General features: G+C 51.0%; 1 protein-coding gene and 3 long non-coding RNA genes across 9 annotated transcripts; 3 read left to right on the top strand and 1 right to left on the bottom strand.

Annotated features, from left to right (window-relative positions):
- Nucleotides 1-23,443: 23,443 nt before the first annotated feature.
- On the top strand, nt 23,444-29,113 carry LOC113906608. 2 transcript variants are annotated; one of them, XR_003514937.1, is made up of 5 exons: nt 23,444-23,652; nt 24,495-24,553; nt 26,427-26,495; nt 27,790-27,905; nt 28,030-29,113. It is a non-coding gene; the product is annotated as an uncharacterized LOC113906608 (long non-coding RNA). The 2 variants fall into 2 exon arrangements; XR_003514938.1 differs by lacking the exon at nt 27,790-27,905.
- A 38,887-nt stretch (nt 29,114-68,000) lies between these two features.
- Nucleotides 68,001-202,861, top strand: LOC113906606 (SPRY domain-containing SOCS box protein 1). 5 transcript variants are annotated; one of them, XM_027564985.1, is made up of 5 exons: nt 68,001-68,349; nt 82,500-83,136; nt 84,572-84,689; nt 98,182-98,451; nt 99,696-103,398. In XM_027564985.1, the coding sequence occupies exons 1-5, from the start codon at nt 68,345-68,347 to the stop codon at nt 101,057-101,059; spliced, it is 2,394 nt and encodes a 797-aa protein (XP_027420786.1). In that variant the 5' UTR covers nt 68,001-68,344; the 3' UTR covers nt 101,060-103,398. The 5 variants fall into 5 exon arrangements, with proteins under 5 accessions (XP_027420786.1, XP_027420785.1, XP_027420787.1 ...); XM_027564984.1 differs by lacking the exon at nt 68,001-68,349 and adding an exon at nt 76,537-76,934; XM_027564986.1 differs by lacking the exons at nt 68,001-68,349; nt 98,182-98,451; nt 99,696-103,398 and adding exons at nt 76,777-76,934; nt 191,117-191,947; nt 200,826-202,861.
- A 4,974-nt stretch (nt 202,862-207,835) lies between these two features.
- Nucleotides 207,836-260,089, bottom strand: LOC113906604. Its single transcript, XR_003514935.1, has 3 exons — nt 260,003-260,089; nt 249,725-249,795; nt 207,836-208,236 (listed from the first exon to the last, which is right to left on the bottom strand). It is a non-coding gene; the product is annotated as an uncharacterized LOC113906604 (long non-coding RNA).
- A 63-nt stretch (nt 260,090-260,152) lies between these two features.
- Nucleotides 260,153-261,466, top strand: LOC113906605. Its single transcript, XR_003514936.1, has 2 exons — nt 260,153-260,239; nt 261,137-261,466. It is a non-coding gene; the product is annotated as an uncharacterized LOC113906605 (long non-coding RNA).
- Nucleotides 261,467-284,753: the final 23,287 nt, after the last annotated feature.

Here is a 284,753-nt window from a genome sequence, read left to right as displayed (position 1 = left end):
ACTCGTGCCTGGAGAATTCCATGGACAGAGGAGTCTGGTCCCTTTATTTGAGAAGTTCAAGCCCCCAAATCAGTTGGTGGTTGGAGAAGGCAGAGGCATTCTTTACTTCAGCCTAAAACTGGGGGAAAAAATGTAAAGACTTCGGCTTATAATCGATCCCAAATGCTGTCTTGGTCAGAACTCCCGTGAGGGCTCTGGGCTGGCTCTGTCACTGCAGCCGGCATCCCAGGCACGCAGTGACCCTGCTGCAGCCCACACAGGCTCTGGGGAGCAGAGAGGAACTGCGGCCAGGCGGCCACAGGCATGGCCAGTGCAGTGTGCATGACAAAGGGATCCTCTCTGAAGCCAGCCCGCTGAGCAGAGGAGGACCGGACCATTCCCACGGGAACAGATCTGGCTGCCTGCTTTGCTTTCCAGCAATCAGAAAAAGGGGACTGGCTTAGCCTGGAGGAGGGGCTATCAGGCAGAGTGAGTCAAGGCCAAGGTTCAATTTCAAATCCCAGAAAACCCTAAGGCTCTTCTGACTCTTACAAAGTGGTCAGAATGGAAATAGTCTCCTCTCCCTTCCAGAGTTTAGAAGCACAAAGACAAGACGGAGCTAAGAGATGGGATCCAGTTGGGTGGGCATGAGCAGGGGAGGGGCCCTGGGCAGTGGCTGGAAGGGGAGCAGCAGATGACACGCAGAGGTTGCAGGAGGGCCGGTCACAGTAGGTGCTGTCCTCAGACTGCATCAACAGTACCCATCGCTTCATAGACCCTGGAAGCTTGTCTTACTTTAGTCACTGGGGTCAGAGGAGTCAGCCACTGGCACATGGCTTTGCCTCTGGGATTCGGGTGAATACCTATAAGCACTATATTGGAGAACAATGGGGAAAATCAGCGGGACAGTGAACTGGGGAACTCACCACTCAGTGTCAGCAAGTAGATACCAACGGCAGGAAGGCAAGGACCCCAAGCTGGTTTGGCAGGCTCTGGGGACACACAGGGCCTGTATTGCTGTTGGGTTATCCCAGGCTTGCTGGAGGCCATGGGGTGTGCCTGGTGATCCAAGACTTGGAAAAGCCACTGCTGTCTTGGCTCTCCATCCTTTGGTGGCTTGGATCCAGTTCCTGTTGCCATGGTAATCTGGCAGGCCTCACAGCTCGCTGGACCCAAAGCTGGCATCGGTAGGTGGAACTGGTGGGACCCAGAGAACCACACTCTCATCTCAGCTGAGCTCCCTTGGAGCAACCCTTCTTATCAGCCACTAGCGCAGAAAACACCACCAGCTTCTCCTCCCCATCAACTTCCTGGGCCTGGCTTCAGATGAAAAGAAAAACTCTCCCCAAGGCAGACACATCTCCTAATGCCCACACAGGTACCTTCTCCAAAGCATATGATTGCATTTGAAATTTGCTTCATGCAGGGAGAGAGAGAGAGTAGAGGGTGTTCACATTCAAATCACTCGGCAAAGGGGGTCCCCACAGGTCAGTGACACCATCCCAGGCTCATCTCTAAGGACACGAGCCTGCAGTTAGGAGTACAGAATTCAGAGCCAGATTGCTTGGCTCCCATTTCTATCAACTGCATCCTTTGTTACTTTTAAAATTTATTATTATTGTTGCTTTCAGCTACACTATGTGGCTTGTGGGATCTTAATTGCCCAGCCAGGGATTAAACCTGTGCCCCCTGCAGTGGAATCACAGAGCCCTAACCACTGTACCACCAGGGAAGTCCCATCCTGTGTTACTTTTGCTCTTGGTACTTCTGTTTCTTCTCTGAAAGGCAGGGTAACAACAGATTCTTGCTCCTGAGATAATACCTAAGCCCTAGGATGCAGGGCTTCATACATAGTAAGTGCTCCATAAACATTGGCAATTATCATTCCTATGTGCAAATTCCTCCCAGCCAGGAACCATCCATGGCCCAGCCTGTGCACCTTTTCCCCGCAACAGTTATAAGCAGGCAGCTCCAGGGGCCCAAGAGCTTGCTTCCCCAGCAGCCCTTACCAGCTGCCACGGCAGGGCAAAGCCTCCAACATCCTGTCCCAGCATCCCATGATGGTTCGAGTGTCTTGCCCCTTTCTTCCCTCCTGGGCCCACAACGTGCAGCACTTCTAGGGCAGTATACTTGCTGATTGCTTCCTGCATTATTACTCACAACAACCAGCTAAGACACTGCCAAAGAAACACTCACAGCTGGCCCCGCCGATGACAGAGGGCAGGCCTGTCCTGCTTCTGCTTGAAACCTGCGGAGAAAGAAATGGGGAGGGGAGGAAAGAGGATGGAGGAGAAAGCTGAGATCGCAAAGATCCCAGCAGGGCTGGCCCACGACCCACACTGATCAGAAGGAAAAACAAGCCAGCGCTTCCCTGGATGAGAAGTTAGAAAATGACAGTAGTTTAAAATTCATGGGGACTTTCCTGGTGGCCCAGTGGTTGAGACTCCACCTTGCATCCCAGGGGATGTGGGTTTGATTCGCGGGGGCAGGGAACTAAGATCCCACATGACTTGGGGGGCAGCTAAGCCCAAACGCTCCAATAAGAGAAGTCCTTGTCCTGCAACAAAGACCCAGGGCAGCCAAAAAAAAAAAAAAAGCAAGCAACAAAATAAAGCAGCAGTGACTGCTCCCAGATCCCAGGCACAGTCTAGAGTGGATCCATCAGAGTTCTGACAAAGGAGATACAGATGAAGATTTATGTCAAGGAGTGGGCTCATGTGCTCACAGGGGCTGTTAGGCCAGGCTGAAGTCTGCAGGGCAGCCTAGCAAGCTGGAGACTCCTGGGCCAGAGCAGACACTGCCATCCAACCACAGAATTTCTTCCTCTTGGGTCCCAGCTGGACTCTTAAGGCCTTCAACTGACTAGATGAGGCCCACCAACTCTCCTGGATGATCTTCACTCAGAGTCAACTGATGGTGGATGACGACCCACCTGCAAAACGTCACAGCAGCACCTAGGGTCTGGCTGGGTTCCTGGGTCCCACAGCCTGCTCACGCAGACGCCTCAAACTGACCATCACAGAGAGGCAGCCTGAAGATCGCGTGACTCACGGCTTTGGATGCAGACCACCCAAGGTGCGTGTGGGGGGACAAGCAGCGGGTGTTCTCTACCCCAGCAAGGGAAGTCCCAGAAACCTGTGTTCCAGGCAAGGGGGTACAGAGGAAGGCAGCTCCCCAGCCAGAGGAATCTCTCTGCCCGAGAGGAGAAAGCCCCTGGGAGGGTGTCCTACACACACGCTGCAGGAGGAGGGCACACAGGCTTATCCTTTCTTGGCTACAAAATGTCCAGTGGGGCTGAGGGAATGACTGCTTACCTCAGTCTTCTGCCCCCAAACAGGTGAACACGTCTGTATTCTAACAAAGCAAGGCAGGGGACTTCTGGTGGTCCACTGGCTAAGACTCTTTGCTCCCGATGCAGGGGGCCCAGGTTTGATCCCTGGTCAGGGAATTAGACCCCACATGCCACAACCAAAGATGCCACGTGCTACAGTGAAGATCAAAGACCCCGCGTGCCACAACTAAGACCCAGTGCAGCCAAAGAAATGAAGATTTAAAAACAGTAAAATAAAAGCAAGCCAGGCGTTATCTTTTAGTGTGGGAAAATGCCCCAAATGTGTCCAGTTTTACCCCAAAAGTAAGTCCTGGCAGAACACATTCATCAGGTTAGAGCACCAGTTTTCCTGTGTTTAAGCATCGGTTTTCCTGAGTTGCCTGGGAGCTTGGAAAGGGGCAGATTCCCAGCCCCACAGTGGAGCTTCTGATCCAGCAGGTCTGGGAAGGGGCCAAAAGCACTTCCTGCAGCGACCATACCCTCCCGTGAGCACAGGGACAAGAGGGGTCTGAGTCTCCCACTCCCTTGACCCCCAGCCTAGGCCGGCCCAGGCAGAGGACCCTGGAAACTGGAAGCAGAGGCAGGCTTCCCACTGTGAAGATGACTACGTGCAGACCAAGGGGCAGTGGCACGCCTGGCCAGTGTGGGCACTCTCTGGCTGCAGTCCCGAGTGTGGCTCTGCCATTACCGAGGGTGGGAGGGCTGTGCATTTCACGGGGACAGGGCATGTCTTCATCTCTGGCACAGGTCTAGAGCAGGTGTCACAGGGTGTGGGAAGGATGGAGACGAGGGGCCTGTCAGATCCGGGTCCAGCCCACTCTCAGGCTCAGAAACAGTCTGGAAGAAAAGATGCCTCAATGACTTCCGTGGTGGTCCTGTAGTTGGGACTTAGAGATTTCAGGTCTGGGTTAGATTCCTCATTGGAGGGGCACTAAGACCCTACAAGCAGCTCAGGGCAGCAACCCTCCAAAAGAAAGATGGCTCCAAAAAGCAAGATGGGGGGCTGGGGGTATCCAAGCCAGCCCCGCCCCCTAATTTCCATGCGGAACCCCATTTTCTGAATCTAGGCAGCAACTTTGATGAAGAGGTCTACCTAGGGAGGCTGCCTCATTCCCCTCCTTCCGTCCCCACCCCAGGCACCACAGCTGATCAGTCAGGGCTTTCAGATGGAGAGGACAATCTTCCAGACAGAGGAGGCCAGGACCTGAGGAACAATCTTTCCCATCAGAGACAGGAGGCTAGCGTGAATAATCAGTCAGTGCCTCAAATCTGACTGCATTCCATGATATTTACAAAACACACCAAGTTAGCAGTCTTTCATGGAATCAGACTTTACTGGAAAGTCACGACCCATGTGAACATACTTTTTCAATGTACTTTCCTTTCTACTGAAACGCTTTGGTCCACTTGCCAGGCAAGCTTCTGCTGCATTAACACAAGATGTTCAAAAGGCCCGGAGTTCCGCTCAGAGCTGTGATGATGCTACTCTTTTCCTTGCGTGTGTGCTAAGTCGCTTCAGTCGTATCCTGCTCTTTGTGACCCCTATGGACTGTAGCCCACCAGGCTCCTCTCCTCTGTCCATGGGATTCTCCAGGCAAGAATACTGGAGTGGGTTGCCATCCCCTCCTCCAGGGGGTCTTCCCAACCCCAGGATCAAATCCACATCTCCTGCCTTGGCAGGCGGGTTCTTCGCCACTAGTGCCACCTGGGAAGCCCTGCTTTTCTTACAGGGGCCCTTTTGAGCCCCAAGCCCGATACATCTTGCTATAGAGCTAGAGCTGCCGGCCCAGGGAACCAGGAATACAAGAAAATACAGGGAACCAGAATACAAGAAAACCAGAAGTCATCTTCACCAGGGGCGTTTTAAGTTCCTGGCACTTAAATTTTAAGCATTAAAGAAAAAGTGGATTCTGAGAACAAGGCTCTTGAATGTCACCATTCCTGGGAAAGCAAGACCTGTTCTCCATCCACGGAGATGTGGAAATTCACTCAGGAAACCTTCCTAATTCCACAGTGCATCTTTCAGAAAGCATGAATGTCCCCTTCATGAACCCATAACATATTAACTTTCACTGGGTGCTGAAGACTCAATGGGGAGGATGTCCTAGGTCTTGGGAGACTCCTGGTAAGAGAGAGAGATATGGGGAGGAAATCACAGATGTGCAAAATCATAACTGTGAGCAGTGCTGAACCACAGGAACAAGTGCTTTGTAAGAGCCCGGCCTGGTGGCACAAGCAAAGTACTCAAAGAGTCACGGCTTTGCATCATGCGCGCCTCTGCAAAGCTTTGCAAGGAATCCAAGACATTTCATACCAACCATAAGTGTCCTCTTGCATTTCAAAGTGATGTCAAAAGTGGGAGGAAGGATTTCCCTAGTGGTCCAGTGGTTAAGAATCGCCCTGCCAATGCAGGAGACAGATTTGATCCCTGGTCAGGGAAGATTCCACATGCCTTGGAGCAACTAGGCCTGCACACCACGACTACTGAGCCTGTGCCCCAGAGCCTGTGCCCCACAACGAGAGAAGCTACCACAGTGAGAAGTCCACATACCGCAGCTAGAGAATAGCCCCTGCTCACAGCTATAGAAGAGCCCAAGCAGCCACGGAGACCTAGCACAGTCAAAAATAAATAAATAAATAAATATATATATATATATTTTAAAAGGAGAAAAGCTCGAACTCTTAAAAACCACTGGCCCAGATGTTTAAGGAAGAGGGCCTCCTAGGAAGTGAAAGGCTAAGCGTGGATACCATGATTACCTAAATTGCTCTTGCATTAAGAACTGCGTATTGAAAAAAATACATGTGTTTTAGGAGCAAGAGTTACTGCCCCCAAATCAGTCACAGATCTGAATAAACATAAATTTTTGATGTGGCAATACGGCCCCAAATTCACACCCTCTCTCCACCTACTCATAGACTGGTTTGATGCAGTTTATCTACCCTCCTCTCCTGGTCACATGGGCCTCAAGAACTCCATCACAGTAACCCCCTCCTCCTTGCCACTGATTGGCTGGGGCTGGACGGGGCATTGGGAAAAGTTTCCTCACTTACAATAAGAGACCCCAGGAAGAGTTAGGCAGGAGGTGAGCTGGTGGGAGACAAGTCAGTATGTGGAGGATGGCAGAGCAGAAATAGGGACAAAGTCTTAACTCCTTGACCTTGTTGAGTCCTGGATATATAACCCATCACAAAACTCCTCTATCTCTGCACTTATGTTTTATAAAAATTTTAATGTTCTGATCATTTGTTATTTTGAGTAGTGTTTTCTCCTACTTACAGAAGAAGGAATCCTAACTGATATATCCCATAATCCAAGCAATTTGAACACCACAAATTACCTTGGAATTAAAAATGAAAAAAAAAAAGGGCAAACCACTTCACAAAAAATGTGTATGTTACAAAAGGTTCAACAGCAGAAGCAGCTTCTGTGTCCTCTCCCTGCAAAGTGCAAGGGCAATTTGAGACAAACGTGGCATCTGCTCTGAGCACCTGGGTGATGTTCCCGGATGTTGGCAGATAGAGGAGGGCATGGACCGCAGAGAGGAAGCAATGTGTAAGTTTAATGATGCCAGACAGGACAAAATCAGTCCCCATTTCCGGCTGAGAGTCCTGGCTTTGTTCTTCAGATCTGTGCTTTTCCCTGCCTGCCCTCAAGCCAGAACCACTCCCCCCTCCCACCCCAAAGACTAAGGGGACAACTTCCGGGCTAAATAAAATGTGGGTGAAAACCTGGACACTGGCTCTCACAAGTCTACTCCACCTTAGCAGGAGAGGGTGACGTGAAACTTCAAACAATTTCAAAATAAAACTCTGCCCAAGGGCTGTAATGTAAGTTTGAGTTTTGGAAGGAGCCCAGCACCCTTCATGCTTCTGAGCTGAGACTCGGCGTGAGGCAGCTCAGCCCAAATCCACTTGTTGTTGTTTAGTCAGTAACTGTGTCCAACTCTTTGTGACCCCATGAACTATAGCCCGCCAGGCTCCTCTGTCCACGAGATTTCCCAAGCAAGAATACTGGAGTGGGTTGCCATTTCCTTCTCTAGGGGATCTTCCCAATCCAAGGACTGAACCCACATATCCTGCCTTGGCAGGCGGATTCTTTACTGTGAGCCACCTGGGACGCCCAAGGAGCCTGGATGCGGAATGGCAAATCAGGAGGGCAAGGTCCACAAACGAGAGATTGTGTTTGTAACTGTGAATGAGGAGCCTGTGGAAGGAAGGCTTTGTTGTGGTTGGTGGGCTGTTTTCCTTTTCCATAAGGAGGATTTAAGGGCTCCTGTGGTGGCTCAGAGGTAAATAATCCACCACGGATTCTATCCCTGGGTTGGGAAATCTCATGGACAGAATAGTCCATGGGGTTGCAGAGTCAGACATGACTGAGCGACTGAACAACAGCAACAACAACAAATCTAGGCTCCATAAGAAACCTGCTTTTCAGAACCAAGGACCAGACAATCAGATGTGCTTTTCTGAGGCCAAGGCCAAGTTTCCTACATATGAACACGGCAAGTACTCTCCAAAGAAACTTATGATTTCCCTTGAAAATCTCAAAGGCTTTCTTTTCCCCCAAGGCATAAGTGTTGCCTGAAGTTGACAGTGAACTAAACCAGCAGAAAAGATAAAAAGATGGATTACCTGGTTTGTGGGCTGAGGGAGGACCAGGGATGGGACCCTCAGCTGTGGCCCCGAAGCCACTGGACTTGCTCCACCTGTCCGACCTGCCGGGCTCGCCTCCACCTCTGGGCCTGGGCTCACTGCCAGTGCCCAGGCCCTGCCTTAGGTGTGCATTCACCTGCGGAGAGGTGCTGGCACCCGGGGTCCCCTCCCCTCTCTGCCCCCACCGTGTGACCTACCCCCTCCACCTGCCCAGCCTCTCAAGCACTGGAACATCCCTCCTGAGTCACCTGGATCCTAAATCTACAGCTGGTGGAGAAAAAGACAAAAGGGGAGAGGAAGAAGGGAGGAGGAGAGAGGAAAAACCCAGCCCCCACACCCGCCAACAGTGCCCCGGTGATGGGTAGAGGTGGAGCCAGGTGGGACCAGGAGCCTGGGCAAGACCTTCGCAGGGATCGTCAGGGTCAAATTCCAGGGCTGCTCTCTTCCACTGGGTGGCTATTCTGGGAAAGTAGCTTTCAGGCAGCCGCTGACAGATTGGCTACCACGGAGGCTGGAATCCGGAAAACTCAGAGCTGGCACAGGTAAGGGCAGGGAGAACAGCCCCAGGTAATAAAGGGTGCCCCTGAAACTCCGCTCTGACTGCACACAAACCCACTCACCTGTCTTGGTCCCAGCCCTTCAGGAAGCATCTCTGGGCACCTGGAGTACTGACTGTCTGGTTTGAGAGAGGAGGTCCTGGCTTCATGTGCTAACCGGGGGTGGATGGGCACAAGTTGGCGGGGCTGGTGGCATCTGGTGCAGCTGGCTAGCGTCCTGCCATCCAGAATGAAGAGCTCTTGGCAGCCAGATCTAGTTTCTGGTCCCCTCTGTTCTCTGGCCAGTCCAGCCCAAATCAATAGCAAGCATGGAGCTCTCCGCACAGGCTGAATGTGAGGTCACAGGTGGCGCCAGAGGGGTGGGCCTGGGCATCCCAACTGCTGTTCAAGTTCAGTTGTGTGCTTCGGAGGTAGCCAATCGAGCCAAGCCTCGGGGAGCCACAGCAGAACAGAAGCACCAATGCCCGAGAGGAGAGCTGTGGGCACACGAGATCTTCCGATAACTAGAGTTTTCAAGTGCAAGACAGGTGTTAAGATCTAAAGCCCCCACTTGGAAACCAGAACCCATTTCCCTAAGGAGTCAGTGAGGCAGGAAAAGGAGCCCAAAGAGAGGACCAGTCAGAACCCAGCCTTTTTCCTCGGGGTTACAGCCTTGCTCACCAAGTGGGTAGAAGGCGTGGTTTCTGACCTCAGGATTGCATCAGTCCTCAGGGCTACATTGAGCTTTGTGCAGCCCCACCTCAAAGGCAGTAGCTTTCTCAGGGCCTCAAGAGGAGCCCCCAACAGGCCAGGCCTTGCCCAAGGGTCCTGATGCACAGCAGTGGGGTGTGACTCTGGGTGGGTGGGTCCACCTGGAACCTGTCTCTCCTTCCTCCTTCTTCCTCCTCGTCCTCCCTCTCCCCCTCCTGACTCCTCCTCTGCCTTCCTCCCCAGCCAGTCCTAGGTCAGAAGCCTTAAGAAAATCCCCCAAGCACTGGCCAACTCCAGACCGCTCTGGCCCTTAGATCATCTGCTAGTCACTGGGCTAAGGCCCAAATGAATGGGAGAAAAATGCTTGGTGATTTCAGAAAACTGAACTGCAAGGGTACTCACAGTAAAATCTTCAGCAGGAGCCCCGCATGTCCTTGAATGCTGAAGGCAAGGACTTCAGAAGCAGAGCTAAAAGAGAAGTGTCTGCCTCCAATTTAGCAGACGAGAATCTTTTAGATTTACGTACAGAGTCCCATGATAAGTCATTTGGGATCCCCCAACATAGGAAGGCTCTTGTGGTTAGAGCTGGGTGAGTCAACGAAACAAACAAATGAGCTCGATGAGGTCAGCCTTTTGGAAAAGGAACAAAGAAAACTGCACCCGAGTGAGAAGCCGCTCATGATGCCAAGGCAGTGATCGCTGGAAGCCCAATCTGAGTTCTCGAGTCCAGGGGCTCTCAGTAGGGGTGAATCTGTCCCCCGGGGGACATCTGGCAACGTCTGGAGACCTTTTTGGTGGTCACAAGCAGAGGTGGAGATGCTACTGGTAACGAGTGGGTACAGGCCAGGCAAACTGATGCCATCTCACTGCACAGGACAGACCCACAGCAGAGAATGAACCGCCCCAAATATCAACAATGCTGGGACTGGGAAACAGTTCTAATACCACAAAAAAGACTTTCCTCTCTTCTTTAAAAGTCCTGGACAAACGGTCACCTTTAATCACTGGACATGTCCCCAGCCCAGAGGGCCACCTGCTACCTGCTAGGCTAGGTGATCACGGATCAGTATCTTTGCAGGCAGCTCTACGTACAGACCCCAGCTTGGGCGAGCTGCCTGGCTGCCCCAGCCCAAGGGTCCCCATCCTCAGAACTGACTCCTACTGTGCAGCTGCAGAGACCTCCCAGTGAAGCCATGGAGAGGGAGTGGTGGCAGTCCTCCTGGTCACAGCACACAACCTCACCGGTGACAGGTGCTTCTCGGGCATCAACGACCTTTCACATACTTTGTCACGCCCAAATAAATAAGAGCCCTGCCCATTAAAGCAGTCTTTCTGCGTTCCTGACCTGCCTGGCCAGTGGGATACCCAGGAGCCACATGTCCAAGGGTGCAGAGGGATGGGGACCTCACAGGAAGGCAGGGGACCGAGGGAAGCTGGGAGCTGAGAAGCTCGAGCCCCTCACCCTGAGCTGAGTCCAGCCAGACTCAATCCTCTGCCTCTGCAGATAGGCTGAGGGTTGGGAGTACCTGAGTAGTAGTTACCAGTCACATGGTGAGCCCCCAGAGACTGGAGCTGGGCTGATCACCCGGCATCTGGGGGTGACCCTGGCTCTGAGCTGCAGACCCCGCAATCGAGGGTCTGGATATGAGTCCAGCAGAGACAGAGGCTCATCACACTCCTGGAGGTTTTTCTACCGCGATGCTCAGCCAACAGTCAATGGAAATCACCCTGAGGGCTGGGTGGGCGTGAAGGACCAAGCCCAGGCTGACAGTGGCCGCCTTCAGGGAGTAGGGGGCCCAACCCACTAACTTCATCTACCTCAGAACAGCTTGACTGTTTTTTTTAAAACGGTTTTTTAAAAAATTATTTTGAGGTGGACCATTTTTAAACTCTTTATTGAATCTGTTACAATTATCGCTTCTCTGTTTCAGTTTTTTGGGTAGGAGGCACGTGGGATCTTAGCTCCCAGACCAGGGATCAAACCTGTGCCCCCTGCATTGGCAGGCGAAGTCTTAACCACTGGACCCCGTCAGGGAAGTTCCTGAACTGTTTGACATTTTATGATCATTACTATTAATTTTATAATTTTAAAAGAACATGAAAAAAGATGATTGAGAGCTGAATATCTGGCGTCCAGGCCCTCTTTTGTGGGAACACACTTTGCCTGCTCAGGGCTCTCTGCATGGCCGTCTTGCAGGGACTCTGGACCCCGGGCGCCAGATTCCAGAGAGCTGCCCTGGCGAGACTCTGTGAAGACCACAGAGAAAGGGCAGAGGCAGTGAGCGAGGGCAGCTCTCTTCTGACAACTGCAGGGAAAAAAGACGGCCCAGCCAGGTCAGCAGCCTGGGTGGGAAGGAGGCTGAGGACACGACACCCCACGTCTCCTGCGACACTCCCTGAGCAGTTGACTGTCACCATGATGGTCTTTCAGACCAAGACGAGGCTCTGGATCCATTGCTCACCCCGAGGTCCACAATGTGGAGGAAAGCTGTGCTCGGTTAAAATGTGTCTCCCACACCCCATTCCACCCCTGCCCCCCTCACACCTCTAAGCTCAGTGTCTCTCCCCACCCAGTCTGCTCGCAACTGGAACAAGGCCCAGACTCCCTGAAATGCCATTTTGACCTTCATGCACCCCACTTCATACCCACGGAACCCGAGATCTGGTTTTTCCAGGTCCAATCAGTTTCTGGTCTGGAGCCAGCACTGTCACCACCGTTCAGCCCCTCACTACTCTCCAACCCCCAGTTCTGGAGGTGAAAGCGCCTGCACAGCAAACCGCCGACAAAATGAAGACAGCCTACTGAATGGGAGAAAATGTTTGCAACTGATGTAACCAATAAGGAGTTAATGGCCAAACTATATAAATAGCTCATTTAGCTAAAAAAAAAAACACATACAATTAAAAATGGGCAGAAGACATGAATAGATAACTTTTCTGAAGACACACAGATGGTCAACAGGCACATGAAAAGATGCCCCACATCTCTATCATCAGAGAAATACAAATCAAAACCACAGGCGAGAGATACCACCTCATACCTGTCAGAATGGCTATCAAAAAGATCACAGATAACAAATATTGATGAGGATGTGGAGAAAAAGGAACTCTTGCACACTGTTGGTGAGAATGCAAACTGGTGCAGCTATTATGGAAAACAGTATGAAGCTTCCTCAAAAGAGATAAAAATAAAACTATCATAAGATCAAGCAAGTCCACTCCTGGGTATATATACCCCCAAACCGAAAAACACTAATTCAAAAAAATACATGCGCCCCAATGTTCCTAGCAGCATCATTTGCAATAGCCAGGATACGGAAGCAACCCAAAAGTCCATCAACAGATGAACAGATAAAGAAGATGTGGTATATAAACATATAACGGAATACTACTCAGCCATAAGAAAGAATGCAATTTTTCCCATTTTGCAACAACACAAATGGACCTAGGGGGAATTATGCTTGGTGAAGGAAGTCAGACTGAGAAAGACAAATATTGTATGTCATCATTTACATGTGGAATCTAAAAAATAAGCAAATGAATATAACAAAAAAGAAGCAGACTCACAGATATAAATTAGTGGTTAACATTGGGGAGAAAGAAGGGGGAGGGGGCAAGACGGGGGAGGGGACTAAGAGTTACAAATTACTATGTAAAAAAGTTACAGAGATATATTGTACAGCACAGGGAATATAATCAGTATTTTACAATAACTTTAAATGGAGTATAATATATAAGAATTCTGAATCACTATATTGTATATCAGAAACTAACATAATATTGTACACCAACTGTACCTCAATAATAAAATTATTTAAAAACTAAAAAAAAAGAATATACAGGTGAGAAGGTAAACAGCACCAGTATTCCCAGTGAGTTAAAAGGAAAAGTCACTCGGATGCTATAGCAATGCTGCCCTATTGGTTTCCATAAGGAGGGAGCAGCTCCCTGAAGAACCAGTCTGGGATCTGGACTCTGGAAGTTAACTGGGGGTCTGGGTTTCAGTGGGGAGAGTGGAAGAGATACAGAAGCCAAGCAGACATTAATTCACTGCTCTGGGCAGTAAATTAATGGAGGAACCTACTCCTTGCCCCCCACCCCCGCGCCCAAAGAGAAGGCTCAGGATCGAGGTTGTTTATGAGGCCGGGCAGGAGAACTCAGTGAACCAACATGGTCAGACAGCTCACCCACCACACCACCTGTGTTTGCTCAGTGTGTCTGACTCTTTGCAACCCCATGGACAGGCTCCTCTGTCCACAGGATGTCCCAGACAGGAATACTGGAGTGGGATCTTCCCAACCCAGGGTTAGCTCTGTGCTGTGCTGTACTTAGCCACTCAGTTGTGTCTGACTCTTTGTGACCCAATGGACTGTAGCCTGCCAGGCTCCTCTGTCCATGGGGATTCTCCAGGCAAGAATACTGGAGTGGGTTGCCATGTCCTCCTCCCAACCCAGGATCAAATCCAGGTCTCCCACATTACAGGCAGATTCTTTACTCTTTGAGCCACTAGGGAAGCCAAGGATTAGCTCAAGGCTGGCCAAATAGGAATTATAAAGGAGGGATGTTTGTGGACCCCAGTCCATCCACTTTGCTCTTGTCCCCACATATTAATGGCTCACTTTTCACCTATGCCTCCAAACCATGCCTGATCCCTGATCCCTGAGTTAATAACCCTGTCGTTAGAAGAATCAGACATGCTGACAGGCAAACTGGCTGGCTGGGCAGGAAACTCAGCCCATTCAGGGGATTTCGCATCTGAATATAGAATAAATTTGCTGTTTGGCTTAAGCCAAAAGAATGAAGCTCTAATTTGTAAATTTCAGCCACAAACCAGCTCTCTCAAGGAGACTGGGTCTTGGTGGCAGGCAGGGGGGAGAGTTCCCTGAGATTACACACCAGAACCTTCTGCTCACCCTTCTGCAGGCTCTCCTGCCTCTGTGCCTTACTGGCCAGCCTCTCTGTCTTGGGCACCCTCTTTCCAGCTTCAGCAAACGACTTTACATGTCCTTCAAGTCTCAGTCAGCCCTCCTCTCCTGGGGGAGGCATGGTACCTGCCCTGGCTGTAGGCTCCCGCACCCACCCCAAGCATCGTCCATCAGCACCCTCAGCCTGCTCTCAGAGTCAGAGTTTGCATGCTCCACTTGTTAACGACCAGGCTGGGCTGCAGGTGCATTGGCTGTACATGAGGAGGCACGACACAGGTGACGCAGGAGATGGGAAAGTGGTTCAAGAACTTTAAGTGTAAGGAATTGTTTACACGTTAGATCCTCTGAGCGCACCTAATCAGCAAGTTAACGGTGATTTGGGCTCTTCACAAGTTTGTTAGTTTGGTGCCTGAAACCAGGAATGCTGCAGCCCAAAGGAACCACTCAGTCAGCCCAGGCAGGTGCACTGACCCAGACGGGTCAGAGGTAGCGGGTGGGAGGCTGGGGTGGTCCACTTAGCTGAGTGCTCAGACCAGACCTCAGGCATCCAGAAACGCCCCCGGGACTGTGAGAGAATATATTGCTGTTGTTTTAAGCCATCCAGTTTGTGGTCATTCGTTACAGCAGCCACAGGACACTCATATGTCCCTGGGGTCATCAGTGAACTCACTGCAACAGGAAGAGGGAGGGGGCCAGGGCTTGTGGTCGAGAAGAGGCCCCCGAGCAGCCTGAACTCCTGCCCTTCCTCAGGATGTACTGTCACCCCCAATACTGTGCACTTTCTGTTAATCAATACTTTCTTTGGATAAACCTAGTTACCCCAACTTTACAGCTAGCTGAAATTCAAAATCAAGTAAGTGATATGACTAATATTAAATGAAAGCAGTGAATCAAAGTTTTGTTTTCAAATGACACCCACGCCCTTATTCTGATTTTGGGGTGGGGGCAGGATTGTCCTTGAGATCCACTTATTAGCTCATTCTTTAATCTGCCTACAATGCGGGAGACTCGGGTTTGATCCCTGGGTTGGGAAGATCCCCTGGAGAAGGGAATGGCAACCCACTCCAGTATTCTTGCCTGGGGAATTCCATGGACAGAGGGGCCTGGCAGGCTACAGTCCATGGGGTCACAAAGAGTCGGATACCTGAGTGACTAACACTTTACACACAATGTAATCAGATATAGGGGGGTTTCGTGCCCCACAGTAATTTAGAAGCAGCCACTCAGACGGCAGGAAAAGGTTTGCTGAAATTGGATTCACTGGTGACACCAAGCAGAGACAAATGAGGGGTGCAGAGCAGAAGAAGTGGAGATGCTCCAAGACACACTCACCAACACTTAAAAAGAGCAAAGGGAGCACGGCTCCGGGCTCGGTGAAGACCTAGAGGGGTGGGAAGGGGTGGGGGTGAAAGAGAGGTTCAAGAGGGAGGGGATATGAGTACACATATAGCTGATTCACTTTGCTCTACAGCAGAAACTAATGCAACTTTGTAAAACAATTATACTCCAATTTAAAAAATGAATAAAAAATAAAAGAGCCAGGAGCCCTGAGGCTGGGGCCTTCAGGCCATGATTCCATACTACACAGCACAGCCTTGCATCTTCAGAGTGATGATCTGGCTAACAGAAGGTAAAATGGTATTTATTCTGCTTTAAGAAACATACTGTTCCCTTTGTCCGCCTGTCCCCACAGTGAACTCCAGGCTGGTCCCCCCGCCCACGTTCCCAGGCAGAGGGCATCCCACCCTCTCCTCTTGTTAACTCTGCCCTGGATTCAGCGAGGGGACTGGTGAAGAGCTGAGCACATGACCCAGAAGGGGCTCACCAAGCGAGCCAGGATCAGGGACACATAAATGGATGGATAAAGGAACAAGAAGAGATGGGTGAACTTCAGATTATCATTAAATGTCTGAATTCCTCCCTGGGCTTGGCCCTTCTCTCTGCTGACTCTGCCTCAAACTCCCGCGGCTCCATTTCTCTTTTAGAAAATTCCTGGGACCATTTAACCATGGAAACAGCCATGACGATATGAATGGCCCAGAGGGCAGGTCCTCAAAATCCAGGGGGATCAGGAAAAAATGTCAGAAATGCTGCTAGTGTCCTAACTTAAAAAAAATTGTAAATAGCTGGCATGACAAGAAACTATGAGGACAAAAGGCCCACAAATAGAATTAGAAATGGTTGGGGGGACTTCCCTGGTGGTCCAGTGGCTAAGACTCCAAGTTCCCAATGCAGGGGGCTTCAGTTCAGTCCCTGGTTGGGAAACTAGTTTCCACATCCTGCAGCTAAAGATCCCACATGCCCCAACAAAGACCTGGGGCAGCCAAATAAATAAAATATGTACTTTTTAAAAAAGAAAGAAATGGTGGTGGACAGATCCCTCAGGGCCCATGAGGGTGGCTTCCTGGTGCTCAGGCCCTAATGCCATCTTCTCCCCTTGGGTGTGGATGGGACCTGGGACTTCTGATTGCGAGAAGAGGACTAAGGTGGTGGATCATGGATCTTAAAAGTGCCTTCACACCATCTGGGTTCTGGGATGCCCTGCAGTCTTTCCCACATTGTGGGGGTGGGGGAAGCAGCAGAGTGATCACAGCTGCAGACTGAGTCATGCTACCTGCACTCAAGCCATAACCACACTTGTGCCAGGGAGGTAAACCCTGCTAAGCCTCAGTTTCCCCATATGTAAAATGGGTACAACAGTAGCTTCCTCACAGCCTTGCTGTAAGGATTAAATAAGGTAATCTTTGAAAAGTGCTTCGCACAGCATCTGGCATGCAGTAAGCACTCAACAAATGTTTGCTATTGGTGCATTACTTATTCACCTCTGTTGTCCTGGCTGGACCGTAAAGTCCACGTGGGCAGCAATGGTCTGTCTTGCCCGCTGTGGCACATAGCCTTGAACATGGGGTGGATCACAGAGTACGTGTGAACCATGCCATCCTCTGTGAGGCAGGCAGGACGGGAATGTTTTTATTCCAAGAAAGTGAGTTGAGAGATGTTAAATTCTTGCCCCAAAGCACCGAGGAAATGGAGGGTAAAACAAGGACCGTCTGGATCCCAAACAATGTTCTTTCTATTTCTCCACCGCCTTCAGCACGCCTTCTAACAAAGTTAATTTGACACATATTTAAGGATAAGTGCTAGCCTCTAGTACAGTAATTAGGCTTAAATGGAAACAATTCACATAAATGAACATAATTAGCACTGTGTGTACACACTCGAGTTTGCATTTCTGGAAGTGTTTGGGAGAAGGTGTGATTCTCTAGTAAAGAGGAGAGACTGAGAGGCTAGGAAGGGTTTGCTGTCCTTTTTTTTTTTAAATTTGGTGTAGGAGGATGTGGCTGAGGAGTGGCATGAAGGGAAGTTTCTGAAGTATTCTGGGGTTAAATGGCTTTTGAGGGGATGGGACAGTCCTCAGTGTGGGGGCCAAGGTGGTGGTGGGGTTTCTGGAGACATATCAGGCCCCAAGGTGCAGGCTCGATCTGAAATATTACTCTGGGTCCGTCCTCCCTTCTCCCCTGCTAAAAATCTACCACAGCTGCCCGCTTACCCTAGCAGGGTCTCTCTACATCCCAGCCCACATTCCTCCACTGGCTCGGCCCCTGATCAGGGAGGTGGGCGTTAGTGGCAAGAAGACAGCCAGGTGGTCCCTAGGGGAAGGAAATTCAACACAGACCCCCAACCAGCTGTTTCTCTGCACATTATGAAAAAGTGTTTCTCTGCATCTCCAGGTTGGAGGCAAGGGCTTTGAATTTGCTTGGGGTTTGGGCAGGTAATTCTGGGAACCACCACTCGCCTTGCGGTGATCCCGGGGGAGGAACTGCTCTGTGGCTGATGTCATGGGCCAGGTTTAAACCTGCTTCACCCCATCACGGGTGGTGGGTTTCCTAATCAAAGGGGGTTACAACGGCAGTAGTCACCCACTTTCAAGTCTAGTTTAAATAATTTTGTTGTGAGATGATGTGACAACCTCAGAAAATGTTTTAACGTCAGGTTTAGGAATCAATTCGGCTCAAGTCAACTAACACCCCTCCTCCAGTGTGGACGTCCCTCCCCCACTACAGTCAGGCCAGCTCTTTCGCCTCTGGATGGAACCTCCCTTTCCTCCGCCCACTTTCCCATCTACTGAGTGTCGAAACTCCACTTTCCTCATAGGAAGCTGCGATCAGCCTGGGGCTGATCTGCCAAGTGGAGGATGGGCCAGTCCAGAGGAGGTGATGGCAATTGGGCAGGAGCTGCCCAGACTGGTGCTAAGCTGAGGCAGGGAGGCCGGTAGCAGTGACTCAGCATCACTGGCAGGAAGGGACAAGACGAGCATCAAATGACGGGGCAGTAGAGGTCAGGACTAGACTGGTTGACCATAGACGCCATTTATGGGAGCTGCTGGAGCTCGGTTACCGCTCCAGTGCGTGTGTGCTAAGTCGCTTCAGTCATGTCCAACTCTTTATGACTACGGACTGTAGCCCCCGGGGCTCCTCTGTCCATGGGATTTCCCAGGCAAGAATACTGGAGTGGGTTGCCACGCCCTTCTCCAGGGGATCTTCCCCACTCAGGGATCGAACCCTCATCTCTTACGTCTCCTGCACTGGCAGGCGGGTGCTTTACCACTAGCGCCACCTGGGAAGCCCATTACCACCTGCCCACAGCCAAGGATATAAAGGATATGGGAGCAGAGAGTATTCTTTCTGCATCCACCCAAGGCATTCTGCTCCACTTAAATCTCTGCAACACTAGTTAACAACAACAAAAAGGAAAGCAGCGATTTTGGGGAAGGGGAAGAAAGGGATATCTGCAATGCAAAAATCTAACAAACAAAAAACTTCAAAAACCTCACTACATTCTATCAGTGTAGAGGAAGTTTCTTCTGATTTAGTCAAAGATTAAACATGCTTGATACCTAACAGCCCCCACAGTGCCCTGCTGCATGGCTGATGTACATTATCTAATTGATTTTACACTGTGAAGTAGGTCCTAACACAAGCTCAGCTTTACAGATGAGGAACCAAAACCCAGGCAGGTTAAGCTGTATTTGCAGATTCACGCAGCCAATGACAGAGATGGGCCTGGCAGGCAAGTCCTTGACTAAAATGCCATGAGCTTCATGGACTTTGGGGTCCCAGGGGGAACTGAGGTGCCTTTGAAAGGAGAGAAAAGATCCATACTTGCTAATGGACTGCAGCATCTGGCAGCGTTTGCATGGCATCTACAGCCAGACCCTGAATGGGAGCGGACACCCAAGGTCAGCCATCCAAAGCTTTCACTCCTAAGGACTCTTTTGTCATTGAAACTGGGATTTAAAGTAGTTCTTACCAGTCCTCCTGACTAACACACACATCAGCCCTGGTGGTCGGACAGCCTAAAACAAAATGATGCCGATTCTGTGGGTGCTAGAGCCAGGACTCTCTTCCTCAGGGTGTCTCTGTATTCTTCCTGTGAGACACAGGCAACCCCGACAGCAAAGGCCACCACTGCAGACTCGGCAGGAACTGCTAGAGAGCTCTGGGGGAGCCTACACCCACACCACTCCCTAGGGACCTAAATTCCGAGGTCCTTGTCGCTTTTCAGCAATTAAAAAGGATGATCAGTGATTCCCTGGTGGCTCAGTGGTACAGAATCCCCGTGCCAGTGCAGGGGACACAGGTTCGATTCCTGGTCCAGGACGGTTCCACATGCTCCGGAGCAACTAAGCCTGTGCACCACCACTACTGAGCCCACACCCTAGAGCCCGGGAGCTCCAAGTACTGAAGCCCAAGCATCCTAAAGCCTGTGTTTCACCACTGCAATGAGAAGCCAGAGCACAGCAACCAGAGAGTAGTCCCCACTCTGCGACCAGAGAAAGCACTCACGTAACAGCAAAGACCCAGGACAGCCAAAAAAAAAAACCAGGATCATAACAGATAACCAACAAGGACCTACCGCATAGCACAGGGAACTGTACTTAATGTTTTGTAATAACCTATAAGGGAAAAGAATCTGAAAATACATATATATATGTACAAATGAATCACTTTGCTGTACACTTGAAACTACCACAACACTGTAAATCAACTATACTTCAATCAAAATGAAACCAAAAAAAATATTGCCAAGATTGATATCAAAACAACAAAAATGAAGATCCTGATCTCCTCGACCTATCTACCCCACAGAGACCAGAGGATGTACTGTCAGGCACTGTACTGTGGCTGGGTGGCGGGAGGGGGCCTGGTTACCCAAGATCTGGCCAGGTGGAGGCCTGGGGACAGAGACAGGGCATGGGGACAGGCTCTCTGTCCTCCAGCCACCCTTGGGGGGCAAAGAGCTTCAGCCAATTCCACCCCACCCACCCCTTTCATAAGAACTCTCCACCCAGTCTAACTATGCCATAACTGCATCAGACTCCTAAATATGTCTCATGGATTCCTAATTTTGCTAATGCCATTCCCTTCAATTTACTTTTCCCTCTCCGCAGAATCCTGGCTGCTCTCCCAGGCTCAGATCATATCCCTTCCACTTCCACAGACTGCCTTGGTGTCTCCCCAGCCCTGTGAGTCCCATTTAAAATCCTGTTACATCCCCCGCTGGGCCTTTAGGTACTCAGCACTGCACAGCAGTCCTACGACATTTCATGTGTCTATCCACCCAACAAACATTTATCAAGCATGTGCCATATTGTTCTGTCACTTCCCTTGTCCATTCTCTCTCCATCTCCCAAGGTGACTCCTTTACCTCTTCTCAAGCTCTCCCCCAAGCCTCCCCAAACCCCCCTCAGCAACCTCACCCAGTCTCAAGGTATTAGGTAGTCACTAAGATTCCCCTGCCCTAAACTCTCTCCTATGCTCCAGCTGCCAGCATCAATACCATCTCCACTCGGGTGTCTAACAGATGACCTACTGTAGCCAGATCAGAAGCTTGTAGCCTGTGCCTCCCAGTTCTCCCCGCCTCCATAAATGATTCACCCATCTGTGCAAGCCACAAACTTCAGTCATTTTCGTCTCTTTTTTCCCTGCCCATCCTCCCTTGTCCATCCAGCTACAGACTCAGTTGACTCTACCTTCAACAGCTATGGCCTCTATCCCCTCTGGGCTACAGGCCTCCTGCAGCCACTGTGGTCTCTAGCAGGACCAAGGAATCGCCTCTAGTAGGTACTCCCTAGCTGCCACTCCTGTGTATGTTCTCTACACAGCAGCCTGAGCCATTGTTTCAAAACATAAGATCATGATATTTGTAGCTCAAAACCCTCCAAAGGCTGGGGAACATCACCCTTTGGATTTCATTCTAAATTCTCAGCCCTGCCCAACTTAAACAGTTACCACTCACCTCCAGCCTCTCTGGCTTCCTTGTAAATTTCTCAAACGCACCTTTGCACTTGCTGACCCTCCCACCTAAAAAACGCTCCCCTCACTTCACTGACTTAACCTCACCCTCCCAGGGAAACAACACCCCTCCCAGCACTTCACCCTCCAACTCCTTCACAGCATTTATCATGACCTAACATTATTTGAAATATTTATTTTGTTCATTTATTGCCTCTTTCTTCCATCAGATCAGCTGCGCCACCAAAGCAAGGGTCTGCCTGTCTGGCTCATGGGGGTATTCTCAGTGTTAGATGATGCAGGCACACAGCAAGGATTCAATAATATTTGCTGAATGAGTGAATGAATGGGTGCTGACAAGTCATTTTCTTGTTGCCTACTTTTGACCTCCTCTAACCCGAGGCTTGAGCAGCCTCTAACCAGGGGCAGCATTTTGCACATGCTTTCATTTTCCTGTACCTGCTAGCCCAGGGCCCAGTTACAAGGGCAGGTTCAGGGCTGGGGAAGACCTGCTTGTACCATCAACGGTAAGTGCTGCCTGGCTTGCGGTGGAGAGAAGGACCCGAAGCCAGTCTAGGTTTAGCATCATTGATTTGTGATGGGTGCCAAGGGGTGGGGCGTAAAAGTGCAGTTCTTGGGGACACCCAGCCTGGTAACCAAGGGGTTCTTGGGGCCAGAGAAAGATGGATTGGCAGGTGGAGCAGGACTGCCCTGGCCAGTCCTCAAGGTTGGGAAGCTCAGGAAACAAGCCACTAACCCACAGGGCAGCTGATGCCAGTGGCCTCAGGGCACCAGCCAATGTCCCCATCAGCTCTCTGCTCTTGGATAGATCTTCAAGGGGAATAACAGGGAGTACAGGAGAACCCCCTCCTCCCTAGGCCTCCCATTTCAGCCACTGCCATACAGAGGCTCAGGGGAGCGGCCATTGTCGTGGAGGTCTCTCAGATCTGGGGGCAGAGGCAGAACTGGCCCCACATACCTCACAGGGAGCCATTTTGCCTTCCTGACACGATTTCTGGCCACAAGAGCTCCACAGGCACTTATCCAGGACGCCCAGCCACTTCCTGCTGCAGGAGACCAGCGAGGGTGTATGGGGGCCTGGGGGCGCTAACGCCCTGGGCCTGTCTGCCCAGCACGCGGTCCCTTTGCTCCCTGTGCCCCAGCAGCACAGAAACCGTGAAGCACTGGCAGGTCCCCTATGAGGTGCCAGCCTCATCCACCTAAACTAAGGGTGGGCGTCCAAGCATGGCTCCTGTGCCTACCAGGAAGGTGAACTAACTACCGGAAGTGCCATCCTGACCCGGAAGTGCCATCCTGACCTGCGGCCCCAAGCCTGGACAGCGTTTCCACCAGCTGGGGGTGGGGTGGGGGTGGGGTGGGGGTGGGGGTGGGGGTGGGGAGTAAGGAGAGACTGGGATGGGGAGGAGAAGGAAGACAACCCTCCGGACTGGAAGTTTGAAATCCTCTCTTTAAAACACGAACTGGCGGGCTGGACTTCTTATATAACACTCCTTTAGTGACTGAAGCACTTGTCACAACCACCTTGGGGACCTAGCTTCAATGTCCCCACTTTCAGGAAGTCAAGGTATTTGCTCAGATAGCACGTGGCTGAGCAGCGGCAGTAAAATCAGAATCCCCATTTCCACTCTTAGACCAGTGAGCCCTCCTGCACCCACGACGGAGACTGAGGAGGAGAAAAATAACCAGCCATGCAAAACCCCAAAAAAAAAAAAAAAAATCCTTTCAAGATTATGAAATCAAAGAGCATTTTGTTGTTTCTTGGACGTTCTTCTTACTACTCTGAGGCCGCACAATTCAACAGACATCTCTTTATTGTTGTTAAAGTACTTGCTCTATCTCCTGCCTCTGTTACTAACTTTCACACCAACCGAGAACGCAAGCGTTTACCTGGGCTCCATCCTTGGACGGCGAACGGGTCGCGCAGGCTTCCGGCCTCCTCCTCCCTGGGGTTTGGTTCCAAGGCTCCCGCAAAATCTCGAAATCACCCCGGATCGGCGCGGCCACCGAGGGAAGCAGCCCGGCTCTGAACAAGCCCAGGCAAGCCCAGGCAGAGCCCGCTTCGCGGTCCTTCCTCCTGCGCGAACCACCCGGCCCCGGGGCGAGAGACGCGTCTCTCTGGCCCCAGATCCGTGGAGTCGTCTCTCTCCAGAGGACCGGGCGCTGGCCCTCTCCTCCACCTGAGAAGGAAAAGGGAGCAGGTAAGGGCGCGGAGGGGCGGGTGGGGGCGGCGCCAGCCCTCAGGGAACGGGGCGGGAGCGCGGCAACCACCCGAGTCACGTCGGGGTGGGGTGTGCTCTAGGACAGAAGACCGGGGTGCCGCGGCGGGGCGCGCTGCCGGGGCACCGAGCGCGCTCCGCCGTGGAGCCGGTCCCCCACAGGCATCGGGTCCCGGCCCCTCCACCGCTGCCGCCTGCGGGGACTGGTGCGTCCTCTGCGACAGCGCGGACAGCGCGGCGCCCCTCGTCTCCTCCCGGGGCGCGCTCCCGGAGCCGACGACCGGACTCCACGGCCATCGCGACTCTTCCGGGAGCTTCTCGCCGCTCCGCGGCGGGACCGAAGCCCAGGCGGGCCGAGGGTGGCCTGTAAGAAAGCAAACGAAACCATGGGGCCCGCTCGCCGCAATGCCCAACCCGCGGGCCTCAACCCCAGGAAGAGGGAAGGAGAAACCGCGTCCCGAGCGCGGATGAGGGAGGTGTCCCAGGTCTGGACCTGTCGTGTCCGGGACATAGCCAGCCTAGAAAGCAGGGAAGGACCTAACAGCCCCGATTCGAGGAGCCGGGGAAGGACTTCTAGCGCCAGAATCAGACACCCGGCAGGGGCCACCGCCCGCCGGCGCCCCGCCCCCACTCACCGCGCCCCCAAGTTCCGGCGCTGCTTGCCGCCGAGGTGGCTCGGCTCGCGCGTTCAGGGACGCAGAGGCGGGTGGTGGTCATCGCCGAGATGCGGCGCTGGAGCGTTGGGCGCGCCGGGCGGGACCGTGCGGGGGCAGGGTTCGGCTGAGCCGAGGGGCCGGGTGCAGCCCCCAGCATCTGCCTTACAGGTACCCGGAGGCACAGATGCGGACGCGGCGAGGCGCCGGGCAGCCCGTGAGGTGGTGAGGTACGCGCCTCCCTTTCCTCGCGGTTTCTACACTGCCCTGCGCATGTCGCGGGACGCCCCTGGGGTTGATGGGGACACATGTGCAGCGGTGGCCCCGAAGACGCCCTTCTCAGTTGTGGGGAGGGGACTCCCCAGCCACCACCCTGCCTCCAGCCACCATAGATCCTACCCAATCCGACCAGGGACCCTTGGGAGACAAACTGCCCTGCGGCCCTCACGGCCTGGTATGAAGGGAAGAGGAGTTACCCAGGCCTCCCCCTGCAAGAGTTCTGCGCTCAGGGCTGTTGCTTCCTCCGAGGCAAACCCTCTTAGCAAACTCACACTTGGCGGTACTCTGCACGTGATGCACCGAGACCCTGCAGGAACTTGTTTCCTCCACAGGGACACAACTGAAGGACTAGGGTCTTCTTGGCCCCATGAGACACCTGCATCTTGCACTGGGAGAAGTTGGTCCTTGGCGGGAAGTGGCTGCTGCCCCAAGCATGTCATCACATGCACACTGCGGGGAGCAAGTGAGGCCAGCTGTGAGCTGACCCCATTTGACAGATGACAGTCCCTAGCTCACAGGGATGAGTCTGCATGGAGCCCACGTTCCCAGCCTTTTCCAAGGATTCTAGAAAAGTCCCAGAGAAGGAAAGAGCCGGTCAGAATGCCCAGATGCACTGGATAGCTACCTTTCCCCACATGGGCAGTGGGGCAGAGGACCATTTCCCACCCACCCTCCCCCCAGGGTGGCCATCACTGTACGGTAGCTTGAGTGGGGAAGGTCTTTGCAGATCCTCAAAGATTCAGGAGGATTTAATGAGGCCAAGGCTTCCCTTGTGGCTCAAACAGTAAAGAGTCTGTCTCCCATGCAGCAGACCCGTGTTTGATCCCTGGGTCGGAAAGATCCCCTGGAGAAGGGAATGGCAACCCACTCCAGTATCCTTGCCTGGAGAATCCCATGGACAGAGGAGCATGGTGGGCTATACGATCCATGGGGTCACAAAGACTGAGCAAGTAACACTTTCTTTTCAATGAGGTCAGTGGCTCTGGAGGTGGCACAGGCGACAGAAGGGAAAAGCTGGTTCTAATTCTGATTCTGTGTGTGACCTCGGGGAATAATAATAATAAAGCTAACTCACACTGAGTGCTCAGTGTGCCAGAAAGAAAGTAAGTGAAGTCGCTTAGTCTTGTCTGACTCTTTGTGACCCCATGGACTGTAGCCTTCCAGGCTCCTCCGTCTATGGGATTTTCCAGACAAGAAAATCCCATAGATGGATTGTCATTTCCTTCTCCAGGGGATGGCTTCCCTGGTGGCTCTGTCTGCCTGCAGTGCGGGAGACACTGTGTGCCAGGCATCAACCTAAATCCACCCTAGATAATAATCTCTTTAAATTCTCTACACAGTCCTGTGAGATACATACCAGTACTACCCCATTTCCAGGTGAGAAAGCTGAGGACCAGAAAGGTAAAACTTGGCCACCATCACGAGGGGGAGAATGAAGTGGAACCAGGACCCATATTCATTCCTTTCTGACTCCCAAGCCTCACTCCTTAAGCAGCTGCATCTGGCCTCAATTTGGCAAATTGCTTAGCCTCTCCACACCTTGGTGTTCTTGTGTGTACAAGAACAGCATCAGGCTCACGGTATGGACTCAATATATGTTGGTGGAATGAATGAACGACCCCCACACCCCTCAAGGTGGTTGTAAAGACTGTAGTAAATGGAGTTGCTGCACACAGCAGGCACTTCATCAGCTTACCTAAGGAACCTCTGGAGCCCTGGGCCCAAGGAAGCTATAGTTCCCTGCTCCACACTTATGGACGTTTGGGAGCATTTCCAGCTGAGACCTCCACCCTCACTGGTCCTTTCTTCTCCCTTTCCTTTCAGAGCCACCGAAACGCCTTGACCTGGGCGGCTGACAGATGAAGGAGTACATTTGGGAGACTCCAGACTCCGGTAACTAGAGGACTTGAAATAAGATTTATATCCACTTTTCCATTCAGAGGCCAAACCACATTCAGGCCTCTTTTTTTCCCCCCTTAATCATGTTTGTGTAAGTGAGGACTGGTTTATAAAGGCATCTCCATATGTCAGTCTGTCTCACCAAGGGTGTTCAGCCCATCTGTATTTCCCCTAGAATTCATCCCATACCCAGATGCAGATGTACACACACCCCTGACTAGCAAGCAAGGGCACTATAGAGAAAGGGGGCTACAGAGGTAGCATGCACAAGCTTCAGTTCATGGCCCCCACCCAGACACAGCTTCAAAACAGTGCACTCGGGAGGCATTCATGTCTTGAATTTAACCACAGAAGCCCAAGAAGTCCTACTTCCGAATCAGCCTATGAGGTTGATCTTGTCCAAAAATGTGAATTTAAAAAAAAAAAAAAAGGCTAGGGACTTCCCTGGTGGTCCAGTGGCTAAGACTCCATGCTGCCAGTGCTTAGGACCCGAGTTTAATCGCTGGTCAGGGAACTAGATCCCACATGCTGAAACCAAAGATCCTGCATGCCGCAACTAAGAACCGACAAAGCCAAATAAATAAATATTTTAAAAAATTAAATGTAAAAAAGGATAGTGATATCCTAGGATTACATCACACTGATGGTTGCACAATTTTGTGAATCTAGTCTCCCTCCATATCTAAGTGGGGGTCAGTTCCAGGGCCCTCTTAAGATCCTCAAATTTGAAGATGCTCATGGTAAAGAACCCGCCTACCAATGCAGGAGACCTAAGAGACTCAGGTTCGATCCCTGGGTTGGGAAGATTTCCTGGAGAAGGAAATGGCAACCCACTCCAATATTCTTGCTTAGACAATCCCATGAACAGAGGAGCCTGGCAGGCTACAGTCCATAGGGCCACAAATAGTCAGACATGACTGAAGTGACTCAGCACACACGCAAGTTCCTTACATAAAATAAGGTAATATTATATTTAAATATAACCTATGCACAGTCTACTGTATCCTTTAAATCATCTCTAGATCACTCATAACACCTGATGCAATATAAATACAATGTAAATAAGTATAGCATTGTGTCAGTCACTCAGTTGTTTCTGACTCTGGGTGATCCCACGGACTGTAGCCTGCTAGGCTCCTCTGTTCATGGAATTCTCCAGGCAAGAATACTGGATTGGGTAGCCATTTAAGTTTAACGTAAATGATAGGTAAATAGTTGCTGGCCATTGGCAAATTCAAGTTTTGCGTTTTGGAACTTTCTGGAAATAGTTTCTTTTAATTTTTTTCAGTCAACTGTCAGTGAAATTCATGCAACTGATATGGATACAGAACCCATGGATACAGAGGGGTGACTGTATACTGGAACCCACCAAACTGTACTTTTAAGTGGTGAAATTTACGGCGTGTAAGTTATATCTCAGTAGAGGGAAAAAAGGGGGGCACCATTCTTCCTAGTGGCCCAAAATAAATGGCATGAACCCAGCAGGTTTCTGAAAGCCCCATAACTCTTTTTTCTTTTTTTACTCCAGCACGCTTGATAAATGCTAACTCCCCTGACTCAGAAGATTCCTTGGTGGTCCAGTGGTTAAGACTTTGTGTTCCACTGCAGGGGTTGTGGGTTTGATACCTGGTTGGGGAACTGTGATCCCGTATGCCACAGGAAACCATAAAAAGAAATAAATAAATTGGGCCAAGATACAAAAGAAAATCTAATCCTGGTGTAGGTAACACAAGAGAATCGGGCATCCTGTGGCTGTTCTGCCTGGACACTGGCAGGTACTGACAAGTCCAAAGCAGCCTGTCTTTTATGCCCTCGAAGACAGGACTGTGGTGACACGGGGTCTGAGACTGGACCCTGCAGAAGAAAGGGGGCTTGGTGGTGGGGAGGACTTGCCTATTGCAACCCTGCATCTGTGAATGACAGATGTTGCTGCCATATTGGTAAACAAGGATGCTGCAACCTTCAAGCCACCACATTACCAGCCACACAGACCATAAGCCCTGAGGGAACTCAGGATGGAGGCAGGAAGCACCCACTCCCCAGCTAGAAGTCAGCCGCTGCAGCCACCGCCAGGGGGTACCCTGAGGAGACTCAGGATGAGAAAACACGGTATTCTGGCCCAGAGAGCAGAGGGTATACCAAGGAATGACGTCAGCAAGCCCAGACTTTTGCAACTTTCCCATGCATAGACAAGCGCTAAATTCCTTAACTTGAAATGTCTGGTGTTCTTTAACAGTAAGGTAGCTCAGTGGTAAAGAATCCGACTGCCAGTGCATGAGACAAGGATTCGATCCTTGGGTTGGGAAGATCCCTGGAGGAAGGCATGGCAACCCACTCCAGTATTGCCTGGGGAATTCCATGGACAGAGGAGCCTGGAAGGCTACAGTCCATTGGGTCGCAAAAGAGTCGGACATGACTGAACAACTCAACAACAACAATAGCAGCAATATTTTGATGTTCTGACTACTTGGTCTTTGTTGCAGAAACTCCTAGGTATCCTGGCTCCTGGCTTGCCTCTTTGGAGCAGTCCCACAGGGCTATCTGAGAGGTTATGTCCTGGGCTTAAGTTCTTTAAAGATGTCCGCCAAATAAAACAAAACTCTCAGCTCTGAGGTCGTGCTTTTTTTTTTTCAGTTGATATATCGGAAAGTCATTTGGTGGGCCCATGGTGGATGGGCCAGTGTGGGGACCTATGTGTAACCTGTGGGGGTGCTCCAGGGAGCCTGCCTAGCCCTTGCAAAGCCCTTGTGTCAGCAAGCACACTCTTCAAAACCCCACTTCTGAATAAGGAAGCGCAACTTGACTTGTTGGGTTGGTGAAGAAATCTCCACTGAATTAAAAATAGCAAATAAATGTAAGAAGTCAAAATGCTGTACAAAGGGGAGAATTACTTTAAGTGTTTACTCATGGCTATGCTGACTGGGCATTTTAACTAAATACAGCTTTACATTTCTCCAGCTCCTAAAGTTGCCCCGTGGCTTGTGCATCAAATTCACCTTTTTTTCTAATTGAGGACAGAGAGAGGTCTAATTATTCTTAGGAGATAGCCCTATGGAGCAGTTGATTGATTGATAGATCAAGCACTTTATTTCTTTTTTAGTTTTTTTTTTGGGCTGTGCTGCATGGCTTGCAGGATCTTAGTTTCCCCAACCAGGGATCGAACCTGGGCCTCCTGCAGTGGAAGCACAGAGTTCTACCCACTGGAAAGTGAAAGTGAAAGTCACTCAGTTGTGTCCGACTCTTTTGCAATCCCATGGACTTCATGGAATTCTCCAGGCCAGAATACTGGAGTGGGTAGCCTTTCCCTTCTCCAGAGGATCTTCCCAACCCAGGGATCGAACCCAGGTCTCCTGCATTGAGGGCGGATTCTTTACCAGCTGAGCCACAAGGGAATCCCAGAATACTGGCATGGGTAGCCTATCCCTTCTCCAGAGAATCTTCCCAACCCAGGAATCAAACCAGGGTCTCCTGCATTGCAGGTGGATTCTTTACCAACTAAGCTATCAGGGAAGCCCCAACCTAACCACTGAACCGCCATGGAATTCCCAGAAGCATTTTATTTCTGATGTAGATAACTGCCTTATTCTATTGATTAGAAAGGAAAACAAAAAAAAAAAGAAGAAGAAGAAGAAAAAGAAAAGTCAACCCATGCCAGAAGGAAAAGTGGCTTGTCCTATAGAAGAGAGGGTCATCCTTGGAGGGTTGGTTGAACACAGTTCCATGCCTGGGCTTTGAGGTTGTTGAGTGGGGAATGTTACAGAAATGCCAAGGACATGGGGCTTCCCTGGAGGTCCAGGGGTTAAGATTCTGTGCTTCCAATTTAAAGGGCATGGATTTGTTCCCTGATTGGGGAACTAAGATCCCACATGCTGCGAAGCATGGCCAGAAAAAAGAAAAAAATGCCAAGACAGGTTAGGACCCCCACGAAATGGGACAGATGTTAAAGAGATACAGTAATTGGTGGAATGAGCCACCCACCTAAAGTAAGTCTACCCCCAAAGGAATGCTGAGGTCAACGAGAGAGCTGGAAAGCCTCCCAGATCCTAGAATATATAGACATTCCAACATAGGACCATGGGGATGACGCTTATGAATGATGCCTCAGGCCCCTGTACTTACTGGAACCCCTTCTCTGGCCGGCCACACCAACACCCGTCCTCAACCCTTTGGGCGGATGCTACCAACTTCTGTATTTGCAGCCATCACCCCTTTCCCCTTAGTTTGTCAGGTTAGCATCACCTCTATCTTTCTATAAATAGAAAGAATGCTTAGCACAGCCTTCAGAAAATCATGTGTAGCAAGCATCTGGAAGAGATAAAGGGCACTCACAGGACATCTTTGCTGGAGCTGGGTCTCCTTCCCTGGTAGGAACGCCTTGGGAGAGCAGCTGCTTTGGGCCTCCAGGGAGCTGGGGAAGCCAAGAAGCAAAGCAGTTGTGAAAACCAATGCAATTCCAGCACCAGGTGTGCAGGGAGGTGGCCTGCAGGTGCCTGGCAGGCTGTTCCAGTCTCCTTCACCAGCCTTCTCTCCAAAAAGGGACTTTGCTGGGAGGGACTTCTCCTTCGAGTTAAGGCATTGCAGTCCCCAGGAGATGCCTGAGAGTGCGTGTACCTTCCAGAGACCCGTGGGCACTGGTGTCCCCAACAGAATCTATTAGTACAGACATCCAGAGGGGAAGATAGAGATGGGCAGATGCAACCGAATGTGGTGCTCAGGCCACTAGGCTGAGCACAAGTGCTAAGCGGAGGCTTCTTAGTGACCTGGAGTCCCTCGGAGCTTCCAAGGTTGCCTGGGAGACCTGTGGGGTGAAGGCCAGAGGGGAGGGAGCATCAGAGACAATCTGGACCCATTTTCAGATTTTTATCCGCCCTATCTTACTCCTCCTGTTTTGAAGAAAAACCTAATTTGTACTTTTCTTTAAAAACCACTTATGTCTGGTCCACTCCCTGTTATCAAATAAGCACATTTATCACACAGACGGAAGCCTGGTGTCTCTGAGAACTTGAACGGACTGTTTACAACACTGGGGCTGCAGGACAAGGTGACCTTCAGATCACAAAAGGGCAGTGCTTTGCGTGCGGCGGGGCCAGTCAGAGGACATGAGGCATCCAGGCCAATGCCGCGTCTAAGGCAACCTGGGAGTTTACAGGATGGAGAGATGTCAAGACAGGATTAGAAAAATGCATTTTAAACATTTAAAATTTAATGCTCTTAGATGTAAGTCATACAGAAAAAGACAAATGTCCTATGATATCACTCATATGAAGAATCTGATAAAAAATGATATGAATGAACTTATAAAACAATCTTGTCACCAAAGGGGAAAGGTAGGGGGGAATAAATTGGGAGCTTGGGATTGACACACACACACTGCTATATATAAAATAGATAATGATATTCTGTGATAACGTATATGTGAAAAGAATGAAAATATGTATGTGTGTGCATGTGTGCTAAGTCGCTTCAGTCACGTCTGACTCTTTATGACCCTGTGGACTGTAGCCCACCAGACTCCTCTGTCCATGGAATTTTCCAGGCAAGAGTACTGGAGTGGGTTGCCATGCCTTTCCATCCCCTTTCCTCCAGGGCATCTTCCACACCCAGGGATCAAACACACGTCTCTACATCTCCTGCATTGGCAGGTGTGTTTTTACCACTAGTGTCACAAGAGAAGCCCTGAATATATGACAGTGAAAGAGAAAGTGTTAGTCTCTCAGTCATGTCCGACTCTTTGCAACCCCATGGATTATAGCCCATCAGGCTCCTCTGTCCGTGGGATTCTCCAGGCAAGAATACTGGAGTGGTAGTCACTCCCTTCTCCAGGGGATCTTTCCAACTCAGGGATCGAACCTGGGTCTCCGTCATTGTAGGTGGACTCTTCACCGTCTAAGCCATCAGGGAAGCCTGAATGTGTATAACCAAATCATTATGCTGTACACCTAAAACTAATACAACACTGCAAATGATTATGTGAAAGTGCAAGTCGCTCAGTCATGTCCGACTCATTGCGACCTCATGGAATATACAGTCCATGGAATTGTCCAGGCCAGAATACTGGAGCGGGTAGCCTTTCCCTTCTCCAAGGGATCTTCCCGACCCAGGTATCGAACCCAGGCCTCCCACATTGCCAGTGAATTCTTTACCAGCTGAGCCACAAGGCAAGCCCAAGAAAACTGGAGTGGGTAGCCTATCCCTTCTCCAGTGGATCTTCCCAACCCAGGAATTGAACCAGGGTCTCCTGCATTGCAGGTGGATTCTTTACCAACTGAGCTATGAGGGAAACCCTGTAAATGAATTATACTCCAATAAAATTAAAAAAATAATACAGTAAAGTCAAATGCTTTCAACACACACACAACTCAAATATAAGAGAATTGCACTGTATGCTAGAAATTATTTTTAAAAATCTAAGCATCTTTTTTGAACATGGAGCCGAGGCCAGATGTCTCAGCCCCAGCAGACAGACCCTGGAGCAAGTTGCCCCAAGAAAATAAGTGACAGGTATTGACGAGGCACTGCAGCAGGCATCTGAGCCCCAGGACAGGACAGGTCAACTTCTAGGCACACTTATAAACTCAAGTGACCTGGCACATTGGCAAGATGTCTGAGTGCCCACTCTTGACCAGGCTTGACTCAAGGAAGAAGGAGCAAAGGGTAGACCTGGAACCATTAGGTGTCACTGAGAAGTGACCCTGTCCCTCAGTGCCCTGCCACCCTATTGTCATACACTGAAATGCTCTTGATTTTTTTAACTGAAGTATACTTGATTTCCAATGTTTCAGCATTGGATTTACAAATTTCAGCCAAGTGATTCGGTTATACACATATATATTCTTTTTCAGATTCTTTTCCATTATAGGGCTTTCCTGATGGCTCAGCTGGTAAAGAATCCACCTGCAATGTGGGAGACCTGGGTTCTATCCCTGGGTTGGGAAGATCCCCTGGAGAAGGGAAAGGCTACCCACTCCAGTATTCTGGCCTGGAGAATTCCATGGACTGTGCAGTCCATGGGATCACAAAGAGTCGGACATGACTTTCACTTTCACTTTTCATTATAGGTTATTACAAGATATTGAATATTGTTCCCTGTGCTATACAGTAGGTCCTTATGGTTTATCTGTTTTTTATATAGGAGTGTGTATCTGTTAATCCCAAATTCCTAATTTATCCCTCCCCCCTAAATTCTATTGACTTTTTAAAAAATATTTCCCAAAGAGCCTCAGAACCAGCATTTCACTTATTTACTTATCTATTTATTGGCTGAGCGGCACGTGGATCTTAGTTCCCCAACCAGGGATTGATCTTTCTCCCTGCATTGGAAGTGTAGAGTCTTAACCACTGGACCACCAGGAAAGTCCCTCTATTGATTTTTTTTAATGGCAAGTATCAGGGGACTTCCTTGGTGATCCAGGGGTTAAGAATTAGCCTTGCAATTCAAGGGGTGCAGGTTTGATCCCTGGTCGAGGAACTAAGATCCCACAAGCCTCGGAGCAACTAAGCCCTCTTATGTTAACCACTGAAGGCCTCGTGCCCTGGATCCCGCACAACACAACTAGTCTAAGCGCTCCAGCGAAGGATCCTGCACGAGGCCAACAGAGATCCTGTGTGCCGCAACTAAGACTCCATGCTGCCAAATAAGTAAATATTTAAAAATAAGTAAGCAAAGGCAAGGATCATACCCTCTGTTGTGTGTACCTACTCACAGCTCAGATTTTCATGTCAGTGGATGCTTGTTGGGTTGAACCAAATTATCAAAGAATTCTTTGGGAGAAATAATTTATACCACTAGAGTAAAAAAGTTATGTGTTGTCTACTGGTCCTATTTGAGATGCCCCCAGTCACATTTCTTGGTTAAATTTCTCCACTTCTGTCAAGTTTACCTGCACCTAACCAGGGGTCTGGCAGCTCCCTTGCTCTGCAGCAGTTACATTGACAGGCCCCTGCAGTGAGCTAATGACACAGTCTTACACCCACCCCAAACTGGAGAACCAAGAACTCCAGAACCCCTGGGCAGGATAGCATGCCATCTAAAAGCATATTTTACCACAGAGAGCAAAGGTCATCTCATGACACAAGAAAATGAGCTGTCTTTTAGATAATTGCAGTAATTCACCTCTGAGTAGCTGAAGGTTATTAGCAAGAAAAATTTTAGTCTCAAGGGTGTTCAGGTTGGTCTTCCTCACAACTGCAAATCAGCATTAAACAAGTGGGACCACTGGGGGAAACAGGGAACTCACTGGGCGTGAGATGATGAGCTGAGATGCCAAATAGAAATCCCCAAACAAGGACAGAAAGACAGACCATCGGGGGGAGATCAGTGGGGAAAAAATGAGGCCAAACCCAGTGGTTGATTCACGTGGACTCCGGTCTGGGTTTGCTACTGTCCTTCTGTAACATTCCTCAAACAAGAGGTGGGCATAAGGACCCACCTGAAATCCCAGGGTGGGCTGAACCTCCTGCACATGGACCAGCATGCCCAGTGCAGAGTTGCTGGTGGTCCAGCCATCTGTCCTTTGCCACCCTGTTCAAGGATGGCCAGGTCTCCCTGCGAATTTTGTGAGATTTCCTCAGATAACAGAGGCACAAATGACTCATTAAGCCTAGTCTAAGAACTGTGAACAAAGAAAACCACAGCATACCCCTCTGTATTGAATTCCCCAAGACCTTTCTAAGAAGCCAAATGAAATGTGGGAGGACCCAGGAGATGACACACATCCTGAATGGCAGGGAAATTTCTAGGTAAACTTTCTGTTTTATTGGTCAAAACATAATCCTGAAAAACTTCTGCCTGAATGCATGCTGCTGCTAAGTTGCTTCAGTCGTGTCTGACTCTGTGCGACCCCATAGATGGCAGCCCACCAGGCTCCTCTGTCCCTGGGATTCTCCAGGCAGGAATACTGGAGTGGGTTGCCATTTCCTTCTCTGGCCTGAATGCATGGGACCAAATAAAAACTCATATCCCCATTTCCCCAAACCGCCAGGACCGCAGTGAGAGGCTGGGTTTTCTTCCTGAGTCCTGGGCTGCCCTCTGCTGGAGGAAGTCTGAGCTACAGAATTAATAACTGAACTGGTAGCCACCAGGCTTCAGTGGCCCCAAATTCCCAGAACTCCAAAGAGAAACAACTAGAAAAGAAGTCCTACATTTTCTCCCCTGGACACTTTGCCCAGTGAGAGCTGTAAACCAGAGGTGCTGCAAACCTGCTCAAAAGCAACATTCAGTTCCCAGAACAACACTGCCTGATGTCCAGTAAGTTTTGCTCATGGTCTTTAGAACCTGAGATCAGTGTCACCTCCAGGTCCCCAATTTACTTACCTTGTCCTGTTTCACTGGAGTCAGGGTACTCGATGGGTCCAGCGCTGATGACTTTGTCCTTGTTTGACGTGCTGGTTGAAACACATCCCAGGGACTCACAGACGTGCCCTTGTGCTTCCTGTCTCCTTTGGGCAAGTCAGTTAACCTCTCGGCTTCACGATCCTTGTCTCTGAGCTTGGGCTGCCATCAGATGACTTCAAAGTATCTTTCATGTGTGGGGCTAAAGTTCGTATGCATAAGAGGACAGGTAGCTTCTGATCCTTAACCAGATCTGCTGAGAATGGGCACAGCAGAGAAACCGCTGACTCTGCATTGGGGGAAAAGCAAAAGTGGTCAGTGGAGAAAGCACCTTGAGCCAAGATCTGGCCCTGGGACCCCATGATCCCAGCAACACCTTGGAGCCTCTTCCTGTCCTCTCCACCTGCCCCCCCAACCCCCCCCCACCCCCGTCTTCGGAACCAGTTGGGCACCACCAGTGTCCCATTTCCAGCTGAAATCCAAGCCCACCACTGGCTCTCATGGCCCTCACCTTTGCCTTACACCTCAGTTCCTGGAGGAGGCCCGGGGACTCGGCTGGCCAGTTGGCTCTGCCTGGAGGGTACAGGCAATCCCTCGGAGAGCTACCTGCCCCTGCGTCCTTGGCAGGAATACTGGCAGCCGCAGCACTGCGCCTGTCCCAGACTGAGCAGGAAGGCTTCTGGTGTCAGTTCTGGGGCAGCCTCCAGCTGGTGCAGGCCCTCAGACTGATGACATCAGCAGGGAGCAGGGTCTGCAGGCCCCTCGACCCTGGCCATCTCCCCCTCGACCCCTGACATCTCCCCCTCCTCTTCCTCTTCTGCCATCTCCTCCTCCTCCCAGCGCAATGCAGGCTTCAAGGGCAGTCTCCAAGGTGGAGACGCTCAAGTGAGCCATGGGAGGGAGCGGCCCCCAGCACCCAGGCTCTCCCTGCAGAAGTCCAGGGCCCAGGACAGTCAGAGGCATCAGTCTCCGAACTGTCTCAGCCCCAGAAGAGCAGGCAGCGTGACATCACTTCCCATCTTGCCAGGAGACAGGTCCCAGGGGACGAGTTGGGCAGCATTTTCATGCCCCTGGTATAAACGAAGACCTGCACGGGAGGCTTCTATTCTGAGCAGAAAGTGCTGCCCAGACCCCCTGGGGAACTTCTCTGTCCCCGGGTCCCTGACTCCTGCCCCCTCAACCCTCACTTCATCCAGGAGGGTCCACAGCGGTCAGACACCACCCATACCTGCTGGTTCAGCTTCCCTCTGCAGGGGAGCTGGACTCCCTCCTCATCCAACTTTAACCTTCTTCAACTAACTCCATGACACTGGGAATAAAAACCTTTCTCCCATCACCTTTGTGCCTCAGTCCGTCTCCATGGGCTTTCCCAGACATCCTGAGTGGAGCATTCAAGGATATGGTCCGAGAAGGTTCCTCTGCCATCACCCAAGAGGATGCCGGAGTTGAGAATCCCTTCTTACCCCCCAGCTGGAAAGGCAGCCTCACTTTCCAGACCGGTGTCCACGATTCAGAGCAGGAGGTCCAAAGCCAGGGCCCAAACACAGCATCCCTGGGCTCGTCTGAAAGCCTTCACCCTCCCAGCCCTACCGAGGTGCCACACAGTCTTGTTCTTCTATGGAGGTTTCCGCAAATCGCGCCCCACACTTGGTGGCTGCTCCGTACAGAAGCAGGTGAAAATGATCCATCCAAGGATTCACGAAGACAGTCGCTGGTACCAGACCCCGGCTTGTCATCCTTCCCAGCCGGGGAGGAAGGCTGCCTCCGGCTCCAGCCCTCAACTCCGAGGAAGTCGAGTCGTGCAGAAAAGGTTGTATAAATAAAGCCCGAGACTCACTCACTGCACCAATCAGAGGCCGGGTGCTGTCTCGGCGCTGGCTGCGCGCAGCCGCCGGGAGGTGGCCGTCGGGACGAGAGCGCGGCAGAGGCGCGCCGCCCGCCAGCCCGGAGCAGTGGTGCAGGGCCTCTGCGCCGCCCGCTGCTGCAGCCCCGGCGGCGGCCAGCACTGCTGACTTGGCCCCGGGCGGCGGGGAGGGCGGGGGAGGGCCTGCAGCGGCTTGGGTCCCCACCGCCCCTGCGCAAGGAGACCCGGAGAACCAGCAACGCGGGCTCCGCGGGCCAAGGCCGGGGCAGGTGATGGCGGGGGGAGAGAAGAGGGCGAGGGAAGCCCTGAGTCAGCACTGGTGCATCGCGAGCCGCCGGGGAGCCTGGGACCGAGACGCACACCACCCTCCCGGCCCCTCCAGGCACCCTTCCCCCCATACCCCCGCCTCCACCACCTAACTTAGGGACCAGCTCTGGCTTTACTGTTGCCCCGCAACAATTACAGGGCCGGGATGCGCCTGTTGTAAGTGGTCTGGGAGGTGGAAAGAGAATTCTTTTTAAAGATCAGCCCAGTCCCATGGCACATCCTGGAAGTTGTCCACCGGCAGGGAGGGGGAGAGTTGCTTCCTGTTCCCACCCTCCTGCAGCCCCTGGGCTAGTGGGTTTGACAGTAGGGGAGATGGAGGCAGGGTGGTGGTCCTCACCAACGGCACTGATTTTCTTCCTGCAGAAACTGGTCCCTGGCTGTCCAGCGAGTGAGGCCAGCTTTCTCCATACCAGCTCCTCAGCAGCTGGCTTCCCCATCCTACTTCCTGAGAGATGAGGGCCTCCGGGGGCCTGCCAGGGCTAAGACCCTGCACACCTGTCCATCCCAGAGGCTCTCAGTGTCACTTTGCTTACTTCTTCCCCAACTGCCTCGGTTCAGTCGTTTCGGCCCTGACTGCACCCACGTGAGGGAAGAAGAGCTCTCACCATGAGAAGCTTGTAGAAACCCCTCATTTCATCTTGTATTGGCAGCACATGTCATTTGTTTTCCAAGCCCCAGTTATGTGCGTGGCTCTTGGGTCATCTGCTCCCCTCAGGGCACATTTGTGAAGTTCCTGCCTCACCTGACCTCCCCTTTGGGAACCAAAGACCAGTGGACATGGGTGGGATGCTGAGATCAACAGTGGCATTTTCTCTGTAGCTATGGAGGGGTGGCCTTCTTCTTGGCTAATTCCAGATACAAAGGAATTAATTCCAGATGTAAAGGATGCTTGTTTTTTAATCCAGGCAGGGGAGGGAGGCACTGAGTTGAAGAGGAGTTTGCCTGGGGCATGCCAACTCTAGTCTCTTGCTTCGCAGGGTGGGAAGGCCACTGACACCTCTATGACACTGATGAGGGAAAAATTCATCAAGGTTTGTTCAAACAGCACATCCTAGCAGCTTTCTGGGCTGTGGGAGGGGTGGGGGGGTGGGGACGCAAGTTCTGCCTGATGCACCAGTGAGGCTCCAGGGTCAGCCCCACATGATGCTGATCATCAAAGACCCTAGTGTGTGGGACCCCTGTGGCTCATCTGGGTGCCCCTAGGCTCGAAGTCTTTCACATCCAAGGATGTTAGTCTGGAAAAATTAAGTAGCTGTATATCTCAGAGGGTTCTGCAAGCCCACACTACAGATTTATGAGCCGAGGTCAAAGATGGTGTTAAATATACAGGAAATGTATAAAAATGGTTGGAGCAAGACAGAGGGACGGGGGTATTGAAAGTGAAGAAGTATCAAGATGCCCCTAATTTGGGAGGGGGAGCTGTTTTCACCTACAGAAGGCTTTTCCAGTCTAGGCAATTATATAGTCTAAGACCCTACAAAATGTTTGTCTATGAGCCCAAATTTCCCCAAAGGCTTATGGAGGGTTTGATGGGACCACCTCTCACATCCTGAAGAGCTATGGCTGGTACAGCCGCTGCCACAGTACAGGCAGGATTTTCTAAAGATGAGCCCCCAACTCTGACACCCAGCAACCCAAGGAGGTCATGGCACATGGCCAGCCTTAGCCTATTGCTGCTTCAGGGACTTGCCTGGATACTTTATATTTGAGAGGTTTCCTGCACCTTGTTAGAGCAGATTTATTGCCAGACCTAAAGTTATTTTTGTTTGTTTGTAAAAAGATACCTTTTTGCTTTGGGAAGAACCACATAGGAGCTCAGCCTGTCTAGTACCCAGGACCACCTAGGCACATTGGCCCTGCGTGACATCACCCCCAGTGCAGACCTGGATCCAGGCACTCCATGTCCCAGAATGCCATGCCAGCAGTGCCAGCCTTGGCACTCCTCCAACCGGCACCTACTGAGGCAGCAACTGCCTTTGGGGTGGCCTTTCAGCCAGACAGGGAGGAGTCTGGTCCTGGAGACAGAGCTCAGACACCTTGGGCTCCTTGTGTATCTCCCCAGAAAGAGCTGCTGCCCCAAGAGTGCTTTAAGCTGCTCTTGTGCAGTCCCCCTCCTCATTTAAATGAGGTTTCTAGGACCCCCACAACTGCCTGGCACCCTGTGCATCAATCACCATTCAACACTACTACCAGTAACACATCCTTTCTTAAATGCTGCAACCTTGGCCCTGCGGTCGCAAATCATCGTTTGAGTTTCCCACCAAAGCTCATCTCAACAAACCCACAAGAAGAAAACCTCCATCCCCAATGAACAAGGCAGCGAAAGCTGCTTCTGTGTTCCCAGGGTTCAAGCCAGGCTGCAAAGATCACAATAGAGATCAGACCAGAATTCTCCACACAGTTTAAAGAGCCAGTTAACCCGACACAAACGCACACACGCACGCAGGCACGCACGGAGGCAAGGACTAAGCTGAAACTCATCAGTGAGTCTGTGGGGTCTCCCCATGTGCCCAAGCGTGTGGACCAACCCAGAGTCAGATCCTGAACGCACTTTGGATTTTGCCCAGGGCTGAGCGCTCCCCAGGCTGAGTTACCCAACGGGCTGACCCGAGAGTGGGAGTCCCTCTCTTTCCTCTTCCTTCTGCTGCCTCCTCCTGCCGCTGAGGTTCTGCAGTCACTTGAAGGAGAAAGATTTCGCAGTACGGCATTCTTAAAGCTGCAGTGTCCAAATTTTCCTTCAAACCCCAAGTGTCACAGACATCCACTCACTTACCGGGGTCCTTTGCAGAGGGTGGGTGGGCCAGGAGACATGGGATAGGAGGCTTGGAGAAGCCAGGCAGGTGGGAATCAGAGACTCAGACTCTAGCAAGGGTAAAGAGGAGAGGCAGACTGCACTGTGAGAGCCTCTGCAGTTAAACCAGGTTGCTGGGACTGCAGCAGACTGCAATGGAGTAATTTTTTTTTTTTTAAATCACCAAACCCCCACCAAAAATTTCCCCACAAACTTATATTTATTGTAGCTGAATTAAAACGCAAGGTGCAAACATGAAACCAAATTAAGAAAGAAATCCGATTTTTTTTTAAAACAAGAATTCGCACCTCATTTAACAATTGTTTTGGAAAAATCTACTCTTGTGAGCAACTGACTCAGCTTTCCTTACACAGAAAGCCATGCGGCGAAAGACCTGGATGAACTTCATGGAGCCAGAGTTTCCTCAAAGTGCAGGGAGAGGGTTTCAGCTTTTTAGAAAAGAAAGTTTTTTTAAACCCCCAAGGAAAGGGGATTGTTCTGCCTGGCCATCTAGGGAGTGGGGTGAAATGAACTGATCTAGCATCCAGAAACCCACACACCCCTCCCAGAAAGTTACCTCTCTCTCCTCTGCTCAGCGGCTGCCGGCTGCTGTCCTGCCAGGATGCCGGCAAGTTGCAGACTGCTGCTGGGGAGGCAGGACCCAAAATAAGAAGTGTCAGCTGGGTCCCTGCACCGAAATGATGCCAGGAGTCAACGCTGCAGGCGCGGGGATGGTCTCTCCCCTTTTCCCTCCCCGACCCGGCTTTAATTTAAACCCCTGACACTGCAAGATGCCTGCTTCTACAGAGTCACATCTCCAAAAAGCCTCCTCATCACAAGGTCCAAGGCTTTTGCTCCACCTTCTGCGTTTGTTCACCTGAAGATGATTTTCTGGCAAAAAAAAAGAAGAAGAAGACAGGGACTGCAGAATCCTTAATTCTTTCCTTCTTGGGACTACATTTTGGAGGAGGTGTGACTTGTTTAGAAGTTTGAGAATTGCAGCCTGATGCCCAGGAAGAAGCAGAAGCAGTGAGTGACAAGCCCGCTTTGCTTCACGCGAAAGTCTACACCGTCACTTTACCCAAAAAAGGGACAGAGGTAGACCTAGGGTGAAAAATATAGGAAACTTCCTCTCTGTCTGCTGGCAAATTTTCAACAGTTTGGGAAATCTCTATTTTTGCTTTCCTTCAAGAAAATCCCATTTTATAAATTAGCAGGCACCTAAAATGTAAAAGATACAAAAGTGTAAATTTTGTCCTGCCACGTCTGGGATTCTTGAAGTTTTTGCTCCTACCTCCGTGCAAGTTAATATTTAAAATGGAGATGGAGATTTAATTGGGAAAATTCCAGGAGCAAGAAGCCCTTTAAATGCAGATATGTTTAAAACAGCACATCCTAACATAATCCACAAGAGATAAAGCAGAAGAGTAAACTGAGAAGGAGAGCAGGGTGGGGGGTGAAAAAGGAATTCCCAGATTTTGCATTTAACGCAAACTCAGAGTCTGAGAAAGGTCAATTAAGGAGAAAGGCTGGGGGACGGGAGGGGAACAGAGATTCTAAATAAATTGGTCAGAAGGACCGACTGCATCAATTTCACATACACTTCATTACCAAAGTAAAGCCTGGTGTGTAACTGGTTTCTAAAGAGACCCCGAGGGAAGGCTCTGCAGCCGGCATTCTGCCCAGGGACACACAGGGCCACACTGCTGCAGTGCACCAGCCACGCAGTGTGCACCACATCCGCGGCTGCCCTCACCCACCTTCCTGGCTCTCGGGTTTTGGCAGAGACGCGTAGGGCTGTGCACCATGGGCTATGCTGGCAGACAGAGCCAAGGACCTGCCACCGTCAGGCTAGGGGCCCCCTCCACGGTGCAGCCCTGGTTGTGGCAGGGGGTGGCCACAGACTCATGGAGGGTCCCAGTGGAAGGGACCCCAGAGAGCAGGCAGCCCCACGCCCCCATTTCACAGACGGGTAATCCTGAGACCCAGGAAATGGTAGGACCTCTCCCAAGGTCACCTGGCCAATGAGAGGTAGAGCCAGGGTTAGAATTGGGGTCCTCCCATCCTTTGTCCTGTGAGTTTCTCACCCTATTTGCCATTTCCCCTGCCCTGTAGAGGAGCCCTGTTCCTCTGCCCCTTCCTCACGTGACCTTGAGGATCACCTCTCTGTTCTGTGGTCAGTCTCCCCTCCCTAGATGGTATGCAGACTTAGGCCAAGGAGTTTCAACTCTCTGGAAGCAGGAAAATTCCCAAGTCATTTTCTCACTTTCAGAGGCAAGACCATACTTAAGGCCTAGGAACCAAAGCGAGGGTTTTTTCAGTCTTCTCCAATTTTGAGACCTACAGGGCCATCTGTGTCGTTCTAGGGCTACTGAAACAAAGTGCCACACATTCGGTGGCTTCAAACAACAGACACTGATCGTGTTGTAGTTCTGGAGGCCAGAAGTCTAAAATCAAGATGTCAGCAGGGCAGTTCCCTCTGGAGAATTCATTCCATGCATCTCTCCTGGCTTCTGCTGGTTACTGGTGATGCTGGCCCTTCCTTGCTCAGTTCAGTTCAATTCAGTCACTCAGTTGTGTCCAGCTCTTTGCAGCCCCATGTACTGCAGCACGCCGGGCTTCCCTGTCCATCACCAACTCCAAGAGCTTCCTCAAACTAACGTCCATCCAGTTGGTGATGCCATCCAACCATCTCATCCTCTGTCATCCCCTTCTCCTGCCTTCAATCTTTCCCAGCATCAGGGTCTTTTCCTTGTAGATTCATCACTCCAACCCCTGCCTCTGTCTTTGAGTGGCATCTCCTCCATGTAACTTCTTCCCTTCTTGTTTGTCTCTTCTCTTATAGGGACACATGTTATTGGAATTAGGCCTCATTCTAATCCAACATCATCTTGTCTTGAGATCCTTAATTACATCTTCAAAGACACTTTGCTCCTGTAAGGTCAACTGCAGAGGTTCTACATCTTTCAGGGGGGAAGGGCCATGCTCCACCGCTCTGCACTGTCCGCTGAAAATTTTCATATGAGACCCAACAGCAATGGAATATCACAGCGCTGATCCCACCCCAATCGCTTGAGGAGCCATAACACAGAGCCTTTTGGTTATAAGGCATCAATAAGAAGTTATGAGAAGTTAATCATGCCATTTGCAGCAACGTGGGTGGACCTAGAGATTATCCTACTAAGTCAATAAGAGGAAGACAAATATCATGTCCTATCTCTTGTGTGTGAAATCTGAAAAACAGGATACAAATGAACTTATTTACAAAATAGACTTTGAAAACAAACTTATGGTTACCAAAGAGGAAGGGAGGGATGGATAAATTAGGAATCTGAGGTTAACATATGCACACTATTATTTATAAAATAGATAACCAACCAAGGAGCTATTGTATGGCACAGGGAACTATATTTAGTATGCTGTTATAACCTATATGGGAAAAGAATATGAAAAAGATTGGATAGGTGTATATGTATAACTGAATCACTGCACTATACACCTGAAACTGACCACAATATTTTAAATCAAGTATGCTGCAATATATATAAAAATTAAATTAAGGGACTTCCCTGACAGTCAAGTGGTTAACAATCCGCCTTCGGATGCAAGAGGTGCGGGTTCAACCCCTGGTGAGGGAGCTAAGATCCCACATGACTTACCAAAAAACCAAAACATAAAACAGAAACAATATTGTAACAAGTTCAATAAAGACTTTAAAAATGGCCCGCATCAAAACATTTTTTAATTAAATTCTTGAAAAAAGAAGCTAAAAACTATGTGTACAGAATGTTTGGCCTCTAAGTGTCAATTTGGTTAATTTTTTCAACAACCCTCTGCAGCAGGTACTGTCATTATCACCCCATTTTGTGTGCTGTGCTAAGTCGCTTAGTTGTGTCTGAGTCTTTGTGACCCTATGGACCATAGTCCACCAGGCTCCTCTGTGCATGGGATTCTCCAGGCAAGAATACTGGAGTGGGTTGCCATTCCCTTCTCCAGGGCATCTTCCCAACCCCGGGATTGATCACCCTATTTCACTATGAGGCAAACTAAGGCACAAAGAGGTTCAGGTCACACAAGCTACTGAGCAGCAGGATGGAGACCATCTGGCTCAGAACTCTTACTCTTGATCACACTTCTGCTCCCTTGTGCTGGGGTTACAGATACTCTTCTCTCTCTCGGCTCGACATCAATGATTTTCTGTCTAGTCTGCATCTCCAGTTGGTTTCTTTTACAGATATTTTCTGGGCATGTTTGGATGTGTGCTCTGTGCTGGTCCATCTTCCGGTCAATGTCTTTTGTCATCCCTACACCCCTATAGTCAAAGCTGTGTTTTTTCCAAAAGTCATGTATGGATGTGAGAGTTGGACTGTGAAGAAGGCTGAGCAGCACCAAAGAAATAACGCTTTCAAACTGTGGTGCTGGAGAAGACTCTTGAGGATCCCTTGGACAACAAGGAGACCAAACCAGTCAATCTTAAAGGAAATCAACTCTGAATATTCATTGGAAGGACTGATGCTGAAGCTGAAGCTCTAATACTTTGGCCACCTGATGTGGAGAGCTGACTCATTGGAAAAGACCTTAGTACTGGGAAAGATTGAGGGCAGGAGAAGGGGGTGACAGAGGATGAGACCGGTTGGATGGCATCACCAGTTGGATGGCTCAATGAACATGCGTTTGAGCAAACTCCAGGAGATGGTGAAGGACAGGGAAACCTGGCGTGCTGCAGTCCGTGAGGTGGCAAAGAGGCAGACACGACTGAGCCATAACAACAACCAGGAACACCTCTGCAGCCTTTAGACACACTGGAGGGACTCAGGAACATTAACTATGTGGATAAGCCCAAGGGGTCATCCTAAGAATGGAATGCACATCTAAAATTGTCACTCCTGATTAACAAAACATCTGTCAGGTCAGTAATTAACACGAAACAAGCATCCACTTTCAAATCAACAAGAAAGAAGAAACTTGGTAAGAACAGTGGTCTTTGGGAGCTGCCAACACTGTGGGTCCTCGCGTTGGGTCTTCTTTCTCAGGCTGTTTTAGTTAATTTGGTGAGCCTTTCCCTTTCTTCTAGAGTTCTAACCCCCGTTAGATTTCTTCTCAGCCCTTAAGTCCTCATAGCTTTGGCTATGACTTATACCTTGAGAAATAACTGGGGCTGTCTAGTTCCTCTTTGGGCTTCCTACACTGGCATGGAGCGGTTTGCATGCACAGGGGTAAAAGCAAATACAGTTCCAGTTTTTTTCACTGGCTGCCTTACGTGGGGTTAATATGCAACAGTCCCACTGTCTCTTACGTGTTCAGTAGCAGTAATAGAAGTCTAGGTTCCAAATACTGCTAAATACATTAGGTTCTAAAATATTACTCTAGATCATATCTTCCCCTTCTTTTTTTTATAAATACAATTTTATTTGTATTTAATTTATTTATTTTGTCTGCACTAAGACAGTTCCCCAACTAGGGATCAAACCCATGCCCGCTGCACAGAGTCTTAACCACTGGACCGCCAGGGAGGTCCCCAATCTTTCCCTTTTAAGGAGAAGGCAGAACCCTTGAAGGCCCAGAGCTGCCTGGAGATAAACTCTAGATGGCCATCTGACTCAGGAGATTCTCTGCCTCTTACATCATAAAAAGTCCCTTGACCTTTACATAGCAGAGCATCTGGGTTGGAACTAGAGAACATTGTAGAGTGCATCACAGTGGCTTTTCTTTCCGGATGAGTAAAGCTTTCTGTGATGACTTCCATGTGCTTGGCCTTTTATCTATCAACACAAAACCACCATCACCAGGGAGGGGTCCAAGAGGGTGGCTTTCGTGTTCAGCGGAAGACGAAGTCTTTGCCTGCCTTGAATTTCCTACAGCTTTGATAGCTGCACTGAGCGCAGCTTGTTCTGCTCTGAGCAATGCCACGTGAGGGCACAGGGAGGGCAGAGTCAAGTGCGTTTTACGATTAGGAAGAACACTTCCACCCTACACGGTCACACTGTTCCCTCCTCCTGCTTCTTCACGGTCAGCTGGGGAACAGTAGTCTCCTACCCTCTTGATCTGCCTCTGAGTCTATTTAAACAAAACCATAAATGCTCAAATATCAGATCTGCCAGCTTACATACGCATTTTGTAGGTTTTCTCAGTTGTTTCTTTAAAAACTCTTGGTTGAGGGACTTCCTTGGTGGTCCAGTGGTTAAAACTCCGTGCTCCTGCTGCAGGGAGTGAGAGTTCCATTCCTGGTTGGGGAACTAAGATCCCACATGGCCAAAAAAAAAAAAAAAAAAGTGTTGATTGAGCACCTACTATGTGCAGGGTGGTGGAGAGAAACACATTTTGTCAACACTGGGCTGAAGGCGAGCTTGCGCTCCATAGGTCATTAATGTATCTTTGCTGAGGCATCAGAGGTTCACAGCTTGAGCTGAGATTCTTCCCCAAGATGTCTGTGTTAACTGCCAAGTGATGATGGGGGCATCTTCAGGCCCTGGCTGCCTGATGACACATAGTTCCAGTGTAAGGAAGCCTACCTGGGATCTTTGAAATGGTCACTTCAGCCATGAACATCTTTCACTGTGTCCATGGGATCTGCCTCTTTTGGCCTGTGCCCGAATGTCTCCTTTTCGGAGTCACTCTCTTCTTCAAAACAGCACACCAGCACCACCTCCTCACTCTATTCCCTGCCTTGTGAGCAGGTATATCAGCACTTGACATTGTCCACTTGTTTGTTAGTATCTGTCTCCCCGTGCTGGGAGGCCACCTCCCCCAAAGCAGAGAGGTTGGCTCTTTGGCTCACGGCTGTGTCCCCAGCACGAAGGACAGAGCCTGGCAGGCAGGAGAGACTCCCTGTATTTTTGTAAATGAATGAATAGACGAGCAAACACACCCCCTTTCTTTTCTATTTGCACCCAGTGGATTCTTCAATTTCGGGCAAACCTATAATCACCACCACATTGTGTTGTTCAGTCGCTAAGTTGACTCTTTGCAACCCAATCAACTGCAGCACGCCAGGCTTCCCTGTCCTTCAATATCTCCTGGTGCTTGCTCAAACTCATGTTCATTGAGTTGGTGATACCATTCAGCCATCTCATCCTCTGCTTCCCCCTTCTCCTCCTTTTCTTAGTTTTTCCCTGCATCAGGGTCTTTTCCAATGAGTCGGCTCTTTGCATCAAGTGGCCAAAGTATTGGAGCTTCAGCTTCAGCATCAGTCCTTCCGATGAATATTCAGGACTGATTTCCTTTAGGATGGACTGGTTTGATCTCCTTGCAGTCCAAGGACTCTCAAGAGTCTTCTCCAGCATCACAGTTTGAAAGCATCAATTCTTTGGCACTCAGCCTTCTTTATGGTCCAACATTCACCATCTGTACATGACCACTGGAAAAACTATAACTTTGACTCTATGGACCTTTGTCGGCACCTGGGGACTTCTAATTTTCCCTCATCAGTGAAACCTGGTTTTCCCCAAGCCCATAGGATGGCTCTGCACATCATGGCTCATGGAAGTTACGGCTGTCCTTCCTGGAGACACAGGCCAGGAGGAAGGGCTAGCAGAGCTGGCCATCTCTCTATGATCGTACACCTCCTTGGATCTGCCTTCTCATCCTAAAATGAATTGCAAACACCGTAGCAAGGCCCAGGAGGTTGTGAAGTCCAGCCTGGACCCTTGCCTCCAGCCTCCTTTCTCCTCTTGGCTTACCTCTCTCTCCTGCTCAACCCAGCAGCCCCCAGCCTCCTTGTGGTCTTTCTGGAAATCCCCCTGATGGCTCTTCTTCAAGTGTCAGCCCAGCTCCCCTCTTTGAACAGCCTCTTCTGATGGGCTCCCTGGAGCAGCTCTCAGCTCCATGATTCCTCCCAGTCAGTCGCCTCAGCCTGGTGTCTGTCACCATCTGTGATTCTCCGGTACATTTGTTCTCTCGGGAGAATGACAGCGTTCATCCCTGATTCTCTGTGCAGGAAAAATTCCTGGGTCAATACCACCACCGATGTCGACATCAAGAACATCCATTGAATCAAGGGCTGCATGACTGCTCCAGGCGCTTGGTGCCGTGTTCCTACAGACTTCTGTTTCCACACCTGTCTGAATCTGCCAAGGCCACCTTAACAGAAGACCACAGACTGAGTGGCTTGTACAACAGCAATGTGTTCCCTCAGTTCTGGAGGCTGGAAGTCCAAGATCCAGGTGTAGGCAGGGTTGATTTCTCCCGAGGTCTTTCTCCTTGGTGCTGGGTCCTCACTTGGTCTTCCCTCTGTGTCTGTGCTTTTGTTTTTTTTTGATTCTGACAACTTTTAAAGATTTTATTGCTGCTGCTGCTGCTGCTAAGTCGCTTCAGTCATGTCCGACTCTGTGCAACCCCATAGACAGCAGCCCATCAGGCTGCCCCCTCCCTGGGATTCTCTAGGCAAGAACACTGGAGTGGGTTGCCATTTCCTTCTCCAATGCATGAAAGTGAAAAGTGAAAGTGAAGTCGCTCAGTCGTATCTGACTCCCAGCGACCCCATGGACTGCAGCCCACCAGGCTCCTCCGTCCATGGGATTTTCCAGGCAAGAGTACTGGAGTGGGGTGCCATTGCTTGTCACAATACTGCTTCTGCTGCTTATTTCTGGTTTTTTGGCTGAGAGGTACGTGGGATGTTAGCTCCGCATCCGGGGATCAAACCCATTCCCCCTGCACTGCAAGGTGAAGTTTTAACCACTGGACCACCAGGGAAGTCCCCTGTGCCTGTGTTCTAATCTGTTAAGGACACCAGTCAGATCGGGTCAGGGACCCCTAAAGACTTCACGTTAATGTAGTTGCCTCTTTAGAGACCCCGTCTCTAAGTACAGTCACACTCTGAGGTTCTGTGGGTTGGGATATCAGCATACAAATCTGGTGGGGGACACCTAGCAGCACATAGGCTATGCACTCGAACCACCCCCTGCCCCGGCCCTTGTCATCAGGTGCCCTCTGCGAGCTCTCCCACTCTCCTCTGACTTTGACCTTTGGCCCTAGTCTCGCTCCCACCCCTCCTCTCGGTGACCTTAGCATCCCTGTTGCTCATGTTTTACTCATAGAAGGTTTCTCCTCAGATCCTGTTTCTCAGGCTTGGTTATCCGGTTGCTCAGCCCACCACACAGCAATTACTCCATTTGCTGAGTGCTTACTCAGGGCTGGGTGCTGCCCCAGCACTGCCCACGTTTAAGCCTCACAGGAGGCGGCTCTGGCTACCCCCAGTATTACAGGCAGGAACCAAGCTCACACAGGTCAAATGAGCTGCCCCAGGTCATGGAATTGAAAGTGAGGGGACCTGGAGTGGGACCCAGACTTCCAGCTCCGTGTTCCAAATGCCGTGTTTGCCCACAGATTTCCAGAGCACATCATCCACGGGGAGAGGGGCTGAGACAGGCAGACTCACTTAGAGAGCAAAAGACAGGGTGATTGATAAGAAATGGGAACATTAGAAAGAGCAGAATGAGAATAAAAAGCATGGGACTTCCATGGTGGTTCAGTGGTTAAGACTCTGCTCCCAAAGCAGGGGACCTGGGGTTCAATCCCTGGTCAGGGAACTAGATGTCACACGCCTCAACTAAGAGTTCAAATGCCACAGCGAAAAAAAAAATAATAAATAACAGAACGAAAACAAAAAAAGATTCTTCATGCCACAATGAAGACCTGGTGCAGCCGAATAACTAACTAAATAAAAATATTTTAAAAAGGAATAAAAAGTGTGGCAATCTGGGTCTATTTCCACAATGCCTAAGAGCCTTCCACACCTCAGTAGGTCCCAGTGCATCACCATATACCTCATCATAGGTTAGGTAACAGCATGAAAAGAGCCTGTTCAGTTAGGACTGGCAGAGTCAGCAAATAAAAATACAGAACTCTCAATTAAATTTGAACTTCAGATGAACAGCTAACTATTTTTTGGTATAAGTATGTCCCATGTAATATTTGGGGCATGCTTTTACTCAAAATCTATTTCTTGCTTATCTGAAATTCAAGTTGATTTGGTGTTCTGTATTTTATCTCCCAACTTTGTTTACTACATACACTACATGCTTGATTTTAAAAAGGAAGAGGGTACACAATGTATCCTAGAGGGATTTCCTTCCAAAATGGATAAAATAAAATGATGGGTACTTAAGTGATTCTTCTTTATAACAGATGTCACAGATAAGACTTGTGTAAATGATGGAAGCCATAAATAAAGACTTAAAATAGAGTTTTATTTCTCTTTCATATAAGAAATTCCAGGTGTCAAAGGTCTACAGTGTCAGCTAGAGTCTGGATTTTTCCCACCTTTCTCTTCTGCCATTCTTGGCACCTGAATTTCAGTCTTACTGTCACCTCATGAGCCAAGAGAGTTGCTGGAGCCCTAGCCATTACATCAGCATTCCAGGAAAGAAGCAAGGAGCAGGCGGAGGAAGAATATGAAAAAAGCGTATGCCAACTGTCTATCCCCCTTTTCATAAATTCTACTTGGCAACTTCTACTTGTATCTCATTGGCTAGAACATAATCACATGGCCATATTTAGCAGCAAGAGAAGCTTGTAAATGTGTTAATAATTACATACATTGCCACATGGTAAAAAATTAAGGATTTGTTAGTAGAAGAAGGGGAGAATGGATATTAGGTAGGCAGGTAGACCATAAAACACTATATCCTCTTTCCTTACATATTAGGGCACCTGGCCTTTCTGTAGGAGGACTTTAAGGGCCTACTTTTGAAAAATATAGGCAATTTTAACATGACTGATATCTTGCTTTATAGACTTTACTCATTATAATTCTAAGCCACCAAGGTTTACAATTTAATATAATAGAAGAGTAATAAAATAAAGCAGCAGATTGATCTTTTTATATCTCAAATCTAATTAAAAAGAATTTTTAAAGTAGAAGAGCAAATTCCTTGAAGAATAAATTCCAGGTCTCTCTGGATCTCCCCACTTTATCCTTAGATTATGATTCAGTTCAGGCTTTGCCCAGATAGATCCTACTATGCCCGGCATAGTGCAGGCCCAAGGGATAAAAGGAGGGGGGAATGTTGCCCATCAATGGGTTACTTGCTCATGGAGGTTACATATGTGAATGAAATGGTCTGAGATGGTGCCTGGGTTCCTTCCTGGTTGGATTATATGGGGAAATCACTCACATTCCTGACAAAACTCATACAGTGGGGCAGAATTCTGGTCTACTGATACTCCAGGTAGGCTGTAAAGATCTTCATTATCTACTGGAGTTCTTCCTAGTGACTCACGTTTGGGAGCAATTTTCTTTTCCTCTTTTTAAATAATAATTTTATTTATTATTTTTTGGCTGTGTTGGGTCTTTGTGGCTGCTGAAGCTTTTCCCTAGTTGCGGCGAGTGGGGGCTACTCCTCATCACTGTGCTGTCTTCTCATTGCAGTAGCTCTCTTGTTGCAGAGCACAGGCTCTAGCTAGAGCATTTGGGCTTCAGTAGTTGTGGCTCCCGGGCTCTAGAGCACAGGTTCAGTGGTTGTGGTACACGGGCTTAGTTGCTCTTCAGCTCGAATCCTCCCGAATCAGGGGTCAAATCTGCATGGATTGGCACGTGGATTCTTCACCAGTGAGCCACCTGGGAAGCCCCTGGGGCAATTTTCTGTCTCCTGAAATCACTCTGATTTGCATGAGTCTCTTGAATTCTGCTGAGAATATTTCCCCTTTTAGATTTAGTAGGAAGCAAAGCTCTTAAAAGATGGGTGAGGGGTAGGGGAAGAAATCTCTGCTTTGCCCTCAATCATTAAAAAAGTGTGTATTGAGATGTTCAAAAGGGACTCACGGGCTTGATTTCAGCCACGGGTCCGCCCTGAGAGGCCAGAATTCCCAACTCCAGGGGGTGCAAATATGCAAAGGAGAGGTCAAGCGACTGCTTTGCATCCATCAGCTCAACAACTACTTGGAGGAGACAAAAGATTGCAGCACTTTTGAGATCAGAGAAGAAGGCTTGTCAGTGGTCGGTGTCCTGCGAGTATCGCCCCCACGTGGAGGATCGGGGAATTGCTTCCTCTTATCTCCAGCTGGCTGAAGGAATCTTTATGGAGACAACTCAGGGGACAACACAAGTACCCTAGTTGTTGTTTTTTTTTCAGTTGCTCAGTCGTGTCCGACTCTTTGCAACCCCATGGACTGCAGCACTGCAGGCTTCCCTTCACTATATCCAGGTGCTTGCTCAAACTCATGTCTATCAAGTCGGTGATGCCATCCAATCATCTCTTCCTCTGTCGTCCGCTTCTCCTCCTGCCTTCAATCTTTCCCAGAATCAGAGTCTTTTCCAATGAGTCAGCTCTTCAAATCAGGTAGCCAAAGTACTGGAGCTTCAGCTTCAGCATCAGTCCTTCCAATGAATATTCAGGGCTGATTTCCTTTAGGATTGATTGGTTTGATCTCCTAGATGTCCCAGGGACTCTCAAGAATCTTCTCCAGCACCATAGTTCAAAAGCATCAATTCTTCAGTGTTCAGTCTTCTTTATGGTCCAACTCTCACATCCGTACATGACTACTGGAAAAACCATAGCTTTGACTAGACACACCTTTGTTGGCAAAGGTCCCCCACCTGACTCCCAAGTCCAGGTGCAACTCCCATCTGAGAAATCTAAAGGTGGGGAGGAGGCACCTGACTAAAGCACCCCCTGGTGGTGACATTCTTTCCTTGAGAGCCAGTGCAAGGTGGGAGCTTCTGGGGACCACTGTGCATCTGGGAGAGTCTTAGATCCTCCCAAGGGATCACCTGGGGGGAAAAGAGACCTCAGAGGGACAGGTCTGATCTCCGGGGACTGAGGATGGAATTACAAATAACAAAACACCAGCCAGAGAAGGTGTTTTCACAGTAGTCAAAAAGAACAGCAGGTGTCACCTCTTCCCTGTTGAAATCTCCAAAGACTCTCCAAAGTGCCTGGTCGGAGAAGCTTTGATTATTCGCTGAGCCCAGCAAGCAGCTATGCCAGCGCCCAGACCTCCCAGTCCAGGTAAACCTTGTCTGTCACCTTCTCATGTCTTCTTCCTGCAGTTTTGGAGCAGGCAGAGATCCCAGCTAGCAATTGCAGGGCTGCCCAAGTGGGAAAACAGGAACTGGGCATGGGAAGATGCTGTACCTTGGAAGGACTGATGCTGAACCTGAGCTCCGATACCTTGGACACCTGGTATGAAGAGCTGACTCATTGGAGAAGACCCTGATGCTGGGAAAGAGTGAAGGCAGGAGGAGAAGGGGATGACAGAGGATGAGATGGTTGGATGGTATCACCAAATTGATGGACATAAGTTTGAGCAAGCTCCAGGAGATAGTGAAGGACAGGGAAGCCTGGCATGCTGCAGTCCATGGGGTCGAAAAGAGTCAGACACGATTTAGCAACTGAACAACAGGACGTTTAAAATCCTGGCTGGAGAGAAAGGCTGGGCAAGTCAGATTTCTATTTCAGATTTCATCCAAAGGTGGAGGAAACATTCCAGCAGATTTGAATCGACAGAAAGGCGAGATGAAGTTTTGTCTTTTGCATCCAATGAGCCCTACTTGTTCAATGCAACTTTTGCTACACGCAAAAGCTTTAAAAATATCCCAGGGTTAATCTCCTAGTTGCCAGAAAGCACAATAAGCAGTGCATTAATTAGGGCTCCATTTAACACTTCCTGTCTCACCTCTAAATACTTGTTTATGTGGCACTGGTTCTTCTAACAGCTGCCTCATTCGTGCTGTATTTGTAATTCGGATTTTCTTTAAGTACCTGGGAGCCATGCTCTAACATTACCCAACTTTCTGGAACTTTATACAGATAAACTCATTTGGGGTCTCATCCATCTGGCACTTAATTCTAGAGGAATTAGGTGGATGTTATTAGTGTGTTACCCAATTGTATGGGGGCTTCCCACATGGCTCAGTGGTAAAGAATTCTCCTGTCAACGCAGGAGAGGCAGGTTCAACGGCTCTCTGGGTCAGGACAATCCCCTGGAGGAGGAAAGGGCAACCTATTCCACTACTCTTGCCTGAAAAATTCCAAGGACAGAGGAACCTGACTGGCTACAGTCCATGGGGTTGCAAAGAGTCGGACTGGACTGAGGGACTGGGCACACACACACCCCATTGCATGGGCTCTGAGAACAAAGTATTTCAGATACCTTGGCATATGTTTGAGTTTCATTTGCCTTCTATTTGGTAACAAGGACTCACATACTCAACATTCTCCCAAATTGGACTAATGATCAAAATGAAGTGTCTGATTTTAGCTAACACATAATGGACCTTTACAATAAGATTGCAATCGGACAGTTGAGGAGGTGTTGAAAGGGATACAGAAGTAAGAGAGAAGATCTGGGCCCTTGGAGAGGCTTTTGCTGTGTGAACATCGGCTACGATCCCAGCTCCGACAAGTGTCAGCCTTGGGGATAAACTTCTGTGTGTCTAGCACTCCCCGTACAAAGATCAAAAAGGATGACCGGGACTTCTCTGGTACAGTGAAGAATCCACCTGCCAATGCTGGGGACACAGGTTCCATCCTTGGTCCAGAAGGATTCGATGTGCCTCAGAGTAGCTGAACCTGAGTGCCCAAACCACTGAAGCTTGCAAAAAGAGAGGCCACCGCAATGAGAAGCCCAGGCACTGCAGCAAAGAGTAGCCCCCACTTGTAACTAGAAAAATCCCGTGCACAGCAACAAAGACCCAATGCCACCAAAAATACATTTTAAAAAGGATGACCAGCTTGTCCTAATCCTAGGACACAGGGGAGCCAGGTAGGCAGGGTATCACAGCCTAACCAACACCACGCAAGTTAGACACTTCTTGGATCTTCATCCACAGGAGGCCGCCCCAATGTGATCTTTTTTTTTTTTTTCTTTTTGTGATTTTTAAAGTTGTGAAAAGTATACACAACATAGGATTTCCCAGGTGGCACTAGTGGTAAAGAACCAGCCTGCCAATGCAGGGGACATAAGAGATGCAGGTTCGGTCCTTGGGTGGAGAAGATCCCCTGGAGGAGGGCATGGCAACCCACTCCAGTATACTGGCTTGGAGAATCCCATGGACAGAGGAGCCTGCCGGGTCCCTAGGGTCCCACAAGAGTTAGACAGGACTGAGCGACTTTCACTTTCACTTAGTGGGTGTGAAGTGGTGTCTCATTGTGGTTTGACTTGACTTTCTCTAGTGACTAATGATGTTGAGCATCTTTTTATGTGCTTTTTGGTCATTTGTAGATCTCCTTTAGAAAAATGTCTATTTAAATCCTTTGCCCATTTTTCAACTGGGTTGCTTGGTTTCCTTGTTGTTGAGTTGAGAGAGTTCTTTATATATTCTAAATATTATAAATATTTTCTCCTATTGTGTGGATTGTCTTTTCACTCACTAGTGTCCTCTGATGCACAATCAGGTAGGATTTTTTACATATATTAAAAAAAAAAGTTTGATCAGACAAAGATCTGCCAGCTGGCAGCTATGTTGCTGTGGGTTTAGTCACTAAGTCATGTCTGACTCTTTGTGACCCCATGGACTGTAGCCCACCAGGCATCTATATAATATTAATTAATTCACTTATTTAACTAACAAGTATGTATTAAGGAGGACTTCCCCAGTGGCTCAGCAGTAATGAATCTGCCTGCAGTGCAGGAGCCAAAGGAGATTCGAGTTCAATCCCTGGGTCCAGAAGATTCCCTGGAGGAGGGGATAGCAATCCATGCCAGTATTCTTGCCTGGAGAAACCCATGGACAGAACTGCCTGGCGGGCTACCGTCCATAAGGTTGCAAAGAGTCAGACATGACTGAAGTGACTTCACACGTATGCATGTAATAAAGAGAGCCTTGTTCTGGGGTTTATATTTACAAGATATAGTAGCCACTGGGCAGCTCCTCATTAAAGTATTTATAGCCTAGTTGACAAGACACTTCCCAGAGGCTGGAAAACAACAATGAATGTTTGCAGGTGACATATGATCATTTCAAACGTGTAAATTCCACTCGGATGTGATGGGAGTGCTCCTGCAGCAAGGGAGGGTGGTCAGGGAAAGCCACACAACTTCACATCACTTGCTTGGAGGCACACAATCACATTTCTCAACAGCAGTCAATATTTCCATGCTCACAGTGGGTGATGGGTGACATGTAAACTAGCAAGAACTTGGGAACATTAACCTTAGGTGTTACAACATCCCCAGCTTAGTCCCTAGCCAGGTCAAGATGATTATATTCTGGGGCTAGAGCTTCTTTGTAGCTTTGCAATAGATATAAATACACCACCAGTCCCTCCTTTCATGGAGGCTACACCATCAAAATTGCAGAAACATTTTTTATTGCGTGCCTATTTTATGTAATTTTATTGTTGTTTAGTCGCTAAGTTGTGTCCAATTCTTGGCCACCCCATGGACGTAGCCCTCCAGGCTCCTCTGACCATGGGATTTCCTAGGCAAGAATACTGGAATGGGTTGCCATTTCCTTCTCTAGGGGATCTTCCCAACCCAGGGACTGAACCCGAGTCTCCTGCATTGGCAGGCGGATTCTTCACCACTGAGTCATCAAGGAAGCCTGTTTTTATGTCAAGAGTGCTCTCTTTTCTTATTTGGTTAGATCATTTTAAAAAAAATTTATTTTTAGTTGAAGAATGATTACAATATTGTGTTGATTTCTGCCACAGAGCAGCATGAATCAGCCATAGGTATACATACGTCCCCTCCATCTTGAACCTCCTTCCCACCTCCCACCCCATCCTACCCCTCTAGGTTGTCACAGAGCCCCGGTTCAGTTCCCTGAGTCACACAGTAAATTCCCATGGTTATCTATTTCACATTTGTTAGTGTATATGCTTCCATGCATGCGCTCTTTTCTTAGCCTTAATTTTAAAATAATAATAAAAGTTATTTACGGTTATATACCACTGAATTTAACAGAAGTAGATCTTACAAAACAAAAAAGTTAAAAGGCCATTATTTATACAATCAAAAGAGCATATATTTTTAAAAGCCTTCATCTTAAATTTTTATGAAGAGATTTTCTAAGGCAGATAAGTATACTTTGCCTTAAAACGCAGATTAGTATACCTTGCCTTAAGTGACAAAAATGTTGCTGAAAAACAACATATAATTGAGATACAGTATTCCCCTCATGCGCAATATCTGAGTCATATGTTGTTTTTCAGTAACATTTGTTACTTAAGGCAAGGCATATTCTTATTTCAGGGAGCCTAATGCCACTGATTTGAAACTGTCCCTACTTGTAGCCTGGCTCCCCTATGAGAGTTTAAGCTCCTTGAAGGTAGCCGTGTCTCCTGAGCCTTCAGAGACTTGCTTGAGAATGAGGGGACCCAATTGCCAAAGCCAAGGGGTCCCCAATTCCCAGGCCATGAACTGGTACCAGTTCATGAGCTGTTAGGACCTGGGCCGCACAGCAGGAGGAGGTGAGCTGGCCAAGCTTCATCTGTCTTTACAGCCACTCCCCACTGCTTACTTGCCGCCTGAGCTCCGCCTCCTGTCAGATCAGTGGCAGCATTAGAGTCTCAAGGGAGCTTGAACCCTACTGCACGTGAATCATCCTGAAACCATCCCCTCTCCCAGCTCCCAGTCCGTGGGAAAATTGTCTTCCACGAGACCAGTCCTTGGTTCTAAAAACGTTGGGGACCAGTGGCTTTAATCCAAACAGCCAGACAACATCCTTGATTCTTCCTCCTTCATCACCTACATCTAAAAACATCAGCTAATCCCATCAATTTCCTCTCCTCTCCAGAGCCTCTCCCCACAGAATACAGGTGTCCCTTGGGTGTCAACCATGTGTTTCTGATCCCTTGATGTCTGGGGCCTTGCTGACTGTGGAGGGACTGCCCCTCCCAAGGCTGGCCAGTTCCTAGATATAGTGATTCACTCTGGAGTGTGCCTTTCATATGCGAACAAATTGATCTAATCCCTAAGCCCCAACCTCCTTCTCCATCAGGCTCTCACACCCTGGGCCACTATCGACCTGCCCCCATTACCCTGGACCAACGACAGACAAGTAGGGGGCAGCCTCTACGCCCCAGAGCCTGCTGATACTCTTCAAACTGGCCAGTCCTAAGCCTACTGACCCTGTCTCACCCACGCCTTCCCATGGAAACCACTATTGAGGCTCTTGTACACATTTTCCCTCACTCCCTCTGTCCCCTGGCTGACCCTGGTGCATCCTCATGACCCTGCATGGGTGGCAGGGCATGCCCACTCTTCTTGGGTACTGCAACTGACTACCTTCTCAGCAGCAGTTCTCTTTTGATTTGTTTGCCTTGCTGTATCTGAACAGTAATTGCATCTACATTTTAATCCATCCTGGAGTTGTGGCCCTAGGCTGTCTGGACTCTATAGTAACCCCCACCTACTCAATATGCTTCTCCTCCAGGCCTGCAGCCGTGAACCCGGCGACTTTCCGAAATGAAAACTGATTTTGTCAGTTCTCTTATTTAAAATTCCCCAGGGGCCTCCACTGCAAATTAGAATAAAACCCACGTTCCTTCCCATGGCCTAGAAGGCCTCTCGTGTCCCAGCTTCTACAACCTGTTCTCAGGCCTCCCCCTGCTTCGTGCTCTAGCCACACTGGCCTCCTTTCAGAGACGCCAAGCTATTTCCTGCCCCGGGGCCTTTGTACGTGCTGTTCTCTCTGCCTGGAACACTCTTCTCGGTTTTGTGCAACTGGCCTTTTTCCCTCTAGTCTCAGTCCAATGTCACCCCTGGAGAGGCCTTCCTTAACCATACAGTCAGACATCCTATTCCATTATTCTGTTTTATTTTCTTCATCACAATTGTGATTCTGTAATTATTCTTTTGGGCTTCCCAGGTGGAGCTAGTGGTGAAGAGCCTGCCTGCTGATGCAGGAGATGTAAGAGATGCAGGTTCAATCCCTGGGTTGGGAAGATCCCCTGGAGAAGGGTATGGTAATTCACTCCAGTATTCTTGCTTGGAGAATCCCATGGACGGAGAAGCCTGGCGGGCTACAGTCCATGGAGTCGCACAGAGTCCGACACAACTGAGAGACTAAGCTCAACATAGCACAATTATTCTTTTGGGATTCCTAGGCAGCGCTAGTGGTAGAGAGCCTGCCTGCCAATGCAGGGGACACAAGAGACACAGGTTCTATCCCAGGGTTGGGAAGATCCTTTGGAGAAGCATATGGCAACCCACCCCAGTATTCTTGCCTAGAGAATCCCATGGACAGAGGAGCTTGGCAGGCTACAGTCCCAGGGGTCACACAGAGTCAGACATGACTGAAGTGACTGAGAATGCACACAATTATTCTTTCACTGGTTAATCTTCTGTCTCCCCACCACACACCCCGACTTGGAGTAGAATACAAGCTCCTTGAGAACAGGAGCCTTGTTCATGGCTAGGTTCCCCGAGCCTAGACAGCCTGGCATGTTGTATTGGATGCATGAATGAATAAGGGGTACCTTACCTGTGTGTCCAGGACTGGAGAGGGGAGTGGAAGGGGCTGAGGGGTGAGCGATTGTCCCCTGATATGACCCTGCAGCCACTTGGGAGCTGCTGGTTCATCAGAGGCTCCCAGCTCCTGGCTCCAGACCAGGCCACTGCAGAGTCAGGGCTGGGAAAGGCAGACAGCATCTGCTTCCTGGAGAAGCCAACCGGAAGCTGGCCTCTGTCTCGTGAGGTTCTGCTGACCATCACATTTCCCCAGCAAGGGTGCCTTGTCCTTCCGCAGACCCCAGGTTCATCTGTCGCCCGCTCCAGAGGCTTGGCTGTCCCCAGGCTGCAGCTCCACTTGGCTCGAAGGATCTCATGCGGCTTTTGCTGCTGCAGAGATGTCTGGGGTGGCTGCCAACACTTTTATCTTTTCATTTCATCTGCCAGCCAAGAGCTTTTTCCTGCTCTTGCCTCTTGAAGCTTAAGGCAAGGAATGCTGACCTTGAGTACAGGTGCTTCTCGATTCGTCACTCAAGGTTCCCTGCCCTGGTTCACATTCAAGCCAGCTGCTTCCCAATCTTCTCTCTTCCTTTCCCTTGGCCTCCCTGTTCCCTGGCAGCCCTGAAACAAACTTTGGGAATTTTTTTTCTCCCTGAGATCTGGGTTTAGGCAGTAGGAGCCCTGCTAGTATGCCCCCTTGAGTTCCCTCGTGTCCTAATGGTTAGGATTTGGTGCTGTTATTGCCTGGCCTGGTTGCGTGGCTGGGATCCTGCCAGCTGTGCCACATGGCATGACTAAAGTTAACAAAACAAAAAGACTCAGCTTAGTTTGCCCTCTTCACTCAAGGGTACCAAGGCACCTCTTTAGACTCTGGCCACGTGGCCGCTGGGAGAAAATATTGCCAGAGTCACAGCCAAGTGCAGAGTGAAGGGGACTCCAACCCCTAAACATGGGGCTCTGATTCCCCACCTTCACCACATTCATCTGACGAACATGTTTTAAGGATCTGCTGCTTGCCAGGCATTGGTCCGCTGGAGTCTCGCTTACTGGACTGGGGAGGGACTTGGATCATGTCCATATTGTAGAGCAATCCAAGAAGATGTGTTTGGAACCCATCATATGACAGTTCAGCAAAGCATTCTGGGACAGCTGGATAGCCACATGCCAAGGGATAAAGTTGGACCTCCTTCCTCTCACATCATCTACAAAAATTGACCAAAAATGAATCAAAAGCCTAAATGTACAAGCTAAAACAAACTTTAGAAGAACATGCAAGCATACATTTTCATGGTATTGGACTAGGCAAAGCCTTCTTAGATATGATTCCAGAAGCACAAGCAACAAACCAAAAAAAAAAAAAAAATAGATAAGCTGGACATCAGAATAAAAAAAATTCTCATGCTACAAAAGACATCATCAGGAAAGTGAAAATATAACCCACAGAATTGGAGAAAATTTTTGCAAATCTGGTAAGGGGCTTGTGTTGAGCATATATAAAGAATTCTAACAACTCAATGGTAAAAGAACCCACTTGAAAATGGGTGAAGAATATGACTAGATAGTTCTCTAATAAGATATGGCCAATAAGCATACGAAAAGATGCTCAATGTCATGTGAAAGTGAAAGTCGCTCAGTTGTGTCCGACTCTTTGTGGACCCCCATGGACTGTAGAGTCCATGGAATTCTCCAGGCCAGAATACTAGAGTCTGTTCCCTTCTCAAGGGGATCTTCCCAACCCTGGGATCAAACCCAGGTTTCCCACATTGCAGGCAGATTCTTTACCAGCTGAGCCACCAGGGAAGCCCAAAAGGCCACATATTATATGATTCCATTTATATGAAATATATAGTGTAGGAGAATCCACAGGTACAGAAAGTAGATTTGTGGTTCCCTAGGGTTGAGAGAATTGAGGGGAAGTAAAGACATTACTTTGCCAACAAAGGTTCATCTAGTCAAGGCTATGGTTTTTCCTGTGGTCATGTATGGATGTGAGAGTTGGACTGTGAAGAAGGCTGAGCGCCGAAGAATTGATGCTTTTGAACTGTGGTGTTGGAGAAGACTCTTGAGAGTTCCTTGGACTGCAAGGAGATCCAACCAGTCCATTCTGAAGGAGATCAGCCCTGGGATTTCTTTGGAAGGAATGATGCTAAAACTGAAACTCCAGTACTTTGGCCACCTCATACGAAGAGTTGACTCATTGGAAAAGACTCTGATGCTGGGAGGGATTGGGGGCAGGAGGAGAAGGAGACGACAGAGGATGAGATGGCTGGATGGCATCACTGACTCGATGGACATGAGTCTGAGTGAACTCCGGGAGTTGGTGATGGACAGGGAGGCCTGGTGTGCTTCGATTCATGGGGTCGCAAAGAGTCGGACACGACTGAGCGACTGATCTGATCTGATCTGAGGGAGTCAGTGCCAACAGGTACATCATTTCTTGTTGGGGTGATTAAAATGTTCTTAATTGATGTGGTGATGGGTGCACAACTCTGTGGCTATATTAAAAAACAATGAATTGTACACTTTAAATGGATGAATTGTGTAGCATGCGAATTATATAACACTAAAACTGTTACCAAAAAAATCATGTGATGAAAACCCTGGAAAATCAAGAGGGTTTGAGAATCTGTGAATTCATAATTTGTGGTAGGCAGAATTGTGACTCTCTAAAGCTGTCCAGGCCCCAGTGTGTGGAGTCTGTGGGTATGTCACCTTATATGGTGAAAAAGACTTTGCAGGTATGATTAAAGGTATGGACTCTGAGTTGAGGGAGATCATCCTGGTTTACACAAATGGGCCATCTAATCATATGAATCCTTAAAAGCAGAAGTCCAATCCCAGATCCATCAGAGAAATGAGCCTCACAGTAAGGATGAGAGATGCTAAGCACTTGACCTGCCATTGCTGGTTTTGAAGACTAAGGAAAGGGGTCATAAGCTAGGGAATGTGCTAGTCTTTAGAAGCTAGGAATGGTCCTCAGCTAACAGTCACCAAGGCAACAGGAATCTCAGTCCTAAAACCACAAGGATCTGATTTCTGCACCCAAATGAACAAGGAAAGGGCTCCTCATAAAAGGAATACAGCACTACAACTCTGGTTTTATCCCAGTGAGATCCACATCAGACTTCTGGCCTACAGGACTGTAAGATAATATATTTGGTTTAAGCCACTAAATGGTAGTCAATTGTTATGGCTGCAATAGAAAACCAACATGTAGCTGTTACTTCATGTAGACTTTAATAAGCCAATATTTAAAACAAGAAAAGAGTGCTAGTCATTCTCATGGCTGGGGAGGAAAAGGTATACTCGTGGCTGAAAATCCACAACACCTGTTCTTTCCTCCCTACCCCATGCAAAGACTGAAGGAATAGAGCTCACTTAGTGACTGCTGCCCCAAAATAGCTTGCCTGGAAAATCCCATGGATGGAGGAGCCTGGTGGGCTGCAGTCCGTGGGGTCTTGAAGAGTCAGACACGACTGACTGACTTCACTTTCACTTTTCACTTTCATTCACTGGAGAAGGAAATGGCAACCCATTCGAGTGTTCTTGCCTGGAGAATCCCAGGGACAGCGGAGCCTGGTAGATTGCCATCTATGGGGTCGCACAGAGTTGGACATGATTGAAGCAACTTAGCAGCAGCAGCAGCCCCAATATAGAAACTGTAACATGATTTTATTTCTAACTCCTCTGCCCTATCTGGTGAGTCATTCATCTCTCCAGGTCTCACTTTCCACATCTGGGAAGCAGGGCGAATTAACCCTGACTTCTGCCTACCCAACAGTTTAGAAAGAAAAAACAAAACAAAACAAAACTCAGCTTCAGAGCTCCAGGGCGCTCGTTGGCAGACACAGTTTGGGTACAGGACACCCTCCCCTCCATGGGGCATCATTCCTTTATTCTGGCTTCCTTCAGAGCATTTTGGGCACACCTGGTCCCTCAGGATGTGGAGTACCTTGTCATGTGGCTTTGCAGCTGCTGTCAGCACAGAAGTGAGAGAAGCTTCAGGTATCCAAAGGTGCTGAAGCTCATCACAAAGTCCTATGGACAAAGTTTGAGATTTTTGGTTTGGGGGTAGCAATACTCTCACACCTTGTTGTTGTTCAGTCGCTAAGTCATGTCTGATTCTTTGTGACCCCATGGACTGCAGCATGCCAGGCTTCCCTGTCCTTCACTACCTCCTGGTGGTTGCTCAAACTCATGTCCATTGAGTTGGTGATCCCATCCAAACAAATCAGCCTCTGTCACCCCCTTCTCCTCCTGCCCTCAATCTTTCTCAGCACCAGGGTCTTTTCCAGTGAGTTGGCTTTTTACATTAGGTGGCCAAAGTATTTAACATCAGATTCAGAATCAGTCCTTCCAATGAATATGTAGGGTTGATTTCCTTTAGGATTGCCTGGTTTGATCTCCTTGCTGTCCAAGGGATTCTCAAGTCTTCTCCAGCACTACAGTTCGAAAGCATCATGGGACCAAATTGTTTTCATGATGGAAATAAAGCAAAGTAATGGTTCAGATCAGACTAGGAGGAACAGAGTCAGGAGGAGACTGAGATAGGACTCCAAGACAGGGAGGAGGGCAGAGAAATGAAAACATCTCAACTATGTGTGGGTGTGGAAGTACTTCTCTCATTAGGGAGAAGTGCTGTGATGCTCTAGACTCACTTCATGTTACTCCCCTGATCCACGCCACTGACACCTATGTGGACACAAGCATTTTCTTAATAAGCTGCTTTTGGTGACTTGGCTTTGGGATGTTTTCATTTATTTAAAATTTTTAAATTTTATTTAATGAATGTATTTACTATTGGCTGTTGTGGGTCTTCACTGCTGCATGCAGGCTTTCTCTAGTTGCAGTGAGCAGGGTCTACTCCCTAGTTGCAGTGCTCAGGCTTTCCATTGCGGTGCCTTCTCTTGTTGCAGAGCTCAGGTTCTAGGTCACGTGGGCTCAGTTGCCCTGTTGCATGTGGGATCTTAGTTTCCCGATCAGGGATCAAACCCATGTCCCTTGCCTTGACAGCTGGATTCTCAACCACTGGACCACCAGGGAAGCCCATGGAGTGTTTTTAAAGATGTTCTGGAGGTAACTGAAGATCATTCTCATGATGTCTGTACAGGGATCTGGGAAACATCCCCTCCGTTCATCTTGTCTCTGGGCACCTGCCTTCTTCCATCTGTACCTCCTTTGGCTTGGGTTTATGTGGTATGTGAGTGCACAGTGCACCCAGGGCCATGAACATGGGAAGAGCTCTTGACTGAGTCCTGGCATTGTCCAATATAGTTTGGCTGGCCCCTGCCCCTAGACCCTACTAACCACTTCCAGCTGTGGAGGCAGTCTGGCGGGGACCTGGCTCCTTAACTCTCCCTGCAGTCCCCACCCAGCATGGCCAAGTCTTTGCTGACATCCAGCAGCTCCCTGCAGGCCCCCACATGGCCCCTGGCCCTGGTGACAGTGGAGCCCAGCCCCTCTTGGCTCCCCAGCCTTCCTGGAACCCTCTTGCCTAATATCCTGTGTGGTAATCGTGCCTGTTGGCCCTCCTTAGTCCTGCTGGCCACTGCCAAGTTCCTTCTGCTAGTTCCTGACATTCCTACCTCTAGTGGAACCCTCATGAAATAAAAAGCTACTAAAAGTTTTTTCTTTCTGGTCAGAATGCCCCCTCTTGGGTGGTCCCACACTCCTCAGCATAGGTGATCAAGTAATCTCCTGTGTCTGGGATGGAAGAAAGGTGGGTCTGAAGAAGGGAAAGAGCTAAGATGCTCAGGAATGGGCATGGGATGGGGGAGCTATGTCTGGGAGGTGGTCCTGGGTGGTCGTGCATTAACTCAAGGTCACCCAGGGTCAGCTGAGAAGTAGGAAGAAGCAGCTGCTTTTTTGATGGCCATGGCCCCACTGGGGGCACCAGCAGCAGTGTAGAGCTGGGAGAAAAGTGATCACCAAGGTGAGGATGAGGGTAGGCACCATGCGATCATGGCGAAGAATGGGGCAAAGGACTGGCATACCATCCACTGAGTGCTGAGAGGCAGCTCACAGGTCATCTCCTTTATCATCACCCCATCATCCTTCAGATAAGGCCTTCTTCCCATCCACTGTCTTGCTAATAAAGCCCCAGAGGTGAAGCTACCACTTGCTGAGCACTTATCACAGGTGGATGGCTTAGCGGTAAAGAATCCGCCTGAAATGCAGAAGCCGCAAAAGACACGGGTTCGACTCCTGGGTCAAGAAGATCCCCTGGAGGCAGGCATGGCAACCCAGTCCAGGGCTGCCAGTCCATTCTTGCCTGGAGAATCCCATGGACAGAGGAGCCTAGTGGGCTACAGTCTATAGGTTCCCAAAGAGTTGGACACGACTGAAGTGACTTCAAGGCTGTATATTGTCACCCAGCTTATTTAACTTATATGCAGAGTACATCATGAGAAACGCTGGGCTGGAAGAAGCACAAGCTGGAATCAAGATTGCTGAGAGAAATATCAATAACCTCAGATATGCAGATGACACCACCCTTATGGCAGAAAGTGAAGAGGAACTAAAAAGCCTCTTGAAGAAAGTTAAAGAGGAGAGTGAAAAAGTTGGCTTAAAGCTCAACATTCAGAAAACTAAGATCATGGCATCTGATCCCATCACTTCATGGGAAATAGATGGGGAAACAGTGGAAACAGTGTCAGACTTTATTTTGGGGGGCTCCAAAATCCCTGCAGATGGTGACTGCAGCCATGAAATTAAAAGATGCTTACTCCTTGGAAGGAAAGTTATGACTAACCTAGATGGCATATTAAAAAACAGAGACATTACTTTGCCAACAAAGGTCCGTCTAGTCAAGGCTATGGTTTTTCCAGTGGTCATGTATGGATGTGAGAGTTGGACTGTGAAGAAACCTGAGCGCCGAAGAATTGATGCTTTTGAACTATGGTGTTGGAGAAGAATCTTGAGAGTCCCTTGGACTGCAAGGAGATCCAACCAGAACATCCTAAAGGAGATCAGCCCTGGGTGTTCTTCGGAAGGACTGATGCTAAAGCTGACACTCCAGTACTTTGGCCACCTCATGCGAAAAGTTGACTCCTTGGAAAAGACTTTGATGCTGGGAGGGATTGGGGGCAGGAGGAGAAGGGGATGACAGAGGATGAGATGGCTGGATGGCATCACCGACTCGATGCACATGAGTTTGAGTGAACTCCGGGAGTTGGTGATGCACAGGGAGGCCTGGCATGCTGCGGTTCACTGGGTCGCAGAGTCGGACATGACTGAGCGACTGAACTGCACTGAACTGAAGTGACTTAGCACGCAGCACGCAGTGTCTTCAAGGTCACACGAGCATAGACAGAGATTTGAAGCTGTCTGGTGGAGACACGGCCATAGCCTGTTCTCCCACCCCTAAATCACTTCTTCTGGAGATTAAAAATTGGGGCCACCACGCCGCTCCTTCTACAGATGGAGAAATGCGAGGCCTAGGGAAGTCAAGTGATCAGTTCCAGGTCCCACGGCTTGTGCCAGAACCTGACGAGGAGCCAGCAACTCGGCTCCACAACACAACGACTTTCCTCGGCCCTCCCGTGTCCAGGAAGGCGGCCCGGCCCCTACGACGCACAAGAGATTGCAGAGACGCAGAAAAAGGCCCGCTCACTTTGCTCTTAAGACCAGCCCATCCACGCGAACCAGGGAAACATTTGAGATGGGCCCGCCCGCTAACCCCTAACGACCCGAGCTAGGGGGCGTGGTCTCGCCTGCGCCTCCGCCTCCGCCGCCAGCTCCTGCTCAGCCCCACCGTGCGCGCCCCTCGCCCGGTCCTGCTGCGCGCGGGCGCGCGCGTCCTAGGCCCGGGGGGCGCCCCACTGCGCGCGCCCCTGGCCCGGCCCTACTGCGCGCGCGCGACCCACTGCGCGCGCGCCGAGGCCGCGGGGGTTTGACGCCCAGGCCCAGAGGGTCAGCCGCGCCTCCGGACACTGACGCGTCTCGGGTTGGGCCGGGACCGGGCGGTCGGGCTGGACTCGACCTCGCTCCCCCTCCCCCGCTCGCCGCCCCCGGCGTCGCTGGCGAAACCCGAGCGCGCGTTAGGCGCGGGGCCGCGTGACGCGCACCTGTCGGGGCTGGCCGCGCTGACGGAAGAGAATGCGCCGGGCCCCGACCTGGCCTGAGCCCGGCCAGCAGCACCGCACGGCACGCGCCGCCCCCGACGTTTCCCGGAGAAGCGGCCGGCTCTGACGGGCGTGATGAAGTAAGCTGCCTCCCCCGCTTTCTCTCCGGCTTCTTGGGCCGCAGGAGGAGTCTTTTACAGCCGGATGGCGGCTGCGCGCTCGCGCCCCTGCGAACCCGCAGGCCCCGGAGGCCAGCCCCGCGTCGCTGTAAAATCCTCGGGCGTTTGATTGGGAAGAGTCACCCCAGCCACCACCCACCCGCCCCAATTTCCTTCCCCGCGTTCCTTCCGCAAAATAAATTATTCACTTCCTGCTCCGCAGATGCCTTGGCGCGGCAGTGCTGCGTGGTGGCGGGTTGGCTGGAGGCAGCCAGGCCCCGTCGAGGCTGGTCCGGAGGGGCCAGCGGCGTCTCCTTTTCCTGGACTTTCTGGAATTCAGTTCAGTGAGAGGAGGAATTGGAGGCTCCCCCCCCGCCCCACTTCCCTTGGGGATCTGCTTAATCTTTGGCACTAGAGCCTAGGTTTCCATCAGCGTTTCAAATGCATCCATCCAATGAATGGTTTTCCAGAAGCAGACCTGTCTGGGTCTTTGAAAATCAGCTCACTCAAATTTGAGTGTTTAAACGGAAGTGAGAACTTCTGGAGAAGTCATAACCTGAAATTCCTTGCCCACCCACCCCACTGTCCCCAGGCATGCCTGTGGCTCCTGAAGGGTAGTCAAAACAGGAAACCTTCAAAGACTGGTTGTATTTTAAACTATGTTGTACACTAATTGGGGCTTCCCAGGTGGCTCAGTGGTGATGAATCCGCCTGCCAGTGCGGGAGACACAGGGTTTGATCCCTGGGTGGGGAAGATCCCCTGAAGGTGGAAATGGCAACCCACTCCAGTATTCTTGCCTAGGAAGTCCCATGGACAGAGGAACTTGGTGGGCTACTGTCCATGGGGTCACAAAAGAGTCAAGACACATTAGTTAGTACATACTCTATAATGATGGATAGAGTGTTTGAGTTTAGGAGGCTAATCTTCTGGCAAGTTTTAGGAGCACCTCAGAGGAAAATGCTCAGTGTTTGGCATGAACAGAGCTCACTTTTAGGCAATGTTTTTTAATGTAACCCTTTCTTTGAAGTACATACCTGCTCAGCAGATAAACACTCCAGGCAGGCATTCAAGTTATTTTATTCGAAGACTAATAAAATTTACTATTGTGGGATGGTTTTAGGCTTGTGGGATGGTTTTAGGCTCTTTAAAGGGGAAACCGTCAAATCTGGGCAAAGGGAAACCAAGAGGCACCTTTGGTCATCTGTGGCCAATCCACTTCTCATTTTCTTAAAAAAATATTTATTTGACTGCATCAGGTCTTAGTTGAAGCATGCTGGATCTTTAGTCATGGCATGTGGGATCTAGTTCCCTGACCAGAGATGGAACTGTGGCCTTCTGCATTGGGAGTGTGGAGTCTTAGCCACTGGGCCACCAGGAAAGTCCCTACCCACTTCTCATTTTATTGATGGAATTTGAACAAGGCAAAATGTCATTGCTTGTTGCCAGATTTCACCATGGATTCTGCCAGTCCCTAACCCACAGGCAGAGCAGGAAGTCTGGTTTTGCTTTCTGTTGCCCTGAAATGGGAGCTGGGTGGCTCTTTGTCTAGGAGACCTTACCACCTTTACCTCCCAAAGTATTTTCACAGCCACCATCTGGGTTTTTTTTCTTTTGGCCAGACATTAAAACGAGGTGAATGCTCCCCATCTTGCAGCTGGAGAAAAGGCCCTGAATAGTTAGTGAAAGTCCCAGGGCTGAAGAGTTAGAGGATTACTCTATTGCTGTATTCTTTGGCCTGGATTATAAACCCCTTATGGGCTGGGGTGGAGACTTTTTTAACCATCTTAGGTTTATGCTGCTGTTGCTGCTTAGTTGCTAAGTCATGTCCAACTTATTGTGACCCCGTGGACTGTAGTTCACCAGGTTCCTCTGTCCATGGGATTTCCTAGGCAAGAATACTGGAGTGGGTTGCCATTTCCTTCTCCCGGGGATCTTCCTGACCCAGGGATTGAACCCACGTCTCCTGCACTGGCAGGCAGATTCTCTACTGCTGAGCCACCTGGGAAGCCCTCTCAGCTCGATAGCCCTTTGATTTTTCATCAGTATGACTGGAAGGTCATGAAGTTGTCAGTGAGCTGTTCCTTGGCATTTTTTCCTGCTGTGCGAAGTCATTTGGTTTCCCAGCAGTTCCAAGAGACAAGCAAGAAACGCCACTTTATTCATGATGCTCTTGGTTTAATAATGATAGTGGCTAACAGTTTTTGGACACTTACTATATGCCAAGCATTGTGCCAGGTGCTTTGTATGGATTGTCTACTTTTGTGCTTCTTATTGACTTGTTTTCCCACTCTGTGGTTGAGGTTGGTTAATTAGTTGTGTCCAACTCTGCAGTCCCATGGGCTACAGCATGCCAGGCTTCCCTGTCCTTTACCAACTACCAGAGCTTGATCAAACTCATGTCTGTCGAGTCAGTGATGCCATCCAACCATCTCATCCTCTGTCGTCCCCTTCTCCTCCTGCCTTCAGTCTTTCCCAGCATCAGGGCCTTTTCCAGTGAGTCAGTTCTTCACATCAGGTGGCCAGAGTATTGGAGCTTCAGCTTCAGCATCAGTCCTTCCAATTAATATTCAGGACTGATTTCCTTTAGGATTGACTGGGTTGATCTCCTTGCATTCCAAGGAACTCTCAAGAGTCTTCTGCAACACCACAGTTCAAAAGCATCAATTCTTTGGCGCTCAGCTTTCTTTATGGTCCAACTCACATCCATACATGACTACGGGAAAAACCATAGCTTTGACTAGCGGACCTTTGTTGGCAGAGTAATGTCTCTGCTTTTTAATATGATGTCTAGGTTGGTCATAGCTTTTCTTCCAAGGAACGAGCATCTTTTAATTTCATGGCTAAAGTGATTTTGGAGCCCAAGGAAATAGAGTCTGTCACTGTTTTCCATGGTTTCCCCATCTATTTGCAATGAAATGATGGGACCGGATGCCATGATCTTAGTTTTTTGAATGTTGAGTTTTAAGCCAGCTTCTTCACTCTCCTCTTTCACTTTCATCAAGAGGCTTTTCAATTCCTCTTTGCTTCTTGCCATAAGTGTGGTGTCATCTGCATATCTGAGGTTACTGATACTTCTCCCGGAAATCTTGATTCCAGCTTGTGCTTCATCCAGCCTGGCATTTCACGTGATGTCCTCTGCATATAAGTTAAATAAGCAGGGTGACCATATACAGCCTTGATGTACCCCTTTCCCAATTTGGAACCAGTCCATTGTTCCATGTCCATTTCTAACTGTCACTTCTTGACCTGCACACAGATTTCTCAGGAGGTAGGTAAGGTGGTCTGGTATTCCCATCTCTTGAAGAATTTTCCACTGTTGTGTTCCACATAGTTAATGGCTTTGGTGTAGTCATTAAAGCAGAAGTAGATGTTTTTCTGGAACTCTCTTTCTTTTTTGATGAACCAGCAGATGTTGGCAATTTGATCTCTGGTTCCTCTGCCTTTTCTAAATCCAGCTTGAACATCTGGAAGTTCTAGTTTCACGTACTGTTGAAGCCTGGCTTGGAGAATTTTGAGCATTACTTTACTAGCGTGTGAGATGAGTGCAGTTGTGCGGTAGCTTGAACATTCTTTGACATTGCCTTTCTTTGGGATTGGAATGAAAACTGACCTTTTCCAGTCCTGTGGCCAGTGCTGAGTTTCCCAAATTTGCAAGGATATTGAGTGCAGCACTTTCACAGCATCATCTTTTAGGATTTGAAATAGCTCAGCTGGAATTCCATCACCTCCACTAGCTTTGTTCATAGTGATGCTTTCTAAGGCCCACTTGACTGTGCATTCCAGGATGTCTGGCTCTGGATGGTGAGTGATCACACCATCATGGTTATCTGGGTCATAAAGATCTTTTTGTACAGTTCTTCTGTGTATTCTTGACATCTCTTCTTAATATCTAATGCTTCTGTTAGGTCCATACTGTTTCTGTCCTTTATCGTACCCATCTTTGCATGAAATGTTTCCTTGGTGTCTCTAATTTTCTTGAAGAGATCTCTAGTCTTTCCCATTCTGTTGTTTTCCTCTATTTTTTTGCATTGATCACTGAGGACGGCTTTCTTATTTCTCCTTGCTATTCTTTGGAACTCTGCATTCAGATAGGTATATCTTTCCTTTTCTACTTTGCCTTTAGTTTCTCTTCTCCCATGCCTCTCATGTGACTTGGGGAAGGGGGCCATGGCGCCAGGACACCTCTGCAGAAGTCTCCCATGACACAGACACGGCCACAATCTGAAACGAGACAGATATCTAGCAGCATAAGTGTTCCCCCTGTGGATGGCATCAGGCTTTGCCATGCATTAGTTCCTTTGGCCTAAGTATAACCTGTAGTTGAGGTTGGAAGAAGTTAAATAACTTATATAAGGTTACACAGCTACTAAATAGCTAAGATCTCAGAAACTAGCGTCTCCCCCCTCCCCCAGTAAGGGCCTTTCAGGTTTTAACAAAGCAACTCAGCCTTAAATACAGTGCGTCTGCCTGGAATGCGGGAGGCCCGGGTTTAATCCCTGGGTCCGGAAGATCCCCTGGAGAAGGAAATGGCAACCCACTCCAGTATTCTTGCCTGGAGAATCCCATGGAGGGAGGAGCCTGGTAGGCTACAGTCCATGGGGTCGCAAAGAGTCGGACACGACTGAGCGACTTCACTCACTCACATGTTGTCAGAAGTAAGGTGAGTGAATCACTGTTACAGTGGACATCAGGGCCAAGGGCATTTACAGCAGTTCATTGTCAGGGCAACCTGACCTCAGGAAGCAGAGCTGCTGACCAGCTTGGGTCACTTATGGGAGCATTTAGACCACTGTAATTCTAATCTTGGAAGGGAGCAGAATCTGTGTCCACTAAAACAGTGTTGTTATTGTTTTGTTTTTTTTAGTCTTTTTGGAAAATGTGTATTTATGTATTTATTTGACTACACTGGGCCTTAGCTGTGGCTCGCAGGATCTTCAGTCTTCATCTCAGCCTCCGAACTCTTGGTTGCAGCATGTGGGATCTAGTTTTCCTTCCAGGGGTGGAACCTGGGCCCCCTGCATTGGTACTGTGGAGTCTTAGCCACTCCACCATGGAAGTTCCTCTAAAACAGTGTTTTAAATTTGTCATTTGGGGTTGTAGTCACACATTTTTTTTTCTTACCACATTGCAGCAGGTTTAATAGTGGCCCCCAAAGGTGTGCCCGGTTTATAACCCCAGAACCTGCAAAGGTGACTTGATTGGAAAAATGGTCTTTGCACACATAATTGTGGATGTTTAGATGAGATCACCCTGGGTGTAGGGTGGGCCCTTGTTCGTTTGTGTTCAGTCGTGTCTGACTCTTTTTGACTCCATGGACTGTAGCTTGCCAGGCTCCTCTGTCCGTAGAATTTTCCAGGCAAGACAGCTGGAGTGGGTTGGTTTCCTACTGCATGTCACACGTTTTAGAGGTAGGTGGGAAGGTGCCGGAAGCACACTGCCTGTATTCAAGTGCTGTCGCCTGTAAGCGCCTGACCCTCTGAGCTATTTATCTCTGTGCCCCTTAGTTTCCTGCTTCTCACTCTAGAAACTGGTATAGTGACAGTGCCCACCACGTGCTGCGCTGCGCTCAGTCACGTCCCACTCTTGGCGACCTTGTTCATGGACTGTAGTCCATCAGGCTCCTCTGTCTGTGGAATTTTCCAGGCAAGAATACTGGAGTGGGTTGCTGTTTCCTTCTCCAGGGAATCTTCCCAACCCAGGAATCGAACCCGCATCTCCTGTGTCTCCTGCCTTGGGAGGTGGATTCTTTACCACTGCACCGCCTGGGAAGCCACCTACCTCGTAAACTGTGGCAAGAATTAAATGATGTGACACGTGTGAAGCTCTTAGCCCAGGATTTTGCATTTAGTTAAGTGCTCTATAAATATCTCTTTTATTATTCATAGTATCATTTCAGATAGTGAGCTGCTGCTAATGTGTGCTGTGTCACAGTGCTTGAAGTCGCCATTAGAGATTCATCATCCACACAGGCCGCCCATACAGAGTCAACAGTGGTCTTGGGCAAATGGGGTTTATTTGTTCATTTAGCAAATGTTTATTGCGTACCTTCTGTGGGCCAGGCCCCGCTTTTTTAAAAAATTAATTAACTGATTGATTTTGGCTGTGCTGTGTCTTCAGTGCTGGGCGAGGGCCTTCTGTTGTTGCCGAGCACGAGCTCTAGAGAGAGAGGGCCCAGGAGTTGTGGAGCACAGGCTTAGTTGCCCTGCAGGCGTGTGGAATCTTCCCAGATCAGAGATGGAATCCTGTGTCACCTGCTTTGGCAGGCAGATTCCTATCCACTGTCCCACTAGGGAAGCCCCAGGCCTTGTTTTGGATACTGGAGATAGGCAGTGAACAAAACAGAAAAACCCATGTCCTCATAGGGACTTACTTACAGGATCTTGAGGGGAGGGGTGATAGATGATAAAATAAATCTGCTTATCATATGTAGGTATGTACTATGGGGAGACATAAAGCAGGGGATGAGATGAGGGTTGGAGGTTTACAGTTTTACACAGAGTCAGCTGAGAAAGCCTCACTGAGGTGACATTTCAGTAAAGAATTGAAATTAGTGAGGGAGTGAGCCACGTGGACATCTGCAGGGAAAAGTAGGTCAGGCAGCGAGAACAGCAAGTACAAGGGCCCTGGGGCAGGAGGATGGATGGCTGGAGCCCAGAGAGGGACAGAGTGTAGGAGAAAAGATCAAAGAGGTAAGAGATGGAAGGCCAGAGTGTGTAGACCCTGCCGGCCACTGAACAGAAGGACGGGATCTGACCGATGCTGTAAACAGAGCACTCCGACTCCTGGGTTCAGGCAAAGATAGAAATGAGAGGCCAGGGAGGTGGCTTCACACAAAGGTGATGGTGGCTAGGACCAGAGTGGAGAGATGGAAGGCGGTGAGAATGGTGAGTAGCTGTATTCTAGGTAAATGTTGGTGATAGAAACCATAGGATTTGCTGTCAGATCGAATGCCCCAAGATCTCTGGCCTGAGCCCCTGGAAGAGGGGAGTTGCCATTTACTGAGGATGGGCGACCTGCGTTTGGAGCATTTGGGAGATAAGTCAATTTGTTTTGAACGTGGTACATCTTGTAGACATCCAGCTGTTGGTGTCACAGTCACAGTTGACTGTGTGAGACGGGAGTTTAGGGGGAGAAAGTCCAGACTAGAAATAGCAGCTTGGTGTACAGGCAGTTGTGTGTTGGTAGATGTTTAACAACCTCTGGAAGGGATGGCGGTTGGTGGCCAGGAGCCAGCTTGATAGCATTTGCCAACACCTGCCGCATAAATAAATGTTCCCACGCCAGCCAGTTTCAAGCACACCATTACAGAATATCTTCACCTTATAGATACCAGTCAATCCTAAAGGAAACCAACCCTGAATATTCATTGGAAGGACTGATGCTTAAGCTCCAATACTTTGGCTACCTGATGTGAAGAGCTGACTCTTTGGAAAAGACCCTGATGCTGGGAAAGATTGAAGGCAAAGGAAGAAGGGGGCAGCAGAGGATGAGATGGTTAGAGAGCGTCACTGACTCAATGGACATGAATTTGAGCAAACTACGAGAGAGAGTGGAGGACGGAACAGCCTAGTGTGCTGTAGTCCATAGGGTCGCAAAGAGCTGGGCACGACTTTGTGACTGAACAATGACAGATGCAATAGATTAAATAATGTCAAGAGCAGAGATAATAGTAATATGAAGTAAATCAATTAGGGAGTATTGAGTGTTTAATATCTTTGTTTTTTAATATAGCTTATTTGATTCTAAATTCGTGTAATTCGGTTTTAATAGGGGCCGTGTTTAACAACTGACTTGACAAATTCCTGAAAATCTAGGAATTGAATCTCTCATGCAGATATGTGATGGCTCTCACATACCATTTGAATTGTTGGGACCAAATATTGACCCCCTAGGTGATGGTAATAAGGATTCTATGTGTTCAGTGGGGGAAATGGTCTCAGAGCTGATCTTGGGGTTCTGTCCCCTGTCTAGCCCCAGGTCACAGTTGACGATGACGGGTTTGACTCGCCTCCACATGGGGGTGTCTGTGCAGAAGGCCCAGAGCACAGAGGGGAGTTGGGAAGCACACTGGAGCTGGTGAGTGGAGGGGGGACCAGCACATCCCTTTGTGCTTCAGCAAAAACTCCTCTTCACTTTGAACCTTTATTTCACTCCCACATGCTCTTGTAAAAAATACCAAGCTCATGAGCTGTGATTTGAAGAAAATTCCTCTTCCCCCTGCCTGGAAACAGAAGGCAGAAGAGGTCAAAAGTGTGGATGTGGCACCAGGGAAGGGCACCAGGGAAGGGACAGAGTGCCAACAGTTGCTGGCGTCCACCTCCCGGCTCCTTTCTCCCGCCCCTTGCCTGCTGGGGCCAGAGGGTCAGAGCTGCTTCCTCCTGTGGTTTCCCAGAACCGGCTTTGCCATCCGAGTGCCCGCCCAGGCCAGGGCTGTGCTGAGACTGGTCCTGGGTGTGCCCCACGTCTGCCTCTCTTGCTTGGGAACCCCACTTCTGGCCCATACCCTGTGGCTGGCCACGTCCGTGCTCGCAGCTTTGGGGATGTTAGCAGAGCCGCACTTTAAAAGGTGAGTCTCCCAGGAGGCCCAGTAGGAACCCCTCACCCTGGAGCTGGGGGCAGCGAGAGGTGCCCTTGACTTTGGACGTGGGCCGGCCAGTCCCGACTCTTGGATGAACCTGTCACACCCTGGAAGAAGCCTCTGCCACACCTCACTTTGTAGCAAGGTGGGAGCTAGTGGTAAAGAACTCGCCTGCTTAAAGCAGGAGACGTAAGAGACGTGGGTTCGATCCCTGGGTTGGGAAGATCCCCTGGAGGAGGGCATGACAACCCACTCCAGTATTCTTGCCTGGAGAGTTCCATGGGCAGAGGAGCCTGGCAGGGTCTGGTCCATAGGGTCAAAAAGAGGTGGACACAACTGAAGTGACTTAGCACGCACGAACGTGCATGCTGCTGGCAAGTATTTGGAATAATAATTGTAAATGAGATCACATCCTCTACACACTGAAATTAGAGCTTCAGGGAGCTTGGTCTTTTAACTTCTGAGTGACTCTCAGTTATCAGTTCCATGCTTCCTACTTCAGTCCTGTATTTCCTGGCCTAAACTGCCTTCAGAAAGGTGATGGCCATCTCCTGTGTAATAGAGAGGTTATCTCCTTTCCTTGGAAAACAGTTTACTGGGAGGAAAGTGCTGTCAAGCTCCTCTAGCTGCCTCTCTTCACAGGTGGGGAAACTGCAGTTCCCAGCAAGGAACATGCAAGTTCAAGGTTACAAGGTGTTTAGATTCTTCTGTGTACTAATCACCACGTGTTCCAGTCCACAGTTGAATACACTGTCCTCCTGTCCTGGAGTGGCTCATACATCGCACTCATGGTTTTCTTATTTATTAATTAAACATAGATGCAGTTGATAGTAGGATTGGGCGTTGGAATGCCACTTCCGTGTTTTTTGGCCAAGTTCAAGTATATAATCTTAGGAGAGTATTTCTCAGCCCATTGCTCTCAGAGGAGGCAAGGAAGCAGGAGAAAGGTTTTCAGAAAATCCTTCAGAAGGAGAGGCTTACAGCCTGAGAGCGGTTTAGGCCACAGGTGGCCGTGGAGTCTCGATCCCTGTTACCTCTTCTCCAGGGGCTGGGAGCCTGGTCTTGACTTTGATGTAATTGGACTTCTGGGAGCCTGTTTATTCCTCTGTCGGGGCAACAGAGAGAACATCTGTATACCCGTATACCCTCCTTCTCAGGGGGTAAGGGCAAGCAGGGGGGTGTTACATAGACGTCTGGGCGTGTCCTGTACTGTCTGCAGGGCTGGGCTCTGGAGCTCCGGAGAGGAGGGGGCAGCACAGGTTTTCCTGCAGCTGCAGCAACCTGATGCCATGCTGGGCAGGGGCAGGGGGCACTGTACATAATTAACTTAGCATTTGCCTTTTGTTTTGTTGGGTTTGTGTGTGTGTATGTGTATGCATGCAGTGTGTATGTGCTCAGTCATGTCTGACTCTTTGCAACCCCATGGACTGTAGCCCACCAGGTTCCTCTGTCCATGAGATTTCCTAGGCAAGAATACTGGAGTCGGTTGCCATTTCCTCCTCCAGAAGATGTTCCCTACCCAGGGATCAAACTTGGGTCTCTTTCATTGGCAGTTGGATTCTTTACCACTGCGCCACCTGGGAAACCAATATATATATATACATTGGGCTTACTGGGTCTTCTGGAGAAGGGTATGGCAGCCTACTCCAGTATTCTTGCCTAGAGAATTCCGTGGACAGAGGAGCTGGCGAGCTACAGTCCATGGGGTCACACAGAGCCGGACAAGACTGAAGCGACTGAGCACGCACACAGGCACTGGGTCTTAGTTGTGACATGTGGGATCTAGTTCCCTGATCAGGGATCTAACCCAGGCCCCCTGCTTTGAGAGTGAGGAGTCTTAGCCACTGAATCACCAGGGAAGTCCCTAATTGCGCATTTGTATAGGGTTTTTGTCACTGGTATCATCTCAGCTAGTCTTCGCAAACCTCCATTTAGTTTGGGGGATGTTAGCCCGTTTGATAGGTGAGGACTGACGAGGTGACTTGATTGGACCACACAAAGCTCAGACATGGCCTTAAGCCCAGGTCCTCTGACTCAAAGGCCACCTTCCTCCATTCAACTTGGGGAGCCATTTCACACAGCACCTGGGGCCTCGGGCTCTGGAACTGGACAGTGGACTTGGCCTGCTGTCTGCTCATCTGTGAAATGGGATCCTTGCAGGACTCCTTCCCAGCGCTGTGTGGAGGGAAGGTTGAGAATGTGCATTTACATCGTCTGGCACACACTGACTGCTAGGTAGATGTCAGGCATTATTAGTCTCGAGGTCATTAGTAACCAGGTTTTGCAGGGGGATGGGTCTATCGCCAGCATTCAAGGTGGCTTTGAAATGCCCATGTGTGCGCCTGCCCTGGGCCCACTGGGGTCAGAAGTTCACTGCCCTGGTGAAGGCAGTAGGAGGCAGAAATGTGCGTTTTGAGGGGACTTCCCTGTAGAATCTGCCTATGGTGCCAGAGACCCGGGTTTGATTCCTGGGTCAGGGAAGATCCCCTGGAGGAGGGCATGGCAGCCCACTCCAGTATTCTTGCCTGGAGAATTCCACGGACAGAGGAGCGGCAGGCTACAGTCCATGGGGTTGCAAAGAGTCAGACATGATGGAAGCAACTTAACACACATAACACACGTGCATTTTGAACAGCTCTGCAGCCGAATCATCCTGATGCTCCCACCTGACACTGGCCCTGACTTGGCTTCACCACTCAGCATTCCAGACCCTGCTTCTCACAGTGGGCTCTTGGCACCTTAGGCCCCATCTCCAGACCCTCTGCCCCAGAGTCTGCATTTTTGATAGAGTTCTCCAAGAGATTCATAAGCACACGTATAAGCACACTGAAGTTTGAGAAACACTGTTAAGGTTAAAAGACATGGTAATAAGAAAACCAAACATTCAGGACTGCTCCCCTCCTGACTCATTTAGGAAAGAGTTGTTCCCTGGTTGTTTAGCAACCACAGAGTAAGCAGCCGTGTTGCAATAACTGATATTTCTGATGTGTATTTGTTTAAAGGAGGCTGGGGACGTAAGCAAGAGATAAGGCATCTAACCTGAGCTCTGGGAGCCCAGAGAGGGCTGATCAGAGAGGACTGCAGCAGACTTCAGAGTCAGAACAGGGTTAAATGGAGGCCCGGGGGTCGGCTCAGGTTTTCTGCTGTCTCCTGGGGTGGGCGTAGCAGTGCTGGCCCTCAGAGCTCCCTCACCTGCCACAACAGGCCCGTCCAGACCTCTGGCTGCCCGTGTACGATCAGGAGCTCCGAGATGCAGCTGCCAGCTGGCTGCTTCTCCTTTTCCAGGCTGTTACGTGGGCTTCAGATTTCTCTCTGCCTCTCTCCCGCACTGACCTTGCAGCTTTTCCTTCTCTCCAGACAGGGGTGGTTTGCCAGTTAAGAAGGAAGTGCTTGACAAGCGAGGATCGGGATCGGAAAGCAGGCAAAGAAAGCTGAATGGCCCCTTGGTCCAAATTTGGGCACAAGTGCCTATAATGGACAGTGAAGAGGAGGCTGGGGGTGCCGCACGTGTGGCCCCGTGGTCCTTCAGTTAGACCTCCCATGACAGGAAGCTCTGGTGCCTGTAGATTCTGGTGCAGATGCTGTTGCTGGGTCCTCATCTTGGTTTGGCCACTAACCGAGGCCATGTTGGAGATGAATCTCAAGAGAGGTGGGGAAAGAAGGAAAGGGCAGATTGAGGGGAGAGGTCTGATGTCAGAGTGGGGGCAGATCTGGTCCTTCAATATAGCAGATAGTGTTGGGGTGAGGGGATTTTCAGAATTCCTTCTGTCTCTTTAAAACTCAATTTCCCCATCTGTATAACTAGACCAGTGCCTCATTGTTGAAGACTCTGTTAACCCTTTATTGGGAGAACACCTGCCATATAATTGTGCCAAGCCAGTTATCCTCGTTTCTTCTTCAGTCCTCCCACACCCCAGGCTGGGCCCCAGGCCCCTGGCCTAGGTCTGAGAGCCGTGTCACATTCCTCCCAATTCCTTCTGTCTTTCCTTCAAAGCACTGGCCTTGGCAGGGATTTGGAGAATGGGAGAGCCAGGGAGTAAGAATTGAACCTATCCAGCTCTACAGCCTCAGTCTGAGCAGAAGGCCAGAGAAAGCAAATCCTCTGGTGCATCAGTGACCGGTCTGGGGCCTCGCCTTTCCTGCATCTCAGCTGCTTCAGATGAGACTGAAAACTAGCCAATAAGTTAGACTAACCTCAGGGAGACCGTAGTGTGTAATTCCTGCCCATTAGCCCTGGAGCCAAGGAGCCAGATGCCTGCCCAGCTTCCCCCCCTTTCTCACCACAGGACTTTCACCTGCCTGAGCCTCAGCTTGTCTGTCTCTAGAAGTGGGGGACCATGATAGTACTCCTTCACTGGTTCTTTTTTTCTGTAATATTTCTTTATTTGGCTGCGCTGGGTCCTAGTTGTGGCACATGCGATCTGCGATCTGCGTTACAGCGTGCAGGAGTTTTAGTTGCAGCATGTGACCTCTTAGTTGCAATGTGTGGGATCTGGTGCACTGATTAGTAATCGAACCTGGGCCTCCTGCAGTGGTAGCTCAGAGTCTTAGCCACTGGACCACCAGGGAAGTCCCCCCTCTACTGGTTCTTTGCAAGACTCTTGTCTGGATTCAGGGAAATCTGATGCACAGAAGTATTTAGCTCAGTGTTTGGCACATGCCAGCATTCAGTGTTTGCTGCTATTAACATACACTATAATGTATGCTAACCCATTCTAGTCCCATAATGATCGTTACCACTTATTTAGTGCTTAATAGGTGGTAGGCATTGTCCAAGACCTTCTCAGCAGTCAGTCATTTTCTCCTTTTAACAGCCCTCTGATGTAGGTACCATGAATACCCTCATTTCTGATGAGGAAACTGAGGTACAGAGAAGTTAAATAATTGTTCAAGGTCTCAGTTGGTTCCAGAATCCGAGTTTTTGATCACAGTGCTGCAGCAATGATTAGTGGTCATTTTGTGGACTTCCCTGGCAGTCTGTGGCTAAGACTCTGTGCTCCCAGTGCAAGGGGGATGAGTTCTGTCCCTGGTCAGGGAAGATCCTGCACGCCGAGTGGCGAAAAAAAAGAAATGTTAGTGGTCATTTTGTGCTTGGAGCCCAATAGATATGGGAAGAGCCGACAGAGAAGTGACGGGGCAACGATGTCCCCCCATCTCCAGGTCGTCATCTAAGACCATGGCCTGCTGCTCTGACGACCCCGGCCACCTGTGTTAGTGGACGAGACTGGTGTTGGTCGTAGAGTGGACGGCTCAAGCACATGACCACGCTGGGGCCTCCCTGGGGGCTGCCGCTCCTGCACAGAACGGCCCCCCTCCAGCGAGTGGCGTTATCTCTGCTTACAGGGTAGGCTCCCGGCCCACTGGCTGCCTGGCACAGAAGCCAGGCTGTGAGGAGGGAGAGGGAAGCTGTGCAACTGAAACATTTTCTTGCGAAACAGGTGGCTGTTCTTGCCAGGCAGGAAATGTTTGATAACCTAGGAATGTGTTCCCCCGCAACATCGCAGCCACCAAGCCATGTCTGATCCTTCCTCGTTGCTTCTCTGTCTTTCCTAGGCGCCCAGGCGTCTGGAAGATGCTCATGGCGGCTATGTGCGTGGCCCTGCTCAGCGGCTTGCAAGCCCAGGATCTCCCCAGACAGGTCTCCATCATCCTGCTGGGAGCCACCGGGGACCTGGCCAGAAAGTACCTGTGGCAGGGCCTGTTCCATCTGTACTTGGAGGAGGTGGGGAAGGGCCACCATTTTCGCTTCCACGGGACTGCCCTGACGAGCACCGAGCAGGGCCAGGAGGTCATCGCCAAGGTCCTGGAGTCCCTGTCCTGCCCTGGGGATATGGCCTTGGGTCACTGTGCTGAACTAAAGGCTCAGTTCCAGCAGCTGAGTGAGTACCGCCAGCTGAAGACGCCCGAGGACTACCTGGCCCTGAGCAAGGACATTGAGGCCCAGGTTGAGCACGAAGGCCTCCGGGAGACCGGCCGAATTTTCTACCTCTCGGTGCCGCCCTTTGCCTACGTGGACATCGCCCGCAATATCAACAGCAGCTGCCGGCCAGGCCCCGGTGCCTGGCTGCGCGTTGTGCTCGAGAAACCCTTTGGCCATGACCTCCACTCCGCCCAACAGCTGGCCACAGAACTGGGGAGCTTTTTCCAGGAAGAGGAGATGTACCGGGTGGACCATTACCTGGGCAAGCAGGTGAGCCGCAGCCTGGAGCCTACAGGGTGAAGGGAGCTGGGGTAGGTAAGACGCCGTCCTCAGGGCAGCACCACTGACTGTGGAATTGGCCCCAAAGGCATTGTGAGATCTGGGCTCCCATGGTCATCTTGACTCTGGGCAGGAGGCGAGTGGCAATGGCAGGACTGCTTGGCCCTTGTCCATGCATCCTGTTCTTTTGTGTGTCATGGCTTCTGTTTCCCAGCCTGGCCCCGTGTTCTGTACTGAGGGGGCCCTGAGAGGGCCCGGCTTTTGGGTGGGCATGCTGTGAGAATTAGAATTAACCATGTTACTCCGCACCCATCTGCCTTTTCTCAATACCTTTTCCTTTCCGGGTTCTGTTTTGAGCCAGAAGCCTGGTAATGAGATCTTAAAACAGGATAGGGACTCTTTGAGTCCTTGCTTCTCATCCAGGCCCTGTGGTGAAGCAAGGGGCTGGCCCCCTGGGTGAGGCTGGTCAGCTGGCCAGTTCAATCTGAACAGACCCTCAGGGCCCCTCAGGACACTTCTTCCTGGAAACCAGAGCAGAAAACACACAAGCACGTGTGTTCTCTGGCCCTGACCAGGCCATGGGCCCAGGGCCACACGGGGGTCATCATGTTCCATGGGGGTTGGAGCTGCAGTGTTCCAAAGATAAGCCCTTAGACCAGTGCCTGTCCTGCTAGGTTTTCACTTGTTTAGGGGAAAATTAGGAAAAAAAAAATACTGGATGGTATTCAATTTGAAACTTTTCTTGCTCCATTTTTAGTGTTAAAATAACTTTCTTTATTAAAAATGGATGGTAACAGAAGATCAGTTCAGTTCAGTCTCTCAAGTCGTGTCTGACTCTTTGTGACCCCATGGACTGCAGCATGCCAGGCTTCCCTGTCCATCACCAACTCCCGGAGCTTGCTCAAACTCATGTCCATCAAGTTGGTGATGCCATCCAACCATCTCATCCTCTGTTGTCCCCTTCTCCTCCTGCCTTCAATCTTTGCCAGCATCAGGGTCTTTTCCAGTGAGTCAGTTCTTCCCATCAGGTGGCCAAAGTATTGGAGTTTCAGCTTCAGCATCAATCCTTCCAATGAATATTCAGGACTGATCTCCTTTAAGGTTGACTAATTGGATCTCCTTACAGTCCCAGGGACTCTCAAGAGTCTTCTCCAACACCACGGTTCAGAAGCATCAATAGAAGGTAGAGAATCTTAAATGTTTTCTTTCTTGGCAAAGAAAAAAAAAAAAGGCTGCTAACCCTGTGGAGGTCACTGAGAGGTTCTCGAGTCCTTACTGGGCTGTGAAGGCCTGGCATCTGGGGACTGTTGCTCTTGAGAGTGTCTCCTCTGAGCGGGATAGAGAGGTTGCGGGCCCTTCTGTGGGGTCGGGATTCCCTCTTGGTTCCAGGAGAAGCCCACAGCTCTGCAGTCTTCCTCCCTGGCAGGTAGTGGCCCAGATCCTGCCTTTCCGAGACCAGAACCGTGCAGCCCTGGATGGCCTCTGGAACCGGCACCACGTGGAGCGGGTGGAGATCGTCATGAAGGAGACACTGGACGCGGAAGGTGCGTGAGCGTCCCTGCCCTGCATCAGTGGTTTGGCATCGGCCCACAGGGCTGGAGGGCCTACCTGGCCCCTGCGTCGGGGCCAGTGCTGCGTGCGTGCACGCTCAGTCACTAAGTCGTGTCCAACTCTTTTGAGACCCCATGGACTGTAGCCCGCCAGGCTCCTCTGTCCATTAGATTTTCCAGGCAAGAATATTGGAGTGGGTTGCCATTTTCTCCTCCAGTGCTTGCTTAGAAGATTTTGCTGGTGTGCAGTCTCCTTTCAGAGCCTGTGTGTGCCCAGTTCTGTACCATGCTATACCCCAGGGTGCCCACAGGCAAGCCCCGGATGGTGACAGCTGCCCTAAGGGAGCATGTAGTTGGATTATGTAGACTTGGCCCAGGCACTGAAAACGCTGGCTGGCAGTAAACCCTGGGAGGTAAGCTGGCTTCCTTGCTGAGTGTGGTGGAGACCATCAGCGTGCAGGGCTCCCAGGCTTCTGCTTACAGCAGTGGCCCCCTCTGCTTTCATCTTGAGTGTCAACCACAGCAGCTGTGGCCCCTTGAGCCCTGGCTTTCTGTGACTCCCATCACATCTCATGAGCATTGGCTGTATGTGTTCAGAGCTTTGACGACTCTTTTACCCCAATGATAAAAGCTAATTCTTACCGTGTCCTGAGGCCCTAGTAGCCAAATGGGAAGGGCGCTATTATTAGCCTCCACCTACGGATGAGGTTTGGTGATGAGCCCAAGGTCATGGCCGGATATGGTGTAGCCAGGTCCCGGTCCAGGCAGTCTGGCTCCGGCCCCGGGCTCTGCACCATTGCAGCCAGCTCATCCCCTAACTGCATGCTGCAGCCCTAGGCCACTGGCCCACCCATTGGTGTGGGCCTGGGCAGAAAGGTGGGCCCCAGATCCCTTGGTCCTGGATGGGGCCCAGGAGGTCTGTGTCTCTTTTCCACTCTGTTCCTCCCCTCAGCATTCTCCCCTTTCCCCTTTGAAGTGTGTTTAGTGCTAGAAGCTCTCGGTGGGTGTGGGGGGGGTTTCAGGGATGGGGACCCAGCTGCCTGCTGTCCCCTGATGCCTCATGGGTTCACCTGGGGATATATATCAGGACAGACTCCAGAATGAATATTGCAGGTGGTGCTCTCAGGGCCAGGTGGGAGGAACAGTGGGCTAGGGTACCAGACAGGAGCCAGCCTCCAGGGTCCCTGCCGTCCTGAAGAGGAGCTGGGCTTCTCTGTCTGGAACCTGTGTGAGAAAAAGTTGCCCTCCTCACTGCAGTGGGCCTTCATGGCTCTCCTCAAGCCTTCTGGATTTCCTCTCCTGTCCTCAGCAGGGACTCAGGCTGTGGGTTTCCTCCTGAGACCTGTGTGTGCCTCCTGTCCTGGTAGGAGTGAGGGCTGGGCCGTGCCCTGGCTTCATCCGCAGAGAGATGACCTACAGATCTGGTGCCAAGCACCTGGCTGGGGGCGGGTGGGAGCCAGTCCCTCTCTGCCTGGATGTGACACTGGGTCTCCTCTCCTCCCCCATTTCTGGCAGCCCCTTCCCCAGTCCTACCCCGTGATGTCTGGAGTCACCAATTGGTGTTGTTGCTTCTTATTTTTTCCACCCTGCCACATCATTCTTCTCGGGGTTGTTCAATCACTAAGTCCTGTCTGACTCTTTTTGACCCCGTGGACTGCAGCACACGAGGCTTCCCTGTCCTTCACTATCTGCCAGAGTTAGTTCAAACTCATGTGCATTGAGTTGGTGATGCTATCCAACCATCTCATCCTCTGTTATCCCCTTCTGCTCCTGCCTTCAATCTTTCCCAGCATCAGGGTCTTTTCCTATGAGTCATCTCTTCGCATCAGGTGGCCAAAGTGTTGGAACCATCCTTCTTGATATTTGATGTCATTTGTAGAATCTATATGAAGCCAGGAGCTGGGCAAAGGCCCTTCCTTGCAAAGGTACCTTTGAATGTCAGAGAAAGGAAAGCAGAAAGGAAGACAGAAAGGTAGGCCGAGGCCTGAGCAGATCTGTTAGCCGTGGCAAGCCCATGGCAGGGAGAATCTTGGGTTTGGCTGCTAGTATGACGGCTGAGGTTTAGAGCGGAGGGCGGCCCATGGCTCTGCCTTCAGGGCTGCTGTGTGGGACCAAAGCACTGTCCCGGTTGCCTTCAGGGTGTGGGTTCCAAGCAGTGGGTCTTATTTTTGCCAGCTCGAGTACATGCTGCTTCACTGGGCCCAGAGCAGGGCAGGCCTCGGGGACCCACCCATTGTGCAGGGCTCACAGCCAGGGCGGGGCTGGTTCAGACCGCTCTCCTTGTCAGAGGTGGCCAGTGGCACAGCAGCTGTCCAGGGTGCTGCATCTCCCTGGCCAGGTGCGCACACAGGCCTGACGGTGTAGGGTGGGGTGACTCCCTGCCTCTGTGCTCACCCCTTCAGCTGTGGACCTGGATCCTCGGGAACAGCCAGAACTGGGGGTTCTCTTCCCTTTGCCTCTGTTTCTGCCTCGCCCTCCCTCTCCTTCAGTCTTGTCTCTCTCCCTGGGCCTAGGGGACCCAGAAGGACACGCGCTCTCTGCATCCCAAGGGAGGGGCCTCGTGCGGCACTGGTCCTGTCTCTCCCCTCCTGATCTGCTTCAGGGCCCTGCCGGACTCAAGCTCAGGCTGGAGAGAGAGGACAGGAGCTGGGGACCCTGTAGTCACCCACCATGGCCAGTAACCCTGTGCCCAGCAGACCAGGGCCGTGCCTGTGCCTCCCCCTGGGGTTGGGGGTGGGAAGCCGCAGGAGGAAAGGCTGCCCGTCCTGCAGGAGGTCACAGCATCTTGCTGTCCCGTGAGCTCAGCCGGCGAGGTGCTGCAGTGAGGCCGAGTGCGGCCAGCAAGCATCCAGGCAGGAGTCCCAGCCCCGGGGTCTGGCCGTTAAGCAGAAGGGCAGAGTGTGGGGGCCTTTCTCCCCTCCCCCGCCCCCCTCACTCACTCCTGTGCCAGGAGGCCCTGGAGGGACCCTACTCCTAGACTGTGGCCTAAGTGCTGGAAGGGAGGGGGCTACGGGCCAGGCCTGGTCCCAGACAGACCCTGAGTGGGGGCTTCTGAGCAGCACGGGGGTTTGGATGTCTCCTCTACCCCCCCGCCCCACTCCAACCCATCCCCTGGCTCCCTCGCTCCATGCCTCCCTCCCTGCTGTGAGAGCTTTTTTCTCCTCTCCTGCCGCAGCCTCTGGCCCAGAGGAGTTCGCTGCAGTCGAGGCTGCTGCAGAGACAGGAGAGGGGAATAAAGGAGGTGGGGGAGGGGAGCAGGAGGACCGCCCCAGCTCCCTCTCACCCTGTCTGGGCCACCCCTCTTGGAAGTCCTGTCCTGAGAGTCACAGAAGCCCTGGCCAACCACTCCCTTGCGGGGGTCTCCCAAGGCAGCCCTCTGGGCCATCCAGGGAGTGACCATGTCTGGGCTACTAGCCCCTGTGTGGAAGTGACCCCTGCCCGCCCTCATCACAGCCATGGGGATGGGCTCTTCTGGAAGGGGGGCTGTCCTCATGGACTGAGGTGCAGCTGTCAGGCCTGGCTGCCGTCCCCCCACCTAGAAGTGCAGGGAGGGGGTCCCAGGTCTGTGGCACCCCAGAACCCAGGCTCTTAACCACTACGCCCTCAGCTTCAGTCTGTCCAAGCCCTCAGCAGTTGGCCTTCCTGTCGGGAGGTGCCCCAGGCATCTCTCTGCCACCCCTGTTCCCCTCTGGCTGGAAGGCTCTCCTTTTTTTTGGCAAGAGGAAGGAGGGAGCTTTCCTATGGACCGTGTGGCTGTCCCTGCTTCGGGGGGCTCCCTGTTCTGACATTGATCACCCTGAGGGTTGGAGTGACCATTCCATACCCCTCGCTGAGGCAGCCAGCATCTCCAGGTACACGACAGCTGCCTTGTCTCCTGGCCTGGTGTTTGGGGGGGCGGTGGAGGGGGTTGCTGGCAGCTTGCTCAGCAGGGCCAGTGCCCCTCCCGGCGTCCGCAAGGTGAGCCCAGAGCCGCTGCTGGGCCTCCAGCCTGTGGGCCTGCTCTGTCCTCGGCCCTCTCCCTGTTTTTATTCTTAGCGGTCCCAGAGCCTATTGGTAGAGATTGCAGCCAGCTTTTGTTTTTGTTTTTGCTTTGCTGGGAAAGCCCAAATCTCCCGCTGAAGGGAGACAACCGGGAGGGGGTTCTGGTCTAAGATCTGAAGACTGCATGTTCAGCAGCATCTGCAGTGATGGCCACCCCTGTTGCCTCTCCCTTGGGATTGTTTTAAGGATTAAGTAAGATAATGTGCATGGAAATGCTCTACAAATGGAGACTGCTGTTCTCCTTCCAAGTGGGCTGGGAGGGGAAGCAGCAGCGTCTCTCCATCTCTCTGGGCACCAGGTGACTTGTAGGTGACTTGTGTTGGGTTATATAAAGATGGTAATTGATCTCCAATTCTCTCATGTCCATTCTTCACCTAATATTTTCTCTCTCTCACACTTATATATGTACTTAAATTTCCGTGTATTGACAGCCTGCATAATGTATCCCTTTCAGTCTCTCTGTGTTTCTGTTCAGTCCTGTTTATATTACAGAATATGAGTCATTCTATTATTAGGCATGTTGTTTCCACTCTTTGCTGTTTTAAATAGTACTTTGTGAGCTTTAAAAAAAATTAAGGTATTCACACACCGTAAAATTTACCCTTTTTTAAAGTGTACTATTCAGCAGTTTTTAATATATTCACACAGTCATGCAACCATTATCTAATTATAGAACACTTATGAGCGTTCTAAGAAGTATTTTATCTTTAAGTGTACTTCTGAAGTGGAATGACTAGCCCAGATGGGTCAACACGACCTTATGGCTGTTTTTACATCTTATTGGACTGTTTATCAGAAAATTCGCAACAGCTGCATTCGTCACTGGTGACATTCCTACACTCTGTCCACATCGGGCCCCCGTCTTCCCTGTTCCTGCTGTTCTGGTGGGTTTGCAGCTACTCTTCTGAGGGTACCTTGCATGGGGTGCTGCCTGGGAGGTTGTGAAGGGGAACATGACCCAGGAGTAGAGTGATGAGTCTCCCATACCTGCAGTCTTGTAACTCGGATGAGTTCAGTGTTTGAACAGTTTAGGAGCCAAGTTGGTCTTTTCTCCCAGTTGTCCAGTCTGGTTGTGCTTTGTTCCAGAGGTCCCCAACCTCTGGGATCTAATGCCTGATGATCTGAGGTGGAGCTAATGTAATAATAATAGAAATAAAACACACAATAAATGTAATGTACTTTTAATCATTCTGAAACCATCTTCCCCCACCCCAGGTCCATGGAAAAATTGTCTTCCATGAAGCTGGTTGGTGGCCCTACTGGTAAAGGACCCACCTGCCAATGCAGGAGATTTAAGGGATGGGGGTTTGATCCCTGGGTTGGGGAGATCCCTTGGAGTGGGGCACGGCAACCCATTCCAGGATTCTTGCCTGGCAAGTCCCAAGGACAGAGGAGCCTGGTGGGCTATAGTCCATAGGGTCACAAAGAGTCAGACACAACTGAAGCGACTTGGCATGCACATGCATGCTTTATTCTATCCTTGTTCACGTATTTTTAAAAATCAGTTTTTTTTTTGGTGTCGGTGGGTCTTCATTGCCGCGCTCCAGCTTTCTCTAGTGGTGAGCAGGGGCTGCTCTTGGTGGTGGTGCGTGGACTTCTTGTTGCAGTGGCTTCTCTTGTTGCGGAGCACAGGCTCTAGGACACGGAAGCTTAGCAGTGTGGCTCTTGGGCTTAGTTGTTCTTCGGCATGTGGGATCTTAGTTTCCCGACCAGGGATTGAACCCATGCCCCTGCATTGGCAGGTGGATTCTTATCCACTGTTCTTATCCACTGTCCCACCAGGGAAGTCCCCCTTGTTCACATACCGGTGGGATTTTACCCCTCAATTTTCAACCTAGGAAAGATACTAGGAGTCATATGTGTCACTTTCAGGAAAAGTCAGTCCACAATAACTGGTGGTAACCAGAAAAAAATCACCTTGTTGGGTGCTGTCAGGAGGACCAGCCCCCACCTGGGCTTTACTGCCCTGCCTTTCCCCCATGAGGTGCCAGCCTTGGGCCTGATCACTCCACTTTAACTGGAAAGACAGCTCAGCAGGAAAGGATCCAAGTCCACAAATATATGGGCTGTGCTGAACACATGCTCACTCCCCCTCCCACCCCCAAGCTGGAAATTAAGGAATGAAGGAAGCTCTCTTTTACACAGCGGGTAGTAAACCTAAGAATGCCTCCTCTCCAGGAGTGAGAGCTGATAAAAATAGGAAAAGGGCCACTTAGGGATTTGCTGAGCTAATGACTAGTAAGCAGATAACAGGACTCTTTAAGACTCTGCTGTGTTCTCTCCATCAAAAATTCATCTGCTCTCAAAGCTTTAACTGTCCTCTTTACGCTCCTAAATCTCCTCCAATTCATTGATTCCAAGATACACGTTTTTACATATTCGAGCCTCTCTGAAGTTGGGTCTACCATGGATGGGGTGATAGAATTGAATTGGCAGCCTGTTTCCATCTTGTTGTTTCAGTCGCTTAGTTGTGTCCAACTCTTTGTGACCCCATGGATTGTAACTTGCCGGGTTCCTCTCTGTCCATGGGATTTCCCAGGCAAGAATACTGGAGTGGGTTGCCATTTCCTTCTCCAGGGGATCACTTGACTCAGGGATAGAACTCTTGTCTCTTGCATTGGCAGGCGGATTCTTTACCACTGAGCCACCTGGGAAGCTAAAACGTGAACTCCTTCAAGCCAGATCTTAGTTTCTGTCTCATTTTTGATTTGATGGAATTTAGTCTGTCTCCAGCATTCATTGCCTTTCCAAGCCCTGGTCTTACATATATAATCTCCAGTTACCTCTGAGAGACTGATATTTTCACTGGATGTATATCACCATGTCAGACCCAGCAGATGTAGAACTTAAACCACCACTGCATTGTTCTCATGAAATACTGCCTGCCTTTTCTAATTTTTTTTTGGCCGTGGTGGGTCTTGGTTGCTGTGTGAGGCTTTCACTAGTTGCAGTGAGCAGGGGCTTTTCTTCATTGCGTGTGTAGGCTTCTCACCGTAGCGGCTTCTCTTTTTGCAGAGCGTGGGCTCTAAGAGCGAGCAGGCTTCGGTAGTTTCAGGGTGTGGGCTCTGTAGTTGAGACTCGTGGGCTACAGAGAGTAGGCTCAGGAGTTGTGGCACACGGACTTAGTTGCTCCACGGCATGTGGGATCTTCCTGGACCAGGGATCAAACCTGTGTCCCCTGGTGAATTCCTAACCACTGGGCCACCAGGAGAGCCCTCTATCTTCTTCATTTTCAAATAGTGGCTGTTCTCTGAGTTGTCAGTTGTCTCTGACAGACCTTCTCTTGCAGCCCCTGTGATAATAAAAATGCTAGCCAGTGTGTATCAGTGCCTTCTGCATGCCAGGTATTGCTCCACGCCCCATGCTTGTTGGTGTTCACAGCAGCCCCACAGAGCAGGCACTGCGGCCAGTCCTCTTTTATATGTGACGTAGAATCACTTGCCCGAGGTCACAGGGCTGAAAGAAGGCACAGCAGGTCCTTGAACCCACGCAGCCTGGTTGCAGAGACTGCAGACCATAACCCTGCACGGCCTTTCGTGGATCCAGCCAGTTGTCATGCAGTTCTCCCTCATCCTCTCAGTGTCTTTATGCTTCACTGTTTGCTGTAGCCCTCGTTACTTCCTTCAGTTGCAGCCAAAGCTGTTCATTGACTTCATTCCCACTGGTCCCCTCTCTGTTCATTTTGCAAATCGTAGATGGCTTAATCTTCTCACAGCACCTCTCTCAGGGTTCCACCTCTAATAAAAAAAGAGTTTTATTGAGAGATAATTCACATATCATTTGTTGTTGTCTAGCCTCTGAGTTGTGTCTGACTCCTTGCAACTCCATGGACGGTAGTCTACCAGGCTCCTCTGTCCATGGGATTCTCCAGGCAAGAATCCTGGAGCGGGTAGCTGTTTCCATCTCAGGGGATCTTCCCAACTCAGGGATCAAACCCAAGTCTTTTGCACTGGCAGGTGGATTCTCTACTGCTGAGCCCCCATCATATAATTCACTTACTTAAGGATAGAGTTCAGTGGGCTTTGGTATAGTCACAGAGCTGTGCATCCATCACTACAATCAGTTGTAGAACATTTTCATCAAAAGAAGCTCTGTATTCCCCCCCATCCCTGATTAGCTGCCACCCTCTGATTGCGCCCCTCGTCCTTCCAGCCCTGGAAACCATAAACTTACTCCCCATCTCTGTGGATTTGCCTATTCCAGACATTTCGTGTAAATAGGATGTACAGTATGTGAGTTTCTGGGTCTGGCTTCTCTCACTGAGCGTAATGTTCTCAAGGTTCATCCACACCTGTGTCAGTGCTTCATTTCTTTTTTTTTAATTAATTATTTTTAATGGGAGGATAATTGCTTTACAATATTGTGTTCATTTCTGCCATAGATCAACATGAATCAGTCACAAGTATACATATGTCCCCTCCCACTGCCACCCCATGCCAGCCCTCTAGGTCATCACAGAGCACCAGGTTGAACTCCCTCTGTTATACAGCAGATTCCCACTGGCTGTCTTTTTCACATAGGGTGATGTATATGTTTCAGTGCCACCCGCTTCATTTCTTTTTATTGCCAGATAACATTCTGCTGTGTGGATGGATTCACCACATTTTATTTATCCACTTATCAGTTGGTGGACATTTGAGTTCTTCTTTTTGGCTGTCATGAATAAGGCCGCTGTGAACATTTGTGTACAAGTTTTTTGAGAACATATGTTTTCTTTTCTCTCTTGTGTCCACCTGGGATTGGAGCTGCTGGATTGTGCAGTAACTCTGCTTAACTGGTGAGGACGAGGACTTTTAATAGCTCCTCAAGCCCCTCACCCTCCTTTCCAAAGCCCTTTCCATCTGTTCTCGATCTCTGCTCTTGCGAATCACAGACTGGCCGCTTCTGCCGGACTAGCCAGGCTCACCCCCATCCATCATCTGACCTGTGTGTCGGGACGTCCGCCCTCTTGCTTACGCTTCTCACCCCAACCAGGATGTGGCTCAGTGGCAGAGTCGGCCCCCCACAGTTCTTTGAGACGCACAGCAATTTAAAAAATCTGAATTATTTGTACACGTAAGATTGTACTTAATGATCCGGTTTTTCATGTCCTCTGTATAAATGACAAGGTTTGGTCACTGTGGGCCCACATACCTGTGAGGCACTCCCCGCCTGACTGCAGCCGAGGGACACGGCCCTGCCTTCTCCTCCTCACACCTTTCCTGGCCTGTGAGGTGCTGAGCCCCTGGCCCCTTGCGTCGACCCCCAACCCAACCAAAAAGCCCAGCTTCGTTTCCTGCTTCAGCCACCAGCCTCCACTTCTGAAAGCCACCAGAGCCCTGCTGCTCAGCCCATGCCAGGCACCCTGTTCTGCCGTGTGGCTGTTTGGGTGGGAAGTTACAGGGAGCCCGGAAGGTGGTGAGAGTGGCAGGCTCTGGGACCCGCTTTGTTGTGGTTTAGTCGCTAAGTTGTTTGTGACTCTTTGCGACCCCAGGGACATAGCCCACCAGGCTCCTCTGTCCATGGGATTTCCCAGGCAAGAATATTGGAGTGGCTTGCCATTTCCTGCTCCGGGGGAATCTTCCAGATCCAGGGATCGAACCTGTGTCTCCTCTATCTCCTGCATTGCAGGTGGATTCTTTATCGCTGAGCCACCAGGGAAGCCCCTGGGGCCAGCTGCCTAGGTTCCAATTTAATTTTTACCCCTTTCCCAGCTGTGCGACCTTGGGCAAGTCGCTTGACTTCTCTGAACCTCAATTTCCTTTCATTGTATTTATTTTTTACATATTGAAATATGTATTTGTTTGGTTGGCTGTGCCAGGTCTTCATTGTGGCAGGATCTTTAGTGCAGCATGTGAACTCTTAGTTGTGGCATTCGGGATCTAGTTCTCCAACCAGGGATCAAACCCGGGCCCCGTGCATTGGAGTGTAGAGTCTTAGCCACTGGACCACCAGGGAAGTTCCTCTTTACATTTTAAAATGAGGGTAATAGCAGGACCTCTGTACATGTTGTTACTGTGAGGGGTAAATGGACTGATATACATCCGCCGTTATTGCTATTATCTGTTATCTTTTTCTTGATGTCTTCTCAGTGATATTGTGAGGACTTTGGAGACCAGACCCCCGTGGCGCCAGGAGCTGAGCCTCGGTTTCCCAGCTGGGGGCATTTAGGGTAGTTCAGCGGCAACGGCCCGGCTGGTTGTCCTGTGTGTCCCAGGTTCTGCCTCCTTGACCAGAGCTGCGAACTCACGCTCCACTCCCGAGGACCAGACACCTTCCCAGGAGCCGACTGTGGGTCTCACTTCCTGCCCCATGACTCTGGCGCCACTGCCACGCCTGGCCTGTAGGGCTGAACTCAGGCCAGGTGGTCCCTGCTCACCGTCCAGCTGGCCCGAGGGCAGGTGGGCCAGGCAGGTCTGAACCAGGGGCCTTTTCTTTGTGTTGGTTTGAATTAAGTATTGATCAGATAAAAAAAGAATGATTACACAATGCCAGGTGGCACTAGTGGTGAAGAATCCACCTGCCAACACAGGAGATGCAAGAGACCCGGGTTCAAGCTCTGGGTCAGGAAGATCCCCTGGTGGAGGGCATGGCAACCCACTCCAGGATTCTTGCCTGGAGAATCCCATGGACAGAGGAGCCTGGTGGGCTACAGTCCATGGAATCACAAAGAGTCAGACATGACTGGGCAGGCACGTGCACACACACACACAATCTAGGTAACATATGCAGAACTATCACACACACACAATCTAGGTAACATATGCAGAACTATCATATAACAGATGCCAGTGAACTTGCCAACCTTGGGTCCCTCCCCTAGTCCCATCCCAGTTCCTCTTCTCCACATTCCAGGTTTTAGGTGGACTTGCCCTATGCTTCTTTATCATTTCTGTGTGGATCCAGTTGCCTGAAAACGTGCTGTTTAATTTTGAAGAGTCATCATGCTGTGTGTGTGTGTGTGTGTGTGTGTTGAGTCTTTCTGTCTCTTTAACCTGCATTCAGGATAATCTGCATGGATCTGTCTTCTAATAACTGACTTTTTTTCCCCCGACCTTTCGTAATCCGTATAACCTGTCTATGGAATTTCTTATTTCCCCTTGTATTTTTCACTGATTTTAAATTCTGTTTGTCCTGGTCGTATTATATTTTCAAAGCAGTTTATGTATTTATATTACATCATCAGCTTTATTTTTCTGAACATGGAACCTCCGAGGTGGATCCCTGGTGGTGTGTGTGTTCAGCTTCCCAACCGCACAGTGTTCTGCGGAGTGACTGCAGCACTGTATCTGATGCTTGAGATGCTGCAGGGAGCAGGCAGATGCAGTCCTAACCTGATGGAGCATCAGGGTGGCAGGAAGAGTGAATAACAGGCAGCACCAAGTTAGTCAGGGGAGGCAGCCAAAGACAGGGCCCTCCAGGAGGGTAGGCCGAGAGTTTGGTAGAATCTTCTAGAAGCCAAGACCTGAAAGACGAGCAGAAGCTGCTGGGTGACAGAGCTGATCCCATGTTACAGGTGACGCGCTCAAACCTTCGATAAACAGCTGCTCTTCCGGTGGTGATGTCACCTTTTTCTGTACATAAGGCTGTGAATTGGCCCGAGTCTCGGCAAGTCAGCGGAATGTGAGCCGTGCCTTGTGAGGGGTTGTGGCGTTTGACCACTGGCTTGTATGTATTTGAGTCACTGGTAGTCAGAGGTGGTCCTGAGCCCTGGAGGAGGAAGTGTGACGTGTGTGGTTAACCAGCTCCTGACTGCTCACCCCAGCCCTGGGCCTCTGACTTCTTCCTCTCATGTAGACAGGGATGGTCATGGACCCGCCGTGCCAGACCCTGTGGGTGTAACAGGAGGGGTGCCTGGCGTCTCCACGCTGTGCCAGGCGCAGTGAGCACTGTTGTCACTGCCAAGCTCTGTGGTCGGTGTTCTTTCTATGGGTCACCTTCTTTTACCTTCTCGGTAACCCCATCCACTGGCCACCTGCCATTTCCACCTGTGTGTTTTAAGCTTAAATATACCTGGTTTCCCCTCCATCAACCCCTTCCTCTACCCAGTCCCCTCATCTCAGATAATGTCACCATGCCCGTCTTCTGCTCAGGCCTGAGCAGACACCTTCCCAGGAGCCAACTCCCCCCGCCACCGCCCCGAGTCCTTGAAGCTGGCTTTGGCTTCACCTTTTCACTGGTGCTCGCCCGCATGGGTCAGCTTGCATGCTAAGTTGCTTCAGTCATGTCCAACTCTTTGTGACCCCATGGGTCATAGCCCACCAGGCTCCTCTGTCCATGGGATTCTCCAGGCAAGAATACCGGAGTGCATAGCCATTTCCTTCTCCAGGGGATCTTCCCAACCCAGGGATGGAACCCGCATCTCTACATCTCCTGCATTGGCAGTCAGGTTCTTTACCTCTAGTGCCACATGGGTCAGCGGTTCCAGTCAGTTCTGACTCCAGAAGTGCCATCCGCCCTCTCCAGCTACTGCATCCCATCACTTTCGTCCAGGTCCCAGCATCAGCCCCCTCCAGGTCCCAGTATCACCTCCCCCCAGGTCCCAGCATCACCCCCCAGGTCCCAGCTTCACCTCCCCCAGGTCCCAGCATCACCCCCCACCTAGGTCCCAGCATCACCCCCCCAGGTCCCAGCATCACCACCCCCAGGTCCCAGCATCACCTCCCTCCGCCCCCGCCGCCTCCACCCCACCCCCGGCCTCTGGGCCGCCACGTGGTCTCCTGCGGTCGCCCCCACCACAGCAGGCCGGGGGGTGTGACTGTGCGGAGGTCTTGACATCTCCTGCTTCAGCCCCTGCACTGTTTCCCCTGAGCCTGGAGACAAAGCAGCCTTGGCCCCTCATCCTGCAAGCCCCGCCCTCCCAGCCTCGCCCTCCTGCTCCCCTTCTTCTGGCGCCTCGCAGCCAAGCTCAACCAGCCTCAGGCTTTTCCTCTCTTAGCTCCCTTCGTCTTTGCCTGGCTTCTTGCAGGACTGCCCTTGCATGTCTCAGAGCGGACTCCTTATTACCCTCTGTCATGAACTCTGTCTATAATGTCTTTATTGGCTTTTCCTCCCTCCCATCTTCCCCCCCTCCCCCTGACTATAAGCCGAGGGCAAGGACCTGGCACCTTTGTGGGCTTGGTAGGGGGTGACAGTGAGCCCCCTTTGATGGCAGGATGAGGAGCAGAGACTTGAAAGTCAGGTGACTCACCCAGGGTCACGCACCAGCAGGCTGCCCAGGCCCTCACGGCGATGCCTGGCTTCCCGGGATCAGAGCCTTCCCCAGGCAGAGGCCTGGAGAGGCCCACGGGGTCTGACACCTCCTGGTGGGGTAGGTCTCATTGGCTCAGGGCCACCCGCCCCCTTCCTGCCCTGTTCTGCTCTGGCACTTCAGACTAGGGAGTGTGGCTGTGGGCACAGGAAGCACAGGCAGAGGTCAGCCACGTGCCTGGTCCTTATGACTCCTCCCGCACCCCGCCCCCGCCAGGCCGCACCAGCTTCTACGAGGAGTACGGCGTCATCCGAGACGTCCTGCAGAACCACCTGACGGAGGTCCTCACACTGGTGGCCATGGAGCTGCCCGTCAATGTCAGCAGCCCAGAGTCCGTGCTGCAGCACAAGCTCCAGGCCTTCCAGGCGCTGCGGAGCCTGCAGAGGCACAGTGCTGTGCTGGGCCAGTATCAGGCCTACAGCGGGCAGGTGCGCAGGGAGCTGCAGAAGCCAGACAGCTTCCACAGCCTGACGCCAACCTTCGCAGGTGGGCCCCCAGGACTGGGCACGGGCTGCTGGGCCGCCCCCCCATCCCCAGGTGGAAGCAGTCCTCCCAACACAGACCCCTTCAGGGTGGGTCGGGAGGGGCTGGAAGTGGGATTTTACCAAAGTGCTTGGAGGCGAGTGAGAGATGCCCCTGCCTCCCTGGCCTTCTGCCAGCCTAAAGCAGCAGGTCACCTGCTGGCTCCCTCTGGACAGAGGGACAGACACCTCAGTGGTGATCTCTGTTCAGTCCATGGATGTTTCCAGGGCTCGCCCAGCTGGGCTCAGACCTGGCTCTGCCCTGGAGGAGCTTATCCAGCCCCCAGAGAGGCTGCAGGCCGGGGACACACCTGGCTGGCACGCAGCACGCCAAGCAGGCAGGTGCCCACTGGGGCACTTGCACAGGCTCAGAGCTTTCTGGGGATGGCCGGCTCCCTAACACTGACATCACAACCCCCAGCACCAGAGCAGCAGCTGCTGGTCGGGCGCTGATCACGTGCCAGCACTGTATGCACGTCATCTCATTTAATCCTCCCGTGCAAACACATCAGGGAGGTGTCGGTGTCATCCTCACTTAAAGGTGAACAGCTGTGAGGCTCCGCGAGGTTGCTAGAAACTTGCCCAAGGTCACGCAGAGATAGGCCGTGGGAAAACCAGGTTTGCAGCTCAGTCTGGAGGGCGCTCTGCGTCTGACTCTCACCGCCACGGCCCCCTGCAGGCCTCCTCAGCTGCACAGCGGTTCCCTGCAAGCCTGTAGCTGAGATGCCTGGCTCCCCCTCTCCTTCCCCTGCACCCCCCATATCTGACAGCCTCAGCACATCCTCAGTGCTCTACAGACAGGAAGGAAGCACCTTTCCCTAGGAATACCTCCCCCCACCCCCATTTAGCATCAGTGCCACCTTGCAACCCCACCCCTGCTCCATGAGACTTCTCGCAGAATCTCCCAATTGGAGCCCCTCAGCCTAGCTCCCCTTAGGGGACAATGGCGCTGAGAGGCCCCTCAAGGGCGATGGGTGTCTGAGGTGGCCCATGAGGCTGCTTTTTGAGCATCGACTGGGAAGAGAAGATAATAGAAGAGGTGAGAGGTGTGGGTGAGGCTAGCATAGCAAGGCCAGAGGTTCCCAGAGGAGAAATCAGAGAAAAGGAGGGTGGCCAGCAGGAACGAAAGAGGGGAAGGTGAGCCAGCCGGGAGGTCCCGGGTCCTGTGCTGGAGCGTCACCCCTGCGGTCCCCCTGTCACCCACCCCAGGCATCCTCGTTCACATAGACAACCTCCGCTGGGAGGGTGTCCCGTTCATCCTGATGTCGGGCAAAGCCTTGGACGAGAGAGTGAGCTACATGCGGATCTTGTTCAAGAACCAGGCGTTCTGCGTCCAGAGCGAGAAGCATTGGGTCGCTGCCCAGAGCCGCTGCCTGCCCCGGCAGATCATCTTCTACATCGGCCATGGCGAGCTGGGCAGCCCTGCCGTGCTGGTCAGCAGGAACCTCTTCCAGCCGGCCCTGCCCTCCGCCAGCTGGAAGGAAGTGGAGGGCCGGCCCGGGCTGCACCTCTTCGGTCTCCCACTCTCTGATTACTATGCCTACAGCCCTGTGCGGGAGCAGGACGCCTACTCCTTGCTCATCTCTCACATCTTCCACTGCCGGAAGGACTCCTTTGTCACCACGGAGAACCTGCTGGCCTCCTGGGTCTTCTGGACGCCCTTGCTGGACAGCCTGGCCCACGAGGTCCCACGCTTCTACCCAGGAGGAGCAGAGAACGGACAGCTGTTGGACTTTGAGTTCAGCGGCGGCCACCTGTCCTTCTCCCAGCCACTGCCGGAGCAGCTGGTGCCGGGGCCGGACTCTGCTCCGCTGCCCAGTGACTTCCAGGTCCTCAGGGCCAAGTACCGAGAGAGCCCGCTGATCTCGGCCTGGCCCGAGGAGCTGATCGCCAGGCTGGCGGGTGACATCGAGGCCGCTGCTGTGCGGGCTGTGCGGCGCTTTGGCAAGTTCCACCTGGCTCTCTCGGGTGGCTCGAGCCCGGTGGCCCTGTTCCAGCAGCTGGCCACAGGGCACTACAGCTTCCCCTGGGCCCACACGCACCTGTGGCTGGTGGACGAGCGCTGCGTGCCTCTCTGGGACCCCGAGTCCAACTTCCAGGGCCTGCAGACGCACCTGCTGCAGCACGTGCGGGTCCCCCACTACAACGTCCACCCCATGCCCGTGCACCGGCGCCAGCGGCTCTGTGCCGAGGAGGACCAGGGCGCCCAGGCCTATGCCGAGGAGATCTCCGCCCTTGTGACCAACGGCAGCTTCGACCTGGTGCTGCTGGGCATGGGAACTGACGGGCACACGGCCTCCCTCTTCCCGCAGTCGCCCGCCGGCCTGGACGGCGAGCAGCTGGTAGTGCTGACCACGAGCCCCTCCAGCCCGCACCGGCGCATGAGCCTCAGCCTGCCCCTCATCAACCGTGCCCGGAAGGTGGCCGTGCTGGTCATGGGCAGGATGAAGCGTGAAATTGCCATGCTGGTCAGCCGCGTGGGCCGTGACCCCAAGAAGTGGCCCATCTCGGGTGTCCTGCCGGACTCTGGCCAGCTCGTGTGGTACATGGATTATGATGCGTTTCTGGGGTGATGGAACCTTGGCCCTTTGCTCACCCCCGTGCTTCCCTTCATTCGCCCTCTCTCTACCCTCTCAGTCCTGCCCCCTGCCCATGCGTGCCTTCCTCTCTGGAATCTGACACCTCAGGGTCAGGCCCTCAGCAGGGAAGGACAAGACCCCGTCCCAATCCTGTGACAGTCCCCGTCTAGTGGTGGCGGGTCCCCATGGAACAAGGAAGAGATGGCAGCTCTGCTCTCGAAGATCCAAGTCGGGAGAAATGTCCACTTTAAGAAAAAACCTGCAGCAGTTACATGTGGGCATCCACCAGCGCAAACAGGACCGTCTGAAAGCTCCCCGCCAGAGCAGGAGTGCAGTCGGGGGGTGGTTAACCAGGAGGTACCTGTGGGCCAGGAGCCTTGGACTGCCTCCAGCAGAAAAGCAGTGTGTGGATGCTGGAGCCTAGGTGCCCACCTGGAGCCACGAGTGCCTGCTAGGACCTGCCGCTTCCTCCTCCGTCCTTTTTTTCTCCAGCCTCCAGCTCAGCCTGCTGTCCTGTCCCCTCCAGGGCCACCTCCACCTGCTCTGCATCTCAGGTCCCGTCTTCCTAGACCTCCACCAGGGAGGTCTTCCCACCCACTCTGCTTCTTTGCTGTCCCTCAGACACCCTAGCAACAAACTCTAGGATGTGGAACGGATCCAGGAATCTTGCGACTGTGCTGTGGGGCTCCTTTTCTCAGTAGGTGGACTTTACCAATGACAGGAGGCACAGGTTCCCCGGCTCCATCAGGGAGGAGCCCTGCTCCAGGCATGTGCCGCTGTCTCCAGCCTCGGCCCCGCTGGAGCCTGTCTTGTGGGGGGCGGGCGCCGATAGCGTGGACCTGCCACCACAGCCAGACAGCTGTGCGTGAAACACTGAAACACACTGGACAGAGTTGGTCAGACCATTCCTGGGATCCACACTGAAGAAGATTGTTTTGTCTCAGGGGACTTCCCCAGTGAGTGTTTCTGCTCTCAGCGTCCCCTCTTGTTTTACCTGAAAAGATCCAGTTAAATCTTTCTCTTTTGGTAACATCTGGGGGGAGTGAGATGTGATATCAGGGCACCCAGACCATCCAGGGGCTCTGACCCTCACCCAGCTGGAGCCAGGCCTCCCTGGCAGGGCGGCTGCAGCCCACGTCAGCAGTGGCAGTCCACCGCCGTCCCAGGGCCTTCGCTGGTTGTCAGTGCCGAGAAAGGGCAACTGCTGCCCACCCTCTCACACTACCTCGTGGAGGCAATGGCCTCTTGTGTGCCAGCCCCTCCTGCCACCGCTCACCTCACCACTAACACAACACTGAGGACTTGGGGGAGGCGGTCCCGGTCAAGCTTCTCATTTAGAGTAAACGGGTGCTCCTGAGAAGCCCTGGGCCAATAACAGCTGTTTCTCTGAAACCCCCAAGTGGTGGGAGGAATCTACAAAATTCTTTTATAAAAAAGTGAAAATTCTCAAAACGCTTAATTTCAGCTTTCTGCAGAGCCCAAGTTACATCAGTGAAGGATAAAGCAGGGTTTTGTGTGGAACAGCTTCCCCATCTTATAGGCACAGTTTGTATCAGATCAGGCAGATACAAAGTGTCAAGGTCACACCAAGGGCTTTCCTGGACAAGAAGGAGCATCATGAAATGTGTCTTTCAACTTTTGATTGTTTGCACTTTCTTCAAGGCCGTTTACACTTCTTCAAGAATTTACAAGAATTCTTGCTTTGGAGATGTTTGCCCGTGAGGTGGGCGCTGGCCGGGGGCTCTGCACATAAAGGTACCCATTAACATTTGGCTTCCCCCAGCCTCCAAAGACCCCATCCAGACAGGACATCAGTATTAATGCCCAGAAGACTCACCTTGGCCGATCAGAGCACATTTCCCAGGTGGGAAAGTTTCCTCCCTTTCTGAAAATCAGCGTTTTTAGCTTTGAGGCTTCTGATGGGAGTGGACTTTGGGAGTGGACACGTTGCTGCAGGTGTCACATCTGGCCACATGGGGGCGCCCTCAGACCACCCCTACAAAGATGCTCATCTCTCCCCGCCCCAGGCTCCTGAGCCTCCCTGGATCTGTAGCACTGAGGACCCCCCTTTCCCTCCCCCTCCCCGATCTGTTCCTTAGGAACTTCTTCTGTGAGAAAGAAAGGGACCTGCTCGTGCCCAAGTGTCACTGCAGGATAAGGGGCCAGCAAACTTCTGATGTCACCATTTCTGAGTAACAGCGAGTTACCACGGGCCTGAGCCAGGCATGTCCTGTTCTGAGAGGAGCACCTTGCCTCAAAATGCACCTTCATCTTTGGAGAACATGTGTAGGGGCCAGGCGGGGGCAGGAAGTGCAAGGGTTTCCTTCCCAGAATCAAGTGCTCTGGGTTTTTTTTGTTGTTGTTGTTGTTTTTTAATTGGGGTACAGTTGCTTTATAATGTTAGTTTCTGCTGTATGACAAAATGAATCAGCTCTTTGTACACACATATCCCCTCCCTCTTGTGCTGCTTCCCTGGTGGCTCGGTGGTAAAGAATCCACCAGTCAATATGGGAGATGTGGGTTCGATACCTGGGTCAGGAAGATCTTCTGGAGAAGGAAATGGCAACCCACTCCAGTATTCTTGCCTGGAGAATTCCATGGACAGGGAGCCTGGCAGGCTACGGTCCATGGGGTTGCAGAGAGCATGCACGCATGCGCCTCCCTCTTGAACCTCCCTCGCAGCTCCCCGCCCCCCCACCCCCACCCCACCATCCCACCATCTAGGAAGCGCTGTCATAAAGTTACACCAGCGTAGTCCACTGGGAGCCCTTTGTCATATTCCTGCTTCCTCCAGCTCCCCTTCCCCTTTTCTCTCTCCTATCCTGTGCTGGTGGTTTTCAGACTTTCTGGGTCATGATCCACAGCAAGAAACACACTTTACATCATGAGTCAGCGCTCAGACTCATGCATGAATCTGCATCTCAAGCAAAAGTTCCATAAATGAATTCTCATCCTGAGAATTCTGGATACCTTCTTTAAAAAAAAAAATTTTTTTTTTAATACTGCTTATAATTCACTAAATCAAGCTGATCCATAGTTTGAAACACGCTGCTCTAATCTGACTTTACCCTGTTGTATAAACCGAGGTCCCAAGGGTTGGAAGGGAGCACGGACACCCAGCTCACACACGGGTGCTCATGAGCACTCTGGAACTGGTACCCAGGCTTCCTGTTCCTGCAGCTTCATGCATCAGGCTGGTCTCAGCTGATGCTGCTACAGCCTCTGTGGTGGGATGCTCACTGCTCCCATCACGAGGGAGGGGAGGAGTGGGTGATGGAAGACACATCAATCAGAGCCCCAGGGCTTCTGGAAGCGGCGATGATGTGTCCTATACAGAGGGGTGATGGGTTCTATACAGAGGGTGGCAGGCTCAGTACTAAACATTTTCTGCTGTATGGTCTTGTTTAATCTTTACAATAACCCCGTGAGGAGGTGGAGGGATCCTGATTGACCGATGATTTTGAAGTTGAAACTGGAGTTGTCTAATGACAACAGGCCAGTTCTAAATTGGATGTGGGCCGCAGAGTTGTAGACATGTGCTCCCAGCCATCCTGCGGTACCACCTCCTTCCCAGGGAGCCCAGCGCGGCTCCCAGAGTTTCCCAGACGGAGCCCAGGCAGCTGGAGTGGCCCTGCAGGCCTGTGAAAGGAGGCCAGCCCCTCCTCTTGGAGGCCGGCTCACATCCTCCTCTCCAAAGCAGGTTTATCACCAATTGCTGCAGGGAGAGATTTAGGGACTTTCCCAGCTGCTATAAGCTAGATTCTGATGTTGCTCCTGGAGCAAAGTTTCCTGCCAACCGCAAGTTAGGACAGTCCTGTCCTCCTGCCCCACTTCTCGTTCCTCTGCCGACAGTGCTTTCTTCCCAGTCCCGGGCCTCCTGGGGACCAGCACACCCCGGGCTCTGCCAGCGGGCGGGATTTCAGAACACTCCCGTGGGGGCTCTTGTTCCAGAGCTTGCAGGCCCAGTCTCCCCGGTCTGGGACCTTCCTCCTCCCCATTTGTGTAGAGAACCAGACAGTGTGGCTGAGAAGGGAGGGAGACGCTTCCGCAGAAACTTAAGGGGCGGTTTCCTACAAGTCAGTTTTCAGAAACAGATTTTTTTTTTCTTGACAAAAATACACACAGTCGTACAGAAGCAGCCTCTGCATCAGCTTTACCAGCTCTATTTTTATCTTAAGCAGACGGGGACCCACGGACCTCAGTCCACGCCGGGCAGTGTGTCTGTGTCTGAGAATGAACAAGCCACAGGAAAGGCCAGTGGTGACAGAAGAGTGAGGGGGCCGTGGTGGCAGGTCCCCGAGCTTGGTGCCTGCCCGCCCCACAAAAGATAAACTCAGCGGGGCCGAGGCTTGAGAGGCGGCTGTGTCTCGCGGTGGCCGCCTGTGTGGCCCAGTAGGGGCCATCCGCGCCCCCTCTTATCGATTCGCTGAACTGAAGAGCATCCCTCTCCCAGCCCTCCCACCTCCCCTCTGGGAACCTCCCACTTCCCCTCAAGGCTGCAGCTGTGCCGTGGCAGTCGAGATTCCCATGAGGAAGAGGGTGGGTCCTCCAGCCTCATCCCTGTTTGGCAGCTAGTCTGTGCCCAGGGAGAGCATCAGGAGGGATCTGCAGTGAGGTCAGCTCTCAAGGAGGCCCCGAGTGTTTTGACTGAGGTCATGGATTCATTCCTCCAAGAACCTCACCTGTCTCCCCACTGTGCCCCACTGATGGGCCTGCATTGACCTATAGGCGTCAGCCTGCCAGTCCAGAGTCCATCTTCCCTTGCTCACTGGAGATTGGAGCTGGGCACCAGCGTGTCCTCTGTGGTCCTTTGCTGCACACTGTGTTTCCTCCACGTGAGATGAAAATCCCGCTTCCTGCTCTTCCTGCTCTAGAGGCCTTACCAGTGCCAGGCATCTTCACCAGAGGAAGCCCATGGGGACCCACACCAGCCTGTGTTCTTGGAAGATGTGCATCTTCCAGGGCATCCCAGGACCCCTGTCCAGAGGTTCAGGCTTCTGGCCTCTGGCTGTCAGCACTCCAGGTGGGGCCAGAGTAAGGAACTCTTAAGGATTCCTCAGCTCATTGCAAAGCAAGGTGCACACTCACGAACACTGTCAGCACAAGAGAAAAGTAGCCTGAGACTAGAGGAAGCACTTCTGACCTTACAGCGAGCTGGAGGAGTTGGGGGGAATGATCCCTTTGATGAACTGTCCTCTCCAGCCAACTTTCAGGAGCCCATCTCTTTTGTAAAGCAGACGCCAGTGCTGTAACTGCATGGGACCCATAGATGGGGAGGGGCGGAGATCTCAATTAAGTATGCTGCTTTTATTCTTGGTGGTTCTTTATTCGTGATAGTCTTTCCCTTGCTCTCAGGTGTTCTAAAGGAAATCTCTGCATCTTTTCTGTCCCTCTGGCATGGGAAGGGATAAATACATTTCCATTCACTGAAAGTCACATGGAATATGGTTGAGCAACTGGTAGCTTTAGAAACAGAAGTGTAAACAGAACTACGTATGTTCATCAGTTTGGGTCCTTAGCTGTACCCCACGGACGTCTAGAAAGGTCGTTATAAGTGGTGTGAGGTACTTGCGTATAAGAGGAAGGACCCTGGAGAAGCTGGTAGTCAAGGCTGAAGGTGCATCTCTGAGACACGACCTGCACAGTCTGCCCCACCCCTCCTTGGTTTGGAAGGACGGGGTGAGAGCAGGCATCACGGGGCCTCCGCCGGCTCCAACAGCCACCGCTTCCCGAGCCCGAGTGAAGGTTTCCAGACTTCTTGGTGCTGTGTTTAGCAGCTGTTGCCAGGAAGAGCCCTGGATGGGGCTCCCCCTGGATGGGGGGTGTGGGCTCTGAAATCATGGTGTGTTGCAATCTGGGTTATGTCCATGCATTCTGTCCCGTGCAGAGAAACAGAAATCCAAACAGGATTTCTGTTGGGAGGGAAGAGAGACAAGCAAGCTGTTAGGTTGGAGGGACTGTCTGTTCCCCCAGGTGGTGGAAGACCATGACCATGACCCCCCCTCTGCCCCCCCACCCCCTACCCCGGCCAATGGCGTGAACATGCCACACCTTTCTGCAGAAAGAGCAACTGCTCCTGGCTTTTATGGAAACACTGGACACTTAACGATGCCTCTGACAATGAGACATATTCAGATCAGAGTTTTTAAAATGCCTTTTTTGTATGTCAAATGTACCATCTATTTTTTAAACAATAAAATTGTTTCCCCCAAATCCCTGCCCTTTATTTTTTCTGGGAGACGGAGTGTGATGGGCCGTGTGTGTGCTCAGAGGGGGTATGGCGAGGCAGACCCAGTTACCCCGCACCTATCACAGGTGGATCTGAGCAGCCAGCCAGTCCCCACTTGCCTGAGGGTCCCTTGGGCTCCTGGGAGAGACAGTGAGGGGCAAGACAACTGGGTTTCCTAAGTTCATAAGCAGCCTGAGGGACGTCATCTTCCCATCAGCCTACCTGGCGGATCACTCTTGGAGCAGGCCTCTCCTGGAGGGCATTCACTGTGATGTCTGAGGTGGGTGTCGGTCGGGGCACCTTTGGAAGCATCAGTATTTTGGTAAAATAATGCATACTCATTATAAGTGAATTCATACATTGCCAAAAAGTACACAAATGAATGTTAAATCACTGCAGTCCAGTCCCCTCCACTGCAGAAGTGTTAGCAGAGCAATATTAGCAGAGGTGACCCGAAGCTCACGTCCTCACTGAGCCTCTGCTCCTCGTGTTCTTGACCCTTCCATCTGCCCTTTATTTGGGAGGTCCACTGTCCACCCCTCTTCAAGTTCCTCTTTCTCGTCCGCGTCCTCTTCACTAGCAAACTTCTCAGTAGCCTTCCAGTCACTTCTAGCCCCACATTCTGTTAGAAGTGGTCTCCAAGGTCACCTCTGATCCACTGGACACAGCCACACCTCAAGGTGGCTGCCACACACTGCTAAGAGTCCACTTCCACAGCATTGGCCACCACAGCCCGGGCAGGAGACCTCATTTCACTGACGGTCAAGAGGTAACTGTCGTCAAGACCTGTCGGCTACCACCAAATCGGGGGGCCAGGACAGAGTCTGGGGTCGGGGGACCTGGCTGGGGTTGGGGGACCTGGCTTTCACTGCTGTCTCCTCATCTTCCTTGATTCTCTTTGTGATTGTCATTACTGCTGCTGCTGCTAAGTCGCTGCAGTCGTGTCTGACTCTGTGCAACCCCACAGATGGCAGCCCACCAGGATCCCCCGTCCCTCATTACTGGGGGGACCCCAAAGCTGAGGTCTGTCCCCATTCTCACTTCCAATCGAGAGGGGAGGCACATTGGAAAAACTGAATTTTCTCATTTGGATTTTCATTTATGTATAAAAAAGACACCATTAAGGGACTTCCCTGTGGGTCCAGGGGTTACGACTCCTTGCTTCCCACTGCAAGGGGCACAAATTCCATCCCTGGTCAGAGAACTAAGATCCTGCATGTTGCACAGCATGGCCAAAAAAGTGAAAAACAGGAAGTTGTCTGCAGTGCCTGCCACCCCACCTAGTAGTTTTCATGTTCAGCAACCTCCCTCTCTCAGGTAGATGCTCTCTCTCTGTGTCACACGGTTTTGTAGCCTTTATTTTTTAGTTTACTTCATTGTGAGCCTTCTCCACGCATCCCCGTGGTCTTCAATCTTGGTTTCCACACAAGTGTGAGATCCACTGACGGGAAGCCTCCTGGAAGCATGTCCCCTCCTCTGCTGTTGAACATTTAAGTTATCTCTATTTTAACCCAGACTCCTTCGGTTGCAAGTGACAGAAACCCAACTCAAACTAGATCTGAAAGAAGGACATCCTGGCTCCACTCTTCGGAAGGGCCAGGGTGGGGCACATTCAGTGGGACCAAAGTCAGGGAAGTCAGCCAATGTCACCAGTAAGCCGTTAGGCTGCTCTTTCATTGGGGCTGCCAGATTTAGCAAATAGATCCACAGGACACCCAGGGAAGTTTGTGTTTCAGGTAAAGAACAAATAACCATTTTATTTTTAAAAATGTTTTTAATTGCTAGTTGACTGTTAAAGATTTTTTTTTTTAATATTTATTTGGCTGCATTGAGTCTTAGTTGTGACATGCAGAATCTAGTTCCTTGACCAGGAATCAAACCCAGGCTTCTTGCATTGGAGTGCAGAGTTGGGCCCCTGGACCACCAGGGAGGTCCCCGAGTGTCATTTTAGTAGCAGTATGTCCCAGGGAACATTTGGGATGGACTTAGACATTATTCTTGTTCACTTGAAATGCAGGTGGCTCAGTAGTAAAGAATCCACCTGCCGATGCAGGAGATGTGGGTGTGATCCTTGGGTCAGGAAGATCCCCTGGAGAAGGAAATGGGAATCCATTCCTCTATTCTTGTGGGAAATCCCATGGACAGAGGAGCCTGGCAGGCCACAGTCCATGTGGGTCGCAAAGAGTCAGACATGACTTAGCAACTAAACGCACATGCACACAGGAAATGCAGATTTCCCAGGGTGTCCTGTGTTTCATCTGGCGACTCTACTGTGCATGGTGGCCTCGTTCCTGCCTTGATACATGACCTTTCCTGTGAGGGATCGTGGCTGCCAACAGCTCACAGCATCTCAGTGACCTGGGATGCCCAGGGGAGAGAGAACCTAGGGCTCATGGCTCTGCCTGGGACACCCTAGGGAGGACTTTATTGGGTCCAGCAAGGGTCACTGTGGTGTCAGCACCAGGAGGTGCCTGGAGGGCCCACTCACGTCCCTCCGCCTCATCGGAGCACCCCGTAGATTCTTGGATATGAACAGTTGGGGTTTTCTCAATGTTTGTCAAGTGCTGTGCAATCGATGTAGCCTCTAGGCAAGGACTACATGCCCCTTTTTGGTAATTTCTGTGTGTGTGTGTGTGTGTGTGTGTGTGTGTGTATGTGGCTGCACTGGTCTTTGTGGCAACGCGAGGGCTGTTCTTTAGTTGCAGCAAGCGAGGACTACTCTCTAGCGGTGCTCGGGCTTCTCATTCCAGTGGCTTCTTTTGTTGCAGAGCACAGGCTGTAGAGCATGTGGGGTCAGTAGTTATGTCTCACAGACTTAGTTGCTTGGCAGCACGTGGGGTATTCCTGGATCAGGGATCGAACCTGTGTCCCCTGCTTGGGCAGGCAGATTCTTACCCCTGGTTGTGGTGGTGGTTGTTGTTTAGTTGCTAAGTCATGTTCAACTCTTTCGCAACCCCGTGAACTTTAGCCTGTGGGATTTCCCAAGCCAGAGTACTGGAGTGGGCTGCCATTTCCTTCTCCAGGGTATCTTCCTGACCCCGGGATCAAACCTGTGTCTCTTGCATTCGTAGGCAGATTCTTGACTGCTGAGCCACTGAGGAAGCCCCCTTAACCACTGACCATCAAATCCTGTGCTCCCCTGTCTAATCAGACCCGTGCCCCAAAGCCCCTGCTCATGGGAATTCAGGTAGCACCCAGCTCTGGACTGATCCCTGGATGAGGTTGGGTGGTGGGGGGTGGGGGTGGGGGGGCAGATGTCCATCCCTGGGGTGTTGTGGTCAGCACGAGGATCTTTCCCAAAAGGAGAAACAGCTGCACCCAGACCCACGTGGCCCTCCACTCGAGCTGAAAGCACGTTGGAGAGCTTCAGACTTTTCACCTGGTGCTCCCCAGGCCTTAGAAATCAGGGCCGCCTAGTGAACAGAAATAACCACTTTAGCAGTTGTTATTCTGTGTTCTGGAGAGGGAACATCCACCCAAAAGTTTTTCTAATCATCAAGCTATTTCAGAAGCAAGTCATCCCCCAAGAAACCCAAGCCGAGGGTTGTGTTTACAACCAGTTTTGCAGGCCATCCGCTCCGCCGCCCACCTGTGTTCGGGAGCAAAGTTAGAAGGTGAGGTGAGAGGGCGTGTCCACGGGTGTCCCCTCACTCCTGAAAATAAACCTGACCAGAGTGCTCTACTTGCCCCCCCACCCCCACAGCAAATGCTAAAATTACTCCTAGTGCCTCAAAAATTCCAGGGCCACCACAGCCTCCCCAGTCTTAGCCGTGGTTTGATTCCTTGCAAATATTATGACTTCATGGGCTGCCATGGAAGGTTTTCACAAAATCCTAAAAGGTGGAGTAGACACCAGAGACAGCAGAGGTGCAGTTGCCCAGCTCTTGAATTTTGTTTTATATTATTAAAAGACAATTTTATTATTTTAAATTGAAGACAATCTCTGATATGTATGAGTTGTAACCACTCTTAGATAAGTGCTACAGAAAATATCCTGCATTAGAGCAGAGCTTATCAGTTCAGTTCAGTTCAGTCGCTCAGTCGTGTCCGACTCTTTGCAACTCCATGAATCGAAGCACGCCAGGCCTCCCTGTCCATCACCAAATCCCGGAGTTTACCCAAACTCATGTCCATCGAGTCGGTGATGCCATCCAGCCATCTCATCCTCTGTCGTCCCCTTTTCCTCATGCCCCCAATCCCTCCCAGCATCAGAGTCTTTTCCAATGAGTCAACTCTTCACATGAGGTGGCCAAAGTACTGGAGTTTCAGTTTTAGCATCATTCCTTCCAAAGAAATCCCAGGGCTGATCTCCTTTAGGATGGACTGGTTGGATCTCCTTGCAGTCCAAGGGACTCTCAAGAGTCTTCTCCAACACCACAGTTCAAAAGCATCAATTTTTCCGCACTCAGCCTTCTTCACAGTCCAACTCTCACATCCGTACATGACCACAGGAAAAACCATAGCCTTGACTAGACGGACCTTTGTTGGCAAAGTAATGTCTCTGCTTTTGAATATGCTATCTAGGTTGGTCATAACTTTTCTTCCAAGGAGGAAGCGTCTTTTAATTTCATGGCTGCAGTCACCATCTGCGGTGATTTTGGAGCCCCAAAAAATAAAGTCTGACACTGTTTCCAGTGTTTCCACTGTTTCCCCCTCTATTTCCCATGAAGTGATGGGACCAGATGCCATGATCTTCGTTTTCTGAATGTTGAGCTTTAAGCCAACTTTTTCACTCTCCTCTTTCACTTTCATCAAGAGGCTTTTTAGTTCCTCTTCACTTTCTGCCATAAGGGTGGTGTCATCTGCATATCTGAGGTTATTGCTATTTCTCCCGGCAATCTTGATTCCAGCTTGTGAGCTTATGGTCTCTCTTTAACTTTCTTTACTATTTCTAAGCAGTTTTCGTTGTCCAAAGAGAACATTCATGAGTTCTTAATCAGTCATTTGCTGAGCACCTACTATGTGCAGCATTGTGCTACGTGAAGTGGACAAAAGTCAAGGAAGACCTGATCCTGGTTCCTATATGTGACAGTCAGGTTAGAGAGAGGAGACACATGCAATCGGCTTATAGATTCAGGCCAGCTCTTGAATCTGAGCTGCTGTCCAAGCTGGTTGAACTGAACAGATGAGCTATGAGTGGCTGCAGGTGCCATACGCTAGTCACCCTCGGTGGGACGGTCCCTGGGCTGGACCTCAGGCAACCCCGGAGGCAGTTTGGGGCCCAGGGCCCACTGCAGCCTCCCCTCTGAGGGTCGTGTCTGCATGGTCTGCCCGTGTCACAGCCTCTGCCCTGGGATGGCCTGGTGACTCATAAATAGGCTCCATTTTTCCTAAAAAGGGAGTCTTGTAGCCTGTCTCTTCTCTCCTCCACAGTGTCTAGTCCTCCTTGCCCCCTCCCTCTCCAGACCCCCAGAATCTACCCAGCAGCTCCCTGCAGGGATGCCCTCTGCCTGCTTCACCTGCACTCCAGGCTGGGACCTGGGGCCTCGTTCACTGCCTGGGAGGCAGCTGAACACAGCCTAGCAGGTGTGGGCACCAGGCTTTGCAACATCCTCTTTCATCTGTTTCAACATTTAGTTTTCAGTGTTGAGCCCTGGAGAGAGGAGGCCCGTGGCAGGCCCTGGCCTGAGGCCTGGGGTGCTGAGTGGGCTTAACACTATGGGGTTCACCTCCCTCTCCCTTTCTTCCCTCCCCCACCCCCCACCATGAGGAGGCCAGGCCCCCTCCCCCACCCCGGAGAGGTCCAGGGAGAGGAGGTGATACACGAAGGGTCTTCTGTTTGCCCACCTCTGCATCCTGCTCCACCCCCACCCTGGTCTGGGCCCCAGGAGGTTGCATGGACTGCATCTTATGCTCCCTAGGCCCCCCGGCTCCAGCTGGATCCATCAGTGGAACAGGAGCGACAGAGAAATTTATTACCCCAGCTGTGAAGGGTCCCCTGGGCTGGCCGTGTCCTTAAAGGAAGGTCACAGTGCTTGTGCAGCCAGACTCCCCACGTGTCTCTCCCCCTTGAGGTTCTAGCGCTTGTTCCCTGGCACCAGCTCTTCAGGTCTAGGGGTGGAGTCAGCCCTCCACCCGGTCCGAAAGCAGTACTGCCCCCTCGTAGACCCAGGTGTCTGTAAAGAGCCCCCTCTGCAGCTCTCCTCAAATTAGTCTTAGTTTGTGTGAGCTTGGACTGGGCTGGTGCCTGGACTGATACACTTTCCCTGGAATTTTCTACCTGGAGCTGGTGGAAAAGAGTGTTTTTCTGTGACTCAGAGCTGTTGGTGTGTTTGCCTGGGGAGCAGGCAGCCAGGCCTCCTGTCTCAGAGAAAGAAGCCACTTAAACAAGAGGCACGGAGTTCCAAGCATCCCCGTCACCCCCAGGCTTGCTCCACCCGTGTCTTCCCAGTGTTGTGAACCAATCCATCCCACCTCTTTTTCCAACTTAAGATAATATGGATTGGATTTTTGTCAGCCGCTGCATTGTATAGTGGACAGATTATTCTAACACTACACTGGAAGTCTGATGAGAGACATGATGGAGACCATGGCAGAGCCAGGAGGGCTTCTTGGAGGAGGAGGTGCCGAGTTGAATCCTGAGGGTTAGTACAAGTTCAGATGAAGCAACCTGAATTGGGTTCGGGGGGGCCACACAGAGTCCTGTGCTGTCGAGGGTGACAGTCCAAGTGACCACTGTGGGCAGCAGAGGCAACAGAGGCCAGACCTTTGGGCCTTGAAGGCCAGCCAAGAAATGTGGACATTACCCCAGGTCGATCTCAGCTTTTCAGATTTCTCGAAAACGTCACTACACAGAGTTGGGAGAACTTGAACCACAGGACAAACAGCACCACCTCCTAGGACAAAATCTGCACTCCAGGAGTTGAAGGAAAATATTTTTATGCTAAAACAAATCTAGAGCAGAAAGTAAAATTCCATCCCTTCCCAATATAAAGCACGAGACTCCAAAGATATCTCATGGTGGTCAGGCTGATTTGGGGAGGAAATCTGGAGCATTATTTCCTGGAATAGTGGGGTCATCAAGGCAGCTTCTAACTGGAGAGGGGTCCAGCCGGGTCTGGCTGTGGTGTGAAGGCTCAGCGAGACCGGTATCACCCAGACCACCCGGCCCTGCAGTCATCCATCCATCATCCGTCATCCATCCATTTATCCCACACACAACTCATCACTGTGGTGAATGCTGGGGACCCAGATGTGAACAAGGCAGGCAGGGTCCCCTCTTCCACACCAGCATGTGATCTGTCCTGTGATGGGCCCTCCCCAGTGGGCTTCCCTGGTGGCTCAGTGGTAAAGAATCTACCTGCCAATGCAGGAGACATGGGTTCGATCCCTGGATTGGGAAGATCCCCTGGAGGAAGAAATTGCAACCCACTTCAGTATTCTTGCTTGGAGAATCCCACGGACAGAGGAGTCTAGCAGGATACAGCCTATGGGGTCACAGAGTCAAACATGACTGAGCGCGCACACACATAACCTCCTCACTAGCCCAGCAAGGGTCAACTACTCATCTCCATGGCCTTGTAAACAGTTGGCGCCCTTTAAGTGCTTGTTGACTGAGTCAGTACTGCCTCAGGACGTTGCGTGAGGTTGTGTGGACCTGTGTTTTGGATCATCAGAGAGGACTGGCTCCAAGAGGTCCCGGCTCCGACTCTGCCCACACAGCAGCTCCCCTCGGGAGGTGCTCCTGCCAAGAGTGATTTTCCTTCAGGGCCCGAGGCCTGTCCAAACAGCAAGGGTGTGCAACGTAGCCTGTGGTATGGTTTCCGCCCCTCGGTAGTATGCTGGGAGCAAGTAGGCAGATCCTACCGTCCTGGGCCTCTCCAGGGTCCCCTGGGAAGAGACAGCACGCTATGGGCTTAAGGGTTGGGTTCTGGAGTCAGAAACATCTGGGTTCAGATCCCAGCCCTGATGCTCAGGGGCAGAGTGACAGCCCAGTTTTACCACTGTGAACTTCCGTCTCTTCTGCTGACTGGGAGACTCAACCCAGCTTTCAGGTGAGGAGGCCCTGAACCTGGGTTTCATGTGGTTTCCTGGGCCCTTCGGGAGAGACCCATGGCCAGAGGCACGGGCTCCAGCGAGAGCAGGCAGTGTGTCCCCCATCACACCCATTCATCACACAGTAGGGGTCACTCGGGTGCTGGGGCCTTCGTCTTACACAAAGCGGGCTCTCAAGTGCTGACCTGGGGCGGGACCAGCAGGAGTTCACAAGAGGCGGCAGTTCTGGGGCTTTGGGGAACAGGCCAGGGGGCCAGGAAACACTCCACAAGTGGGGAGCCTCAAATTAGGTGTTGAGGAAACACTGCTGATGTCACACCCACCCACCATGTTTGCTGAGCACCTACTGTGTGCCAGGCACTGTGCGACGGGCTTCGGATGGGACGGAACCTTCCTCAGGGCTTCCCATCTGGTGGTGGAAGAGACGAGGCTCAGGCGATGGGAGAGCCTGGCCGGGTGCGGAGGTCAGGAAAGGCTGCTGTGGGTCTCGGCTCAGGCCCTCCCGTGTGCTGGCCTTGGTTTCATGGTCCACAAGCAGAGGGCACTGGAGCTGCCAGAACCCCAGAGGATGGTTCCTGTCGTGGTCCGTGCGCAGGCTAGAAAAGAATTTCCAGACATGAGGCAGAATGAGAGGCGAACAGAGTTTATTAGAGTGGGAGACGCTGTTAGAACAGCAGGCCCGCTCAAGGGAGAGTCGAATCTTTTCACAGGCTAGTAGCCAAATTTTCAGAGCTTCAAGATAGAGAAATTCCTACTGGAATGGTGGCATTAAGTAATTGGTTAGGATGCTACAGGGTGGATATTTTACCTAATGTGGGATCAGGGAACTGGCTGGTTTAGATCTAGAGGCTCATGACAAGAGTTGCTATGGAGCTTGGTCAGTCCCAGAGATTTTTATCCTGTGACCTTGGTACAGGGCTTCACACCTGTGACCTTGGTATAGGGCACCACAGTTCTCTCTCGGGTCCTGGCAGCCCTGATGGGATGTGACTCCCAGGTCTCCCTCCCCAGGGGCCTACTGATGACCTGGAAGCCCCTTGGAAGTGCAGAATCTTCGAGAGTGTGGCTGGGGAGGCCGATTTACCAGCAAAGCTGTCCGTCCAGCAGTTAGTCCTTCCTCCTGCACTTGCCAACGTGCCCAGGCTTCAGCTCCACCTCCCGGGGATCACCCAGAACCTAGAAGCCCCTAAGGGGAGACGGATCTTCTCTCTTGGGTCTTAGCTGCCCAGCTGCTCTGGGGGACAGAGGGGACCTCCACACATGCACAGGGCTTCCCAGATGGTTCAGCGGTAAAGAATCCACCTGCCAATGCAGGAAACACCAGTTCAATCCCTGGGTCGGAAAGATCCCCTGGAGAGAAAGTGAAAGTACCATAGCCTGCCAGGCTCCTCTGTGCGTGGAATTCTCCAGGCAAGAATATTGGAGTGGGTAACCATTCCCTTCTCCCCTGGAGTAGCAAATGCCAACCCACTCCAGTATTCTTGCCTGGAACATTCCACGGACAGAGGAGCCTGGCAAGTTACAGTCCATGGGGCTGAAAAGAGTCGGACATGATGGAGCACGCGCTCACTCCACACAGGCACAAGTTACAGAGTCATTGGGGAACATTCTTGCAACTGTCCCTGTCGGGCAGAGAGAAACCACCACAGGTTGACAATCCCACATGTGGCTTCAGGCATCCGCAGCAGAGTCTCTCAGATACGGCTTCCAGACAGAGCTCAGCCCGCTCTTGGTACACGCCAGCTGCCTGGGTGGTCTGGTATCAGAATGAAATCCAGAGGCCAGAAGGAGCCTGGGTTCAAGTTGCCACCAATTTCCGGCAAGTTCCTTGTGGAGCTTCAGGCAAACCTACTGGCTGAGTAGGAAAAAAACAGACCCTTCACTTGAAACCAGATGTTAGCATCTGTCCAGGAAGCCTGGAGTGCTGCAGTCCATGGGGTCGGACACGACTGAGCGACTGAACTGAACTGAACTGCACCAGCCCAGGAAGCAGGCTCCCCCCACTTTCCCCCCTTCCTCCCCCCTCCAATCCTAACTTGCAGGCTGGGTCAGTCACCTCCCCGCCACATGGCAGACGAAGACCCTGTTCAGAGGAAGCAGCTTCTTAGCAGGCACCTAAAAATATTGACTTGGGTTTTTTTCTTTAAATAGAAAGGAAATTCAGCTCACTCCACCCCAGTCCTCCTCCTCCTGGGTAGTGAGTGGGCACCCTGGAGACCTCACCCAGACTCAGCTTCCCCGACACTGAGCAGCTATGGCGGTCTGGGAGATGGAGCGAGGCCAGGGTGGAGGACAGGGAGGGACTCGCCCACTCCTGAGGGCAGATTCCTGGGGCAGGGTGGGAGGGCCTGACATTTTAAAAAAACATTTATTTGCCTGCACCAAGTCTTAGTTTCTTTCGGCATGCAGTGTTTTTCGTTGCAGCATTCGAACCCTCAGTTGCGTCATGTGGGATCTAGTTTCCTGACCAAGGATGGAACCCACACCGCCTGAAATGGGAGCGTGGGGTCTTAGCCACTGGACCATCAGGAAAGTCACAGATCCAATGTCCAAAGCACCATAAGTCCAGAGGCTCTGGGCATCTCTGTGACCTAGAAATCACAGGATGAAGTCATAAACGACCCCTGATGCCCCGGGACACCTGGCTTACTGACCTGGTCTCCTTTAGATCCTCCAGGCACCTGGCGGCCGGGCAGGAGCTCTCCCTCTGGCTCAGACCCCGGGGCTCTATGCTCTGCCTGGGCCTGACAGCCCCGCTCCCATGTCTCGGTGGCTGGCTCAGGTGGGTCCTCAGCACATGGGGAAGAGCTGTCCCAGGGCCCCCTCCAGACAGGATACCTGTCTGGATTCTGAGCCACCATGGAACACTCGAGAGAGATGCTTGTGCTCAGACTGGACCGTCTCCAAGAGAGGAGTGAAGGGAGAACCATGTGTGGAGGAGTATGGCCCCCAGGTCAGAGCAGATAGGTCTGGGTGAACACAGGAAGCTGGCCAGCGGGATGCCTTGGGGAGAGGGGACGGGGGATCCCTTCGTACCATTTGAAGCTCCTTTTTTGGACTCGATTTGTGTTTTAATCAAAATAGCGCACGCAAGTAGTTTTTAACATTTCAGAGTAAAGTAAAACAAGTAAAGCAAAATTCCCCAGCAATTTCCTGTCCCACCCCTCCCTACGCCCAGTTGCTATACCCAAGAGGTGGCTACTTACAATTCTTTTTTAGCTATTTCTTCTGATATTCATAGCTGTATTTCTCAACAGCTTGTTTATTTTTTCACTATGACATCATCCAAATGTAAGAAACCATATCGAATAATGGCTAAGATGCTGACTTTTGAGCCAGATTACTTGGGTTCAAATCTAGACTCTGCCACTTACTAGTAGCACAAGAATGAATAAGTTATTTATCTCATCAAGATTTCTTATTATAATGTGGGATAGTAATACCTGTCCCATGGGGCTCATGTAAGGAGTAGATAATTTACACATGTACTTTGGGCCTGGCATGAAATAATCTCTCAATAAGTGTTGGCCGTCAACATCATTTATTATTAACATCCTTTCATGAGAGATAAAAATCCACACTCCTTCCAACTTCATAAGATAGTTACATCACTATGTTTTTATTTTTTTTAATTTTTGGCTGTGCTGGGTCTTCACGGCAGCACTCAGGCTTTATTTGCAGCACTTGGGAGCTTCTCTCTAGTTGTGGCATTTGGGCTTCTCTACTTGCAGCACGAGCACACAGGCTTGGGAGTTGTGGTGCACAGGCTTTGTTGTCCTGCGTCATGTGGGATTTTAGTTCCCTGATCAGAGATTCAAGCCAAGTCCTCTGCATTGCTAGTAGATTCTTAACCACTGGATCACCAGGGGAGTCCCCACCATTTTGATTAAATAAACATTTATTGTGTTTATTGTAAGGACCTATCTGGTGGCTCCAATGGTAAAGAATCTGCCTGCAATGCAGGAGACCAGAGTTCGACCCCTGGATTGGGAAGATCCCCTGGAGAAGGAAATGGCAACCCACTGCAGTGTTCTTGCCTGGAGAATTCCATGAACAGCCTGGTGGGCTACAGTCTGTGGAGTCACAAAGAATCTGACATGACTGAGTGACTAAACACACATACATACACATACATCTAAATATCATTTATAGCCGAGCCACATAGTATACTATGATTAAATTTCTTTTCTGGTGTGTGTTTTGCTCTGTTTTTCCTGTGGTTAATTATTGCCTTGTCTTTTAATTTTCTATCACTAATTCTTCCCTCAAATCCCCGAGAAAACTGTGACTCCCCTCAACACAGGCATCCACCAGTCCCGCTTCTGGAGCCTTGTGGCCTCAGCTCCAACCCTGCCTGGTTACTCCCCGAACAAGAGTCCACCACGGGCAAGGGCCGTGAGAAGGAACACCCAGGTCCTGACTTCTAAATCTTCCTCTCCAGCAAGAGGAATCAGGGCTCCTTGGGAACATGGCTGTAGCAGGGCAAGTATAAAATGAGCCCGGAACAGCTCGCCGTGTAGGAAAGGACAGGCACCAACGGTGGCACGCAATTGTGGAATGGGTCTTTCTGCTCTGAAGGCCTTTATTGGGACGACTGGCAGAACTCGTAGGGTCTGAGGATTAGATATGTTCACATCCCAAAGTGAGGCTCCTGATTTGAAGGGATGTATTGTGCTTAGGTACGGGAGTAGCCTTGTTTTGGGGGATGTTGAGGGATCATGTCAGAACTCTCAAGTCATTCAAGAATTTTAAATTATTATTTATTTTATTATTTTTGTTTGGCTGGGTCTTCATTGCTGCTTTCTCTTTGAGGGCTTTCTCTAGTTGGAGCAAGTGGAGGCTACTCTCCAGTTGAGGTGCATGGGCTTCTCACTGCAGTGGCTTCTCTTGCTGGGGCACAGGCTTCAGCGGTCGCAGCACATGGGCTCAATTGTGGTGCATGGGATTACAGCGCATGCTGCTGTTGCCCTGAAACATGTGGAATCTTCCTGGACCAGGGATTAAACCCGTGTCCCCTTCCTTGGCAGGCAGATTCTTATCCACTGTACCACCAGGGAAGCCCAAGGAAAAAAATTCTTTACATTGTTCTTGCAACTTTCCTGTGAGTTTCAGGTCACTGAAAAACAACAGCAAAATTATTAGTAAAAGTAGAGAGTTGTTAGGGAAGGTCGTACCTTCTCTTTGCTATAGCAGCTCACAGATGATGCAGATGCTGCTAGTCTGGGTCCCTGAGTGAAGAGGAGGCAGGGCTTCCCTATATGTGAGATGAATTTGGAGTGTGGATGATAAGTCAAAACTCTGAGCTCTGGGGAACTGGTACCATCATAATCTCACCTATCTTGACCAGCTTGGAGGCTCTGCTCAAATATCTGCCATCCTTGGCTCCCCTTCACCTTTGAAAGAGAGGCTTAGAAAGTGGATGGAGAGACTTAACCTGACAGTCCAGAGGTTGGGAATCTGCCTCCCCATACAGGGGGCATGGGTTCGACCCCAGTCCAGGGAGACTCCACATGCCTTGGGCAACTAAGCCCTTTCTCCACAACTACTGGGCCCGTGCTCTAGAGCCCAAATGCCACAACGCAGCAAGAGAAGCCACCACTGCGATGAGAAGCCTGAGTAGGGGCATGGGAGGGTAGGAGTGGTGCTTATCCACGGGTGGAGTGCACTTGTTTGTTGAGGGCCCTCAACTGTGAGAATCTATAGGTCTTTGCTCTTGGACGGTTTAGTTTTTCCCAGAAAGATCCCTCTAGTTTCTCGTCTTTGGAGGAAAAGCTTGGTCGCCAGTGCCCTGGGAGCTGGTGAAAGAAGCAGTGTTTCCACTGTTACCAAACCAAGCTTGAGTTCACGCACCCACTCACAGTAAAGCCAGTCTACTGCTTCTGGGTTGTGGTGAAGGACAGTTCAGTGTTTATTGCAGGCACCAAGCAAGGAGTCTAGGCAGCTGGTGCATAAAAGGCCTGAATTCCCCAAAAGCTTTCAGGGAAAGGTTTTTTTAAGAAGACAGGACAGAGGAGCCTGGTGGGCTATAGTCCATGGGGTCACAAAGAGTTGGAGTGAGACTTCCTTGGTGGCACAGTGGATGAGAATCTGCCTGCCAATGAAGGGGTCACGAGTTTGGTCCCTGGTCCGGAAAGATTACACATGCCTCGGAGCAACTAAGCTGCCCACCCTAGAGCCTGTGCTCCACCACGAGAGAAGCCATGGCAATGAGAAGCCCATGCACTGTGGTGGAGAGTAGCTCCCACTTGCCACAACTAGAGAAAGCTAGGGCAAAGCAATGAAGACCCAGAAAAAGATAGGGGAGGGGAGAGGGGTTGTGATCAGTTTGTGGACATTCTTCTGATTGGTTGTGATTGGTGAGTGGTGAGGTAAGTGGGAGTCAGCATCATTAACCTTCTGGTTCCAACCAGCCTGGGGTCTGCATGCTTATGGGCAGTATATAGTTATCTTCCACGTGCTGTGGGTTTTGCGTGTGCTTAGTTACTCAGTCCTGTTCAACTCTTTGCCACCCTTAGGACTGTAGCCCGCCAAGCTCCTCTGTCCATGGGATTTTTCAGGCAAGAATACAGGAATGGGTTGCCATTTTCTCCACCAGGAGATCTTCCTAGCCCAGGGACTGAAGCCGAGTCTTCTGGGTCTCCTGCATTGCAGGTGGATTCTTAACCTGCTGAGCCGTCGAGGAGGGCTTCCCTGGTGTCTCAGATGGTAAAGAATTTGCCTGCAGTGCAGGAGCCTGGGTTTGATCCCTGTGTTAGGAAGATCCCCTGGAGAAGGGAATGGCTTCCCACTCCAGTATTCTTGCCTGGAGAATTCCATGGACAGAGGAGCCTGGTGGGCTATAGTCCATGGGGGTCACAAAGAGTTGGACATGACTGAGTGACTTTTACTTTCACTTTCCATCAGGGAAGGTCATGGTGGGGATTTTAGTATCTGCAAAATAGCTCAAAGGTTCAGCTCAGTTCAGTTTAGCCGCTCAGTCACGTCTGACTTTTTGCGACCTCATGGACTGCAGCACACCAGGCCTCCCTGTCCATCACCAACTCCTGGAGTTTACCCAAACTCATGTCCATTGAGTTGGTGATGCCATCCAACTATCTCATCCTCTGTCGTCCCCTTCTCTTCCTGCCTTCAATCTTTCCCAACATCAGGGTCTTTTCAAATGAGTCAGTTCTTTGCATCAGGTGGCCAAAGTATTGGAGTTTCAGTTTTAGCATCAGTCCTTCCAATGAATATCCAGGACTGATTTCCTTTAAGTTGGACTGGTTGGATCTCCTTGCTGTCCAAGGGACTCTCAAGAGTCTTCTCCAACACCACAGTTCAAAAGCATCAATTCTTCTGTGCTCAGCTTTCTTTATAGTCCAACTCTCACATCCATACATGACTACTGGAAAAACCATAGCTTCAACTAGATGGACCTTTGTTGGCAAAGTAATGTCTCTGCTTTTTTAATATGCTGTCTAGGTTGGTCATAACTTTTCTTCCAAGGAGCAAGCGTCTTTTAATTTCATGGCTGCAGTCACCATCTGCGGTGATTTTGGAGCCCCCCAAAATAAAGTCTGTCACTGTTTCCACTGTTTCCCCATCTATTTGCCATGAAGTGATGGGACCAGATGCCATGATCTTAGTTTTCTCAATGTTGAGTTTTAAGCCAACTTTTTCACTCCTATTTCACTTTCATCAAGAGGCTCTTCAGTTCTTTTTCCGCTTTCTGCCTTAAGGGTGGTGTCATCTGCGGTTACTGATATTTCTCTCGGCAGTCTTGATTCCAGCTTGTGCTTCGTCTAGCCCAGCGTTTCTCATGATGTACTGTGCATATGTTAAGTAAGCAGGGTGACAGTATACAGCCTTGACGTGCTCCTTTCCCGATTTAGAACCGGTCTGTTGTTTTACGTCCACTTCTAAGGGTTGCTTCTTGGCCTCCATACAGTTTCTCAGGAGGCAGGTCAGGGGGTCTGGTATTCCCATCTCCTTAAGAATTTGCCACAGTTTGTTGTGATCCACACAGTCAAAGGCTTTGGCACAGTCAATAAAGCAGATTTTTTTGGAACTCTTTTGCTTTTTCGATGTCAAAGGACATGGCTAAGCATATTATCTGTAGTCCTTGAGGAGCAACTAAAGGTCCCTGGCTTTGTTTAATGGCTCAACTATGATTATTTTACCTTGCTTGATTGTTTTCCTCCAATCTGATTCCCACTCAGCAGTGGAAGTGATATATGCAAAATGTGTATCGGAATAATTATCGTGCTCACAAGGCTCTAGGCAGTATGCCTTCTGCCTGTCCCTTCAGCCCACATGAATGCCCCCTCCCCCATCTCTCCTGGCTCCTCCAACTCCCTGCTGCAGCTCCTCCAAGTGTCAAGCTCCCACCTGCGTGAAGCATCGTCCCAGGGCCTCTCTGCCTGGATTTTCCTTCCTTGCCTGCTAGTCATCCTCTGCCTCTTCTCCAGCTCCCAGCTCTCATCCTATCCGACCCGATTCTGTCTTCCCGTTGCACGCTCTCCTATGTACCCCTTCCTCTGTAGACCTGTCACAGGAGTTATTTTCACTCTAACTTTACTTTGAGCTCCGCGCACTGTAGGCTCTTGCATCAGTCGGCTGTTGCTGCATAACAAACCACCCTAAAACACACTAGCTTCCAGCCACAAATCATTTGTTCTCACTCACATTTCTGCAGGATGGCTGGGGGCCAGTTGCTCCCACCAGGCTTGACTGGGTGACTTTGCTTTGGAATCTAAGGCTCCCTGATGTGGCTCAGAGCTCTGTTCTATACGTTCATCCCAAGGAAGAAGGGGTAGTAGAGACTCTTGAGAAGCTTTTCTGATGATCACAGAGGTGCCAAGAAGTAGAGCCCAGCGGTGCAGGCTCATTTCAGTCTGGTTGCACCACACACTGCTTACATCCCATTGGCCTAAACAAGTCTGAGTTCCAGGTCACGGGGTGGGGAAGGACCATCTCCAGTGGCTGGGGTAGAGGACAATAAATATTTCTCTCCAGCAGTTTTCAGTCAGCATTTGCTTGAGCAAGATCAAGCATATGGGCATAAACAGATGCAGAATTCCAGGAGGGTCCTGCATGCTTTGCAAGTTTGACAGGCCCAGTGCTGGCCTTCAGGAAAGTGTCTGGGAGATTTAATGCAAAGGTCAACATTAAGATCCCATGGAAGAGCATAGAGATGCCCATCCAATTTCATCATGGCCGCAGAGGGAAATCCTGGGGTGGACTCTCTCCTCACTTCCCTAACCGCTCTAGTGATTTCTCCTTTCATTACACCGACCCTGTAGATGCCCCACAGCCCACAGCCAGCCATCGGTCAGCCCTGGGTGCCCTGCCCGAGAGAGCGTGCTGCCCTGCTGGCCACACCCAGCAGTGCCCTGCTTTCCCCCTTCTGCTCTCAATGACAGACGGCGTGTTCCCATGTCTGGAAGTTACCTCTCAGAACCTGTTCCCAGGGTCAGGCAGGAGGCTGACCGAAGCTTCCCTGCTCAGCCTGGAACTTCAGCTGGGCAGCCTTCTCTACTCACAGAATCCTCCTCCACGATCATACAATAGGTTTGGATACCTTAATTCTTTCTCTCTTTTAAAGTTTATTTGTTTACTTTTGGTTGTGCTGGGTCTCGGTTGCTGTCCAGGCTTTTTCTCCAGTTGAGGCGATTGGGGTCTACTCTCTCGTGAAGCACAGGCTCTTGGGCATGCAGGCTTCAGTAGTTTCGGTTCGTGGGCTCTGGAGCACAGGTTCAATGGTCGTGGTGCATGTGGTGCCTAGTTTCAGGCGCTCCATGGCACATGGGCATCCTCCCAGACCAGGGATTGAACCTGTGCCTCCTGCACTGTGAGAGAGATTCTTCACCACTGAGCCACCAAGGAAGCCCCTGGATACCTTAATTCTTTCTTCTTCCAACCTGCTCTCTCCTGGAGAGACATATTCAGGACATTGCCAATGAGCATACAGAACCAGCATCACCAATTCCCAGCCAGAAAGTGCCAGGCTTTGTGCAGAAAAGTGAAAGGACTGATGCTGTAAGGTCTTGGAGGCATTTTGCCAGCAGTGAGGCAGAATGGGAGCTGATTCATCTCTTTCTCCAAACTGGTCTCTTGTGGAATCAATGCTAAACCTTAAAAGCTCACAGCACAGAATGGGAGCTCACTCCCACTAAAATGCTTGCTTAATGAGTGTGGTAGTAGAGCCTCTAGCTGGAAGAATGGGTATCCAGAGATGAGCATGGAATACAGAGGTCAAAGCTGAGTCTGGACTCATTTTCAAGGGGTCGACCAAACATGGCAAACTGCTGTGGGGGAACGGGAAGGAAATATGAGTCCCTGACTATCAGGGGTTTCTGCTCTGCCATTTGGGACGACGGGTGACCTTTCTAGAACCTTTTCATAGAGATTTAAAAATGTATATATTTGTTTGGTTGGTTGTACCAAATCTTAATCGGAGCACGTGAGCTCTTAACTGCGGCATGCGAACTCTTAGTTGCATCATCTGGGATCTAGCTCCCTGACCAGGGATCAAACCTGGGCCCCCTGAACTGCGAGCACGGAGTCTTCGCCACAGGACCACCAGGGAAGTCCCCTATGTAGAGTCTTAACAGTCGAACTGAGTCCACTTGAATACACGTTTGTTCCTAAAGAAAAATAGTCCACAGAGCAAATTTATATAAAACGACTCTTTCTTATCAGTTAGTCTCTGAAATGATCTCATTTACTGTTTATTTCCTGTCTCTCCCCCTCCCATGGAAATTCTCTGAGGTAAGGAGCCTGGTCCATTTTGTTCACTGCTCTCTCTCCAGCCTGCAGAATAGTGCTGTTCAATACTTATTCATTTGGTTCTTCAATATTTAGTAAAAGAATAAATACTTGGAGAGGTGCTTCACTTGTACTGGCATTTGACTATAATAGTGAAGATGTTCCCATGGGGGAAAAATACACTGAAAGACTATTGAAAATGTCCACGGGAGAGTCAAGATAGGCATCAAGGTCTCAGCCAGCTCACTTCCTGGCACTAAAAGTGTTTTTGAAGAACTTTTCAATAATTATTGTGACAAATCCAAGGTCATCTATTCATTTCTTCTCAAGGTCATAGGAACTCTCCTCAAGCCTGGTTGCTACCCAATATCTCATTTAAAGTAGCTGAGGACTTCCCTGGTGGTCCAGTGGTTAAGACTCCATGCTTCCAATGCAGAGGTCACAGGTTCGATTTCTGGTCAGAGAACTAATATCCCACATGCCACATGATGCAGCTAAAAAAATTAAAAAAAAAAAATTAACCTGCGGAAACTTTGCTCAACATCACCCCTTTGTTCTGATGACCAGCAGTGTCTGATAGAGCTACACTGCAATATCACACTCTGACAGCAGGTGTCACTGTCTGCTAATTATGTGATCCGGAGTGAACCCCAGAAGAGTTAAAGAAGAGAATGTCTACCAAGTCCCAGGTGGCACAGTGGTAAAGAATCCACTTGCCAGTGCAGGAGACATGGGAGACTTGGGTTCGATTTCTGATCAGGAAGATCCCCTAGAGTAGGAAATGGCAACCCACTCCTGTATTCTTACCCAGGAAATCCTATGAGCAGAGCAGGGCAGGCTACATTTCACGGGGTCACAGAGAGCTGGACACGACTGACTGAGCAGGCCCGCACTAACTCATGAATGCTCTAAGATCAAAGTTCTGAAAGGTAAGGTCTACTCTACTTCAGTTTTACTTCATGACATCTCGTATTAAGGATGCAGAATGGGTCTAAATTCGAAAAATATGTTTCAGTTCTTTTTGTTCTGGTGGATCTTGTCACACTTTTGTGTTATGGATCCCATGATTTTCTAGAAAACTTATTTTTTTTTTATTGTCAATAATAGTATCTCTGACTCACTTTGTTGTACAGCATCAAGTAACACAACACTGAAAAACAATCATACTCCAATAATAAAGTAATAGTATCTAAAATGTGTCTGTTATCTTGACACTCCTCAAAACTTTCTGCATTTCATTTTAACACAATACCTTGCACATGTTGTGCTCAATTAATATTTGTGGCATGACTGCTACCCTTCCCCCACCACCAAATTCTGGGAAACATGTAGAACGATTCAACAGAGGAGGAAACTGGGTCCTAGAAAGATTAGGTAACTCGCCCAAGGTTACACAGCTGGTGAATGACAGTGCCTGCTGGAAGATTCTTGAGACTACAAGGAGATCAAACCAGTCAATCCTAAAGGAAATCCACCCTGAATATTCATTGGAAGGACTGATGCTGAAGTTGAAGCTCAATACTTTGGTCACCTGATGGGAAGAGTCGACTCACTGGAAAAGACCCTGATGCTGGGAAAGATTGCGAGCAGGAGGAGAGGGTATCAGAGGATGAGATGGTAGATAGCATCACCAACTCAATGGACATGAGTTTGAGCAAGTTCTGGGAGATAGTGAAGGACAGAGAAGCCTGGTGAGTTGCAGTCCATGGGATTGCAAAGAGTCGGATGTGACTTAGCTACTGAACAACAACAATCAAGACTACACAGTTGGTGAATGGCAGCTGGGGTCTGCATTACTTGTCTAATACCAACTCTCTCATCCATTCCCTTCAAACACCAAAAGGGACTCAGAGACAATGGGAGCCCCAAGGAGGCGGGAGCTTGTGAAGGCAGCAGAAGTCTGCTCTAAAGGCTTGCAGTGTGTCTGAGATAGCTCTGGACAGACCTTTTATCATCACAGACAGCAGCTGAGAGACTTCTTTGGTAGTCCAGTGGTTAAGACTCCAAGCTTCCACTGCAAGGGGCATGGGTTCAATCCCTGGTCAGGGAACTAAGATCTGGCATGCTGTGTGGTGTGGCCACAAGAGAAAAAAAAAAAAGAAAAAGCAGCCGACAGCTAATTTGTTATCTAACAATTTCTCCCCATAATTTTCCCAAAACAGAGAAGGGAACAAACTGTGTTTATGCAAGTGATGAAATGTAAGTGGAGGTGGAGGTGCAGTTGAGGGGGGAGATGACACCACCAGAAGCCCATCATGCCCCCTCCCTACTCACCCCCATGGAATGACAGATAAGTGGTTTAAGACTTGAGTCAGTCTTCTAATTCCTGGATGGTTATCTGCTGATGTCACAATATGTAACAACCCTGATACTGGGAAAGACTGAAGGCCAAGACAGACGGGGGCGGGAGAAGATGAGATGGTTAGATGGCATCACCGACTCAATGGACATGAATTTGAGCAGGTTCTGGGAGATAGTGGAGGACAGGGAAGCCTGGCGTGGTGCAGTCCAGGGGGCTCACAAAGAGTTGGACACGACTTAGGGACTGAACAATAACATGTATCTTTTTAACAAAACAATACTGTTCGTGCTGATAGGACGAGTATACACCCCTTTCCTACAATCTGGACTCCACTATTGCTCAACACTGTTCCCAGTCACTGCGGGATGACCAGCTTCCCAGCATCGGTCGGCCTACCTGCCCACGTCGTGGAGGAGAGGAAGGCTCACTCCCCAGGGATTCCTCTGGGAAATTTAGGTCAGTGCGATCTCATTACCCACTGGATCAGAGCTGATATGTGGGAGTGCTGAGGCTGTCTTACCTGGAACAGTGTGTTTCAGGGTCCTCGTATCAAAGGTGGGGTCTCAGGTCCCAGATGGATGGACTGCCACTTGAATTATACCTTGGTCTGCCTCAGTCTAAATTTCCTAAAGGAAATCAACCCTGGATATTCACTGGAAGGGCTGATGCTGAAGCTGAAGCTCTAATACTTTGCCCACCTGATGCGAAGAACCCGCTTATTGGAAAAGACTCTGATGCTGGGAAAGATTGAAGGCAGAAGGAGAGGGGGGGCAACAGAGGATGAGATGGTTGGATGGCACTGACTCAATGGACATGAGTTTGAGCAAACTCCGGGAGATGGTGAAGGACAGGGAAGCCTGGTGTGCTGCAGTCCATGGGGTCGCAGAGATTGAAGAACAATGATTAAAGAACAACAACAAAGTTGAACTCCAAGCTCTGCTACCACGAGGCCTTTCACCAGTTACTCCTGCTGATGCCGGAATCTTGGCCTCTGGGCAGTGGTGCCGAACTGAACCTCTGAAACAGGGTTTTGGATGACATAGAAAAGAATACTTTTATTGCTTTGCCAGGCAAAGGAGGCCTCTGTGGGCTCCTGTCTTTGAAAACTGTGTGTCTCAACACTGGAGGATTTGATGAGGAGCTTTATAACAATAGTACAAGGGTGGGGTTGCTGGTAAGACTAGGCTGTGTGCAGGGCCTGCAGTCCTTTGATCTGCTCTCAGGTGATCTTTATTTTTAAAATTTTGGCCACACAGTCAGGCACGTGGGATCTTAGTTTCCCGACCAAGGATTGAACCCAAGTCCCCTACAGTGAAACAGAGGAGTCTTAACCACTGGACTGCCAGGGAAGTCCACCAGGTAATCTTTTTGATGAACTTTGGTTTCTTCAGTCTGGCCTCAGGTGGTCCTCCCAAGGCATGGAGAATGCTGACATCTTCCATTTGTTGGGTTTCAATTCTATGTACTCAGTGTACTCGGTCGTGTCCGCCTGTGTGCAACCCCATGGACTGCAGTCCACCAGGCTCCTCTGTCCATGGAAGTTTCAAGGCAAAATACTGGAGTGAGTTGCCAGTTCCTACTCCAGAGGATCTTCCCCAGCCAGGGATGCAACCTGAGTCTGTTGTGTCTCCTGCGTTGGCAGGCAGATTCTTTACCACTCGTGCCCCATCAAGGGTTTAAGACACTGTTAAGTGTGTCCCTTGAGGCAGAATGAGGACCCTACCCCAAGGCTGTTTCTTGGTTGTTCCTCCCTTGACTCTGCATCACCCCTCTTCCTGGATATGCAACTGCTTGAAACAGCCCTTTAGAACTCCCAGGAGGTGCTGGAGGCTGAACGGAAAGGCTCCCTGTGCCCAGGAACCCCTACAGGGTTCACTGCCTGATCTCTACAAGTCAGTAACAGTTCTGCCCTTATAGTTATGGTAAAGATGAAATTACTATGGAACCACATTTTTCTTAACAGCTTCTCCAATGTGAATCTTCCATGCCCTTCAGTGAACACTACACACTACTGGGGGTGGAGGAATGTAAAGAGATTTGATCTTTCAAAAGTTCTTTCTTTAAAATCTTCCCAGTTCTAGAGGGCAAGTGACTGCTCTGTTGGGAGTGGAGGAAAACTCCTTTGGTGGCTTGGAGCCAGCTGACACTTTTATACGGACAAGTCTTGGTGGGGTGGGGGTGGTGGGTACCCGCCTGGCACTCTTTCATTCATTCAACAAACATTCATGGGGAACCACCAGCTGTATGCTCAACGCCATCAAGAAGCTGGTGATGCCCTGGTACTGGCCCCTCAGGGTCTAGGAATCCCAAGACACCCTCCCTGGGTCCACCTAGATGGAAGTGCCTCAGTCGGGGAGGGGGGGGGCGGGGCTCCAGCAGGACTGGCAGTCCTTGGATTATCTGCTGGCCAATGAACTGCTCTCCTGTGCCCTAGACGTACAGAACTTTTAGTTTCTGATAATTTGAGATGAGGGTTTCCTAGGTGGCTCAGCAGAAAAGAATCCACATGCAATGCAACAGAAGTGGGTTCGATCCCTGGGTGGGAAGATCTCCAGGAGAAGGAAATGACGACCCATTCCAGTATTCTTGCCTGGAAAATCCCATGGACACAGGAGCCTGGTGGGCTATAGCCCAGGGGGTTACAAAGAGCCGGACAGGACTGAGCGACTAAACAAGCAAAGCCTTGCTGCCAGGGTTATTGAAATAACCCTGACCCTCCCAAGAGACCAAAAAAATTATTATTAGTAAGCCCCCCCCCCCCCACCCCGCCCCTACGCTGACCCAGCACCGCTGCAGCCCTCCGGGTGTTGCAACCAAGGCCTCTTACCCAGCGGAGGCTGCCCAGCGTTTCCCAAAGACGCCTCCGGAGGGACCACAGCCTCGGCGCCGCCCGGAGCGCCCCGATGGCCTCCGGGTGGGGCGATGGCGCAGGCAGAGGAGGGGGGCGGCGGCAGAGGCGGTGGAATGACCGCCGGGCACGTGACATACCACCCGCCCCCCGCCCCAGCCGTGCACGCCGCCCCCCGCGCGGCCGCCTGAGCCCCAGCCGGGGGAGGGGCGAGGCAACAAGAAGAGGGGCGGGGCGGGGCGGGGGCGGGCTGGTCCCGCCCCTAGCGCGTTCCTTTTTCACTTTAAAGCCTTTGGTTGCATTTTCTTCTGTGCACAGAAGTAGCGCGCTCGCGGCAGGCACCAGGCTCCAGCGCTGGCGCCGGGGCCGCGGGGAGGAGGCGACTTCGCTCCCTGCGGCGAGAAGCCTCCTCGGCCCCGGAGAGCGGGCGGCGGCGGCAGCCTCCCCGGAGCGGTAGGCAGGGCCGGGCGCGGGGACTGGGTGGGTGGGGGTCCCGGCCAGGCGCGTGCTGGAATCGCAGCACCTGGGGATCGAGTGGGCACCCGGGCGCGGGGCTGGGGTGGCGTCCCGCCTGGAGACCCGGTACGGGTGCGTGGGGAACCCTTCTCTCGGCACGGGTCCCAGGAGAGGGGCCCGGGGCGCCGCCCAGCGCTGCTGCGGCTGCTGCCCGTGCAGGCGCGGGCAGGTCGCACGGCCCCGGGCCCCACCTGCGGGGACGAGACGGGGTGGGAGTCCAGGCGGCCCCGGAGACCGTCGGACCCGGGATTGAGCCTTGGCGGCTGCAGACCTAGGAAGAAGCCCGGGACGCACGGCGGCCCCCGGCGACTTCTAGTTGCCCAGACGCCGGGCGGGGGGGGCTCGGGACCGTCCCTACGGCGGAGGCGGGGGCGCCGACCTGCCCCTTCCGCTCAGGGGCAGCGCCACCCCACTCCACGGAGTTACTGTCGCTCTTCCCGCCGGTGGGGGCCGGGATCCGCATCACGGCCCAACTAAGCACCATCGGGGGTCCCCAGCTCCGCCGGCGGCGCCTCCCCCGGGGAGCCCGCCGGGCGACACCCCGGGCGGCGCCGCCCTCCCCGCCGCCCCGGAGCCGCCGCGGCTGCTCGGGCAACCAGGGGAGAGCCGAGAGTTCTGTCGGGAAATCGATTAAAACAGAAAATCCAGAGCAGCCCGGGTCAGTCGGTGGTAGCTGTCCTGTTCAAGTTCAAGGCAGAGGCTCCCGGCAATGCTAACGGCCCCGCGGGGCGATGGCTTGGTATGCCGGGGAGGGACGGCGAATTGTGTGTGTGAGTATGGTGTGTGCTGAGTATGTGTCTTTGTGAGCCCGTCTGCGTGTGTGCGTGAATAAGTGTATGAATGTGTATGTGTGATGTGTTTGTGTGTGTGTGCCTGTGTGTCTCTGAGTGTGTGTTTGTGCGAGTTAGTGTGCCCCTCTGAGTGTGTGTGTGTGGTGAGTGTGTCTCTGTGAATGTGTGTGCATCTCTGAGTGCGTGTGTGTCTGTGTGGCTTGAGTGTGTGTGTGTGTGTGTGTGTGTGTGTGTGTGTGTGTGTGTGCCATCCATGGTAACCTGGCAGTGAGGATCGCTGGCTCCTGGATCCGCTTAACTCGCCTTTCCCTGCTTGGTTCTCAAAACAGGGCTGCCCTGAACCAGGGTACAGGGCAGGAGGGCAGGGCGCCTGGTACCAGCTGAGGAGGGTGCAGGCTCCTCCCTCCCTCTCTCTTTTTCTCTGAAAATGAACTGAACAGTTCGGGGGTGAGTTGGCAGGGGCCGCTTCCTGAGTGAGTAATATTTAATTAAATGCTCCAGCCAGTAGCATCAGAAACTGGTCATGAGTTGAGTTTTAACAGGTGTTGATGGTAAAAAAGCATCTCTGGTGACTAAAGCCTGGTGTCCTTGAAAGAATTCTCTCCTGGGTAGAACATTTAGGGGGGGCAAACCTGGAATCCTGGTTTGGGTGTGAGGACAGGAAGCAAGCTAGGGGGCGGGGCTGTCCCTCCCTTTTCTGATGAACCCATTCCTGACACCACCCCCTTCCCAGTGGCTCCCCCACTGGGAATCACAGAGCTGGGGAAGCCGTGTCTTATTAATACTTATGGGGCATTCATCTGGGCCGACCCTTCCTTTCCTGCAGAAGCCCAGAGAGGGTGGCTGGCTTACCCAGACTGCACAGCCAGAGCTTGTGGACCAAATCTCGGGAGCCCTAACTGTTACTGGTTGGTTACTGTCATTGGTTACTGTCGCTAGTGCTGAGATCATGGGCCAGGCACTTCGTGTCTCCCCAGATGTCAAGTGATGGGCTGGATCAGATCATTTCAGTTTTCTTGTTCTTTTACTGCTTTGTCTTCTGCAGAGCGAGCTTTACCCAGTAGATGGAGAGAGAGAGAGAGAGATGGGGTGGCATGGCCTAATGCAATAATAACTCTACAAACTTCCTTTCCTTTCCCAGTCTGGCTCCCACTAGGGAAGCAGAGAGAATAAAAACAGAGGCACATTGACCGCAGTGGCTCTGACAGTCACGAGCAGGGCAGGCCTGGCGTCAGAGAGGTTGGAGCTTTAGGGAGAATCAGTGGGTTCTGGGGCTTATTAGGGAGGAGTGGTTCTGCCCGGGGTCCCCGATGATGTCACTTTGGAGCTGGGAGAGGCTACTTTCATTGGGCTGCTCCAGCAAGTCTGAAACCACCCTTCAGTGGGCTCCCTTGGGTTGCCTGGTAAAACTCTGACATGGCCTGGGCAGTCATCTTCCTTTGAAGCAGGGGAGGAGGGTAGGTGTCCAGCTGGTGGAGGCCCACACTGCCTGCTGCTGAGCTGAGAATGATGGCTGCATGTTCCCTCAGGGCCGTACCTTCTCCCACCTTCCCTCTCCTCCTGGGTGAGCAGAGACTTGCCTGCCTTGTATTTTCACATTTAGTAAAACCTCTGATTCATACAGTTTGTGAGCTGTGTTCACGAGCTTCGTCTGGGAATTTTGCAACAATTCCTCCCAAGAGCTAGGTTCTGGCTGTTGTTCATGATCGATTTATCTTTGTTCCTGAAAAGTTTGAGAATGAGCTTCTTAATCAGGACAGAAGCACAGGGTATGCCTCGATCCACCTAGGGATGCATAATCTCATCCTTCCTCCACAGGCCTGACTAATGAAATTCAGGCTTAAAAGGACCTTTATTTTGGACTTTCAGCTGAGTGCTCTCCTATATCTCGGTTATCTGATAGCCTCCCTCCCACCTCCCCAATCTAAGAGTAAAAATTCTGCTCCAGTAGGTGCCAGACACTGTGCTGCTAAGTGCTTTATGGGTGAGATCTTGTCTGACACTGATGATGGTAAGAATAAGAATATTAAAGAGAAATAATGTTATCTGCTACTAGGCTCTGATCTGAGTCCTTGACACATTAACCCTTGTCTTTTTCCTAAGAACCCAGGGCAGCAAGTGGGTTCTTCCGCTGTCCACATGGCTTGGCCAAGGTTAGGATTTTGGCACCTAAGCCCTTAATCAGTACAGCCTCCCACCTCCATCACCGTAGCCTTTCCTTAAGGAAGCATGTGTTAATTTTTAAGTAAAAAATTGTTATGATTATGGAAAATTTCAAACATATACCCAAATTGAGAGAAATATAAGGTTCCCTCACCAGCTTCAAGTGTCAGCATGCACACACATGAATGTATATGCACATATGCACGCCCGCCCCCACCCACACATAAACACACATCACACACACGTACTGTTCCTGGCTTGTGTATGGCTCGGATGCTTAGTCGTGTCTGACTCTTTGGGACCCCATGGACTGTAACCCACCAGGCTCCTCTGTCCATGGGATTCTTCAGGCAAGAATACTGGAGTGGGTTGCCATTTCCTCCTTCAGGGGATCTTCCTGACCAAGGGTTTGAACCGGTATCTCTTGCATCTTCTGCATTGGCAGCAAATTCTTTACCACTGTGCTACCTGGGAAGCCCTTTCCTGGCTTGTTGGGAAACAAATCTTAGACGTAATGTCAGGTTACCTGTGAGTTCTTCCTAAGAAGCTGTTAGAGGAAGCATTAAGTGTCCAAGGGGCTTCCCAGGTGGCACTAGTGGTAAAGAATCCACCTGCCAATGCAGAAGACAGAAGAGACATGAGTTCAGTCTCTGGGTCGGGAAGATCCCCTGGAGGAGGGCATGGCAATCCACTCCAGTATTCTTGCCTGGACAATCCCACGGACAGAGGAGCATGGCAGGCAACGGTCCACAGAGTCACAGAGTCAGACACGACTGAAGTGACTTCATGCACGTAAATATCCAAGATGTGGACTTTGGAGGGCGAGCTGGGGTAAAGGTACTTTTCCAGACTTGGAGCTGAGGGTCCTTCCTGGCTGGGCCAAGGGGAGGGTGGCTCTAGAGAGGGATCTGTCCTGTTGCCACGCACCACCCGCTGCAACCCAAAAAACGTTTGGGAAACTTCCTGCTGTTTTGTGTTTTAAAAGTTCTATTCCTTGCCCAACATAATGAAGAAGTGCGTCTGCTGGTTGGGAGACATAGCACACAGGCTCCCTGGGCCTCCGTTGGAGGAGCTGCCAAGGCACAACCCTAGCTGCGCCCCCCAACCAAGGCTGGGCCTGGGCAAGGCAGGCCTGGGCTTTCAGGCAGGGCTGGACAGCAGGAATGTGGAAGTGGTTGATCCACAAGTGCTGTGCCAGACCTAAGCCTGAGCTTAACCGTCTTGAATTCCCCTGTGGATGATGGTGGGCGTGAGAGCCTCGGCCGCCCTCGGGGTACCTCTGGAGGAGGAAGGAGGTGGTGGGTCATGCGGTCCCAAGGCTGTGGACGTGTGGGATGTCAATGCCACACTGAGTAGAAATCTAGGATCAACCTGGTGACACGGTCTTGACAGGTGCCCCAGCTGTGAACAGCCCTCGCTGGACAAGCTGCTTGTGGTCACACACAGCTGCCGGCTCTGCCCTCGGGGCCTCTGGTTGTTCAAAATGTTGCCTTGGGTTCCGTCACATCTGTTTCCTGCCGGGCGGATGGCAGTGACCACATTTTCAGGGTGAAATTGGCAGGTTTGGTGACTTGTTGGGCGTAGGGCATGAAGAAGTGGGAAGAGTTGCAGGTGTCTGTTGAGAGGTCAGAGTGGCTGGTGACCCTTTAGGGAGGGCTGGGGGCTAAGGAGACATGGGTGTGCCTTGAACCTGTCCCAGGTGGAGATGGTCTCTGCAGATATGTCCAGATGGCAGGTGGGCCTAGGGCCCAAGAGAGAGGTCTGGGCTGGAGACAGAAACTTTGGAACCTTCTTTTAAAGCGGGTTAGTGCCATCCCACAAGAGAGTGTTTGGCATGAGGTGAGGCATGCCTGGGGCATGGAACCCTCATTCCCAGCATTTCAGCTAGAACTGGGGAAGAGACCCTGGCACTAGCACCCTCAGCCTAGTGTTCCCACCTGGCTTGTGTGTCCTGGGAGAGTCCACCCCGACAAAGAGGGTGTGTGCTGGGGTCTCCACAGTTGGCACCTGGATGCCCAAAGGCCATCTGGAAAGACTTCTCTTGGCTTAAGGGTTTGATTTTTCTCTCTCTTACCTTAATCACGGTAAAATGTACATAACATCAAAATTATGTCTTAACCACCTTTAAAAGTTCTTTATTTGATTTTTGGCTGCACGGGGTCTTTGTTGCTGCCCGAGGGCCTTCTCTTGTTGTGGCGAGCGGGGCTGCTTGTGGTGCACAGGGCATCTCATTGCCCTGGCTTCTCTGGCAGAGCACAGGCTCCAGGTGCACAGGCTTCAATAGTTGTAGCACCTGGGCCCAGTAGTTGTGGCACACGGGCATAGCTGCTCTGTGGCATGTGGAATCCTCCCGGACCAGGGATCCAACTCGTATCCCCTTCCTTGGCAGGTGAACTCCCATCCACTGTATCACCAGGAGTCCACATCTTAACCATTTATAAGCGTACAGCTCGGTGGTATTAAGTACTTCACTTTGTTCTACCACCATCACCCCCTCCATCTCCAGAACTCTTTTCATCTTGTGAAACTGAAGCTCTATCCCCATTAAGCACTAGCTCCCCACCTCCCCTCTCCAGCCCCTGGCAACCACCATTCTACCTTCTGTCTCTGTGAATTAGACCACTCCAGGCCCATCAGATAACTGGAATTACATGTGCTTGTCCTGCTGTGACTGGCTTACTTTTCCTAGCATGATGTCTTCAGGGGTCATCTGTGCTGTAGCACGCGTCAGAATCTCCTTCCTTTTAGGGCTGAATAACATTCCATTGTATGCATGGACCATATCTTGCTTATCCATTCATGCGAGGCTGGACGCTCGGTCTCTGCTTTTTCATTGCTCTCCCTGAGAGTTATAGGCTCCCGGGAAGGAGCCCTCATCGTGGGCCTTAGGGGTCCCTGTGGGAATGCAGAGTAAGGGGGCTCTGATGGTGGGCTCTGGGGCTCCTGCCCCTCCCCAATGTGACTGGCCCAGCTTCACAGCTTGCTGTGCCCTCCAGCTGGTCAGAGGTAGATGAGGCTGCTCATGGGGTCATGCATGGACCTGGGAGCCAGGGTCACAGCCGGGGGGAGGGGCCCCAGGACTCAGGCTTCACTTGGCCGAGAGCTCCCAGACCTGCTGTTCGGGTGGGAGAAGTGGCCCCTCCAGCCCCATCCAGCCTCTCGTTCCCAGGGCAACATACACCTGGTTTCCCCTCCCTCACTCCCCTGGCACTGGAAGGTCTTTCCAGGAGCTCCTGGAGGTCCCCGTGCTAACTGCCCAGGCTCTCCAGGACCTTCTAGCTCATGTCCACTCACCATCCTGCTGCTTTGGCGCCGTGGCCCCCTCTCCGCCTACAGAGCACTCTCCCCCGCCCCCTTCCACCTGGACCACTGCTGCTGCCTCTTGGCCCTTTCTACCTTGTCTCCCCCACAGACCCCTCCCACCCCCACCCACAACCCCTCCTCACATCTCTCTTGGGCCACCCACCTCCTCATGCCGGCCCCCCTCGCCCCCTCCTAGCTTCAGTCACCAGCATCTGAATCCTGCTGACTACCCCCACCCCTTGGACTCTCGTCATAGGACCTGACTGCCAAGTTTTCAATTCCCAGATCGGCATCTTCCCCACGGCTCCGTGGACCATCAGGAACTCCAAAACAAGCCTCTTCTCGTGTGCTGTTATTGACCCACTTGTGTTCATTCTTTCATTCAAACTTTTGTTGAGCCCCTGTCGTGTGTGGCCAGTCTGCTGGGGCTGAGAATACAATGATGGAGTTGAGGGGGGTTCCTAGCTCTCCGGGTCCTATCTGTCGAGTGGGAGATGCAGGCTTGTCTCCCTGATGACCTACCCTGGGGCGTAGAGGGATACTGACAGAGAGAAGGTCGTCAGGAGGCAAGTGGGCCTTTCAGGTGGAAGGATGGCAGGTGTGGAAGGTGAGTGTGGGCCAGTGTGTGGCTGGAGTGGGGCTGAACGAGGGCAGAGAGGATGGAAAACACCAGGAGGTGAGTTTGTGGGGGAGAGGGGCCAGGATATTAGGAAACACTCCCACAGGGAGGGGGAGGACACCGGGGGATACTCCAATGGGGAGGGGAGGACACTGGAGGGTGTTCCCATGGGGAGGGGGGACTTTGGGGGCTGCTCACACCGGGAGGGGCAGAACCCAGTGGATGCACCTGGAGGATGGGCTCTCGTGTGGACTCTTCAAGGCAGTGACTGAGTGTTTCAGGGCAATGACTGGTTCTGTTGGCTGTCTCCACCTTCTTGGCCATGAGTCCCCACAGCAGGGTGGCTGAGTCCTGGGCCTCCATCGTGGTGGGGTACATGTTGCTTCCTGCTCCAGCTCATTACATTTTCACTAGGTAGCTTTGACTGTGGAGAGCCCTCTGGGCACCACAGAACTGGTGTGTGAGGCAGGGGAGAACCCATTCTCCTGGGGTATGCTTCTTACCCTCCAGCCCAGATGCAGAAGGGAGTGTGGGGGATGTGGGCGTAGGTGGGCAGGCAAGTTGGGCTTGGGGATGCTTGAACGCCAAGCTGGACAGTTTGGATGTGATGGAGTCACCATTGTAGGAAGAAGAACCACACACAGGAGATCAGGAGGAGAGCGGGCAGCATGAATGCACGCACAGTGCTGGGCTCAGAGCACTGCCACCCACAGCCACCTAATGGAGGTTGGCTTCTCTGGATGCTCTCCCAGGGGCTGTGTGTGGCCAAGTGGCTCAGCCTTCATAATGTCAGTGAGGCCTGTAGAATAGGTACGTGTTACCCCATTTTACAGATGAGGAAACTGAGACCAGTTCAGGGCTGCTGGGAGCTAGGAGCTGAACTGTGCAGCCTTGGCTCCCGGGTCTACACACTTAAATACCACGCTCTGCCACAGAGAAGGGGAGCAGTAGAAACAAGTGAGCTGTGAGACAGGCTAGAGGGTTACATGTCACCTGTGGCCTGGTGCATTGACTGATGGGGGCTGACAAGAATCAGAAGTGGCCCTAGGTTTGAGGGGAAATGATGCCCACCACACACACACACATGTAAATGGGGTTGGTAGTTCTAACTCCAGGATGTGTCCATATGCTCTGTGATACTAGCTGATTATAGTTTTCTTTTTTTAATTGAGGTGAGGTCCACAAAACATAAAACTAACCATTTAAATTTCTTTTCTTTTGGCCGTACCATATGGCATGTGGAATCTTAATTCCTCGACCAGGGATCAAAACCGCACCCCCTGCAATGGAAATGTGGATGGAGTCCTAACCATTGGACCACCAGGGAAGTCCTCCAGATTACCCATTTTTAAAGTGAGCAACTCAGTAGCAATTAGTACACTCACAGTATTGTGCAACCAGCTTCATCTAGTTCCAGAACTTTTTCCCTCCAAAGAGAAAGCTTGTGCCCATTAAGCAGTCCCTTCCCGTGTCCCTCCCCCAGCCCCTGGCAAGCACAGTCTGCGTCCTGTCTCTGTGGATTTGCCCATTCCGGATATTTCCTATACATGGAACCATCCACTCTGGGGCCTTTTGTGTCCGGCTTCTGGCTAATTACGTGGGGCACAGCAGATTGAAGTGTTTCCTAGAAGGAAGTTGGATTTCCCCTCCTGACTCGCTTGGGGGTCACTCGAAGGTAGAAACAAGAGCTTGTCTAAAACATCCACCTGGAAAATGCAGGAAACAGCAGACACCTGCCTTTGGCTCCTTTTCCATTGCCACCAAAGACCCAGACACTGTCCTCTTGCAGTCCGCGGACTTCTTCATTATTCTGAATTTTTTTCCAGTCATCTTTTAAAAGTGAGCACCTGCAGTCTCAGCTCCCTTCTTAAAGCCCTTCAACAGCTACTGTCACCGGTAGGGTGGGTCTCCAGAGCCCGACACAGCCCTCAGGGCACGGCCTGGTCTGACCTCACTTTGCGGCCCTCCTGCCCCGCTCCTTCCCTCTCAAGCAGCAGAGTCGCCTGTATCTTTTGTGGACCAGCTCCAAGGCTGGGGGTGGTGGTCTCCCGGGGTGGGAACTTTTTCCAGGATTGGTCTCTGATAGTGTTGCAGTTTGGTGCCACTTTCGAATCCTGTTGACCCGTCTGGAAGCAGAGCTTTAGCTTCAGCCAGGTATTTTCTCTTCCCCTTTCCTCCCAGTTTTCTGAGACCTGACTGTCTTTGTCTCATCTGCGGTGTGACCGAGAGCTTCTGCCCTGCTCTGGGTCGGTGATGTCCTGACCAGTGTCCACGGGCAGTGGGGTCATCTGCTCTGTGTCCACCCTTGACTCAGTCAGCAGCCATGGTGCCATGACTGTGGGTAGGGAGACGATGTGTTGACAGGCCCAGAAGTGGGGACGGTGGCCTGGGGGGGACCTTGAGATGTCACCTGAGGGCACACTGGCCTGGTAGTCATAGGAGCCCTCTGACAACATTTCCCTGCCTTTTCCTCCCATTCTTGGACCAACACCTCCTTGAGGGTGTCTCGTTGCCCCTCTGCTCTGTGTACGACTCTGCCGGAAATGGTCTTAGCTTGCATCAAACACCCCCGTGTGCCAGGCACCGTGCCTGCCGCCATAGATGGATTTCACAGCCTGTGAGTCAGGCATGACCTCCCTGTTCACAGAGGAGAAAAGTGAGCATCAGAGATGTCTTCTGAACCACAGAGGTGACATGGCTCTGTGGGTGATAGAGGGTTGGCCTGATCAACAGCTGTGTTCTTTCTGCTGTGCCTGCTGAGCACACTGCATCGTTTACTGGGCACTGTTTCCCAGACACCACGCTAGAGGGGTGGGAAGCAGCTCTGGGCCCTCTGGGATCTGGGATCGAGCAGGTGGAGACGAGAGACGTGTGCTGGAGACACTAGTTAGCTGCCAGGTATGCTAGTGGGCCTGGTGGGGGGCTTCTGTGACTGTCTAGGGGGCCTTGCTCTAGACTGGGGGGTTTTCATGGTGGGCTGCAGTAGAGTGACCCTGAGGAGGGACAGGTTTCACAAGGAGGATCACGCCCACGGGCCAGCTGCCCTGTGGCAGGGAGCCCTGAACACCGGACTCAGGAGTTGTCAGCTCCCCCCATTGACCCCAAACATTGCTCCTGTGATGCCCGCACAAACTAGACATCTTGTCCCCGTTTGCTTTGTGGTCAGCACTCTGACCAGTACCTCTTGGAAGCATCACTTCAGCGCCCCAGTCCTTTTGCCTGGATGTGCTAGACACTCGGTGAGCAGATCATTTACTGTCTGCTTGGCGATCTGGCTGCAGGGCTGACGGACACTGGGGTTTCTGGCTGGGGTTGTGCCACTGCTGTGTGGCCCTGCACCTTCCCTCGGGTGTAGGGGCTCCTGGGGAGACCCCTGGAGCTCCTGCACCTGCCATGGGAGGGCCACACAGGCAATGGGTCATGTTGTTGGACCTGCCTGTTGGGTTGATCCCAGGAAACCTCACACAACCCTGAGATTAAGTGCAGGACTCAGAGGGAGGCAATTTTTGTGGAGGGTGAGGGACCCTGCCAAGTGCAGGGTTGGGGGCACTTCAGTGGGTTTCTGGGGGAGGGAGGGTTCTTGCTTGTCTGAGGGTCTCTCAATTTGGAGCTTTTAAGAAGCTCTAATGAGACCGTTGCCCTGCCTTTGTGAAGCTGGGCAGGATCATCTTAAGGGCAACACCAATGTGAACTGTTCTCATTACGTATAAATTATATATAAATGTCAGGGTCCCTTTAAAAAATCGTCCTCATCTTTGGAGAACTTTGATGTTCAAAAGATAGGGCTTTTCCCCACTTCCTTCCAGTTCCAGCCTGTGGGGCCAATATGAGCTGTTTTGTATGTTTTGTCCCTTTGCCCCCCACCTCCTGCCTCAGGCCCTCCAGGTTCCCAGAGAGCGTGTCTTCCACACCATTGTGTCACTCTCAGGGGTGTCTAGACAGCTCGGGATAAAGGGTTTTTTTGTTTAATCCTTCATCATCCAGCCAGTGTTCCCTGAATGCCCGCTCTGTCTCAGCTGCCATGGCCTGCACTGAGAGCTGCCTACACAGCTCCAACCCAAGAGGCGCATCCGAGCCGAGTCCTGAGCCATGACTGGGGTTTCTCTCTGCTCCCCTCCGCCCCCAGGGTGTCTCACCCCACTGAGGTTTTGGTTTGTAGTCAGTGTTTACATGTATTTTTTAAATGGAAAAATGTGAACACAAGCCAGAGCAGAGGCTGGTGTGGGGGAGCAGTCGCCAGCCAATCACTGGGCTCAACCGCACGCAGTGGACAGCTTCCTTTCTAGGCAGATTGGACTAAGGGATGCCCGTGAAGTTCCAGGAGGGTCAGGTGGGGCTCTTGTGCTTTGGAGGGTTGAAACTGTGTTATTGTTTCCTAGGCAGCTCTGAGAAGGGGACGCTGGGCATCTCATGGGCGTCCCATGACCACCTGCTAAGGAAGGCTGGGCGGGGCTGTGTGGACCCCATCATCTCAGCCCCTGATTTCCTGCTGAGCCTCAGGGATGCCGCAGAGAGCAGCGGGAAGACAGGCCATTTGAATAGAGCACTTCAACATTTTTCTTGAGCAGGGTGGGGTTTTATACGAGGCTCAATTTAGGGGGAAAATTATTTTAGCTGCTGGAAATAATTTGGGGGTCTCCTCTCTTAGAGGCAGATTAGGGGTGGTCTTCTCCACCCTCTCCTGCCCCTGCCATCCCCCACAACATACTTCAGTAAACTCTTAGGAATAGATAAAGGTGAGGACCAGGATGAATTGCAGCACCCAAGATGGTTCTGCCTGAGATACTGAGTTCTCTGGTGTTTGGTGCAAGGTGTGATTTTAGCCACAGGAAGAGGGATTAAAAAAACAGAAGGTACAATCTGTTTGTAGGACATATATTAAGTTCACCTTAAAAATGCATTTCAGATACAGTAGATGCAGACAAATACAGTTTTATTCCACTTACACAAGGTACCTAGAGTAGTCAAATTCATAGTGAGAAAGTAGGATGGTTGATGCCAGAGGCAAGGCGAAAGGGGTTGGGGAGTTAGTGTTTGATGGGGACAGAGTTTTAGTTTAGGAAGGTGAAAAATTCGGGAGATGATGATGGTGAGAATTGCATAACAATGTGAGTATACTTAGTGCCACTGAACTGTACAGTTAACAATGGTTAAAATAGTATTTTTATATCATGTGACTTTTGGTTGGTTGGTTGTTTAGTCCGACTCTTTGCAACTCCATGGACTATAGCCTGCCAGCCTCCTCTGTCCATGGGATTTCCCAGGCAAGAATACTGGAGTGGGTTGCCGTTTCCTTCTCAAGGGGATCTTCCCGACCCAGAGATTGAACCCGCATCTCCTGTATTACAGGCGGATTCTCTACCACTGAGCCACCAGGGAAACTTTTACCACAATAAAAAAATGTTTTTGTTTTTGTTTTTGTTTTCAAAATGCACCAGGAAGGTACATTTGGAACATCCACGGGGACTTTTCTCCTTGGGTTGAACCACACATAAGTCCTAGTCAGATGAAGTCACTGTGTTTAGACACAGCAGAAAAGTGGAGCTGGCTTCCCCTCCTTCCATCATGGGCACCCCTTGAGGACCAAGTTTTGCCTTGGGTTACCTGTTTTCCCTGAATTTTTGTAAGACAGAGCAGGTAGTACCCACCTTTCTGGATACTGTAGCAGTGGGAGGCTCAGAGTGTCAACGGTCGGGGCTAGTGGATTCGCTTCTCTGAGGGTGGAAACTGGGGCAGGGGAACTGCAGTTTTGCCAAGTTCCATAAGTTTGCCAAGTCTCCTGGGTGCTGGTAGAGATGCAGGTGGATACAGTCATAGAGGTTTCTTAGGTGAGCCGCTCATGGGCTGAATTTTGAGGACTGGGTGATCTCAGCCCTTGCCCTCTCATAGAAGCAGGACGGTTTGGGGGAAGCACCTACTGACAGCTGCCCAGGTGGAGTCTGGGGCTATGGAGGATGCAAACGTGAGGGGATCAGCAACAGCCAGTGCCAGTTGTATAAATGGGACTGGAGGCTGTGTGTGTTCCTGGCGGACCTGCATACGAGGATCACCTTTTCCTTTTGGGTTTAGACCACTTTGCTTAATGTTTATTGAGCACCTGCTATATGCCGGGCACCATGCTTAGCCCTTTCCTGTGCATTAACTTATCCTGCTCCCAGGAGTCTTGTTGAGTGTTGAGTGTGTGTGTATGTGTGTCGGCGGGGCGGAGGTGGGGGGCGGTAATTGTGCCCATTTCACAGATGGGAAAACTGAAGCACAGAAAAATGAAGTCATTTGCCTGGGACCACACACAGCCATGTTAGATACAGACCCAGCCTGTGGTCTGAATCACTGTTGCACACAGTGTCTGAGCCTGAGGAGGCACGTGATCTGGAGGAGGTGGGGAGTGGGTCTGGAAGCAACAGTCACTGGAGGAGACCATAGCCAGGCAAAGGAGGGAGCCAAGCTGGGGAGGGGAGAAGGGGTTCATGTGATGCTGCAGTGTGGGATCGAGGTGGGTCCAACCTGGCCTTGCTGTGTCACCATGTTCAGCCCTTAGCAGTGGAGGCTGAATGTGCCAAGAGTCATTGGTGAGGCCGGGAAACGAGAGATCCTGAGTCTTGATTTTTTCCCTTCAGGAGGGACCCAGACAACTTGAAAATGTCCTCAGACTCCACTGGACAGTTTCAGCATCTCTGCTGAGCTGTTAGTAGGTCCAGCTGTGTCTGCTGACTCCTACCTCCCCTGTCCCTTAAATAAAATAGCCAGTCAGCTTGGATAGCTGGGGCTCCCCATCCTGTGAGCAGCCATCCTGGCACCGCCCCCCCAAAGGACCCTGCCTGGGTTTCCCTCGACAAGACTTGCACAAATGTCTTCTTACATTGTTGTGTTTTCCTCTGAGAAAAATCAGCCTTAAGCCTCAGATTTTAATCACCTTCTCGAAGGACACTTCCTGTGGATATTTTGAGTGACAAGTGGCTAAGGTCATGCTTCTAAGTAAAATTAGACTTTTAAACTAGGTCACCAACTCAGATGCCCCCAGGGGCCAGGAAGGAGGCACAAATGAAGCAGCCTGTGGAAGGCTATAGGGCAGGGTGAGGACTGTGGCAAAGCGGCATGCGGGTGTCCCATACGAGGGGGTGGCTGTCTTACCTGGAGATGTGGAGTCCAGGGAACTACAGCGTCTGCTTTTTTCTCTCCTAAGGGAGGCCAGGAATCTGGATTTTTTTTTAAGTAGACAAATAACTAAAAAAGCTTACAGGGTTTTTTGTTTGTTCTTAAAGAAACAACACAGAATAGAACGTCTGTGCCCTTTCTGTACAGATGAGAAGGGCAGGGCCAGGGAGCCTGGTGGAGTCACACAACTTGGGGCTTAAGGCGCTGGGACAAGACCTGTACCTGCTGGTACCTGGCCTGGCCCCATTTCCCCCTGGCGTGCCACATCCTGGATAAAGCAGCAGGGCTGGGAACCAGCTCAGTAAATTCCCCTGCACCAAGAGGTACACAGCCTTAAGACAATTGCATCCCTGCTCTCTTTTGCTCCCCTACAAAAGGTGTGTTTATGGCTGCCTCTCTGGCACCAGGCACAGAGAACTTCCTTTAGATTGACCCTGGGGATCTCTGGCACTGGCGGAGATCTGTTGTCCTCATTTTACAGATGAGGAAACTGAGACCTGCAAGTCCAGCTGACTTCACGGAGTGGGGATTTGAGCGTGAGCCTGACCCTGAGCCTCGGCTTGTAACCATCCCCCGTGTATAGCAGTGAGAAGGACATTTCACCCTTCACCTGGAGCCGGGGGACTCTCCCACAGATGGCAATGTGTTCTCAAGCTGACCCACCTCCCAGGGCATCCCCTGGACTTTGGGGAACCTGGTGTGGAGGTCGGTGCCACCCTGCTGCCCTCCTGGTTGGGAACCTCGAGAGCACAGTTGGCTCCACCCACGGAGGGACCACTCCTCGGCTCACAAGGTTGCTGACTAATTCTCTTTGCAAACGGTTCGGTTTCACATGCTTGAGTTTCCAGTAACTACGTGGGTGGATTTGTTTCATTTAAGGGCAAAACAAAACAAAACACGGAGGGGGTTTTCTTTCCCAAGAAGAGGACTCGCCAATTATGGGTTTACTGCGTGCGGCTCCGGGCATCATGGTGCCGGTCGGCAGCCAGCGGGGCCCCTTGCCAGGCGAGCTCCGAGGTGGGAATCGCTTAGTCATTACCCGCGGGGGCCAGGTGCGGGAGGTTGGGGAGGTGCAGCGGCCACTGGGTCCTACAGAAGGAACAGGGGCCCTGTGCTCCTCCCCAGTCAGCCCTGTCCCCCAGGGCGGGGGCAGGGGACCCAGGGAAGGTGCCAGGTAAGTGAGATAGCCGGTTTTGCTTGCCATGGGGCTGGCTGCACCTCCCAAGGGACTGGGCCTGGGAAAGAAACACTGCCCAGCTGGCCAGGCCACCTGCTTCAGGTGAGTTGGAGATGGTGGTGTGCCTGGGGAACAGTAGATTTTGTTGGGGAAGGAGTGAGAGACAGCTCCCATGGGCAAGGGAGTATGTGTATGTGTCTGTCTGCCCCCACAGGCTTCACCAGGTGATGTCTGCATGCTGGTTTGGTGGGGGCACTGGCCAAGCCGAGCAGACTTAACCTTGATGTTGGGCCCTGAGGGTCCTGCCATGCTGGGCATGACCACTTTAGTTGCTGGATGATAAGGGGCCGTGGCTTGGGGCCAAGGGGCTGATTGATGGAGAGGGCCTCCAGGGGCTCAGGGAAGTTGCTATTTATCAACAGGTCTGGGGTTGTGTGATCTCAGAGGCCATGTGTTGCCTTGGCGCAAGTGCAGGCGCTTTGCTGGGTGGCATCTCTGGCCCAGGGTTTCATCCCTGGAGGATGGTGTGCATCTAGCCTGGCTTTTCTGGAGGATGGTGTGCATCTAGCCTGGGTTTGGGGGCTGGAGCAGTTATGAACCTGGCCTCGGAGTCAGATGGAGGTGGCCAGAGTCTTGCTGTAGTACTTCTTGCCTCTGTGACGTGGGCCTCAGTTTCCATCCATCAAATGGGGATGTCAGAGGACCCTGTGGATGGAATAAGTTGACATGGATGAGCTGCCAGTACTGTCCTTGTTGTAACTGAACTCTAAGGCCTGGGGTGGGGCGGGGCCTTACTGTTCATGCACCTTCCTTCTCTGAGGAGGGAACATGCCTTGGAATTTAGAATCCTTAGTCCTGGCCTTTGAGAGCTTGCTTGGAAGGGAAGAAGGGCAAATATACTGATAACTCTGAAATAATATCATGTTAGACAGAGGGTAATAAAGGCAGTGAGAGGCAAGTAGAGTTCTGGAGGATTTTGATGAGGTTTAGCAAGTAAATCCAGGAAGGCTTCCTGGAGGAGGTGACACTGAAGCTAGACCTTAGAATATGTAGAAACTGGAGAGGGAGGAGGAAGAGAAGAAGGAAAGCGATCTTTCACTGGGCAGAGGGAATGTGCATATGCTTAAGCGCTCAGATGGTCCCCAGTGTTAATAAATACCATCATCAAAATCGGCAGGACTCCAGGGTTTTCAAAGATGTTTTTATAGATGTGGGAATTGACGCTCAAAGAAGCCAAGTCATTTGTCTGGGATCCAGGTTGGAAGGCAGAATTTAAACTCATTGCCTTGGCTTCCTGGGCCAAGAGGTGAAGTGTGTGTGTGTGTGTGTGTGTGCGCGCGTGCACATGTACGCCTGCATGGGCTGGAGAGTGTCAGGCCACCAGGTGGGAGAAAACAGTTTTGAAGCTGTGTGCAGCTGATTTCCTGTGGCAAGGGGGCCGATCTTTTTGAGCCCCCGCAGTTCTGTGGGCTTCTTGGGTGGATGCTTTTTATTCTCTGTTGACCTTCTGGCCTTGATCCGTGTGCTGGCTCTGGCCTGCCCTGGCCGCATAGACAGGAAATGAGGACCCAGGTGAAGACCTGAGGGGAGTCCCAACCTTGGTTTGGTTTTTGTGCCTGGGTTCTTCTGGAACTTCCCTGAGCCATGGGCCTTCCCTGGAGCTCCCGGACAGGCGTGAGGGTCTGACCAAGCTTCCCCTGGGAGCCAGGGGATGCTGTGGGCCACCGTGCCTCTGACAGCCAGGTGGGGACCAGAGGAAGCCGCCACCTTCCTCTCCCTTTCCGGGCAGATTGTTCTGGGCTGATGCTGCATGGGGAGGGCTTGTGCTTCCTGTGGCCTTCTGGGGGTGCAGGGTGAGGGGTGAAGATAGGTGTAAGCACCAAGAGTCCCATGATGCCCCTGGGTCCTTGGCCTGGGAGATGGCCACTCATGCCTCCCCTGTCTGGTCCCTCCAGGTCTGTGCCACCTAGACTGTCCATCCTCCCTGGCCCCTGCCTCCTTTTTACACTTCCTCCCCTGCAGTGTGGGCCCTGCCTGATGCGCAGCATCTCCAGGCATCGGTGGTACAGGAGGCAGAACATGATGTCCCTCTTTGTCCCTGAGGCCACCCCCGCCTCTAGTCTCAGGCTTTCAGCAGGCTGGGAAGACTGGGAGGTTTTGTTTTTAATATTTATTTATTGATTATTTATTTATCTAGTTGCACTGGGTCTTAGTCGCAGCACACGGGATCTTTATTTGTGGCATGTGGGATCTTCGGTTCCCTGACCAGGGATCGAACCCTGGACCCCTTGTACTGGGGGTGTGGAGTCTTAGGCACTGGACCAACAGGGAAATCTCAGGACTGTGAGTTTTGATTCTGACTTTCGAACTGGATCCTGGGTAGATGACTTAGCCTCTTTGAGTCTCAGTTTCCATGTCTATAAAGTGGGTGTGAGGATCACCGCAAGGACTGAACTACGTGGTGCCTCGGAGAACTGCTCTTCTGTCATCTAGCAGTTCAGGCGGCTCGTCCAGGTCAGTGCCTCGGCGGGGCTCTGGACACAGTGGGGACCCTCGAGGATTCTCTGTCCGTGGTGGGGACAGTCATGTGAGCTGTAGACAGAACAGTGTGACTGGTGTGGTGCACAGCTCCGAGGAGGGCCCCCTAGCCCAGGAAGCCCACCTTGCTGGGTGCTGCGGTAGTGAGTCCTAGAGAGCAGGTGGGGCTGGGAGGTGGGAGCCGAGGGACTGCTGCGGAGAGGGCAACAAGCAGAAGCACCTTGTGGGCTACAGGCTGAGTGTGGACACGGCAGGCTGGCGACAGAGGCAGACGGGGCCACCCCAGCCACATGCTGTTGACCTTGACTGTGGGACAAGCCCCACCTACCCTCAGGGCACCCCACAGTGGCTGTCCCTCTTCTGGGGCCTTGAAATGCAGGAGCAGGAGGGGAGGCTATCTGCAGGGATGGAGACAGTGCTGGGGCCCTGTTGCTCCACTCCCTGCTTGGGTGGAGGCTGGTCCCCTCTGGAGTTTAGGAAGAGATGGGGGATGCCTGAGGTTAGGCACTTGGGGAAATCCTGGCCTGTGCGGCTGATGGTGACTGGGGAGAAGACCTAACCATGGAGCAGTCCCAGGTGTTTTCTTGGATCAGAGGCAGGGGTCACAGGCTGGGAACGGACAGAGTGAAACTGAATTGCAATGGAAACAGGTGATGGATTTCTGTAGCTTTGATGTTCAGGCTCCTCCCACACAGGCGTGTCCGGTGTGGTTTTGGGTGGGCAGTGATGTTGGTAGGGTGGGGTTTCAAAGCACCATCCAGCCTGGTGTCTTGTCCTGGAGACAGGATAGCCCGCTTGACATGAGGTCCTGAGTCCACACCCACTGGTCCTGTGGCTGCCCCAGCTTCTGACTCCCCACTTCTCCCGTCTCCTGGATCTCGTGGGAGGACGCTGGCTGGACCTGGCCTTGAGTTGGCCACCTGTCTGCCCAGTCCTGGAGTCAGAGGTAGGACTCTCCTTCTCAGAAGGGCAGAGGGGGATTCACGCTCCAAACCCATTGGGTCAAGTGACTTCTATTGTGGCAGTGGGGCCACCTGCGTGGACAGGGTCAGAGTTCTCTGCCAAGCCCTCCAGATATCCAGGTTGGTGTCCGCGTCTCACTGTTTCTGGGTACCCTTCTCCCTCCTTTGGTTTGTCTTTGCCTCCCTCTTAAATTTACATAGCAGTTACCTCCTTCTATAAATATTTACTGAGCACCCACTATGTCATGGCCATTGTTCTAGGCAGGGAGGTTATAGCAGGAACAGGATAGATTGGAGGGTGATAATTAACCATTACCGTCTGTCAGGCCAGGACCACCCTCTGTGATTTGGGTGCATTTCTATCTTCAGGGTCCACTGGCAACGGCTCCTCCTCCTCCCCCACCCCCAGCTAGGTGGGTTCATTTCATGTCACGCTGGGAACTGGTGATATAGAACTGGGGCTGGCCCCTGTGCTCAGTACCTGGCTTGAGGGCTTGTAAGGAATCCAGGAGGTGCTGTGGAAGTCCTGGGGATGTGGTGTTAGTCACTGAAACCTCCTCCAGGGCGAGATCTTGGTTCTCTCTGGTCAGGTCCTGGTGTCTGCCTAGCACACCAGCTAGGACCAGGTCCGGGGTAGTGGGAAGAACTTGGAGGAATGAGTGAATGAATGAGCTAGCCAACCTCTTCACTGACTGTAGGAAAGTTAGCATCTTTGATCCAGTCCGCTCATATTCCATGGTTGGTTGTGGACTCTTGTCTCCATGAAGGTGGGGGCTCCATCTAACTAGTTCAGCAGCCAAGGTACTTAAGACCATACCTGGAACACGGTGGGGCTTGTTCAGCCAATTCTTTTTTAGCCATCACTTTATCTGGGCTGTAGAGGGTGCTGTAGGCACCCCCGAGTGGCTGCCCCCCAACTCCCGCTGATCATGTCCTTCCTTTCAATGTACCCTGGAGGGTGGGCTCCGTGTCTCTTGTTCTCTTGTGAGGACTTTTCATTACATCACTGGTGTTTTTGAAGCCCCATCTCCCATCATGGCTGGTTTTCAGGGAATGGAATTATGGGAAGCTATGGTGGTGAAAGACTGGTGTGACCTGGAGGAGTCACCCCTCAGGCTTTGGTGGAAAACCCTCCCCTCCTTTAAAAATAGGCCTCTTGCTTCTCCTCTGCTCCATCGCGTCTCAGTTCCTGAGTTTCTGCCCCCTCCCCAGGCCAAGGCAGTGGAACTGGCTGCAGTGTGGTTACAGGTACTGGATATGGTCCTATTTCCCTTTGAACCTGCTCCTTCTACACACACACACACACACACACACACACACACACACACACACACAGCTGACAGGTACTGGCTATGGTCCTATTTCCCTTTGAACCTTCTCCTTCTACACACACACACACACACACACACACACACACACACACACACTCACACAGCTGATAAAAAGCTCTTAAACCTCCTCAGTTTAGTCTGCTGAGGCCTTGCAGACGGTAGGCCTTAAACATTTGCATTCCTTGGGCTTAGCCTATTCTCTGGAGTGTCGAGTTTCTGGGTTAGTGGTACGTGGAGGGTAAAGCCAGAAGTCTTGACAAAGAAAGTGTGTGTGTGTGTGTGTGTGTGTGTGTGTGTGTGTGTGTGTAGTGGAATTCCAAATATTCTGGATGGCGCAGAGTGGCCTTCAAGTGCCAGGGCCCTTTCTCAGGGGAGAGCAGGCCTGACCTGTCAGCCATCCCCTTGGTACCCTCAAGAGACGTGTTTCAGCAGTTTGCTTCTCAGACTTTTAGTGAACACTTAATGTTTAGCCAAAAATGGATAAGAGGGCTGTCACAGAAGCTCATGAACCGGGGCAGGAGACAGACACGGGCAGCTAGCTGATGCTGTGTTTCATCACACGTATGGCGCATGCAGAGGAAAGTCCACCATTCTGTCATGAGCTGCCCATTGGCACTGTAACGAACTGTCACCTCCAGAACCAGCCCGATTTCAGTGATGTTAAGATGTGAATCACACTGAATCGTGATGGAGAAACCGTGACAGGATGGCCTAGCCAAGGGCATCACTGAGTTCATGGGGAGGTTCATTCAGCTTCAGCAGGTACCTCGGGGTGGGGGCAGTTTCTGGGCAGAGTAGGGCTAGGAATACAGCAGCAGCAGTGAGATCAATGCCAGTGGGCACCGCTGACCAACGTGTGGCCCTGTTCTGGGCCCTCACTGTTCATTTGTTCACCGCAGCCTCTTACCTTCGGGGGAGCAGCCGCAATAAGTCTGCTGTACAAGTGGCAAAGGTGGGCCCAGGTAACTCACAGCTGGGAATAGCATCAGGCAGGGGATTCCAGTGCCACTCTCCCTGAGCTCCCATCCCAGGAGGGTCTTTTTTATTCTTAAAAAATACTTATTTATTTATCTGGCTGTGCTGGGTCTTAGTTGCAGCCTACTAACTTTGAGTTGTGGCATGTGAGGTCTAGTTCCCTGACCAAGGGTTGAACTCAGGCTCCCCTGGACCAGGGAAGTCCCTCCCTCTCTCTTTTTTTTTAAATAGTCTTTGGACTTTTTCCAGATTAAATATCACTGATCATTTTAAAAATTCTATTCGAGTATAGTTGATTTACAATGTTGTGTTAGTTTCTGCTGTAGAGAAAAGTGAATCAGTTGTACATATACATGTATCCACTCTTTTTTAGATTTCTTTTCATACAGATCATTACAGAGTGTTGAGTAGAGCTCCCTGTGCTATACAGTAGGTTCTCGTTAGTTATCTATTTTATATATAGTAGTGTGTATATGTCAATCTCAGTCTCCCTATTTATTCCTCTCCACCCGTTGAGGACAGCACACAGGACAGCACACAGGCCCCCGTCCTTCACTATCTCCCCAAGTCTGCTCAGATTTATGTACATTGAGTCAGTAATACCATCTAACCATCTCATCTTCTGCCACCCACTTCTTTTGCCTTCAGTCTTTCCTAGCATCAGGGTCTTTTCCAATGAGTCAGCTCTTCACATCAGGTAGCCAAAGTATTGGAGCTTCAGCATCATTCCTTCCAGTGAATATTCAGGGTTGGTTTCCTTCAGGATTGACTGGTTTGGTCTCCTTGCTGTCCAAAGGACTCTCGAGAGTCTTTTCCAGCATCACAGTTCGAAAGCATCAATTCTCTGGCGCTCAGCCTTCCTTATGGTCTCCAGGAGGTAGTTAAGGACAGAAGCCTGGTGTGCTGCAGTCCTTGGGGTTACCAAGTCAGACACAACTGAGCGACTGAACAGCAACAAACAACCCCCTGAGTGGTTCTTTATTAAAGACCCAAACCTCTGGGGCTTAGAGCCTGGTGCCTAGGCTCCTGCTTCTTTGTCTTGGACCCATCCCTGTAGCTTGTCTTGAGTGAGCGCTCCATATGTCCCAGGCCCTGGGGTGCATGTGCATCATCTACCCCTCAAGCCATCCTGGTGAGACAGAGGGTTATCGTCCTCGTTTCACAGCTGGAGAAACTGAGGTCCAGAAGGTCTCAGGTCAGAGATGGGATTTGAAATCTGGGTTGGCAACTCCCAAGTCCTTGCCTGTCCCTCACTTTCACAAATTGTCAACCTATGCTCATTTGTTATTTTTTCCCAGTTTGTATCATGCCTTGACCTTTTGGCAAGTGGGATGTCAAAGCCCTGACTTGATGACTGAGTGAGAAGGGGCATCTGTGAGTAAGACCCAGGGTGACAAGTGTTTCTCAGAACTTCGTGAGAAGTGGTATAATTCCTGGTGAGAGAGGTACTTATGGGCTCCTGGGCCGAATTCTAGAGAGGCCAGGACCGCCTCTGGTTCCCCTGAGGGTGAACATGGGCAGAGTCATTCAGAGGGTCAAGAGAGCCAGTGTGGCCAGGGTCCAGCCATCTGGTCCAGCCATGCCAGTGGTCAGCGGGAGGCCCCCGTGTGGAGGGGAGGGGAGCGCCGCGTTGGACGTTCAGACACCTCCAGCCCTCCCCCAGCCCCCTGTCCTTTGTTGTCTGGCTGCGTCAGACGTCTGGGTTTGCTGGGAGGTTCCTGAATGGGCCTTGGAAATAGGTCACTCCCTTCCCGTGCCGCCGGCGCTGACCCACATGTGACCTTCCCCGTGGTGACAGTGTCTGGCCGTCACTCTTTGATGCTGTCTGTGGAGGAGCAGTGAATGAGTGGGGGCAGGGAGGCCGCCCCTCCCCTCGCCGGCGGTCGAGGACTTTGCCGCCCAGCACCAGCGCCAGCGCCCGCCGGATGCGCCTGCCGGATGCGCCGGGCAGCGGCCCTCTTTCCCTTGGTCATATCGGACAGGGGAAATCCAACACTCCCGACCCTCTGTCTGAGCATCCGACCTTTTCCGCTCCATGAAGAGCCCTGGCTGGACCGGCAGCTTTGACTGGATGCCTGCTGAACCGGAGCCGAGGGGGCTGGCGGCTCCACTGGGCCCCTCCTCGGCCCCCAGCCCCTCTGCCTGGCTCGCGCACGCATGTGCGTTCTGCAGAGTTGCTGGGGTTTTTCTGTCTCTCCCCGTGGCTGGCCTGGGGAACCGTCCCTCAGAGATCGTGGTGGGTCTCAGATGAGCTTGCTGTGTGGCCCTGGGCACAAAGTTGACCCCGAAGATCTGCACTTCGGCATTGACCAATGTCTGGAGTCAGTACTGGACAGCACTTCCCCTCACCTGGGCCTGGAACCCTGTCTGCCACAGAGGGCTTAATTTGGGCTTAATTATTCGGCTTCATGGAACCCAGACATGCCCATTGCAGATACAGAACACCAGGTTCATCACCCTCCAAGGAGGCGGTGTCCTTCTCACACCTGGCTGCCCTGGATCGCTGGCACCAGATTCCTGGAAAGTGGCCTCTGCCAATCCTTAAGGCCTCCTGGGCCTCAGCGAAGACAGTGGACGCTGTCCACACCATTGACATCCCAATGCTGGGGCCCCCTGGTGACAAGCAGTACCTGTCTGCTGCGATGCTCGCACACCTCAGGGGTTGACTGTCGGGTCTCGGAATCACAGGATTTCAAAACCAGGGGGCTGGTTTGGGGCCTCTTCCCTCCCACCTCTCGGATCCTTCCTCCTCATGGATCCTTTCTCCCTGAGGCCAGTGGGAAATTCAGGAAATTCTTTCCTTCAGGAAGGAAGAATCAGGATACAGACCCAAAGAGTGGGTGACGTGCAGGCTTGATGTACCATCTCCCCTTGGCTGCCTGAATCCCTCCTCGGGGTAGCCTGGTTGCTCCGTTCTATCAGTCCCTAGTTTTTTTTCCTAGGTTTTTTAGGCCATGTGATTTTTGTGTGCCAAAGCAGGGGACTGGATCCCTGCTGGGTAATCACATGTTCATGCTTTTCCGAGCTGGTTGGCGCATCTGATGCAGCTGGAACGGGCTCCAGATGGACCGTGCTGTGCCATGGACCCACTGCACGCTCAGCACCAGCACATTGTGGGGCTCTTTCCAGTTCCTGGCATTGGTGAATTGTGGCCTGATTAGCTTCATCACATTTGCCAGCCTCCTTTGTGGCAGGTTCCACTGCGATTCTGTGGCTCAGATGGTCCTCTGGGAGGTTTCAGTGGGGAATGGCCCTTGCTGTCTTCTGTGGTGTGTCTAGGTGCCTGATCTTGGAAGGGTCAGCTTGGAAGGGCTTGGATCCTGGACACTGTGTACCCAGCAAGGAGGCCAGCTCGGCTGGGGATGGGCAAAGTCAAGACAAAGGCCCAGTTGTGCCCTCGGAGAAAACCCAAACCTGGGTTTCCCTGCAGCCGAAACTGCCAGTGCCCGGCCCACCTCATTCCCATAAAGGGAACTTTGTGTGTGGCTCCTGGCGGCGGAGGCAGCCAGCATCGCCCGGCGCCCAGACGCTCCCTGGGAATGGGCGTGACCGCCTCGGAGCCACAAGTCGCTGCAATGATAACTCCTGTGACCCTTGACCTCTTAGAGCCGACATTGGGCCAGATGATGTCCAGACAGTCCCTGTGTTGGGGACAACGAGTCTGTTCTCCGTGTCTGTAGGCCAGCCTTGTTGGGACCAGACCAGACACATTCTTCCTTGGAAAACCTAGTGGGTGGGGGGCTGCCAGGACAGGACTATGATAGGAGGCACCTCGTGAGCCAGTCTGTGCCAGTGGGCGGCAGGGGGCCGTGGGATCCCTGTCTGGAAGCCAGCTCCTCCCTTGCCCCCCACCGGCTGCTGCCCCCTGAATAGAGGGCTTGTGTAGACACTTGACGCTGGGGCCCCAGGGCTCAGGGTGCAGTATGTGGCCGAACTGCTGCTGCTGCTCCTGGGATTTCCAGGAAAGAACAGCCAGTGCAGGAGAGAAGTGGTCCAGGCTGCCATGTCTCTGGGTACCAGTCAGCCGGGCACACTGAGGATGGTTTGGGCTGTGTAGGAGTGGGCTATTGGGGTATTTGGGAACTGAGTTTTCAAGAAATGAGGGGTCTGCACATTAGTTGTGGGGAGATTCCAGAGCAGGTCGAGGGCAGACATACGGATGCCTGACCCTCTTTAAGAAAGTGGTGAAAGACAGGGAAGCCTGGTGTGCTGCAGTCCATAGGGTCACGGAGTCAGACATGACTGGATGACTGAACAACAATGCACGCGAGGGTTTGAGCCTTTCCTTGAGGGACCTCTGTGCCTGGTACATAGTGGCACTTGGTAACCTTGCCAAGGTGACCTGTGTGTCTAATGGATGCCCCCCAGGTGGTTTCAATCTGGGAAGCCGCACAATCAAATGAGCGTTTGAGAAGGCAGAGCCTGGGCCGGGCTGGGGGCTGGTTGGGAGGGGGCGTGAGGCCAGGACCTTGGGCAGACTCAGGACAGAGCCTGGGCCCCCACCCCCCCGCCCCCAGGGCTGGGGTGGGGAGCCCCCTCCCACTCCCACTTCCTCCTGGGGCAGCCTGTCATGCTGGCCCCCACGCCCCTCTCCATACGAGGCCGTCTGGACAAGTTTGGGTGGTGGAGCTGGATCCTATCATTAGCTTTGCCCCCAGCATCCTCTCAGCCCTCTTCTTATCCGGAGAGCTGTTTTGTTCACTTCCCTCTTTTAGCTGCCGGCTAATGTTTGTGGCGGATGAGCAGGGTGTGTTTCTAAAAGCAGCCGGCTGCCCGGTGAGGCCGCCTTTTCACTTGGGTGGCCCGGCTTCCTGGGCTGGCATAAAACTCCCTGCGGTTGAATTTTTTTTGCTCCTTAAAAATTCAAGGGAAGATACATTCAGGTCCCCTCATCCGCCCTGACTCATCCCGGGAGCAGAAATGATGCTTCAGGGGGCCTGGGGTCTGTGAGGTCAGAGTAACCCACCCACTCCACCCTGCACCTTGCCTGCTCCCACGAGTGTGGCTGGGTCAGCAGCAGCTTTGGAGCCATCTGGTGGAATGCTCTCCATGGGGCTGAACTTGCTCTGCCCTGACTTTGGTTGGTTGGGTCTTTGGTGCTCATGAGATTTCTTGGCTAACGAAGCATCACCGCTCAGTCACCCAAAGTGCCTGTAAGAAAGTCAGTGGGTGGGGTCCAAATGGCCCCTGAGCAGTGGCTAAGAAGGTGAGATGCCACGTTGCTCCTCTGCGGTGGCTGCCTGCCTCCGGCCCAGTGTTTCCTGCTGGGCGGGCTGGCCTGGGAGGATGGGAATGAGGGTTGGGAGGCCCAGCCCTGGAACTGGGGGTTGAGTCTGAGGACCCCAAAGCTGCCGTGCCCACAGGCTCTCCTGCAACTGCGGTGCCCACCTTCCAGAAAGGGGCCACAGGGCAAGGTCACCCTTTGCTCCACCCGCCCCCACCTCCCCAGCCCCGCAGCCAGCCGTCTTCCCTCCCACTCGCCTGGCGGTGGTAACCCCCGGCCGGCTGTTCGGAAGGGGCTTTCCTCTTTACTGCAGTTTAGTCTGCGTTGGTTTAATTTGAAAGACTTGTTGCCTCTGAGTCAAAACATAAAAATCCCCTTGGATGTGCTGTGGTGTTCATTGCCTTGGGAGCCGCTGGCGCCATCTCTGGGGGGGTCCCTAATCCTTCCCTTCCTGCCGCAGCCAGGTGGGCGAGGCTCCTGGGTCTTTAGATCCCAGGCCTCCACCTCCCTTCCTCCCACCTCCATGCATCTTCTGGGGCAGAAGCTCAGGGCTAGGTGTCAGGATGACTCCCCATCCTTATCGGATGTCGCTGGCTGTGGACCAGCCCAGCCCCCTTTGTTGGGAATTCCCTGGCAGACCAGTGGTTTGGACTCTGCACTCTCACTGCCGAGGGCCTGAGTTCAAGCCCCGGTCGGGGAACTAAGATCCCTGCATGGCCAAAAATAAAAAAGGGAAACAACAAATACAGAGAAAGCAGCGCCCCTGTGTCCACATGCTGAACATGTAGAGGGTACCAGGGAGCTCCATGAGCTAGCTGCCTCCAGAGTGGCTGTTTCTAAGATGGTCTGCAGGGTTATGGGTAGAAATTAGTAGCTTTGTTTTTACTTTTATCATCTCTTGTTGAATATCTGGGGGTTTTTGGTGTGTGTTTCGTAATGTATGTCATCTATTGATACAGAAGTATGTGAGTATAATATGTGCCCAATATATGTCTTCGGGGAGATACCTGCTTTAAAGCTAGCAAACGGGGTGCATAACCAAAAGAAGGCTGATTCATTCTGCTGTAAATGAGCTCTGGTTTGTGAAGGGAGGGGGCATCACTGGGGTCCAGGGAGGGCTGTGCTGGGGCATTTGCGGGTGCGGGGCACAGAGGGTGTGGCTGTGGGGTGGGCAGACTGTAGGCTCTTGGGTCCTTCCTGGTTTTTGGTCACTGTGTGTTATTCAGGTACACACGGAGGCCTGGGCCTGCTACAACAGGCTCTTGGAGGAGTTTGTGGGAGAAGTTTGGCTCCTGTAGACACTATGATAGACACCATTTCTTTTATTTTTTAATTATTTGTTCAAGTTACTAGTTAACTTGGCTGTACCAGATATTATTTGCAGCATGCGGGGTCGTCAGTTTTCATTGCGGTAAATGGGGTCTTAAGTTGTGGTGTGCAGGATCTAGTTCTCGACCAGGGATTGCGGCCAGACCCCTTGCACTGGGGGAGCAGCGTCTTAGCCACTGGACCACCAGGAAAGTCCTGGTGGATACCACTTCTTAAGTTCTAGATAAAGGGTTCCTAAACTCTTAAGGGCCAGAGTGTAAAATTTAGGCCTGTTGGAACTACTTGACTCTGCTGTTACAGCAGGTGAGTGGGAATGCCAGAGGCAATGTGTAAACCAAAAGGAGTGGCTGCGTGCCAATAAAACTTTATTTACAAAACCAGGCAGTGGGCCAGATTGGCCCATGGAGTCATTGTTTGTCAAACTCTCGTCTAGATTAAGAGGAGAGACCCAATGGAGGCTCAGAACCAGCCAAGATTACCCACCAAAAAGCACGCACGCCTCTGACCTTGCTCCACTGGACCCACCCTCAGGAGACTTGGGGGCAGGGTGTGGCCCAGCAGAGAGTCAGTGGAGCAGTAAGCAGCCCCTAACATCCCACTGGAGAGCACTCAGCTGGCAGCACGCTTTCACACCTTCTTTAGAGCCAGAGAAGTGTGGCCTTGGGAGGAGGCAGAGCCCTGCCCATCCTAGAATCGAGATGCAGCAGAGCCAAGAGAGATTTGGAGGCCCTCCAAGCTGGAGTCCCTAGGGATGTGGAGGGGAAAAGTGTGGAAAGAACATCCCCTTCTCTTCCAGGGTGGGAACCACTAGAGTTGAAACCTGCCAAGCTGGACTTTACCTGCAGGACTTCTCAGAGCCTTGAAGATGCTGATGGGTTTTCTGATTCTCTTGGAGGGAATATAATATTTCCCCAGACTTAGAAACAGTTTTTCAGGATCTGTCCAGATCACTTTAGAGAAGAGCTGCTTTCCTTCAACCCTCCGTTTTATAGACCTAACGGAAACCTAATGTCCAGAGAGGCTGAATGTCTTGCTCCAGGTGACACAGGAGGCTGGTGACAGTGTTGGAACGGGTGCTGACTTCCTACTCAGCCACCTTCTTCCTGGCGTGGCCTTACCCTGACCTGAAGTCACAGGTATGGGTGTCCCAGGTTGCGCTTCTGGCCACAAGAAGATGATGTTGTCCCAAGGATGCACTATATTCTTCCATCCGAAGCCCGCTCTGTCTCTGGGTTTCTTAATCTTGCACTGTTGACTTTATGGGCAGATTCATTTTGTAGCAGGCCTCCACCCATGACATGTCACCCCAGCTGTGACCACGAAAAATGTCCCCAGACCTGGCCAAATGTCCCCTGGGGGTAAAACCACTCTGGTTAAGATGCACTGAGCCAACATGTGTGGAGCCTACATTTGCTGGAGTTGTTATAAATGTTAGAAAGATTTGTGGGAGTGCAGGAGAGTTCTCAGGGCTGGGGTGGGGGTGGGGGGTGGATGGGGCAGTGGGGGAAGTGTCCCAGGCAAGTTGCTGGAAGAGTCCTGAGTGTGTAAAGCAAGATGAGGGAACAAGAGGTGGTTCAGTTCTGCATTAGGGTCAGGTGAAGACAAAAGTGAGATCCCAAATGGATGGAGGGTGCGTGCCCTATGGTCAGTGGACTTCATTGCAGCACTGGAGGGGAATGACCCTGCACGCAGCGAGTATTCTGGAAAGGTGATGAGGCTGGTGGAGGGGACAGATGAGGGGGTGCAAAAGACAGTGGGCTGGAGATTGTTTCAGGAGGTGAGCCTGACAGCCAATCGGAAGTCAGCTGGAGTCCAGGCGACCTCTTGGACCTCGGCCTTGGAGGACAATGGGCTTGGGTGCAAATGTGTGCGATGGGAGGTGTGTGGAGAACATTCTGTGGGTAGTATCACCTACAGACTTTATTCTCGAAACTTTGATGTTCTGAAGCTTTTAGAGTTTTTTTGGGGGGGGCCTGATGCCTTAGAGTCCAGGGAGGAAAATTGATCCAGATGACGGACAGCTGGTTCAGAATAGTCTGGGAACAGGTGTGCAGAGAGAAGGAGAAACCTGACAGGCTGAGTGGGCCTTGAACCACCGTTTGGGGTACACAAGGTATCCTATCTCACTAAAGGTTTTAATCAGCTCCTGGGTATCTGCATTAGGGCACCAGTCACACAGGGAGGGCTTGTTTCAAAGCCTGACAGGACGGACTTCCCTGGTGGTCCAGTAGCTAAGACTCTGCCCTCCCAATGCAGGGGGGCCTGCGTTTGATCCCTGGTCACAGAGCTGGAGCCCACATGCCACAACTAAGACCTGGTGCAGCCAGACTGAAAAAGAAAAAAGGTCTAATGATTATGGAAAGGAAAGGGACTGTGTCCATGGGCGCAGGTGTTTAAGGTGATGGAGAATGTGCAGAGGGCTCTGGAGGGTCTGCCTGGTTCTGTAGTGACAGCCTTCCAGGTGAGTGGACCGTGTGGAGTAGCATGGACACGTGTGTGAGCCAGACTGGGGGAAGGGAGCAGCTGGAGGAAGGAGGGAATGTTCCTAGAGAAAGCAGTTCTGTGGCAAAGTGGGCTGAGGTCAGTGTGGGAGCAGCCTTTGGTGCCCGTCTCAGATGTTTGTCCTTGTGATCGTGGGTGGTCTAAGCAGAACGCTAGAGACAAGGTGACTCAAACAGCAGACAGTTCTGGAGGCTGAGAAGTCCCAGGTCAGGGAGCTGGTAGCGCTGGTGTCTGGCGAGAGCCGTCTTCCTGGTTTGCAGACAGCTCTCTTGTTGTGTGCTCATGTGGCAGAGAAGAAGATCATCCCTCTCCTGTGTCTTTCATAAAGGCACTAATTATATTCACAAGGGCTCCACCCTCATGATCTAATCACCTCTCAGAGAACCAACTCCTAAAACCATCACTTTAGGGGTTAGGGTTTCTACATATGAGTTTTGGGGGGACACATTCAGTCCATAACATCTTTTTTTATTCTTTATTCCTTTTTCATTTAAATTGAAGTATAGCTGGTTTACAATGTTGTGTTAGTTTTGAGGTGTAGAACAAAGTGACTCAGATGTAGCCATATATCTGAAAGAACACACTATTCTTTCTTAGGGCTTCCTAGGTGTTGCTAGTGGTAAAGAATCTGCCTGCCAATACAGGAAATGCAGGTTTGATCCCTGGGTGGGGAAGATCCCCTGGAGTAGAAAATGGCAACCCACTACAGTATTCTTACCTGGAAAATTCCGTGGACAGAGGAGCCTGGCAGGCCACAGTCCATGGGATCCCAAAGAGTTGGACACGACTGAGCACACACGCACACACACACAATTCTTTCTTGAATTCTTTTCCACTATAAGTCACTACAAGGTGTTGAGTATAATTCCCTGTGCTATAAATAGGTCTTTGTTTACATATTTTGTATAGTAGTGTGTATCTGTTGATCCAAACTCCTAATTTTCCCCCAACTCTTGATAACCATAAATTTGTTTTCCATGTCTGTGAATCTGTTTCTGTTTTATAAATAAGGTCACTTGTATCATTTTTTAAGATCCCACATATAAGTGATATCATATGGTATTTGTCTTTGTCTGACTCGCTTCACTTAGTATAATCTCTGGGTTCATCCATGTTGCTACAAATGGCATTGTTTCATTCTTTTTATGGCTGAGTAATGTTCCACTGTATTTATGTACCACATTTTCTTCGTCCATTCCTCTGTCAATGGGCCTCAGTTTCCTTGTCATAGCTATTGTGAATAATACTGCTGTGAACGTTGGGTTGCATGTGTCTTTTCAAGTCATGCTCTAGCATGACAACATCTGAACCATTTTTATGTGTATAGGTCAGTAGTGTTAAGTACTTTCACAGTGTTGGGCAATTATCACCAGCATCTAGCTCCCTAACTCTTTTCATCTTGCAAAATTGAAACTGTCTCCATTAAAGAAACAAACAACTCCCTATGTCCCGCTTCCTCAGCCTTGGTCATCTGCCATCCTACTTCTTGTCTTTATGAATTTGAGGTATTCTTGTTACCTCATGCAAGTGGAATCACACAGTATATGCCTTTTCGTGACTGGCTTATTTCACTTATCATAATGTTCTCAAGGTTCATCCATGTTGTAGCCCGTGATAGGAATTCCTCCTTTTTTAAGGTCAAATGGATCTCCACGTTTCGTTCATCCAGTCATTGGTGATGGACACTTGTGTTGCTTCCACCTTTTGCCTATTGTGAATAATGCTGCTGTGAATATCTAGGTGTACGATATCTGTTTGAGACCTTGCTTTCAATTCTTTTGGGTCTATACCCAGAAATGAAATGTTTTAGGAACCTCCATACTGTTTTCCATAGTGGCCGCACTGCTTTACGTCTCCACCAATAGTACACAAGGGTTCCAATTTCTCCACATCCTTGCCAACATCCCTTCTTTTCTAATTCTTTTAACCTAAACCTTTTATGGAAGGATAAGACACCCTGAGTAACTCATACCTTCCTTCCTGCCCAGGCATATATGTATGTTTCTTTGGGGACACCATTCTTTGTGTTTTTAAAAAATATTTGGCTACACCAGGTCTTAGGGCGAGCGGGATCTTTAGTTGTAGCATGCGAACTCTTAGTTGCAGCATGTAGGACCTAGTTCCCTGACCCGGGATCGAACCCAGGCCCCCTGCATTCGGAGCATGGAGTCTTAGCCACTGGACCATCAGAAAATCAGGGGACACCACTGATTAAAATGGGCTTTCCTTTCATAGTCTACCCTGTTGTCCTCACTGAACGCATGTGGAGATGCCCCCAGGCTTCAGTGTGGTTCTACCTTGTTCTTTTAATTGCTGTGTGATGAATGGTTCATGGTATAGATGTGACAGAGTTGTCCACCTGCCACCTGATCAGTTGAACATGATGGCAACACTCAATTTAGACTGGCAGAAAATGGCAGAGCCTCTGTAATAAGCACCTGTGTAGATGTCCTCTGTCCAGGTGCTTTTATTCTTGTGGCCCACGCTCCAGGAGCAGCATGGCTGGCTAAGCCCTCAGCTCATCTCCCCAAAGCTGCGAGGTTCAGAGTCGACGAGCCACACTGGTGCACAACTTCCTCCCCTGCCCATCGGTAGGAGGTGCCATCTCTCTACTGACTGTGTAGAAATCTGGGGCAGGGGGTGCAAGGTGATGGATCACTTCTTAGTACTTAATTTTTTGTTTCCCTGTTTACCAAACAGGTCAGGTTTTTTGTTTTTGTTTTTTGCTTATCACTTGCATTTAGCTTTTGTTCCTGAGTTGCTTCATCAGGTCCTCTGGCCATTTGACCATTATGCAGTAAAAGGACCAGAAGCAAATGTGACAGGCTGTTGACAGTGGTTCATTTTAGGTGCTGAAAATATGTGTCTCTTTTGTACACGTTTGAGTTACATATTTTCAAAATGAAAAAAAAAAAAAAAAGACTAATATCTAAATGAGAGTGTTTTAGGAAGATCCGACGGGGTCAGAGAGGTGTTGTGGGCAGGGAGACCAATTTTGGAGACTCCTACACTAACTTTGCAGGTGATGATGACTTGAACCATGAGAGTGGGCGACAGATTTGGGCAACTCTGGGGGGTGGGATTTCTACCATTTGATGATAATGTGGAAAGCCAAGAAGAGGAGGAATCCAGGAAGATGAGGGGTTTGAATCTGGGTGACTGACCAGGAGAAGGACAGAACTTGGCAGAGATGTAGAGGGTGGGAGGGGGCCATGTTTGAGTCTGGCAGGGAGCTGTGTGGGATGCAGGGCAGGGTTGCTGTAAGAGTCATGCTGTTCAATGATGCCGTCGCCATAAGGGTGATGTGTCAATTTCAAGGGGAGATGCTCCCTGGAGCCGTGAGAGCAGAGAAGCCCACAGAGAGAGGAACATCTGTGATTAAGGAGAGGAGGAAAAACTGGCGAAGGAGCTGGGTGGGAGCCTTGCAGAACAGGGAGCACACTGTCACAGAAATCAGTATTTCAAGGTCAAGGTCACAGTCAGGGTTTTCAAATGCAGTTGCAAGGTAGATGCTTTTTCAGGCCATTCAATGTATTAATCAGGAGGTCCTAATGTGGAAGAGCACGTTCCCTGAAGTGTCTGGGGCCTGAAGTCAGCTTGCTGGTTTCTGCAGCCTGAGTGCACAGAGGGTGACCGAGGTCACAGGAAGTGTGGGTGGCTGCAGGAGAAGAGCCCTGGCACCCAGCTCTGTGCCATTCTGGTTTGGTTTCAATGGTGCTTCACCCATGAGTGTGGACTGAGCCGCCCTTGGGGGCTGTGCTGGGCACCTGCCACCCCAGGTGTCCCAGGGTCCTCGGGGGAGTCCGCCAGAAGCTGCCTTCCTCTTGAGAATCTCAAGTATCTCCGTGTGTGCTATTCAGCGTCTGTTCCCGAGCAGCCTCAAGGGACCAAGGGAGACATGAGTCATTTCCTGGATAGCAACCTGTCCCAGCTTCTTAGCCGTTTGAGGCCTGGCCTTTCCTTTTTAAGTCCACCTCTGTTTCCCGCCAGTGCTGCCTCCTCATGAGGTTTGTGAGGCACCTGCAGTGAGAAACAGCATATGAACACCCCCACGGGTATTCAAGTCCTCCTTATTCCAAATGAAAAATAAGAGAGATTGGCCAGGGGGTTCTAAGGAACCCAGTAGCCAAGTAAATGGTGGCATTCTGTCTCTGCCGACTTTCCAGCATGACTTCTGGGACAACAGCTCTGTGTGTGGACAGCCTTGGCCATCGGTTGGCTTAGAGATGCAGATGAGGCGGGTCCAGGGGTGGTGGTCAAACACCTTAGCTTTGTCCAGCACATGTTCCCGTAGCGTCAGAATAAAGGGACCCACTCCCCTTTTCATCACTTTTTGTGTCTCACATTTTTTTCCTTCCTTATTTTCATATAAAATGAAGCACTTTTTAAATTGTGGTAGAGTGTACATAAAATTTACCATTTTAACCATTTTTAGATTTTGTTTGTTTGTTTGTAGATTTTTTAAAATTGAAGGATGATTGCTTTACAATTTTGGTTTGATTTCTGCCATACATCAACATGAATCAGTCATAAGTGTATATATGTCCCCTTCCTCTCGAACCTCCTTCTCACCTCTCACCCTTTCCCACCCCTCTAGATTGTTAGAGAGCCCCCGTTTGAGTTCCCTGAGTCATACAGCAAGTTTCCATTGGCTATCTATTTTATATATGGTAGTGTATATGCTTCTATGCTTCCCTCGTAGCTCACTGGGTAAAGAATCTGCCTGCAGTGCAGGACACCCGGCTTCAGTCCCTGGGTTGGCAAGATCCCCTGGAGAAGGAAATGGCAACCCACTCCAGTATTCTTCCTAGAGAATCCCACAGACAGAGGAGCCTGGCCTCTCCTGGGGTTGCAAGAGTCAGACACAACTTAGCGACTAAACCATCACCATGCTTCCACACTACTCCATTTTAACCATTTTTAAATGGTGGTGGCATTCAGTGCACTGTTGTACAACCATCACCATCATCCACCTTTGTAACTGGCTTTCTTCTCTTCGCATCATGTCCTCAAGGTGTGTCCACTTTGCAGTGTGTATCAAAATTTCCTTCCTTCCTTTTCTTGGCCACCCCTTGAGGTTTGTGGGATCTTAGTTCCCTGTCCAGGGATCAAACTTGCATCCCCTGCATTGCAAAGTGGGATTCTTAACCACTGGACTACCAGGGAAGTCCCCCTTTTGCACTTTAAAAGAAGGTTATGGTTCTCTGGTTCTGTGGTCAGTGGCTGGAAGATGATCTTCAGAGTTAAGATCTGCTTACCCAAATGTCATGTAGCAATAAGACCCCGATGCTGGGAAAGATAGAAGGCAGGAGAAGGGGATGACAGAGGATGAGATGGTTGGATGGCATCACCGACTCAATGGACATGAGTTTGAGCAAACTCCGGGAGATGGTGAAGGACAGGGAGGCCTGGTGTGCTGCAGTCCATGGGGTCGCAAAGAGTCAGACACGACTGAGTGACTGAACAACAACAGTAGTAATTATAGCCACCACCGAAACCCTGAATACACGTGTAAACGTCAGGTATTGTCTGAGCACCTACTACGTTCTGGGAACTTTTTGGCCTCTTCAGGTATACTTATTATCCTCTTTGCAGATTAGGTATTTATCATCTCATTTTTTCAGGTGAAAAATTATGGTTGCTTTCTCATGGTGTTGATTTAAAGCGATATTTCTCAGAATGTAAACACACCCAAGCTTTCTGTTTATGTAAAAGAAATGTTCTAATTCTTTCTTCCTGGTTCTTCACCTGCCTCCCCCGAAGTACTTATGGAACGTCTGCACCCACAGCTCTTTTCGTTAAGCTATGCAAGGGCAGCTGCTCTGTGGAAAGAGGGGATGTCACTTCTCTGTTCCCAGTATTTTCTGGTTCTATCCGGAAATCCAGTGGGGTGCTGGCTGAACTTAGGAGCAGGCTTTCTTTTTAAAAATTAATTATATTTATGTATTTTTGGCTGTGCTGGGTCTTTGTGCTTTGTGGGCTTTTCTCTAGTTGCGGCGAGCTGGGGCTGCTCTCTAGTGGCAGTGCTCAGTCTTATTGCAGTGACTTCTTTTGTTGCAAAGCATGGACTCTTCTGGTGCAAGGACTTCAGTAGTTGTGGCACATGAGCTCCCGGGCTCTAAAGCACAGGCTCAGTAGTTGTGCCACACGGACTTAGTTGCTCCAAGGCAGGTGGGATCTTCCTGGACCAGGGATCAAACCCATGCCCCCTGCATTGGCAGGCAGATTCTTAACCACTGGTGTGTGCTTAGTTGCTCAGTCATGTCCGACTCGTTGCAACCCCATGGACTATAGCCCGCCAGGCTCCTCTGTCCATGGGATTCTCCAGGCAAGAATACTGGAGTGGGTTGCCATGCCCTCCTCAAGGGGATCTTCCCAACCCACGGATGGAACCCAGGTCTCCCACATTGCAGGCAGATTCTTTACTGTCTGAGCCACGGGGGAAGCCCAAGCATACTGGAATGGGTAGCCTATCCCTTCTCCAGGGGATCTTCCCAACTACTGAACCACCAGGGAGGTCCCGGGCTTTCTGATCTGTCGCCTTCCATCTGGCGCCTGTGCCTGAGTCCAGACTCCTCGTCATGACATTCAAGGTCTTTGTCATCCGGACTATGTTCCCCGCCCCTCTCTCTCCCTCTCTCCAGTTACTGCTCAAAATTCCCAAATGCCATTCTAATCTCCTGACCACCCTTTGGGTCCCAAATACACCTCCTCACTTCTGTTTGTGACGGGGGAAGGGTTCTCTCACAGCAAGGGTGGTGTCTGTCTGCTTCTTCCCTCAGCTCACCCTTGCTACTAAAATCCCAGCCTTGGTCAGAACCCCTCAAAGGGGATGTCCCCGAGAGTCCCACCCCACCTCCACCCCCACCTATCTCAGCAACCCCCGAGGTTGAGCATCCTGCTTCTACTGAAGCTCTTTGAAGACATCATCTCTGCTGGGAAGCAGTGGGTACCAGGCAGTTTGCTGGCCTGTCTCCTCCCCACCACTCCCACCAGGCTCTGCCTTGTGGGACAGACCATCAAATTTACCAAATGGATCGTTAGTGGTAAGAGAAGAGCAGGGCTGTGTTAAGAAGCTCTTTACTTTTTCCTGATGGCTTAAATTTTCCTTCACCATGTGAGGAGAAAGACTACAGGAGAATGCCAGTTTGTGGATATTTAAACAGAAAGCGGCACTGAGTGACCTCTTCCCTAGCCAACCAGGCTCCTGGTGGGTACAGCAGCCATGTGTGCCATGCCCAGGTCCTCAAAGGGAGGCAGGAATGTGTTGAGGTGGGGATGCCAAGTGGGGGTCTGGTATCTTAGCCCAGGGATGCTTGGCCCCTTCTCTTCCCTGTCTGGGATCAAAGTCAAACCTGGATGTCTGGAAGAAACTTCATCAACTCAAGTGAGAGGTGGAGGGGTCTTTCTGAGAGTTTCTATCCAGTTGTCCCAGAAATGCTCCATTTCAGTTCTCAGCATCTCAGAGCCACGTCTGAGACTCTAACCCCAGTGTTAACTCCCACCACTCAGCAGTCCCTGAATAACAGCTCTATGCCTCTGGGGCTGGTGAGGGTGGGTACTGGCCCCTGGGTCCCTCTGAGAGACTAGGCCGGGCAGCAGGGTGACCAGGTACTCCGGTGAGCCAGGTCTTTACCTCCAAATGTGCTGATTTGATTTTTTAGGAAGCAGGGCCTCCTCATGGTGCTCAGCCTGTCCGGTGAAGCTGCCACTGCTGCTGCTGTCACCACTGTCGGTCCCCCTTCCGCTTCCAAAGCACAGCCCAGGCTGGTCCTTGGACCTGCAGGAGCCCAGGCTCCCTCCCTGGGGCCACTGGCTGAGCTGGTCAGTGAGGTTGCTGACTTGCTTTAGCTTCAAGACCTCCCTGGTTTGGAGACAGGACACTCTCTTTGGGAGGGGCCAGGGTGAGGCTGGAGGTGGGCAGAGGTGCACCCCAACCTCCCACCCTGCCCCGCTCCTCTGGGTGCCTTACCGGAGAAGTGTCCCCCACTGAGTACCATGGGGGAGCGGGGTGCAGCTCCCACTCAGAGCCTGAGCCCGCCCTCCTGATGGGGACCCTGGGCCAACACGAGTCTGCTGAGGCTGTGGGGCCTCCACCCTCCTGCTTCCCATTCCTATGCTTCCTTTCCAGCTTCTTTCTCTGTTTGTCTCTCTGTCTCTTTCTCTGCTTTCTCTCTGAGTCTCTATGTCTCCGTCTGTCTCTGTCTCTATGTCTCTCTCTTTCTCTGCTCTCTCTCTGCGTCTCTCTGTCTCTGTCTGTCTCTGTCTCTATGTCTCTCTCTTTCTCTGCTCTCTCTCTGCGTCTCTCTGTCTCTGTCTGTCTCTGTCTCTATGTCTCTCTCTGCTCTCTGTCTGAGTCTCTACCCCTCATTTTCTCTCTGTGTCTTTGTCTCTCTGAGTCTCTCTGTCTCCGTCTGTCTCTGTCTCTATGTCTCTCTCTTTCTCTGCTCTCTCTCTGCGTCTCTCTGTCTCCGTCTGTCTCTGTCTCTATGTCTCTCTCTTTCTCTGCTCTCTCTCTGAGTCTCTGTCTGAGTCTCTACCTCTCGTTTTCTCCCTGTGTCTTTGTCTCTCTGAGTCTCTGTGTCTCTGTCTGTCTCTGTCTCTATGTCTCTCTCTTTCTCTGCTCTCTGTCTGTCTCTGTGTCTCTACCCCTCATTTTCTCTTTGTGTCTTTGTCTCTCTGAGTCTCTCTGTCTCTGTCTGTCTCTGTCTCTATGTCTCTCTTTCTCTGCTCTCTGTCTGAGTCTCTGTCTGTGTCTCTGCCTCTCATTTTCTCTCTGTGTCTTTGTCTCTCACTCTCTGTCTCTTTGTGTCTCTGTCTCTGTCCTTGTTTCTCCATTTCTCTCTCTCTGTGTCTCTGTCTCTCTTTTTGCTTCTCTGTTTCTCTCTGTCTCTCCAAATCTCTGTCCCCTAGGAGGTCTGTAAAGCCAAAGCAGGCTCTTCTCTCTTGAGACCATTGTGGCTTCTACAGGATGGGAGAACTGACCAGTGTCCTCTGCAGGGTGGGGTAGGGGAATTCAAGAGGGTGAGACAGGCCCTGTTTGTCTGGGGTTTGGACCTACGGCTACGTTCCCCATCTGAGGTCAGCCATCTGGCCCCAGAAAGGTGCCACACATTCACTGTGAGGGAGCAGGGGGAGAGGGAGGCTTGAAACCAGTGCTTGGAGGACGTGGAGGATCCGCGGTGGGGGCGGAGGAAACCTTCCTGCACGTGCCCCCACCTTGGGGGACCTGGAGATGGGGCTGGGTGTCACTCAGCCCTCCCCCTCTCCACTGGGGGCTCCCCACGGTTTCTGCTTATGGGTCTGGGGTCACAACCAAAACCCCGGGCTCCAGGATGTCTTCTAAGAGGAGGTATGTGACTGGCTGAAGGTCCCAGATCTGCTGACAGGCAACAGTTGGGGATCAGTGCCTGGGCTGTACCTGAAGCACCCCCCTGCCTCGCTGGGTACAGTCCTTGGGGGGTGGCCATGGCCCAGGCACTATCCTGGCAGATGGTCCACCAGCCCCGGCTGGAACCTGGCAAACGAGCTCTTAACTCTTCGCTGGTAAGTTTCTGTTAGTTTCATGACAAGTTGCTTGGGGACAAGAGAGCTGGTTGTTGCTAGAAGGGGATCTAGGAAGGGGGATGAGGTGAGTCTGCCCCTGCAGGCTGGCCAGGATTCTGGAATGTGCTTTGGGCACTGAAGTGGCACACTGCCCACCTGGGACTGTGTGCCCCGCTTCCTCTGAGGCTCCAGCCTTGCTCTGCCGGGGGTCCCTGCGCCAGGTGGAGAGAGGGTCCCTGGGTCTTGAGGAGGATGCAGCAGCAGCAGGAGGGAGGGAATGGGTTACAAACCAGCCTTCCCTTGGGCCAGCAGCCTCCCTTCTGGAGGGCTTTTAAAAACTGGCCGATTACCTTGTAATTGTTCCCAGCAGTGAGGAGCCAGTCCAGTGTTTGTTTTGCCTTCTGTGTTCTCCCAGCCAGCGGTAACCAAGGGCCGCTTCCCCTTGGTGACGGTGGAGCTCACTCTGGCCAGGGCTGATCCAGCCGGGCGAGGGAGGCCTGGGGACCCGCAGGGCCCGGCCACTGGCAGGGAGGCTCCCTGCTCCTGGGGCACCAGCGAGCTGCCTGCACTCTGCTTCCGTCTCCCCCGGCCCGGGGATCGAGGGCTTCCCTCCTGGAGCTCCCCCATCTCTGGGCACTGGCCCGAAACATTCCAGAACTCCGCCAATCCTCCGGTAGGTGTCCGGGAGACCGTGAGGCCAATACTTGCAGGCAGGCCGTGTGGGAGTGGGTCCTGGCCAGGGTTGTGGACCTGGGCCAGGGTGCTGCTAGGGGCCAGGGATGACCTTCATTCTAGATTCCGGCAGGATCCAGGGTCCTGAGCTAGTTCTGGGGGAGGTTTTTGCAGGGAGATGGAGACCTGCTGTGAAACAGCCCAGGTCGTGGAGGCCAGCCAGGGACAGCTCCGTGGCCGAGAGGACCAGGATTGATCTCGGATGGCCCGGATTCTGGTCGGGTGGGGTTGTTTGAAGTGAAAGCAAGGGCTGCAGGTGTGGCTGCAAGAAAGCATGAGGCTCCTGGAGGCTGCGGGCTGGCTTGGCTAGTCGGGGAATCGGGGCTATCTGGAGGAGCAGAGAGAGCTGGGGCACAGAGGAGGGCCTGGAAGAGGTGTTGCCACCGCCTTGGGCTTCCCAAGACCCCAGTTGACCAAGGGCTTCTAGAACGTCTGGGGCTAAGGAATCCATAGCCTGTTCTGTGTGCCCTTCGCCCTTGTGGGTCTGGCGAGGACGGGGCCCTGCCAGGCTCTGCCTGTGACTTCTGTTAAACTTGTCGGCTTCTAGATTTGTTTTCTTGGGAGTCCGTTATGTTTCAGGACTGGCTTCCTGGAACGGGCTGGACGAGCCTCTGTTTTCTTTATTTCTGATGTGTTTCCTGCCAGCCTCTGCCTTGAGGACCCAGGCCCAGCCCCCACCCACCTGGGCACACGGATCACCTGTGATACGGCTGCTCAGAGGCAGGGGCCAGGCCCAAGACTCTGCATTTCCAACCAGCTCCCATGCGATGCCTCAGCGGCAGACCCATGGGCTCCCCGGGAGGGGTCGGGGGGTGGGGGGCGTGACCAGATGCAGGGCACTTGGGGTGACTGGCTCCCTCACTGCTAAAAGGATCACTTCCCAAGGAAGGAATCATCCGGCTCCATGTGCAGGATCTTAGGTAGGTCTGGTTTTCCATTTGGGGGCCTGGAGAAGAAGTGCTGTCAGTCAAGATCGGGGTACCTGGGGGGTGGGCAGGGCACAGCACCTCTGCCCTGGTGCTCTGCCCAAGCACCTCTGTCTGACTTTCACAAGGATTTCTTCTACCAACCCAGCTGCCGATACTATTTAACCTCAGTGATTCACTGAAGTGCTTTTCAAGGGAAGGCGTGCTACAGAAACGTGGGTCCCAGAGGCTTGTTTTGTTGGCAGGTCTTGCTGCCTCAGCAGAAAAGAGGTGCTTTTGATATGGGAACGGAAACTTGGGACAGCCTTAGAAACACGCAGTGTGTTGGGTGGGAGGGGACCATGGTCCTCCTCTGTTACAGGATGGCGCTGCCCCGGGGCTGGCTGCCCCAGCTGGGCGCCAGGGAGGGGTCCCCACACCTGGGTCTGTGGTCTTGTGCCCCCATAGTTGTGACGAGGCTGCCTTCCTTGACACTGAGGTGTGGGGGACACGTCCCCCGCTCCCCGTGTTGCCTGTGAAGGTGACATGCTGCTGCTATGATTTTATGGAAGGTCCAGCTTGCAGGGGAAATAGCTTTCTGAGCGTGTTCTGTCTGGAGTCGCAGTGCAGCCCTGCAGAGGCGAGCGCATGAAACGGGCGTGTGCAGCCCTCACTTCTGCTAGGTACCGAGGCCCTGGTCCAGCTCCATTGGCCCTTCCTGGGCTCGCTTAATTCTGAAGTATGGCTGACAAGCTTGCTGGGCAAAACCAGTGCCTCCATCTGGCTTCTTCCTCCCTCTGCCCCGATTGCCATCCTGGATCAGCCCATTAAATGGTTATTGGACCAATTTCCCTTTTTTCCATTTCCTCTTTCCTCCTTTTGTATCTTCAAATGTGATAAGCGGACCAGATTCACCCCAGTTCCAAGTTGCTTTCCCAAGAAACTTCTCCAGACGTGTCTGTCCTGGCCCTCTGGCCCCAGAGAGCACAGAGGCATGGCAGACCCACCACCACTGCCGGAACCGGCACATTGTCGGGGGAGCGGCACGGGGATGAGATGGGGGCAGACAAAACCATGGCTGACTTTGAGCGGCCTCAGCTTCAGCATCACCTGGGAGCTTCCAGTGGAGACCTCTCTGTCACCATTAGTGAGCTTGACATGGTGAGAGGCGGCCACAGAGCTGGGTCGTGGACACCCCAAGGCAGCTGTTCTCTGGGAGAGTACTGATTTTGCAGTGGAGGATGGGTGTCAGGATTCGCATGGCTGCATTCCACCCCTGGGGAGGAGATGCCTCCTCAAGAAGCCCTCCCTGCCTCCCTCCCTCTCTCCCTCCCTCCCTCCTTCTCCTCAGACCATTAAACTACACATACATGGCCACTGTGGCTCTTTATTAAGTGCTGAGCTTTTTTAAGTGTTGGCATTCCCATTTAATCCCTAAAGCAAATCAGTAGGGTTGAACAGTCATCATCCCCATGTCAACAGATGAGGAACTTGAGGCTCAGAGAGGTTGGAGCACTTGTCCAAGGTTGCCCAGCTTGTGGAGCTGAAATTTAAACCCAGGCAGCCCGACTTCAGATTGCAGCCTTCTCCATCTTTGTCTGTTGTAGTCTTCTCCCTTTTTCCTTGATCCACCCTGTTTTAGTTCCAAGAAGTCTTCAGTAGAAGCCTCAGAGCTACCCAGATGAGGATGCCAAGGGGCTGTGCTGGGCCCGGCCTTTGGGGTCATTACGGCCCGCCTTCATTGGGGTCATTACGGCCCGCCTTCATTGGGGTCCTCACAGCCCACCTACACTGGGGTCGTCACGGCCCACCTTCATTGGGGTCATTATGGCTAACCTACCTTTTGCATGTTCAAGAATGGGATTTTCCCCCCAATATATCCAGTATCACCAACTCAGTGGACCTGAATTTGGACAAGCTCCAGGAGATAGTGGAGGACAGGGAGCCTGGCATACTGCAGTCCATGCTACAAAGAGTCAGACACAACTTAGTGACTGAATTTCAACAATGTATCTAATATTGATAGCGTTTTTTAATTTATTTTAAAATATCTTTATTTATTTGGCTGCACTAGGTCTTAGTTGTGGCATGCAGGATCTTTAGATGAGGTTGCAAACTCTCAGTTGCAGCGTGTGGGATCTAGTTCCCTGACCAGGGATCAAACCCTGACCCCCTGCATTGGAAGCATGGAGTCAGCCACCGGATCACTGGGAAATCCCTGATACAGTTTAGACATACCTACCAAACTCACAAGAGACTGATGTATAAACCTGAGGCAGGCCACTCAGGTCGCATTAGTGTTTGCCTCCGAGAGGAGCAAATGGGAGACACCGAACCAGAGCTCAGGGAAACTGACAAGTGGCCCTCATGATTCGTGCCTCAAGTTTTGTAGCCTGATATCCCTGTTAGGCCAGGAGTAGACTGAACAAGAGCTGGAGTCATGGGCCTTGGATTAGACCACTGGGTCACTGGGCTCTGCATCTGTGTCTTCACTCACCACCACCTTTAAAGCTTAAGCAGCCTTTTGCTTAGACAAGGTATGATATGATGTCTCCTAGGGGGTTATGGGCTTCCCAGGTGGCGCTAGTGATAAAAAGTGAAGTGAAAGTCGCTCAGTTGTGTCCAACTCTTTGCGACCCCATGGACTATTCAGTCCATGGAATTCTCCAGGCCAGAATACTGAAGTAGGTAGCCATTCTCTTCTCCAGGGGATCTTCCCAACCCAGAGATTGAACCCAGGTCTCCCGCATTGCAGGCAGATTCTTCACCAGCTGGGCCACCAGGGGAACTCTAGTGGTAAAGAATCCGCCTGCTAACATAGGAGACATAAGAGATGCAGTTTCAGTCCCTGAGTCAGGCAGATCCCCTGGAGGAGGGCATGACAACCCACTCCAGTGTTCTTTTTTTTTAATTTATTAATTTATTTTAATTGGAGACTAATTACTTTACAATATAGTGGTGGTTTTTGCCATACATTGACATGAATCAGCCATGGGTGTACATGTGTCCCCCATCCCGAACCCCCCCTCTCACCTACCTCCCCATCCCATCCCTCAGGGTTGTCCCAGTGTACCGGCTTTGAGTGCCCTGTTTCATGCATTGAACTTGGATTGGTGATCATTTCACATATGGTAATATACATGTTTCAGTGCTATTCTCTCAAATCATCCCACCCTTGCCTTCTTCCACAGAGTCCAAAAGTTTGTTCTTTATAGCTGTGTCTCTTTTGCTGTCTCGCATATAGGGTCATCATTACTATCTTTCTAAATTCCATATATATGTGTTAATATACCATATTCGTGTTTTTCTTTCTGACTTACTTCACTCTGTATAATAGGCTCCAGTTTCATCCACCTCATTAGAACTGATTCAAATGTATTCTTTTTAATGGCTGAGTAATACTCCATTGTGTATAGGTACCACAGCTTTCTTATCCATTCATCTGCTGATGGACATCTAGGTTGCTTCCATGTCCTGGCTATTATAAACAGTGCTGCGATGAACATTGGGGTACATGTGTCTCTTTCAATTCTGGTTTCTTCGATGTGTACTCCCAGCAATGGGATTGCTGGGTCGTATGGCAGTTCTAGTACCAGTATTTTAAGGAATCTCCACACTGTTCTCCATAGTGGCTGTACTAGTTTGCATTCCCACCAACATTGTAAGAGGGTTCTCTTTTCTCCACACCCTCTCCAGCATTTATTGCTTGTAGACTTTTGGATAGCAGCAATTCTGACTGGTGTGAAATGGTACCTCATTGTGGTTTTGATTTACTTTTCTCTGATAATGAGTGATGTTGAGCATCTTTTCATGTGTTTGTTACCCATCTATGTCTTCTCTGGAGAAATGTCTGTTTAGTTCTTTGGCCCATTTTTTGATTGGATCATTTATTTTTCTGGTATTAAGCTACACGAGCTGCTTGTATATTTTTGAGATTAATTCTTTGTCAGTTGCTTGATTCACTATTATTTTCTCCCATTCTGAAGGCTGTCTTTTCACCTTGCTCATAGTTTCCTTCATTGTGCAAAAGCTTTTAAGTTTAATTAGGTCCCATTTGTTTATTTTTGCTTTTATTTCCATTACTCTGGGAGTTGGGTCATAGAGGATCTTGCTGTGATTTATGTCAGAGCCACTCCAGTATTCTTGCCTGGAGAATCCCATGGACAGAGGAGCCTGGTGGGCTACGGTTCATAGGGTCACAAAGAGTCGGACACAACTGAAGTGACTTAGTGTGCATGCACTCACGTGGGGTTATATCTAGTTCAGGTTACACTCTGGATCCTACCACTTCCACCACTCCCCCATCCAAGCTGCGTCCTTGCATTGAGTTCCTAGCTGGTCTCTGGCTACCAACAGCCTCTTCTCAAAACAGCAGCCAAGAGAGACTTGGTTAGAAGGGAAGTCAGATTGTGTTCTCTGCATGCACAAAGCCCTCTGCTTGTTTCTCATGACACTGAAGACAAAATCTGAAGTTCTTCTTTGTGACCCTCAAGACCTGGTGTGCCTGCCCTCTGCACACCTTGCACCACCTCCCTCCACAGCCTCTTCCTCCTCCTGTTCTGGCCACACCACATCTCTGTTGTTCCCCTGACCTGCCACACATGCTCAGACCTCAGGGCCTGTGCACATCCTGTTCCTTCTGCCCAGGACACCCTTCCCTTTGAATACTCACATGCTTTTCTCCTTTGCTTCCTCCAGGTCTCTGTCCATGTATCACTGTGTCAGAGAAGTCTTTCCTCACCACCTTCCCCCATCCCTTTCTCTGTCCTTGCTACTCTGCTTCATTTTTCTTTGATACTTATTACCTGGCCCCATGCTAGATATGAATTGGGGCAAACTCCAGGAGATGGTGAGGGACAGGGAGGCATGGTGAGCTGCTGTCCATGGGGTTACAGAGAGTTGGACACGACTTGGTGACTGAACAACTACAACAGTGTTCATTCATTCAGTCAAGGCTTGTTTGTTTAGCACCTGCTTTGTTTCAGACAATGTTCTAGGCATGGGGCCTCCCATCTTGAACACAATAGATAAAAACCTGTGTCCCGAAGCTCACATTGACTGTTCAGAAGATTGTTACAATGGCTATGTCTCCCTCATCAGACTGTAAGCTCCTTGAGGGCAATGATTTCTACTTCTATAGTATGTATGTTGTTCAGTTGCTGAGTCATGTCTAACTCTTTTGCAACCCCCTAGACTATAGCCCACCAGGCTCCTCTGTCCATGGGATTTCTAGGCAAGAATATTGGAGTGGGTTGCCATTTCCTTCTCCAGGGGCTCTTTCCAATCCAGGGATTGAACCTGTGTATCCTGCATTGGCAGGGGGATTCTTTACCACTGAGCCATCAGGGAAGCCCTATAGTATGTATATGTATAATGTATATAGTAGGTGTCTAACAAATATTTTGGTAATGAATTCCAGCCCTAAAGCACCTAATTTGGACTTGGCTTTCCCAAATGCTCATTAGCTGAACATTTGCAGGCCACCCCTCAGTTTGGATCACTTCTGCAGTTGTCTGTCTTATAGGTTTCGTCAAGTTTTTCCAGCTTCCACCTGGGGAAGATGCTTTCTGGCAGAGTAGGTGGAACATTCTCTAGCTTTCCCAGGCGCCAGTTCCCAGTTTTGAATCATCCACTTTATTGAATTCCTTGGACTAAGGAACAAAGAAAGGGTCTCAGGAAGCTCACGCTTCCCTATGGGGGATTAGCAGGTGCTTGTGGGATGGGTGAGAAAGCAACTCAGGTATTTATGAGCACCTACTATACTTTGGCCACCTCATGCGAAGGGTTGACTCATTGGAAAAGACTCTGATGCTGGGAGGGATTGAGGGCAAGAGGAGAAGGGGACGACAGAGGATGAGATGGCTGGATGGCATCACTGACTCGATGGACGTGAGTCTGGGTGAACTCCGGGAGTTGGTGATGGACAGGGAGGCCTGGCATGCTGCGATTCATGGGGTTGCAAAGAGTCAGACATGACTGAGTGACTGATCTGATGTGATCTGATCTGACTGTATACATATATGGCTTCTCTGGTGGCTCAGTGATAAAGAATCTGCCTGCCAATGCCAGAGACATGGGTTCGATCCCTGGTCTGGGAAGATGCTCTGGAGAAGAAAATGGGAACCCACTCTAGTATTCTTGCCTGGAGAACCCCATGGACAGAGGAGCATGGCTGGCTATAGTCCATGCGGTCGCAAAGCGTCAGACAGGACTTAGTGACTGAATCAATCAAGTATATACGTATATAGGCCTAGAGCATGGCCCTTTGGGGCCCATTTTTCCGTGTTTACCAGGAGTGAATCTGGCCAAAAGGGGTTTTTGGGAGAAGGTAGCACCTGGCATGAGAAACTGAGGTCTCTCCAAGTCTGTGAGCTATGATCGGGAACACAGACACACGGGAACACAGAAACTCCACCCATGAGAGCAGGTTTGCATGTGGCAGCAGGTCCAGTCACACTGTGCATTAGCCTGGGGCCTGTCTGGCCTGGACCAGCGCCCTGCGCTGTGGCATCATCATGGCTGGCAGGTGGGCACCAATGTCATCGATGGGGAGTGAGCAGGCGCTGAGTGGCCTTGTAACACAGTAGCCTTTGCCAGTTTGTAGTGGCCTCGGGGCGTTGAGCTGCTCCGGAAACAAGCCAGAACCTGGAACTCCGGGTGTTGTCTCTCCTCAACCTGCCTCCTTCCCAGAGTGGAGGATGTATGGATGCAGGGTCCACGTGACCTCGGTTCTCGTACATCCTCCTCCTCCAGCCAGGGGCACATGTGTGTGTGTGTCGATTTGTCTCCTTCCCGCACCACATCACAGATGCAGGCACCAGAATGCAGGCACGCATTCTGGATTCCCCCAGAAAAACTCTGTCCACAGGTGCCGTCTCAAAGCAGTGGGGCTGCCAAACCACAGCTCTGAGCTCTTTCTTTCCTAGGAAAGGAAGGGGGTAGGGTGGGAAGTGGAGAACTCAGCTCTAGAAGGCTCTTTGCTGCTCACTATGAGGCTCTTTAGCCCTGTCTCCCTGTGTAACCCTGGCTGAGGGGCCTGGTTCTGCCCACCGGGTCTCCACAAGCTCTGGGTTCATCTCTGCTCTGCGGCCCTTCCCACACCTACCTCCTGCCATGAGGATTTTGGAGAAGTGCACAGTTTTCATACATTTGTGTTTTTTCCTTTGTTGTGACATTCACATAACAGTAACCGTTTTCAAGAGGACAGTTCCACGGCATCCAGTACCTTCACGATGCTGTGCAGCCACCACCTCTGTCCAGTTGTAAAATGTTTCACCCACCCCCCACCCCCCATAAAAGAGACCCTGACCCCTTAGCCTTCACTCCCCATTCCCCACCCCCGGCCCCTGGCAACCACCAGGCTGCTTTCTGTCTCTATGGGTTTGCTGATTCCGGCTATCCCATAGACGTGGGAGCACCGCTGTGTGACCTTTTCGATCTGCCTTCTTTCCCAGCATGAAGGATTTGAGGTCCACCCACGCTATGGCAGGTGTCATATGGCAGTCCGTTTTTCCTGTGTATGGCTGAGTGATAGTCCATTATATATGTTTTCCGTTTGTTTGTGCCATCATGCACTGATGGACATTAGGATTCATCCATTTACGGTTTTGCAACAACCATAGGACAACAGTAAGGAACTCTGAAAGAAAGGGAAGCTCATAAACTCATCACTCTAAACATAGAAACAATTTTTGCTGCTTATTTTCATCTCTTTTCACACGTGTGCCTGTATACTTCTTTCTAGACTTTACTAGTAGGGCAGATACAGTTGTGTCCTTCCTTCCACTTTAGATTGTTGTTCATTCACTAAGTCATGTCCAACTCTCTGTGACCTCATGGACTGCAGCACGCCAGGCTTCCCTGTCCTTCTCTCTGAGTTTGCTCAAACTCTTGTCCATTGAGTCAGTGGGTGATACCATCCAACCATCTCATCCTCTGTCACCTCCTTCTTCTCTTGCCCTCAATCTTCCCAGCATCAGGGTCTTTTCCAATGAGTCGGGTCTTTGCATCAGGTGGCCAAATTATTGGAGCTTCAACTTCAGCATCAGTCCTTCCAATGAATACTCAGGGTTGATTTCCTTTAAGATTGACTGGCTTGATCTCCTTGCTGTCCAAGGGACTCTCAAGAGCCTTCTCCAACACCACAGTTCAAAAGCATCAATTCTTGGACGCTCAGCCTTCTTTATGGTCCCACTCTCGCATCCGTACATGACTACTGGAAAACCCACAGCTTTGACTACATGGACCTTTGCTGGCAAAGTGATGCCTCTGCTTTTTAATACACTGTCTAGGTTGGTCACGGCTTTTGTCCCAGGGAGCAAGTATCATTTAGTTTCGTGGCTGCAGTCACTTAAGATAGCAGACCTTTTCCCTTGCCCCTCGTACAGTGATCCTTTCAGCTAGCATCTTGGACAGCTGTGTCCATCTCCATAGATTTGCCAGCTGGGGAGACCCCTTCCTGCCTCCTCGCCTCATCCCTCATGTGACCAGCTGGCACCATGGGAATCTGGTGCCCGGACCCTCGTGCTTGCCTGGAAGTTCAGGATGAATGCATTTGCCACCTGTGAGCCTGCTGTGGTCTCCCTTGTGGAGTTATCAGTGCAGGTGTTCAGGTCTTTCCAGGCTGACAAGATTGGAGGAGGAAGGCCAATAGCCTACAAGAGGAAGTTTCTGCAGGCCATTGTATCTTTAAAGGATATTTAAGTCCCTTTTTTTCACCAACTGGCCTGTGAGGCCCAGGGATTTGCCTCTTCCTTGGCATCCTGTTGTGAAATCCTCTGTGAAATCTCATCCAGGGAACCATGATTAGGTTGCAGTAGGAGACGCACTGCCCCATTCCTTTTAGAATCTTGCCCAAGTTCATTGGCTGTGGTCCATTCAAGGTCCAGTGGACAAACCTTCAGCCCAGTGAGTGCAGAAACTTGTGAGTGCCTTCAGACCCCACAGTTCCAACAGCAGGAAGCCTGATGGTAGGTTACTTTCACATTGGATTTTCTTCTTCTAAAAATAGACAGTGGGGTGGGAGGTTCTGAGGTCCAAGATTTTGAGGGGAATGAGAGGAAAGGTGGCCGTGAACTAAATGGGAAGGCACACAAGAATTCCCTGGCAGTCCAGTAAGTAGGACTCCTTCCAATGCTTCCTTTGCAGGGGGCATGAGTTTGATCCTTGGTTAGGGAACTAAGATCCCACAGTCATGTGACACAGCTAAAAAAAGAAAAGTTACCAAAATTGTGATAATGGAATATTACATAGCTACTAAAGCATAAAGTTGATGTAGGCTGGAGCTAATATATTATGACTTAGAAAAAGCAACTTGGGTGTAGTGTGTGTGGTGTGATCCTTTGCTGTGAGTGGACAGTCCCTGCATCTGTGCTAGAGTAGGAGGGTGATATTTTATTTCTCTGTGAGCATGGATTTCTTATGAGAATGGACCTGCCTGGTAGCTCAACTAGTAAAGAATCTGCCTGAGATGCAGGACACCCTGGTTCAGTTCCTGGGACAGGAAGATGCCCTGGAAAAGGGATAGGCTACCCACTCCAGAATTCTTGGGCTTCCCTGGTGGCTCAGATGGTAAAGAATCTGCCTCCAGTGTGGGAGACCTGGTTTCGATCCTTGGGTTGGGAAGACCTCCTGGAGAAGGAACGACTACCCACTCCAGTATTCTGGCCTGGAGAATTCCATGGACAGAGGAGCCTGGCAGGCTACAGTCCATGGGATTACAAAGAGTCCAACATGACTGAGCGACTTTCAAAAAAAAAGAGCATATATAACATTTGAAATATTTCAAATCAGGACAGAACAAGAAATTTTAAAAAATCGTAGTCATCAGTCCAAGCTTGTCAGTTCTCAATGTGGATTTGAGAGTCCAAAATCTTGAGCTGTAATTCCTTTAAACTAGCAGTGTCCTAATCCCTGGAGGGCTCATTAGAATGCCGACCCCACCCCCAGCATGCCTGATTCAGATTAGGGTGGGGCCCAAGCTTTTGCTGTCTCTAAGGATGACACCGATCTATTGATTCAGGGACCCTGCTTTGAGAACCACTCCTTCGAACCTCTGACTTCCCTGGTGGCTCAGAGTCTGCCTGCAATGAAGGAAATGTGAGTTCATTCCCTGGGTCAGGAAGATCCCCAGAGAAGGGAATGGCAACACAATCCAGTATTCTTGCCAGGAGAACTCCATGGACAGAAGAGCCTGGTGGGGTACAGTCCATGGGCTCACAAAAGAGTCGGACACAACTTAGCAACTAAAGAACAGCCTTGTTAAAGGGAGGTGGGAGAAGGCAGGGAGTGGCAGGTATTAAACACCTACCGTGTACCCCCAGTGCTATGTGAAGTGCTTCAGCTATGCCGAATGCCACTCTCCCCCTCCTTTTACACCCTAGGTGGTTTGAGAGCATCACCTGAGCCTACAGGTGGGATAAGCAAACACAGGCCCCTCTAGCTCTCTCAGCAGCCAACCCCTCGAATCTCTGGGAACTGATTCCTCTCGCAGCCTCACATCTCTCCTTGGCCTCCCTCCTGCTTATTCCTCCTGGAGGGACATGGGGTGACCTATGAGGCCACTCTCAGAGGTTACCTTTCCCAGTTGGCACGTCCCATTGGAAGAGGCCAGAGTGTCACCTGCTCGCACTCAGGTCTCTAGGCCCTAAAGCCTGGACGTGGTCAGGCTTCGCTCTGGGGGTCCCCATGCAGGCGAGTGGAGTTGTCCCAGGCCTCCTCACAGGCCACACGGAGCTGGAGTGAACAGGTGAGCGTGTGTGCTGCAGGCGGCCAGTGCAGAGAGGACCCTTGTTTCCCTGGGGAGCCTTGTCCCAGCACTCACCCAGGGAAAGGTGAACCCCACTTCTCTTGAGGCTGGAGTGCACTCCCTGGGACCAACAGTCCACCGAGGTTTCTGGGCTTCTGCCACCATCCAGGGTGGGGCGAGGAGGGACCTGCATCCCTGAGCCTTCCCCCTTGGGCACCCATGGGCTCTCCCCTGGGAAGTGGCTGTGACACTGTCCTCCATGCTCCCTTCCTGCCCTCTTCCCACAGACACCCCTCCCCCGTCCAGTTCCTGCATGGCCCGGGCAGACCCAGTGTGACGGACCTCCCAGCCTGAGTGACGTGGGGAGTCCACTAGCCTTCCTCCTCACTGGGCATCTGCTGCTGTCTCAGAAAGCTTTCTGGAAGGTCACCGTGTGTCATTGTCACTCAGCTCCCTCCCAGGAGCAGAGCTGCTCATGTGAACGGAGCCGTTGTCATCATAACCTCAACTCGGCTGCAGCCGTGACTTTTTTTTTTTCATGATTTTTAGTCTCTGAATGAATGTGAATGCTGTTTCCCAGAGGCCAGGCTCAACTGATTCGAGCCCTTTCTGAAAGTGCCATGAGTAATCTGGGTCCTTCCGTAGGTGTTTACGGCAGGTGCATCTTTTGGTCTTTTGAGGTCAGAGGCTAGAGCTCCAGCCCGTGTGGGATTTTTCTCTCCAGAACCACTCATCAGAACTTTCCAGAAAGGTCCAATCCTTTTTGTTGATTCTGGGGGCAGATGCTGACTTTTCTAGCCCTGCTTGAGCAAGAAGACAGCTTTCATGTATCTTCCTGGGTGTCTCTCCTCAAGGCTATAGGTGCACAGAGTAGAGGTGGTAATGGCCACATAACATGGCTTTTGTCCTGTGGTTGGTGGCATGTTGGCCCAGGCTGTGTGGTCAGGCTTGCACGGAGCACACCCTCCCTGGGTGCTCCCACCACCAAAGCGTGAGCCCCTACTCACGAAGCACAAATCCCCAGTTTTGTGCTCTCTGCCACGCAGCCCAGCTGCAGAAGCTGTGTCCTGATCTAATAGCCCATTGCTCAGGCCTGCTTCTCTTGCAAAATCCTCGGCTGCAACCAGCGCTGTGTGAGGCGGGGAGGCGGAGGGAGGGAGCTTATTTGATCTGCAGGTGAAAGGAGGCTTTATAAATAGGTCACCTTGTTCCACATCCTGAATTTTATTCTTTCCCCATCACGTGTTGAAACAATGGTTTTACTGTTCTGGGGGCAGTCGGACGCACTGAGGGGGAACTGAGCTGAAAGCTGGGTTGGGTGTTCGCTTGCCAGGCCACAGCGACCGCCTCTGTGTATCCCCTGCCTCCCCACGCCGTCCCATCCATTTGTCACCTATCACCTTGGACGTGTCTCCAACAGAGGGTATTGCTCGCTCAACAAACATTTTTTGTCTTTAACAACAAAACAAAAGGGTAATTTTTAGCATTTCCAATTGATCCGAAAGTGCTGTTTTGGAAGGTGGAACTGCGGAGCTGCTGATTTAATTGAAGGGACAGTGTTGCATTCCCAGCAGGTGCTGAGGGCGCTGTCCCAGCTGAGTCAAGGTTGGTGGTCTTGCCCCTCTCCAGCCTCTGCCCCCTAGAGGTCCTCCTTCCTCATCCTGGCCTTGGCAGAACACAGAGCCCCGTATAGCCACCATGGCTGGGTTTCCCATCTGAGGATGGCGCAGGTCTTTTCTTGTTTGGAGCCCACGGAAACAGATTATTGTTTTTCAGTCCCTCAGTCGTGTCTGACTCTTTGCAACCCCATGGACTGCAGCATGCCAGGCTTCCCTGTCCTTCAGTATCTCCCGGAGTTTGTTCAAACTCATGTCTGTTGAGTCAGTGATGCCTTCCGACTGTCTCATTCTCTGTTGCCCCTTCTCCTCCCGCCTTCAATCTTTCCCAGCTTCAAGGTCTTTTCCAGTGAGTCAGCTCTTCACACCAGGTGGTCAAAGTATTGAAGCTTCAGCTTCAGCATCAGTCCTTCCAATGAATATTCAGAGTTGATTTCCTTTAGGATTAACAAATAGCTACCCCATTTTTGCTGGGAAAAAATAAAATTCGAGATGTAAAAGCAGTGCAATTAGAAGTCTTGGGAAAACTTATTGTAGAAATACTGTCCTCTTTTGGGGGGATGGCTCCAGAGCTGTAACTGGGAATTCTTGTCCTGTATTTTAAATGCCCTGCTGTCTCCTTCATGTATATCTTCCTGTGTAAATTAAGTATTTATCCTCTGTTTGCTTTATAAGAAGTGACACATGTGGAAAGACTTTAGGAGTTGCTTTGAGAACAATTTGCTCTTGTGAATGTAGTGTGTTAAATCAGTGTATGTCCACCTTTTTATTCTTTTTTGTGTGCTTAAACATCCTTTTCATTGCAAAACAGAATACATGCATTAAATTTTTTTTCAATTCAAAGAGTCCTTAAAGTTAATGCATCCCACCCCCCACTCTCCAGTATTAACTGTTGTGACAGTTTTGGTGTTTATTCTTCTAGACCTTTCTCTATGCCTATTAAAAATTCTCTTCTTACAAACGCCAGTTCGTGCTCTGCATGTTGTTCTCCAATTTGTTTTTTAAAATATAACAGTGTCATGTTACATGTCACGTTAAGTCAGCACAGCTGAGGGGCCACCTCCTTCTCTCCACAGCTGCTGGAGTTCATGGTGCAGTGGGCATCTTTGCCCACATGTCCGTGTGCAGGGCTGTAGGGTTTTACAGACAAGACCCCTGGAAGCGTGGTCAGTGGGTGATTGCAGCATGTTTTACACCTTACTGGAGACTGTCACGTGGCACCTATATGCCGAGAAGCATGTCCCAGTGGAGTCTGTCTGTCTGGGATACATGCCCACACCTGTACACAAACAGCCTTTCCCCTACATCTTCCCCTGTTCCTTGTGCATCCCACAAGGCTCGCTGGTCCCTCCATCAGCGATAGAAGCTTGTCGGCATTACTTTCCTCTTGCATAGTGAAAACTGTGGGTGTATGTGTTCTCAACCATGTGTGCCCAGGAGACAGATATCAGTGTGCCCTTCCCTCCCGCTTCAGAGAGGATTGCTGCCTTAGATCAGCAAAGGCTGAGTACCCTTCCTCCGGCCCAGGTCTTGGACTCCCAGACAGTGGGCTTCAGAGGTGCTTCTGACTCCTCCCCACTCACTGGGGGGTCACTGTCCAGCTCTGGGCTTCCTTCCCGGCACGTCCTCCAATTCTAGATCTGGTTCCCCTGCCCTCTGAGAGCAGAGAGCCCACTGGAGGAGCCCAAGAAGCTGGAGGGAAGGTGCTGTGTGAGGCTTTGGTCTTCCTCTCGGTGGAGAGCTGTGGCCCCCAGCAAATCCTCTCTGAAGCCAGGCTTTGGGATAGGAGTGCTGTTCCCCAGACCCTAAGCCAAGAGCACGTAATTGGCTGCTGGTGGTGACAGTGGGAGGGGTTCATCCACTTAGCGCTGGGGGTCCACCTGGAATTCCATTGTGAATGGGCAGCTCTGGTGGGTTCTTAGAGTCCCGGGCCACCCCATCCCAGGAAAGACACTATGTGGAAGGCTCTTGCCCATTAGAGGGTCCAAGACACATCCCTTTTCACGGTGAACCATGAGCTGACTTTTGTCCCAGCATGATGGGTGTGGCATCCGGTGGGAGGAGCGTGTTCATGGTAGGTGGAAAACGTCCAAGCCAGTCAACCACAGGGCTTTGAAGACGTCCCTCCCCTCTGTTCCAGAGCTGCTTTTTTAATGTTTATTTTTAATTTTTTAAAGATTTATTTACTTGGCTGTGTCAGGTCTTTGTTGCAGCACTTGGGATCTTTAGTTGTGGCATGTGGGATCTTAGTTCCCGGACCAGGGATCGAACCCCAGCTCCCTGCATAGGGAGTGTGGGGTCCTAGTCACTGGACCACCAGGGAAGTCCCTATCTCAGAAGTTTTTATCTCATTCCCTCTCCTGAAAGTAAATGCAGACTCCATGAGGCCTTGCCAGGCTTCTAGTGTGACGTGTGTGTGTGTGTGTGTGTGTGTGTGTGTATGCACCCATGTTTGTGAGAGCTGTATCCCTCTGTGTCCCTCCTCGGGGGAAAGCGAGTCCATCTGCAGTACCAGTGTGAATCACAGTGTCCCTGTCCTGTGACTGTGACTGCCCACTACTCCTGCTTCCCTTCTCCTCCCACCCCCCCACTCCCACCCCCATACCCCCCAGGGTATGAGAGGAGATGGAACCCTCACAACCACGTGCTCTGCTCTGATCCTGGGGACGGGCTTTCCTCTTTGACACCCATCTTACAGAAGAGCAAACTGAGGCTCAGAAAAGCGTCGGATGAGTCTCAGGCAGAGGGCTGAAGATGAGAAGCCACAGGAGCAGGGCTGGCAGAGGAATGATGCAGAGTCTGGAGGCTAGGATGGGAAGGAGCCTGGGGGGAGCACCCTGGCAGGCCATAGTCCCAAAAAAGAGGGCTAATGGGTCCCTGCGGCCCCCAAAAAAGAGGGCTAGTGGGTCCCTGCGGCCACATTTGAAAGTAGACAGGAGATGGAGAGCAGGCAGTTGGCTGATTCGGACAGACAGCTGACCAGCTGCTGAGAGGTTACACTGTCTTTTCTGACCCCTCATTCTGGGGCTGGACTGACCTTGCTGCCACACGATTCCTCCCAGCAAACATCTCGTGCTTTCCTGCTGCCCTGATCCGTGTGTGGGGTTGGCCGACTACCTCCTGGTCTGCTCTTGTAAATAAAGTTTTATTGGAACTCAGCCAGGCTTCTTTATTTATGTGATGTCTGTGGCTGCTCTCAGGCGACAAGGCAGAGCTGAGGAGTTGCACAGAGACTCTTGGGCCCACAAAACCTAAAGCATTTACCAGCTCCCCCTTGACAGAGAGTTTGCTGATCCTGGTCCAGCTGTGTTGTGGTTCAATCACTTAGTCATGTCCGACTCTTTGCGGCCCCATTGACTGCAGCACTCCAGGCTTCCCTGGTCTTTACCATCTCCCGGAGCTTGCTCAAACTCATGTCCATCGAGTCAGTGATACCATCCAACCATCTCATCCTCTGTCATCCCCTTCTCCTCCTGCCTTTAGTCTTTCCCAGCGTCAAGGTCTTTTCTAGTCATTCAGCTCTTTGCATCAGATGGCCAGAGTATTGGAGCTTCAGCTTTGACATCAGTCCTTCCAATGAATATTCAGGGTTGATTTCCTTTAGGACTGACTGGTTTGATCCAGCTACAGTAGGGGTTACGTGTGTGCACAGGCCCAGATGTACTAGCCCACGAGCTCCCTCTGTCCCTCTCTCCCCCTCTCCCCCCACCACCCTATCAGCCCTTCCCTCCTTCCATCTCTGACTTGACCTCAACCTCCTTGCTGTGGTCCTTCTCCTTTCCCACTCATTTCTCCCCAAATATTTTAAATTAATGTGTTGGAAGGACTTTCCCACCACCACCCTTCCTTCCCACCTGCCCAGGTCTCCTCTCCCCCTACCCCATCCCTAGCCTCCCCCTCACTCTCTCCATCTGCTCTCATGGGTGGTGTGGGGTGGGATCTTTGACCCCATGAGATTCAGGGAGAGAGGTTCTTCCTGCTATGAGGCTTGAGCCAGCTGACAAGAGGGTGATAGCCTGGAGGGTGAGAGGAATGACCTACTCGCTGAGATAAGGGGGTCCAAGCACTCCCACATGGGCATTTGCCAAGAGCCTGCCTCCCAGGACCCCTGGCCGCCTTGAGGATGGGGCATCTCTGGAGATCTTGTCCCAGCTGATGAGAAGAAAACAGTTCCAGATCGGAAGCCAATCTCACTGCAGATCCCTCCTGTCCTCCTGGTCCTGTGGGTCCCTGGGTGCCCAGTGGGGAGGCCAGTGGTCCCAGGTTGCCAGATCTTCGGCAGCCAGTCCCTGCCCTCATCCCCTGGCAGACGCTTCATCTTGTACCTTGGAGGGAAAATGACACGCTAACTGCAGCCCCACACTGGGCTCCCTTGTGTTGTCCTTGTCCCAGGCACCATCGTGCTCCTGGGAACAAGTGACCCTGTGATGCTTCTCCAGCAGCCAGGCACCCATGGCCTCTTGCCCAGCTCCTCTGTGTCCTCATTTACTCCTGTTTATGTAGCCAGGAGTCTGCCTGCTGCCTTGTCTGGCCAGTCCTGGGAGAGCGTGAGAGCGTTCATGCTCAGTCATGTCCGACTCTTTGTGACCCCATTGACTGTAGCCCACCAGGCTCCTCCGTCCATGGGATTCTCCAGGCAAGAATACTGGAGTGGGTTTCCATGTCTTCCTCCAGGGGATCTTCCCTACCCATGGATTGAACCCATGTCTCTTGCATCTCCTGCACTGGCAGGTGGATTCTTTACCACTGAGTCACCTAGGAAGCCAGTCCTCGGAGCCTGTCCCCCAAACTAGGCAGCCAAGAGGCCCTCCCATGGGCCAGGGGAGTGGGAGGTAGTGGTTGTGATGGCAGGAAGCACCTTCTCTCTTGAGTGAGGCTCAGGAAATGGGGACTGGAGTGGCGGGGGTGACCAGAGTCCTATCTGTCCCACATTTCAGCCCCTCCTCCCAGTGCTGCCAACAGAGAGGACAGACAGTGGACTCTCCCCTCCGGCCTGTGGCTCTGATCTCCCTTAAAGGACACAGGGATGGTGTAGCCTGGGTGGAAATGAGTCGTCTTGGAGTCGGACTTCTTTCCCAGATGGGCTGTGGGGACTGGAGGAGCCAAACACTAGACACCAGTTGAAGAATGTGGGTGGGAGAGGATGGCTGTCTAAACGTGGGTCCAGAACCACTCAGGGGTGGTAGTGAGAGCCCTGTGCCCACCTGATTCTGGGCCAGCTGGGGGGGGGGGCGTTGATGTGCCCCCTGGAGCCACTGAGCCAGGAGTTTTATGCCCACCCTGGGGTTCCCTTCCCTAGTGTGAACTGGTGGTACATCCTCGGAGGTGGCTGTGCTGGAAGAGAGAGGAGGGACTGGGAATCAGCACCTCAAACGGTTTCTGCTGCCATGCAGGGATTCACCTGCCCTCCAAACAGCAGGTGCTGGGAGTAAGCCTCCCATTGCTTTGACCAGAGGAGACGCCCACTGCCCTGAGCTGACCTTGTGATCAGGCCAACTTGGCCTTCTGCCCTGAGAAACAGTGATGAATTCGCAAGCCTCAGGCTGGACACCTGACACAGTTGGGCGTAACACCTGCCCCCAAGGCCACCTCTCCACACAGACTTCCAGGTGCACGGCCCCCTCCTTTATGCTAACCTAGCTGCAGGGGCAGAGGGAATGTCACTCGGTGCAGAGGCTCCGGTCTGCCCGGAATCAGATGTGATGGGAGGGACATGCCTGTGTGATGTATGAACCTAGTGGATTTCTCCCCTTCTCTCTGCACCCCCAGCTCACCTCCTGTTTCTCCTCCCACCCACTAGGCAGCACCGGATGCTCCACATCACCTAGCAGCCTCCCTCAGGAGTGCCATCCCGGCCTGATTGAAAACTGGAGAAGTGGCCCCGCCATTGATGAGTTTGTCTTGGGAGTTGGTGACCAGGTGAAACGGGAGGCCGACATGGGGCAGAAGGTCACTGGAGGGATCAAGACGGTGGACATGAGGGACCCCACGTACCGGCCCTTGAAGCAGGAGCTCCAGGGTCTGGACTATTGCAAGCCCACCCGCCTGGACCTGCTGCTGGACATGCCTCCCGTGTCCTATGACGTCCAGCTACTCCACTCCTGGAACAATAATGACCGCTCACTCAACGTCTTCGTGAAAGAGGACGATAAGCTCATCTTCCACCGGCATCCGGTGGCCCAGAGCACGGACGCCATCAGGGGCAAAGTCGGGTACACGCGTGGGCTGCACGTATGGCAGATCACGTGGGCCATGAGGCAGCGGGGCACCCACGCCGTGGTGGGGGTGGCAACGGCAGACGCCCCCCTGCACTCCGTGGGGTACACAACACTCGTTGGGAATAACCACGAGTCTTGGGGCTGGGACTTGGGGCGCAACCGGCTCTACCACGACGGCAAAAACCAGCCAAGCAAGACGTACCCGGCCTTTCTGGAGCCGGACGAGACGTTCATTGTCCCCGACTCCTTCCTAGTGGCCCTGGATATGGACGACGGGACCCTGAGCTTCATTGTGGATGGACAGTACATGGGAGTAGCTTTTCGGGGACTCAAGGGCAAAAAACTGTATCCTGTAGTGAGTGCTGTCTGGGGCCACTGTGAGATCCGCATGCGCTACTTGAATGGACTCGACCGTAAGTGTCCTTGGCTCTGTTTTTGGTGGTGGTGTCCCTGGCCTCCCTATGCCCTGCTGGTCCTGGCTGGGCCCAGCTAAAAGTCTACAGTTGTTGCATTTAAATGTCTTTAAGTAGACACCCCAACTTTCAGATCCTCAGACTCTTGCCTTGCCTCAGATTAGATGAGATTTCTAGCTAGAGTCTGCAGATTACATGGCAGCCCCTCATGGCTGGATGGTGGATGGATGGATGGATGGATGGATAGATAGTTGAGTGAGTGAGTGACTAAAGGAGTGAATGGATGAATGGAGGGGTGGACAGATGGACGGATGGATGGATGAATAAGTAACGGAGTAGATGGGTGGGTGGGTGGATGGTTGAATGAATGAAAGGGTCAGTGGATGGATGGTTGAATGGATGAAAGGATCAGTGGATGGATGGTTGAATGGATGAAAGGGTCAGTGGATGGATGGTTGAATGAATGAAAGGGTCAGTGGATGGATGGTTGAATGAATGAAAGGGTCAGTGGATGGATGGTTGAATGAATGAAAGGGTCAGTGGATGGATGGTTGAATGAATGAAAGGGTCAGTGGATGGATGGTTGAATGAATGAAAGGGTCAGTGGATGGATGGTCTTTGACAGATGTGGTCTGTTTCTGGTTGACCTGCCTCCAGGTTTGATCTGCAGTTGATCACCTTCTAGCACAGTAACCATCGTATTATTGAGCTGGGCTTTGCGTCCTGGGGGTACTAGGGCTGCCCACATAGTGAAAGCCAGTGACCTCTCATTCATTCGACAGCAGATATCCCCTGTACTCCATGGGGTACAGATGTTTCTCTTTGGAACCCTCCGCTGCCCATCTTTCCCTTGCTGCTCCTGGCAGGCTCTGACAGGGTGAGGGCAGTGAGCCCACAGCCAGGTGGGGTGTCCCCCTCACCTGTGTAGCCCAGCACTGTAGGTCCTCCTGGTACTGCTGGCAGGTGTGTATCCAGCAGGTAACCTCCCTGAGGAAGTCACTCAGACCCGGTCTAGGGAACCAGCAGGGCAAGTTCTGTGAGTCCCTCTCTCCACAAATCAGGCTAGAAGGTTCACAGCCACATCTACCCTGTGCAGGGATGGGCAGGGATTGGGAGCCCGGGACCCAGGGTCTCAGGGGAACCTGGCCTGTAGTCCTGCTTATCTCTTCCTAGTAGAGAGTGACTACAGCCCCAGGGAGTTCAGTGCCATCCCCCCGTTTTTGTAATATTTATTTATTTGGCTGCACTGAGTCTTAGTTGTGGCATGTGGCGTCTTCGATCTTCATTGCAGCATATGGAATCTCTAGTTGCAGCATGCGAACTCTTAGTCGCAGCATGTGGGATCTAGTTCCCTGACCAGGGATTGAACCCGACCTCCAAGCATTAGGAGCTCAGGGTCTTAGCCACTGGACCACAGGGAAGTCCTTTAATGCCTGCTCTGTGCAGACAGAGGAGTGAACTGTTGGGTCCAGGCTTCTGAGACTTGGTCTTTCCAAGAACGGGTCAGCCCTGGCCCCTCTGGAAACAGGTCCATCAGTGCTGATGCCGGGAGTGCACAGTTTTACTGCTTACATGCCCAGCTCTGGGACAGAAGGCAGACCTTAGAGCGGCCGGGAGGGGCCTGTTCCCCCATGGCGAATCAGGGCGTGCACGAACAGAACTGTTCCCCTGCTGAGTCAGGACAAGGCTCGGCGGTGGTTCTGCCAAAGCAGTCCTGGAGGCCCAGATGGGTGTGATCGGTCAATGCCCTGTCAGCTCTGCATTAGATGGGAGGTCAGATGTCTTTGCAATTTTTCTTGTTTGGGAAACTTAAAGGGATGGAGGCAGAGGGCATGTGTTATGAGAAGGCCACCCCTGAGCTGGACCCCGGGGTGGAGGGGGGAGACTGGAAGTGCCCAGAGGCTTAAGTCCCCTCCACACTCTTGGTGTCTGATGAGGATGCTCCTCTGTCCCCACAATAACGCCAGGCAGTGCCAGGGCCCCATTGGCTTCTAGCCTTCTACTCTCCTAATCAGACATGAATGGGCCCCACTCTGCACTGCTGGCTGGCTTAGGAGGATCCGGGTGGGAAAACCTGTGAGGGTAAGGCAGCAACCCCAACCTCTGCAGGGTGTTTGATCTTATGTCCTAGAAGGGTCACTTTGGCTGCTGTGTAGAAATGGATGGTAGGGGCACGAGGGGCCACCAGGAGGCCAGGGAGGAGCCCTGATGGTTGTCCAGAGGAAAGGTGCGGGTGGGGACGAGGGCCAGGGTGGGCACCGTGGACGTGGGGAAGTGACATTTGTGATGCTCACTCAGCATGTCACAGTGACTCTGCAGGTCTGGAGACAGAACAGTGGTCAGTGGAGATGGAGCTGAAAGCTCTAACCCTGGATGAGGTCACCAAGGAAAGGAAGGAGGAGAAGGCTGAGGCCCAGCCCTGGGGCGAGTCATTGTTTAGGGTGGATGATGAGGAAGGAAAAGTGGAGTAGCAGAGGCTGGGGGGAGGAGTAGTGTTCTGGACACCAAATGAAAAAAGGACTTCAAGAAGGACAAAGTCATGCCAAGTCAAGTACACTCAGCCAAGTCAAGTATACTCAAGACTTGTCCATCAGCTTTGGCGGTGAGGCGATGGCTGGTGACCCTGAGGAGGGTCATCTGGATAGGGTGGGTTCAAAAGCCTGAGGAAGGGGCTGGTGTAGAGAGGAGGGGGTGTGGTTATTTCCTGGGGCCACAGGAAAAAATGACTGCCAACTGGGAGGCTTAAAGTAACAGAAATGGTGTTTCATCTCAGTTCAGGAGGCCAGGTATCTGAAACTAAGGTGTGGGCAGGGCAGTTCCTTCTCAGGGCTCTGAGAGTCTGTCCTGTCCCAGCACGCCTTGGTTTGTGGACACATCACTCAGTCTCTGCCTCCATGGTCATGTGGCCTGCTCTGGTTGTGACCTCTTATAAGGACAGGGCTCATTCGACTCCAGTATGTGTGAGTGCTCAGTCACTCAGTCATGTCCGACTATTTGTGACTTTATGGACCGTAGGAGCCCACCAGGCTCCTCTGTCCATGGGATTTTCCAGGCAAGAATACTGCGGTGGGTTGCCATGCCCTCCTCCAGGGTATCTTTCCGACCTAGGGATAGAACCCGAGTCTCCTGTGGCTCCTGCATTGCAGGCGGATTCTTTACCGCTGAGCCACCAGGGAAGCCTTATTCCAATGTGACCTCATGTTAACCAGTTACATCTCCAAAGACCCTGTTTCCAGCAGGGTCATATTCTGAGGTTTTCAGATGGACTTGAATTTGGTGGGAGGGGTGCTGTCCCACCCACAGTTCCTTCCCCTCCCTGGGCTGCTGCCTTCGGGGGAAGAAGAGGCAGTTAGAGACAGAGCCCAGAGTATCTGTCAGGTGAGATCAAAGGGCACCCAAGTCCTCTGCCCAGGAGGGTTTGCTTTACTCCCCAAGGCAGCTGAGGAAGAAGGGATGTCAGAGTCCACCCAGGGAACAGGGCATGACAGGCAGAAGCCCTGGCCAAGTCTGACCAGATACATATTCTTGGTGTCAGGCCTGGACTGGGCTCTGCAGTCTTCGAGCAATCTTCTTACTGCTCCCTGGGTCGTCTGGAAAGTCCACTCCCTCCTTCTCCACCCAGTCCCACTTCACCCAGCTGCCCGGTGCTGACCTCAGCAGGGAGCAGCTGTTTGCAGAGCGGGTCAGCCAGAGTTGTCAGAGTCCTGTTCACCCCTTCCCCCACCTCACCCCACCCTGGGTACTGCAGTGGGCATTTTGTCCTCCCAGTCTGCCTTCCCCCGAACGCCAGGTGGACCCTCCCCGGAAGAATCCCTGCCCCAGTGCCGGGACCCTGGGCTGAGCTGGCCTGGACAGGGCCAGAGCAAAGGCTGTGTGTCCTTGTGTGACCTCCACCACTGTCCAACCACCTCTGATCACAGACCACTTGTTCTGACTCTTCCTTGGGGCTCAAGGTCTCCGGGGCTGAGGCTGCAACCAGAGGGGCTGCTGTGTCATCTTGCTCTTTTCTGGGAAGAAGGGGCAGCAATGGCCATTGGAGGGGGAGACAGGGCCCAGTTTGGCTCCTAGGCCTGCCCACCCCACTCCCTGGAGAATCAGAAGGAAAGGCCTATTTTTTTTTTAAGCTGTGCTGTGTCTTCATTGCTGTGAGGGCTTTCTCCAGTTGCAGTGAGCAGGGGCTACTCTCTAGGTTCGGTGCTTGGGCTTTTCATTGTGATGGTTTCTCTTGTTGCAGAACACGGGTTCTAGGGCACTGTGGGCTTCAGTAGTTGCGACTCTAGAGCACAGGCTCAATAGCTGTGCTGCACAGGCTTAGTGTCTCTGCGGGATGTGGGATCTTCCTGAATTAGGGATCAAACCCATGTCTCCTGCACTGGCAGGTGGATTCTTTACCACTTAGCCCGGGCTTTTTTTTTTTTTAATATTTATTTGTTTGGCTGCACCGGGTCTTAGTTGTGGCCTGTGAGATCTAGCTCCCTGACTAGGAATTGAACCTGGGCCCCCTGCACTGGGAGCATGGAGTCTTAGCCAGTGGACCACAGAGAAGTCCCAGGAAAGGCCTATTTTCAAGCAGCAGACCAGCTGTCATTCAAAGGAGAGTCCTCCTGCACCTCTCCCCCCAGCTTTTAATGGCACCTCCCATTAAGGAAGCACTTCCTTGCAGTTCAGCATTTTCAAATTCTCCTTTTTCTGGTTCCCAGGACCTGGGAGCTGTGAAGGTGGTGGGTGGAAACGTCTCTGAACTGGGCACTTCCTGACTTGAGACTTACATCCATGACCTCACAGACCCAAAGTCCATTCACCGCCCGTGGACTGGACACAGAACCAGGCTCTGGGGTTGCGGGTGAGCATCTCTTGGAGAACTAGGAGGTGACCCTGGCTGTGCATGTTCAAATCGTCCACCAGGTGGTTGCTCGTCGTGGAGATGTGGATGTGGGCACGTGGCCTTGTCCAGTTCCTTGTCCTTCTGCCCCCGTAAATAGCGCCAGCTTCACTTCCTGATTCCTGAGCCATACTCCATGCGGATGGAGCCGGATACAGACCCTACAGCCCCACACTCCCCACCCTGGGTAAAAGGACTGAGGGCAGGAAGGCCTTCTGGGTCCTGGTAGTGACCAACCAGAATCTGTGGGACAGATGTTTTTCCTGGCATGATGTCCACATCCATCTCTGGAGCCTTGCACTCGGTCTCTGCAATCAGACCAGGACCCCGGGCATTATAGTCTTGCCTCCTGCAAAATTGGCAATGGGTGGGGTGAGGATGACCTGCTGTTTAGAAACATTTCTTCCTGAGGGTGTTGATGAGCTGATTTGATACCCATTTAGCCAAGAGGTGAGGATGGGAACTCCCTCTCAGCCCTTCCCACGGCCCAGCAGGCTCTCCATCATAGTCAGTGGCTTTTGAAGCTTTCCCAAGTGTCTTCAGACATGAGGGGAAGCCCCTCTGGGGCTGAGCCACATCCTTGAATGAGGCAGTGCTGGAGGAGGATGGAGGAGAGTTTCTGAGTGGAGGCATGCGTGCTCAGTTGATTAGTCATGTCTGATTCTTTGCAACCCCATGAACCGTAGCCCACCAGGCTCCTCTGTTCTTGGGATTCTCCAGGCAAGAATACTAGAGAGGGTTGCCATTTCCTTCTCCAGGCGACCTTCCTGACCCTGGGATTGAAGCTGTGTCTCCAACATCTCTTGCATTGGCAGGTGGATTCTTTACCACTGCGCCTCCTGGGAAGCCCTCTGAGTGGAGGAGAGGAGCCCAATTCCCCACTCAGAGGCTCAGAGGACCACTCGCTCCTCATCCTGGCATTGCTGGACTTCAGGCTCAGCCAATGGGACTCTGGGGAGCGTCTGGTCCAGACCCCTCGTCTTCCATCTGGGGAAGCTGAGGCCTGTGGGAAGGGAGCCATTTGCTCGAGGTCAGGCTGCTATGCAGGTGAAGGTGAGGGGCTGGGGTTGGGGTCCCCGAGGCAGGTCCAGTGAAGGAGACCAGGTCTCTGCAGGCCAGCAGGTGGGATGATTCCATCCCGACCCACCAGGAGTCTGTGGGATCCTTGACCCGAACATATGGAACATCATTTAGTTAATCCTTCCTCCAGGAAAGGCCCCGTTTCAAAGCTTTCCATGAAAAACATCTACCACTTCCATCCTGTCTCCTGGGCTTCCCTGGTGGCTCAGACAGTAAAGAATCTGCCTACAATGTGGGAGACCTGGGTTCACTTCCTGAGTTGGGAAGATCCCCTGGAGGAGGGCATGGCTACCCACTCCAGTATTCTTGCCTGGAGAATTCCATGGACGGAGGAGCCTGGCAGGGTGGCTGCATGGGGTCTCAAAGAGTCAGACATGACTGAGCAAATGACACTATTAGGACTATCCTGTCTCCTGGGACTGCCCAGGGGAGATAAAGAGCCATTGTCTGTCTTCTTTTAAAGCCTGGAATTTCATAAATGCCCTGTCAAGCCTAAGATGTATTCTTTTTTTAAATAACAGCTTTACTGTGATATAATTCACATGCCATGCAATTCACCCATTAAATTGCACCGTGTGGTGACCTCTAGCTTACTAACAGCTGTGTAGCCTCTGGTGTGGTTCATCTTAGAACACTTTCATCATCACCAAAGGGAACCCCTACTCAGTCATTCCCTATTTCCCCAAAAACCACCAGCCTTAGGATTTGGTCTTCAGTCACTGAATTTTTATTTATTTATTTATATTTTGGGCCACACAGTGCGCGGTTTGCCGGATCTTAGTTCCCTGACCAGAGAAGGCAATGGCACCCCACTCCAGTACTCTTGCCTGGAAAATCCCATGGATGGAGGAGCCTGGTAGGCTGTAGTCCATGGGGTCGCTAGGAGTTGGACACGACTGAGCGACTTCACTTTCACTTTTCACTTTCATGCATTGGAGAAGGAAATGGCAACCCACTCCAGTGTTCTTGCCTGGAGAATCCCAGGGACGGAGAGCCTGGTAGGCTGCCGTCTATGGGGTCGCACAGAGTCAGATACGACTGAAGCGACTTAGCAGCAGCAGCAGCAGTTCCCTGACCAGGGATTGATCCCAAGCCCTCGGCAGCATAAGCACCAAGTCTTAACCACTAGTATGTGACATATGTGAAAGTCACAGTTGTGTCCAGCTCTTTGTGACCCCATGGATTATACAGTCCATGGAATTCTCCAGGCCAGCATACTGGAGTGGGTAGCCTTTCTCTTCTCCAGGGGATCTTCCCAACCTGGGGATCAAACCCAGATCTCCTACACTGCTGGCAGATTCTTTACCAGCTGAGCCACCAGGGAAGCCCAAAAATACTGGAGTGGGTAGCCTATCCCTTCTCCAGCGGATCTTCCCGGCCCAGGAATTGAACTGGACCACCAGGGAATTCCCAATGACTGAATTTTTAAATATTCTTTTTAATATTCTGAGACACACTGGTGAATATTAAAGAACTTTTGTCGCTTTTTAATTGGTGGAATGGGATCTCAAGGGAAATGCTGGGGGTTTTCTCAGTTTTTCGGTTTGACCTTTTATTTTGTTCACAAGGAGGTTTGGGGAGACTGTGGACAAGGTCACAGATCCACTCACTTCAGCTCTTTGTGTGTCCAGGACCCCATGGCGGGGAGGGACCCCGAGCCATTCATCTGTGCTCACCTGTACCTGGCTTCATGGGTGAGAGCAAGGAGTCAGCCATGGGGGTCAGGAGAGCAAGGAGTCAGGCATGGGGGGAGAGGAGATGAGCAGAGCCCACGACAACTCAGCAGCCTCTGGGGCCTTGGAGGGCATGACTTTCTGGTTCCTTCTGGAGCAGAGGGTTTATCTGAGACGCAGGCTGTGTGGAGCCTGTCTTGCAGGAAGCTAGGTCTTAGGCCCTCCCAGGGACACGAGGGCAGAGGTGCCCTTGCAGGCTGCTACCAGAAGGCCCTTGGGATCCAGGTTCCTGATGCAGCTCTACCATGAACTGGGCCCCGACTGCAGGGGTTTGGACCCCAGCCTGTAATCCTGGCGCTTCTTCAGCCCCCTCTGCACCTGAGTGCCCTCAGCTGTAAAATGGAGAGGAGAACCGTCCCTGTGAGCAGTCAGGTTAACATAGAATGATTCTCCTCCTGAAAGACCAAGTGGGGTCTGAGACTGGATATATGCAGGGGAGAGTCCATGAAGAGGGCCTCTAGTTCAGTGGCTTAGAGCTAACCCTGATCCTAACCCTTGCTCCTTGTCCTGCCAGTGGTGTGGCCCTGGGCTAGTTATTTGGACTCTATCCCTCAGTTTCCTCATCAATAAAATGGGGATGATGATCATGGTATGTGATTATTAGATCATTCATAACAGACCATCATGGGGATTAAATGAGGGCTTACAAGGGGGCCTGGCCCAGTGAGTTTTCTGTGTTAGCAATTAATAACTCATTTAAAATGTAAAATGAGACAGAAATCAAACCAATATTGTAAAGCAATAATCAATCAATTAAAAATAAATAATTTTTTTTAAAAAAAGGTAAAATGAGGGGAGCCTTTGGTGGTCCAGAGGTTAGGACCCCGCGCTTTCACTACCGAGGGTCCAGGTTCCATCCCCGGTTGGAGAACTAAGATCCCATAGGCCACACTGCATGGCCAGAAAAAAAAAGTAAAAGGAGTTCATTTGTAGTCATCTGGGTATGAAAACTAGTATCCAGACTTCCATGGTGGTCCAGTGGCAAAGAGTCCGAGTCCCCAATGCACAGGGCCTGAGTCTGATCAACCAAGACCCTGTGCAGCCAAATCAATAGATCAATAAACATTTTTTTAAAAAAACGTCGGGTATCAGTAAGTGATGCTGTTGCTGCTGTTGTTGGTGTTTGCTCTCAAACCACCCAGAGCCATTCTAACAGGCGTCCTCTCTCTCCTCCTATCCGCAGCGGAGCCCTTACCACTCATGGATCTCTGCCGTCGCTCGGTGCGCCTGGCCCTGGGGAAGGGGCGCCTGGGTGAGATCCACGCGCTGCCACTGCCCGCCTCCCTCAAGGCCTACCTCCTCTACCAGTGATGCTCCGCCTGGGACCGCCAGCACAACCACCCCCCCGGTGCCAACTCACTGAGCCACCACAGCGCCACGAGCCTTGGACCGGCGTCCGAGGCGTGGGAGGAAGTCCCGACTTCCTTTTCATCCTCCCTGGCTGCCCAGCCGGACACAGACGGCTTTGGATACGGGCCCTTCTGCTCCCCTTCTGGACCTTGGCAGAAGTCCCCCGCATGCCATATCACAGCCCCTCCTTGGAAAAAACACAGAGGATAAACTGCTGCCCTGAGCTCTTACCTACTCTTGGGGTGGCCTGGGTGCTCCCCACACCTGCCGGGACCCCCCGGTGCCGAGAACAGATCCCAGGGGTGCGAAGAGGTGCTTAGATGAGGGCCAGCACCCGCCCAGCAGGGCAGCCGCAGCGGACGAAGCTCAGGATGTCAGAAGCTCACCATGGCCACCGAGGCAGAAACCAAAATGGGACCTGCCCTAGGCACATGAGCACCCAGCATCAGTCCTGGCTGCCGGAGCCTCCAAACCCTGTATTTATTCTTTTAACAGTAACAAAAGCCATTTATTTATTCCATTTAGAAAGGACACTTTGTTCGGGTCACTTCTCTCTGGAGTGTTCTGTTGCTTTGCTTCCACCTGCCCCTTCCTGGGATGTGTGTGCCTCACTGGCCCTTTCGCTGGGTCATGTTTGTGATGTGTCCCCATGTGGGCACAGGGGGACCTCTGTGTGGGCCCCTCGATCTACAGTTTCCAGGGGGCTCTGCTCCTGAGTGCCCGAGCGGGCCCCTGAAAGGGCACCTCACGTGCAATAATGAGTGTCTTAGGGACCTGTCTGCAAGGGCGGTGGCAGCTCCCCACGTCCCCCCAGATAGCCACTTGTCACTCAGGCTCATCCATTTTTGCACGTGGTTTTATTTTTTTAGTCTTCTGTGGGGTTTTTTGGTGTGGGTTTGGTTTCATTTTCGCTTTCCTACCTGAGATTTGCCACACGAATACACGGAAGCTCTGGCTTCCCCTGTCGAGAACCTGCCGAAACAAGACGGGGGATGAGTGGGTCTGAGAGGCCAGGGGCAGGGCAGGCGGGGGGGAGACCAGAGCAGAGTTGTGTGTCCTCGAAGCCAGTGCCTGTCTCCGCTTGGTGCCCCTGTCCGGGCTCTGGGCTGAAGTGGAATAGCCTCGGTTCATCACAGTGCCCCAGAGCCGTGGGGTAGGGCAGGGTGGGGTGGGGCGGGCAGCCTGCAGTGGGGGGGAAGCACCCTCCCTTGCACAACTCCCCCACGTAGCAGACCCCAGCACCTGCCACCAAGTCACCTTTTCTTATGTCTTGAAGTCCACCCTCTTAGAATCTGCCTTCTGTTCATTTCTGTACAGGTACAATAGATGACTTTATTTGTTTAAAATGTTTAATATATATGCATATATATTTGTCCGTAAAAAATATGTTTTAAACAGCTGCTGTAGGGTACCTTTTAAAAAAAAAAGTCTTCCAGTGGAGTATATTTTTTAAAGCACAAAATTGGTGCCAAGACTGGGTGAGGAATGTAAATGTCCCCTTGCTATTCGGAGGTTTGTTTTTCCCCCAGTGGGTGGGAGGAACCGAACCTGAGACGTTTAAAGACTGTCCTCGCTCCTGTTTCAGGGTGGGCCATGTTCTGATGAATGTTACACATGAGAGGGTCTCATTAGACAGATCTCAGCCTTATCGCCTTGACCCAGTCGTCTCCCACAGACGCTGGACAAACCCCCGGGCTCCTTGTTGTCTCTCTGCACCCCTGACACCCCAGCTCCCCGAACCTCAGTCCCATCTGTCTTTCCTCTCAGCCCAGAGCCTTGTGGCCTGTACAGTTTTGAAACTCCTGTTCTATTTTATGATGGTTGATAATAATCAGTAACCTAATAAAGGAAAGTTTATTAAAATACAAAGGCGCTTTGGAGTCCCTCTTTGAGCTCTGTGCTGTGCTGTGCCTAGTCGCTTCAGTCGTGTCCGACCCTTTGCGACCCCATGGACTGTAGCCTGCCAGGCTCCCCTGTCCATGGGATTCTCCAGATGAGAATACTGGAGTGGGTTTTCATGCCCTCCTCCAGGGGATCTTCCCAAACTTTGATCTTTAGGGGAAGGGAAAGGGCATGACGAACCCCTCCCGGGTCCATGGTTTCCAACAACAGATAATGGGGTGACCCCCCAGAGCCCTTGGAGGAGGGTGGAGTGTCAACAGGGGTCCCAGATGGAGGAAGAGAATCCCAGAGGGATGATCCTAGAACATCCCCATCCTTTTCAGAAGTTCTTGAGCCTGTAGCTCAGAATTAGGGACTCGCTGAGCTAGTAGAAAGGATTCTGCACATCAGCAAGGACCCTTGGCTCATTGTTGAGTTGACTGTTGGCTTTTCAGAGTCCAAGCACTGGGAACTCAGCTAAGGGAGCTGGTCCTTCACCCATCTTTACATCCCCAATGCCAAGCACACAGGAAGGCTGAATGAGCCCATTCTGCTAGCTGCTCCCCACTCCACACCCCAGCGGAGAAGATAGGAAGTTCTGGCTTAGACGACTGGTGACTGATAAAGTGAAGAGTCAAGAAGTTTACTAGATACAACCACACATCATGACTAGTTTCCAAAGAATTAACAAGAGTGCATTCTGCTCCCTGTGTGTGTACGTGTGTGCTCAGTCACTCAGTCGTGTCCAACTCTTGGCGACCCCATGGACTGTAGCCTGCCAGGCTCCTCTGTCCATGGGGATTCCCAGGCAAGAATACTGGAGTGGGTTGCCATTTCTCCTCCAGGGGATCTTCCCAACCCAGGGATCAAACTCGTGTCTCCTGCGTCTCCTGCATTGGCAGGCGGATTCTTTACCACTGAGCCCCCTGGGAAGCCCTCAGCTCCCTGTGGGCACTTTTCATTCTAAAGGCATGTTGGGATCTGCTGGTACTGGGCAAACTGCCCTGGTCTGAGGCCCAAGACCCCTGGGACCAAGGGCCCCTGTTGCTTTCTCTGAGAACCTCCTGGCCAGCTTTCCTGAGACCACTTGCATCAGACCCAGCTGAGGGGCGTTAGTTAAGATGCTCATCTCTGGACCCTGCCTGAGATGGACAGAATGGACATTTCTGGGACCAGGTCCAGGGATGCGTGACTCCCTCCACCTCCCCAGGTGACCTTCTGTGAGAGTTTGGAGACCACTGGTGGTGACTAGGTCAACTCTATTCCTGGGAAAGTTGCAGGGTAAAGGGAAATCCTTTCAGTGTGTGGCTGGGTTGGACCAGCAAGGAGCACATGGCCTCCTGAATCAGACCTGGGTTCCAGTGTTTCTCTGACCCTCATGAGCTGTGTGATCCTGGTGAGCCTCTGCAAAGTTGCGTCACCATGGTCCCCGTCTCTGAGGAGGGTAGCAAGAGTGACAGAAGTCTTTAATTTTTTTAAAAAACATATTTTAAAAAAGTATTTATTTTTGTTTGCACTAGGTCTGTGTTGCTGTGCATGGGCTTTCTCTAGCAGCAGTGATCGGGGGCTACTCTAGTTGTGATGCATGGGCTTCTCATGGCAGTGGCTTCTCTCGTTGCAGAGCACGGGCTCTAGGCACAGGGGCTTCAGCAGTTGCTTCACGTGGGCTCAGTGGTTGTGGAGCAAGGGCTTTGCTGCCCTACAGCGTGTGGAATCTTCCTGGACCAGGAATTGAACCTGTGTCCCTTGCATCCGCAGGCGGATTCCTAACCACTGTACCACCAGGGAAGTCCTGTGACATAAGGCTCTAGAACAGAGCCAGACATATCAGCAAGTGTGTAAACACATGCTTTCATAGCTCTTGCACCTCTGGAGAATGACAGTTCCCAGATTGGAACTGGTCTCTGAGAATGGACCAAACATTTCTCATCCAACTTCCTGAGAGATATGCTTTCTTCCCAGGTAAAGTTCAAAGATCAAGGTGGGCGTTGGGAGAAGGGACCCCTAGATGCCTTCCCCAGATGCAGTTGGAGGAAAGGGTTGGGCTGAACTTATTTTTAGGTTGGAGTTCATGTCTGGGTTGCCACTCCAACTTGCTTAGAAGGAGATGGCAGCAGGAGGAGAAGGGTCAGGGAGTGGAGAGGGGATGGGGGTGGGTGGCAGACACAGAGGGAAAATAAGGGCCTTTGTGTTACCGAGAGACTTCTGGGGAGCAGGGTTTCGTGTTGAAGGGAGCGGTCTTAATAAAACCATGGTGCAGACTGGCCCATGTGGTTGTAATTAATACCCTGCCTTCAGGCAGGTAGCAGGCTCTCGGGCTTGGCCATAGATGGGAAGAGCCCCCTCCTCCCTCCACCGTCCATCTTCTGCACATGACTCCCCACCCGCCCTCCATCCTGCTCCTCCTCGGCGGCGAGATGAGGAATGTGGATTTACTGAACCATAAAGTATGCTGGGGGAGCTGGGGAGGGGGCCGAAGACAGAGCAATTAGTTCATGCTCCAGTCCAGACACCCAAACATGGTTGGAGGCCAGCTGCAAGGAATATTTGAAATAAATGAGCTGCCTGGGGCCAGGAGTTTGCTGTGTTTTCTGTGCGGGGCCATGGCAACCAAGGAGGAAATCATGAGCTAGGGATTGGACTCTAGAATCAACAAATGATGTCCTGGCTGAGCAAGACCGGAGGAAGCCGCTCAGGGCTCTCCGAGGGCTTCTCGGGGTTCAGCTGCCGACGGGCAGGACTGCTCGAGTGTACTCCTGGTGGAATCGGTGGATTCCTGTCCCAGCTTCAGCCCTCTCTGCCGTCCATGGGGTTCTGCTCTTACTTTTTCTTTCTTTCAAGAAAAGAGAAAGCTGACACCTCCCTGGAACCTTTCTTCCTAGTCTGGAGAACAGCTGCTGGTCTGATAATGCTATTCCTGGGCCGAAGGGATGTTCCCACTAGGAAAGCCGAGGCCAAGAGCAGCTGGCAGCATAGAAGGTGGCACTGACCTTGCTCTGGGGTCTGTCTTTTCACCCAGCTCAGCAGAAGCCTCCTCTGTGACCACTTTGAAGGTACAAAAGGCAAAGGCCCCATGAATCCCTTCCCTGACTCTTCTGAAGTAGACCTCACAACCATCCCTAAGAATGTGTCTTATAGAAGCATAGGAATAACAGGACCTAGTCTAGGACCCTTAACTTGAAGTTCAAATACCTCCTGTTTCTGAATCATCTGGTGACCTCGAGGCAAAAGCAAAACCTCAGAAATTTTGATGCCACAGGTGGGATCTGGGAATCTGCCTCTTGGAACACCTGTAGCTGATTGGGAGACATTGTCCTCTGAGACCCATGCGGACCCTGCTCTGGCCCTCTTTTCCTTCAGAGACCTGCAAGGAGCTGTGATCTAGAGGAGCTTGGTGAGCACTAGAGTGGAAGGTTCCATGGGAATCAGCTCCACCTACTCTGAAGTGCAAGCAACAGCCCCAGAGAGCTGGGGCTGCAAAGCCAGCATCCTGCCCGGGCACAGAGGTGCTTGTCTTGGAGGAGTGAACAGGATGGGTCCAAGGGGAAACCTCAGGCCTGAACTTAGGCTTCGCCTGTGAAACCAGCCCTGTGAAAGCTGAACCAGGAGCTGACAGGCGCCATGACCCAAGCACCCCCCATCAGGGCCGGTCACTCCACAGATGCTCTCGGCTACTTCCCACGACCTTGGTGCCCACCCAGGACCACATGCCCCCATCTCCTCATGGCATAAGGAGCAGGCATTCCACTCTCCCTCACACCTGCACCCCGAGGCCCCACCTGTTGAAAGATTTTCAACCCAAGCCCATTTATGAAGTATCTTCCCGATGATTTCTGTTAAGCACAGCAGCCATTAGGCTGCTGATAGCTTCAGGTAGAGCCAACTTCAGGCTCCAAGTAGAGAACCTCACCTTCCCGCTGGTCCATGTGTTGACAGGGGAAGGGCCCAGACTCCAGAGCCCAGGACTGATGCCCAGCTCTCCTCCTCACCGCCTGTAGGGCAACAAGAGCCCCAGGAGCCTTGCTATCTCCATCTATGAAGTAATAGCCATACTTTCCTGCTGAGGAGGTCCACTGAGACACTGTGCGCTTAGGGCAGGGTACATGAGGGTAGCCGGTACCAGGCATTCCTGCCTCACCACTTTCCAACTGGCTCTTTTTAAAAATTAAGCTGAGGACTTCTCTGGAAGTCCAGTGGTTAGGAATCCACCTATCAATGTAGGGGACACAGGTTCAATGCCTGGTCTGGGAAGACCCACATGCCTCAGAGCAACTAAGCCTGTTGTTGTTGTTCAATTACTCAGTCGTGTCCGACTCTTTTTGACCCTGTGGACTGCAGCATGCCAGGCTTCCCTGTATTTCGCCATCTCCCAGAGCTTGCTCAAACTCATGTCCATCGAGTTGGTGATGCCATCCAACCATTTCGTCCTCTGTCATCCCTTTCTCCTCCTGCCTTTAATCTTTCCCAGTATCAGGATCTTTTCTAATGAGTCAGCTCTTTGCATCCAAAGTATTGGAGATTCAGCTTCAGCGTCAGTCTTTCCAGTGAATGTTCAAGCCCATGCCCCACAGCTATTGAACCTGTGCTCTAGAGCCCGGGCCACAACTGCTGAAGCCCATATGCCTAGAACCTGTTCTGCAGTAAAAGAACCCACTGCTATGAGAAGCTTGTGCACCACAGCTAGAGAGTAGCCCTGCTCACTGCAACTAGAGAAAAACTCACGCAGCAACGAGGACCCATCACTGCCAAAATAAATAAATAAATGATTTTTTTAAGTAGGTTTGTAAAAACTTAAAGCACTGCCCAGCGCACAGTAAGTGATCAATAAAAGCCACCAATGTGATTATTTGCACACTGCCAGGGGTGTGAGAGACCCTTGTCTGGGCTCCAGTGGCACAGACACTAAGGCACTAAGACTAAGGAGACTTTCCCGGGAGGGCATTGTGCAAGGCAGTTCGCTGGGCCTGCGAGCTTCTTTCCTTCTGGATGGAAATGAGGTCACTTTTCTAAAAATCAGTCTCATTGTCAGGGCGGCAGAGTACCCAGCAGTTAAGAGCAGCATGGTCCGGCTCAGTCTGTCTGACCCCCAGTCTCCACAGTTTTCATTTCTGGTTTCTGCCACAGTGAGCTACCAGACCCTGGGTGGTTTCAAACAGCACACGTTTATTGTCTTACTGTTCTGGAAGTCAGAAGTCCAAACTTCAGGTGGGGACAGAGCCCTGCTCCCTCTAGAGGCTCTCGTGGAGGGAAATCCTTTCTGCCTCTTCCAGCTTCTGGTGGCTTGAGCCTTTCCTGGCTGATGACCACATCCCTGCAACTCTGCCCCCGTCATCAAGTGGCCTTCTCCCCGTGTGTCTCCATGTCTGTATTATAAGGACAATTGTCACTGAATTATCCAGGATCCTTAATGCAATGGCACCTAAGACCCTTTTTCCAAGTAAGGTCACACTGACAGTTTCCAGGGTTGGAACAAAGACCTGTCTTTCTAAGGGCCATTATTCAACTCTCTACACACATCCCTAGAATGGAGTTCATAAGATACCCACTTATGCCCATAAGAATATACACAGGATGCCCATAAGGATTTATGAAACAAACAATAAAAGTGGGAAACATAGCCCAGTGCCAGACTGGGCTAGGTGTGGTGGGTGCTGCCGCAAGGTGAGAATTCCCAGAGTTATCAGCTACAGCCCCACGGCCCTCCTGCCCCAGCCCTGATGCCCTATCCCATAAGAGCAGGTTGGCTGTGGAACTGATAGATAGTGGGCACCTAGGCTGAGCATGGAAGCCCCGAGGCCAGGCTCAGGCCAGAATGTGGAGAGAACTCGTAATTCGACCATGGACAGAGGACGCGGCCCCCTCTCTCTGGGTTTCCCTCTGATCAGCTCCGGTGAGCCGGTGGTGTGGTCTGGAAAGTTATGGGCTTTGTTCAGGTGTCATCAGAAACTGAGGCCAGGCCAGGAAGCCCCAGTGGGCCATGCCCTGTGGACTCTCACTGCCCACCTCCCCATCTTTCTCTGGACAGAGGGAGGCACTCCCACCCTGCAGCCTCTGCAGCCACACAAGGAAATGGAATGCGAACCCTGGGCTATTTAAAGAGCACAAGAGCCGGGGGCGCGGCTGGGACCCGGCCAGGCAGGGAGCCTCAGGTCAGCCCAGGGCTCCTCTTTGCACATGGCTTGATTTACGGGAGAGCCGCGAGCAGCTCCAACTTCAGACACAGAACTATTTGAAGCAGCTGCCAGATGTTGTGTCTGAGTTGGGTTTTTACAAGTTGCTTACTGGTTAGCAGCCTGCCTCCCGCCGGAGTTCATCTTGCCCCAGCGGGGTCGGGGCCCTGGCACCGGCCCACGATGGGCCTTTGTTCAGCGGCCTTGCTGCTCCCTCCCGCGCAACCCAGGCCTGCTCTGCCTTAAGTGGAGCCAGGCTGGGAGCCTGATTCCCAGAGCATCCAACCTGGCTGGGGTGGCAGCATGGCCCTGACTTCAAGGTGTCTCAAAGGCACCAGAAGCTTGTGGAATGTTCCCCTGGGATGCTATTCAGTCTCTAAGTTGTGTCCGACTCTGCAAGACGCCATGGACTACAGCACGCCAGGCATTTACATCCTCCCCTGTATCCCGGAGTTTGCTCAAATTCATGTCCATTGAGTCCATGATTCTATCTAATCATCTCATCCTCTGTCACCTCTTTCTCCTTTTGCCTTTAGTCTTTCCCAGCATCAGAGTCTTTTTCAACAAGTTGGCTCTTCACATCAGGGGGCCAGAGTATTGGGGCTTCAGCTTCAGCATCAGTCCTTTCAGTGATAGGCAGGGTCTAAAACCAACCTTGAGACCCTATGGACAGCTCTACAATGAACACCCCTTGGAGCAGGCCTTGCCTGCCAGGGCTGTCCCCGGGAGGTATGGACCCAGACCTCACTCTTTCTTCCCAGCTCTTCCATCCTGGTCCCACTTTGGCCACCTGAAACCAGCCTCTTCAAATGGAGCATGAAAAACCACAGGGGCCCAGAGCTGAGACCACAGTTCATTTGGGGGTGGGGGGTGGTTCTGGAGGGTTCCCAAACCTCTGGAAATTCCAGTGAACCAAGGAAGTTCCAGGGAGGCACCAGTAAGACCAATCTTTGGATTGAGGCCACCGTGTCAGGTCAGAGGCCAACCTTGTCAAGTGCGCCAAGATGTCCCAATGTGAGACTATTGGGGTCCACAAAACTCGGGCTTGGGGCGTTGCTTCTCAGCCCCTCTCCGCTCCAAGGAGGCCTGTGGGGAGAGTCACATGACTCAAGTGTTCACTTCCTGAGGCCACTTGGAATGGCTGCTCAGAAGCTTGCTCTGGGACAGAGCAGGCAACCAGGGGAAAGGGTGGGGACAAGGGGCGGGGTGCTGAGGAGCCGGGAGGGAGGGAGGTTGTGCAATTATCTTGTTGCATGTGAAAGCACACTTGTGTCCATCCAGGAATCCCGAGGGCTGCCAAAGTGGACACAGTGTTCAGTCCACTCCTGAAAGTGCCAGCAATGTTTTGTCCACTGAGCAAGAGAACATCCACGGCTAGCGCTCGAATCTGGCTCTCCCTTAAATGAAATGCCTCTTGGGGCCGCGCTGGGAGGAGCTGGGTGGAGCGGGGGTGGGGGCAGCTCACTGGGCCCTGCGGGGGGCCTGCCTCCCCCTCTACAAGGGGAAGCCCCCCAGACTGCTTGATCTAGCAGTCCTCAGGGACCCACCTCCGAACCACTTTTTCCCAGCCCTGCTTGCTTTTAACTTCTGAATCTTCCAGCGAACTTGAAAGAGAGATGGCAACCAGGGCACCTTCTCTCCAAGAGCCCAGGTTCCCTGTGGCAGAATTTAGGAAGTCCCCAGGCCCACCCCCTGCAGGATGAAGCCCACAACAGTCGAAAGAAGCGCAGAGACCCAGGCAAGGCGACGCAAAGGCTGGAATTTGGGGCTTAGATTTAGAATATCAATTACCAAGAAAATAAAGTCTGTTACTGCTTCCATTATTTCCCCATCTATTTGCCATGAAGTGATGGGACCGGATGCCATGATCTTAGTTTTTGAATGTTGAGTTTTAAGCCAGCTTTTTCACTCTCCTCTTTCACTTTCAGCAAGAGGCTCTTCAGTTCCTTTTCACTTTCTGCCATAAGGGTGGTGTCATCTGCATATCTGAGGTTATTGATATTTCTCCCAGCAATATTGATTTATTCCAGATTTTCTTGGGCTCCAAAATCACTGTGGACAGTGACTGCAGCCATGAAATTAAAAGATGCTTGCTCTTTGGAAGAAAAGCTATGACCAACCTAGACAGCATATTAAAAAGCAGATAGATTACTTTGTCAATAAAAGTCCGTCTAGTCAAAGCTATTGTTTTTCCAGTAGTCATGTATGGATGTGAGAGTTGGACCAAAAAAGACGGCTGAGCGCCAAAAATTGAAGCTTTTGAACTGTGGTGTTGGAGAAGACTCTTGAGAGTGCCTTGGACTGCAAGGAGATTAAATCCTTTAGGATTTCCTTTAGTCAATCCTAAAGGAAAGCAACCTTGAATATTCATTGGAAGGACCGATGCTGAAGCTGAAGCTCCAATACTTCGGCCACAAAGATTGAAGGCAGGAGGAAAAGGGGGTGACAGAGGATGAGATAGATGGCATCATGGACTCAATGGACATGAGTTTGAGCAAATTCCAGGAGATGGTGAAGGCCAGGGAAGCCTGGCGTGCTGCAGTCCACAGGGTTGTGAAGAATCAGACGTGACTTAACAACTGAACAACAACAAAAACTGGCTGGGTTCATGGTGCTGCAAAGATCAAATGAGCCCTCAGCGTGGGCAGAGCCTTGAGAAGCTGCAAAGCCCGAGCTAGCCCAAGATCTTTGTATCATATCTGTTTGTGAGAAAGTGAGAAAGATACGCATCTGACAGAAGCCTGCTGCTCCCAGAAAGCACCTGGCCGTCAGGTACTATGGCTCCTCCTTATGCAGCCAGGAGCCATCCCTAGAAGTTGGGGATCCCCTCTGAGTATCCCCCACCCCCAGTTTCCTAGAAGGGTTTCCTGCTCCCTCCTGTCCAGTTGGGGCCCCCAGCTCCGCACCATGTGTCTAATGAGCAGGCTTGTTGTAACAGGCTTGGGGTAGGCTGGGGATGTAGAAAAACCATTAAGGGACAGCACAGAGCAACAGCACACGTGAACATTGGGACACCTTTGTGTCATGCCAGTGCTCTCTTACCATGCAGTCCTCTCCCTGAGGTGCAATGTCTGCGCTCACCCCCATCTTACAGATGAGGACACTGAGGCACAGAGCAGCTGGCCACACTGCCCACACAGGGCTGGCAGGTTCAGTCGGGCTCCCATGCACATGTGCTTAGCTCCCACCCTGTACTCCCAGGACCTCAGGGGGTAAAGGGGACAGGGAGGACCCTTGCCTAGGGTGGGGACTGCTGGGGTCTGAGGTGGGCATGGCTGAGATGGGTGCCCTAGGTGGGACCTGGGGAAACACCATCCAGAACAGAGTGAGCAGCCTGTGAGTGGTTCCGAAAAAGGAGAAGGGGGTCCTGGGGAAGGTGGGGCGCCAGCTAGGGCTGAAGGGTGTGGACAGGCAGAGGGCAGGGAACTGGGGAGAGATGAAGCTGGTGGTGAGGATGATTGGGCGGGGTGCCCACCTCTCCCTCACGGGTGCCAGGTAACTTTGCAACTAAGGAAGTGGTAAGGTCAGATCACTGGGTTTATTGTTGTTCAGTCCCTAAATCGTGTCTAACTCTCTGCAGCTCCATGGACTACAGCATGCCAGGCTTCCTTATCCTTCACCACATCCCAGAGTTTGCTCAAACTCATGTCCATCGAGTCAGTGATGCCATCCAACCATCTCATCATCTGTCGCCCCCTTCTCCTCTTGCTCTCAATCTTTCCCAGCATCAGGGTCTTTTCCAAATGAGTCAGCTCTTCGCATCATGTGGCCAAAGTATTGGAGCTTCAGCTTCAGTATCAGCCCTTCCAATGAATATCCGGGGGGCCTCCAGCATTTTGCTCCAGGACACTCACCTGTGTTTTCACATCTGTTTTGGATCATGTCCCTCGGAAGCATCTTGAAGACAAGACCAGAGTTGCTGCCTTGCTGTAGTTTAGTCAGTCATCTCCAGCTCATTTGCAATCCCATTAACTGTAGCCCACCAGGCCCCTCTGTCCATGGGATTTCCCAGGCAAGAATACTGGAGTGGGTTGCCAGGGGATCGTCCCAACCTGGGGATCAAACCCATGTCTCATACACTGGCAGGTGAGTTCTTCACCCCGGAGCTGCCAGGAAAGCCCAGGATTGCTGCCTGGCGTGTTGGAAATGCTCAGAATGTATTTGTGAATTGATTCAGTGAATGAACGAATGGACGTGTGAGATGAGCTCCGGACACGTGTCTCCTTGATCAATCACTCTTCAAGTCCAGATAGCTGGGGTGACCAGCAGTGGTCTCTGTGCTGGGGGTGGGAGCCCCAGGAGATGGCAGCTGGGTGCTTGGCAGCCCTGGGGAGGCCGAGGTTTCCGCAGCTGCTTCAGAGGCCGGTCCTGAGCCTGGTGGTGGTCCTCTGTCCTCCCTTTCCCCCAAAGGAGAGACTCTGTAGCCCCCCACCTCCACCCCCCGGTGATCTCTGCCGAAGGGCACCAGCAGAACTGCGGGCTTCCCCTTGTTTTCTCTGAAAGCACCCCCAGGTCCAACACAAACAAGGACCACTGACCTCGCTGGGTTACCTTGGTCTTCCCGGCCCAGAGCTGTTCCCAGCTTATTTTTATGAGCTGTTTAATCTGCACGCTGTCTTCTGTTCTCAATAAATGGGGCTGCGCATTCCAGGATGGCCTCGAATGATAACACCAGCTGTCTAGACGGAGGCCAGCCCGCTGACACTGTCATAAATAAAAATAGCTTTGTCTTCCAGCCTCTCTCTGGAGCCTGGGGAGGGCTGAGCAGACTCCCTGCGGCTTGGCCGGGATGCAGTTCCCGTCACCCTGCCAGCCTCTGCCCCTGCCTCCAGACCCCAGGCCCACACCTGGCGGGCTGAGAAGCCCCCACTGCCTGTGGGAGGGAGGAAGGCAGCCAGGCACCCTTGGAGGGGCTCCCTGGGACCTGGGTGCTCTCCCCTCTCTGTGGGCTGGCTACTGGAGTAGCAGACACCCAGGCAGCCACTGGGGGTTTTAACCTTGGACTCCAAGGTCAGTGGACCTGGGTCTGGGCTGGAAGAGGCAACAGGCCCAAACCCAGAACCACTTGGGGTTAAACTGAGAGACAGGGCGCATCCTCCACCAAGCAGGGACCCCGAAATCAGCTAGGGTCCTGACTCTGCTCAGCATGAAAGTCACGGCACAAGGTCAGAATTTTACAGCCGCTCACCCGCTCCTTTGTCATCACTTGTCCCATATGTCACTTGTCCCTTCCGGCATTCGTTCACGTATTTGGTCTCTGCTTGTTCCTCAAACTCTGATTGAGGTCTGCCCTAAGGGACCCTTGAGAGCAGCAGGTAGGTGGAGGGGCCTTGGGGACACCCCCAAGCTCGGTGGGGATGGCCCAGCTGCATGTGTGTGTTCTGTGTGTGCCAAGAATATGCAGGGTGGATGTCCAGTCCAGTGTTGCTGTTGTTGTTGTTCAGTCACCCGGTCATGTCCAACCCTTTGCGACCTCGTGGACTGTGGCACGCCAGGCCTCCCTGTCCCACACCATTTCCCAAAGTTTGCCCAAGTTCATGTCCATTGCATCAGTGATGCTATCCAGCTATCTCACCCTCTAACACCCCCTTCTCCTTCTGCCCTCAATCTTTCCCAGCATCAGGGACTTTTCTAATGAATCAGCTATTCACATCAGGTGGCCAAAATACTGGAGTTTCAGCTTCAGCATCAGTCCTTCCAATGAGTATTCAGGGTTGATTTTCCTTAAGATTGACTGGTTTCATCTCCTTGCTGTCCAAGAGACCCTCAGGAGTCTTCTCCAGCACCATAGTTTGAAGGCATCAATTCTTTGGCGCTCCGCCTTCTTTACGGTCCAGCTCACAACTTGTATGTGACCAGTGGGAAAGTCATAGCCTTGACTATATGGACCTTTGTCAGCAGAGTGATGTCTCTGCTTTTGAACACCCTGTCTAGGTTTGTCACAGCTTTCCTGCCAAGAAGCAAACGTCTTGGGGTTACCAAGACGTTTCATGGCTGCGGTTCTGATTTCATGGCTGCAGTTACCATCCTCAGTGACTTTAGAGCCCAAGAAGAGAAAATCTGTCACTCCTTCCACCTTTTCCCTTTTTATTTGCCATCAAGTAATGGGTCAGATTCCATGGTCTTAGTTTTTTTAGTATTCAGTTTTAAGCCAGCTCTTTCACTCTCCTCCTTCACCCTCATCAAGAAGCTTTTTAGTTCCTCTTCTCTTTCTCCCATTAGAGTGGTATCATCCACATACCTGAGGTTGTTGATGTTTCTCCCGCCTATCTTTATTCCAGTTTGTAACTCATCCAGCCTTGCATTTCTCATGATGTGCTCAGCATGTTGATTAAACAAACAGGGTGACATGCAGACAGCCCTGTCGTACTGCTTTCTCAATCTTGAACCAATTGGTTGTTCCACACAGGGTTCTAACTGTTGCTTCTTGACCTACATGCAGGTTTCTGAGGAGACAGGTAAGATGGTCTGGTATTCCCATCTCTTTAAGAGCTTCCCACAGTTTGTTATGATCCACACAGTCAAAGCATTAGTGTAGTCAATGAAACAGAGGTAGATGTTTTTCTGGAATTCCCTAGCTTTCTCTATGATCCAGAGAATGTTGGCAATTTGATCTTTGGTTCCTCTTCCTTTTCTAAATCCAGCTTGGACATCTGGAAGTTCTTGGTTCACATAATGCTGAAGCCTAGCATGCAAGATTTTAAGCATGATCTTACTAGCATGGGAGATGAGTGCAATTGTCCAATGATTAGCACATTCTTTGGTACTACCCTTCTTGGGACTTGGGATGGGGATTGACCTTTTCCAGTCCTGTGGCCACTGCTGGGTCTTCCAGATTTGCTGACATATCGAATGCAACACCTTGATGGCGTCATCTTTAAGGTTTTGAATAGTTCTGGAATTCCATCACACCCACTAGTTTTATTAACAGCAGTGCTTCCTAAGGCCCACTTGACTTCACTGTCCAGCATGTCTGGCTCTGGGTGACTGGCCACACCACTGTAGCCATCCGGCTCACTTGGATCTTTTTTCATGTAGTTTTTTAGTGTATTCTTTCCATCTCTTCTTGATCTCTTCAGCATCTATAGGTCTCTACTGTTTATGTCCTGTACTGTGCCCATCTTTGGGCAAAATGTTCCCTGGTGGCCAGTGTAGGGGCCTCATAAAGAAGGGCTCATCTGGCCCCCCAAAGTCACAGGCCTGGATGCTCATACTTGCCCACGTGGTCTCATACAGGACACTGCATGTCTGCACTGCCAACTGCCCTCACAGGCCAGGCGCCCTTGTGCAGTACACAACCTCATCATCTAGATAAGGCAGGCCTGGGCCACCTCCCCTCTCTTCCTAGCCAGACTGAGTCTCTATAACAGAAAATCTAGCTCCTCCATGGTCAGCGGAGACTTTATTTGGGCCTCTGGTGTGCACTGGAGGAGCCCTGGGGGTCAGTGGGTGAGCAGAAGAAAGATTTACACAGAACTAAGAGGCAGGAACTTCTCTGGTGGTCCAGTGGTTGGGAGTCTGCCTGCCAATGCAGGGGAACACGGGTTCGACCTCTAGCCCAGGAAGATCCCACATACTGCACAGTAACTGAGTCCATGAGCTGCAACCACTGAAGCCCGTGTGCTCTAGGGCCCATTCTCTGCAGCAAGAGAAGCCATAGTAATGAAAGCTTGTGCATCACCACTAAAGAGAAGCCCCTGCTTGCCACAATTAGAGAAAGCCTGAACACCACAACCAAGATCCAGTGCAGAAAAAATAATAAATAAATAAATGCGGCTTCCCTGGTGGCTCAGACAGTAAAGCATCGGCCTGCAACGCAAGACATCCAGGTTTGACCCCTGGGTGGAAGATCCCTTGGAGAAGAGAATGGCTACCCACTCCAGTCTCCTTGCCTGGAGAAACACATGGACAGAGGAGCCTGGAGGGCTACAGTCCATGGGGTCACACAGAGTCAGAAATTGGAAAAGACCCTGACCCTGGGAAAGATTGAAGGCAAAAGGAGAAGGGGGCGGCAGAGAATGGGATGGTTAGATAGCATCATTGACTCAATGAACATGAATTTGAACAATCTCTGGGAGATGGTGAAGGACAGGGAAGTCTGGTGTGCTGCAGTCCATGGGGTCGCAGAGAGTCAGACACAACTCAGTGACTAAACAACAAATAAATAAACACGAGGCAGAAGCTTTGGGATGGACCCCGGCCTCAGAGAGCTGTGGGCTGGATTCACAAAGGACATGTGTCCAAGTGCCTGGCACACCCAGAGGACTCTTTCTGTGAATGGAGTAGAGCTTCTGCTTCCATTATGGGGGACCTAGGAACTAGATCTCGCCCTTCAGACTCCTATCCTGTGCTCCAGCCCGTCCAGGAAGCCAGGGTTTCCCCAGATGGGATTCGGCACACCCACACTCACTGGCTTCTCCAACACCGCCTCTGCAGCCACACCAGGTAGGGAAACTGAGGGTCAGAGGTAGAATGGGAGGGTCCCTCGCCATGAGCTTCATGCACCTGAGCCACCCCCAAGCCCCCAGAGCTGCAGCCAGGGGAGTGTGGGGGTCTTTCCTACATCAATTGGACCCGGCCTATCAGATCTAAATGGCATCTTTAGACCAGAATGTTCGGTGGGTGATTTCCGAGAGCATGCAGAGCAGCTCCACAACGAGGAGGGACCACCTTCCTTGTCCCTCTGGCTGCAGACAGGCCTCTCTGCCTGGACCCCCTCAGACCAAGGTGGCCCTGAAGACCTTCAGCAAAGAGACTGCACACTCCTGAGAGCTTTCTCCCTCCTCCCCTTCTCTCTCCCCTCACACCAACAGCGGGCACAGAACAAGGGGATTTCTGGCCCAAGCATTTGGTAGTAACACCACATTATAAGAGACAGTGAGATGCTTCCTGTGGCCCCAGGCCTCCGGTCACACAGACAGACTCCAACCCCTAGGGCCGGAGTCTCCTCACCTAACTGGGAGGCCACTCCACCCCCAGGCATCTTCCTTCCCCAGCTGCATGGAAGGACAGGGTCTGGGGAACTTGAAGGGAGGGACAAAGAAGGGGAGACTGGCTGCTCGTCCACCCCATGGGATGATTCTCATGCTTCCAGCTCGTTGAGGCCAGTTAAGCAGGAGGGAAGAGCAAAGGGAGAGATCACAGAGTCTGAGTGCACAGGCAGCCACTTTGTAAAACTGAAAGTGATTGAAAATCTGAGTCAAGGGCCAGGAAGGAGTGGTTTGACAGTGCACAGCTGGGAGGCAAGCGACTAGAGCAAAGTCAAACCACGACAGGCTGTTCAATGAACCAGCCTGGAAGCCTACGGCTTAGGCACCAGACCCCTGCAAGGCCCTCGAACATTCTACTTCAGCATAGGAAGCACTTCCAAGCTGTCTGTCATCATTTTACAGAGAAGGAAAGTGAGGCCCAGAAGGGAGTGGGGCAGGGGGGAAGGTTGGCTGAAAGCAAGATGCGCAGCTGGGAGGAGGCGGGGTCTGGGTTTGGATAAAGGCTGAAGCTCCAATACTTTGTCCACCTGATGTGAAGAACCAGCTCATTGGAAAAGACCCTGATGCTGGGAAAGACTGAGGACAGGAGGAGAAGGGGGCAATAGAGGATGAGATGGTTGGATGGCATCACCGATTCAATGGACCTGAGTTTGAGCAAACTCCAGGAGATGGTGAAAGACAGGGAAGCCTGGAGTGCTGCAGTCCATGGGGGTCACAAAGAGTCAGACAGGACTGGGCGACTGAACGACAACAACAATGGCAGCTCTGATTCCAGGCCACCTGGCCCCCCTCCTCCCCCTGTCCCCTGCTTCCCCATGTCACTCACTGCCTGGCACTGGGTCGGCAGAGATATGTTTATCCCATGCCCCTGTTGGAAAAAAGCAGAGCTGTGTCTGCCTAGCCCCTCACACTTCAGCCTCCCCACAATGAAGGCACCAGGGGTAGCAAGGACCACAGAGGATCAGCAGCCCAGGCTCTACGGGCCTCCCACGTGGCTGGGCACAGAGTGAACAGAAGGGACACAGAGGGGACAAGAAACACAGGTCCCGTGAGCAGCATGACAGCCCATCACAGGCCTGGAGATGCGACTCCGGCTCCAATGAGGACAGGGTGCTCATTGAACGTCAGCTGAGGCCCTGGGCAAACTCCTCTGGTCCAAAGTCCTGCTTGGTTCTCTCAAAAAAGGGAGTGGGCCACCTTTTTACAGCAAAGGAAACTGAGGCCCAGAGAGCAAAAGGCCAGCCCAAGATCACACAGCAAGGATGAGGCAGATGGAGTGCTGGCCTTCTCTTCCCACATCAGAGTCTCTGTGGGGCGCAGCTACGGTCTCTGGAGCCATAGAGACAGACTTTGAAGAAGCAGCTCCATCCCTCAGGAGGGTTTATGGTGTTGAAGTCCTGTCCATCTGCACCCCCTGCCCCTGACAGACTGCCCACCTCCTGCTCCCTAGATCTCTGGACTGGAAGGACCCTTGAGCTAAGGATGAAGGAGCCCCAGCCCCTCATCTGCCCGCCTTGCCCTCACTGCTGTGGATGACAGGTAAGACCTTGGCCCACCGAGTTCTACAAGCTGGAGGACATTGCAACTGCCCTTTCTAGAAGTCTCCATGGTACCCTGACTTCCCTTTGGGAGGAAGTGCCTATCCGGCACAAGACCCAGTCCACCAATGTCTCCCCTGGGGCTCCTGCGGGCTCTGTCGAGAAGAAAGCTCTCTCCCTGCTGAGGAACTACAGCTGGAAGGATGAAAGCCAGCTTGGCCCTTCTCAGACAGAGTCGCTGAGGACAGAGCTAGCACCGGGGGATGCAGAGCCAAGAGATGGAAACAGGTAGATTCCACACCATCATTTGCACATCAGAGGCATCTCAGGCCAGGCCACTCCCAAGGGCGTCTCAGGCACATGAGTCCATAAATACTCTTTTTGCTGAAGCCAGCGAGAGCTGGGTTTCTATCATGGCAACGATAAGCATTAGAGCAGTCCAGGTGCTCAGGCCCTAACTCCTCCGCATCTTCACACCCTGAAGGATCCCTCCTGGAGGCAGAATTGGCTTTTCCTGGGACTGCAAGAAGATCCACCCAGTTCATCCTAAAGGAAATCAGTCCTGAATATTCACTGGAAGGACCGATGCTGAAGCTGAAACTCTAATACTTTGGCCACCTGATGCAAAGAGCTGACTCATTGGAAAAGACCCTGATGCTGGGAAAGATTGAAGGCAGGAGGAGAAGGGGATGACAGAGGATGAGATGGTTGGATAGCATCACCAACTCAATGGACATGAGTTTGAGCAAGCTCTGGGAGTTGGTGATGGACAGGGAGGCCTGGCGAGCTGCAGTCCATAGGGTTGCAAAGAGTCGGACACGACTGAGCAACTGAACTGAACTGGGATCCTGAGAGAAGGAGGATATTGCTTATGGCTGTGAAGCCCAGAGAAGCCCTAAAGCCCCACCTCTCAGTCTCAAGGCTTTGCATGAGTAACAGCCTCATGGAACTTGTTTCTTTATTCAAGTGGAAAATGAAAAGTCATAGTGTTAGTTGCTCAGTCATGCCAGACTCTTACAACCCCATGGACTGTAACCCGCCATGGAACTGTCCGTGGAATTCTCCAGACAAGAATACTGAAGTGGGTTTCCATTCCTTTCTGCAGGGGATCTTCCCCATCCCAGGGATTGAACCCAGGTCTCCCACATGTCAGGCAGATTCTTTATCATCTGAGCCACCAGGGAGTTATTATTAATATTATAGGACATCCCACCTGATCTCAAAAGGAGAGCTGTGGCTCAGGGGCATGGAGACAGAAGCCCCAGGGACCTCAATGGACCCCAGGTTGCCTGGGGGTGCAGGGAGTCCTGCTGCCCATGTCTGTGCTGATGATGATAACGTTGGCATCTGGGCACATTACTCCTTGTCTGTCATCACCTGGGCAACTGTGAGATTTTCCAGAGAGCCACCACATGCTTTCTTCCCCATGCCTCAGGCCCAAGTCTGTGGTTACAATCATCATGGAATAAAGCATCAGCAGAGGGTCTTCCTCTGCAGTAGGGTGTCCAGGAGGACTGAGATGGGGCCACCTGTGGAGGGGTATTCTCTGTTTCCTCCCAGTGATGGGTGGAGACATCTGAGTGGGGAGTACTCTGGTCATCACAGAAGCTCCAGAGTCAACTGACCAAGCAGTATAGTGCAATCTGTCATGATCACCCCCAACAAGTACTAAAGTGGCTGCAGTAAGGATGAGGCAGCACGTGGGCAGGGGGTGCTTCTCTCCCTGTGACTCCAGCCCTTTCTCTCCCACCTGAGGAAACCAACCTCAGAACAAAGAGCAAGAGATGACATCATTATAAGACTCTGAGTTGCAAGTGCCAGAATCTCACCTCGAATCAGGTTAAGCCAAACAGGGGCCCTAGTAGTTCTGAAACAGAAGAGAAGGGGGCAGGGCACAACCTTTAAAAGAATGGCATAGGATTTCCCTGGTGGTCCAGTGGTTGAGAATCTACCTGCCAATGCAGGGGACATAGGTTTGATCCTTGCTCTGGGAAGATTCCATGTGCAGTGGAACAACAAACCCATGCACCACAAGTACTGAGTCCACACTCTAAAGCCCATGCTCTGCAACAAGAGAAGCCACTGCAATGAGAAACCCACTCACTGCAACTAGAGACTAGCCCTTACTCACCTCAAGTAGTAAAAGCCTGCAACAATGAAAACCCAGCACAGCCAAAGAGAAGATATTAATAAATAAATTTTAAAAAAGAATGACATAGCCTAAGGACAAAACATAAACTGATTAGAACCAAATAGGCCCAAGGTGGTAGACAAGTTGACTTTCATTAGACCTTGAACCTCAGTTCAGTTCAGTTCAGTTCAGTCACTCAGTTGTATCCGACTCTTTGCAACCCCATGAATCGCAGCGCGCCAGGCCTCCCTGTCCATCACCAACTCCCGGAGATCACCCAAACTCTTGTCCATCGAGTCGGTGATGCCATCCAGCCATCTCATCCTCTGTTGGCCCCTTCTCCTCCTACCCCCAATCCCTCCCAGCATCAGGGTCTTTTCCAATGAGTCAACCCTTCACATGAGGTGGCCAAAGTATTGGAGTTTCAGTTTCAGCATCAGTCCTTCCAATGAACACTCAGGACTGATCTCCTTTAGGATGGACTGGTTGGATCTCCTTGCAGTCCAAGGGACTCTCAAGAGGCTTCTCCAACACCACAGTTCAAAAGCATCAATTCTTTGGCACTCAGCTTTCTTCACAGTCCAACTCTCACATCCATACATGACCACTGGGAAAACCATAGCCTTGACTAGATGGACCTTTTTTGGCAAAGTAATGTCTCTGTTTTTGAATATGCTATCTAGGTTGGTCATAACTTTCCTTCCAAGGAGGAAGCGTCTTTTAATTTCATGGCTGCAGTCACCATCTGCAGTGATTTTGGGGCCCAAAAAAATAAAGTCTGACACTGTTTCCAATGTTTCCCCATCTATTTCCCATGAAGTGATGGGACCGGATGCCATGATCTTCGTTTTCTGAATGTTGAGCTTTAAGCCAACTTTTTCACTCTCCTCTTTCACTTTCATCAAGAGGCTTTTCAGTTCCTCTTCACTTTCTGCCATAAGGGTGGTGTCATCTGCATATCTGAGGTTACTGATATTTCTCCCGGCAATCTTGATTCCAGCTTGTGCTTCCTCCAGCCCAGTGTTTCTCATGATGTACTCTGCATATAAGTTAAATAAGCAGGGTGACAATATACAACTTTGATGTACTCCTTACCCAATTTGGAACCAGTCTGTTGTTCCATGTCCAGTTCTAACTGTTGCTTCCTGACCTGCATATAGGTTTCTCAAGAGGCAGGTCAGGTGGTCTGGTATTCCCATCTCTTAAAGAATTTTCCACAGTTTATTGTAATCCACACAGTCAAAGGCTTTGGCATAGTCTATAAAGCAGAAATAGATGTTTTTCTGGAACTCTCTTGCTTTTTCGATGATCCAGCAGATGTTGGCAATTTGATCTCTGGTTCCTCTGCCTTTTCTAAAACCAGCTTGAACATCTGGAAGTTCACGGTTCACATATTGCTGAAGCCTGGCTTGGAGAATTTTGAGCATTACTTTACTAGCGTGTGAGATGAGTGCAATTGTGCGGTAGTTTGAGCATTCTTTGGCATTGCCTTTCTTTGGGATTGGAATGAAAACTGACCTTTTCCAGTCCTGTGGCCACTGCTGAGTTTCCAAATTTGCTGGCATATTGAGTGCAGTACTTTCACAGCATCATCTTTCAGGATTTGAACCTCAGTATACACTCATTGTACACATCAGCAAGCTACATGGCACACCCACAGGCAGCATGACAGTTCCAAAGCCCACCATAAAGGTCCAAAGGTTGGCAGTGGCCCAATTCCTGGAAATCCCCACCCCTTCCCCAAAATAGCTGGAATACGCCTCCCCCTCATTAGCCTATGAAATGACCAACCCCTATAAGAACGACAACCCCAGGGCATGCCCTGGTGCTCCTCTCACCTTCTGAGATAGCCCACACTCTGTCTGTGGAGTGTGTTTCTCTCCAAATAAGCCCACTTCTAACCTATCACTTTGTCTCTCACTGAATTCTTTCTGCAATGAAACGTTAAGAACCTGAGCTTCATTAAGTCCTGAGACCAGGGATGTGATCTGTTAAAAGACCACAGGTTCAAGTCCCGATCTGAGTTACACAGTTTCAGTTCATGTGTCAGCAAGTTCAGGATGGGGCTACTCGGGCCTTGACCTAGAGGTCAGGAGGCACCTGGGCCCCATCTCAGTTCTGGGTCCTGGATCGTTTGCATGGGCTCCATCTCAGGGTGGCCCTCCCCCCGCAGTGGCCGATGACTGCCAGCCCTCCCAGCTCCTGTTCATTCTCAGTGATTTTCTCTTCCCCACGGTTTCTTCGAAAGTTCCAGGATGGAGCCTTATTGACTCAGGCCACCTGTCCCGGGGCTGGAGAGATGCATCGTTGTGATGTTTTCATTTTCTGGTTACCTGTCCACTCAGGGGCTAGGGGCTGGGGTCAGTTCCACCCAACAGGGGGAGGGAAGGGAGGTTCCAAGAGGAAGGTCCAGGAGCTGCCACCGGGGATGGGGAAGGAGGGCCAGACAGGGCAGACCTCAAATGGCCTCTGTGTTAGTTCCCTGTGCTGCTCTAACAAACTGTCACAAAATGACCCGTGTGTGTGTTTGTGTGCGTGTGTTCAGTTGCTGAGTCATGACCAACTCTTTGCGACCCCATCGACTATAGTCCCCCAGGCTTCTGTGTCCATGCAATTCCCCAGGCAAGAATACTGGAGTGGGTTGCCATTTCCTACTCCAGGGGATCTTCCTGACCTAGGGATCGAACCCATGTATGCTGCATTGCAGGTAGATTCTTTACCACTCAGTTCAGTTCAGTCCAGTCACTCGGTCATGTCCAACTCTTTGTGACCCCATGGACTGCAGTGCACCAGGCTTCCCTGTCCGTTACCAATTCCCAGAGCTTGCTCAAGCTCATGTCAATTGAGTTGGTGATGCCATTCAACCATCTCATCCTCTGTCGTCCCCTTCTCCTGCTAGCACCACCTAAAACAACACAAATGTATTATCTTACAGTCTGGAGGCCATAGTCCTAAAATCAAGGTATCAGCAGAGCTGACTTATGGAGGCTCCAAGACAGAATTTGTTTCCTTGCCTTCTCCAATGCCTAGAGGCCGCCTGCATCCCTTGACTCATGGCTCCTTCCTCCAACTCCTCTTTCTCTCTGCTCTGGTTGCCATACAAAATAGCACTGCCGGGATGACTTGAACAATAGAAATCTATGTGTTACACTTCTGAAGGCCAGGAAGTCCTGGATCAAGGTGCTGGCTTAATTCCTAGTGAGAATTCTCTTCCTGCCTTAAAAATGGTCACCTCACTGTGGCCTCACATAGTCTTTCTTTAGAATATAAACACAAGTTGGGGATGGAGGTGAAGAGAAGAGTAAGAAGGAGGAAGAGGAGAAGAAGAAGAAAGAGGGACTCTTCCCTGGTGGTCCAGTGGCTATGACTCTGCTCCCAGTGCAGGGGGCTTGGATTTGATTCCTGGTCAGGGAACTAGCTCCCATATGCTGCAACTAAGATCCAGCACAGCCAAATAAAGTGAAGTCACTCAGTCGTGTCCGACTCTTTGTGATCCCATGGACTGTAGCCCACCAGGCTCCTCTGTCCATGGGATTTTCCAGGCAGGAATACTGGAGTGGGTTGTCATTTCCTTCTCCAGGGGATCTTCCTGACTCAGGGATAGAACCGGGGTCTCCCACATTATAGGCAGATGCTTTGCCATCTGAGCCACCAGGGAAGTCCAACAGCCAAATAAATAAATAAATATTTTTTAAAAAGGAAGAAGAAGAAGGGGAAGGGGAAGGAGGGCAGAGGGAGGAAGGGGAGGGGGAGAGAGGAAATGGGCAAGGGAAATAGGAGAAGGAGAGAGTGCAACCTCTCCAGTGTCTCGTCTTATAAAGACACTAATCCTGTCTAGTCAGGGCCCCATCCTTATGACCTTGTTTAATCTCAGTGAGTTTCTTAGATGCCCCATCTCCAACTATAGCCACACTGGAGTTGGGGGAGTTGTTAGGGATTAAATATGTGGATTCTTGGGGGATACAACATTTAGTTCATGACTGTCTCTCTCTTTCTGACCCTCGTGCCTCTCCTTTATAAGGACCTTGTGACCATGTGCGGCTCACCTGGATAATATAGGCTAATCTTGCATCTCAAGGTCTTTCATCACGTCTGTAAAGTGACTTTTGCCAGCAAACTCATATCATCACAGGTTCAGGGGATGCAGAAGCAGACATCTCTGGGCAGCCCTTATTCTACAGCCTCCCCTGCAAGGATTAGCCCTGTGTCCATCTTAACGCCAGTCTTAACCCTTACTAGTGACAAATTATTTGGTCCTGCCTCAAAGAACCATACAGCCTTTTAGATCCTGCAGTTGGAAGCCTGTCCCTGACCTTTGATCTATGCAAATGGAACCTAGCTCTCAGTCCAGTGGCAGACAGAAAACCTTCTCCTGATCGGGAGGGGGCAGGGCAAAGCCGAGGCCCAATGCTGCTGAAAGCCCAGAGGACACTGGTACCTGGAGCATCACTGTCACCCATTGCCCCAGGAAGCCAACAGAAGGCACAGTGAGAGGGAAGGACCTGCTGGAAGGAGCGAGGGACTCAACTGCTCCCAAACTTTCTGACCCACCTACATGGACTCAGGAGAGAATTCCAGATCAGTAAAAGAGCATTAAGATTCCCCCAAAAGAAAAAGAAATGATACAAATGAACTTACAAAACAGAAAGAAACTCACAGACTTAGAGAACAAACTTATGGTTGCCAGGGGGAAGGATGGGGGGAAGGGATAGTTAGGGAGTTTGGGATGGACCATGGAGAGCAAGGAGACCAAACCAGTCAATCCTAAAGGAAATCAACCCTGAATACTCACTGGAAGGACTGATGCTGAAGCTGAAACTCCAATACTTTGGCCTCCTGATGCGAAGAGCTGACTCATTGGAAAAGACCCTGATGCTGGGAAAGATTGAGGGCAGGAGGAGAAGGGGATGACAGAGGATGAGATGGTTGGATGGCATCATCGACTCCATGCACACGAGTCTGAGAAAACTCCAGAAGACGATGAAGGACAGGGAAGCCTGGAGTGCTGCAGTCCATGGGGTCAAAAGAGTCGAACACAACTGAGTGACTCAACAGCAACAACAAATATTTTAAATGGATAACCAACAAGAACCTACTGTACAGCAAAGGGAACTCTGCTCAATATTATGTGGCAGCCTGGATAGGAGAGGAGTTTGGAAAATGAATACATGTATATGTAAGGCTGAGCCCCTTCACTGTCCACCTGAAACTATCACAGCATTGCTTGCTAATTGGCTATACCCCAGTACAAAACAAAAAGTTTAAAAAACAAACAAACAAAAAAAGACTCCCCCAAAGTGAGTGATTTATGAGAGGAGAGGGCAATGGATACCAAAATGGTCACACTTCCCTAAGCTGGCACCTCCAGGACTGACTCCACACTCAGCAGTGTCCTGACAGCCTCCTCTCGGCCATTAGGACCCCAGCAGTGGTGTTTGTGGACAAGGCTCTGGGCCTGCAGAAGCATTCTGGTCTCAGCAAACCCCAGGAAGGCGAAGGACTCCCCAGTAGAGCACCCTGGCCAAGGCTGATGCCCTGGTGCTCTCTGCTACCCTCGGGGTCTCTCTGTAAAAGCCCAGCCCTGCCCCCCAAAATCCTGTCCAGCTGGACTCCAGGGGACTGAGGCCTCCATAGCTTAGGTCACCCTGCTCACACTGGGCCCTGAGGCTCCTGTCCTGGGGAGGAACAGGTCCCTCCAGGCTGGGGACTAGATGCGCTCCTGGACCTGGCAGGCTTCTCCCCTGGAATGGATTCCAGAGTCCAGAATCCTCTGCTCAGCCATCAGTGACCAGCAACTGAAGAGATTGAAAAGGACTCTTTGGTGAAGTCAGAGGCTGAGCAGCGCCCTTGTTTGGAGCGGACAAGCCCGGGCACTGCTCAGCTGGCACAGGGCCCCTGGCCAAGGCCGGCCAGCCACACCCTTGGACAAGCCAGGTTTTTCCTGAGTGGAAGCAGGGTTCAAATCCCATGTGCTCTGCAGGACCCAGGAGTCAGGCAGGCCATCCGGGTCCCGTAGGAAAGGTGGGGAATGCTGGCCGGCAGCCGGGGAGGGGATGGGAGAGGATGTGGAGACGCTTCCAGGCTGCTTCTCCACCCTCCTGAGTCACACGGGAACGTTTGAGACCAGAGGCAGGTGGCCGGGGCAGGGGAGGGGGGCAGGGGAGCTGCGGGGAATGGGAACCTTCTCACATTCCCTGCTAGGATCACCGTGGGGGTAGGAGGAGGGCGGTGTGGAGGGGGCACGGGAAGCTGGGAAGAGGTGGAGAGTAGGGTCAGCTGCAGCTTCAGCCTCTTTGCTGCTTCCTCTCCTCCCCACCTCCCTCCTGGCCAGGGACGTGGCCCACCAAGACCTCATTCTCTGGACACACTGGCGGGCCCCACCCACAGGACAGGGGACTGGCCTCCCTACTCCCCTCGGATCCCAGGGCAGCCTGGACTCACATTCACCCCACCCCCGCTCTCTCCCACCCCCGTGGACTTCTCCTTCACTCTGCCCCAAACATCAAGCCAGGCAGGCCCTTGCAGGGCAGTAAACACCACTCTCATCTCTGTCTTGGCATCACGGCACAGATTCTTTCTAGTCCCCACTATGCCCCAACAGGGTCCCTCACAATTAGTAACAATAAGCAAGAGCTGCCTTCCATGACCCCAGAAGAGGTGACTAGGAATCAGCCTGGGTTCCCCCCACCAAGCCCCTGTCTGGGCTTTTAACAGGAGCCACCCTCAAGCCCCCTCCCTGGGAGGATCCCGCTGTCCCTGGGATCCACAGGCTGTTTCTGGGCACCGTCCTTGTTTGCCATTTGGTGCTTCGAGCAAGCAGGGCCCTGTTTTGCCAGCTGCCGGCTGGCAGCTTGGTCCATCCTGCAGCTGGAGGCCCAAGCGGGGAGCCCTGAGAAGCCCTTTGAAGTCCTGTCTGGGCTGACAGCCCTTCCCCGTGGCCTCCTACCAGGGGATCCCACTGCCTCTGGTGTGGACAAACACCCCCAGAGCTCCGAAAAGTGCAGCCATCTTTCCAGAAAACATGCAACCAGGCTGGGCCTGCTGGCAGCCGCTGCATGCAGTTCTTGGGGCTAGACCCATTGGGGCCGATGGCTCTCTGCAAACTGACATGGGCTTCGGGGTGCAAAGAGGAACCAGAAGACCTCAGAGTGCCGAGCTAAGCCCCACCCTGACCACCTCCTACACAGACAGGACTGAGGAGAACCTGGCGGGGTTGGGGGGGCAGTGTTTAGTGCCAGCTGCTGCCTTGTACCCGGGCCTAGAGGGCGGGCAGCGATGATTAGTCAGAGATTCCAAGTTGGGTCCGTGGCCAGCCCAATCATGGGGATCTTCTCCAAGTGAAAACCTCGGCCTGGGCTTGGATAGAAGTTGGCCTATGAGCTGGAAAGAGCCCGGTCCACCTGGCTGGAGATGTTGATGGCCCAGGCCATGCCAGCCTCCAGGGGTCTGGAGCAGGGAGGAGTTTGGCTTTGCTATCTCTGCCCCTGGAGGAGAGGGGTGGGTTCCTTCCTGCCAGGACACACAAGGGGTTTGGGGACCAGCAACTAAGCTTCCAGTTCAGCTGCCCACAAACATCCCTGAACACTGCTCTCTGCCAAGCCCCATGGATGGTGGTGAGATGTGGAAATAGACAAAAACAGTCCCTGTCTTAGAGGAATTCCCAGGAGACAGATAAATGGCATCACAGATGTACAAAAGCCCAGAGAAGCCACTGAGAACCACTGGAGAAGTGCCCCTGAGCTGAGCCTTGCACGATGGGGAGACTGGGTCAGCAGGAAGGGGTGAGGATGCCGAGAGTGGCCTCTGCAGGGGTGAGGGGGGGCCGGGGCTCATTTGTTCAGCCATCCTCTCCCAGTGCCCCCCACGTGCCAGGCCCTGGGAGGCGTGAGCCAGCGCATAGCCCCCTAATCCGAAGCCTCTGTCATCCGGGAGGCTGGAGGCCACAGCTGCACCTGCCCGGCCGGTGGCCAGGGGAAGTGACTCGCCTCCCAGGCTCCTGCAGGCTGCATCTCGAGGGAGCCCACAGGAAAGAGTTTGCAAGTTTTATGGCCACTGAAGTCAGCTTGGGCCTGGGCCGGGTGCAGGCCAAGCCGGCCGGTTCTAATTAGAGGACTGGGCTCCTTGCAGTGGCCCTCGGGGCCGGGGGCGACGCCAGGTTTGCAGAACGGCCAGCACTGTTTTGTACTGGAATCTCCCAGCAACGGGGGCCACTCTGATGGTGGGGAGGCACCCTGGGAGCTGGTGAGAGCCGAGGCCAGCCTGTTGCACAGCCTGTGAGCAGCCAGGCCTGGCTGCCCTGGGCTGGAGCTGGGCCTCCCACCCTTGCCAGCCCCTCGAGGGACTGAGCTTGGGGAGCACGGGTCCCTGTGGGGCTGAGGAACCACTGCCCTCTCCTACCCACGGTACCAGGGCCAGGACCCAAAAGGATGAGGGCAGAGCCTGGTACTGGCAATTACTTTATTGCCTTAGGTTGCCCTGAGCTAGCATTCTAATACCATGCCTGGCACATGCACGGTAGGTGCTCAAAATAATGAAGGACAATGGGAAGTGGGAGGGAGGTTCAAGAGGGAGGGGACATATGTATACCTATGGCTGACTCATGTTGATGTATGGCAGAAACCAACATCATATTGGAAAACAATTATCCTCCAATTAGTGTGTTAGTGATAGTTCTCAGTTCAGTTGCTCAGTCGTGTCTGACTCTTTGCGACCCCATGGACTGCAGCAGCACTTTCCTGCACACCCCAGGAAAGCACGCCAGGCTTTCCTGCCATTACCAACTCCACCAGGTTCCTCTGTCCATGGGATTTCCCAAGCAAGAATACTGGAGTGGGTTGCTGTTTCCTTCTCCAGAGGATCTTCTCAACCCAGGGATCAAACCTGAGTCTTCTGTATTGGCAGGTGTTTTCTTTACTAATAAGGGAAGCCCAATCCTCCAATTAAAAATAAATTTTAAAAATTTTTAAAAGAAGCCAAAAAAATAATAATAATGAAGGACAAATAACTGGAACCCAGTGTCCAAACAATGCCTAGCACACAGTTGGTGCTCAAAAAATATACCCTGAATAGCCAAATCCAGTGGTTAGAACTTTGCCTGGCCTATGGCAGGAGCTCACTATGAAGGAAGCAATGAGATTTATCTTCAGCAGGACGCCATTGGCTAGAAGCAGGTACCCTGCTGTGCTTCTCTTTCCCCCCACCCCCACCCCACCCCCACCCAGACCCTGCATCCCCAGTGCCCAAGCCGGAGGTTCCTGCCCCACTGCTGGGGGTGGGGGTGGGGGAGAGACGCCCGCAGGCAGCTGGTCAGACAGTGTGAGTCTGGCCTTTGAGTGCTATTCCCGGCAGTTCCTCTGATTCACAGCTGTCCCAGGAACAGTCATGGCTGTGTCAATAAATATTGGTGACTCTCAATGACCTCTCCGTCTCGCAGGGCTGTTTGGGCCTTCCTGCTCCAAAAACCCAGTCCAGGCCATTGTTATTCCAGCCAGTGTGTAACTCCTCTGGCTAGTGAGAGGGCCTCGGAGAATGAATGACCCTGCTGAGCTGATAATCCAGGAAGCATGTGCTGTGTCCCAGCTTTGCCTTTTCACATACCCACAGCTCCCCAGATCGCCTGGGAATTTGTGAACCTGGATGCAGACAGTTGGGCGAAGTTGGGACCCGAGGCAGAAAGATATTCAACTTTGATCCTGCCCTTCCCCCCGCACCCCTGCCTTGGGTGTTCCTTGTCTCCCTTCATGATCTGAATGGACAATATCATGTCACAGATGGACACCACACGGCTGGGCAGAGACAAGCTGCCCTTGTGGTTTTCAAGGTCCTCACTTTCCATGGTTTAGACTCAAGAGTTCAAATTTGCAGTATTTCCTCTATTGCACCCTCTTTACGGGGTACAGATTTTATCACAAAAGGACAACACAGTTATGAGCACAGGGGATTTCCTGTCATCTCCTAGATTCAACTTCAAAAAATATTTATTGCCTGCTACCTATATGCCTGGAACTCTGGGGAACACAACCAAACCCAAGACAGACTCAGCCCAGCCCTCAGAGAGCTAGCAAAGCAGATGGTTAAAGAAGCTACTGCTTAGAGAAGGATTAGGGCTTTGGTGGGCAAGCTCAGATGCTACCAGAGATCACGAAGACAAAAAGGGCCTGTGACCAGCCACCACGTGTAATTCTTGTTTAGATCCTGGATTAAAGCAAAATAAGGCTGGTCACTAATTTTAGGGACTATTGGGGAATGAAATTATGGATTGCATATTGGATCATATTCCTGCATCAAAGTTAAATGTTTGGGCATAAAAATGGAATTTGGGTCATGCAGGAGACTGATCTTGATCTTAGAAGGCCCTTGTTTAAATATTCAGTAGACGGGACTACCCTGCCAATGGTTAAGACTCTGAGCTCCCAATGCAGGGGGCCCAGGTTCCATCCCTAGTTAGGGAACTAGATTCCACAGGCCTCAAAGGAGATCATGTATGCTACAACTAAGACCTGGTATAGCCAAATAAATTTTATAAATAAATATTCAGGAGTGAGGGTCATTGTGTCTGTGATTGGCTTGAATATGTGGTTGTGATTGAGGAGTCATCACCTGCAGGCTGAGCAGGAATTAGCTGAGAAAAGTAGGGAGTAAGTACACAGGACTGGGGTTAGCCTGGCAGAGGCCAGCACTCAGGAGTGGCTGCAGGGAGAACACGTGGGAGGCAGGACATCCTAGGACGTGGCAGGCAGGAGGCAGCCAGAAGGCAGGACGAGGATGGTGGTGGTGGGTGTGGAGAGAAGCAGGGGTAACTGAGGTGGAATTGACAACGTACAGTGCTGTATTGTATGTGGGGAGAGGGGGTGTGGAAAGGTGGAGAGACCTCCTAGTTTCTGGCATGAGATCCAGGACAATGGAGGTACCACAGTCAGAGGCAGAGACCTGACTTGGAGAGAAGCAGATTTGGAGTGGGAGAAGGTCCGGGCTCGGATCAGACTTGTCAAGTTTGGGGCTTGTCAGTTCAGTTCAGTTGCTCAGTCGTGTCCAACTCTTTGTGACCCCACGGACTGCAGCACGCCAGGCTTCCCTGTCCATCACCAACTCTCAGAGCTTGCTCAAACTCATGTCAATCAAGTTGGTGATGCCATCCAACCATCTCATCCTCTGTTGCCCCCTTCTCCTCCTGCCCTCAGTCATTCCCAGCATCAAGGTCTTTTCCAATGAGTCAGTTCTTTGCATCAGGTGACCGAAGTATTGGAGTTTCAGGTTCAGCATCAGTCCTTCCAATGAATATTTAGGACTGATTTCATTTAGGATTCCTTTGGTGCTTGTAGGGCATCTCAATTAGAGTTCCAGGTGTCTTAGGGGTAAAGAATCCTCCTGCCAATGGAGGAGACGCAGGAGATGGATTCAGTCCCTGGGTAGGGAAGATCCCCTGCAGGTGGAAATGGCAACCCACTCCAGTAATCTTACCTGGGAAATCCCATGGACAGAGGAGCCTGGCGGGCTACAATCCATGGGGTTGGAAAGAGTTGGACATGACTGAACATGCATGCACAGCATGCACTGCCCCCCAAAAACTGTGAAACCAGAACTCTGACCTCAGAAATGGGCTGTGCGATGCTGTGTCCTTCAGCAATGCCATCCAGCCTGACGAGGACAGATGCAAGGACGTCTAGAACAGAAAATGTGTGACTGCCCATCCCGGGTCTGTTTTCCCAGTTTCCTCCCCATCTGCCTGGAGGGATGGGCGGGGCTGGGACCCTGGGACTGTGACATCCTCCATCCCCACAGGGCTCTCAACGGGAGCCAGGATCCCAACATGCACCCAGAGGCCACCCGTCTCCTGTCACGGGTCTGATTTCCCAGAACTCAGTGGAAACAAAGCCACACACTTCAGCCTGGACTTTCTGTGTTCCCACTTGTCTTGTTTATTTATCACCAGGGCAATGCTGTGGCAAGTTTTGATCAAATGGGAGCAGGCTGGGCCAATGTCAGGAATCAGGCTGTGTGCCTGGGCTCTTCCTGGCTACCTGCAGGTGAACACCTCCCCCCACTATTTAGTAGTCACTCAGCACATAATTACTGAGCACCTACTGTGTTTCAAGCATCATCCTTTTTTTTTTAAACCAAAGAAGATTTGTTTTTTTCTCTCTTTCTTTCTTATTTTTTGAATTATGAAAGTGTAATAATACATTTACAGGAGACCTGGAAAAGACAGAACAGAGTTACATATAGTTCTACTATATATTCAAATTCTTCTTTTATATTACAATTCTTTTTGAGTAGATAAATTTAGATTTTTAGTTGGAGTTTCAATATCAAGCCCTCAAAAATTAATAGAATGAATAGACAGAAAAGTAGGAGGATATAGTAGACCTGAAAAGCACCATGAACCAATTCAACATAATTAAGATTTATACAATTTTCACACAACAGTAGGATACAAATTCTATTCAAGTTCCCATAGACTATAAACTAGAAGACACTGAAACACATCCAAGGACATAAGATCAAAGTGCAAAAGTTTGATGGTCTAAAGGTATTGAAATCCTACAGAGTCTGTTCTCTTATCACTGTAGAATTAGGTTAGAAAACAACATCTAAAGATATTTGAAAATTACCCACATATTTTCAAGTGCAATGTGACATTTACCAAGAGAGATCTTAGACTTAGCCATTGAAAGCCTCAATAAAATTGGAAGACTGAAAATGGCAACATTCTTTTTTTTAAAGAAAATATTGATTTGGCTGCACTGAGTCCTAGTTCCAGCACACAGGATCTTTGATCTTCACTGTGGCATGCAGGATTTTTTCGTTGCAGCACATGGGATCTTAGTTCTCTGACCAGGGATTGAACCCAGGCCTTCTGCATTGAAAGTGCAGAGTCTTAGCCATTAGACCACCAGGCAAGTCCCTCCAGGCATCATTCTAGATGCTGGCAATAGACTAGCAGGCAAAACAAGAGGTTGAGCTATACTAATAATCATTTCTTATTGGGATAAATAAGTAACAAAATACAGATAATAATGGGTAAGCACGTGGTCATGCCTACTATTTATGGAGCACTCCATATACACCAGGCTCTGTGCCCAGTGCCCTCCTCCAACCTCCACAACCACCTATGTGTACTAGTAATATCCCCACTTGACAGAGGGAACAACACAGGCTCAGAGAAGCTAGGTGCCAGCCGCCCTTCGGTAGGTGGGAGTTAAGAAGCTTGAGACTCGATCCTGGTCTAGGTCTGCCCCTAGACCTAGAGGTTCAGCCTGATGCCTCTGCATCCTTCAGCTCCTGGGCTCCTCCTCAAGGCTGCAACTGACCACCTTGCTCCAAGCAACACCACCCAGGGGGATGGCTAGAGCAGAGGACCCAGGTGCCAGTTCAGGCAGCTGTGGGTGGCACAGAGTTGCCACATGTTGTTAGACTAAAAAGTTATTGGTTGTTTATCTAAAATTCTAATGTAACTGGAAGTCTTATTTCCACTAGTGAAATCTACTAGTCTTAGGGGCTGGGGTGCAGAGCAAGGTGGACGTTCCCAGCAGGAAAAAACACGGGAAATGGGTTTGGGGGAAACATCCCAGGAAGATTCACCTTTGGGCCACTTGTTTGTTTATAACTGAAGTCTCATTGATTTATAATATCATGTCAGTTTCAGGTATCCAGCAAAGTGATTCAATTATAATAAATAACCTGTGTATGTATGTGTGTGTGCTCAGTTGCTCAGTGGTATCTGACTTTTGCAGCCCCATGGACTGCAGCTCACCAGGCTCCTCTGTCCATGGGATTTCCCAGGCAAAAATACTGGAGTGGGTTCCATTTCCTCTTCCAGGGGATCTTACTGACCCAGGGATCGAACCTGTGTCCCCTGTGTCTCCTGCATTGGCATATGGATATCTTTACCACTGAGCCTCCTGGGAAGCCCGTGTACATATCTATATTCTTTTTCCCCATTCTTTTCTATTATAGCTTATTATAAGACATTAAGAAGAGGTGGCAAGAATACACAGAAGAACTGTACAAAAAAGATCTGCATGACCCAGATAATCACGATGGTGTGATCACTCACCTAGAGCCAGACATCCTGGAATGGGAAGTCAAGTGGGCCTTAGAAAGCATCACTACGAACAAAGCTAGCGGAGGTAATGGAATTCCAGTTGAGCTATTTCAAATCCTGAAAGATGATGCTGTGAAAGTGCTACACTCAATATGCCAGCAAATTTGGAAAACTCAGCAGTGGCCACAGGACTGGAAAAGGTCAGTTTTCATTCCAACCCCAAAGAAAGGCAATGCCAAAGAATGCTCAAAATACTGCACAATTGCACTCATCTCACACACTAGTACGGAGAAGGCAATGGCAACCTACTCCAGTACTCTTGCTTGGAAAATCCCATGGATGAAGGAGCCTGGTAGGCTGCAGTCCATGAGGTCACTAAGAGTCGGACACAACTGAGCGACTTCCCTTTCACTTTTCACTTTCATGCATTAGAGAAGGAAATGGCAACCCACTCCAGTGTTCTTGCCTGGAGAATCCCAGGGACGGGGGAGCCTGGTGGGCTGCCATCTATGGGGTCGCACAGAGTCGGACATGACTGAAGCGACTTAGCAACAGCAGCACACACTAGTAAAGTAATGCTCAAAATTCTCCAAGCCAGGCTTAAGCAATATGTGAACCGTGAACTTCCAGATGTTCAAGCTGGTTTTAGAAAAGGCAGAGGAACCAGAGATCAAATTGCCAACATCTGCTGGATCATCGAAAAAGCAAGAGAGTTCCAGAAAAACATCTATTTCTGCTTTATAGACTATGCCAAAGCCTTTGACTGTGTGGATTACAATAAACTGTGGAAAATTCTTTAAGAGATGGGAATACCAGACCACCTGACCTGCCTCTTGAGAAACCTATATGCAGGTCAGGAAGCAACAGTTAGAACTGGACATGGAACAACAGACTGGTTCCAAATAGGAAAAGGAGTACGTCAAGGCTGTATATTGTCACTCTGCTTATTTAACTTCTATGCAGAGTGCATCATGAGAAACGCTGGGCTGGAAGAAGCACAAGCTGGAATCAAGATTGCCGGGAGAAATATCAGTAACCTCAGATATGCAGATGACACCACCCTTATGGCAGAAAGTGAAGAGGAACTGAAAAGCCTCTTGATGAAAGTGAAAGAGGAGAGTGAAAAAGTTGGCTTAAAGCTCAACATTCAGAAAACTAATCATGGCACCTGGTCCCATCACTTCATGGGAAATAGATGGGGAAACATTGGAAACAGTGTCAGACTTTATTTTTGGGGGCTCCAAAATCACTGCAGATGGTGACTGCAGCCATGAAATTAAAAGACGCTTGCTCCTTGGAAGGAAAGTTATGACCAACCTAGATAGCATATTCAAAAACAGAGCATTACTTTGCCAAAAAAGGTCCATCTAGTCAAGGCTATGGTTTTTCCAGTGGTCATGTATGGATGTGAGAGTTGGACTGTGAAGAAAGCTGAGCGCCGAAGAACTGATGCTTTTGAACTGTGGTGTTGGAGAAGCCTCTTGAGAGTCCCTTGGACTGCAAGGAGATCCAACCAGTCCATTCTAAAGGAGATCAGTCCTGAGTGTTCATTGGAAGGACTGATGCTGAAGCTGAAACTCCAATACTTTGGTCATCTCATGCGACGAGCTGACTCATTGGAAAAGACTCTGATGCTGGGAGGGATCGGGGGCAGGAGGAGAAGGGGACGACAGAGGATGAGATGGCTGGATGGCATCACCGACTTGATGGACGTGAATTTGGGTAAGCTCCGGGAGTTGGGGATGGACAGGGAGGCCTGGCGTGCTGTGATTCATGGGGTTGCAAAGAGCCAGACATGACTGAGCAACTGAACTGAACTGATAAGACATTGAATATAGTTCCCTGTGGTACACAGTAAATCCTTGTCATTTCCCTCTTTTATATATGGAAACATGCATCTGTTAATCTCATACTCCCAATTTATCCCTCGCCCCACCTGTGGGCCTTTTATATAAAGTCTGAAAAGCTGACTTGGCTACTGGCTGACCTTGCCAGTCCCACCGGGGCTGTCCAAGCCTGCCAGGCAGGAGGTGCATGACCTGAGTCAAAGATTCATGGCACTCCATCAATTGTTGGGGTGCTCAGTTTGGTGCTCTGTGGTGACCTAAAGGGGTGGGATGGGGGTGGGAGAATGGGAGGTCCAAGAGTGAGGGGATATGTGTATACATACACTGATTCACTTTGTTGTGCAGCAGAAACTAGCACAACATCGTAAAGCAATTATACTTGTAAAAAAAAAAAGCACCTACTACCGCAATCATCCCCACTTGCAGACTGGTCCTGCCATGGGGGACGTGCTTTTAGCTTCTGCCTGGTCAGGTGGGGGGGTCCTTACAGCCTTTGAACCTCCCTCCTGGCTCACTCTCCCGGAATGATGCTCACACAGGTTCTCAAACATTCGAGAACCTTTCCTTCCTGCCACCTAGAAGTTCAGGCGTGAGCTTCCTGTCTCCTGATGGCTTTCATTCAACCCACATTTGCTTATGAGCTTTACTAGTACAAGAGCGACATGTGAGCCTGGCTTAGTGCTTCCTATTTACAACAGTAACTAGGACACTTCCTCATCTAGTCCCCCACATGCTGCCAACCCCACCCCCACCGCTTCCAGCCACACTCTAGAGCTGCTGGGGCCTGTCCTTCTGCCTAGAACATTGCCTCCACAAGAGAAAGAAAGATCAATGAGATAGATGACTAGCACCTAGCCCAGAGTTGGCAGAGACAGGATGTTTTGTGAATAAATGGATGACTCAGTGTGAAGGGCTCAGTGTCTAATATTTTGCTTGCTAGGCTGGACTCACCCTGAGCGTGCCCCTCGAGGTCACCCCTCACAAACACGCACACACAGAGGGCCATCTAGGCTCACAGTCCAGCCCTTCCAAACAGCTCAGTCCAGGTTCACCTGCATTGTCTGGGTCATCTCCAGGATGGACCAGCCCAAACCTGGAGGCTCCCACCCTGGGTTCTCAAATGCCTCACCTGGCACACATACCTGTGTGCCATATAGCCCCAAGGATGCCCAGCAAAAGTGACTTGATGGGCAGGGAGATGGACCCTCCAGGCCATGGTTACAAGAACCAGTTTCCACCTCAGCTCAGACACACACATTACCTTCCCATAATGCTCTGGCTGTGGGGCCATCAGCTGAACTGACACTGCAGATGGAACACCATCTCTATGTTAAGAATTTTGACATGCACACTCACATTCTGCACTGGGCTGGTAAGTGTTTAACAACTGGCTCTCTGAGGGGGAGGTGGGTCCATAGATATATGTGCATAAGTTAAATATAAACTTTACTACAAATAAACACTTGATTACTAAATCCACCTTAACAAAAGAAATCACTCATGTCATTGAAGAGTGAGTGCCATTCTGACATGAAGGTAATATTTCCATTTAGTGAGGAAGAGAGAAACAGTGAAGATGTGTATTGGAACTTCACTTTTTTGCTGAATTGCATCAGTGTTTAAGGGCTCCCGATGTTTCGGCAGTAAAGAATCCCCTTACAATACAGGAGACACGGGTTCAACCCCTGGGTCAGGAAGATCCTCTGGAGGAGGGCATGGGTACCCACTCAAGTATTCTTGCAGGACAGAGGAGCCTGGTGGGCTGCAGTCCATGGGGTCACAAATAGTCGGACAAGACTGAGACAACTTACCACGCGTGCACACATCACAGTGTTTGAACACAGGAAGAATACGTTCTTAATTTTTTTGTGCTATTCACAGTGCAGTGACCAGAGACATGACTCACTTTCAAGTTTAACCTACATTATCATATTCTCCATCACTCTCTTAAACCTATAAAATCAACAGGACAACAAAGCAAGCCCTGATTAATAGTGTTTACCAACTTCCTTGGTGTGAATCTTCCACCATAACTGATTCCAAGCCACTGAGTCGGCGTCACCAGCCGTGGAATTGAGAAGAGACACACAGCGGCTGCCACTGCAGTCTTTCCAGATGTAAATCAACTCAAGGGCAAAGACAATAGTAACACACAGTAAAATAATAAGAAAGTGATGACTTTTGAGTAGTTGCTTTCTTTTAAAAGCAATTTATTGAATCGTAAGTTGTAAAACTAAATTGTTAGTGATGACCATATTTAACCACTGGCTCACAAAATTCCTGAAAAGTGGCCATTCCACTCTCATGAGGCAGCACAAGTCAGCTCCCACAATCCAGTGAGTACAGATCTCATTCCCCTACAGCTCTGCAGAACCGATTTTACTCTCCCTGTTTCACAAATCAGGATGTTGAGGCTCAGAGGCCACTAGTCAAGTGCTTGTAGCCAGGATGCTCTGATGCCAAGGTGATTTTAGACACCCACCTGTCGCTCAGCTGATGTGAACAGGGACTGAACAACAGCTGTGTTTGGGGGTTTGCTGTTCTGTCAGGAATCTGTGAACACACTATCTCAGTCTGAGGTGGCCTCAGACGTCACAGCCCCAGCAGGCAGAATCCACAAAAACAAAGTTAACAACAGACTTCAAGAGAAGATAACATGGCAGCAGACTTTTCCCTTCCATAACATAATACAGGGGAGCTTTGCCTATTGCGTTCTAAGAAGCAAGGTCAGGGATTTCCCGGTGGTCCAGAGGCTAAGACTGTGCTCACAATGCAGGGGCCTGGGTTTGATCCCTGGTCAAAGGCGCTAGATCCCACATGCAGCAACTAAGACCGGGCACAGACAAATAGATAATTTTTTTTCCATTTTTAATTAAAAAATTTAAAAAAGAAGGGTCAAAGGCTTTCCCTGGTACTCAGGTGATTAAGACTCTGCACTTCCAATGCAGGGGGCACAGGTTCAACCCCTGGTCAAGGAACTAAAGCCCCCACATGCTGTGCAGTGCGGTGAAAGAACAGACAAGAGCATAAGCATTAAAAAAGAGATGCAGGGGTCAAATCTCACAGCCCATATGCTGAAACTCTCCAGCCAAAAATAGTTCAGAAGTATGGGGTCGGGCCTCAAGGTTCCTCAAGCTCAAGACTACTGACCTTTGGGACTGGACTTTCCTGGTTATACTGGAAGGGAGCTGTCCTGGGCATCAGAGGATATTGAGAGCACCCTCAGCCTCTGCCCACTATATGACCTGAGTGGGCATAACAGCCCAACCTAGAGTTATGACAATGACTGGAAGTGTCTCCAGACATTCCCAAATGTCCTTGGGCAAGGGGTGGAGGAGAGGAGGGAGGAATCACCGCAGGCTGAGAACTGTCAGGCTCAGGAAAAGAGGGGCAAGGGAACCCAGCTCAGAGTGGACATACGGAGGACAGACTGATGATCGATCTACGTGTGCCCTGGGCCCCAGCATTGGCCTAGGGCCACTGGCTGAACAACAAGAAGCTTTGGCCAGAGTGGAAGAGCCCAGGGAACTCTCAGAGCCAGCAAAACTCACTCCAACGGACTGCCAGCCTTGAGTCTTGAAGTCTGGGCTTTTTCTAGAATGATAATCATGCGGATTTGTGTGAGGGTGAGGCCCAGAACTGTGGACTTCTTTCAGACTCACCAGCTGTGTCTCTGATTACTTTCATAGCCATGGAGGGACTTCCCTCGTGGCCCAGCAGATAAGAATCTGTCTACCAATGCAGGAGACATGGGTTGGACCCCTAGTCGGGCAAGATTAAGCATACCACAGAGCAACTAAGCCCATGCGTCACAACTACTGAGCCCATGTGCTGCAACTGCTGAAGCCCAAGCACCTTGAATCCACGCTCCACAAGAGAAGCCACCACAGTGAGAAGCCCGAGCATCGCAACTGGAGAGCGGCCCCTGCTCACGGCAACTAGAGAAACCCTGCTCACAGCAACAAAGACCCACTGCAACCAAAATAAAATTAACTAATTTTTTTAACGTTCTTAAAAAAATAGCTATGGAGTCCACCGTGTGCCTGATGCTGCAGGTGCCAGGGAGACACAGGTGAGAGGGGAGCAGACCCTGCCCTCTGTCCCCTCTGGAATGAAAGCTCCGAGAGGGCAAGAATGTTGGGTTTTGCAGAACCCAGAGCAGGTGTTCCACGTGTACCTGCTCAGTGGAGGAAAGGGAGATGGGAATTTTCAGCGTGGCTGGGGGACAGATACATAAACCTACAGTCATACAGGGTCAAGGAAAACTTTGTGAAGCCCTGAGTAGAGAGGAAGCACTGGCAGGAGCCAGCCAGCTAAGAGTGCCAGGCAGAAGGCACAGCATGTGGGAGGACATGGAGGTGAGAGAGCTAGAGCGAGAGAGCATTGCTGCTCGGGTGTATTATTTTCTGGACTGCTGCTGCAACGAGTGACCACAAATTTAGTCACTTACAATAATAAAAGTTCATTCTCTTAAAGAACTGGAGGTCAGAAATATAAAATCAGTCTCATTGAGTGTCATAGACTAACTTGTGTTCCTCCCCCCAGATTCCTATATGGTGTGTGTGTGTGTGTTCAGTCACTCAGTCCTGTCCAACTCTTTGCGACCCTTTGGACTGCAGCCCACAAGTCTCCTCTGTCCATGGGATTTCCCAGGCAACAATACTGGAGTGGGTTGCCATTTCCTATAGGCACAGGGAAAAGGTCAGGTGAGGGCACAGCAAGAAGGCAGTCACTACAAGCTGTGAAGAGAGCCCTCCCCCAAAATCGAATCCTCTGGTACCTTGAACTTGGACTCCCAGCCACCAGAAGTATGAGAAAATAGATCCCTGTTGCTTAAACCACCTAGACTACGACATTTTGCCATGGCTTACCCAGTAGATGATACACAAGGCAAAAAGCACAGTGTCATGAGGGCTGCTCCTTTCAGAGGCTCTAGAGGAGAATCCTCCTTACCTTTCCCAGCTTCTAGAGGAACCTGCATTCCTTGGCTCACGGCCTCTTCCTCAATTCGCTCCAGCCTCTGTTCCTGTTGTCACATCGCCTTCTCTGACTCTGATCCTTCTGCTTCCCTTTGATAATGATCCTTGAGATGACAGAAGGCTCACCTGAATAATCCAGGATCGCCTCCCTGTCTTGAGGTCCTTAACGCTAGTCAAGTCTGCAAAATCCCTTCTGCCCATGAGGGGACATAGTTACAGGTTCTGGGGACTGGGACCTGAACATCTTTGTGGGCTCAGTCACTAAGTTGTATCCAACTCTTTGCGACCCCATGGACTGTAGCCCGCCAGTCTCCTCTGTCCATGGGATTTTTCAGGCAAGAATACTGGGGGCTTGCCATTTCCTTATCCAGGAGATCTTCCCAACCCAGGGATTGAACCTGTATCTCCTGCTTGGCAGGTGGATTCTTTACCACTGAGCCACCAGGGAAGCCCATTTTTGGAGGGCCCCTAGTCTGTCTAGTGGGCTTCCTCAGTGGCTTAGCAATAAAGAATCCGCCTGCAATGCAGGAGACCCCGGTTCAATCCCTGAGTTGGGAAGATCCCCTGGAGGAGAGCATGGCAACCCACTTCAGTATTCTTGCCTAGAGAATCCCATGGACAGAGGAGCCTGGCGGGCAAACAGTCTGACATGACTGAAGCGACTGAACATGCCTGCATGCGTGCATTTGGCCTAGCACACTGAGGTTGGGCAAAGAGAAGCTCTGTGTGTGTGTGTGTGTTTGTGTGTGTGTGTGTGTGTTGGGGGCTGTACTAGGTCTAGTTGTTAAAAAATCTACTTGAATTGGTTCCTCCTTAGGACCCAGGCCATATCCTTCAGGGTGAAGCAAGCAACAATAACCCCTGCAGGCTTCTCTCTTACTTAATAGTACCAGAAGCCAAAGTCATCCCCACTTAAGGGGAAAAACTATAAGCCTTGATCTAGAAACTGGGCCAGCTTCAGGTTCAGGTACAACAAGATCAACGAGGTCAAGTGATATCATTAGGCCTCCATCTTTCCCAAAGATAAAGTCTCTAGGATCAGATTAGCTGGGGGGTGGGGGATGGGGCGGGTCACCTGAAACCTAAAACTTGCCATTCTTACCACTCAGCTGCCCTCCAAGGTCATCTACAGGAAAGAGAATACCTGCCCAGCAGAAAATGCCTAGGAGGACTGATGTCAGAGGTGTGAATGGGTACCCTGATTGGCAGGTTCTGAGTCATGCGCCCACCCCAAAGAAGAGGAGGGCAGGGTCTTAGAAATGCTGAGAACAGCTCTTGTGTGATAGTGGGTGCTTCTACGGGGAGGGGAGGTGGTTGCTGGTCCTGCATAAACAGCAGTGGCCCCTGGTTGTGGTGGCCTGGTTGAGGCCCCACCCAGCTTTAACTCTGCAGTGATCCTTCCAGCGGACCCCTAGTCTCTGAGGACCTTTCTGTCCCTGAAACCAGAAGAGTCCAATCACAACACAGAGGGTGGTTCAGGCCTCCTTCCTCTGCCTCCAGGTCACCACTTGTCCTGGACAATCAGTGACTTTGTGGGTTCTGCCATTGATTCTGGGGCACCCTGGTGTCTGAGGCCCCCTGGTACCATCCACATGGATGTTAGAAGCACAATCTCAACCTAAAATGAATGTCTAATATATCAAAGGAAATGTGGTAAGAAGTTTCACTTGAGTTCCAATGCACCAGGTCTAGACAGGAGGCCAAGAGGTGAGAGACAGCATTGCTCCAAGTCTGGGCTGGAGATAAGCAGTGGGGTGATGGAGGTTTCTTCTGAAAACAAACCATATACTCTGCACCCAGTGGGTGATTAGCAGATGTTTTTTGATGGATGTAGGCTGTTAGAGAATCAAACCAAAATAATTCCCCTTGCTGAAAAATAAAAACATGGCCATATCCTGTGCCACGTCCCCTTGGGCCTTGGGAAAGAGCACCTATGATGCAAAACCAGTGCCTCTGCGTGCTGGGTTCTGGAGGGCAGTGCAGGCGGCAGGTCCTGGCCATCGTGTCCCCCACACCCAAGCCTGCCCTGGTCCCTGGTCCCAAGCCCAGCCTCCCCACCCTGTCCTCGTCCTGACCCAGCAAGCAGGGCTTGGCTAGCCTGACCTGTTTTGCCTTTCTAAGTGGAAACAGCCTGCTGAAAAAGAAAGTCAGCTCAGGGCAGAACCTGGTAACTCTTGATTCATGTTCACCTCTGACCAAGACAGAAACCCAGCTGTGGTTATCAGAAAGCAACTGAGAGGCTGGGAGTGGCGGGGCGGGAGGGGAGCAGGAGGAGGAGGGTGGGGGCAGGATGGGATGTTGGGGGAATAGAGAAGTTCTGAATCACAGGATCTTATTCATGGAGCCCATGTGGCCACAGGGTGGGATGGGGTGAGGGTGGGGAGTAGAAGTCCTCTGTGGGGGCAGGCTGCACAGAACAAGACTTCCATATCCCCCACCTCCCTCATGCCCCCCACCTCCCCAGAGTGCATAGCATTTCCATGGAAGGTGAAGGCAGCAACTCTCCCAAGATCAAGGGTGTGGAGATGGTCCCAGGCCTGGGAGGGGTGAGCTGGCCCAGTCTGTTGGGGGTGAATGAGTCAACAGTCACCTGAATCTTGCTAGCAGATTCCAGGGGACCAGGGTGGTGGCCTTGACAGAGCCCTGGAGCGAATGTCCCCACCTAAGCAGGGTGAGGCAGGGCAAGGCCCAGCAAGCCCAGACCCCACCGAACCTCCAGGGCCAAACCCGCCATTGATTGGCCAACCCATGGAATGGAGGTGGAAACCCCCCTGCCTGTGGCCAACAACTGCCAGAACCACTTGAAAAGGGAAAGTCTCTCACTGGTTAGGAACTTCAGACTTTGGAAAGGTCAGGATTAATTAGCAAATTAGTTGCTTCGAGGTGCTTAGAAAGGCAGTGGAGGGGATGCAACCAGGATTAAGAGGCCAGAATGGAGAAGGTGGGTCTCGGGGCAGCCCATCAGCAAGCTGGCTCCCTGGGGTACAGGGGCAGCTCTCAGGTTGATGGTGGTGGGCTCACTCTGACCTGAGACTCCATGCAGGGAGCAGTTCTCACCCCAAGAGCCTGGGCCAATGCTCTACCTCTTCCCACAAGCACAGGGAAATTTCCAGGGAACTGGGACCTCCAAGCCCAGAGAGAACGCCTCCAAAATTCCTTGGGATCTTTTCTTTTTCTATGTGTCTATTTATAGATGTGGAAATATGCATGGAGAAAGGACTGGAAGGAAACACACAAAATGTTAACATGCTTATTTTCTTCTTCTTTCTTGGTGTCATTTTATTTTTTTAAAAAAGACTCTTAAGGAAAAAGATATTTTTAAGTATAATTAATCTTGATATAAGTGTTCATGCTTGTTACAGGAAAGTGGAAAGGAGAAATCAGAGATCACCAAAGCACTTCAACCATTAACATCTCATCGTGTTTTCTTTCACTGTTCCTCCCATGCAGAAATTTTTGATGTAAGGCTGTTTGTTTAACATATCCGTGATCATCTTAGATTACTACAAAGCTTTTCCATGTGACCGCAGAATCACCATAACCATCTTTCAAAATGTCTATCTAATATTTATGCAGTAGATAATGTTAATACCATTATTCATCTGGCCATTCTCCCACGTTAGCAAATCTAGGTAGTTTCCAATTCACGATTATAAATAACACTGCTGTGAACATCTTTGTATGGAAAAGTCTTTCATTTTCTTGGCGATTATTGTCTTCAAATTCTCACATTTCCAGATATCGGATTACGGTGTGAAAACAGTACACCATGATAGTCTCAGTTCAGTTCAGTTCAGTCACTCAGTCGTGTCTGACTTTTTGATACCCCATGGACTCCAGCACGCCAGGCCTCCCTGTCCATCACCAACTTCAGGAGTTCACCCAAACTCATGTCCATCGAGTCAGTGATGTCATCCCCCATCTCATCCTCTGTCGTCCCCTTTTCCTCCTGCCCCCAATCCCTCCCAGCATCAGAGTCCTTTCCAATGAGTCAACTCTTCGCATGAGGTGGCCAAAGTGCTGGAGTTTCAGCTTTAGCATCATTCCTTCCAAAGAACACGCAGGACTGATCTCCTTTAGAATGGACTGGTTGGATCTCCTTGAAGTCCAAGGGACTCTCAAGAATCTTCTCCAACACCACAGTTCAAAAGCATCAATTTTATTGTTAGCAGTAAATAAAACCCTGTGAGCCCAGCCCTGCCGCTTTTTACAGGTTGTCACAGAGGGTGAGGAGAATTGAAAGACTCCCCAGCAGAGTTGGGGAGCTAAGGTCTTAGGAATGAGCTGCCTGGACCACGAGGGAGAAACCCCTTGTGCCACAAGTGGGAAGCCTTCTCAGCCATGAAACACCAGCTACATCTTCCAAGATGGGCAGGGTTCCTGCTGACAGAGCAGAGGGTAGAACACTCCCAGAGCTGGGGCCCCAGTTAGGGTGCATGAAGAGGAACCCAGGAGGTAAGAAAGCTGGAGAGGCCAGGCTGACAGAGGGGCAAGTCAGTTCCAGGGGGGCGGGGACTTAATTTGTCCCCCAGTGAATCTCCAGGGACATAAGACAAAGTCCTCCCCTCTTTCTTCAATGTTTTGGAGCATTTCCAAAGTTTCTTCACCTTTCAAGCATCCCATCCCCTGGACTCCCCCGTCCTCTCCAGGCCTATGTCCCATCCACCCTCTCAGCCATTGCCTCCTCTACTCCCTCTCTGGTTCCCGTTTTTCTGCAGAGACCACAGCATCCTGTCCCCACCCAGGAGAGCTGCTGCATACACGGAGGGTGAGCAACTTCCTGTCCCTGCCAGACTCCAAGGGGCTCCTGTCTCCTGGCTGGTCCAGCCCCAGAGCAGAGGGCCATCCCACATTCACACACCTCACAGCGGCATGCTCACACTTACCCACACATACTCACTCCCACTTTTACTCACACTCCCTGTCCACCCTCCTGCTGACTCAGAATACCTTACCATGCTGCCCCACGAGAGAAGCAGGGGCCTGGCCAACGGGACCAGCTGGCTGGCATCCACTGTCCCCAGCAGCTGCAGCCCCCACCTCAGCTCCTGCCCCCTCCATGGACACATGGAGGACTCCATGGTGTCCATGGACACCAGGTAACATGTCCAGAGGAAAGACCCAGGTCCCTGGACACCAGGTGACACGTTCAGAGGAATGACCCAGGTCCCTGGACACCAGGTGACACGTTCAGAGGAAAGACCCAGGTCCCTGGACACCAAGTGACACGTTCAGAGGAAAGACCCAGGTCCCTGGACACCAAGTGACACGTTCAGAGGAAAGACCCAGGTCCCTGGACACCAGGTGACACGCCCAGAGGAATGACCCAGGTCCCTGGACACCAGGTGACACGCCCAGAGGAATGACCCAGGTCCCTGGACACCAGGTGACACGTTCAGAGGAAAGACCCAGGTCCCTGGACACCAGGTGACATGCCCAGAGGAATGACCCAGGTCCCAACCCTCTCCCTCCACTCGTTACCTGGGAGGAGACCAGGGTCGTGGCCTCTTTCCCTGTCTGCAGGAGGCTTGGGTGATTAAATGACATAACGTGTGCTAAGGGCTGAGCAGGTTGAGTGCTATGCAAGTCACAGGGACTGTAAACAGACAGTTGAACATCCTCACGACCAGAACACCTCAGACGTCTAGCTGCCAGGCCAGCGCTGGGGCTCCGGGGCTGAGCGCCCTGCAGCTGCTCTCTGCGCCCACAGACACTAGAGCCGAAACCCAGCACCCTGGCCCTACCTCGTTTCCTGCCAGCCAGACATACCCAGACAGCACTTATCCCCAAACTGGGGCATCTCTGCCCTCAAACTGGGGACCCCCAGCCCCTCCCGCCCAATGGCTTTGATCAATAACCATTTTATAATGATTTTATAACTCCCCTCAGGCTTCCCTTGTGGCTCAGAGGGTAAAGAGTCTGCCTGCAATGCAGGAGACCTGGGTTCAATTCCTGGTTTGGGAAGATTCCATGGAGGAGGGCATGGCAACCCACTCCAGTATTCTTGCCTGGAGAATCCCATGGACAGAGGAGCCTAGCAGGCTACAGTCCATGGGGTCACATAGAGTTGGACACGACTGAGTGACTAACACACACACACGACCCACTCGGCTCTGCTTCTCTGCTCTAAATATTCTGATGCTTTTCTTCCCTCCAGTCCGGGGATGCATGCTGCCCGCCTCCCTTTTCTGGCCTCAGAGCCCCTTTCTGCTCCATCTTTCCCTAGCCTGTCTGTCCACACCCCGCCCTGACCACTTGGCCACTGTGCACCCCCACCTCCCCCCTCTCCCTCCACACCTGCAGCCGCTTCCCCTTACCTCCTCCCCCTCCCCAATCCTCGCCACCCAATCAGACCAAGCCAGCTCCCTGGAACCCAGCCAAAATTTCAGCCCAGGCGAGTCCTTCCTTGAGCAGTCCTTCTGTGGACAGGGTGGCAGTGGGGAAGGAAGTGATTCCAGTGGGAGCATCAGGGGACCGGAACTGAGCGTGACCGGTGTGAACGGGGCACAGGATCCACACCTGCATCCATCCTGCCGGGAGCCCCAGATGGCTGTGGAGGTCTTGTTGGCTCAGTCCCTGCACTCTCTGGGGCCAGGCAGTCATCTGAGGGGTGCATGTTTGGGCAGACTGGACTGAGGCCCCCTGCCTGTTCTGAAATAGCTCTCCTGTCACTCTTGGAGAGACGCCCACAGCCAGGGGAAGACGAATGAATGCCCAGCTACTCCTGCAGAGTCCTGAGCCCATCCCAGGCTGATCTGCAGCTGGGAGGCCTGCCTCTGCCCCCAGAAATCTCCTGAGGACCGTTCCATGGGCTGCAGGTGGGGATCCATGCCAGGGACTGGGAAATCTCCACCCTGGCCATTGCCCAGGGAGCACTCACACTGGCGGCAGGCATTGATATCCATCTGCCCAGGATGGCTCACCTTGTGTGGGCCTGCTGATTATGAATTCAGTGTCACCGGGTGCGAAAGACAAATGTCATTTATGCTGCTTTGTACTCTGTACAGCTTGGAAGCCAGGTTTGGGACCAGACACAACTGAGTTTGAAGCCCAGCCATGCCTCTCCTTAGCTGTGTGAACCCTGCAAGTGACTTAACCTCTCTGAGCATCAGCTTCCTTGACTGTATGATGGCGATTGCTAAGAGAACTTACCTTCAGGATTTGAGGATGAAGTCATCTCATGCTTATGGAGTCAGTCATGGGGTGGGCACTCAGATGGTCTCCTAGGAAAGAAGTAGAAGTAGCTGCTGTCATTGATGTTATTTCTTTTTAAAAAATATCTATTGTTTATTTGGTTGCTTCAGGTCTTAGATGGGGCACACAGGACCTTTGTTGCATCTTGTGAGAATCCATTGTAGCGCGTGGACTCTCTAGCTGTGGCTCACGGGTTTCAGTAGTTTCAGCGTGCAGGTTTAGTTGCTCCCCCGAATGTGGGATCCTATTTCCCAGACTAGGGATTCAACTGGTGTCCCCTGCACTGCAAGGAGGATTCTTAACCACGGGACCACCAGGGAAGTCCTGATATTATTTCTTAACTCCCCTCAAGGCCGTGTGGGAAACAGGGTGCTGTGCCAGGTGCTCAGGAGGGAATAGCAGCTTTAAGGCCCTGAGCCAGGACCCAGGGGTGGGATTCAAGCACGAGGCCTGGTCCAGGCTTTTCCTTATTTGCAACCTGGAGCTCACCCTCTCCCATACCCCAGAGACAGAAAAGGAGAATGAGCCCATAGGTGTTTGTTTCAACTCCCTCTCAGAGGACCAGCAGGTGAAGTTCTGCTGGGCTGCCCGTTTGCTTTGGTCACATTGTTGCTCTGTAAGGCTCTTATCACTGGATAAAGGGTCACGGTGACTTGGCTGGTTTCCAGGGCTGGCAGGAGAGAGAAGACCCAACTTCAGTTCTGCTTCTCCCCCCTTCAAGAGGGCTGTTTCCTTCCATCCTTCCTTCTTCTTCTCTAAGAGGTCCCAGGTGGTAAATGGTGGTGGTGGTTCATGGTTTAGTCGCTCAGTCATGTCTGATTCTTGCAACTGTAGTTCGTCAGGCTCTTCTGTCCATGGGATTTTCCAGGCAAGAATACTGGAGTGGGTTGCCATTTCCTTCTCCAGGGAATATTCCCAACCCAGGGATCGAACCCACGTCTCCTGCATTGCAGGTGGTCTCCTGTATTGCAGGTGGATTCTTTGCCACTGAGCCACCAAGGAAGCCCATGGTAAATGGGTGGGTGGATAAAAATCACAGTAACAGGTGGAAGCAGGAACCGGTTGGTGCGAGTTACAGAACCATCCTTCTGGTTTCATCTTCTTTTCCTATCTGAGTCTTTACCTGGCAGAATTAGATATGAGAAAGCCACTCCCACCAACCACACACACACCCCTCTTTTTTTACATTTGTAGCATCTTAATTTACTTACAATAAGATGTACCCACTCAAAGTGTACAATTCAGTGAGTTGTGGCAGATAAATACACCTATGAAACCACCACCATAATCAAGACAAACACCAAATCTATTTAATTGGCTATGGGTGACCCATTTGTATTATTCATGGCATTTTTATTGACAGGTGGCAGGAGCTCAACTCATGCTACCTAGGCAAAGAAAGAGGAATATTGATCTATGTAACTGGACATTCAGGAATATACCAGCATCAGGTATGGCTGGATTCAGGCATTCAAGTGACATGAGTATCCTTTGCTCCCTTGATCTCTAAGAAATTCTTTCCCTGTGTCTGGCAAGATGACTGCTGACATCCTACCTCTTTAACAATGCCAAGGGAAAGAAATGGTCTTCTCTGACAGCCCTAAGAACACAGCCAAAAAGCCTATGACTTGCTTTATTGTGCTATTTGCTTTATTGTGGTAGTCTGGGGCGGGGGGTGGGGAAAGCCCTGCAATATCTCTGAGGTCCACCTGTGCTCCCACCACGGCCAATTTCAACCATCATCTGAAGCAACTTAGCACAGAATGGAGACAGACATAAAGAATAGACTTATTGACATGGGGGGCAGCAGAAGAGGGTGGGATGTATGGAGAGAGTAACATGGAAACATACACTGTGGTTTACTTGCTCAGTCACGTCCAACTCTTTGTGACCCCATGGACTGTAGTCCACCAGGCTCCTCTGTCCATGGGATTTCCCAGGCAAGAATACTGGAGTGGGCTGCCATTTCCTTCTCCAGGGGATCTTCCCAACCAAGGGATCAAGCCTGGGTCTCCTGCATTGCAGGGAGATTCTTTACCAACTGAGCCACAAGGGAAACTCCAACATATACACTACTGTATATAAAATAGATCAGTCAGCACAGTTCAATTGCTCAGTTGTGTCAGACTCTTTGCCACCCCATGGACTGCAGCACACCAGGCTTCCCCGTCCATCATCAACTTCCGGAGCTTGCTCAAACTCATGTCCATCGAGTCAGTGATGCCATCCAACTGTCTCATTCTCTGTCGTCCCCTTCTCCTTCTGCCTTCAATCTTTCCCAGCATCAGGGTCTTTTCCAATAAGTCAGTTCTTTGCATCAGGTGGCCAAGGCATTGGAGCTTCAGCATCAATCCTTCCAACAGATAGCCAATGGGAAAATAGATGGTTAATGGGAATTTGCTGTATGACTCAGGAAACTCAAATGGGGCTCTATAACAACCTAGAGGGGTGGGATGGGGAGGGAGGTTCAAGAAGGAGGGGACAGATAGTATATCTATGACTGATTCATGTTAAGGTATGGCAGAAAATAACACAATATTGTAAAGCAATTACCCTTCAATTAAAAATAAATAAATTTAATTTTAAAAATCTTTCTTGGGGGGGTGGTGGAAAACACCTTCTGTTATGAAAGAGGGGAAGGAAGTAGAGACTGGTCAGACAGAAAGAACAGAAGAACTCCACTTTATACAAAGCTGCCGGAACAGATTTCAGAAAGCAATCTTCCAGGGTTTCCTCCCACCTGAAACTCTGATCAAGGGAACCCAGGGTCAAGAGAACACTGACCCTGACAAGGCTGGACCCCTCATAGAAACAGTCCAGTCAATATGCAGGACAAGGGTCCAGGCTGTGTTCCTCCCCTCCCTACCCACATCCCCACCCCCCCCACCCCCGCCACTGCCAGTCACATTCTACAGAAAATTCAGGAACTTTCTGAGCCCACCACTTTCTGCAAAGCCATTCCAACCACCAGACCCGTGATTTTCAGCTTGTTCAGCTCTTTTAAAACAACCCTTTCAAAGCAGCCCAGAAAATGGGGACTGTGGCTTGATTTGAGGTTAAACAAATAAGTGCCATTTATCCACCAACACTCGAGGAATGAGATTTCTCAAGGCAAATTCCCCAGCTACGTGCTCCAGAAAAACTGCTGCCCCAAATTGCTGGGTTCCAGTCCAGCGTTCTCCATTTCCGAAGATATTTGGGTTGCTTTCAGCTCTGCTCTGCGCAGAGCACTCCGAGGAGGGTGGGGCTGGCAGCCAGGCACACCGCCTCTAGGCTGTGTCAGCCTCCCACCCAGCGCCCACAGGACCCTGGGAGCTCTTGGGTATTTCTCAGCCTGCTGGGAGATGGCTCCCCTCCAGCCCAGGGAGCCGGGCCAGACTGTTGGCTGCTCAAGGCAGACTATTTCTCTTCCCATGTTTTGAGGGCAGGCAAGAATGAGAAAAAGGAAGAAGAGAGAGAGGAAAAAAAAAACAAAACAACTACTACATTCTCAAACAGATAAAACTCGGCTCTACCAGACAGGAAAGCTGAGCTTCTCAGCATATAGGGTGCAGAAGCAACTCGACAGAGAAATCTTTCTTCCTTTTCTCTCTGAGAAACATTGGTCTTTGTGCCCTTGCTGGAAATCTGGGCCAAGAGTTTCAGATCTCCCTACTCTAAGCAGGAGGTACCCTGCAGCAAAAACAATGCTGCTGCCGTTGCTGCTGCTGTTTAGTCACCAAGTTGTGTCCAACTCTTTGTGACCCCATTGACCATGGCCCGCCAGTCTCCTCTCCATGGGATTCTCCAGGTAAGAATACTGGAGTGGGCTGCCTTTTCCTTCTCCAGGGGATCTTACCGACCCAAGGTTTTAACCCATGTCTCCTGCTTGGCAGGTGAATCCTTTACCACTGGGCCACCTGGAAAGCCCATAACTTACCTGAAATGTGCTCAGACCACTTACATTAGCCTACAATTGGGTAAACAGTGCTCCCCAAACATGCCATTTGCTCCCCTGCCTTTCCCAGCTATGCGTCTGACTAGTTTCAGCTGATGAAATTGAGCAGAAGGGATGCATGCCATGGCCAGGCTGAGGCAGTAAATCGCCCAGGCCCCCACCTCTAGTCCACTCTGACAATGGAAGAGTGTTCCAGATGGCACACTTCTGCCCAACATCTTCTGCCTGGGTCCCTGCAGGAGCTTGTGGAGCAGAACTACCTGCCGATGTGCTGGGATATACAGCGTGATCAAGAAATAAATCCTCGGGACTTCCCTGGTGTCCAGTGGCTAAAACTCCGAGCTCCCAATGCCAGGATCCCAGGTGTATTCCCTGGTCAGGCAACTAGATCCCATATATGTTGCAACTAAGAGTTCGCATGCTACAACTAAAGACTCTGTATGCCACAAGAAGGACTGAATGTTTCACATGCTGCAACCAAGACCTAGCACAGCCAAATAAATAAATTAAAAGAAATATTAAAAAGAGAGAGAGAAAGAAACCCTTACTGTGTTTAGCCACTGAGACCCAGTGTTGGTTCGTTACTGCCCCATTACCTGGCATGCCCTGACTGATTCAGGCTCTGGTGCACTTTGCCATGTTGTTCGCTGGGAGAGACCAGTGTAGGAGACGTGGAAAAGCATACTTCCTCCCCTTCTGGCCAACAGCCTTCACCAAAGAAGTGATTACGTTCAGGGGCCTACAGTTCCCGGTCTCACCAAAGATTTAAGGAACTTCTCAGGTTTCGGCCTGGGTCTATGCCTTCCTTGGAATTCTCCACGGCACTTGGTTGAGCATGAACACAGAAGTGGTCCCCACTCACACTCTCCCATTTCACTATCACTGGTGGTCCCCCGTGAGGTGGGTGGGAGTGGCTTAATTCCTATTTTAAAGATGAGAATAGTGAAGCTCGGAAGGAGTCAATATCCTCCTAAGGTTGCACAGCTATTTAAGGAACTTGAATCTAGGTCTGCGCCTCTTGCCACACCATATTTCTCAAAATGTAGCTCACAGACTCTAAGGTGGGGCCTGAGAATCTGCATTTTCAGAGCTCCTCCAGCAATAATGATGCTCACTGAATCTGAGCATAAGACTTCACACCATACTCCACTGCCTCTTCTGTCAGACGAGGCCAGCATAGGAGCAACGCGATTTGAGGGGTAGAGAAAAGGACCACCTCCCCAGCCAAAACCACCACAACAAAATGTCTTCCTGGCCAGGCTGCTATTTGTGAAATTCTCCCCAATGAGCCATTTCTTTGATTTTTCCCAGCTAGGCACAACCATCTGCAAGACATCACTCTTCAAGGTACATTTCTGCAGGGAAGCGAGACCTTTCTCTGAAAGCAGGGATGCAGCTGGAGGCTGCAGGAAGGGAGGTCTGCAGGAGGAGGCTGGGCCTTGTGTGGTGGGGGTGGGAGGAGGGCTCCCAGGAGGAGATGAAAAAAATGCACCTGCAGGAGGCGGTTAAAACCTCACACACACATGCACACACAAGAAAGAGTCAGACAGAACTGGAGAGGAGTCTCAGTTTTACTATTCACTACCTCGGTGAACTTGCAAAAGTGACTTCATCTCTCTGAACTTCAGTTTTCTAATCTGCGAAATGGCACTACTCACAGAGCCTACCTGCAGTTAGGTTGCTGTCAGAATCAAATGCAATTGAACACTGATGACAGTTACTATTTATCCATCCCTTACCAACTGCCAGCAGCCATTCTAAGTGATTTACACACATTAGCTCATTTAAGCATCGCCATTATCTTACGATGTGGTGATGATCCTTAGTGAAAGTGAAAGTGTCAGTGGCTCAGTTGTGTCCAGCTCTTCATGACCCCATGGACTGTAGCCTGCCAGGCTCCTCCGTGGAATTTTTTGTCCATGGAATTATCCAGGCAAAAATTCTGGAGTGGGTTGCCATGCCTCCTCCAGGGGATCTTCCCGACCCAGGAATCAAACCTGGCTCTCTTACATCTCCTGCACTGGCAGGCAGGTTCTTGGCATACTATTGGCAATAGATACTACTGTCTCCATTTTACAGATGAGGAAAATGGGCCTAGAGAAGTTTAATAACTTGTGGTAAGTCAGTAGCACAGTGCTGCTTCAATCTGTTGTCAATTTGAATCTAGAGCCACTTATGACACATGATGGTGAGCCAGGACTTTTAAATTCAACCCCAAAGTATTCAACCCTCAATATTTTGGCTACCTGATGTGAAGAACTGACTCATTGGAAAAGACCCTGATGCTGGGAAAGATTGAAGGCAGGAGGAGAAGGGGATGATAGAGGATGAGATGGTTGGATGGCATCACCGACTCGATGGACATGGGTTTGAGCAAACTCTGGAAGTTGGTGATGGACAGGGAAGCCTGGTGTGCTGCAGTCCATGGGGTGGCAAAGAGTCAGACATGACTGAGCAACTGAACTGAACTGAACCCCAAGATAAAGTTCCCTGTCCCTCGTTCATTCCTCCATGTGCTGAGTGTTTCTGAATGGTTATTCTATGCCAGAGACTGGCTTAGGAAATGTGGCAACTCAGTGTCATTCTATTCTATTCTGCAGCTTCATTCTATTCTGCAGCAATGCAGATCTATATCAATAGTATATTTGGAGAGATTTCTATTGTCCCCAGGATCTAGCCGACCATCAGCCCCAGGGTTGATCTGCAGGGCTAGGGGGACTCAGCCTCCTCCTGGGAGAATCCAGGCTCTGGGTGTTTCAGGAAATGTCTGACCTGCCAGGTTTCCGTGTGACTGATCAGTTAGAGCTGAGGAAGGGGGTGGGCCAAGAGGGGAGGTTTCCCGTCAGCCCAGCTTTTGTCTCTCACATGAGCCCGAGACAGACAAACCACAACCACAGACTCGACCAGCTGTGGAAGCATCGAACAGGAAACCCAGAACATCTGGTGCTTTACTTCCTCTGAAGGCTGTGTGTGTGTGTGTGTGTGTGTGTGTCCGCCTGTGTGCATGTCTGTTTTCTCTCCCTCTGTTGTTTAGCGGGACGGGGATGCAGACAGGGTTGGAAACCACAGGTCTTGTGGTGACAAGGGAGCCAGACACTCGCTCCCCAGCCCTTATGGTGCCTCATCCCTCCCCGACGGTGACCCAGGATCTGACCTAACCTCACAGGCCACCCTCCAACACCTAATGTGAAGCCTCCACACACTTCAAGAAAACGATTTGTTTTTTTTCCTTTTGGATTTGAGTGGTTTAAGAGGAACTTGTTTGCAGATGAAGTGGGAGAGTTCTGCTTAAACCTAACTTGGCCTCAGCATGACTGTGTGTGTTAGTTGCTCAGTCATGGCCTCAGCATACAGACCCACAAAAAGCTGCGCCTGGATGACAGCTGTCTCTGAAATAACTTGAGCAGAATCTGTGGATGACCTCTGAGGCTGTGTGCTGGTCAGAGGGCTGTTTTCCCACTAGTGGTGTTGTCCTATGTGTAAGGCCTGAAAAGACAGGCACTGAGAAAGGAAGAAACATAAAGAAGTGCAAAGAAAAGCCCCCTCAGCCAACACATAGCACGAGGTCTGCCTCGTAGGCCTGTTGTCTTTAGGAGGTAGGATTATGCTCATTTTTACAAATCATAAAATTGAGATGCAGAGGAGGCTCATAACTCACCCCTGGATCATTCAGCAAGTCAGGAGCAGGGCCAAGTTTCAATCAAGTCTGACTCCTGGCTGCACCATATCTCCTAGATCTCATTTTATTCTTCAGTGAACAGTAATCATGCCCAGCACACAACTGGTGCTCAAAGTGATGTTTCTGGAATGAATCAATGAAATGAGCTATCACTGATGGCAAGGGCTGTCATCATCATTGTATCCTCTGGGGCTCAGCACCCCTGGGTGCTTCCAAAGTTCCTGAACAGTGACATTTCATTTACCTGGAGGTCATTTACCCAGCCAGGACAACTGCTTAGATCCTGGCTAAAAATCTGAAAGAAGGTAGAAGGAACCACAAGCTGTCAACAGAAGTCACAAATCCTTAAAAGTTCAAATACTTAACTCAAGAGAACTTTTCAGGCTCTCAGTCACAGTTGGGTTACCCTTAATTTACCTATTTCCAAAGAAGGCTGAGCACCAAAGAATTGATGCTTTCAAATTGTGATGCTGGAGAAGACTCTTGAGAGTCCCTTGAACAGCAAGGAGATCAAATAAGTCAATCCTAAAGGAAATCCACCCTGAATATTCACTGGAAAGACTGATGCTGAAGCTGAAGCTCCAATACTCTGGCCATGTGATGTGAAGAGCGGACTCATTGGAAAAGACCCTGATGCTGGGAAAGATTGAGGGCAGGAGGAGAAGGGGGTGACAGAGGATGAGGTGGTTGGATGGCATCGCTGATTCAATGGACATGAGTTTGAGCAAACTCTGGGAGATGGTGAAGGACAGGGAAGCCTGGCCTGCTGCAGTCCGAGGGGTCGAAAAGAGTCAGACATAACTGAGTGACTGAACAACAAGTGTTAAACTTGTTAAAGTGTTAAAAAGTCTGCTTGCTGACCTTACAAAGCACTGGCTTAGAAAGGAGATGGTCTGCTAGAGCAAACTTGCTGGAAACACAAGCTGGGAATTCAACTAGAATTTTCAAGACTAGTAGAAATTATTACAGGAATTAGATACACTTCAGCAACAGCTAGATTCACTGAATATGAAAAAAGAGAGCTTGGAATCTGTAAGTATAAAATGAAGTAAAAGTTTTCATATTACGCAGCTACAAAAGGTAATTCAGTTGAGTGTATTAATGGAACTCATTCAGGTGTATATTTATTTTGTAGTTTACTAACAGGAGTATAATATATTTTTTTCCCATTCAGGACTTCAACTATCCTAGTTTAGTAAAAAAGTAGATTCAGTGGGCATGGAAGCCCATTCCAGTGTTTTTGCCTGGAGAACCCATGGACAGAGGAGGCTGGCAGGCTGCAGTCCAAAGGGTCTCAAAGAGTCGGGACATGACTGAAGCGATTTAGCACATCATGGCAGATTCTGTTATTGAGTACCTACCTGTACAAAAATCACGGTGCCTGCTGAGGCACACAAAATCTAATGGTAATTTTAAAACATGTGAACAAGAGACTAAAAACAAATGAAAAAGGGGAGGTCAGTTCGTTAAAAATGTAAAAGCTCACATTTGCTTTATTATTTATCTAAAGCATTTTGAGGGCTTCCCTGGTGGCTCAGAGGTTAAAGTGTCTGCCTGGAATGCAGGAGACCTGGGTTCGATCCCTGGGTCGGGAAGATCCCCTGGATAAGGAAATGGCAACCCACTCCAGTACTCTTGCCTGGAGAATCCCATAGATGGAGGAGCCTAGTAGGCTACAGTCCATGGGGTCGCAAAGAGTCAGACACGACTGAGCGAAAAGCATTCAAGGTGTCATTAAGGATGCAACGGCACCAGGGACACGACTGAGCAACTTCACTTTCACTTTTCACTTTCATGCATTGCAGAAGGAAATGGCAACCCGCTCCAGTGTTCTTGCCTGGAGAATCCCAGGGATGGGGGAGCCTGGTGGGCTACAGTACATAGGGTCGCAAAGAGTCGGACACAACTGAGCGACTAACACACACACACACACACTCACACCAGTGTTCTTGCCTGGAGAATCCCAGGGACAGGGGAGCCTGGTGGGCTGCCGTCTATGGGGTCGCACAGAGTCGGACACGACTGAAGCGACTTAGCAGCAGCAGCAGCAGCACCAGGAGCGGTAAGAGACAGGAGAGACAAACTGTCTGATTCTCAGGTATCTGCCCTTCAGTTCAGTTCAGTTCATTTCAGTCGCTCAGTCATGTCCGACTCTTTGTGACCCCATTAACTGCAGCACGCCAGGCCTCCCTGTCCATCACCAACTCCCAGAGATCACCCAAACTCTTGTCCATCGAGTCGGTGATGCCATCCAGCCATCTCATCCTCTGTTGTCCCCTTCTCCTCCTGCCCCCAATCCCTCCCAGCATCAGAGTCTTTTCCAGTGAGGCAACTCTTCGCATGAGGTGGCCAAAGTATTGGAGTTTCAGCTTTAGCATCAGTCCTTCCAAAGAACACCCAGGACTGATCTCCTTTAGAATGGACTGGTTGGATCTCCTTGCAGTCCAAGGGACTCTCAAGAGTCTTCTCCAACACCCTTAGCCCCTTAGAAAGCCAGATGGAACTGAAGCAAATCTCTGATGGTTTCTCTGGCTAAAATTAAAGGCATAGCAGCACAGGCACGCAGACTTTAAGAGTGCTCGCTCACAACTTGGTGTTTAAGAACTACACAGGCGCCAACCTGAAATAACACATGCGCAGTGTCCGAGGTCTTGCTCGTTTTCATACCTGCGGGCAGGCTGAGCCCTCTTCTGCGCTGGAGCTGATGTCATGCAAGCGCCGGGGGTACATGACGTCATCCGAACGCGCCTCCCACGGTACCCAAGCCCTGGGCTGAGACAAAGGCGTTGCTGTGGAGACGGGGCGTTGAGCCCCGTCCCCGATACGAGATTGGAGGAGAGCGGGTCAGCTGATGTTGGTAAGCTTTCCGAAAGCTTGCGGGCGGCGCTGTAGGTCTCTGTGTGCATGGGTTCCCCTGGCAACTTAGACGCCTTCTTGAAGTTCGCCGGCGACTTCCAGGAACCCCCCAAAATTAGAGTCAGAGCCCAAAATTTAATTTGAAGGGTTTCTTGACTTAAGGTAGTAAATTTCGGTTGTACCTCTGGTCCAAGTAAAGTAAAAATTCAAACTGCCCTAGATCCTATTGTGGGCCGGGCAGAGAGACCCCAGTAAGGCTTAAATTTATCACTTATGCAGCGTAGGGATGGGAAGAAGAATCTGGACCAGACGACTTAGTCCTGGGGGGTAACCTAACCTTTTTGGGCCTCAATTTCCCATAAGCATGAAAATATTTTTTCCTAAGAAACTCTTTGATTCCTTTCTCCCTCGGACTCACACCGCCACTCTCTACCTTTCTCCAAATATCAAAGCTCCTTGAAAGAGTGTTTGTAGTCCCAGTGGCCCCCTCTCCCCACTCTTTGTTGAATCCTTTAACTGCACAGTTTCTTCCTGTTGTTTTCTCACCTGCTCTGTCGGCATCATTTGAAACAGTTTATCACCTCACCTCCAAGAAACACTTTCTTCACTTGACTTGCAGGCCTGCTCAGTCTCGGTTTTCTTCTTCCTACTGAAACTGAACAGGACCCTTTGGTCCTTGTACCCCACGTCCTCTGCCCGCCTTTTGTCTGGGGGGGGGGGTTTAGCCAAAGAATAAATTTGATCAGAGAAGTGAGAAAACACAGAAACAAAGAAAAACAATCAAAGGAGAGTAAATAATAATAATGTACCATTAAGCATAGTTCCTTCTTAGTTCCTTCTCAAGGGCTATAGATAATATTCTGAGCCATATCTTGTCAGCTGTCTTCTGAAACCCCAGGTGGAAGAAGTTAACTACATCATGACCAGACTGTACCCATGACATAAACCACCAGAATTCCGAGAACTGGATGCAAGAAATGGAAACAAACTGACCCTGGAACTGAATATTAACTGTACTTAAAACTGTCGAGATGACACTGGTCAGACCACCGATGACCAGTTTCAAGGTGACTGTCAGCTGATAGTTCTGTTTCTGTATGTAGCCCCCTCCCTCAGCCTCTAAAAGCTCTTGCCCACTATCAGTGGCAGGGAGTTGGCCTTTGGACAGACGTCCACCCTCCCTTTGGTTGCTGGCATCCAAAATAAAGGAAATGCCCCTTTCAACCAACCTGGCCTCTTTAATGGCTTTTGAGCACTGAGCAACCAAACCCCACTTTCAGTTACACTACTTCTCAGTCTCAGTTGTTAGTTCTTCCTCATTCCACTGAACTGTCAATGTTGCAGTGCCCAGAGTACTGGTTCCTTGAATTTCTTTCTTTCCACTTACTATACCTTGGTGATCTCATGTAGTTTCAGGACCTTGGAGACCATCTATATGCTGATAAGAGCCTCTCCCCTGAACCCCAGTACTTAAATATACAACTATCTATTTGGAATCAAAACTTGAGTTCCACTCAGCTACTCAAACTCATCCTGTTGGAACAGGACTCCTGAGCCTCTCCACCAAAAGGTGCTTCCCCATGCTCTTCCTTCTCTCAGAGAATGGAACACCCGACCTTCGAGCTCTCAGACTCCAAACCTTCTTCATCCTACATCCTACTCCAATTCTTCATCCTACATCCAATCTGTCAACAAATCCTATTGGCTTTTTCTTAAAAATATACCTAGAATCCTACCTCCACTTACACCGTCTTAGACCTAGCCCCTCATATCTCATAGATTATTGTAAATGGGTTATCGTAATGGTTTCCAAACAGTTCTCCCAGACTCTACCTTTACCCATCTCTTTCTCAGTCTGTGTTTCACATGAAAACAGCCTGAGTAATTCTGTTCAAAGTCATACCACATGGCTCCTTTTGTGCAAAACCTTCCAAAGACTTCTCTCTCACTCAAGTAGAAGCCAAAGTTTGACCATGGCTACAAATGTCCTCCAGGGCTTCCCTGGTGGTTCAGTGGTAAAGAATCCTCCTGCCAACCCAGGAGACACAGTTTGTTCCCTGGATCAGGGAGATCCCCTGGAGGAGGAAAAGACAACCCACTCCAGTATTTTTGCCTGAATAATCCCATAGACAGAAGAACATAGTGGGCTACAGTCCATGGGGTCACACAGAGTCAGACACAACTGAGCAGCTGAACACACACGCACAAATGTCTTCCATCACCTGACTCCTGGAAGCTTTCTGAGCCCCTCTCCTAATATCAATTTACTTACTTCCTTTACTTCAGCCATATAGGTCATTTTGCCAGGCTTCCATCTGCCTCCAGGACACTGAACTTGCTTTTACCTCTGGTTGGAGCTCGTCCTCAAGTAGCCCCAAGTCTCCCTCTCTCACCTCCATCAAGGCATGACTCAAACAGTCCTTATTCAGATAGGCATTCTCAGACTTCCCTGGCAGCCCAGTGGTTAAGACTTTGTGCCTCCAGTGCGGGGGGGAGTGGGTTTGATCCCTAGTTTGGGAACTGAGATCCCACATACCTTTCTCAAGGCATGGGAAAGAGAGAGAGAGGGAGAGACAGAGAAAAGAAAGGCATTCTCTAAACTCTGATTTGCAGTTACATAATCCCACACTTCCACTGGGCTTCATGGCATTTATTGCCTACTAAAATACCATATAACTTCTTCATTTTATTTGACATCCCTCTTCATGTGAAGGCAGCGATTTTGTCCATTCCATCACGGCTGCATTCCAAGTGCCTAGAAAGAAGTCAGCAAGTGATGGGTGCTCAGGAAGCAGTGAATATGCATTTCAAGCTCAGAGGGTTCAGTAGGGTTACCAATCAGAGCTTTAGGGGCTTGCAGGAGTTCCAGTCCTCCTTTGCTGCTTAGCTGCTTTAGGAAGCTTAACCGAACCTCCACGTCCTCATTCTTAATGTCAGTGAAATAATACTTCAGACTTTCATTCAGCAACGGGGAGCACCTCACCCCCACGTGACCAGCAAGCACCGTGCTTGCTAGTTGCTGGAGACTATGGAGAACCTAAACACACATTTCCTCCTGTCCAGGTGTCTGGATCCTGAGGATGGGATACAGATGACATCCAGGTAGTCTTCCAAATAAGTGACTGATTACAAACTGTGATGTGCATGACAGAGGAGAAGCAATGTAGTGCTGAAGGGAGGGGGGAAAGGTCTCTGAGGGAGTGACTTCTTAATAGTATTAGTCAGCTTGGGCTGCTGCAACCCAATACCGCAGGCCAGGTGGCTTCAACAACAGATATTTATTTTTGCACAGTCCTGGAGGCTGGAAGTCCAAGATCAAGGTGCAGACACGTTTGGTTCCTCCTGAGGCCTATCTCTTTGGCTTACAGACTGGCACCTTCTCCCTGCATCCTCACATGGCTTTAAAAAAATTTTTTTAAGTTGTCCATACTGCATAGCATGTGGGATCTTAGTTCCCAGAAGAGGGATTGAACCCATACTCCTTGTGGTGGAAGTGTGGAGTCTTAACCACTAGACCACCAGGGAAGTCCCACAAGGCCTTTCTTCTGTGCACTTGCAACCACGGCTTCTCTCCAGATGTCCTAATCTCTTCTCATGAAGACAGCAGCCAGATTGGATTAGGGCCCACTCTAATTTTCTCATTTTAACATACTTAACTTATTAGAGGTTCTGTCTCCAAAAGCAGTCATATTCTGAGGTACTGAGGGCTGGAAATAACATCAATCAAGGCCCAAAGGATGCATAGAAAGGAGAGATGGGACAAGGGGAACCCCAGGGATAGGGAAGAATATGCACAGAAATTTCATGGCTGGAAAGTGTATGACAACTTGGAAGAAACGATAGGTCCATGTGGCTTGAGCTTGGAGTGAGGGGTCTTGGTAGGAGATACAGTGGGGTTTGGGGGCAGCAGGGCCCTGGAAGCCACCTAGGCCTGTGATTGGTGATGTGATAAGTGTTGTCTTATGAAAAGATTCCTTTAAGCACAATGAGTGGAGGGAGGCTGTCCCCAGCTCCAAGGTTGTGGGCTAGTGAGGATTATCTGATAGATTACATGATGAGTGTCTCATTCAAGGGCTCAATGAAGGGTCAACTATGAGTATTTTTTAAAATAATTGTATTTCTTTATTTTATTTTTGAATGTGCTGGGTCTTCATTGCTGCATGGGCTACTCTCTCGTGGCTAGAGGGGGCTATTCTCTGGTTGAGGCAGGTGGGGGCTACTCTCTAGTTGCAGTGCATGAGCTTCCCACTGGGGTGACTTTTCTTGTTGAAGAGCATAGGCTCTAGGTATACGGGCTTCCACAGTTGCAGCACATGGGCTCAGAAGTTGTGGTGCTTGGCTTTAGTTGCTCCGCTGCATGTGGGGTCTTCCCAGATCAGCAGTCGAACTCTGTCTTCTGCGTTGGCACTGAGCCACCAGGGAAACCCCAACCATGAGTATTTTTAATAGTACCCCCCGACATAGTTGATAGAGAGCTGAAAAAGAGACCAGACATAGGCTTAACAAACAGAAATGATAAATAGACAAGCATAGTAAGGAGAAGCATCCAAAAGAAACCAGTCTCCACATTCGGGGGTGTTGGATACAACAGAGTTTAGACAGATGTGATTTGTGATTGAAACTGAAAGTTTTAGATGAAACTAACACAAAAGAGAAAATGTGTAGATGGAGCAGATGAACACTTACCTCTGGAAGCCAAAACACAGTGGAAATGATTTGGTGAGAGGGAGCACTCAACTTTATTTTTTTCAGGCCCAGCTAAAAAGCTTCCCTTAGGCTTTACCTTTGGCGAAATGGATACACAGCATGTAGTCCTAAAAGACTTGGGGTAAAGAGGGTGGTCATCTCCCACAGACTCTCAGTAATGGTGGGGACAGAGGGTTCTCAGTTCATTCCTAGAATTTGTATCAGGAAGTGAAACCCGGTGTCATCTCCCTCCCACCTTGGTGAGTGGAGAGTGGTGAGTCTACCCTCTGATGACTCCATGCAGCAAAGTTCATTGCTTCTTTGCGTTGGAGGGAAACAAGATGAGCAGTTCATCTCAGGGGCTAAGGAGCAATAACTATCCACTTTGACAGTCTGGACAAGGGGCCATCTGCCAGTGATTGGGAATCTACAGGACAGCCTATCCTAATTGGGGGCCAAATGAACTTTGGAATCTGCTTTGCTGCTCCCATGGTGGCTCAGATGGTAAAGAATCTGCCTGCAATGTGGGAGACCTGAGTTCGATCCCTGGGTTGGGAAGATCCCCTGGAGAAGGGAATGGCAACCCACTCCAGTATCCTTGCCTGGAAAATCTCATGGACAGAGGAGCTTGGTGGGCTACAGTCCATGGAGTCACAAAGAGCTGAACACGACTTAGCTAAGCATGTGTATCACATATATATATTACCTCTTGTAAGTCTTGGTCTGGTCTTGAGCTACACAGACCCTAATGCCTCCTCTTTATAGAGTCAAGTATTTGTTAATAGCTGTATGGTACCCTTCTTAGGCCTCCAAGACTGATACCAAAAGCTCAGTTTCTCTGTACACCAGTGCTAAATCGAATCTCAGAGACAGAGTTTTGGGTGAAGTAGAAAAAAATAGCTGTATTGCTTCACCAGGCAAAGGGGGACACAGCAGGCTCATGCCTTCAAAACCATGTGTCCCAACTTGCAGAAGACAGTGAGAAGTTTTCTTTTTTTTTTTTTTTGAGAAGTTTTCTAGTAATTGTTCAAAGAGGGTGATTAACTTATGGACATTCTTCTGATGGGTTGGTGGTGAGGTAAGTAGGAGTCCACATCATTCAACCTTCAGATCCAGCTGCTCTGGGGTCTGCATGCTTGTGAGTAGCATGCCATCTTTAGTCATTAACTTCTCCCACCTGGAGAGGGTTTCAGTATCTTCAAAATAGCTCAAAAATATTATTGTGTGTATACATTGATGGGGAAATGGGCCCTTGCTCCAAGGCTGCTCTTGACTGTTTATTCCTCCCTGGTCTCACATCCCCTCCCTTCCCTAATTAACAAAGGCTTGAATCTGCCCATTGGAATTTAGAGAAGGTCATGGAGGCTGAATGAAGACTGTTTCCTATAATCAAAAAAATGGGGGGACTTCCCTGGTGGTCCAACGGTTGAGAATCCACCTGCCAATGCAGGGGACACAGGTTCCACATGCCACAGAGCAACTGAGTCCGTGCGCTGAGCCTGTGATCTACAGCCCATGCTCTATAACAAGAGAAGCCACTGCAATAAGAAATCCATGCTCCACAACTGGAGAAAGCCCACATGCAGCAGAGAAGACCTAGACCAGCCAAAAATAAATACATAAGCAAAATTATTTAAAAAAAGAAAAAAGAAATGGGGGACACAGAAAGGCCTTGTGCCCAGGAGCTCCACAGGGCCCTGAATGGTGTTGCAACTTCTGTCCCCAAACTGAACACCACCCGCTTCCCCAAAAAGTGTTCTTCTCTTAACAGTAATTTTATGACTCTCCTTGTACATAAATCTTAACATAACTGCCTTTGGATTCATTCTGATAAGAGAAACCACTGGGATAAATCGTACATATTATAGTTTCTGCTCTATGTTTCCAGATCACCCTCCAGAATGGGTGGTTTCTGTTTGTAAGCCCAGAGTCAGTTTATAGGAGAGCCTATTTCCTCACTCCCTCACCACCAAATTGGGGAATTTTCACTCTTTTAATTGTTGCCAATCTGATAGGGAAGAGTGACTATCTCACGCTTGCTTCCATTTCATTTCTTTGATTACGGGTGAAGCTGGACATGTTTTCCAACCACATCCTATACTTTTGCAATCAAGTTTTGGAGCTAGATGCGGGAGCTTACATGTATTCCAGTTACATTTTATCTTGCTGGATTCCATCAATCATTCCTTCCTGTTGAGATAATTTGGATCCCGATTCTGTGATTCCGACATATTGGCCTTCCCACACAGCCCTGTGTTATTTGCACGGTTGATAAGCAGTTATCTTTGGCTTCATCCGAGTTGTTGATAGATGTTGAAGAGTTTAGGGCCAAGGATAGGACTGTTGCGCAGGCCACTGGAGAACGCTTTGGGAGGACACTGTCCCGGGTGCTGTTTGGATTCCACCTGTTTGGACCACACCCAGGAGCCACGGGGAGGAGAGGGAAGGGAGCAGAGCCTGCAACACGGACAGGGGCCAGGTACAGATTCCAACCCGAACACTAATTAGCTGTGTGGCCTTGAGCAAGTGGTGTCACCTTAGAGGGAGATGTGACACATGATTATCTACTGTCCCTTCAAGCTCTTGAAGCCTGTTGGTCACTATTTTGTCCATAAAGATTTCATGAGAAACTTTCAAACTGTAGTCAGAAGTCATCACTCTGGGATTTCCCTGGTGGTCCAGTGGTTAAGACTGCACACTTCCAATGCAAGGGTGCACGGAATGTGGGTTTAATCCCTGGTTGGGAAACTAAGATCCCACACGGCATGTGGCATGGCCAAAAACTAATTTAATACATAATACACAAAGTCGTGTGTGACTCTTTTGCAACCCCGTGGACTGTAGCCTGCCAGGCTCCGCTCTCCATGGAATTTCCCAGGCAAGAATTCTGGAGCAGGTTGCCATTTCCTTCTCCAGGGTATCTTCCTGATCCAGAGATCGAACTCCAGTCTCCCACGTCTCTTGCTTGGTAGGCGGATTCTTTACTGCTGAACCACCAGGAAGTCCAAATAGATAGTTAAATAAGATTAAAAAAAAAAAAATCAGACAAGATTATTCTAAGGAAGAAACAGTAAACACCCCCATGTAACAGATAAAGAAATTAAAAGAGAAACTAAGTAACTGGTTTAAGTGACATAATGAGTCAGTCCTAACTCTGGCCACCTGGCTTCTTGTAGCCCTGTCTGCGGACTAGTTGTTGATTTTTCACCTTGTAAATTTACCACCAGCTTACATAAAGATGGCCATTCCTTGCTGTGTGATCTTGCTCATTCATACTAATAATAACCGTAAGAATGATAACAAAGGCTGCTACTTAGCTGTCCTGTGTGTGTGCCAAGTGCGGTCCTGAGTGCTTCACACAACTTAACCCTTTAATCCCAGCAGCACCCCTGCAGAGTCAGTGCTGTTTTCACTTTTTTTTTTTTTTGTCCCGGAAATGATGAGCTGGAGGCACAGAGCAGAGTTTAAGTGACTTGCCCAAGGTAACCCATCCTAAAGGGCAGAGGAGCTGGGCTTGGGACTCAGGCAGCCCAGCTCTCCCATTTACTTCTCTCAGGAAAGAGAAGTAAATGAGGACAAAAATGTAGTAGCCATTAGAAGTTAGTGTTAGTTGCTCAGTCACTCTTTGCGACCCCATGGACTATATGTAGCCTGCCGGGCTCCTCCATCCATGGAACTCTCCAGGCAGGAATGCTGGAGTGGGTTGCCATTCCCTTCTCCAGGGGATCTTCCCGACCCAGGGACCGAACCCAGGTCTGCTGCATTGCAGGCAGATTCTTCACCTTCTGAGCCAAAATGTGGTAAGGATTAAAAGTAATTTCTCCCCCCAGTTATGAATGTCTTGCAAAGAGTGGTCTCAGCTGTTTATGGAGGAGCAAATGGATTCTTTCACCCCCTGAATGAGCTGTGTGTAAAAGGGAGAAGGAGCCAGGTGGAAATGGGAAGTCAGGGCATGAATAACCTCTCAGGTGGGCGCACAGGCCTAGCAGAATCCCGAGTGGACGGCAAAAGCCAACAGTGAGCGTGACCTCGACGTGTGACACATGAACACCAGGACCCAGGAGCACAGCCAAGCCTGATCATGAGACAGGTCCCTGCTCTATGGCCCCCGCCTTCCAGTAACAAGATCCCAAGCACAGCGGCCGCTGGCACAGAGGAGGGAAGGGCTGCAGACCCGGCCAGGACTGGGCGCCAATCCACGGATTCCCAATCTCATCTTCCAGTTGCTAGACTACGCTGCTTTCCAGTACATTATTTGGGATATAAAAACGACAACGTAAGGAAAGCATTTTCACATAAATAATTTCAACCGCAAAGAGGCAAACTGGCTTCTGATTCCTTTGGCAGGAGCAGGTGATGAACTCACTCCGATTGACATATTGAGAGCTGCTCTTCCCAGATCCAGCTGGCAGCTTCATAATTATGGAAACGTCCATGTTGTTCCCACTTACCCAGGGCTAGGCCTGCTGGTATCTGATTCAGTGTTTACTTCATGAATGAGGTCAGTTCCCAGCACAGCTGGGCTTTCAGCAAAGAAACCAGAGTGGTCAGCAGACCGCGTCCTCACTCACATCTGACTGGGGATGTCAGGGCCGCCTTCTCACAGCTCACCCACATTAGCCACTCACTCTGGCATTTTCTGGGGCTTGGCTTTCCTCCCCGCTTTGCTGACACTTCCCTGTAGAAGCAGACAGAGCCCGCGCAGCAGCCTGGGCTCGATGAGATCACGTCCAGGTTTCCCAGTACAACGGTTCACTCTTCAACCTGCCCCCCTGGTATTGCAACATCTTGCCCCTCATGAGTTTCAGAACTGCCAGGAAACTGGGTAGGTTTTTGGGGTTTTTTGTGTTTTGGTTTTTTAAAAATTATTTATTCCAGGATGGTTCCACTTGTGTGGCGTGAGAATGACTCAGAATGCCTTGGAAGCCACCTCCAGAGGTAACTATGTCCCACAGGCCAGAGCGTCCTCTGGGCCAACTCTCCACACCGATGAAAACAGGAACAAAAGCTCAGGAGGGCTCAGAACACTCGTTTATGGAGTGACATCCCCAAAGTTTGTGGAGGCGACTGGGAGAACTGCTGAGGGCAGAGAGGAAAGGTGATGATGCTCCAGGGAAAGGCAGGGCTAAGCTCCCAAAGGCTGCACGGGCAGCAGTAGACTTCAGTGTCGTTGACCCACTCCCCTTCTTCTTGACTGCAGCCGTGGGTCGGCAGCAGGATAAAGCCTGGAGTCTGAGTCTGAAGCAGCTATTTCTCAGCTCTAGAGTGTGTGTGTGTGTGTGTGTGTGTGTGTTTAGTTGCTCAATCATGTCCGACTCTGCAACCCCCATGGACTTAGTCATCCAGGCTCCTCTGTCCATGACTATTCTCCAAGCAAGAATACTGGAGAGGGTTGCCATTCCCTTCTCCAGGGGATCTTCGCAACCCAGGGATCGAACCCAGGACTCTCGCATTGTGAGCAGATTCTTTACTGTCTGAGCAACCAGGGAAGCCCAGAATGTCTTTATCTCAACGAGATAAGGTCCTAGGAAGGTTAGAGATAGCAATTTGGTTTGGATTCCACAGTGATCATGGGAATCATATGCTGAGATGGTTTCACTTAAAATCTGGGGCAGAGTGGAGGGGAATCTGGAGTAGAAAGTGGTTTAGGAGCTGCAGGCAAAGGCAGATTCAACAAGGAAGCTTCCTCTTTCTCAATCTTGACAAGGCAGAGGATATGGCACAACCCATGTTCGCACCTCCTAACAGAGCAATGAGACCAGTGGCTGCTAACACACATGCCGGAAAGCAGCGTGGAGGAGCCACAGTCCCAGATGTAGAGACGTAAGCTCTCTCCTCCTTTGACCTCAGCAGGGTTGTTTTAGGAATACTCTGCTTTCTCTCTCATACAAAGGATCAGTCCCGGGGCCACAAGAGACCTCAGAACATCTCTGCCCACTGGAGGATCTAAAGACCCTGTTCGAGTTGAGCCGGATTCAGATCACTTCCCTGACATCCTCCCTCTGGAGTACCACCTGAGACTTCTCTGGTGGTCTAGTGGTTGCAAATTCACCTGCCAATGCAGGGGACATGGGTTCAATCCCTGGTCCAAGAAGATCCCACACGCCAAGGGGCAACTAAACCCATGCATCACAACTACTGAGCCCGAGCACAGCCAAAAATAAATATTTTTGGAAAAAAAAAAAAGAGTACAACCTGTGTCAGCCCCAAGATGCTCTATCCACTCATTCCTGTGACCCAACCCCCATGACTTGCTGTCAGTGCTGTTGCCTGTTCTAGCCATCATTGTCATGTCACCTTCCAATCGAAATGATCTTTTCCCTTGCAAGTGCTTCTGGGAATTTTTGAACACTAGACTCTAAACAAAGTTCCTTCCTTCACCCCATCTGGCTTCATCACCTCAGCTCTCTGTCCACTCAGTTGCTGCCACCCCAGCCATCCTGCTTATTCTTGAACTTATCAGACACACGTGCAACTGGAGTCTTGGCACATGCTGCTTCCTCCATCTGGAATACACTCTTGGGGTCATCCACGTGGCTCCCTCTATCCCTTCCTTTAGGTCTTCATCCACGTGCCTGCCAGCCAATGAGACCTTCCCAACCACGCTCCTCCCCGGACCGCCCCAGCCACCCACCCCTGCGTGTCCTCCTTCCACACAGATGATCCCTGGAGCTTTCATCCATATCTGTGACAGCAGCTGCTACCTGTCTGTTCTCTGCCTGCCTCCCTCATTGGAACACCAGCTCTGTGCGGGCAGGGATTTGACATTTTTTTGTCCACTGTCACAGCCCAGTACCTGTAATAGGACTTATATATCCACCATAAAGGAGGCTGAGTGCCAAAGAATTGATGCTTTCAAACTCTGGTGTTGGAGAATACTCTTGAGAGTCCTTTGGACAGCAAGGAGATCAAACCAGTCAGTCCTAAAGGAAATCAACCCTGAGTATCCATTGGAAGGAGTGATGCTGAAACTGAAGCTCCAATACTTTGGCTACCTTATATGAAGAACTAACTCACTGGAAAAGACTCTAATGCTGGGAAAGATTGAAGGTGGGAGAAGGGGGCGACAGAGGATGAGATGGTTGGATGGCATCACCGACTCAATGGACATGAGTTTGAGCAAACTCTGGGAGATAGTGGAGGATACAGGAGCCTGTTGTGCTGCAGTACATGGGGTCACAAAGAGTCAGACATGCTTTAGTGTCAGAACAACACTAAATAAACGTTGAAATATTTCCTGAGTGTTCCCTGCACACCAGGCACTAGCTGAGACACTGGATGTTTTTGCAAAAGTCTATTCAGTGATTAGGCATTCACTCTACTTTAAGGACATTACTTTGCCAACAAAGGCCCATCTAGTCAAGGCTATGGTTTTTCCATTGGTCATGTATGGATGCGAGAGTTGGACTGTGAAGAAAGCTGAGTGCCAAAGAATTGATGCTTTTGAACTGTGGTGTTGGAGAAGACTCCTGAGAGTCCCTTGGACTGCAAGGAGATCCAACCAGTCCATTCTAAAGGAGATCAGCCCTGGGTGTTCTTTGGAAGGAATGATGCTGAAGCTGAAACTCCAGTACTTTGGCCACCTCATGCGAAGAGTTGACTCATTGGAAAACCTGATGCTGGGAGGGATTGGGGGCAGGAGGAAAAGGGGACAACAGAGCATGAGATGGCTGGATGGCATCACCAACTCTATGGATGTGAGTTTGAGTGAACTCCAGGAGATGGTGATGGACAGGGAGGCCTGGCGTGCTGCGATTCATGGGGTCGCAAAGAGTCGGACACGACTGAGAGACTGAACTGAACTGAACTACTTACTTTAAGGAACTCACTTCATGGCAAATAGAAGGAGAAAATGTAGAAACAGTGACAGATTTTACTTTCTTGAGCTCCAAAATCACTGCAGATGGTGACTTCAGCCATGAAATTCAAAGACACTTGCTCCTTGGAAGGAAGGCTGTGACAACCTCAGTTCAGTTCAGTTCAATCACTCAGTCATGTCAGACACTTTGCCACCCCATGGACTGCAGCACACCAGGCCTCCCTGTCTATCACCAACTCCCAAAGTTTACTCAAACTCATGGTTCATTGAATCAGTGATGCTATCCAACCACCTCATCCTCTCTCATCCCCTTCTCCTCCCTCCTTCAATCTTTCCCAGCATCAGGTGGCCAAAGTATTGGAGTTTCAGCTTCAGCATCAGTCCTTCCAACGAACACTCAGGACTGATCTCCTTTAGGATGGACTGGTTGGATCTCCTTGCAGTCCAAGGGACTCTCAAGAGTCTTCTTCAACACCACAGTTCAAAAGCATCAATTCTTTGGTGCTCAGCTTTCTTTATAGTCCAACTCTCACATCCATACATGACTACTGGAAAAACCATAGCCTTGACTAGATGGACCTTTGTTGACAAAATAATGTCTCTGCTTTTTAATATGCTGCCTAGGCTGGTCATAACTTTCCTGCCAAGGAGTAAGCGCCTTTTAATTTCATGGCTGCAGTCACTATCTGCAGTGATTTTGGAGCCCCCCCAAATAAAGTCTGCCACTGTTTCCCCATCTATTTGCCATGAAGTGATGGGACCAGATGCCATGATCTTAGTTTTCTGAATGTTGAGCTTTAAGTCAACTTTTTCACTCTCCTCTTTCACTTTCAAGAGGTTCTTTAGTTCTTCACTTTCTGCCTTAAGGGTGGTGTCATCTGCATATCTGAAGTTATTGATATTTCTCCTGGCAATCTTGATTCCAGCTGTGCTTCATGACAACCTAGACAGTATATTAAAAAGCAGAGACATCACTTGCCAACAAAGTTCTGTATAGTCAAAGCTATGGTTTTTCCAGTAGTCATGTACAGATGTGAGCTGCTGCTGCTGCTAAGTCGCTTCAGTCTTGTTCGACTCTGTACAACCCCACAGACGGCAGCCCACCAGGCTCCCCCGTCCCTGGGATTCTCCAGGCAAGAACACTGGAGTGGGTTGCCATTTCCTTCTCCAATGTGTGACAGTGAAAAGTGAAAGGGAAGTCGCTCAGTTGTGTCCGACTCTTAGAGACCCCATGGACTGCAGCCTACCAGGCTCCTCCATCCATGGGATTTTCCAGGCAAGAGTACTGGAGTGGGGTGCCATTGCCTTCTCTGACAGATGTGAGAGTTGGATGTAAAGAAGACTGAATGCCGAAGAATTGATGCTTTTGAACTGTGGAGCTGGAGAAGACTCTTGAGAGTCCACTGGAGAGCAGGGAGATCAAACCAGTCAGTTCTAAAGGAAATCAACCTGAATATTCATTGGAAGGACTGATCCTAAAGCTGAAGCTCCGACACTTTGGCCACCTGATGTGAAGAACTGATTCACTGGAAAAGACTCTAATGCTGGGAAAGATTGAGGCAAAAGGAGAAGGGGGTGGCAGAGGATGAGATGTTTGGATGGGATCACCAACTCAATGGATATGAGTTTGAGCAAACTCTGGGGGACAGTGGAAGATAGACGAGCCTGGCGTGCTGCAGTCCATGGGGTCACAAAGAGTCAGATAGGACTTGGCAACTAAACAACAACAGCAAAGGAATGCAATAGTTCTAGAAGCTGAAGGAAGCCTCCTGATTCCTCAAAGAGATGGGAAGAGTTGGACAAATAGTTTGCGTCTCTTCCTCGCTGCCCCCTTGATTCTGTATATTCTGCTTTTCCAACAGACACGGGAAAGGGGAGGTCATTCCAGAGGAAAGGCAGAACCTTCAATGATTTAGGAACACAGGTGTTCGCTCTGCCGGGGCCAACAGGGTCTGCTTTGTACGAGCTCCTGAGAAGGAAATGCATCTGACATGTTGTCACCTCCCTGGTTGCTAACAGAGCCCTGGGGCTGGCGAAGCGGCGGGTGAGGCAGCCACAGGCAGGCGGACGGCCGTTACACAAGCTTTCCAGAAAGATCGTGCGAGCTGATGCCCCAGCCACAGGAGAGGGACGGAACCTGCAGCCAGCAGCCGGGCTGGAAAGTCTGTGTAAAGGACACCTGGAGGAAACGGGGCCTCCACCCCTCTCCGCCCCCCTGGAACTCTGCCTCTCGCACCCACTCCCCACCCAAGCGGTTCACAGCCCCAGAGGCTCACCACGTCTTGATCATTTGAAAGCTCACTGGTTTCTCCCGACACATCAGAACTTTTTTTTCTTTCCTCCTTTTTGAAAAGCCTTTTTGTGAGGTTGGGAGTGACCCAAAAGTAACCTCTCTATTCCTGTCTGAAGGGAAAATATTTCCAGATCAGAGGAGCAGTCTGCAGTGCTAACCCCGGGCATATATGAATACTCGATTATGCCTCTTAAGTCCCAAGTCAGTCACAGTTTCAGAAACGAACCGTAAGCAGAGCAAAGGCGTTGTGAATCAAGAGGTTTATTATTTTCCCCTATGAAGTATTTTGAAACTGAAGTTTCCACATTTTTAAGGGTTTGATGTCATAAATTCCCATGTAGGACTGCATTTTGAAAAACAGGGTCATTGTATGTGTGTGTGTCCGAATGTGAGAGGTTTAGTACATATCTCAGAACCAGGAATTTGAGATGCACAGGCAGGCCAGGCCACTGGGCATTTGCTGTCATGAGTTCATGTGATGTTAAGACTGTTCCGGAACCGTCTGGAAGTTAAATGTTAGTCTTCTGAAAAGAAGTAGGACCTCCCAGCCCAGCTGTTGTTATGGCAAGTGCAATGTAAGCAGGTTTCTATTTAAAACGCTCACACCTGGTACTTGACTATTTCTTGTTTTCCAAAGGGTACCCTCTCTCCCCCGGATTTTCTTTTCCCCCTTCCCTTTTCCGTGCTAGTCTGGCTTAACCCAACCTGCTGGGTTTAACCCAACCCAAAGGCATGAAGAGGAGGACATTTTTAAAAGGAGCTGGAAAGTTGTGGTCTTGTGCTGCCAGAACTGGGCTCAGATGGAGACAAGACAGCCCTGGAGACAGTGATGGGGGTGAGGGATGGAGAGGTGTGGCAGACTGGAAGAAGAAGGGTTTCCCTGGCTTCGTGTGAAAGAGTTAAAGGCAGATACTCAGTACTTATGCCTTCATAGCCTGTCTAGTAGGCCCTTGGGGGCCCCCTGGGATCCAGGGCACCTCGTCTAAATAAACTCCAGATCTGTGGACAGTCAGTTGCCTATAGGAGGGGCGGGGAGCAGGGGACACTCAAGAGAGGAAGAAGGAGAATCTAGAAGGGGAGTGAGTGGGGCTAGTAATAGAGCGATCTGCAGCCCAGGCAGAGCCTGTGGATGAGCTGGGTGTTAGGAGTCTGCATTATCACTTAGACCCCAAATCTTCCTCAGGTTCATTAGTGAAAAGCATTAAGGCTTAGATACTCAAGGACCAGGGGGGTTAAGGCTGTGGATTTTGTTCCTATATTTTCTCAGCTGTGTAAGACTTCTCACTTCTGATCTTCAGAGGGTCCTCCTCCCGCCTCCATCCACCCTCCTCCCTCTTCCATCCTCCTTCATCCTCTCCCTCCTCCCCCTCTCTCCTCCATCTTCCCTCCTCCCTCCCCCTCTCCCTCTTCTTCCTCTTCACCTTCCTCCTCCTGGACACAAGAAGTCTCAGAGGGACAGGGGCAGCTCGGAGTGACACTGATGGGGATCTAGGTGTCCTGGAACTGGGCCTATGGTGGCCAGCCCCAGGACAGGCAGCACTTGTATACACAGAGGCTTTTCCAGGCGGTCTCACAGATACAGGGATGCAAGACTGAGAGGAATAGAGAAATTCCAGAGATTTTTCACGTGCAAGCAGATATTTCCTCTGAGAGTTTGTAGACTAAATAATACTCCTCGTGTCTGAGGGATGGTGCGTACTGCTGACCTGGCAATGTTCTCTGCGCTCGGAGCAGGCACCGGGAGCCCCACAGCGGGCTGGAGGGAGGTGGAAGCAGAGTGAGGTGAGGCAGCCTGAATAAATGTCTTTATGGAAGAATATTGGGGGTGTTCTCCCACTGCCAGATATGATATCCATCTCAAATATGGAGGAAGAACTTGTTGGCAGGCCTTGGGAATGCAATGGGTTAGGCTTCTAAAAATAAATATATCCAGGCTTCTCTATTTACCATTTTCAAATACATACATATACTTTATTTCATTTAAAAAGTTTTTGGCTGTGCTGGGTCTTCATTTGCTGCTCTGGTTTTTCTCTAGTTGCAGCGAGCAGAGGCTACTCTCTCATTGTGGTTCGTGGGCTTCTCTTTGCAGTGGCTTCTCTTGTTGTGGAGAACAAGCTCCAGGGCTTGCGGACTTCAGTAGTTGCAGCACTTGGGCTCAGTAGCTGTGGTTCCCGGCTCTAGAGCACAGCCTCAGGAGTTGTGGCACACGGGCTTAGTTGTTCCACAGTATGTGGGATCTTCCTGGACCAGGGATCGAACTTGTGTCTCCTGCATTGACAGGTGAATTATTTACCACTGAGCCACCAGGGAAGCCCTGTCCTAGAGTTTGATAAACATTTTCATGCCTTGAGTCTATCCCTATCATTAATCCAAAGAAGACAAGTGTACTATTAAAACTAACTGCTGGCCTAGTACCCTCAGCTAATACAAATGGAATAAGGTGTTAAAAAATGATTCTGCTTCAACTCTGGTGAAGGTCCTGAGGCAGAGAACAAACCAGTAGGTACCAACTATTCCTATGTTCCAGGGAGGCACTAGACCATGTCTGCATGGCCCGCAAAGAGCTGTGACCAACCACAGACTAGAGGTGGCAAGGCGGACAGCGAGAGATTGGAAATTAGATGATTTCTGTTTTCTCTACTGGAATATCAATAACATTGGATTACAATGTTGGATTAGTTTCTGCTGTACAACAACATGAATCAGCTATCTGTACATACATATCCCTTCCCTCTTGGATCTCCCTCCCACCCCAACCCACCCCTCTAGGTCATCACAGAACACTGAGCTGAGCTCCCTGTGCTATACAGCAGGTTCCCACTAGCTATCTGTTTTACACATGGTAGGGAATATATGTCAATCCTAATATCCCAGTTTGTCCCACTCTCTGCTTCCCCTGACTCCCAACTGTGTCCACATGTCTGTTCTATACATCTGCATCAAAATTAGAAGACTTCTTCAAAGAGCCATGAAGCTAAACCCCCAGCTGAATGAGGCTCCATCCCCCTCAAGGGAACCACAGGTGAGCCATCCCCAGCTCCTGGGAGCCTCTGAGGGACCCCAAAGCCCCTCACAGCTTTAAATGTCTGCCATGGCCAAAGGAAACAATGGCTAATGACATGGCTGCCCCCACCCACTTCACCCTGGAGGAGCCTAATGAGTGGGAAGGAGGAGAGTAGACAGACAATGTGGAGAAACCAAGTGTAGGGATTCATTCCATGTGTCAATTTGACCAGGTGCAGGGGGCTTGGGTACTGAGCCAAACGTTATTTCTGCATGTGTCTGTGGACGAGCTTAGCGTTTGAGTCCACAGACAGAATGAAACCAAAGGCGCTCTCCCCACTCCCACACCCTGTGAGTGTGCCTCTCCAATCCACTGAAGGGCTGAGTAGGAAAGAAAGCTCTCTCTCTGCCCAACTGTCTTCAAACTTGGACATCGTCTGCTTTCTGCCTTCAGACTCACGCTACCGCTGGAATGCACACCTTCGTCTCTCCCAAAAAAAAAGTGAGGTCATTCAGTCGTGTCCAACTCTTTGGGACCCCATGGACTGTAGCCTGTCAAGCTCCTTTGTCCATGGGATTTTCCAGACAAGAATACGGGAGTGAGTTGCCATTTCCTTTTCCAAGGAATCTTCCCAACCCAGTGATTGAACCCAGGTCTCCCGCATGGCAGGAAGACTCCTTACAGTCTGAGCCACCAGGGAAGATCATCTCTCCCAGGTCTCCAGCTTACCGTCTCCAGATCTTGAACACATTCACCTGCATGATCCTTGAAGCCCAATTCTTGAGTAAAAACACCTCTATCTCCTAACCGTTCTCTGGAGATCCCAGCTGAAAACACAGAGGGGACTTCAAGAAGGGGACTTCCCTGGTGGTTCAGTGGTCAAGAATCTGCCTTTCAATTCAGGGGACACGGGTTCCATCCCTGGTTGCATGCCTTGGGGCAACTAAGCCTGAACGCCTCATCTAGAAAGAAGCCGCATGGCTCAAGGACGATCCCACGTGCTGCAGCTAAGACTTAATGAAGCCAAAAATAAAAATGAATATTAAAAAAAAAAAAAGAAGTAGTAGAAGAAAGGCACATCTACCATCTCCCAGTGCAGGGTCCTGGCTGGGTGCAACCAGAGCTGGGGGTGAGGGGGAAGAAATTGAACCTCTGCCCATCTGCCTTGTGGAGAGACCCTGTAGACTTGAACTGACCAGAGAACTTTCTACCACCCAGTGGCTGCTCAAAGGTCAAGAGCTGCCGAGAGTGCCCTGGTTGGGGGTGGGGGTGGGGGATGATACTAGAGAGAAACCAGCCGCCCAGGTGTGTGGGATGGGCCCGCAAGAGTAAAGAAGAGGCTTCACTCTGCTGCACCCACAAACCAGGCAGTTTCACAAACAGGGTGCGTGATGCCGGCAGTGGGCTTGTGTTTGCAGGAGGAGCCGGAACATACCCCAGGTCCCTTCTCCCAAACACTAACCTCCTTTTTGCCTCCTTGGCAATCTATGCAGGTTTTAGAGCACAATACTGTGTGGAATGGAGGTCTTTCGTTTGTTAAATGTAAGAAGGAGCTTCGAGGAGCATAGAGTTACACGACTCCGTTTGAAATGTGCTTGAAAAGCAACTCCTTTCAAAGCCGTATCATTTCCCATCCTGCAGGAATCCCACTGGAATGGGGAGGGTTGCCTCAAATTGAGTTCCAAGCTGTGTCTCAGCCGGTGAGAGACGCGGCAGACAGTGTGTTGAAAACCACCAGACCAGGAGTAGCTGATGTTTATCTGTCTCTGCCGGATTCCCAGGAATATTTTGGGAGTTTCCAAGCCCACGTGAGAAGTGTTGTCAGCCTGTGGCTGAAGATGCAAAAAGTGCGAGATTGGGTGATTTCTGCATCTTCACTCCCACCGGCCTCATCTCTTTTGGTGTTCACTCCCCTCAAGTCCTCTCAGCCGCTGTGCCAAGGCAGGCTGGATCCAACAGGATATTTATAGACTGGGCAGCTAGCGGGAGCAGATGGCTTCTGATATGGGGAAAGGGAGCTATTTATACCGGGAGTTGGATGAAAATGAGTCAGAGGGCAGGCTGCAGCCATAGTTGGTGCTCCTTGTCCTACTGATGCTGGAGAAAGTTCTCGGGATCCTCAGGTGAAAATATCTCTCAGCCTCGCTGTCCAGACAATTCAATGCTGATAGAGCACCAGGTGCCATGTGGGCCCTGAGATGAGTAAGACTGGTCCCTCTCCTCTTTACCGTCGTCCTAGAGGGGAGACCCTATGAAAATGGATCATGATAATGTGGTCCACCTCGGCCCACTGAGAGCACCATGAGAACACAGACTCCAACATGGTGGAGGCTGCTGGGCCTTGGGGAATGGAGAGGGGTCAGGGAGAGGGGAAGGAGTGGACAGGAAGGACCACCAGCCATGACCTGGCTTGAAAAAATAGACAGGAAAAGTCCAGGGAAGAAGGAATAGAATCTGGTGTGTGGAGGTTTTGTAGCCTGACCTGAGGCATCCTGGGAATATCCAGGGATCAGCCATGAACTGAGGGACCAGGGGCTTCCTGAGGGATTTCAGAGGAGGAGGCTGAATAGGTGAGCTGGAGCAGGGCCCGAAGGGCTCATCGTCCACACTGGGGAACATGTGCTAATGCTGACATCACTTCCAGGCAGGAGGAGCTGGCAAAGCTTTCTAAGCAAGGAAGCGAGCATTATTCCAGGGAGCAATGGAAACTGTGGACCGATCAGCTGGTTCCTCCTGTGTCTCCTTTGGAACTGTGCCTGCCACACAGTCGGTGCAGCATAAACGTCTGTTGAAAGTGAAGACTCACCAAACTCTTAACATTAACACCTCCTTGTCTGGAGGTGGCATGCAGACCGTCCACAAGATGAGTCCAGGCAGGCTTGTTGAGTGCTGGATGGGGCTGCAGGCGCCGTGTCCTCCAGCCCCTTAAGCAGGTCCAAGCCTCGCCAAGATTGCTTCCCATCGCACTTCTCTGCCCCACAGTCCAGTCTGCCCTGCCCCTGCTCTGATTCTGCCTGTCGCTTTATCTCCAGCTTGGCATCAACTCTGGCATGGGTGTGACCTCATGCCTTCTGTATGAAAACCAAGTAAGGATAATAATAATGTCAAAAGACGTTTCTGCATTCTTGCTGAAGGTTTGGGGTAGTTGAAGCAAGTTTATGAATGCTAATAACAATATGAGTCTTCTGCTTGTTCTTAAACATCCATCAACCATCTCTTCCTTCATTCCCCCACCTCTTGCTTCTCTCTCTCCCCGCCAGATACCTGTTCTTTGACTATGCAGAAGAGTTTAAAGTGGTTGGGGTTTGGTTTGGTTTCCTGTCTCCTTTTCTGTGGTTTTCACCTTTCACCCCTTCATGGGGTATTTTCCTAAACAAAGACCTTTTGTTCCCTGAGGAGAATGCTGGTCTCTTAGGTAAGAAGGTCATTTTTCCCACATCACAGCTTTATGGAGAAGCTGTGGGATACACTTAATACCTGGCACCACATGGGAATGAGAAAAATCGGTACTTCCAATAGGCAAATATCGGGAAAAAACAAAGATTCTTTGCTTGATCAAACTTTTTCAGACTCCTGAACTTTCTAGGCCCATCTGTGGCCTTCCTTACAAAATTCAGTTTTAGCAAGAAGTTTCCACCCTCGAAATCTGATCAGTTTCTCATTCCCCACCAGCCCCCAGGGGCTGTCTGCCCACCCTGGCCTGCCTTTAGCAAAATTCCGGTGAGGCTGGTTTAGCTCACCCCTGATGTTTCCTCTTAGGAATTTTCCATCCACCAACCTCACCCAACCGTGGTCTCTGGCTGTAAACCCCCACGTACCCACCCTGTGTTCAGAATTGAGATCATTCTCCCACTGCAAGATTCCACTGCAGGGGTCCCTGCACCCATTGCCATGGCCCCTGTTTAAGTAAAAGTCTGCTTTCCTGTCTTCAACAAATGTCATTACAGACTTCCCTGGTGGTCTAAGACCCCACGCTCCCAATGCAGGGGGCCCGGGTTCCATCCTTGGTCCAGGAACTAGATCCCACATGCCCCAACTAAGAGTTCACATGCCACAGCTAAAAGATCCTGCGTGCCCCAACTAAAACCCAGCACAACCAGATAAATTAAAAAAACTTTTTTTTGTTTAAGTGTCATTGAATAGTTTTTTCTTTAGCAGGAGACAAGACAACCTAGAGCACGTCAACTTAGTATTTAATCATGTGCTCCACGAGTGGCCACCCTGTGCAAAGTGTAGAAAGCAGAGGTGGAATAGGCCTGTGGTCTGGGAGCATACAGAAGAGGAAAAGCGCTCTTCCCCATGACCTTGTAAGGGAAGAATGTACAGTCCAGGACAACTGATGGAGCTGATGGAAGGAAGAGGAGCAGCTCATGGGGTCAACTCGGGATGAGGAAGATTGGGGAAGGGAGACGACGAAACAGGGAAGATGAAAGAGAAGCTGTTTGGGGGAAGGAGAAAGTATAAGTTTTACACGTATGAGAGACAGAAGTCGAAAGGCATCCCCCGGGCTGAGACCATTTTCTGAGTTATGAACAAGAAGAGCCCAGTGGCATCAAGGCCAGAGCTGAAGGATGCTCTGGACCAGCGGGTCTGGGCTGTGCTCCTAAGGGAGCATCTCCAGGGGCATCACCTGGTCCTCGGCCCCCAGGGGTGATAAATTCTCAGTGTGCCTTGTCTCTGTAGAGGGATTATGAACTTGCTGAAAATTTTGGTAGGTTCCTGACCCTTCAGTGTTTGACTCAAACTTGGTTTCTTCTTGGAACGCTTCAAAGGTTTTCAATGCAAATCCAGACTTTCTCCCTCATCTGCATATTTCTGTCCCATACCCATTTGGTCACAGGTTAGTAGAGGAAGCTGGGAAACTTCCAAGTTGGATGCCACTGGCTTAGCCACTCTGAGCAGCACCCCCACCCACTGCCATTCAAGGTAATGAGGCCGGTTTGGAGGTGCCATGGGGAGATGTGCTAGGATAAGCACGCAGAGACATGCAATGCAAGTAAGTGTCTTGGTGAAAAACCAATGCCAAGTCCCACCAGAGGTAGACACAGGACCCAAGGGAGAGGAGGGAAGGTGGGAGAGAGGCGCCAGGTCTGCAGGGCACACTGGAGCCTGACAACAGGGTCACAGATGAGCAGGGAAATGCAAAAATACCAGGGGAAGTGTGCCAAGTGTTTCATAAAGCAAGCTGTATTTCACTGAAAGGCCATCCGGGGATTTCTCTGGTGGTCCAGTGGTTAAGACTCCAAGCTTCCACTGCAGGGGCATGGGTTCGATCCCAGATTGGGGAACTAAGATCCTACAAGCCGCACCACGAAGCCAAAAATAAATAAATAAACATACACTGGTCATTCATTCTGAGAGTAAACAATTTCCTGGGAAGAGTTTTCTTTTTAAAAAATGATCAGAATAGGGAATCCCCTGGTGATATGATGGTTAAGACTCTGTACTTTCACTGCCGAGGGCTCATGTTCAGTACCTGGTTGGGGAATTAAGATCCCACACACCTCACAAAGTGAAAGTATTAGTCCTCAGTCGTATCCGACTCTTGGTGACCTGCTGGACTGTAGCCCACCAGGCTCCTCTGTCCATGGAATTCTCCAGGCAAGGTTACTGGAGCGGTTGCCATTCCCCTCCCCAGGGGATCTTCCCAACCCAGGGATCGACCCTGAGTCTCCTTCATTGCAGGCAGATTCTTTACTGTCTGAGCCACCAGGGAAGCCCTATGCCTTGCAACAGGGCTAAATTTAAAAGAAGGAGAAGAATAGTACGTGGCTGTTGCCCTTAAAGTTCGTATTTGGCGAACGTGAGAAGTGGTTCCATTTAAAAAGGAAGCCATGGGAAGCCCTGACCTGAAGAACACCTCTCCATCACCCAGTTCGGCAGCAGCACCCGTGGAGCCGGGCCCTCTGCGGGGGAGCTCCAGGAGGATGGCCTGTGGGAGAAACAAGTCTTTCTGATGTCTTTCTGAGAGCCTCCATCCCTGCAACAACCACCACATGAATTCTCTGTTGTAAAAATGTCCCAGGACAGGCTCTTCCCTGGTGGTCCCGTGGTTCAGACTCTGTGCTTGCGCTGCAGGAAGTGTGGGTTTGATCCCTTGTTGGGGTACTAAGATCACGCATGCTGGACAGCGTGGCCCCAAAATAATTTCTTTTAAAAATTATTTTTAAAACTTGTGGGGCCTCCCTGGCCCCAGGCAGTAAAGAATCCACCTGCCAATGCAGGAGACACGGATTCAATTCCTGATCTGGGACGATCCCACGTGGCTCAGAGCAACTAAGCCCTAGCACCACAACTACTGAGCCTGTGCTCTAGAGGCCAGGGACCTCAACTACTAAAGCCTGCATGTGCTCAACAAGAAAAGCCACCACAATGAGAAGCTCATGTACCGCAACTAGAGAGTAGTCCCTTCTCACTGCAACTAGAGAAAGCCCACATGCAGCAACAAAGACCCAGCACAGCCAAAAATAAATTTTAAAAATTCTTTTTTTAAAAAAGTTCCAGGGCAAAAACTTGCTTAAACTAGGCTGAGGGACATGGCGTGCCTCCCAGCCAGGGTAGTGGTGGCCAGAACACAGACCCCAGGGGACCAAGGCGAGCTGACCTGTAGAGGCCCTGGATGAAACCAGAGCTGCTTTTCCCATCCAGGGCCCCCAGCCATCCCAGGAGAGACCCGGAGGGGCTCTGCAATGAAAGTATCTAGACTGTGAGGC

This window comes from Bos indicus x Bos taurus, chromosome 16, assembly GCF_003369695.1.
Source record: "Bos indicus x Bos taurus breed Angus x Brahman F1 hybrid chromosome 16, Bos_hybrid_MaternalHap_v2.0, whole genome shotgun sequence".
Taxonomy (NCBI): Eukaryota; Metazoa; Chordata; class Mammalia; order Artiodactyla; family Bovidae; genus Bos; species Bos indicus x Bos taurus.
The sequence above is the reverse complement of the archived record's forward strand: the minus strand, read 5'-3'. Positions and strand labels throughout refer to the sequence as shown.

Excerpts from the sequence above, each read along its gene's own strand:
- LOC113906606 (XM_027564984.1), top strand. The coding sequence starts at position 76,552 with ATGAGCTGTGATTTGAAGAAAATTCCTCTTCCCCCTGCCTGGAAACAG. Across the intron at positions 84,690-98,181 it reads GGAGACACTGGACGCGGAAG|GCCGCACCAGCTTCTACGAG; the intron begins GTGCGTGAGCGT and ends CGCCCCCGCCAG. Across the intron at positions 98,452-99,695 it reads CCTGACGCCAACCTTCGCAG|GCATCCTCGTTCACATAGAC; the intron begins GTGGGCCCCCAG and ends CACCCACCCCAG.